The sequence below is a fragment of the Cupressus sempervirens genome, chromosome 10, assembly GCF_028749045.1.
Source record: "Cupressus sempervirens isolate cs-2001-9-10 chromosome 10, ASM2874904v1, whole genome shotgun sequence".
Taxonomy (NCBI): Eukaryota; Viridiplantae; Streptophyta; class Pinopsida; order Cupressales; family Cupressaceae; genus Cupressus; species Cupressus sempervirens.
Window position 1 is genome coordinate 8545400 of NC_143127.1, and position 288358 is coordinate 8833757.

Genomic DNA, 288358 nt, shown 5'->3' on the forward strand with positions numbered 1-288358 from the left:
GAAAACGTAATGAAAAACTTGAAAACCTATAAGTGAAAATTAAACCTTTATGTTTTCAAAACCTAATGAATTATGAAAGTAACATTGTATGACACTTTATGTGATGTGTGGTCTACTGATGTTGGGTTCGAGTTGGCTTAGTACTTTGACCAGTTAGGATGTTTTACCAAAGGCTTGGGAGTTTTGTTCTGTGAGGATGTTATGATTTATTTTGGTTACGATCTTTTATACCCGACCATGGTGATGTGTCATTTGTGTTCTATGATGAGTTTGATAAGATGTTTTGTTGTGCTCTCCAATTTCTCTTGTCTAGAACTGAAGTCAATGGTGTGACTTTTCTAGTGTAACCTTTGAGTCTTCATTCAATTATCTTTGGATTGCTTCCCAGTTCTTGTATAGGACTGAGGTGATTATGTGATTTATTTTTGGTGATGTCATGGGTTGGTATATGTGTACTTGTTTTTAGATCAGTCTTGTTAGGATGATTGTATTGGTGAAATCTGTGATTTTGATCAGTGATATTTCAGTGCTTTCCAGTTGCTTGTTTAAGAATTGATGTGTGGTTTATGGTCATATGAGACCTTCTTCTTTTGTTGAGCTTAGGGTAGGTTATTTATATGTCATGTTAGGAAGTGGCTTGAAATGGAGGTCAGAGCCCTAAGTGGTTGCCTGGGTAACCCATTTTAATTTGTTTTAATAAGTGATAAGATTTCATTAAATAGGTTTAAAATGAATTAATAAGATATGGCCACATAAAGTCACTAGGGGGCCGAAGTCTTGAGAGACTGCCAAGGTAACCTTAGAGTTGACTCATTAGTATGTCTTGTTTGTATGAAAGGATACTGATGTCACATAAAGACACTAGGGGGATGAAGTCTAATGAGGCTACCAGGGTAACCTTCAAGTTGGCTCATGCAATGAAACTTGCCCACTTACATAATAGATTTCCTATGTGTCTTTGTTGCCTCTAGGTTTAGATGATACTTGCGTCTTGGTACTCTTTGAGATAGTTTGCTTCTAGGTGTTTCCTTGACCTAGATGTTGGTTCTAACTTGTGGTATGTTATCTATATGGACTTGATTTTATCTCCTTAACGCGGTGGGAGTGGTCCATTTAGGTTTCATGAGGTTAGGTGGTAGTGCATTTTTCTTATACCATTGAGATCCGACTATTGGATGTCGTTACTGGATGTGCTTTTGAAAATGTTCCTTTCTATCTAATTTTATATTTCTGTTGGATGGTCATATCTTGTTATACTATACTTGATTTATCATAGATCTTATGAGATGATGTATTTTATTTATGTTGTGTATTCTTTGAGCTTTTCATACCCTGTCACTTGTACAGTAGATGATTATGCATTCTGGTTGTGCCAAGTGGCAGCTTATGTAATTGTGTATTCATTTAAATAGATTTGTACTTGTTATTAGTCCATTATGTGGATTTTGGTTGTGTTAGATTTAGTATTAATTAAACTTAAATTTGATTCAACGTCATGGGACCCTTAGGATATGTAATCTGTTTATGATGATTATATGTATGTGAGTTATTGCTTCCGCTAGATTATTTGTTGTTGTTTATTATCTTTAAAATTTTTTTTTGACAAACTTAGTGAAACTTTAGGTTAATTTCTTTTGGGTTCCTTGACAGGCATTATAATGTCCTTAGAGAGAGGCACCGTGAGATGTCTTGCTTTGAAAGTTTGTCATTTAGCACTTACTGCATCTAATTGATGCCCAACGGGTGAAGGATGTCAGTCAAACCAAGAATAATATAGTGGACTATTCATTCTTATCAAAGATGAGCTCATGTGGTTCATTTGAACTTCTATTTATGAAATTTGGGTCAACGAATTTGACTTATAATCTAAACAGTTGAATCCTAATAGAAAGATCTACTTATTCAAAGTGATATTCTTTAGTAGAACACTTGGCTAGATCATAATTTAATTACTCAAATATTTCACTTTATTTGATAATAGACTATCATAAACACTCATTTATGTTTACTTGTGGTCAACATTTATTAAACCCTTTTAAGAAATAGAAAATGTGGATATGCTTGTGAGTGCTCATTTTTGGTATAAGTAGAGAAGTTAAAAAGTGTTGTACTGTTCGATATTGCAATAATGTAGAGGTAATTCCTTTTGGTTCCTTTTTTAGTAGAACACTTGGCTAGATCATAATTTAATTACTCATAAATATTTCACTTTATTTGATAATAGACTATCATAAACACTCATTTATGTTTACTTGTGGTCAACCTTTGTTAAACCCTTTTAAGAAATAGAAAATGTGGATATGCTTGTAAGTGCTCATTTTTGGTATAAGTAGAGAATTTAAAAAGTGTCGTATTGTTCAATATTGCAATAATGTAGAGGTAATTCATTTTGGTTCCTCTTTTGGGCATCCCTAGAGAATTATAATTCATTCATCTAGATGTTACATTAAAATCTTGATTAAACTTATAAATGTAGCATTGTGGTAAAAAATAATTATGCATTGCTTGATGATAAAAGAATTGGATGTGAATGATGAAAGATTGCAGATCAATAAGGAGAGAGGTTGAGTCAAAAGGCTGAACAAAAGAGATCAAGTTGTGTTGAGGCCGATAGAAGAGAGATTAAACAAGATGAACACAATTGAAGGAGTGGAAATGGACTCAGAGATAGATAGAAGCCAGACCCCATGATTGAACGGTTTGTGGAGTATTAACAATGAAGCGAACAAAGGAATCAGTTAGTGATCACAATGAAACACAAAAAGGCACAATTAAGCTTCATTGTTGTAGTCTTATCTATTCATCTTCACTATTCTAGGTGAAACAAGGCACAATATACATATGTTATTTGCCTTAACCAAACAATACTATTGATGACTATGATATACCAATAACATATGTAACGGTAATATGATTGTTGACTCAATAGTAGTGATAACTTTAAGAAACCCCTCCTGAAAAAAGCCTAAAATGCTAGCGAACCCAACATTTTGTGGGCAGGAAAATTTTAATGTCGAGGGCGATTTTTTTTGTTCCATAAAGGGAAATAAAATATTATATGTTGGTGATTTTTGTCTTGCCCTAGCAAAAATCATTTTAAATGTGGAAATTTTTTATTTTTTTTGGCCGACGGATAAATAAATGATGGCTATTTTTTCCCTTGCCAAAAATGAATTAATAATGTCAGAGGTGAATTACTTGTTTTGTAGGAAAATGAATAATAATGGTCTTGGCTAATCTTCAATGGTAAATTGAAAAATTATTTAATCTGAAAGCAAAATTTGCACATGTATTGGCTAGTGACTGTATTGACTACTGAGTAGTCACTTCAAGTATCAACTTGTGTACTATCTTAGGTGTGTTATTAATAATGTTGTAACATCGTTACGTCAATGTCACTATTACCAACTCGGCTACCATCACTTTCATATTGTTAATAGTAAATACAATAGTTTTATTGACCGTTGATTAGTTGGAGATCAACAATAGAAGATGCATCTCGGGGCCACTCGCTCGAAAAGACCTGGAGTCGCACGTAATTCTTTGGAATGGAGACACGTGGAAAGGTTTGTATGCAAATCATTACTCAATGTCAAGCACTATCAACTGTCTGACATTAATGTCAGTACATTTCGATGTTTCACACACTTGAAAATTAATAGGAATACAAAAAATTAAGATATGAAAGATCGCAAATGCCAAAGAATTAAATGCAATTGCCATTAAATAGTCTTTCAATTTCTCTTTCATTATCATTTCTCATATTCTTCAATCTGAATTCAGTTTGCAGAGTTTCTTGAATCTTAGTCATGGATACGCCAATTCGCCTCAAATGCACTACAATGGCTCTACAAAATCCCTTTCTAGGCATGATTCCTGACAATGTCCTTGCCATGGTTTGCAAGGTAGATGCCCAAAGTCCTTTTATCTGCCATGCTATATTCATGGTACTTGGCCATGAATTCTTGAGAAATGATAAGAGGTACCATGTGTCTACGTATATTACCTCCCACTTCCTTGCGTCTCTTCTTGACCTTGAAGGCAGTCAAATAGACATGTTGATGCTTCTGTGTAACATTTTTAAGGAAATGTTTTTAGAAGATGATGTCAAAATTCTTGTATTGGTCGAACAGATATCGAGGCTAGGCATTGGCATCCCTTTTGCAGATGTAGCAGACAAGTGTTGGGAGGAAGGCATAGGGTTCATTATACATAAGCATCATTTCTTGCTTGGCATGTACGAACATAAATTGACTCGCCATCGGAAGTGGGTGTGGCTCAGAAGGGATTTCCTATAGAAATGGTTGTTCTTGGACGACATCAGCGAGACCAACTTCACATGGGTGGATGAGTTCAACGACATCATCTTCTCCAACAGATTCTTTGTGGACGAACTTGAAGACCTTTCTAATTAAAGGCTTCAAGCCCTCAGCCCCTCAACTCACTCATGCTTCCAACCTCCCTGGTTCCCTGGTTCCCTGGTTCCCTGTTCCCTCAGCCCTGTTTTTGAATATTGTTTCCTTACCCATTACCCTTAGGGCAAAAAAATGTTTTAAAGATATCTGTATTTTTCTTTGGATTGGGCTTTGCCCTTTTTCGTAAATTATGAAATAGTAAAACCAGGCTGATTTAATCAGCTATTTTGAAAATCTATGCTATGAATCAGTACTATATACATTGTACAGTCTAAAATATTATCAATGAAAACAATAGTTTTTGGCTTCTCAAATTGTTGTTCTTGGTAGTCTACAACTTTGTAAGTTTGTTTTTGGCATCTTGATTCTCAATACACTGTTGAAATGTTACTATTAGTCTACGACATTTAAAAAAATAGTTAACTGTTAATAATTAACTATTTTTGTTTAATCTGATTGGTTAAAAGAAATGGAGCTTCAAGAAAAACTAAAGATTAATAAATTATAACCTTAACAAAGTTAAATATAATTTGATAATTTATGTGTCAAATTTTTATTTCATACCTATCTTCTCACCTATTCTTAACTTTTTTTTCATTATGAAATCTTTTAAATGATGAAGAATAGTTTATAAACAATTATTACAATTTTCAATATATGTTAAATTTTAATAATTTATAGATATTTTAACTATATTATATTTTAATTTTGAAACTAAATAATAAATATGAATAAAAATATAGCATTTGCAATTATATTTTTAAATTGTAATTATTTTATTTACATTAAACTATTGTCATTATTATTATTTCATGATATCTTTCACCAATTTTATTTTATAAAATTTAATATATCTTCATTGATTTTTTCATATCATCTTTACAATAAAAAATTTATGATAGAAAAGAAAATCAATTGTATAATAGAAAAGAAAATCATTTATTTATATATAGTAAAATTGTTATAATAATTTTTCTTTATTTTTGATGGGTAATAGGTTTGATTTTATTAATATTATAATAATAATTACATCATGATTATAAGGTCATTAATTATTTCTAAGGGACCATCATTTACAAAAAGATATATCACCTATAAGTATACATTCTAAAAACAAAAAGCCTCTGCTGGGCTGATTTTCTTGAAAGCTATCACTCCTTTCTAAAAAAGACCTCTCCTAGCCTCCTAGGTCATTGTTTGAATAATCCTCGAAGCTCCCAAAAAATACAATCATTGATTTGTTCTGCTACGATATCCTTGCTAATCATTTTCCTTTAGGAATTTTTTTTGAAACGGTGGCCACCTTCTTCTATTCCTTGTGGGCCAAAATTGCATATTTGAGCTCATGTCATGCATGGTGATGCTCATTTGTGTGAGCTTCTTGATCTATTTGCCCACACCGCCAGTTTACAAAGGGAGAAATCCCTTTTTCAACACATTCTTCCTCATTTGCATATCCTTCACTAAAATCAAACGCCCATCCTAGATGCGCCCATTCTAGTAACGCATCCAAATTTGGAATTAGAGTTTCCTCAAAAAGCTCCCTCATTACCCATGCCACAATTTGCTCATGCTCTCCAACATGCAAACCCCAGGCCATTATCATTGCTGCTATATCCACCTGAACCTTCCAACGGTGGTCAGCTTCATGGAAAAATGGCCCTAATGTCTCTTGCATAGCTTGAATCACTGCCTCCGAAGGACATTTCACCATTTTCTTCAACTGGTGATTTGTCACACTCCCAAACAACACCTTTTGTTGCTTCAAAGTTTTAAAAGTGAATGTCGGCTCCATTAGACCTACACCAGAATTTCATCAATATGCAAACTTATGGATTGAAATAATGTTTCTTTTGAATTCTTCCTTATTTTAAAGATTCTACCTGAAATCTTGACCGTTGCATAAAAGAAGGATCAACAGCCCGAGATGAATTTCAGGCCGATTTGGAGAATGCTTTCCCATGTGCTTAGATTCATTCGAAATCGTGACATGTGTCTAATCATTGCTAATCGAAAGACTCGATTAATATTATAAATAATTATGTTTATAAACAATTATCACAATTATCAATATATGTTAATAATTTATAGATAATTAAACTATATTACATTTTTATTTTGAAACTAAATAATAAATATGAATAAAAATATAACATTTGTAATTATTTTTTAAAAATTTATTTATTTTATTTAAATTAAACTATTGCCATTATAATTTATTAATAATTATTAGTATTTGTCAGTAGCTACTAGGCTTAGGGCTAAGAGCTAAATATTTCATTTTCAATGTAATTCATTAACATATATATATATATATATATATATATATATATATATATATATATTAATGTAAGTAATTGGTTTATATTTTATATTGTAATAACGTATTTTTTTATATATTATAATATATTTTTGTCATTCAATTAAAAATAATATTACTTATATTATATAATCATTTAAGATTTATTATTATTATAAAAATATTATTATTTTTATTTATAATTATTTATTATATAATAGAACATATAATATAATTATTTATAATATAATATAATTATAACCATATGATATATATATATATATATATATATATATATATATAGATATATATATATATATATATATATATATATATATCAATGATTATATAATATATTTATGAATAAAATTTAAATTTAAATTAATATCATTACAAAAAAATATAATTATATTACATTTTTATGAATTAAAACATTTTATATATTATAATAAATTTATTAAATTTAAATTAAATTTATATAAAAATTAAAGGCAAGTACTAGTGGCACTTGTTTCATATCTTGCACCAATTTTATTTTATAAAATTTAATATATCTTCATTGAATATCAATAATTACATTAACCTTAAATCGGGACATGTGTACTACAAGATTCTACCCAAAAATTGAAATCCTGACCATTGAGTTAAAAAAAGATCAATGGCCCGAGATGAATTTCGGGTCGATTTGGGGAATGCTTTCCCAAGTGCCTGAATTCATCCAGAATTATGACACATGTCCTTGACAAGTGTCACGATTGACAGACGCGTGTCACAATTTCAGATGACTCTTGACAATAGCGATATCACTCCACAAATTCACCCGAAAATCATATCAAATCATTGATTATTAATTAATTTATTTAAAATGAACAAATTTGTTCAAATGTATATCAATGTAATAGTTTTTTTAATTTTTTTAAGTTTATTATTGTTATGTACATTACTAAATTATTGAGTCTTGACTCTTTATGTCGTTTACATGTACATTGTACATACTATTAATAAAGTACCTAAAACCATTAATTACTTAATACTTTCTTTTTAACTATTAACCCTACCCTGTATATTCATTGTTTTTAGAGTCTGATACGATAGGGTTTTCAAATTTCAAATTTCCTCAGACTAGCGGAATTCTATTTTGTGTTTTGATGACTAAAAGTGTGAAACTTGAGTATCAAACGACAACACCAATTAATAATTATCCAATCTTGATTCCGAGTATTTTTTTTTTTTTAAACTTTTTTCATTGCAATTTGTAGCAATATAAATCTTGATTTTAACTGTCATAAGTTTACACTTTACAATTATTTTAAATAGGGCCTGAAGAAGAATTTTGTGTAATAACCAGTAGTAGGCATGGGCAAAACAAAGTCAAAAACCACCCGTACGAGTGCAAGCATAAAGGAAAATAAACACATTATAGAACTCAGGCAAGTGCTACAAAGCTCAAGTTTCACCGATGAATGTCATGATATTTTTGATCTTGTTGTCCATGGAGATTTAGGAATCATGGGAATTAGACATTCATTGTTTAATAAGTGGAAAGATCCATAGAAGGGGATAATTTATTGCAAATATAACAACATTATTCGTGCAAATACAAATAAACTAGTTGCTTTGGTTATTGGATTAGCAAACCTCATTGTACCCAAAGTATTCCCTTGCTCTGAAATTGTAATGCTATGCACTCAAAATTATGATGAAAATAGAAAGGCAATTGTAAAGCAAAACACTTAGGAAGAAATTTTATCCATAACTAAGAGTGAATTTTTCACTCTGTTAGACCTAGGGCTAGGGTTTAAACCATAAAGCTCTAAAGAGCGCATTGACTTGGATAAACTAGTACAAGCTTATGACAAATTGGAAAGAGTTTTTCAAGATTCATTTATTAAGGGTTTAATAAACTCAGAGTCCTCTACTAGTGTTAGACTGGACATAGACCATAAGCCTCCTTATCAGTGTGATATTTTTGTGCCATGGGTTCAGAAAACTATTTTTTTTGTTATCATTTTGTCTGGGATTGGACAGTAACAAGGAAGTGGGGGCCAGTGTTCTTGAAATGATTTATAATATCCATTATCAAGGTCAGTTAGTTGAGAAGGTAGATGTAAGATATAATTTTGTTCAGCACATTGTTGAATCTATGCAACAACAATTACTGATGATTAAACAAAGTACAACTACAGGCAAGACGAAGACATTTAGGTTCACAAGTTACTTGTGCTACCTTCTTTTAGCAAAGCATTGCCTAATATTTGAGACAAAGAACAACAAGCTTGATATTGAGGTCTATAAGTTTGATGAGAAAACCTAGAAGAAATCAAAGACTCCAAGTCCAGTATATGAGTGGACACATAAGATGAGGATGACTGCTGCAAATAAAAACTACAACCATTTTGTAGACTTCTTTTTAACACCTATTTACCAAAAAATCATAGGCACTTCGATGCCTAGATTGCCTGTGTCTTGTAAAGATTGCATTCAACTGGGAAGTCAGATTCAATTGGCTGACTGGTTCTTCATGGAAGAGTACACTGTCTTAAGGTTTTACGGTTCAGCGGTTGAACCCTGCAAACTTCCAATGCATGTTACAGAAAGGGTTTTTGCACTCGAATATGTACGACAGATGGAGAGTGCAGATGAACTTTTCAGTGGACAACAAAAGAAAACAATATTTCCTTCCTTGCCTTTCACAATTGGAGGCCTCACATTTGAGAGAAAGGCTTTTAAAGTGGCAAATGAATTGGTAACTTTTTTTGGCTTTGATTTTGTCAGTCACTAGAATTATGATCCACTGAACATAATAAAAATGAGACTTATTGCTAATGGGAACTCTGCGAGAAAATATCAACATCAAGAGATGCCATTGATAGAAAAGTTTAAAAATAAAGATTCGTGGGATTAGGTTAAGAAAGAGATGGAGAAACATGCAACAAAGAATAATATTTCAATGCAAGAATTGTCATCCCAAATTACGACATTGCACAAATCGGAGCCTCTGACATACTTAAATTTCTACAAGAAAGCATTTGAACCTTCTAAGAGGTTTATGTCGAAAGAAATTAAAGAGGCATACGCAGCTAAAATGTGGTGTCAAACCAAGATGACTAATTTTTGGAAAATGAGGCAAAATTTGGGTGAACCAATGACATCAGCTAGTTTTGATGAAATTGAGGAGGATCAACTTTTCAGCAATTATTGGAATAAAGAGCATCCAACTGCACTATATGATTTTGGTAGTGATAGTGATAATGAAAGGTAGAAGGACCTCGAGTCTAATGCTGACATTCAAGGTATTCAAGATGCTGGGTCAACCAGGGGTAGAGATATTGTTAAACTTCAAATGAGTGATTCTATTAAACAAATGTATAGTAGAGGGGCAACTATGATACAAAAAATGGGTTATGCAGGTATAGGACCCATTGGTGCAAGTGGTGAAGGGATTTGGAATCTAGTTCTAGTACCAGACCCATCCAAAAGAGGATGTAATCCAATCATTGGACTCTCTGAGAATGAAGATGATTCATCTAGAAAGGGCAAAAAAACATTATGCCTCTACTTCTAAAGGTCATCCCAAAACATTATTTGTTAAATCTTCGAATCTAGTTGTAGTTGATCCCATTGGCATTGGCACTGGCACTAGCATGGATGAACCTTGTGCAAAAAAGCAAAAAGTTATGACAATTACACTACCAGCAATGTTAGCAGTTACTTCACCAATGTATGCACTAGTAGCTTTTGTACAAAACCCATAAAACAATCCTAAAATGCCAGGATTTGGAATGGGCCATCTTTAGTCTGTTGGCAATTCTCAAAATACAATTGTAGGTGGAGTAAGTTTAACTGGAGTTGGAGGAGCATACAACGATACAATTGATAATTCACCTTTCAAACACTCAATTGTGTCAGCAAACCCAGATTTTAGTTTGAATGAGTTTGCATCAAAGTTTGAATAGACAAGCGAAAGAAATAGGCAAATTATGAAGACTTTGAAAAGTGATGCAGTTGCTGAATGTCAGGGATCTACTAACAGAATATTTCCAACATATGATCCAAACAATGAAATGAATAACTTCACGACTGTTATGCCCTTGGGTAGAGATAATAATCCACCACAAAATGTAATAAATCTTAACAATATACAAGTTACCAGTCTTCAAATAGATTTGTCAAAAGTGAAAAATATTGACAAAATCAATATATCAAAAAAGAGCAACAAAATGGTCTACTTTACACTTTTGAAAGCAAAGAGGGAAAAAAAAAGGCTTACAAAGCAAATAGAAAAGTTATAGGCAGACCTTGATAATGTGAAGGCGAAGGAGAAAGCAACAGACAATAGGTTCAAAGAATTGCAAAACAAGATAAAGAAATCTTCTCCTACAGAGGCAATTGTCTAGCAAGAGAAGATGAATGAACAAGTGCAAAAATTGATTAAAGAATTGGATGAGTGCCAAAAAAGACTTCAGCATGAACAAGCCTCCACTACACAGTTGTTCAAGTCTGTAGACAATAGTGCATAGGTCAACAATAAATTGAAAACTAACCTAGACTATGCTATCAAGGAAAATAATATTTTGAAGATTGAATTGGATAATGAAAAGAAACATTCGCAGTCTAGGGCAAGCATGGTTTTTAATTTCCAAAAGGAATTAGGGAATGAGAAGAAAAAAGAGGAGTCTAGTGCAAATGCAATCCACAATTTGAATAAGCAATTGGAGAATATGAAACAAAAAGAGGATTCAACTGCAAAAACTATCAGTGATTTGAAGAAGGAATTGGAGAATGTGAAGAAAATAGAGTCTATTGCTACTGTAAGCACTAACAAAATCCACCACATGAGGAGGGAATTGGAGAATGCAAAGAAAAAAGAGAAGTCAGTTGCAAAGAAAATCTTCGATTTGAGAAAGGAATTGGAGAACACGAAGAAAGAGGAGTCTACTCAAAGACTCCATGATTTGAAGAAGGAATTGGACAAAAAAGGAGGAGTCCACTACAAAGACCATCCATGATTTGAAAAGGGAACTCGAGGATGAGAAGAAAAAAGAGGTAACTACTGAAAATACAATCCAAGATTTGAAGAAGAAATTGGAGGATGAGAGGAAGAGAGCAACTAATTGGCAAGGGCAACTAGAGGAAATACAAAAAAAAGAGTGAAAAAGAGATGTCTGAAATGAAGAAAAAGATGGAGAATGTAATGGCAGAAAATAGAACGACCTCTTCTGAAGACCATCATGTGAAGGATACTATAATAAACACGATTAAACTTATCAAACAAGAAAATTGGGACAAAAGAATGAAGAACAGTGATAGTTTGTTTGAATTGCTTGATTTAAATAGCAATCTCAGACTTGTTTTTGAAAATGTAAAAAGTGATATTGTGTATAAAAGACAAATATTCACCAATTCCTTAAAAAATCTTTCTAACCAAATTTTGAATAAAGTAAAGAGATCCAGTGACAGGGATTTGGCAAACCATGGAAGAAATAACTGCTTGGATGCCTCTGTAATGACCATTGAAGTCAGTCACCATTGTGAACAAGTAACGAAAATAGGTGAAGCTCTCAAATTTGCTTCCAAAGAATTGATGAAGATGAATAACATCATACTGAACTTGTTGACTGCTAGATTACCAAATCCAGCTAACTCAGACGATAGATTCATTGGAAAAGAAAATTACATGAAAAGGTTGTGGGACAGCATGGATTATGATTTAGGTAACTTGCTTAAGGAAATCGCTCCAGAAAGAATTGCAAGTTGCATCAAACCACTGTCAACAATGACTGAAGTTATAGATAAATTCCTCGATTCATGTAAAAATATCTCTCAGAAGTATTTATTGTTGACGAGGTTATAACTATTTAGCTATAACCTCAAACAAATGGAGCTTCCAAATGATGCAGAATGGAGTGCCCTAAAGAAATTCTTTGAAGTTGGGTCATCTTCTCAAACTGAAGTTGTTACTGTTGCTGTCAGTGGTAGTCATAGCTGATAGCACTAAGAAGTAATAACTTAGTAAGTGATAATACTATAATCATTTTTTTACTTGTTGCTCTTTAATTTCAAATTTTGGATTTAATTCCAACTTTGTTTAATGTTAATTGTTACAGGAATCAAGAGCCAACATCTTAGGATAGTTGGGCAGCAAGACACTGGCATACTATTACTACAGAGAGCAAATGGAAAAAATTTCCCTACTACTTGAAAAAATTGTACAATTGGCAATGTGATTGTACACACATAATGTATTATGTAGTAATAATCTGATTATATATACAATTACAAACTGACCTACAACTATTGTTGCTCCCTTGTATCTGCAAAAGGGAATTCAAGGTCATTTCAATTTGACATTGAGTCATTGCAAAGGGTTGTAATTGTTTGTAACTTACAATTGTTAAATGTATTATGTTACAGGCTGATTTATAATTATAAATTATAATACATTTTTTTTTAAAATAGAGCTTATTTTGTTAAATGCATTATGTTACTATTTCTTTAAAAAACTAGAATCAATGAAAATCTCAACATGTAAGTTTGTAACATCAACATGTTCAAAAAATAATAATTTAAGCATCTATAAAGGGACAGTGAATGAAGGCTATAAATTAACTTCTACAAACATGTTACATAATTAATTAGTAGGTAGAGTCTTAGATCAGAGCTACTAGCCTACTACTTGACTCACGTAGAACTTAGAACTTGAGGTTGAGATGCTACTATAGTTGCCATTCCGCATGGACTAGCTCAGCATCACTATCATCAAAATCCTCCTCATTTATTGCATACAACATTTCATTGTTCATTGTGTTTTCTTCAAATTCACTATCAGCGTCAAACTCACTATGCATGCCAAAGTCAACATCATCTTCATTGCTTCCAATATCAGGATATGAACCACTGCCACAGCCACAGCCACTGCCACTACTACTGCCACTGCCACTTGGGTTTGAAATGTTGGCAATCCCTCTTCTTTGACATTGGTTTCTCCAAATGCTGATAGCCCTGTCATAAGGGAAATTTTCTACCTCATACCTAGAACTATAGAGCCTTAAACAATTATCCAAATTTTTGTCTAATTTGTTTTTAACCTTTGACTTCAGGAAGCCCAAAGTACTAAAAACTCTCTCATCCTCCATTGAACCCAATATCATTGTCAAACATAAATCGACAAGCTTGAAATATTGTGGTATTGTCTCTCTCAACTGATTGCTCTCACCAAGGTTTTTCCAAAGCTTTATTACCGCTCCCTCTTCATTTGGGTTCTCCATAAGAGCATATTGTTCCCTCATTATGTTTGCAAAAGAATATGATTGATCTCTCAGTCGAGATTCATCTAAAATTCCATTTATAGTGACTCCATTGATTACTTTAGGTTTGCAAAAATGCTGAATCAAAGTTGTCATCCTTCTTCAAAAATCAGTTAAACAATTTAGAGACCAATATTGTGGAAAAATAATTGACATTGCTTTGAGCAATTCCTCTGGAGGGAATCTAAATATAATTTCTAATGAAATATTGTAGCAAACTCGCTTGACAGAGTTGAACATAGAGTCTTTGATCTTCTTGAAGTCTTCACTTGTAACACGTGAAAGTACCTTCTCTGGTACTGATTCAACTTCACTTCCTACTTCATTGGGGTTGGAGTCAGGGTTGACGCGGGCATAGAACTGCATTGGTATGTCAACTCCACATTCCCTGGCATATACCTCATCGTTTGCACCAATATGTAAAAAGTTCCCAGGATTGTTCAAATATGAGATTTCTAACCACTTTGCAAACTTTGTTTCATCTAATGGTATTAATTAGTACAGAGTATCAAGGCTACTACATGTCATTTTACGTAGCTTATTATATTCTGCAATGTACATAGCTCTTTGTTGAACCTTTTTAATAATATTTCTCATGTCCTATAGCATGGGGAGAATAACTGCTAAAGTTAAGAGTACCTTAACATTAGTTAGGCTTGAATATAACTGAGGGAATTTGTCTTACACAAACTGGATTAGTCCAAGCAATGATAGGTATTCAGACATTACTCGATGCGCTGGTCCATCCAAAGAGATCCATCTAGTATCATTGTCTTTAAGAAGCTTCCTTCCATCAGTAAGTCCTTCAACAAAGTGTTGAAATTCCCAGACTTGTTTTGAACTTCGACAGAAGTATTGGTAAATCTCTTTGATTAGAGATTCCACTTTACTTACACAACCAAAATTGCTAACAATTCCAAAAGCTAGATTCATTTGATGGGCCATGCAATGAATGAGAATAGCATAGGGTGCCAAATCATTCATGATCTTTTTGCAAAGACAACCTTTATGACCTTGCATAACCAAAGCTCATCCACTCCAACATACACCAACTTTTTGGCAATATCCATGCTATCCAAACCTCCAGATTCAATTAGATTCGTCTTTAATAATTCATATAAATTTTTAATTGTCGCATTATGATTCAATTTAGGAACAGATAGTAGAAATGGTTGACGACAAAGATTGTTTACAGTATAAACATGCATGCACACCTAGGAAGTATTATCAATTTCTGTAACTTTATCTAGAGATAATGCAATGAAATTAGAGTCTTTAATTTTTTCCTTCATATCTTCTTTTTCAACCTATGCAAGACATCTAGTACATTCCCACCCGTTGTTTACTGACCAGTGATTGTTCAGATAGTTTTGAGTTTTCAAAAAGTGCAATAAGGTAGGAATTGAAGGGTAGTCCATCATAGGACGTCCTCTACTCAATATATAAAACCCCACACTTAATTGAACTACTTTTCCCATATTTTGCACTTCCGTTGCTTTCTTAATGAAATCTTCAATGTAACCTTTTACTGCAGAGCACTTCTCTCATAATTGCTAGTGTAACTCGTATATTTCGGCATTCTTGATATGTATATAGTTGTTCTTTGTTTTCCAAGTTAGCACAGATTTTTCAACTCCATCTATAGTTTCCTTCTTGTATACTTTACCGACATGCTTTTCTATGGTATCAATTTTAAGCTACAACCTCTTCTCCTTCTTTGTTATCTCTGTGCAAATCTTACATCTGCATTCTGCAAGAGGCTCACCATCAATTGGATTGGGCACTGGTTCAGTGAACCAGTACTTTTCCACCCATTCTAATTGAAAATTCCTTTTGGACAGATTCCAGCGAGATTGATCTTTCGTCGATTCCAATTTTCTTTTCCCCTTTTGTGCATGAACATGATTTATGGAATCAGTTTTGGTTTTCTTTACTCGATTGGTCCAAGACCAACTCCAACTCTATAATCTCAGTTTGTGACTCTCTACTCAGGGGAAGTGCCTCCAAATTTTGTTCAAGTTCATCATCGACTAAGATATCAGGTTCACCAACTTGAACTTCAATACAGTTTGAGGGTCCAACTTGTGATGAATCTCCTTTTTCAATAAGCACTAGAGATCTAACTTGTGAATCTTGTAGGTTGCCAACATTTCCACCACTAAAATATGCTGCTATAGTTCTGCATTTTGGTAATGGTGGCCTCTCTTGGCTTTCAGGGATCCTACTAGAACCCCTGTTACCCCTCTTGTTTGACATGGAAAATCGATAAAGGCTGCAAAAAATATATCAACTTAGTTGTTAAACAAAAGATTCAACTACTTAGACTACATATAATAACAATAATATGATTCATTCTCAAAAAATGGGTACCACTGATACGGTACTACAGTCTACGGTACTACCCAATATAATTCGCAAACCTATAGGCTATATTAGCATGTGAGATGTCTAGTCACTAGTGGACACTGGACTTTAAAACTAAAAAAATAACCAATACCACTGTACCAGTGGTCCAGTACCACTGTTGACATAAAAAATAAAAATCACTTGTCTTTTACAAAAATCAAGGTCCACAAGTCAATGGCCAATGCATTCAACACTCTGAAAATTCAATAGCAATAAGAAATGCCAATCTCTAGACCGAAAAATAATGAATTGTGTGGAATAATAATATCTTATAATCCAATCTAGGTTGGAGAATTAGGCGGGATTAATAAGGGGGAATGTCAAATGCAGGCGAAATGCACCTTGCTATGCAAGCCCACAATAGGAAACAATTGGCTAAAAAGGGCTGGTTATCGACACACGTCGGGAAAATGGTTGGCGACACCCAACCCAAGGGAAAATTATTTGGTTGTAGTAATGGCGAAAGAACGTGGGCCAATAAGAAACATCATGCAAAGGTTGGCGATATGTTTAAAATAAATGTATCCAAAATGTATATTACATTGGCGATTGGACTGATATTTTTGACCAATCATGTGATAACTAATGGGCGACTACCCCGGGTGTTGGACCCAAATCCGATAAATATTCGGCAATGCGGTTGACCTGCACTGCATGCGCTATTTGCCAAATGCTGCTTGACCCATCAGATGGGATCGCCAAAAGCCAAAATGTGAAGATTCACCACTAAAGTAATCCCTGCTCAATAGGAACTGAGGTCGACACTCATATGACTCTTATTAGCCTGATACAATGAGCCCATTTAGTGGCCATATTATAGTCATCCATGCTCGATACAATGATAATAAATCACAACATATTTGATGAATATATAATTCAATTTGATCACAAACTATTTGATTTAAAAAAAAAAATATTATGGGTGCCGTTGAAATTTTGACACCTAATAGTCACTATTTCGACGACACTTGCCACCTATGGCATGACAAACTTGTCGATAAAAATCTCAATGTCATTGATATTTTGACACGACTTGTCATCGAGGGTATGCCATTCTTGTGAATAATAATTTCCTAAACATCAATCTTTCGACCACAATGATCATTGATAACAATTTCGTAATTGTTGAACTTTCGACGTTTCGTACTAGTGGTCTGATGCTGCCCTGTGATAGAGATTGGGATGATTTTTGATAGAGTGGTTTGTCGATATATCAATAGCCCTAGATCACATCAAAATTTTGATAGAATTATAGCGACAATATTTTTTGACCTTTGAGTGTTGAAATATCAACTAAGGCTCGTCGAAAAATAGGTCCAAATTTACTAGTGTATAAATCTATTTTTGTATTTGTTCATCTGCAATTATTATCAATAATTATACCTAATTTGTGAATACCTGTAAAAAATAATAGAGTGATATATTTAGGCTACATTTTCTTGATTGAGGTTGCACAGTATCTAAGTTTCTCTTTGCTTCTATGTTCTTCAAATAATGACAGTGAATTGGTTACAATGATGAGGTGGATTAACAACCCTATTGTGTATTGCTCAACCAAATGAATTATCAACATATTACATTCACCTTTGCCTACTTCCCTACTGCCATAAAACTAGCCAGGGAGTGATAGAGATCGATCATTATGCACGATTGATTTTCTTTATTGCACATGCACTAGTTTTCCCTACTCTTCTAATGGGCTATAATTAGGGATGAAGCTTATGGTCCTTGTCATAAAAGAAAGGGAGGTAGACACAAATCAATGAATGAAGGCTTGATTGGGCAGATGGAAAGAAAAGAAGGGCAGGCTAATAATGCAATATATGCAGAGGGATTCCATTTGTCTAGATGAAAAAACACATCTTTCTTAATAAGGATTTACAACAAAAAGATCAACTTGAAAAATTACAACTTATAGATTAAATGATCTTCTCTTGTCCGTTTGGTTGCTAGAATACACTAGAATAAGAATTGAAAATTAGAATTTGTTTGATATTCTCTGTTTGGTGTGCCAAATCAGAATTGGGAATAGGAATGTGGATTCCTATTTTGGCCCCAAAATGAGCATACGTCCATTCCAAAAAAAGCATGTTATTATAATTGGCAACTCCTATTCTCATTTTGCTTTTGACTATTTAATCAAAATTTCAAGTCCGCTTAAGACTGCCAATGCGACAGGAAGACGATTCAATTATTTGTCCTTCTCTTTTAGTTGTTTTGCTGCTTGAATCGCCCTCTCTTCACTAATATTATCATTTCTATTCGTCGCAATACAAATAACCACTAACTTCACAACTATCTTTCACATTAGAAGAAGCAAACATAGTCATAATTTTGTTCCTCAAATTTTCATTGGAAAATTAATCTCGAAGCTTGGTAAGGTCAAGGTGTTGCAAACACGCATTGACAACACAATTTCCCAAAGAATAGAAAATAAAATCATTCAATTTCTTCCATGTCAGCAAAAATTTCAACTCCAAGCTCTTAAATTCAATGAAAATGCATCGATTGTTGTAAATTTTGTAGGAGAGTGAAATATGAAGCCATCTAAACACTTGACAATCCTCTTCTATTCTAAATAATTTGGTCGAGAGAAGATTTTCATGGACATTCATAAATATTAATTAGTTTGTGCAAGTTTACTTATCTTTTTTAAAGGCTAGAATCCTTTAATTTAGTGTACTCCTTCATTAGTTAGTGAAAACCTTTGCTGCTTGAATGACCATGGCATTATCTACACTATCAATAGAGCCATCCTCTGTGGAGAAAAATGTTTGGTGACAACTATTTTGAGAAATTAGTCCGTTAAATTTGTAGCTGAGGTCAATTTTAATTTCAATTTCAATTTCAATTTGATGAACCAAACAAATAGAGAATAACAAATCACAATTTCCATTCCCAATCCCCATTCCCATTCCTATTTTCAATTCTAATTTCCAATCCCTATACAAACCAAAAGAACCTTACTCTCCTACACTAAGTCATTTATTCATTCTTTCTTTATGCCTTAGACCATCTTTATTACTACATAACTAATTAATGGCAATTATTTAAAAACAACAAAAACTACTTATTTAAATAAAAATATCGCACGCGACAATTATCCACCGACGAAAATAAAATGTCAAAACAAAGTGCGATGAAGTTGTCGTTGTTGGATTTGCACACTCTACTTATTATTTCGGGATAAACGGTAATACTTTTTGGTTATACTTGCGTCCGTCGGCATCTACAGACCACAAGAACATACCCTACACTAAATTTGTACCCACTTCCAAATGGGAAATTTCTACCCCGAATTGTCGAAGCTCTAGATATACGTATATGGGAAATCGTTTCAGAGATTTCTCACCACCTGTGAAGGTTAAATTTCTGCTTTTTCAATCTGCATTTCACCTATTTAACGAATTTGGCTCTAACATTTCATCTTTCAGGCTTTTAGTTCTCTCCTACCTTTGTTCTTTTTTCTCTGGATCCTGGAAAATGAAAAACGAGAATTATACAACGGGGAACATTTTTAAACATACCAAAAAACGAACCAATTGATCGGCGTTAAATTCCGTATTTACCGCCTATAAATCATGATCTTGTTTTCTCAGTTTTTTCATCGGTTTCTGTTTATTAACAATGCTTTTGGATATCCAAAATGACAATCTTAGGGTTTCTCAGGATTTTTTTCAGCAGATCGTACAATGTCTTTAATTAAAATTATGATTAACCTCGTTATACGATACTATGGTTAACTCGCTTTCTTTTGAAATGTACAATGAGAGTAAAATTTGGGTTTTTAATCAGCGAATTTCAGGGTAGACTACTTGTTCTAATTGATATTCTTATGTTTATGAACCTGGGTTTTGCTGATGAGGGCTTTAAACCAGGGTTATGTTCATAGGAGAGCCTCCATTGTTTTCACTCTACTTCCCCTGGACGTCAATTAGTGGTTCCTATATTATGAAGAGCATTATAATTACCAACAGCATAGATGTCCATGGATAAGTGACATCGCAAAATAATATTTTTACCAGACAAAATTGCCCTTGAAAACTACAGCGTTCCCATTAGGCAGGCTAAAGTCCAATTTTCGATCATCATCAAAATTCACAAAACCGAGAGCCCTGTATAGCTGACCTCTAGACCTCATTAGTGTATTCCAGATGACGTCTACCTACCAATCTATCGCTATATAGAGCGTGAATTTTTTGAGCTAATAATATCAAACAGAGTATGATTGAAAACGCTAAGGCATGTTTAGTTGCACTGTTTGTTCTGACAGCATAAGTAAACTTTTTTTCAGGATTATTACAAGGTGCTTGAAGTCGATTATGATGCAGGAGACGATAAAATTAGGACGAACTATCTCAGGCTTGCATTGGTTTTGCCTTCTTTCTTTCCTGTTTTCTGTCTTTTTTGATCATTCAGCTTTAGCATGGCTGCGGCAAGACAATTCAGTAATTTGTTTATTTAATCAAAGAGAGAAACATTGCAGTTATGTCTGGTTAAAGAACGTATCTCTTTTCTTCTTTCACAGAAATGGCACCCAGACAAGCATAAAGGAGATGATGATGCGACTGCAAAGTTTCAAGAAATAAATGAAGCATACACTGGTAATTTTACTTGTTATTTTTTTGGAAGATCACTGGCCTAATGAATACTGTTATGGGAACTTTTAACCTCGTGTCATTACAAATGCTAAAATTCTCTTCTCATAACATATATCATTTTATAATATCTTATCTGCTCGACATATAACAACTTACTATCTTGTGTCATTACAACCGCTAAAATTCTCTTTTCATAACAATTATCATTTTATAATATCTTATGCGATTGACATATAGCATTAGAATTGCTTTATACATTAAGCCGCTTTTGATTTCCTATTCTGAATTTCTGCGACTGCACATATTACCCATTTTATGTATTTGGATATCGTTGAATATTTCAACTTATTAATATTTCAGTAGATATCTTCTGTGCAGTTGTGTTAAACGTTTGAAAATGTTACTTCTCTTTATTTGTGAAATTGCATGTGACTCGCCCAATGGAGAGGGATAATTTCCATTGAGTGTGTTTGTTAGGATCATCAAAAAATGTGTGATTTGCATTGAAAGGGACAGCTCTCTTATGCAAAAGCAAATTAAAATATCTGCATAATTCACTCTGTTTACGGCCTTTTTTTAGGGTTTTTGATATATTACAAGTAAACAATCACACACTGTGATTTTTTTGGGGTTTTGAATGTGGCCTCAGTGAAACAATACTAAATACCTCATGCAATTGTTTTGGGTTTTTTGAAAACACAAACACACATGCACCAATATGTAGGTAAGTTGCATATAACATGAATCTATCAAATAAAAATTGATTTCTGAAATGAACACGGATGCACAAGGTTTAAAAAATTGGAAGAGAATAGCAAAGTGGAGAGCAAATTCTTTTTCATGATCAATCAACTCAATTCAAAGCTTGAATTTATCAATTAATTTTGCTACTTGCATAACTTGTTAGACCTTACACTGGGTACAACACGGTCAAATTCATCTATTTGAAAGTGTAGAAATGGTTCAAATAACGAAAATGTATCTATTATAACAAAGCAATTACCCATTCTCAAATATTGAAATGAAAAACAAAACAAAACAATCACTCATATGGGTATACATACTTTTAACAGCTTTTTATGCATGTAGCCATTAATGGGTTTACAAATCTTTCAGGGAAAATCCCTTCTGTAGTAGGATCTCCAAAATTAAATTCACTGCATGTTTTGGATGACATCCATATAGGGCTTATTAGAAGATTTGTCGTTATTGTTTTCTTTGGGACTTATTGGAAGAGGCTTAAAATAATAATAAAAAGAGAAATGGCAGGGTGAGAATAAAACTTTTAAATTAATACAACAATAGGTATCGCGGAAATTAACTTTTTAATGCACAGGATAAACCTCTTTCCACCATTAACAGCTTTGCACAGAACTGTTTGAGATGGCGCCGACAGATATAAGATTTTCCTAGGCTTTGATTTATATCTATCATTCAAGGCAACTAAACTCAAACCATGGATTATTTGCAGGAGTTAAGAAACAAACAGTAAAATTACTTTGCTCATGTTCCATTCCATAAATATATGATGCTATTTACTTGGGTTTCCCATGCATAATATTATTTCAGTTGGCCAATGAGGGGAGATTTGTGGCATTCTCCCCTCCTTATAAACCATTATTTGCTTTCAAATCACTGGTTGTAATAATTTTGATTTTTTTATAAAATTGATCTTTCCCTTTTGTGGTTGATTTCTGTGGTAAAACCATTCAATTTGATCAGATGTTCATTAATTTTTGTTGACACAATTGTTTGGTGATCCTAAATTTCTTTTGTTTTGAATTCCGTTGTTTCTTTCTCATCAAAATTGGTTAAGCTTGTTATTATACTCATAGATGCTAGATTACCTTTATAAGCACAATATGCTAGATTCTCTTTATGGGCACAATATGCTAGATTATCTTTACAATCTCTCATAACCTCTGATCCACTCAAAGATGGTAAGAAATTATACCTAGCTCAATATGCATTATGGAAGTGCTTACCATACAGGGTAAATGAATACTTATCGCATGTAGTACAATAAGATATAACACAATATAGATACTTTATTCATATACACAATATGCACTCCAATGCTTACAATTTGATTATGATGATCTCAAAGTCCCTTCCAAACGGTGTACATATACTTTCCCGAAAGGGTGACTCAACTGTCACACGCCCTTTCAGATACAATTCTAGCCGTTGGCTACAATATAGAATTTACCGACAACATCATCCCCCCCAAAAAGAAAAGTCTTCTTCGGATGACAAAATAAAGACAATAGAACTCAATATTTCACTAAGACAATTAATTACATCCATGTTTAGATACTAAGAAGAGGGATGCGTCCTTGGTGTAGTGGTCATTCGTGCTCGAAGCTCGTTCAGATCTGCTCGTAGCTTGTACACTTGCTCCTTCCATACTTTCAATTCTACTTCAGCCTCCATCTGAAGCTCCAAAGTTGACTGCATCATCCCAACAATCTCTCCCAACTCTCTGTTTCTCATCTGCAACCTGCTCCTTCTCTACTGCTAACTATTCCTTCTCGGCTGCCACCTTCTGTAGCTGACTCTTTCGGGCTAACAATGCTGCCTTCTCGGATTCCCAAGCTGCCCTCTCCGCGGCTAGCCTGGTAGCTGACTCCTCCTGAGCCCTCTCTGCTGCTACCTGGTCTGCTTGGCTCCTCCAAAGGGTGTAATATGCATCCCTGTGATCTCAACTATCTCCTGAGTCAAAGCCTCTACTCGGCTCTTCATACCTGAACCTCTCGCAGTGGCCCAATCCTGGCGCATCTTTGCAGTTTCCACACTCGGCCATCCCCGTTCCTCAAAACAAATTATAAAGGCCGCCAGGCATCCTAATTTCATGAGGGATACCACTCTCTCTAGCTCCTTTACTACTGAGTCCAAAGCCTGTATCTCTGCAGAGGCCACTACTTGGCAAGCCTGAGTCGCTAGAGCCGCTATATTAGTGAAGAATGCCTCTCTCATCACTGTTTCCGACGCTACTAGAGGCTGCTGTTGAGCACACCCATAGCCCTCTCTACGGCTTTTGCCATCTGCTCAACAGTGCTATGTGGTAGTCCATCATTCTGTGTCAATTGACGTTCCTCCACCTGTGCTTGTAAAGGGTCTTCCTCTAGAACTACTTCTCGCATAGGTGTGTGTAGGTATGTCACTCGAGGCGCTGGGGTACGGTGAAACCTCATACTTAGGTACGTGCTCAACCTCTGGGTTCTACTCTCTTTGTCCAGCTCCTCTGGTGATGCAAGCGATGCTGTATCCACTGTGACCACTGCATCTGAACCCACTACGTCCAAATGAACACCCGATGTCCTCAAGTCCTCGCCTATCGATATCTCCATTACTCCTTCCTGAGTGTCCATCTCTGCATCAGGTGCAAGTACTTCAGCCCTAGCCTCTGGCAAAACCTCGCAAGCAGGCTCCATTGTTACCTCTGGAACGATTGTCGTCGTTGGTGGTAGATGTGCCTCTACTAATGCCTTTGGAATAGCTAGTGTCTCCGTAGTAGGCTAATCGCAACTGAAGCCGGAGTCATCACTACTGGCTGTTTGAACTGACCAAACCTTGGAATGCCATGTATGCCTACAGGAACCAAGTGTGCCGTCGTTGAGAGTGCAGGCCGTGGCAATCGCAACGGTGTAGCTGTAATTACTTCTACCTCCTTGTCCTCTTCCTCCTCCCCATCGGTCCCACTCTCCTTAGAAGAAGTCTCGTGACCACTCAGTATTTTTGCCGTCCGGTCTCAATCGTTTCTGTTTGATCGTGGTCTTGGTCCCAAGTGTATCGAGATGCCTCCATTGCATGATTGGGGGTTTGCCTGGCGTGAGTAGTCTCGGTTTGGCCTCCAATGCATTGTCGGGGATCATCCGTCTTGTTGCCTCCAAGAATAGCTCGACGGCATAATGCGGCATGTAAAATGTCTTGTGTTTGTAATCTCATAAATTCAGACATCTGTTTTGCCAACAATGCAACCTAGTTGTACACTTTTCCGTGCAGAATCTCGTTCATCATTGCCACCTGTGGGAATGAAATGTTTGAGGTGCGGCTAGAGCCTTTGAGGCGACTTTTCACGACGTCCTTAAGACAACATCATTGACCTTCCTATACGTTGGATTTCTTCAATCCTCTACCCCTCGACATGTTCGTAAGAGCTTCTTGCTCCATCTGTGTTAGATTCCCATACCAATTGTATCAATTGTCTTTCCCTCCTGACTCAACTTTTTTGGTTTGTTGTCTATTTTCCTTCCCCCTTGTACAGGTATCCTGAATACTCGTGTGAAGTTCACCGGTCTGAATGATATTACCAAATTGCAACTAAGGTAGGAAAACGTATTGGTTTGTGAGAACTTATCGTACGTTTCTATCATGAGGTGCAAAAACCCTTCATGATCTCTGATACAGAATACGGGCATTTGTATTACCCACTCAACATGTGCCTTTCAAATTCTGGCCTTCACTGGATGGTTATCAAGTGTCTCCTGCCACCTTTTTCTGCATTCTACTCCATTCAATCCTTCAAATGCAACATTCTGCGTTGTGGGATCATTCGTTGTAGCTGACTATGCTGGTTGCCTCCTTTTCTTTTTGCTTGGTCCTGTACTTGTTCCTCCTGCCACACGGACTCCAGATGGAAAAGTTTTTACATTCCTGTTCATGGCTGCAATTGGTGTTGAATCTTCGTCCAATTTCTTTTTCCAGGCTCTCTTGCCAGTTGAATGCATAACTATCACCTTTTTGTTGTTTTGCTTGGAAGAGGACAAAAAAATGGTTTGGTCAGTTACCTCCGTACACACTTATTTTGAAGTTTCCTTTTACTTTTGATGGTGTCCGCACAGATCCGTACAGCCCTCAATCCAGTGCTTTGGGTAGGCTTCTTCTTTCCAATGCTTTATTTGTTGTGCGGGTGCAATATTTTCTCCTTCTGAGATTGTATGGCTCGATGGCTTCTACTCCTTTGTTTCACTTATGAAATTGAAGCATTTAGACCCAAGACAACGTCCGTACAACATGTACAATTTCCCTCTACAATCCTCTTGGCCGTACGGTGTACGATATTACTCCCTAGCATCCAGTCAATGTGTTATTTGCATGTCGTATGGTAACACCTTTGTATTTTGCTCTTCTGCCAGTTGATGGTCTTTCCCTCCAGGTTTCTGATGCCTTGCCCATACGGAATATCTCCTTGTTTTATTGCTATAACCTTCTACGGTGTATGGATATCCACAATGAAATACCTATACACTGTAATGATTGTACGGTTTGCCTCTCTTTTCTGACTCCTCGTTCACAATATTTCCTCTTGTACCTTCCGTACTTTATACTTGTTATTTCACCGTGTGGTGGTCTTCCCTTGATTTGTACGGTGTGTACATTCTCCTGTGTGCACTCTTGTTTTGTTTTAATGCTATACGATGTCCAATGTACCAGCCGTACGGTTCCCACTCCTCTACCTAGCCGTACGGTGAATCATTGGTGATCTCCTACTGGCCACGTACAAGGTCGTACGGTCCACTATATTCCATTTTGCGCTCAAGTTCGTACGTCCGTACGACACATATGGTTGTATTTTCCTTGTCCGTACGACCGTATGGTCTGCTTCTCCTATGTTTTGGTAGTATAGTGGTGAGTATTCCCGCCTGTCACGCGGGTGACCCAGGTTCGTTCCCCGCAACGGCACCAAATGTTTATTGTATAGGGTAAAGGAATACTTATTGCATGTAGTACAGTAAGATATAACATAGTACAAATACTTATTCATATACGCAATATGCACTCCAATGCTTACAATATGATTATGATGATCTCAAAGTCCCTTCCAGATGGTGTACATATGCTTTCCTGAAGGGGTGATTCAATCGTCACGCGCTCTTTCGGATACAATTCTACGCATTGGCTACAATATATAATTTACCAACAATAGGAAGCAACAGCAACTTACTTTATCTTTAATAATTTAATTTCAGATAACATTCCTCACAAGCATGTATTATAGCAACAGGAGCTTTCAATTCAACCAATCTCATGTCTCTCACTCTTACACACACAATGACAGGCTTAACATGATCCAAGAAAAACCTTACATCCTTCTCTTATATGCTTTCTATTTTTCAGTCCATTGCTAAGGAGGAAGATGTTTTTCAACCACTCTTCTTGCCATCATTTCTCATACATGTGTTTGTTTTCATATACAATTATCAGCCTAGAATGGACAGTCTAATAAGTTAATAACAGAGTTGCCTGGCATATAAAATAGCCTCCTGTACAAAGGGGTAGACATGATAAAGAAACATTGCTTGGCAAAGACTGCTATCCAACGAAGGACAATGTCTTTTGTTGGTTCTCTAACTTTTTTGTTAAAATAATTTTTATGGAGTTGTGAATCCCTGTAGTTAACATTATTTAGAGGATGGACCAAAAAATGAGAGATAGACATGTCTCTCATGTACTTCAAGCTGTACAAGACTTTGGCTCATGTGCCTCAAGGCTCAAATACTACTGGATTCCATATGAACAATGGTTTTATCATGGGTAAACAACAATTTCTTCATGGAAGTAAGGATCTGAAAATGATTTTGCAATATCAATTTTCCTATAATCCTTAATGATTGGACATAAACATAACTTCATACACAAATTCTTTATAAATATTAATCCACAAGTTCACCAAGGATTTGATAGAGTACAACAATCAATTTATGCATGATAGGGAAACATCTAAAGCATTACTATACAACACTGATGTGTGGCTTTTCAATTTTAATCATGTGAGTGGATAGGGGGCATTTGAATCATAGATTAAAAACCTGTTTGAATATGATATATCAACAACCCTTCAGTCTTTGTGGTTCACCATTCACAAACAGTAAATCACCGCCTTACTCTGATTTGAATCCTTGTATTTGACTCTCTGAGAATGCTTCTACTGACTAATCCTCTACTAACAACACACTCTAATAACTGTTGAGAAGAATTACCATCCACCTTGAAGATGAACTAATCAAGCCAACAAATCTTACAACAAAAGGTGTGAGCAGGAGGTTTATTATTTTATACTTCCCTTAAAATGTACTTCTAACAAAGAATATGTGATATTGTGTAGGAGAGAATCAATTTCAAGAGTTTGTATTCCTATCATTATTTTAGAGCAGTTCTGTTACAATAAACATAGTGAAACAATATTTCAGATCCCTGTAGTCCTTAAGAAAAAAAGGTACAAATTTTACAATGTTTCTCTTTATAACTATATTCTTTCCGAAATTGCCAAAACCTTACAAATCAAAATGCTTTTACGATATATAAGATCACTTTCAAAATTTCAAGCTAACTGTTACAAATTTTTGAAAGAAATTAAAACATTGGTGGGACTTTTCTATTTTATAAATGAACATGTATTTCTTCCAGTGAGCATGTAATCATGTAGGAGACAATTGAATTTAGAAGTTCATATTAATATGATTGTTTTAGAGAAAATTTGTTGCAATTAACATAGCAGAACAATACCTCAAATCTGTATTGTCCATAAGAAGAAGAAAAATATCTCAAGTTTTGCCCATTCTTCCCAAAATCATCAAACCCTTATAAATGAATATACCTTAAAATTAAATAGAACCCTCATTTTGAAAAATCAAGGTAACTGTCACAAAGATTTGAAAAAAAACTAAAACATAACATTGTTGGAATTTTCTATTTTCATTTAGCTTTTGGTTTTATAACTTGCTATTTTTTGCATGCTTTTATGGTCATTCAAAACTCAGAAAAACTATTTGATGTCGAACAACTTTTAGAAGCCATAACTTATGATTCAAGCATCTATTTTACCTCCAATATTTTATTTAATTGAAGAGCTTAAAGAGCATAATTGCCTATGCTACATAAATTTTAGCAATTTTTAGAGCCGAATTCTATGGTTTGTGACTTAAAATTGAAATTGACTATTCATACCAGAATTTTTGGAGTTCTGAAAGCTTAATAACTTGCTGTCTAGTTAGGTTTTTTTGGTTGAATGTCATGCACATGCCATTGAGACTTCAACAAATTAATTGCAGCAGTACTGATAATTAAACTTTAGTGATGCATATATGTCAATTTTAGCAATTTTTAGAGCCAAATTCTATGGTTTGTAACTTTAAAATTGCAATTGATTATTCATATTTCATACCAGAAATTTTGAAGCTCTGAAAGCTTAATAACTTGCTGTCTGAATTTTTTTGGTTGAATGTCATGCACATGCCATTGAGACTTAAACAAGCCAATTACAGCAGTATTGATAACTAAACTTCGGCGATGCCTTGCGTAGTAAAGGGCGGACTGAAACATGCCCTTATTCTTGGTCTTTTACATGCTATCATTTTGTCAAACAATTTACTTGCACGATGAAATGATGTTTGTAATGTTTGTTTGCAAGGTTTGGTCATTGACTCATTATTATTATAGATTTTTCAATATATTGCAGATTTAGCAGATCCCAAGCTTAAAGCTATCCAATTGCGAGATACATTCATTACCATGCATTCAATCAGTCAAAGAATTTGCAAATTGAACTTAACTAATTTTCTGAGAATAAGTCAGATTACACTGTGATTTACATTTAATTTTTGTATTTTAGAAAAATACCAAGAAATGAGTTTCTTTTCTGGTCTCAAACTGAATATAAATAAGCTGCAAACAGTGACAGTTGACCATGCTAAAGCCATGTACAAGGACCAAGGAAACCCCACGCATATAAACTAAGAGAACAGAGATAATTTTCCAGAATCACCATGCAGGACTGTGGGATACATCGTCCAGCAACCAAAATCAAGATGCAGCAGATACTGATTTATTCACACAGAAAAATAAATCTGCCTATGAAGTATGCCCATATTTCAACCTCCTTCCCTTCACATAGTACCAAGGAAGGAGTTTTAACAAAATAATGATTTCGACCATCCAAAACCAGATGCAATAGTTCATGCCAAAGACCGGCTGAAATCCTTTCTGGAAACATGCAAACTGCTGAAGTTGACAAACCCAAATCTGCACTAGGGCATGCAAAAAAGAACAGCGCAAACCCCCAAAGGTTTTTACAGTCAAAGCTTCACATGTATTTAACTTTTGCTCCAAATGGAATAAGTAACTCTTACCATTCCAAAGATGTAGCAATATATACTGAATCTTGCAAATTTGTCACAGTAAAATCCACACAAAATGATAACTAAAATGCATGTAAGATATGTAGGGTAAAACTGAGGTTCAATTTGATGGTATATTTATAGATATGGTTGAATCAAAAATACCCTAAGAATGTTAATCGAGGATTTGTAAACTCGTGAGAGATATAACAGCTGTTTGCTCAAGGGATGAAAATAATAAATCAAGAGGTTTATGAATGCAAATTACTGCTTGCTAATAAATTAAACTATCCAAATTATCACACATCTAGGATTACTACCGCAAATGAATTCTACTCTAAAGTTTAGATTCTCATTAACACACTTCTAAATAATTAAGCACAATGTTTTTATGAATGCTATTGCAAAGCTTTGTCCGATTAAGAGTTGATCTGATTAAGAGTTGAAATCTACTTTGATTGTGATAGGAGATTTAGTGGCGGTAGGAGGTTGTTTACAACAGACTGGTTCTAGGTACAGAGTTCCAAGAGAAGTATGATAAATGGCGACAGGAAGTATTATAAATGGCGACAAGAAGTTGTTCAATAAATGGATGGATGCGGTAGGAAGAATGCAGCAGAAAGTATTCTATAATAGATGAGGGTTTGGTATTTTATGCAGCAGCAGAATAATGATATATAGCAAGTTGAACAGATAAGAATGCCGCAACCAATTACTTCATTGGACAATTAAATCCTTGATTAACAACAACAAGCATTGCATAGATCTTACTTAATTAATAAACATATATGCAATAAGCTTCCTAATAGGTACAGACAATTAATCAATATATAAATGCACACATCTGATTCAATCTGGAATAAACTTCAAACACAGATAACCAATCAATATGTAAAAGCACACAACGTAACACAACTTGAAATGATCTCACCAAGCTTCCTAAGAGGGGGTCCTTCCTCTGGTCCATGTGGTGAGCAATATTCTAATGCCGGCTGCTATAGAGACTTCACTTTTGTTAATGCCAAGAATTTCAGAGATAGTTTAAACAGAGTCTTTCATATATCATATGCATATCGACTTAACATTTTTTTTTATAGATTCCCATTTGTTTAACTAACTAATAACCGAGCTTTTAATGGCCGATGGCCTCTACCCTAAATATGCATATGCAACAATTTGGTTTGGCCACTGGCCTCAAGTCTTTAACGAAATATAACCGATCATGAAGTCTCTAACCATTCTGTTCAATCATTTACAAAACGATTTACTCAAAATGAAATAACAAAACAACAGCTCCCAACTATTCATTGCTTCACATGATTGGTCCATGTTCATCCATCCATTATCTGTAGTTCTTGTAGCAGAATAAATCAAGATGTATTATTATTTCTGCATTAACCATCCACTCTTCAGCAAATATTTCATACCTTAAAACTTTATTAAATGTATTATATTCTTTAATGATTAATGGCATAATAGGGATTAGGACAGGCTTAAAGCAAGGCAAAAATGTAAAAAGAATGTACAAAAACAAAACAAATTTGCACACCCATCAAGATATCTCCAACAAACACCAGTTAGGGTAGATCTTCACCACTAAAACTGAATTCCAAAAACAGGTTTGAGGTAAACCATGTTCGATCTCTTGAACCCTAGTAGAGCTTCTTCTTCTCAATCAAAGAGAAATATAGAAAACAGTAAACATCAGCATAGTGTAAATGAGCTCCAAAATACCTTATTATAACGCCTCAAAGCCCATTTCCCTAATTAGATTTTGTGCAGTTATAAATTTAACTTTATTAACTCTTTATGTCTCCCAATATTGGTTTGCACTTCTAAAAAGCACTTTAGTAAATAATTTGAAGCCTTCTATCTCCCTAGATGCGAACAAGTCACTTCATTAGATTTAAATAATGTTAAGTCAATTATACAATTTAACTTTAATGCTTTAATTTTATGTAAATACCTCAAAACAACATAAGTTGTCAATATATCATTAAATGTAACCACCAATTGTCTCAAAATAGTAAACTCTTTCTGAATCAACTGAAGCTTTTAGAAGATAACTGATGCTGACATGAGCCCATACTATAAATGGCAGAGTTCTTTGAGGGCCATAAGTGGTCAAGATCAATAATGCAATCACAATCTATCTAATATAGTAACTTTGCTAGAACTAACTGAATCTGTAAGGTGACTACTAGTGTGCATATAAATAGCAACATTTTTTGTGAAACAAAGAGAACAAACCCGAAAAACCTATAAAGATTAGTGCCATGCAAGCACTTACTACGAATAGTAGTGTTCTTTAGGGCCCAAAGAGTAACAAACCCAGGAAAAATCATAAAGTTTAGCCCCTTGCAAGAATTTACAATAAATAGTAGTCTTCTCCATGAATCAAAGAGAACAAACCCATAAAATCTCAAAAAGATTAGTGCAGTGCAAGTACTTACTATAAATAGCAACCATTGACAAAACTCTCTGAAACTTGGAACCAAGCTCACCAAGTATATGGGAACATTTTCTATTATGGTAAAATAATGAATGTGTTATTAAATAGAGATCATAAATGCTCTATATATACAAGTATAAACAAGAATGTTTCTATAACGAACAAAGAGAGAGAAATAGAAACATCTGAAGAGAGAAAGAGAAAGTTTCCATATTGAATAGAGAGAGAATATGAAAACATAGAAGAGTGACCATTAGAAATAGAAGTAAATCTACAGAAGAGAGAGAAAAAAAAATAGAGAGATTTAACTCTAATACCCTCTCTTAATGGTTAATTTAACTTTAAAAAAAAAACAAAACAAATTGCAAGGGAATTTGCTCTGTATGTTCTGCAATATTGGCCTGTCGTGGTATTGACTGTGGTAGGATGAGTGTTAGTACCTAGAACAAGCACCTTGAGGTGATAATACTCAAAGATTGTCATCATTCTCTGCTTCTAGGTGTTGTAGTTCTTAACGTTGAATTGCTGATTGCCTTCCAAAAGAAGATTGGTGAGAGATGCCATGACATTTTTTAAATGTAGAAAAAAATATATATCTGAAATGTTAATTCTGTAACAGTGATAAATCATATTGGTCTGATTACAGATCGTACAGATTTGTTCTTGCATAAAATCCCTTAGTAAGTTAGCCCTATAAATAATTGTCTTCTCCTTAATAGGTATTAGCATCTCCTTTGGGCAACATAGTTAAAGACTAACTAATCATCTTGGTTAGTTTGTATACTAACAACGCGTCTCCTTGTAAAGTCATCGATTTTAAGAGAGCAATTAAGGCCGACTTTGGAAAGGACATGTCCCTTGGTTACTATATTTAAATAGGGTGTGAATCTGGATAAAGGACACACAAGAAATACTAAGTCTGCTCCTTTAGCATTAATTGCCTCTTACAAATTACAGCAGATATAAATATATAGTTGCAGAATTATACATTAGTCAAAGGATACTATATATACCAGTTGGTATTGATAAAGACCATTGTCAGCAAAGTACAAAGAATTCATATCAGATTTGGTTGTTTAGAATTTGTATAAACTTTACATGGTATTAGAGCTCTGGTAGTCGAACTTAGGCTTTGCAAATTGACAATCAGATTTAAAATATCTAGCAACTCCTTCTACCTTCAATGGCTAGCACAATCAGACGCGAAGATAGGTTTGATGGAAAAGAACACTTCGTTGCTTGGAAATTCAGAATTATGATGATTCTTGAAGACAATGATGTAATATAGTTTGTTGATAAAGAATCCAAGCGACTTGATGCTGATCCTCATAAAACTACATGGATTAAAGGAAATAAGAAAGCCATGCAAATCATATTAGATGGGGTTAAAAATGAAAGAGTACCTATGCTAATGAAACATCAGGCAACATTTAATATGATGAATGTATTATTAAATGCATATGAGGTTAATAATGCAACTAGAACCCTTGCACTAAAGAGACAACTAAGTCATATACAGATAAAGAAGGGAGAATCTATGAATTCATACTTCCTGAGGGTGGCTAGTCTAAGAGATGAAGTTGCAAGTATAGGGACCATAATTGAAGACAAAGAGCTAACACTTATGGCTATAGATGGGTTGCTGAACTCATGGGAAACATTCTCATAAGGAGTAAGTGCTAGAGACAATCTCCCAGATTTCAATAGACTTAAAGGAGATTGCCTTCAAGAAGAATCTAGGAAATTTAAGAAAGGAGGATTTTTGAAAATTAAAGATGAAGAACTTCATGTTCTCAACACAAATTCCTATAAAGGTAAGAAGAAACACTTCAAGAAGAAGAAGGGTAATCAAATAAATGACAAACTTACGAAAGATTTATCCAAAATAAAATGCTAAAAATGTGAAAAATTTGGGCACTATAGATCTATTTGCCTTGAGAATACAAAGCAACAAGTAAACTGTACAAACATTACTAGGAAAGAAGAAAACTATGAGCTTGAGATTCGTGTATTGTATTCTGCACTATCAAGCAAAGCATGGGTAATTGTTAGTGGATCATCTCGACACATTACATGATACAAAGAAGTACTAGACTCAATATTAGAAGAAGTTGATGGCGAAGTTACCATAGGTCATAATTCCTCCTCTCATTCAGTCAAAGGAATTGGGAACTGCACCTTGAAACTAAAGTCGGATATTTCTCTACTTCTCAAAAGAGTACTCTTTACACCAGGAATAAAGAGGAACCTAATCTCTGTTACAACACTTGAAGATGATGGACATAATGTTGCATTTATGGACGGTAAAGTAATGACCTGCTCTAAGAACTCTTCATTTAAGAAATCAAAGTTGATTGGTCAAAGAAAGGGATTCTTGTATGAATTAAATACAGAACCTAGTCAACCTATTCAAGTCTTAATTCATGAAGCTGCTGATATAAAGGGAAATATGACACAAAAGTTTAGGACATCTAAATTTCAAAGCCTTATCGACTATGGAGAAGATGGTTATTGGTTTACCTAAGTTGAATAAAGATCATTCAAAACTATGCAAAGGATGCGCTATGTGTAAGAACACCAAAAGTCCATTTCATGGTAGCACTAGAAAAACTAACAATGTTTTGGAATTAGTTTACTCAAATTTATGTGGACCTATGTTTGTTCCTTCTCTTGGAGGATTTTGGTACTATATACTTTTTATAGATGACTTCTCTAGGAAAACTTGGATTTACTTCTTAAAATGTAAAGAATCAAAAGAAATCCTTAAGAGATTTAAAGAATTCAGAACCTTAATTGAAAACTTATGAGGACACAAAATTAAAACTCTTACAATTGATAATGGAGGGGAATATACTTCAGATTTGTTTAAAGAGTTTTGTAAAGAATCGTGTATTGTATTTTGCACTATCAAGTGAAGTATCAAATAAAGCATGGGTAATTGATAGTGGATCATCTTGACACATTACATGATACAAAGAAGTACTAGACTCAATATCAGAAGAAGTTGATGGCGAAGTTACCATAGGTGATAATTTCTCTTAGTTAGTCAAAGGAATTGGGAATTGCACCTTGAAACTAAAGTCGGAGATTTCTCTACTTCTCAAAAGAGTACTCTCTGTACCAGGAATAAAGAGGAACCTAATCTCTGTTACAACACTTGAAGATGATGGACATAATGTTGCATTCATGGACAGTAAAGTAACGACCTGGTCTAAGAACTCTTCATTTAAGAAATCAAAGTTGATTGTTCAAAAAAAGGGAATCTTGTATGAATTAAATACAGGACCTAGTGAACCTATTCAAGCCTTAATTCATGAAGCTGTTGATATAAACAAAATATGACACATAAGGTTAGGACATCTAAATTTCAAAGCCTTATCGACTATGGAGAAGATGGTTACTAGTTTACCTAAGTTGAATAAAGATCATTCAAGCATATTCAAAGGATGGGCTATGGGAAAGAACACCAAAAGTCCATTTCATGATAGCACTACGAAAACTAACAATGTTTTGGAATTAGTTCACTCAGATTTATGTGGACCTATGTCTATTCCTTCTCTTGGAGGATTCTGGTACTATATTTTTTTTATAGAGGACTTCTCTAGGAAAACTTGGATTTACTTCTTAATGTAAAGAATCAAAAGAAATCCTTAAGAGATTTAAAGAATCCAAAACCTTAATTGAAAACTTATCAGGACACAAAATTAAAACTCTTAGGACTAATAATGGAGGGGAATATACTTCAAATTTGTTTAAAGAGTTTTGTAAAGAAGCAGAAATTAAGAGGGAGTATACTGTTACTTATAACCCACAACCAAATGGGGTAGCAGAAAGGAAGAATAGAACAATTATAGAAGCAATAAGAGCTATGATATTTGATCAAAATTTAGAATATTATCTTTGGGTAGAAGCCTCTTGTGCTGCTGTCTATATTCAAAATAAAAGTCCTCACTCCCACCTTAGAGATAACACTCTTGAAGAAGTCTTTACTAAGGTTAAACCAAATATAAGCCATCTTAGGATACTTGGGTGCCCAGTATACATTCATGTACCAAAAGAAAAGAGAACTAAGTTAGAACCCTCCAGGAGGAAACGTATTTTTGTTAGGTATGGTGAAACATCTAAAGCATATAGGATTTTCATACTTGGTCAGAAAAACATTGAACTTAGTACGAATTAATATTTGAAAAAGATTTAGCATTCAAAAGAGCCCTAAGTTTTAAAGATCCCTCTCATTTACCTAGTTCTAAAGAAAATCATGAATATGAGTTTTAGAGGGAGAACATTGAAGAGATTGAAGAGGAAATTCAAAATCTTAATCTTGAGGAAACTCAAAATCCAAAGAAAAGACCACTTTGGGCCATTAAGACTGTAAAGGAAGCACAAGACTTCGCTGCACCATCTGGAACCCTCAGAGAAAACAAAAGACCCAAAAGATTTTCTAGTTATGCAACAGACATGAGTGATCTATCTAAATTAGAACCAACAAATGTTTCAGATGCTATTAAACATAGAACTTGGAAAGATGCTTTGACGAAAGAATACCAATCCATTATTAAGAATGATGTTTGGGAAATTGTTCCAAGGTCCGAAGGAAAATTTGTTGTTTCTTCTAAATGGATATTTAAAATCAAGCATGTTGCTGACGGTAGCATTGAAAAATATAAAGCCAGATTCATAGCCAAGGGATTCTCTCAGAAAGAGGGAATTGATTATGAAGAAACCTTTGCTCCAATTCCCAGATATACCTCTGTAAGAGCAATCCTAGCTATTGCAGCATCGAAGGGATGGAAAGTACATCAGATGGATGTAAAAACAACATTTTTGAATGGAAAGATTACAAAACAGGTATATTTGGAACAACCTGAAGGATTTGAAACTCATAGCCCTAAAGTCTTTGTTTGCAGGCTCAAGAAAGCTCTCTATGGGCTTAAACAGGCTCCAAGGGCATCGTATGAAAGAATCAATAAGTATCTTTCCAGTTTAGGATTCTTCAAGGATGAAGTTGATCCAAATCTCTATTATAAAAAGGATAAAGATGATATGATAATTTTGATAGTATATGTTGATGATTTACTAATCACAGGTGATGATCATGTTATAGATCAATGCAAGAAAGATCTAATCAAAGAATTTGAAATGAAAGATTTAGGACTCCTTCATTACTTCCTAGGACTGGAAGTATGGCAGAATTCTGTCAGCATCATACTTAATCAAGGGAAGTATATATTAGACATCTTGAAGAGATTTGGAATGTGGAACTACAAACCTATGTCTTCTTCAATAGAGACTAATTTACACAAACTTAAGGGAGCTGCTGTAGAATCGCCCTCCATAGATTCTACTCTTTCCAGACAGATGATTGGGTCTCTTATGTACTTGGTAAATATAAGACCTGATATTTGCTATGCTGTTAATGCTTTAAGTCAGTTTATGTGTGAGCCAAAGGAGATTCACCTTGTTACAGTTAAACACTTTATGAGATACTTACAAGGCACTCTTAAACTTGGACTCAAGTATGAGAAAGTTGACTTAGACTTACATGGGTATATAGACTCAGATTGGGCTGGAAGTGTTACTGATAGGAAAAACACTTTAGGATATTGTTTCAGTTTAGGCTCAACAATGATATCTTGGATATGCAGAAAGCAAACATCAGTAGCACAGAGTTCCACAGAAGTTGAATACGTTGCTGTAGCAATGGCCTCTCAGGAGGCAGTTTGAATTAGAAAGTTACTTGTGAGATTATTTGGTCAATCCATGAATCCTACTATTATTCATTGTGATAATCAGAGTTCCATCAAGCTTTTTGTGAATCCATTTTATTATGATAGGTCCAAGCATATTGAAATTCCTTACTATTATGTAAGAGATTTGGTAGACAGGAATATTGTAAAATTAGAATACATTTGCGTTGCAAATTAGACAACAGATATTCTTACCAAACCTTCTCTCTCTCGAGTGAAGATAGATCACTTTAGGAAAAGACTTGGTATGGTTGAATTATAATACATTTGTATTCTTTAATTATTAATGAAATAATTTTGAGTTAAAATTATTATTGCCAGGTTATTGATTGTTATGGGCTCCACCATTTGTATTCATTATTTAAGAGGTGACGATTTTTGAGATAATGAACACTTGTATAAAAGACATTATGAGAGATGATGATCTCTTAGAGAATGTGTTGAACAGTAGAGAACTACTGTAAAATCTAGATGAGTTCAAGATTACATTGTGATATAGACATTTCTACACCTATAAGTTACAACTTGGATAAAGGAAGAATTTAATCATTTTTTGGGTTTTATCTTGTGAAATGGTAGATCTTAACTCAAGATCATATTGTGATATAGGCCTGCTAGTACTTATGAGTCATAACTTGGATAAAGGAAGAATTTTATCGTTCTCTGGATTTTATCCTGTATGTTGCATTCCATGCAATACTATTATCACTAGTATAAGTGATAAGTCATATCACAAGTATAGTAATATGACATTGTATCATGTGTTCAATGATACCACATGCTTAGAAGATTCAGATATATAGAGTATCAATCTATGCTTATTCATCTTAATTGATGTTGCTAGAGGTGTTATCTCTTAGTATGATTTTCAAGTTAAGAGGGAGTGTTAATTCTGTAACATGGATATATCATATTGGTCTGATTACAGATCGGACATATTTGTTCTTGCATACAATCCCTTAGTAAGTTAGTCCTATAAATAATTGTCTTCTCCATAATAGGTATCAACGTCTATAGTAATATGACATTGTATCATGTGTTTAATGATACCACATGCTTAGAAGATTTAGATATATAGAGTATCAATCTATGCTTATTCATCTTAATTGATGTTGCTAGATGTGTTATCTCTCAGAATGATTTAAGTTAAGAGGGAGTGTTAATTTTGTAACACAGATATATCATACTGGTCTGATTACAGATCGTACATATTTGTCCTTGCATAAAATCCCTCAGTAAGTTAGTTCTATAAATAATTGTCTTCTCCTTAATTGGTATCAATGTCTCCTTTGGGCAACATAGTTAAAGACTAACTAATCATCTTGGTTAGTTTGTATATTAACAATATGTCTCCTTGTAAAGTCGCCGATTTTAAGAGACCGATTAAGGCCGACTTTGGAAGGGACATGTCCTTTCTAAAGACACGCCCCTTGGTTACCATATTTAAATAGGGTGTGAATGTGGATAAAGGACACACAAGAAATACCAAGTCTGCTCCTTTAGCATTCATTGCCTCTTATGAATTATAGTAGATGTAAATATATAGTTGCAAAATTATACATTAGTCAAAGGATACTATATATACTGGTTGGTATTGATAAAGACCATCTTCAACAAAGTACAAAGGATTCATATCAGATTTAGTTGTTCAGAATTTGTAGAAACTTTAGTAAAAATGAAAGGACACCCAGAAGAGAGACATAAACCCTAGAAAGTATCTATGACAAGATTTTGAATCTGTTGGCTCGAAAATTGAGGAACAAAAAGTGATGCACCCAAAAAAAACGAAGATCGACTCGGTTGAGTTTTGGAAAAACCTAGTTAGAATTTGCAATCAAAATATTTTTTTGGCTTGATCTAAAGGGTAGAAACCGTAGTCGAAAGTGCAAGAACCAGAGGATAGCTCCTATTTTCACTAAGCTTGATTTTCAAAAATTATGGTGAAAATACTGAATTGAGGTTGTAATTGTTAGGGTTGTATATTTTGTTTTCATTTGCAGAGGAAACCCTAGCAATTTTTCCCTGATGCAATTATTTTTCATTGTTGTCCCAAGTGTAAAGTTTAGTGCCCTAGGGTTTTAATTTTAACCCACATTGCAAAAATCTTCATGAAATTTGAGCTTAGGTCCCTACCCTAGGTTTTATAATTGAGCGGGATTTCATTTTGTGTTTTACATTGTCTTCTACGATGTTACGATTAAAAGGATAGCGCAGTATTGTAAGGAGGAGTTTTCAATATCCCGATATTAAGATAAATGTTTTGTCATGGTATCGTGGATGATAAAGTTTGTCTTTTCGATCATACGATTTTCTTTGTATCATATGATTGTATCATAGTTTGAATAGTTTGCATTTTGCCTCTACGAAAATACGACAAGGGAGTCATCGTAGCATCGTGAACAATGAAAAGAGGTGTTACGATGTTATGAAGTAGCGGACATCTTGAGATCGTAAGGAAATACTTGGCTATTGTGATGTTATGGGATACTTATGATTGTAAGATCGTAAGGAGATTGAAGACAAGTAAAGGAAATGATGCGCTATCAGACAGGTGTCCATTTTCTAATTGGTTAGACTATGATATGAATACTAGATGTATGCTTCGCTAGAGCAGTGGGACTAGAAGAGATTTTATAATGAGTTCTTGATTAGCATTTGGTGATCTCTGATCTTATGACATATAGTTCATCGGGAGATCTCAAGGTGATAAATGACGTGTTTCGATGCTACGAGTAAGCCGTGATCGTAAGATCGCAAATGAAAATTGCAAAGACCGCGATGCTACGGTAGAAAGAGTTAACAGTTTATTGGAGTATCATAGAGGTTTCAAAGGTAAACAGAGATGTTATGAGATAACAAAGGTGACCGCAATCGTAAGATCGTATGGTGCAAAAGGTTATGATAAGATGCTATGAAGCTGTTTGCTGTAAGATCATATAGAAAGAAAATGTCAATGCTGATGCCACGACAACAAAGGAATCGTAAGATCGTAGAAGGGTTTTGTCATGGTTTTCGACTGGTTGACAAGGGTTTTTCAAAGGGTTTCGTAACATCAAGAGATTGTTTCTTCAGTGGTAAGATAATACGAGAAGTCTTTTCATTAGTCATGATCGTAGCATCGTAGACCCTATTTTGACATTAAAAGTGTTAAGTCACTTTTCTGAGCTAGAAGCAACAATGAACTTCTCGACCATTGAGATGTAAGCGCAGTATGAAAGGTGCATGGCTAGACAGTAATGGCGACGCTCCCCTGAGTTGACAGAATAAGTTGATATTATGTTTCAAGCATGTTAAAATCAATGCAAAGTGAACGTTGATTTGCATATATTAAGATGTAAAGATTTTCCTACTTTACAATTACAGTTCACCATTTGCAGAGAGAGAGAATTTGAATAGTTTCAGAGTTTATAGTGCAATACAAATTGTTATTTTTAGAGCTTTGAGAACAGATTCCCAGTTTTCATACCTTGTATATTAGCATAGTGTCAAGATGTTTGACAAAGAAGTGGAAAAAATTCAAGCATCAGACATGGGAGCTACAAACCCTTCAACCTTTAATGTTGGGAAAACAAGACAGAAGAAACCAGATAGGTTTGTTGAAGAATGGATGAAACTTTTCCCTAGTTCTTCTAATGGCCATGCTTCAAATGATCAAGCCTTCATTAATCCATATGCTCTCTCCAGAGATGCTGAGTGCCTTGGTGTCACTGGTTTGGAGCTTTTCAAATATTTTTATTATAACAAGGAGAAGAAAATTCTTGTGTGTAACCCATGGAAGAAGAATCTAGCCAAGTTGATATTTTTAGAAGTCTTTATAGATGTAGATTTGATGAAAGCTCTTTTTCTTTGCTACAACCCGACCACTAAATCCTTTCATAAGAAAGATGGAACCATCCTTTGCACTCTTGACTGAGAATCATTTATTTAGGCTTTTGGACTCGATGGAGCTATGGGCCAGCCTGTAGATTTAAAGGATTTGCAGAGGAAATTTGAGGCAAATACCAAGGCTTATATTGGGAAATCTATGCTACAACATATTCCCATGGATTTAAAAGAAGTGGGTGATTACCCTAAGAAGGTAGAAAAAATGATGCCATTGGGCAAGTTTAAAAATTATTTTGTGAAAACAGTTTATGTTGTCCACAAGGTGGTTGGCAAGGATGGGACTGATATGGTTTATGGATCTGAATTCATAATTGCCAGAGATGTACACGACTCCTAACATGGTGGGGAGTATGATTATGTTAATTACATTTTGGATGTGATGACAGAAAATATTGCCAGGGCTTAGAGTGGGGAGCTAAAAGATTTCACTTTCCATCATTATTCATTGCTGATGCACCTGATCCTCTACAAGAATGTAGGATATATAAGCTCTGATTTCATTGATCACACTTCTGATGCAAATGGAGTTCTACCAATTCAGCTTTGGACGTGGGTATGGGACAGTAATTATCATTTTTCTAATTCTGTCTCATTTTTCAATAATTTTAGTGCTGTAATCATGAAGATGTTAGAGCCAGGATACTTTAGGGCACCCGATATTTTAAAAAGCCTTTTGAGACCAGCCTTGCTTCCTAAAGGGAAAAGACTTGATCATAACTGGGGGGACATCTTTTTATTTCCAACCTTTTCTTTAATGAGAGTCTATGGTTGTCCTCAACCACCCCACATACTACCAAAATTTATCCCTCCTAGATTAGGTATAATTGAATTCATTTGGCTATTATTTATGGTCAATAGGGAGTATTTGGGACCCAAAGTGCATGAGGGCACTTTCTTGTGTAGATGTTTTATGTCATATCCCCATTTTAAGATAGAATTTTAATAATTATTAAATAATACAATGTTATTAAATAAATAATAAAGTTCTATTAAAATTAATACTAAAATATAAAACAAGAAAATAATATTTATTTAATCTATATTATTAATAAAATAATATTTAGTATGATATTTTAAATAATTAAAAAATAATAAAATTTTAATGAGTAAAGAAATAAATAAAATTAAATACAAGAGACAATATTGTAGAAAGTATGTTAGCTTTCTAAATACAATTTAATAATAAATAAAATAAACACAAATAAGTAAGTAAATAAATAATATAACATAGAATAATATAAATTAACTAACTCTAATAAAAAGTCAAGAGATGTTTAACAAATAGACATGACTCCTTAAAATTAAGATATAAAAGAGATGAGAGCTTATTTTAGAGAGGAAAAAAAAAAAGGTAAGAGAAGAGGAGAGGAGTTCGAAAAGGGAAAATGGAAGAGGAAAGTAATATGAAAAAAATAAGGAAGTGACTTTCTGAAAAGGTATCAATGATATTGAAAGGATGTGTACTTTTTGAAACGGTCATAATTAGCTTATATATATTATATATATATATAAAATAAGTCGAAAGATATCCTTCTAGAGGCACCTATTTTCATAATCCCATAATTTTCATCATCGCATATTTATGTGAGTCTAAGAGGCGTGAGGAAATGATTCGAGACTTTTGATTTGTTTCATTTTTACTTCCATTTTCACTCTGTAATTTTTACGATTTTAATTATATTTAGTCTATTTCTATTTTATTTTTCTGACATGTAAATGAACGTCAATTTTTTTTCAAAATGAAAAATGTTTACATTGAAGATTGTTGTCACTGTAGAAAGCCTCTCGGCTTAATTATGAACAGTTGCGACTATTCAAAAATATTGTGATTATAAAGTATTGGGATTTTTCCAAAGGATTTTAGTTGTGAAGTGTTGTGACTTTTTGAAAAGATTATAACTAGAAGTGTTGTGACTTTTCAAAAGATTTGTATTATGAAAGGTTGTGACTCTTGGAAAAGAAGAAGGTAAGAAAGGTATGTTTATGGATTATATTTGTTTCATTATATTTATGCGTTTATTTATATTAATGAATCATACTTGTGGATAATATTGTGTTATCCTATAAGGTTAATACTATGGATGCTAATGAAACTCGAAGCATGAAGCATGTGAGATATTTAAGATCTCCATTGTCCGCCATGGCCGAGAGTCGATATTGAAGCATGGAGCATGTGAGATATTTAAGATCTCCATTGTTCGTCATGGCCAATAATCGACATACTAGAATATTATGATGTTGTCAAACATATGCATATGTCGTTGGCCTTGGATAGAGGATACCCGTCCAAGAAGAATCTTAAGGGTGCGCTCCTAGGATGATGGCGAGGTAGCTATGCGCTAAGAAGCCCGATCTAGAGACATCCTTAAGATTGGGGTTAACTTAGAGGGTAGAATAATATAGCTAGTTTAATCATTATTATGATTCTAACATTTATTTTGTAGGTATTACTTGTCCCTAACTAACCCTATTAGTGGGGACATTACAGTGGTATCAAAGCATGACCCAATTTTTGGAGAGGCTAATTGTACTAATGGCTAAAAGTTAGATTTGCTTGATAAAATAATCACAGTGAAGGAAGGCGTGGAAATAGTAAAAGAATTGATTGGTTTCTTCACTGGGAAATTACAAATTATACAAGGAAAGTTAAAGGTTTTTATCTCAGGGGGTATAGCCCTGCATACCATCAATTTTGGATGTTGCTAGCACAGTAATAGACTGGCAAGAATGGTCTAATTCTTTTGATAATATTTTGATTCAGGAGGTTACAGTATTAATTTTTGAAGATACTTCTGATATTCCATATAATAAGTTAATTGATTCCCTATTTAAGGCAGAAATAGATTTGAATAAATTTATTGTTGAATCAAAAGCAGTCATGGATGTTAGGTGGACCAAAGCCACTCAGGATTTGCAAGAGATAAAAACTACAAAGTGGCCCACAAAAAGGGAAATTTATGTCTAGGAAGCGGTAGGAGATATTAAAGCTCTGCCGACAGGGAGTAGTTGAGATATTTTGCATACAGGTCAGTGAAGGACACAGAGAAGAAAAAACCAAGCTAGTGATATAAATGTTCCCTTACTATCTCAACTACTTTTCTTTTGGTGATCGATTTTTTGGAAGAATGTTCTGCATACCTTTTTGTTCCCATCTTCCAAAGTTTTTGTATCCATTCTTATTTTGACGTGTGTCCTCTTCTCATCTGTAGCTTGTTGCAATCCTATATATGGATTTCCAAGATGAAGAGTAGAGGTCGGTTGTCTATAGAATTTTCTCATGGTCATGTATTATTTTGCAGTCCGTCCATGTGTTCTGTAGTTATATGAATGATTTTAGTTGCATACTTGAATACAAAAAGAAGGTGAACATTTGGTACCTATGGTTTTGTCTCTGAGTTATACCATGAGTTTTCTGTTAGCAGTATAAAGATTTGAATAAAAAGGATTTTCCCTTAATTATCACTATCTTTGAGTTTTGTCTCCTTTCTCATATATCCATAATCTTGGAACTAAATGAACAAGTTTCATTCAGTTTAATGCAATTTACACAAGTTGTATATCTACTGTTGATTGCTGCTAATTTAAAGAATTAGGTAATTGCTTTTTGTGATGGATAAGGTTTAGGGTTTGTGAAAAGGATGAGAATCAGAATGAAACTTAGAGTTGATGTTGACAATTTTAATCACAAGTTGATTAAAAAGGTCCCAATTTGCTAATCTTTGACTCTATACATCCCATTTGATAAGACATTGGTCCATTTAAAAGTTGAAGAATACACTAATGATTCACTTAATTGCAGAACATTCACAACAACAAATCAATTTACCATTTGATGTGTCAAGAACCTAAGTGCTGGTCATCACTTATTTGCATCTACTTTTTGGTTGTAGTTAGCTACTGTGTTTAGAAAGTTTATCAACAAATTATAGAAGAATATTGATCATTTTTTCTATAGGGGATAGTCTTGCAGAAAAGAATATCAAGTTAATAAGATTACTTAGGTTTGCCCGCCTTGGCCCTGCAGAGCCTAAAGTGAAGTGTGTCTTGATGACTTTGTTAATGTTGGCCCAGAACTAAGATTTAGCCTTGTTGAATATAGTATTTAGCTCATCCTTAGGCTTGTCCCTCTCTTTGCTTCTTGGTATTAGGTTTAAATCTACTTGGTATGTTCTTTACAAGAAAGAACTCCAACACCAGAGATGGCCATGAAGCCTTAGATATTTGTAGAAAAAATAGGTCATGACCAGCATAAACCAGCCAGGTGAAAATGCAGGTAAGAATTGTGACCAAAAAAATTGGAAATTGTGTCAAATAGGGCTGAGAATTGTGTCAAAACAGGTGCAGGTTAGTGACGTAGCAAACCCTACACCAAGCGATGCAAAAAAATCGCGACCAGAGACTAAAAAACAGGAGCCGAAATGGAGGGAAATCATGCCAAGAAAGACCCTTGAAAAAAAACAGTGCTTAGAGTCTGCAAAAATTGCAATTAATACTGAAAAAATGGCCTCCGTTATAATGCTCAAAAAAATCCTAGATGGATTTAATAAAAGAACAAATTCCTACAAGTTTGAACACACCCAAGCAAAGGATATTGAAAATCTTGAGTTTGAATTTCATGAAGAAATTAAAGATTTTCATAACTATTTTGTAAAGCAACTTAGAAAATTTCAAGAATGAAATTATTATTTAAAAAAAATAGCTTTGATACCATATTATGGTAAAATAATGAATGTGTTATTAAACAAAGATTATAAATGATGTATGTATGTATGTATGTAGAAATAGGAATGTTTCTATAATGAATAGAGAGAGAAATAGAAACATTATGAAGAGAGAAAGAGGAAGTCTTCATATTGAACAGAGAGAATATGGAAAAATAGAAGAAGAGTGACCATTATAAATAAAAGTAAATCTACAAAAGAGAGAGAAACAAAAAATAGAGAGATTTAACTCTAATATTCGCTGCAAAATTAGAAATCTTTATGAAAGCCTAATATTTGACCAACACTAGTCCCAATAAAACTAAATCCTAAGGATAACTTTATTTTAATTAATTTAATTGACTTTGAGTGAAAAATAAATTAAATCTTTCTAATCACTTTTTTAATTAAAGCTTCTAGAAGATACAACCAAACCTTTTTCCTGCAGGATAAACATATTCCTTAGGATAAAAACCCTTGGGTAAGATGGCCGTGTAGACGAAAACCCATTCAGCCTATTGGGTGGATTCACTCTAGAATTCACATTTGTGCTAAAATTGCAATTAAAAATGGTGAAATTTGTGAAGATTTTTGATTAGCGTATGGGTTTTGCATGCTCTAGTAATTTAAAATCAGAAGTTTTTTTGCTCAAACTTGAAAGGTATGAGATTACCACTTCTCTTTGTGCAAAAGTTGATATATTTACCCTACTGTTTACAATAATAACATATACCTATATGAGAAGTTGATCGGGATTTCTTAGTTTGTTGCCTTATTTTTAAAAGATATGATCATGGTTTCTGTGATGTCCCCAATATTATTAAATAATAATTTTTTGTTATGTGGCCGAAAATCAATGTTTTTAATCTCTTGGGCCCACTCTTTATTTTTGTTTAGTACTTGTCGGCTTGTTGGCATTATTGTAATCCTTAGGGAAGCTTCCTCGAAGCCCTTTATAAGGCCTTCTTGTAGGTTGTTTTAGGCATGCGATTTGGATTATTTTCTTTCTATTGCGAATTCTAGATAGAGTTCTCTATTGTTCGCCTTTTTGGAAGTGAGAGATCTTCCCTACTTGGCTTTACTGGTTTCGGTGGGATTCAATCCTCACCCTATTTCGTCGCTTGTAATACTTTGCTCGGATTTGGCAAATCGGAGCACCATCTTTTGGAGAATATCGGTATTTAATATTTATTCATGTTTGGCATTGATTTGATGGATTTGTTGTTCTAATATTTGCATAAAAGTTTGTACTCTCTTTCCAAATTTCGTACAACTCCTCCATCCATCCACCATACTACCTCCTTCCATTTGTACTCCTTCCTCCATCCATTGTACTACTTCCCTCCATTCGTATTCCTCCCTTTACCCACCGTACAACCTCCCTCCATTTGTCGTTCGTACTACCTTCTTCCATCTACTGTACTACTATCCCTCTGTGCCCCTCCATCCGCCATACTACCTCCCTCAATTCGTACTTCTCCCTCCATCCATCATTCATACTACCTCCCTTCGTACCCCATACACTTCCATATTCCACATTTCATATTCCATACATTTTCATCCCCTCTGTACTTCATTTTTGATCTTCTACTACCAACCACCGTATGGGGGTCCTCTTCACTATACATACGCCACAATCCATATATCCCTCCGTACTCACAAAAAGTTTGATGTATGGTTCTGTCTCCAACGTACTCCTTGTCTGAACAAGGAACATTACAATTTCTGTCTCCTAGTCCCTTTATCTATGTCATTATTGTTGATCAATTTTGTGATGCTATGGGACAAAATGCAATTCTTAGTAAACTGCTTTACTTATTTTCTATCAATTTCTTTTCTAAATAATATCTATCCAAAAATTTCACACTTCTGTAAATTGTTTCTATGGTGGTTCTAGCTTTACTATTTCAAAATTGAATGTTACTTGTCGTTGATACCAAAACTTATATGAGGGTCGTATTGTAAACCATAATTTGGCAATTTGCCTATTATTGATAATAGGATATAATTCTACAGTTATATAAGGTAATGTAGACCCATTAGGCTAATCTCCTTCCCAATAGGAGTCAAACCCTTGCAAGCCTAGTTAAAGCCAATATTCTTCACAAGATGGGTGTAATCTCAATTACTTTTCTATCTCCTTGGTCAATGGACAAAGCTATTTAGGTTGCATGTTATGATCACATTTTTTCTTTTCAGTTGATATTTTATTATATTTAACCATGAATTGCCCATTATCACTCCCCTTTATCTATGTCATTATAGTTGATCAATTTTGTGATGCTATGGGACAAAATTCAATTTTGAGTAAACTGCTTTGCTTACATTCTATCAATTTCTTTTCTAAATAATATCTATAGAAAAATTTGACGCTTCAAATTCATTCTGTTATGGTTCTAGCTTCAGTATTTCAAGATCATGCATGTTATTTGTCATTGATACCAGAAATTATTTGAGGATAGTACTGAAATCATCTAGGCTAATCAACAAGTAAGGTTAATCATCTTCCCGATAAGATTCAAACCCTTGCAAACCTAGTAAAAGCCAATATTCTTCATGAGATGGGTGTAATCTTAATCACCTTTCTATCTCTCTTGTCAATAGACAAAACTATTTAGGTTGCATATTATGACCATGTTTTTTTTCTTTTCAGTTGATATTTCATTATATTTAACCGTGAATTTTATTTTGTTAAAAATTTCAATTATTGTCCTAATTAAAAACTGTTTTTTGCATATGATATGAATCTATTCAATTACAAGTTGTATTTGTTGATAACATGATTGCAATAATGGTTAATTAGATACATATTTGGCTGGCAGTGTTAAGTGATCGGGTCAAGCGTCTTGAATATGATATTAGGGGAAATTATGACGTGCAACAATACTCTTTAGCTGTGAGTATTTTACTTCTTCATTTAGCTGTTATTAATGATGGATAAAAAGATGTTTTAGTTTAATATTGGTACAAATGATGAGATGTTAATGATTTTTTTTTGTTTTTTTGGGTCTTAATTTATAGCCTTTAAATATTGGCTTGGCCCATTTTTAAGTTGCCATATGGTATTGCAGGAATATTTGTGCCGATTTAAAGGGATGATACTAACATGCAATGGACTAGGAATTGGAAACGTACCCTCTTGGTAAGCTGCTAACAATGCCTATGCTTTCTTCATCTCCTTTTCAAAAGCTGCTGAAAAATTGAAATAGTAAGGTTTTAGATGCTTTGAAGAAGTGTGGATGTGGACCATGATGTTAATAAGGATTGGACAGTTAAATAAAAGTGCTCCTTTTGTTATTTATTTATTTATAATGTTATCCAACTCCACAATTATATGGGACATAAATAAAAGTTTAGGGGCGCTCTCCAAAGATGTCCTAAAAAGTTAGGAGATGGAGATAGACTTCTGTAGTGTCCACTCAGCATACAAAATCCTTGTTTTGAACTTGTCATTCATCTCTGAAATGCACACTGGGGATCAAGAGATGCATCTTCTGGCCACACTGAATTTTGATATATTGTGAGGCCCTTCTATATACTCTTATTTTTGAGCACGTAGTGGTTCAAAGTTTGTGTTAACATGTTAGAGCTTCTGCCTTAAGAGGCCTGAACTTTCTTCTCGTCACATGGTGAAGGTAGTTATATGTAATCAAACTCCTTTCTACAGCTGAAAAAGATGTCATTTGGGATTAAGTTGCAAAAGAACCCATATGGCAATGAACAAGAACTTAGGAGTATTTAAAGTTTAAACTATATAAGAACCCCATCTTGTAGATTTTCTTCCTTTTATCCATTCTTTATAAAAGTACAACTGCTTTATTTTTTTTTGAAAGGTAATATTTGTATTATATTGATAAAAAGAGATACATTGTTATAGTATGGCTAAAAGCCTTTCAGCCTATACTACCCTTTCCCTACCCATTCATATAGACAACAAAATTTCAGAGTATGAACACTTTGACGAAGACAAAACCACCCAGCCCAAAACTAAACCGATCAAAACAAACAAAACAGAGCCACCACCATCTTTGCTATCTACTTCTCCTTGAACCATTGCGCTGCTTCATCACGAGTGAAAGTTGGAGTTGAGTGGTCATCCATCACCGAATTCCCCTGTCTCCCTCGGTGGCGCTTTTCACTGCCCTCCCCTTCTTCGACTAGCAACGAGGCATCAACCCAGACTCCTTGTGATGTGGACGCACCCTCCTTAAGGTGGAATTTCTTAGCAATTTGGTGGTGAATTTGTTGTCCAGGAGCGAGCATGCTCTTCTTCGGCGTGGCCTTCATAAAGCCTCGTTCATGCTCCTTCGACGCCCAAATGTGCTCAGTCAGAAACACCACTATCCTTCTACACCCTTGTTCTGCTTTGGGGATATGAACACCTTGCGGATTTGAAGATAGCCAAACCACTAGTGGTTGAATAGAAGAGTCCCCTCCACCAATTAGCCTCCAAGGCTTAGTACCCATCTTAATTCCAACACCCATAACAACTCTCTCAATTGTGTTCTCCAACCCCCAGAAGACATTGCCTTTCCACACATGCAGCCACAACCCGACGAACCTCTTCTTTCGATTCCCTCACCATCAACGCGAGCGCAACAAACAATGACACCATATCCAGATTTGATCTCCTCTTCTAGAATGCGTCTAGATATTCTGGCCCTAGCATTTGCTGTATGCCCTTCAGAAAGGCTAGGTCGTCAAAAACAAAAATATGCTTAAGATATCGTGTGGAAATTTGGCCTTTGCAGGTCTATATCTGAGAATCCGAGCCGAGAGCGAAGTTTTCCTCCATATCCGTCTTAGTGAAAACCAAATGAACTTGACCTACCTTCAACTTGAATATATTTGCCTTGGAACTCTCTGGAACGAAGTACCAAAGTAGACCAACACTCCATTTGACATGTGCGAGGGATACATTGGTAGATTGGAAATCTCTACTTACCGTGGAATGATTTAATGTCATCGGAAGTTGGACTCATGATGCCTTTCCCTTAAAACCTCCAGTTTTAATTATCATGAGTGAATTATTTTGTCTAATGGCCGAACAATAGTGCTCTCTTTATTCAAATTCAAAGTGACAAAAGTCCTCAAAGATTTCATATTGTGAACCCAATGCTGAATTGGCACCTAAATTGGCTAGCAAATCCGCTACTCTTTCGCTTCCCGAAATGAATGTGAAACCTTAAAATCGTTGAAATCCAGAAGCAATTATTTGATTTTCTATATACTTTGATCTAGGTGCCATGCCTCCATCTTTCCTCGCTTAATTCCATTTATGATGATCTTCGAGTCACCTTCCATATGTATTCATTTACAACCAATTTTTGCTCCTAAGCCTAGAACCTCCCTGGCTGCAGAACATTCTGCAGTATTATTTGTTCCATCTTGCAGGCGTTTGCAAAACGCGAGTACATTGCTCTTATGGTCTCTTGCCACGCACCCACACCCTGAAAGACCTGGGTTTCTCCTGGCCGCCCCTTCAAAGTTAATTTTAATCCAACCATCCTCTGGAGGTGTCCATAACGCCTTTGCCCTCTTCGAAGTTGGATTAACCCCAACAAGCCCATGAACAGGTCTACTATACAACTGCTTTATTATGAAAAATAAAATACATTTCATTCAGATTCAGAATATATAATGCTGTGTCTGTTTAACCCTTATTGGAGTGTATCAGATCCTGATTATACAGTAGTAATATATACCAACAATGGCCTTTACAGAAATTCAGCTTTTTCTGGAAAGTTGAAGCTAGTGGATGACCCGCATATATAAAACCTGGAGTAATAAGTGGTTTGAGTCTCTGACAATAACACCATTCTGATTTAAATTTTTTTGATATAGAGTGATTGAAGGTGGGTCAGTGATCTTAGAGAAAGGCAACTAAAGTACCAGTAAACAAAATCTATTTAATATAATAATCTCAAATATGTATTACCCTACTAGTGGGTTGTGGGACAAACCTACAATATGATGGAAGACTTCTTCAGGGCCTGTGCTTTCCAAGATTTTATAACCTCCATCTGATCCTACATTTCTTTACCTTGATAGAAAAACTTTGATGGCGTTCAGTGCAGGTTTTCTTCTTTATTTTACTGCAGTGTTTGGCTGAAGTATGAAGGTTTTTGCTTTTGGTTGGTTTTCTTTGTACCTTTGTTGGGTTGGCCTTACATTTTTGTTTTGATTGAGAGGAGCCTACAAATGATATGAATAGTACCTGGCTATGGGTTGGGGGGATGGGTTGATAAATTACCAATTTTTCCTTTCGCTGGCTAATGGTGATATCTTCAATTTGATAGATTTTCATTTACCCAAGGCTGGATAAGGTCTTTTTATTTGTTCCTGGCTGCTTTGTATATATTACATTTCATTGATCTCACTATGATGATTCCTATGAGGATTGTAAAGTGCTAATTTGTTTGGTGCGTCTAGTTGTTGGCTTGCCTTTTCTTGTGTTCCTTCTGTTCAAATTTGTCCTCTTTGAGTTTCTGTTGGAGTTGGGTGCTATACCCATGGCTACCCCACTTTACTATTGAAAGAAAACGTGGTATTCCAAAACACATCCTGAACTAATATTAGAGGCGAATCTCGTGCATGTTTTGGATCTTTACAAATACAGAAAGGAGAAACACATAAAAAAATAACCAAAAAACATACCACGCTAGAGGCATACATGGGGAAGATCCTTTGGGAAGAAGCCCAGACTCCAAAGCAGACAAATGTATTATTTAATAATCTAAACATGGCTACAAAATAGTCGTAGAGAAAGTCTCTACAAGAGATTTGGACTGATTCTGTTAGCACAATAGTACCCAGAAATACACTATCAATATCTCCATCTCAAACACCCTTAATTAGAAGTAGTACACGAACTATCAAATGATCATTACAAAACCATGAGCTAAAAGCATGCAAAAAATGACAATCAAATGCGTAGTTAGGAAACCGATGCCAAAATTTGACATAAATTCACATGCTAAAAATAGCCTATTTTTTTAACCTATACAAGAATGCTATAATCCTCTCGCGAACTTGGGTGTTCCATTTTAACTTCATTATATTTATTCAAAGATGCCTTGTTATGTTTTGTGACAAGTATCATAGGTTGGTCAAGAAAGTGTAGCTCCCTTTCTTAACTTTTTTCTACATTTGATATGTTTTTATATTTCCAGTGCAAGGGGTTCACCTTCTGAATGCCATAACTTTGACATGCGAGATTCTTGGGCCTCTTTAATTTAACTTTGGAGCTCAAGAAGTTCTATGCAATAGATGTTCTGGTAAGTGATGCCAAACAACTTGAAACTTTTTGTCGAACAACTTGAAACTTTTTGTTTTTCTAAAACAAAGTCCACAGCCCAAAAATTGAGTTTTTTTATGCTTATAATTTTATATACTCAACATTGTGAGCAAGGATGAATCTTCTTTCTTGTTGACTGCCTTTTTTAATTGTTATTTCATCCCTGCACTGCTGGTTTAGTTTGCCCTTTTCTAGTAAATTCGAAAAATGAGATAAGATAAATTATCTTCAGTGGCTTATACTCCATAAATGAGTCCACAGCCCAAAAATTGAGTTTTTTTATGCTTATAATTTTATATACTCAACATTGTGAGCAAGGATGAATCTTCTTTCTTGTTGACTGCCTTTTTTAATTGTTATTTCATCCCTGCACTGCTGGTTTAGTTTGCCCTTTTCTAGTAAATTCGAAAAATGAGATAAGATAAATTATCTTCAGTGGCTTATACTACATAAATGAAGGAGCAGTATTGTGTAAAATTAGAAATGCACAAGTGGATCTACCTTATTTAATGGTGCAACAGCAATCATAAAAGGCAATGCAACAGACTCATTAAGAGCTGCAACAGCCACAACAACTTCAACTTCAACAACAATCCTATTTTAACACCTACCCCTAACCACATTTATTACATTATTATGCTAATATGTACATGCATTAATATTCTTGATCTATGGTGGCGTCAACATGATCAAGATGCTTATGTTCATGGTAGATCCAATATAAGAAATAAATATTGTCATGGTCTTTTGGTTATTCCCCTTCTTTCCTTCTATGTTGAACAGTATTTTTTTGATAACGAGTTATAATTAATATTTGACACTGATTTTGGTGTGGTTTAGAAATCCTGGTTGTTTTGTCAAGTCAGATGTTATGATTTATTGTCCAATATTATAGTAAAATAATATGCTATCAGAGCAGGTTGATGAAATTTCATAAAATTTGGCAGATTTTTTTGGAAAATTCAAGCCTCTTTTGATCTGGAATTTTTTCTAGAAATTGGTATTTTATCAAACTTTTTTAGTTCGTCTTCGAAGATTTTTTCTGGAAATCGCAAGCCCGGTTAAGGGTTTTGATCTCATGATTTCTTGGTTGCAGCAAAAGTTTCTATTTTCTGACGGTTGCATGTACTTGCATGTGCTGGTTTACCATGCGAAGTCTAAACCGAAGTCTTGTGTTTTGCCGTGTCATGTCCCCAAAATATGACAATATAGATAAATGGATATATGAGGTAAAATACTTATAACAATCATTTTAATGAATATATAAAGCTATATCTAATAATAATTATATATAAATCATATTATAAGTTGATTGTCAATAAATATAATTATACCAATATATCATATAAAGAATAAAGAATAATATATTAGCAATATAATGATAATATCTAATAAACAATATAATAAGGTCGATAATTTATAATAATAAGTAAAGATAGAATATATAGTAAATAATAATCGAGATTACCATTACTATACATATATTAATAATATTTAAATCTTAGTAAAAGAAAAATATATAAATATAGTAAATAGACTTAATTGATAATAAGTATAGTGTCAAAGATAATAATTAAATCATGAGGAGTCATGACTCGTGTTATAAGTATCAGAAGTAGATTGCATGCCGGGGATATGGGAGGAAAATAAGAGAATATCAAAAGAATGTTGATGAACTTCATACATTTATTAAGGTGGATGAGAAAAAAACATATAAAAATAGAAAGATCTAATGAGCATAACATACATCTATTAATGATAAATCATGACAAAATACATATTCAAATGAGAAATTGAATAGAGATTGTCCAAAGACATTACATCAGAGAGTCTTCTGAGGATTTATTCGTCTCCAACATTCAGGGATTTGTGGACTTGGCCTTCATTCGATATCTTTTGGATTCCATTTGCCATACTTACCATGTATAGTAAGTCAGGAGTAATAGAGATAGACCCTTTCTATTTTTAGAAAGTGTATTTGGTCACATGAGGAATTATGAGGAGAGATTGCTATTTCAGACGGCATGGCAATCAGACAAGTATTTCAAGAGATATTAAAGTTCAAGTAACTTAAGTGATTTATTTAAATATTTTAATGTTATTATAAAGTTATAAAGTCACTTTATGACTAAATGACTTAAGTGACTAAAAGATGAAATAGTCTTTTATCCCACATTGCTAAGTTGTTCGTACCACTCCTCATTTCGAAGTTATAAAGGAAGGCATTTGCATTTGGATTGTTACCACGAATATTTGTTATTCAAATCCTAATCGGTTGCTTGAATGTGACTGGATATTTCCTAAGGATGGAACCCCTTAAGGAAAAAGGTGAGGCTGGACACAAACCTGGCACTCACATTGTACTTTCAGAACTAAGGATTGGAATGATACGTTGAGCACAGGTGATTTTAGCTCCAGGACAGAAAGGTAATTAAAGTTTGTATTGCCTAATACCACACACAGGGTATTATCTGGAAAGTTGGAGTTGGACAGCAAGGAGAGTGGCCAGTCATCCCACGGCAGAAGAGTAGTTCCCCACGTAAGTACCATTTTCAAGTCCAGTTAGATTATAACAGTGTGGTCTAACATCATACTACAGAATTGAAAGAATTGTACGACAGTCTGGTTATCTTCATAGTAGCTCCCACACATGAGCATCTCACCCAGAGGTAGCAGGTCGGGGGTGATAACAGAAATAAATTACAGAGATTGGAGGGGCTGTAGGGACGATTGTATACTTGACAGTGATTTAGAAACAGCAACTTGGCATTGAGAAACACCAACACCATTACGTCTGATCATAATCAATATACCCCAGCCACAGTGAATCTTGAAGAGAGAACGGAGGTGAATAAGTGCAGTTGGGTTTTAGTATGTTACAGACAGCAGTCGGCATTTAAGATCAGAAATAAGGATGTGGGCACTGGGAGGATATTCAGAGCACAATCGGACCTCCAGTTTGGTACTCACAGTAATGATGGGTCTGTATGATACTTATCCAATCCGCATTAAAATCACTGTATGTTCCTTTTTATATGAAGTTTGAAATCTGTCATCAGTAAAGTGTGCAACAGCTATTGGTTTGTTAGCATGATTATAATTCATTGTTGCAATATTGTGTTTTGGACCACCATCTAGGGACTTGTTGAAAGAACATGATTTAATAGTTCAATATAACTATTTCTTAGCTTTTCTGTTAGCAATCAGTACAATGGTATGTCAGCAATAATTTTGCTTAAGGACTTGTTTATATAACAATTGTTTGATGAAATACTTGTTAGTCTAAGCTCAATATTTCTGATCCAATCCAGCAGAGATTATTACAGTGGTCGCAGAGCTTAATACCAAGGTTACATTCCAACTGTTTGACAAAATATCCCAAGTCAAGATTTAATTCATTTTGATCATATTAAGACCAGATTACTACAGTGATATCAAAGCTGGTCTTCCTGCCAGCCTGTGGATTTATAACAGAGGCAAATTTTTATAAGGGTTTATCAGAAATAGTTTAAGTTGAGAGATAGTGGTATCGTGAATTTTGCTATCATCACAGAGGTAATAAAAGCCAAGAGCTACTAGTGCTATGAAATGGAGCATTGTTTAGTGGTAGGTACAGGAAAGAGGAAGTGAAACACGTACAAGACACTCAAATGGCTCGTAAGGAGAATGAACAAGGATGGGAAGTGAGGGTAACCTTGAGGGCTATTAGAGATGGGCAGAACAATATAGTCATTGCACTTCAACAGCTCACAGGTGCTATGCAGCAGTTAGCTCTGCTACATAGGGCAGCCTTGAGTCATCACAGGGGAGGTGGTAGTGTGGTAGGATCACCCCGAGCTGCTAGGGCCCCCACACAGAACATTGATAGGTCTTTGATGCCCGTTTCTAATGCAGAGGAAGAGGTAGCACCACACGCGGCACCAAACTTACTACTAGATAACGTTATGGCAATGTACAATGAATGAGAATTATTCCCTAATCCGGTTAAGCAGAATTTGTCCTTTATTCAATACTTAAATAAAAAAATGGAGAGCTTGTCAGATCCAGAGACAGTTGAGAGGACAACGAGGTATACGATTATTGCTTTTAGAAGGCCGACATTGAGATTGCAGGAAGGAAAATTGAGTTTTCCCCTACACTTGCTAGTCCTATCTACCATGTTGATGATGGACCCAATTCACAGAGATCAGTAGATGTGTCAGTACCCTTGGTGGATAGTGGCACTAAGCTTCAACACGTTGAGGCCCCTAGATTTGTTGCAGTGAGTGCTGAGACAGTTGATGCAATTGTTACTACTGATACTTCAGGCTCCTTGAGGAGGGAATTGTTATTGGACATTTGTATGGGAGTTGTCATAGTGTTGGTCCAATGCAGGAGGCAGTTGCTTCCTTAGGTGGGACCAAGGCAGGTATGGAGTCACCCAGCTGTGATGTCAATGATTTGGGTGTTACAACAGAGACTGTAGATGTGGGTTCATGCTCTAGCGTTATTGATTCAAAGCTTGGCATAGAGTCATGTGTGCAGACCTTTGGTGATTTGTTGGAGATGTTATGATTTACACCGGGTATGATACCCCTTGTCAGATATTGGGTGATGACTCTTATGAGATTTTGGATGAGTCCTGGGAGCAATGTTTACAGGATCTTACAATTGAGGTGGAAGCTGAGACATGTGGGGAGATTGAGATTGCAAGGGCTTCTACTCCTTCGGAGGAGTTGTTTGAGATACATAGTAGTTGTATCTCGGATGCAGAGTTGTGCAAGGACGATAGCACATGTATGAGTGATCTTGTGGTGGACAGTTCGGATTCAGTTTCCTATCACAATGTAGTTAGTGAGACATAGAGCTTGCATAGGAGTCAGGGATTACAAAGGCATCATGTGACTTATCAGCTGAAGGTGAGTGATAGTGACATTTATTCATCTCTTGATCATTATAATGTTATTCGGCATATGCTAGCTACATATGGTTGGGGTGCCCCAGTGTCAAATGAGCATGGTGATATTAGTTTTTCTGTAGCAGAGGTTCATTCGCTTCGAGAGGCTATTAGGATCTTGAAGCATAGCTACTCTGAGTTGGTGACAGAGATTACCTTCTGGAGTGGGGTAGCACCTGCTACGAGGCATTGTTAGGGAAAGAGTAGGAGGTGGTTGAGCTCACCCAGGAGCTTGACGTGACGATGGACTCTCTCCAGTATACTCAGTTGGCTCTTCAGGAGTCATAATCATAGTTGGGTGAGGTTATTGTGGAGTTAGAATGGGTATAGTCAACACCAGCCCCAACCCCTGTTCAGTTACATATTGTGGTTGGTGGTGAGTTTGCTTCTACGGTTGAGGATGCGGGACATGATGATGTGGCAAACACATTCATCCAAGATATGAGTGTAGTATGTACAGAGGAGGTGAGAGCATCAGTGGAGACGGGCTTTCATGGTGATTTGCTTCCTTCTCTTGGAAGTGAATCTATTTCTTTTTTTCATATAGCGGGTAGCACTGGACAATTGATATTGTCACATTTTCAGAGAGATTAGTTGTGGATTGCGGGGGAGCAAATTGATGCTTCCACATATAATTTCTATTGTACTGAGTCATTCATGGAGTATTTGCTCGAGAGCTTGGATCTGCGGGAGGTTTCATTCAGTATATCTGAGGGTGCTCTCATTCGGGGCTCTCGTGCTATTCGACGATTGGTAAGGAAGATTGTAGAGACTTTGGCTACGATGCTTCCCAATAGGGATTTTGTGGTTGGGCTTGTGAGAGGGTTGCCCAGGATCTTGCCCGATCAACAGTTCAGAGTCAGAGGTTGGAGTCATTTTCTGATTTCCAGTTTGATGACAATGAGCCCTTGACAGAGATTGAGAGTTTTTATTGGCATTACACTGTGGGGAGTGCTCATCACTTTTCTTTTGATCCACAAGTGGAGGACTTGGTTTTCAGTGTTATGGATGGTGACAAAAGGTTTGGTATTCATTACACCCGCAGAGAGCGTACTTCTCTGCTAATGGTTGGAGATTTTGAGATACAGGGTTTTGTGCAATAGTTGGATGTGCTAGTGAATGAGATGAATCAAAATCACAAATGGATGACCCAACTGATTTTGAATCCGAGGTTTGAGTAGAGCATGATACTGCTTTTTCGAAGAGCGAAATGTGATGATACAATTACGGCTTTAGATTTGCGGGACATTTCTTATGAGACACTGCATGAGTTGGGCACAATTGAGGTGGAATGTGATGAGGATTTATGTTAGGTTAAGTCAGATGATGCAGTTGTTGGCATGAGTTACCCGAATCATGTGTTTGATGGCGATGCAATGATAGTGGGAGTAAGAGCATGTGAGGATACTATCATATCAACAGCCGCTTCTGTGTCGATTGAGCCATCCAATGAGGAGTTTTGTAGTATGCAAGCGGTTGTATATGTGTGCTTTGATGGTAGCACACTTGTTATTATTGATGAGGTGAGCGATGTTGTGATAGAGTGATGTTATGCTATCGATCAACAAATTGTTGATGTTCACTTCATGAATAGTCCTCCATTTGACATGGATGCAACATTGTCTTATGAAAATCCGTTGTTTATGGTTGATGTTGATCACTCACCTGCGTGGAGTTGGGCTCAGTCTTCATCATATGTAAAGATTCAGTTTTGTGTTGCGGCAGTTAGTAACGTTCTTGTGTCCATAGATTTTGACGTGGCTACACCTATGGTTGATACAATTGGCTTGAGTACATATGGTTCTCCTGTAGCTATGTCTCTTCAAGGGATTGTTGATTTGAATTCAGTCCAATTTATATTATATGGGTGAGAAGTAGGATGAAGATATTTCTTGTGGGGTATTCTTCTGGTGATATTCTGACTCTTACATCATTAGCACAAGTTTTGAGTGCTATACTGCAGGTTATGTTGTTGGTCCTGATGATGCTAGTGGTATCCAATTGGTTCAATGTTAACAGGGGTGTCATATACTACTACATTTGGGATCTAGGTGGAGGTTGGAGTTAACTGTAATTGTTGGATTGTTCAAGGGCAAGCAATCTCGAGAAGGGAGGACTGTAATGTCCCCATTTGTTGCCAGCATTAGAATTTCAGGGATTATCCTAATATTGGATCCTTGTAGGCTAATAAGGATGGTTAGAGGGTCTTCTGAGGATTGATTCGTCTCCAACATTCAGGGGTTTATGGATTTGGCCTTCGTTCGATATCTTTTGGACTCCATTTGCCATACTTACTATGCATAGTAAGTCAGGAGTAATAGAGATGGACCCTTTCTACTTATAGAAAGTGTATTTGGTCCGTGCCCTCCAAAAGGACATGATTCAAATGATGAAAGAGTTCAAGAACATGCACAAGGAGACTAAGGGCAATGAGCTATGGTGCACGAAGTGCAAGAAAGAAGGCCATATGAAGGGATCTTGACCTAAAGATCGATTTTGTGAGATTTGCTAGATCATGGGACATTCGATAAAGGAATGCCCTTTCAACCTGAAAACAAGAGCAACGTAGCAATTGTTCCTTACGCAGGAGGCGTTTGCATAGGAGGAAGTAGAAACACCAGTACATAGGGTGCCACGTCAGGAGGATACAAAAATAATCGGCGCGGTCAAAACAACAACAACAATAATGGCGGGAGGAGTCAAATTCAGTACGATGCGAACGATCAGCCAATAGTTCAATGCCGTGCATGCAATTTGTGGGGCCACTTCGCTCGAGAGTGTACAACGGCGAACAAACCGAAATTGTTATGCAGATGGTGCGGACCTGGCGATCATGAAGATGCTAAGTGCTCGAAGTCGGGAGTAAATCTGATCACCGTCGGGATAGATGAAGAAGTGGTTCTGGCAATCACACGGAAGCAAGCGAAAGTGTACCTAGATCCGGCAGAAGAAAAGAAAAGACTGGAAGAAGCACGGGTAGAGATCCAAAAAGTAGCATAGATAGAAAAGGCACACTTGAAGGACACGACTGGTACCTCCGCATGGAACTGCGCAGAATGGAACATCGTACGACAAATATTACAAATCGAGGTACTCGTCAGGATAAATGATCTATTGCTCACTATGCCTCAACTTCGTACGACACTCACGAATATAGCTCCGATTGCTAAGCAACCGACAGAGCAAAGAAGGGAGAAAGAAAGTGGCGCAAGTGCAAAAGATCCGATGCTGTTAGCCCTCTCATCTGGATGCCATCCGATGAGTCGTCGAAATGAGAATTCTCGAGATTGTATTGATGGAAACGATTGTGGACAGAGGGTCTGGTGTCAATGTGCTACCAGAGGACACTTGGAAAAGGTTGGGGCAGGCGACATTGTGGCCACCTACATTCCAACTGCTAACGGCCGATCAACATGGAATCAAGCCATTGGGAGTCCTGACAGCACAACCAGTCACGATTGGAACACAACCGTTCCTGTTAGACTTCGTCGTGATCCCATTGAAGCGGAAAGGATATGATGCCATTTTGGGCCAGGGGTGGCTGATACAAGCCAAGGCGAAACACGATTGGAAGAAAAATACTTTATCACTTGAAAGCAAAGGGCGGAAATACGCCATTGATCTACACACTCAAATGGTCGGCGAAGAAGCCCTGTCATTAGATTCCGAAGAAGAAGAGGATGAAGCAGACAGCGTATGGAACCAGATCAGGAGGGAGTCCTGTGGTTGGAAGGAGTATTGATAGACGACGATCTGGATTCAATGAATGGTCTCTTCCACTGGCAGATGGAGGACTATGAGCTGTTCCATAGCTGCAATGTATTGACAATTGAGGAAGGGCGCAACGCAGATGAATTTCCAAAAGAATTCACCAAGATAACGGAAGGAGATGCGCCAATGGATGTGACACCCGCCCATACATTCAGTAAAGAGGAATCCATCAAATATAATGAAGCCAAACCACGAAACATATTGGTGGGAGATAACTAGGACCCAGTATTGAAGGGAGCGACATTCAAGATTTTTTTGGAAAATAAGGATGTGTTTGCATGGACATACAAGGACCTAAAAGGAGCACCCCCGAAGTTGTGTGTGCACCGCATTCCGTTGATCGAAGGAGCAGTACATGTACTAAAGTGGCCCTATAGGATGAACAAGAACTACGCGGCACGGGTTACAGAGGAAATCAATCGGATGTTAGAGGCCGACATTATTTTCAAGCTGTAGACCAATGAATGGGTGTCGCCGATAGTAATCTCACTAAAGGAGGACTCCTCCAAGATCTGGATATGCATCAATTTTAGATGCTTGAATGTAGTCACCATCAAGGATCCGTTTCCGATTCCATTCACGAACAACATCCTGGAGGGGGTAGCGGGACACAAGATCTGCTCGTTCATGGATGGATTTTTCGGATACAATTAGATTTCAATCGCAGAGGACAAACTGAAGACGACATTTGTCGTAGGAGTATACGCATATAATTGAATGCTGTTCGGCCTATGCAATGCGCCTGCAACATTCCAACAGATCATACTGCACATCTTTGACAAGATGTTCGTCGGAAACTTCAAGGCATTTTTGGATGATTGGTTGGTATTCAGTGCCGAGGACAAACATCTGGCAGCACTGGGCGAATGTATGGAGAGATGCAGAGGCGCACGCCTAGCCTTGAACCCGAAGAAGTGCAGGTTTATGGTTCCGTAGGGAAGGTTGCTCGGACACATAGTCTGTAAGGAGGGATTGAAGATAGATCGAGATAAGGTGAGAGTCATACTGGAGATGCAGTCGTCCACCAATGTAACGGAGGTAAAATCTTTTCTCGGACATATAGGCTATTACAGAAAGTTCATCAAAATTTTTGCTAAGGTAGCATACCCGTTGGACAGGTTAACGTGCAAAGGAGAATCGTTCAGATGGGAAAGGGAATAGGATGAAGCATTTGAAGGACTCAAGTACGACTGGCTATGGCACCCATTTTGGCGTATCCGGATTGGAGCAAAGAGTTTCATGTACATGTCAATGCATCCAACTATGCAATTGGAGCAACCCTGGCGCACATAGGTAGCCATGGGTTGGATCACCCAATCTACTTTGCCAGCCGACTGTTATCAAAAGCAGAGCAAAACTACAGTACGACAGAACGGGAAGCATTGGGAATGGTTTACGTTGTATATAAATTCCGTCATTACTTGTTTGCCACTCCGTTCGTGTTCTATGTGGACCATCAGGCTTTGCTATATATGATCAATAAACCTATCATTCAGGGAAGAATCAGTCGATGGTTACTTCTGTTGTAGGAGTTTACCTTCAAGATCATTGTACGACTGGGGAAGAAACATGTCAGTGCATATCATCTGTCGAGAATTAAAACAAGGGAACCGGCGAATGGAGTGAATGACGACTTTCCTGATGTGCAGTTGTTTCAGATCGCAGTACTATCGGAATGGTTAAAAAGCATTGGAGAGTACCTTTCGACAGGCCAGTTCCCAAGTGAAATGCCACCAAATGAAAGGCGTAAGTTGATAATCAGGAGCCGTACCTTTCAGTTGATCAACGGATTACTCTACAAAATGGGGCCGGATCACATTCTACGACGGTGTGTGTTAGAAGAAGAAATACCACGGGTGTTAAAAGAAGCACATGAGGGCCCAGCAGGAGGACACATGGGACCTGATACCACGGCTTGGAAGGTATTGCTGGTAGGACTGTGGTGGCCAACAATGTACAATGACGCACAGGAATGGGTCGTCGGGTGTGACGCCAACGGGCCGGGAAGCCGCTCAAGAGCGACTTCATGCCACTGTACTCGTCCCACGCCCAAGAACTTTTTGAAAGATGGGGGCTGGATTTCATCGGACCTCTGAAGGTGAGCAGAATTAGGAGGTGCCGATATATCGTCGTAGTGACAGAGTACCTGACCAAATGGGTGGAGGCATGCGCACTATTAGATAACTCGGCGGTAAGCACAACAAAATTTATTTATGAGCAAATTATTACCAGGTACGGTATTCCGTTGCAGTTAACAAGTGATAGAGGTGGACATTTTGTAAACCATGTTATTCGATTGCTCACCATGGAGTTCAAGATTTATCATTCATTATCGAGCCCATACTACCCAAGAGTAAATGGACAGGCCGAGGCTATCAACAAAATCCTGGTGTCCATTATATACAAATCTTGTGCTGTCGAAGGTGAGGATTGGGAAGAAAAATTACCCTCTGCTCTTTCGGCTTGCACACACCATTTCAGTTGATGTTCGGATAGGAGGCAGTGGTACCCACGGAATTCATGATACCAAGCTTCAGGATAGCACTGGAAAACAAGGTAGGCGACATGGAAAGCCTAAGGGAGCGGTTATATAAATTGAACAAGTTCGAGGAGAAGCGATTGTTAGCGCAGTGGGCAACAGAGGTAACACAGAACAGGCGTAAGGCGTGGCACGATAAACACCTAAAACTGAATAGGTTCCAACCAGGTTAGTGGGTGTTGAAGTATGACGAAAGGAATGAAGTTAAACCAGGAAAATTCAAAGTCAGATGGGTCAGGCCATACCAGATTCGGGAGGTAGGGGACAATGGAGCAATAAAATTGTGGACTTTGGATGGACAAGAAATGCCTCAGGCAGTGAACGGCTCGAAGTTGAAGATATACCATGGTCGGAAGACGCCCTCGTCGCAGAATGAAGTTCGAACGACTCCTTTGTCATTGCAAGATGGTGAAGTTCGGGTGGAAAATTAAGTCTATAGTATATCTTTAAAAAAAGAAGAAAAAAGTCACAAAGTCACCGTACGACTTTTTAAGGCGGACATCGTACGACTTTTAAAGGATGTCACCGTACGGTTTTTAAAGGCTGTCACTGTATGGCTTTGAAGGTCATTAGCCGTATGGGCTTCTAAGTTCATTTGTAGAGTACTATACGAAAATCCGAAATAGTTATATAGCGTACGGATTCCAATCATATATGCAGTGTGCGGATCGAAGGTCAACGTATGGATTTTTCAAGGCATTAATTTTGGAGATTACCATATGGAATTCCCTTATACATTTGGTGTACAGATTTTGAAGTCTTCAGATTGTGATGTACGGATTCATAAGTGTATGAATGGTCTAGTTCACCATACCAATTTTCACAGAGTTGATATACAGATATCTCAGTCTTTGCTGTACGGATATTTTTTAAGCGAATTGGAAGATGCATCTTCGGCAACTTGTGGTCTCCTGAAGAACATTGTACGGATTTCCAGTCTAGCAGATTCCATCAATAAAAGTTGTTGTGCGGAGGTTGTAAGGTTTTGTGGAACAACTTCAAAGATTGACAAGCATTTGATGGCAAAGGCCCGTCCGGATTTGCTCTCTCCTAGCATATGGGTTTGATAATTGCTTTGGGGCGTACGGCTTTTGACAACACCTTGGTGTACGGATTTTAACATTGGCATATGGATTAGGAAGACTGTCTGTAATTTGCGAATTACCGTACGACCTTTCCAAACAATGCATGGTGTACGAATTTTAAGGTCTTCATTATATGCATTAAGGGGATATTGATGCTGTACGGTTTCCATTGGTTATCAGGTTGCCGAGAGTGTCTTGAACAGTGAATCACTATCCATTGCCGTACGGATTCCAAGCTACATTTGAAGGTTTCATCGTATGGAATCTGGAAGGTCATGATAGCCGTACAGATTTTTTAATTGAAGGTCAATCTGTTGATTGAAGGTTAAGTTTGATTATTTGTGTACGGATTCAACTGCTGATCTCAGGAAGAGCACCACTGTATGCAAGAGAATATTTTTGTTGGACGTTGCCGTACGGATCCGTACATTTGTAGGAAGGAAAGAATAACTGACTTAATAATATATATGGAGTCTGTAGGCAAAAGGAAGTGGAAAAAGCAACTGGAAGAATCTGAAGCTCAGAAGGGCATGAACATGTCGAGTGCAGGGAATCAGAATGAGGGGACCAACAGCAACAAGCAAAAGCGTAAGCCTTTGACACCTGCAACATCTGAAATCACACCACAAACTATACAATTCGAGGGGTTGAGTGGAATGGACTGCAGAAAGTGGTGGCAAGAAAACCCTGATACGCATCTAGTAAAAGCAAGCATCAGAAGAGCATAGGTGGAATGGGCAATTCGGATGCCTGTGTTTTGCATTTGAGATTACGAAGGGTTCCTGCGCGCTATGATCGAGACCTATGGTAGAGCTTCTCAAAGGAGCACATTTGAGTACTTGGACAGAGACTTGGTGGTTTCATTCAAGGCAGCTGATTTTACACGAGTCTTTGGCATACCAGGGCCGTAGGGAAAAAAGGTTCAACCGAAGAAAATTTCTAAGGAGGTAAAGCTATTTTTGATTAGACTGGTATGTGGAGATATGATTGAAGTAAAGCAACAGGCATTGGTTGAGACATTGAAGGGAAGGGGTTTAAAGAAAATCGACATTCAGGAGGGACCATGGCGATGCCTGATGGACTTGGTCAAGAGCAGGCTTACGGGATCATATAGGGCATCCGATATCTCATTTCCATAGGTGTCTATGATGAATGGTATAATGAACGGAAAGGTGTACGATTGGGCATCTATGTTGGTTGAGCATATGCATGAGTTTATGACTATCCAGCATAAGACATTCTATATGCCACACTACGCCATTGGTCTTTTCCTCGATGCAACAACACGAATGATTCTAGAAGACGAGTTGGAGGCAAAACCTGGACCACTTGCTCTTGGGGAACCTCCCATCATGCGGTGGAAGCACTTGGATACGACCACTGGGTAGAAGAGACCTCAGATGGACACGAGAGGTGATACGGACAGCGGCCGTCACGAGACATCTTCTGAGGAGAACAGTGAGGGGGACGAAGAAGGGGAAGAAGATGATGAAGAAGTTCAGATTGTCACAGCTACCTCTTTGTTGTTTCCGTGCACTTCACTACCTGGTACTCACTGTTTGGTGCCAACAAATTTGCGTTTGGACAGACAAGGCGGCCGGTACTGATGATTGCTGCACCCGACAGGCAGTTACAGTAGTAGCACAATGGCAGCATGGGGTAAGGCCTTCTCCTGTTCGGCCGGGAGTTGGGTTTGCCGTAGGATTTGCACGGGTGACAGCACCTGTCAGCCGAGAGACTTTGCCAGCTCCTGTTGAAGCACTTCCGGTAGCAGCAACCGTAGCACCTGTCGTGCCAGCAGCAGGTGTTGCCGTAGCACAACCAACAGTAGAAGTTGCCGTGGCTTAGCCAGTAGGAGTTGAGGCACCTACAGTTGAGAGTGTGCCAGACAGAGGAGTGGAGACGGCCATGGAGGTACTCGACCTCCCAGTACCGGAGATAGCAGAGAGACATAGTACGTTGGGTGTACACTTGGATGTCATAGGATCTAATGCAGTGGTGACGGTGGATGCAGTACTGTTGGCATCACCTGAGCGGGATAAGGAGAGTCGAGTTCGGGAGGTCAATACTTTTTTGAGCACGTGGTTCCATCGTGCTTCGGCTCCTCGGATGGCTTATTTGCAGACTCTTACGTGAGATGATATTCCTGAGGTGGACACTCAGCCTCAGGTAGCAGAGGTAGTTCCGGACGTTGGACTGTCACACAGTACTATTGAGCGTATGGCAGACGCCGTGGAGATGACTATGGGTATGCAAGACCATTCATTTGCATGGGGATCAGGAATGAAGGAGGCATTTCTTGCCGACTTCGTAGCTCTAGCATCTCGGGCTTGTCAGGTGTTGGATTCCATGGAGACTTGGGCATTGGATTCGGTGGTGAAGGAGCTAGGAGTCATCTCGTTTATGCGACTCGACTGCCCAACTGCTTTCATAGTTTGTTTTGAGGAGCAGGGATGGTCGGATGTAGAGACCGATGAGATGCGTCAGGATTGGGCCACCACGACAGATTTTGGTATGGATAGTCGGGTTGAGGTTTTGCTCCAGGAGATAGTGAAGTTGCACAGGGAAGCGTACTATACTCTTCAAAGGGGTCAGGAGAATTAGGTAACAGTTGAGAGAGCTCAGGAGGAGTTAGCTACTAGGCTGGCTTCAGAGAGGGCAGCTTGGGAATTTGAGAAGGCGGCCTGGCAATCCGAAAAGGAAGCCCTGTTAGTGAGGCAAAGTCAATTGGCAGCAGAGAAGGAGCAGTTGGCAGTAAAGGAGCAGTTGACAGCAGAAAAGGAGAAAGAAATGGGAGAAGTTGGAGCGATGATGCAGTCCGTACTGTAGCTTCAGATGGAAGCGGAGACTGAGTTGAAGGTTCGGAAGGAGCAGGTCTACAAGCTTCGGGTTGAGCTGAGCGATTGGAGAGCACGGACCTATCCCCCTGCCTAGTATCTTGATTTTGGTTTGAGGTCAAATTTTGTTGTATTGTCGTCCAGAGACGACTATTCTTTTTGGGGGGGATGATGTAGTCGGTAAATAATTGTAAATGAGCCGATCGGTAGGTTAGTATGCATTATTTGTTATGTAGCTGACTTGTGCCCGACGGGTTCCTTCAGGAACCTTCGTTAAGGCCCTTCGTTGAGTATATATACCCCCTTCGGGAAGCATTGTATTCATCTTATGAAGCATGATGTAATGTTTTGGCATATGCGAATAAAGGAAGTTCTACTGTTCTCATCTATTGTCTATACGCATTAATTTCTTTACCCCAGTATGGTAAACACTTTTCTGTTCGCAATCAGTACAATGTTATGTGAGTAATAATTTTGCTTAAGGACTTGTTTATATAGCAATTGTTTGATGAAATACTCGTTAATCCAAGCTCAATATTTCTGATCCAATCCAATAGAGATTATTACAGTGATCTCAGAGCTTAATACCAAGGTTACATTCCAACTGTTTGACAAAATATCTCAAGTCAAGATTTAATTCATTTTGATCATATTAAGACCAAATTAGTATAGGTTTTACTGTTTTTCCTAAAAAATGAAGCTTTGTATTGTTTGGTTTTGACGTATGATTTTTTACCTCAAAAATCATATCGGGTTTTGATCGATTTTTCACCTCAATAATTGTGTTGGGTTTTTGTCAAATCTTCTCCTAAAAATGTATGGCTTCGTTCACCGTATAGGGTAAGAAGTTTAACACATGTATAACACGACTCAATGCAGAACAGGTACTTTATTCATGTATGCACTTGCTGATTACAATCCGATTACAATGACTATAATGATCCATGATGATTCCAAAGTCCATCTCGGATGTGTACATATACCTTTCCGAAGGGAGTCATCTCCGGACGACAATACAACAAAATCCATTAACAAAATTTCACTAACAAAATACACCAATGCATAAGTACTAGACAGAGGGATGCGTCCCTGGCGTAGTGGCTGTTCGCGTCCGCAACTCGTTCACCTCTACCCTTAGCTTGTAGACCTATTCTTTTCTGATCTTCAGCTCTGCTTCTGCTTCCAACTGGAGCTCTAGGGTTGATTGCATCATCTCTTCGACCTCTCCCAATTCCTTCTTCTCTGCTGCCATCTTTTCTTTTTCTGTTAACAGGGCTGTCCTCTTGGATTGCCAGGCCGCCCTCTCAGATTCCCAGGGTGCTCGATCTGAGGCTAACCTGACAGCTGACTCCTCCTGAGCTCTCTCAACTGCTACTTGATCCGCCTAACTCCTCCAAAGAGTGTAGTACGTCTCCCTGTGTAACTTCGCTATCTCCTGAATCAGTATCTCAATCCGACTCTCCATCTCAGGTTCCTTTGTCATGGACCAGTCCTGTTGCATCTCCGTGGTCTCCACATCAGGCCATCTCCTCTCCTCAAAACAAACTGTAAAGGCAGCTGGACATCCCGTCCGCATGAAGGATATGACTCCCTCCAGCTCCTTCCCCATTGACTCCAACGCCTGCGTCTTTGCCGAATCTAAAACCTGGCGAGCCCGAGATGCTAGAGCTGCGACATCATCAAGAAAAACTTCCTCTGTCATCGCTACCTCCTGCGCTAGTGGGTGTTCTTGCTGTGTACCCATAGCCTCCTCCACTGCAACTACCATACGCTCAACAATGCTATGCGGTACTCCCTCACTCTGTGCTTGCACAACCTTTTGTAATGGGTTCTCCGAAACTGCTTCCCGCGTGGGTGTCGGCAAGGGTGTCGACAAGTATGTCACTCGAGGTGCCGAAGTTCGGTGGAACTTTGTACTCCGAACAGCACTCACCCTCTGGGTTTGGTCCTCTCTCTCGCTGTCCTGCTCAGGTGATGCCAACAGTGCCATGTCTACTGTGACCACCTCATCAGATCCTACTACATCCAGTCGGATACCTGATGCCCCCAACTCCTCGCCTGCGGGTGCCTCCAACACCCTTGTCTCTGTGTCTGTCTCCATCTCCATGTTAGGTACCACAGTCTCTCCTGTATCTGGTAGAGTCTCACGAGTTGGCTCCATCGGTGCCTCCAGAGCTACTATCTCCGTCGGTGCTAGATGTGACTCCGCTATAGCTCGTGTCTCTACGGTGGGCTGCGTTGTAGCTGAAACTAGCATCATCACCACCGACTGTCTGAATTGTCCAAATCTTATGATACCATGTATACCTACAGGAACCAAGTGTGTCGTAGTCAAAAGCACAAGCCGTGGAAATCTCAAGGGCGTAGCCGGGATCACTTCTACCTCTTCGTCATCCTCCTCTTCCTCCTCAGACCCATTCTCCTCTGAAAATGTCTCCTCTCTGCCGCTATCTATGTCACCACCATTCGGCCTTGGTCGCTTCTGTCCTACGGTTTTGGTGCCGAGAGTATCCAAGTGCTTACACTGCATTAGAGGTGGTTCGTCAGCCGTGAGTGGTCTCGGTTTTGCCTCCAGTGCATCATTCGGGAACATCTGCGTCGTCGCATCCAAAAACAGACCAATAGCATAATGTGGCATATAGAATGTTTTGTGTTGTAATGTCATAAATTTTGACATCCGCTCGGCCAATAATGCTGCCCAATCATAAATTCTGTCGTGTAAGATTTCGTTCATCATGGCTACGTGGGGAAAAGAGATATCTAAAGCGCGGCTTGAACTTGTGAGATGGCTTTTAACTATGTCCATAAAATAACGCCAATGCCCCTCCTGGATATTAGATTTCTTTAGCCCTTTGCCTTTGGACGTGTCTGAAAGAGCCTCCTGTTCTACCTGTGGCAGGTCTCCGCACACAAGCTGTATCAACTTCAGCTTCACTTCACGGCTCAACTTTTTCGGCTTGCTTTCTATTTTTCTCCCACCCTGAGCATGACCAAGTATGCCAAATACCCTTGTAAAATCAGCCAGTCTGAATGATATTGTTAATTTGCAACCAAGATATTCGAATGTATTGCTTCTGGAGAACCTGTCATATGTTTCAATCATAATGCGCAAAAACCCTTCGTAGTCTGATGCAAAATACTGGCATTTGCACTACCCATTCAACCTGTGCTCTTCGGATACTAACCTTCACCTAGTGGTTGTCCAAAGTCTCCTGCCACCATTTTCGGCACTCTGCACCATTTAACCCTTCGAATGTGATACTTTGTACTGTAGGAAGTTCTCCCAACCGCTTCGTTTGCTTTGCTTTCTTCTTACTTGCACCTGCGCTACTAGACCCTACATAAGTCCCTCCTACTGCACAAATTCCAGATGGTAGTGTCTTCGCGTTCTTGTTCATGGCAATGTCTTTGTCTAATTTTCTCTTCCAAGCCCTCTTTCCTGCTAACTGCATAACTATCACTCTTTTTTCGTTTTGTGAATAAGTCACAATCGTTATGGCAGTTACCTCTTGTACAATTTTTCACAATTTCCTTTCTTGTCTTGGTTTCCATACTGTATAGCTTTCTTGATTTGAAAAGCACGGCTTACTCCTTTTAATGGTACGACTTCTATAAAGTTCTACAGTACGACACTTAAGAATTTCTTTTTACCTCTCTTGATAATGCTTCAATGCTTCCCAGCCCTTATGCTGTTCGCCCTTTCGCATTTTCATCTACTTCAATCCTTTCCTATGTATGGTTTTTACTTGCAGTATTTATTTTAATTTTCTCCAGCCGTTCGTATGGTCTGAGATGGTTCATAGCCGTACGGGCTTGAGCGTTTCTCTATCATGCGGCCTCAATAACTTGTGACTATCAATATGTCTTCCTTATCACTTTGTCCAACTCCTGATGCGTTTGATTATTAACTCCACTCTGTATAAGTATAAGGGTTAGTGCAATTACTTCCGTTCTTAATAAGTATGAAGGTTTTGTGCTTGGTGATTGTTCACCCCCATACTGGCTCAGACAATTGGTGTTTGATGTCTCAACGTTGATGAATGAACCCTGTAGAATCTCTCCTTTAATTGCTTTATCATGGTATGGTATTCCTTTCTTATGTCCGTATGTTTCTTTTTATCGTCATTATGCCCAAAGGTTGTACGATCATCAATGATTCACCTGTGTTTCGACTTGCCTTGGGGCCGTACGGTCTTCCTTTGTAATTTTTCTCCTTCGCTATTCCACCGTACAGACGTCTATTTGCCATACGACATGGTCTTGTATCTATCTGTTGTACGGAACACCAAGCCTCGAGGTCGTACGGTCATCTAGGGGCCGTACGGTCATGTAAAACTTTTACGCTTTTCTTCATATTTAATATTTTATTACTTTTCAACACAAGTCTTTTTTTGAGGCCTTACGGCTATCTAGGCGAGCCGTACGATCATCTAACTGCTTCCACTTTTCTTTTCAAGGCCGTACGACCTTTTTGTCCAGGCTTTTTCTTATTGTTTAACTTACTTTATTAATTTTGCTTCTCTTCTATATAGTCTTTGTTAAGGTTGTACGACAGACTTCTGCTCCCGATTACTTTAATATTTAAAATTCGCCTCTTAATACATTTACTTTATGCTTCATTTTATCACTTCATACTTTTACAACTACATTTTATCACTTGACATTTTAAAACTATATTCGACTTTAATATTATACATATGTACATTATTTACAGACATCTTTTCTTCGTTCAATTATTTGCCTGCGAAGGATCCTTCCTTTCCTTGTATATTTTCATCTTTGATCCATTTACAGCCTCTGGTATTTCTTTTTCGTTTAGTGTCCACAATTTAATTGCTCCGTTATATCCAACTTCCCGTATCTTGTATGGTCCAACCCATTTAACTTTAAATTTTTCAGGCCTTATTTCATTTCGTCCATTATACTTCAGTACCAATTGATCGGTTTGAAAGTTGTTCAATTTTAGGTGCTTGTCGTGCCACGCCTTCCTCCTTGCTTGTGTAACTTCGATGGCCCATTGCGCTTGCAATTGCCGCTCATCGAGTTTGTTCAAATTGTACAGTCTCTCCCGTAAGCTCTCCATGTTGCCTAGTTTATTCTCGATTGCTATCCTTAAACTTGTTACCATGAACTCTGTCGGCACCACTGCCTCTTGTCCGTACATTAGTTGGAACGGGGTGTGTCCTGTAGTTACTTTATATGAGGTATGGTACGCCCATAGAGTAGATGGTAACTTCTCTTCCTAGTCTTCTCCCTCAACTGCACAGGATTTATAAATCACTACCACTAGAATTTTGTTCGTTGCTTCTGCCTGTCCATTAGCCCTTGGGTAGTACGGGCTTGACAATGAATGGTAAATTTTGAAATCAGTAGTGAGCACTCTGATGATGTGGTTAACAAAATGCCCTCCGTAGTCACTTGTCAACTAGAGTGGGATCCCATACCTTGTAATAATTTGTTCATATAAAATTTTTGCTGTGCTGACTACAGAATTGTCTGGTAACGCACGTGCCTCCACCCATTTAGTTAAGTACTCCGTCGCTACCACGATGTATTGGCACCTTGTTTAACTCACCTTTAGCGGTCCAATAAAATCCAGTCCCCACCTCTCAAAAAGTTCTTGTGTGTGCGAGGGATTTAGAGGCATAAAATCTCTCTTCAATGGTTTCTCGGCCCGTTGGCATGTATCACACCCAACAACCCACTCCCTGGCCTCGTTGTATACAGTCGGCCACCATAGCCCTGCCAAAAGTATTTTCCGCACAGTAGTATCCGGCCCCATGTGTCCTCTCGCCAGGCCTTCGTGTGCTTCCTTCAGTACTTTTGGAATTTCCCCCTCGAGGACACATCGCCTTAGAATCTGATCCGATCCCATATTATACAGTAGTCCATTACTTAACTAAAATGTTAGGCTCCTTAGCACCAATTTTCGTCTTTCGTTCGGTGGCATGTCGCTTGGAAACTGCCCCGTCGATAGATATTCTCCAATGCGTGTGTACCAGGCTAGTAGTACTGTAACATGAAAAAGTTGCGCATCTAGAAAATCATCATTAACTCCTTCAGGTGGCTCCCCTGATTTTATTCTCAATAGGTGATCTGCACTCACATGACTCTTCCTTGGTCGTACCATGATCTTAAATGTGAACTCTTGTAATAATAACAACCATCGACTTATTCTTCCTTGAATAATTGGCTTATTGACCAAGTATAGTAACACTTGATGATCTACATAGAACACAAATGGAATAGCCAACAAGTAGTGTCTAAACTTCTGTATTGCATATACCATTCCCAACGCCTCTCGCTCTGTGGTGCTGTAATTTCTCTCCGCCTTCGACAACAATCTACTTGCAAGGTACACTGGATGGTCCAACTCGTGGTCACCAGTTTGCGCCAGTGTTGCTCCGATGGCATAATTTGAGGCATCTACATGAACATGAAATTCTTTATCCCAATTTGGATAAGCCAAAATCGGGGCCGTAGCCAACCTTGTCTTCAATTCCTCAGAGGCTTCATTTTGCTCAGTCTGCTATCTGTAAGGTTCACCCTTGCAGGTGAGTTTGTCCAACGGATAAGCGAATTTTGCATAGTTTTTAATAAACCTTCGGTAATACCCGATGTGCCCTAAAAATGACTTCACTTTCGACACATCCATCGAGGGTGGCATCTCTAAGATTACGCGGACCTTGTTTGGATTCATCTTTAATCCCTCTTTACAAACTATATGCCCGAGCAGCTTCCCCTGTGGCACCATGAACCTGCACTTTTTCGGGTTCAATGCTAATCTTGCTCGCCTGCACCTCTCCATACACTCTCCTAACGCCGTTATGTGTTTGTCTTCTGTGCTAAAAATTGACCAATCATCTAAAAATGCCTTAAAATTTCCAACAGACATCTTATCAAATATATACAGGACAATCATTTGGAAGGTCGCCGGAGCATTACATAATCCGAACGGCATCCTGTTGTATGCATATACTCCATCCTCGACAATGAATGTCGTTTTTAATTTATCCTCCTCAGCGATGGATATCTGATTATACCCCGAGAATTCGTCCATGAATGAGTAAATTTCATGCCCCGCCACTTCCTCCAAAATGCTATCTATAAATGGTATTGGGAACGGGTCTTTAATTGTTACGGCATTTAGGCATCGAAAATCCACACATTCTTATCTGTGTTGTATCCTTTTTCAAGGATATCACGATCGGTGATACCCATTCACTTGTCTGCACTTTAAAGATGATACCAGCCTCCAGCATCTTGTCAATCTCTTCCGTGACCCGCGCTGCATAGTTTTTGTTCATTCAATACGGTCGCTTCCGTACTGGTACCGCACCTTCGATTAATGGTATCCGATGGACACATAGTTTTGGTGGTACTCCTTTTAAGTCCTTATACGTCCAAGCAAAAATATCTTTGTGCTCCATGAATATTCTGAATGCTGTCGCCTTCCATACTGGGTTCCAATCGTCTCCTACCAGAATGTTCTTCGGATTTCCCTCATCACCCAAGTTCATTGTTTTCACTATTGGCTCTTCATACTTTATTGGCTTATCTTTACTGAACGTATGTGCAGGTGTTTCATCCACCTGCGCTTCTCCCTCCTTCAGTTCACTGTACTCCCTCGGGAATTCATGGCCTTCTTTTCCTTCCTCGACACTCAAAATATGGCAGCTCGGAAAGACCTCATAGTCTTCCATTTGCCAGTGTAGCAATCCGTTTACTGAATCTAGGTCATCATCAGTTGACCCTCCTAATCTCAGCACCCCTTCATCATCTAGTTCCATCCTTTTTTTCCATTCGTCGTCATTCTCGCCTTTGCCTTCTAAGTCCGACGATGCTGCTTCTCCTACCATTGTGTATGCAAATCGATTATAAATCTCCTACCTCCTTTCTCCATGGATAGGGTGTTTCTTTTCCAATCATGCTTTACCTTAGCTTGCGCCAACCACCCCCGTCCCAGGATGGCGTCGTACCCTCTTCTCTTTAGTGGAATGACTACGAAATCCAGCAAAAATGGTTATGTCCCAATTGTTACTTACTGTGCCATCAGAGTGCCCCAGGGTTTTCTCCCATGTTGATTTGCTGTAAGTAACTGAAAGGTGGGTGGCCATAGTGTTGGTTGTCCAATTTTTTCCAAATATCTTCCGGCAGCACATTCACTCCTGATCCTCCATCTACTATTGTATTTGTTAGCACCGTACCAAGAATGCCCATCTCCACCACTGCTGGGTGTCTACCTGTCGTAAGTGCTAGTAACCTTGGGTCTGTTGCTGCTGCCGGGGTTGTTTCCTTACTATCCTTTGCTTCCTCCGTCACTCTCGGGGACGGTGTCATATTTATAATAGTCGTACGCAACTGTGGCATGGTGAGAAGAAGATCATTTAATTTAATTGGTACTTCCATTTGCATTATCTGTTTCACCATGTTTTGTTCCGCCAAGTTTCTTTTCGGAGTTTCAGTAGTGTCTTTTACTTGTGACCTCCGCTTTCATCTGCTTCTCTATCTCTGTTCGGGCTTTTTGTAACCTCTCCTCTTCTTTCGCATTCAAATATTTTGCTTTCCTTGCCTGCTCCCGTGTGATCGCCAACACGTTCTCATCACATATTTCAATACTTAATAAATTTACGCCTTGCTTTGGACATTTTGAATCTTCATGGTCCCTTGGACCACACCATCTGCACAGTAGTTGTAGCGTCTCCTTTGTAGTACAGTCCCTCGCGAAGTGACCCCAAAGATTACATGCCCGACACTGTATCATCGGCCGTCCACGCGCATCATATTGTATTCTACTCCGGCCTCCATTGTTATTGTTATTGTTTCCACCCCTTCCGCGTCTATTATTATTTCGATATCCACCTGAAGTTGCATCATTGCCTGTGTTATTGCTATTGTTCGATGCTTCTTGCGTAACACCTGCTGGTGTCCCTTTTCTTTCAAGTTAAACGGGCACTCTTTCAGGGAATGCCCTGCCACCTGGCAGATGTCACAAAACTGCTTCTTTGGGCATGAACCTTTCGTATGGCCGTCCTCCTTGCAATCTATGCACCACAATTCTCCTTTTACTGTATCTGGATTTTTTTTCAAATTTTTGAATTCTTTCATCATCCGAAGCATGTCTTTTTGTAGTGCCTTCACCTTCTTGTTCAATTCCTCATCGCTATTGCTACTTTTCAAGGATGAATCATCTGAATAAGAGGATTTATGCTTTTTCTTCTTACTCATCTTCTGTTTGCTTTCCAAATCCATGGCACGAGTATATGCATTGGTGTACGATGTCGGTGGTACAATCTTCATTTTCTTTTTAAGAGCCGGTCGTAGCCCCTCCACGAACCACCCTTTTTTCAATCCATCCATTGGTTGACTCTCCATCTTTTCGATCAATTCTTTTAGTCACCTGGCATAGGTTTAGACTTTCTCATTCTTTCCTTGTTTGGTGCTGTATATTTCTACCACCATTTCATTATCATCTCGGAGCAATCTGAATTCTGCTATAAATTCTTTTTTAACATTCTCCCATGTATTAAGTTTCTGTGGACTAGTGTCAGAAAACCAATCTATCGCCACATCCCGTAGGGTCGCTGGAAATTGTCTTACCCAATCATCCTCATCCGTCACACCATTTGCCGTCTATATGGTTTCACACGTTTTACAATGTCTGATGGGATTTGCTGAACTATCACCGTAAAACTTGGGTAACTTTTCTTTAGGGCCTGCCATCGGTACTTTCCTTTGATTCTAAGGTACTTGTGTACTCGCGCTGTTCTGAGCTCCTGCACTGTTTTGGATTCCCGCGCTGTTTTGGACTTCCATGCTGTTCTGTGCTCTTGCGCTGTTCTGGACTTCCGTGCTGTTCTATATAACAATCTTGTTTCCAACAACCGCGTTGTCTGGTGAGAAGTCTTTAAGTGACGTTTTATTCTCTGCCTATATCCATTCGTCCAGTGTATCAGGAACGAAGAGATCACTCCACGCTTGTGCTCCCTCGGCACTCTGAGCCGTACGAGTTGCTTCCCTTCCGTTTGGACACTCTCCCCTTGGCGTATACAGGTTAAAGAACTCTTGCCTTGTTTCCTCCACCAAATTCAAGCGTTGTTGGGTTTCTTCCAGCAATTCCTCGACACTCCTTAGCCTACTAGGTGAGTGCACTCCCTCTGTCTGTGCCTCTTCACCCCTTTGGTGCCCCTCGACAATCTGCTGTAGTCTCTGTCTGCGCTCTGCTTGCTGTGTTAAAATTAAAATTTCTTTTGTTGTACTTAGTTCATTCTTAACTTTCACCTTATTTTGATCGTTGTTTGGCAAATTCAACATTAATCTTATATCATTCTTCCATTCCAAGTACGTCTGGCAACGAAGCCAAATGTTTACCGTACAGGGTAAGAAATTTAACACATGTATAACACGACTCAATGCAGAATAGGTACTTTATTCATGTATGCACTTGCTGATTACAATCCGATTACAATGACTATAATGATCCATGATGATTCCAAAGTCCATCTCGGACGTGTACATATACCTTTCTGAAGGGGTGACTAAAGCGTCACGCGCCCGTTCGGATACTACTCTACCCGTCGGCTACATTATACATTTACCGACAACAGGCTTTTCCTAAAAAGGTTTTAAAATGACACGGAAAAAGAGAGTTTTGAAAGAAACTGTAGCCATTTTTGAAAAACCAAACAAATGGCAGATTTGACCGTAAAAATGGTGGAAAATGAAACTGTTCTGGCTGGAGATCAATGACAGAGGGTTGTGAAAACCCTAGACACCGCCCTTTGTAGAAGATGTGCAAAAAAAAACAGGTCGAAAATGTCCAAAAAATAGGACATGATTTTGCAGTAAAGAAGGCTCACAAAAGAAAAGCATCAAACGCAGGCCAGAAATGCCAAACAGCCAGTCATTTTCTTGAGGAAGCTAGTCTCGTAGGTAGGGGAAAGGCAAATGACACACAAGCTGTAGAAGAAAATCCACCTAGAGAAAAAAAATACAAAAACCCTAGACGAATTTTAGAAAATATCCATTCAAACAAAATTTTTGAACACACCTCGGCAAAGGATGTTGAAAATCTTACTAGTCTAAAAATTTCATGAAGAAATTAAAGATTTTAAACAGACATCTTCGGAAAAATAACTTTGATACCATATTATGGTGAAATAATGAATGTGTTATTAAATAGACATCATAAATGATCTATATATACAAGTATACACAAGAATGTTTCTGTAACAAACAAAGAGAGGTAGAAACATTCTGAAGAGAAAAAGAGAAAGTTTCCATAATGAACAGAGAGAGAATATGGAAACATAGAAGAAGAGCGACCATTAGAAATAGAAGTAAATCTTATGGAAGAGAGAGAAACAAAACTAGAGGGATTTAACTCTGATATCCAATAGCATTATCAATTTTTCTGAGAAGAGTACTTTTTCTGTTATTCAATTGGGCAAAGGGTCTTATCCAAGCTGGAACTCTACTTGGGAGATTTTGAGTTGGTTTAATTCAGTGAGCCATGGCTTTATAAAGAAGTCTGAATTTTTCCCGAATCATAGTTCACCTAGGCAGGTCTACTCTCTCTCTCTCTCTGTCTTTGTCACTCTCAGGAGGAGGAGATGGCCATGAAATAGCCTTTGAGCACTATGTGGATGTCCACAAAGCCAGGAGGTTTCCAATTCTTTTTACTCATATCCTAAGATTTTTGAAAACTCCCATGACTCTGTATATCAATGCTCTTTACCTCAGCTGCCAAACCTATTTTAATTTTTAATCTATGACAACACAGGGAAGGTTTTTATTCTTAAGTAGTTACTGCGTTCATTTTTGCTAGGAAAAGTTGAAAAGGTTATGGTTCCATGAACATGGTGGCAGATGTTCTTTTCAAATAGGGTTTTCCTCCTTAGAAACTCCATATCTGAAATTAATGCATGGCTGGGGAGGGGACTGTTGCGTGAGCAAGGTATGACCTTTCCTTATGGATGTGATTTTTAATCCTGTTAGGAATGATCTTGCTAGTTATGGTGGGAAGTGAGGCCTTATGTGAGGCTAGAGAGGGCAAAGAGAGTGAAATGAAATTGGGTAGTTTCTTTCTTCTGTGTATAGGAATCATTATTAAATTCTCCATTTTCTCAACTTGTTACAGGAAATTGTTCTCAGAGATGTACGCCCACAGTATGATCTAAAGGAAGGTTGGAATAATATGATATATATTTTCCTTTATTTGGAGCTTTACTTTTGCTTTCAAATTCATTTCTGAATTCAACCAAGTAGTTTTTGGTTACCATATATTGTAGTTTGGAAGTTCTTAAATTTATTCCTCTGACATTGGTTTTCAGTGAATGAATTTTGTTATTGATATTGATCATTTTCTAGAGTCTTTTCCTGCAATCGATGTCCTTACAAACATCTTACAAAGAATGGACATGATTAAGTATTTGGTTAAAGCTGTGTAGTGCTTTTGAACATCAGTGTTTTAGATCACACTCTGTGATCCATTATCAATGAAGAAGGCAAATCCTGAGAATGGATCAGAGTGTGTTCTGAATTTCAATGTTCAAAATAGCTACTCAGTACTATCCAAAAGATTTAAGCACAATTGTACTAAATAATGGAAGCCTAATGTTATAGAGGGGTACTTCTTCACACAATCCAATCACATCTACAATCTGATCACAAATGCTAATAAATGACTAGAGCTTTTCCCCTCCAAAAGTCATCAAGGACACTGGTACTAATACTGGCTTATTTTGTTGAGTTTTGCTGTTTTGAAAGTGGCTACATGACACTAGAGACCATGGCGCATAACATCCTTTCACATTATGTAGCAGTTTAATATATAACATCATATGTTGAATCTTGTTTTCCTAATTGTCAAAATTTGCATTTCTGACAACTAACAAAGATAGCTTTTTCTTTGTGGATATACGCTTCAGTATATTTAACTTTGTTGTCCATGCTTCATAATTCTTTTAATCCACACTATCTTTGTACATTCACTTGAAATTAAGTTTTAGACAGTATACAAAAATAGATGATTGCAACTTCATAATCAGACTGAAAGCTTATCAAGAATTGCATTGTTGATGATTGATGATGCATGTCAATTTGCACCATATTGGAAGTTCCAAGTTTCAATTTTCTTACTTAATTTTCTATAATCACGTTTTTAATAAATTGAATGTCCTTCTGATGTCCAATACAGTCTAGGGCTTTGAAAAATTATTATTGACCACCTCAAGAAACATTAGAATTAAATTTAATGGTCTATAAATCAAGATTGACAAATTGAGTAAACAGGTTCTCTTCAAGTTCTTATTCTTGTTTTCATACAAATTGAATGAAAATGATTTCTTACAGGAAAGCTTCCGTTGTTCTGTGTTTCTCCACAGTTCACCAAGACCACATGTTGAGAATTGGGGGAGCACATCAAATTGTTTAGCACATGCATAATGACACCTAGCAAACCTTTGATTTTCCTCTCATTATGCTCTTAGATTATGATTCATCCCTTCAGGATGTTGAAATACATATAAAGATAATACTTTCCTTGGATTGATAGAAATCAGCCATCCTGTTATCAGCAAGTGTTACTGAAGAGAACAAAACGCACAATTAGTGGAGAGGCAACCATTAACTTTTAAAGTTATTATTTCAACTATCTATCACATCATTTTATGCTTTCTAAGTAGAGATATTTTGAATAGTCTGTGTTGGTGTTTTGAAACAACATGGTTTCAAATTACCCCGATGAGAACAAGATACATCTAGGGGTAGTTACTTCCCATCTTTAACATACCCTTTCAGACACCGGGCCAACTATAAGGCTAGACCCTTCTTCTACTTCAGACTTTGCAAAATCTAGGCGGGTGGACCTCAGATTCACTTATATGGTACTAGTGCTAAAACATACATCTGAGTCTAACAAAGCAGATAAAAACCCTTAATCTTCTAACACTTATGCAAAGATGTCAGACATGGAATAGCTAATAACATGACCAAAGAAATTGCTAAGCTAAGTGAGGGCATCCTTTTCAGTTCTTCAACATTAAAGGGAAAAATATTTGATTAATGGTGTTGATTTCAGCAAAATATGACATGAACCACATAACACTCTAATCCTGTAGCTGATCAGTGCCTTATCTATTGGGCAATCCTACAAACCCTTAACACACATCCCTGGAAGTCATTGACATATCCCATACATCAGGACTTCTTGATCTATCTATTCACCACGTGTATCAGACATCTACATCTTTCTGAATCTCATACTCGACCTATCCCTTCATGAGATCTGCAATCCTATGATGATAAATCAAGCATTTAGTTAACTCCTTGAGTCACAAGAAAAATAAATCAACATATACAACCAATAGATTGAAACTGAGGTTCATACCCTTGTTTACAAAACACAAAAGATCACAAACAACATGAATGGGGGATAAGATATCAGAATGAATATTAACTTGCTACTGCATTTTCATTCATTTCTTTGAAACAAATACGATAAGATGCATGAAATTGAAATGTAAAATTGCCTAACAGATTAGAACTATCTGTATTCTTATTTCTTGCTGTTCATTACAAAGGAAATTGCTGAAGAATATGGTATCACAGAAATGAGAAGTTCTCTCCAGAAATTGGAACCAACTGGTTTCACAGTGAAAACTGCCAACCCTTTCAATGGATGAGAAAAAGAGAGATATAGAAGAAGAATGAAATCCCAGATCTGATCTGGAAGTGACATGTATCCACTTGAATCTTCATTCTTTGCAGTTGTAAAACCTCTTTCATCTTTCTACCCATGAAATTTGATTTAACAAACTTGAAATATCTCTTCCTCAATGATGAAAACCCTTGTGTTGCCAAAATATCTGAAATGCATCATGAAATGCTGATAAAACCTCCATTTGATTGACTTGGATGTGACAAAACTCGCCCATAACTGCATTCATGCTGCCTTTTATGTTCATTCAGTTCATCATTTCACCAGAAATCAGATATGAACTGCCCCAACTGAATGAAATTGAAAATTGGGCACTTGAGACAAATCCTCGCATAACTCGAACCAATGGCCTCCTGTACGAAAACAAACTCCAGAAACAAAAAGTTCGTTTTCTCCCGATTCCGGCTATATATAATAGTGCCATACTTGCTAGAAATTCCCAAAATCTTAATTTGAAAATTCAGCTCCTGCTATGGCTTCAGACTGCACTTCATATTTCAAAAATTTAAAATATTCCAAAGTTTGAACTATAGAATAAATCAAATTTTATTTAAAACTGACCTTGCACGCATTTTTGAGGGAAAATAATAAAAAAATATTATTTTATGCAGTTTGAATTTTCCTCCAATTTTCCATCCGGGTCAAATTGGTATGACCGGCCGTGACACTTGTCATGCTCTAATTGGCTTTCTCGCTTAGTCGCTTGACACCCACCACTGGGCGCCACGTGTCATTGCTTCATTGGTTCTCTGTTCTGCCATGTGGCCACTACATAAGCCTGCCATGTCATCAGTCGCTATGTCGCATGATGAGTCAGCATTTTGCCACATCATCGTGACATAGCGATGTCAGGACGTGGCACCTCCGAACACGTAAGCACCCTGTTGGCATCGCCATGCCACCGTCTTGTCATTGCGACACTTCAGCCTGCCACGTCATCGGTCGCTATGTTGCATGACGAGTTAGCATTTTGCCATGTCATTGCGACATAGTGATGTCGCAATACGTGGGGTTGTCTACCACATCAGCACCTCGAGAAGTGTGCCATGTATGAGGTCCTCTGCCACTTGTTGATTTCTGATTCATTGTTCAGGCTGCCACATGCTGATTTTCGATTGGTCAGAATTCCACGTCGTCGCTGACATCAGCATGTTCAAAATTTTGGCGTGGTCGCCTCCAGCTCACCATGGGCCCACACGATCGTTCCTCATGTCTCAAAAGGCATTGTCTTTTGAGACAACTACTAAGTGAGTATTGGAGTATTTAAAGGACAAAAATTACTCTCACCGCTTGCATGTGGGATAAAATCCTTAAGTAGAATCTTCGATTTGTTGGTCAAGACCAGCCCAGCTCTCTGCGTTTTTTTTACTAATCGTCCATACTGCCTCCAAAGGAACTCCCAACTTGACTTATTCTGCTCTAGGAAAATGGCGGTGCTACTACTTGATCAAATGTGAGGGAGAGTGTTTTACTTGTGAGCTGCTGCCTCCTTTCACCTTTCAAATCCTCTTCCCACTTCTCTAATGGTAATCACTATTCTTATGGGATGTTCATACATAGTATGAAATGCATGTTTTAGCAACCAATCCTGAAACATCGGTTACAAATGCCATGAAGTGCCATCACAAGAAGATTTTAAGACAAACATATTATATTGAAAAGCCTTCATATGGGTCGGCGGCAAGTCCCAACAGTCATAGTGGAAGAGTTTGGACATGAGCACAGTATTGACAACTGTCCAAACTTAGCTAGTAATAGGAATCAGCTACTTCCTTCTTTCAACGCCATCCTCACTCCTCTCACATTTTTGAGCAGCGGGCTTCCTGGCAAAATGGGCGTCTCCCTTTATATACTTGGCCCCAACATTTCCATTGCGGCTTGCTTAAGATATGGTGCTCAATGTATCACATGGAACAAAGGGTGAGTAGACTTGGGGGGCAGCTGAGCAGCTGAGAGGCTCTCTTATTCCTTGCATTTCTTCCTCCCATGGCTTCAAGAGGCTAACATGTGACTTCCTCTGTCTTTGCTGCTCCCTGCTGTTATAAACTTTTCTTTGTTTTAGCGCATGGTTTCTCCTGCTATGATTGTCTACTGTCTTCAAATACAGTCATACAATTGGTGTCAATCTTCGCAAACAGCTGGTGAAGGGATATGGATGCTTTCTGCTGCATAAGAAAGCCCAACAAATACTCCAATAACTAGAATCTAATATGCAATGTTGCGGCTGGGGATACAAGACACAAAATCTTTCTTGCATTTGATACGTCTGTCATTGCTTCAAGCAAGAGTAAAGGATATGCTTCAAGCAGAGTAAAGGATATGCTTAATGTGTATAATAAGGAAGTTGCCCAGTCAAGAATCACCTCAGTTGGTGAACACCTCATATCATGCACCAAGTGATACATCCTTTGGTATAATTCGGATGTAAATATCAATTGACTTTCGTATAAAATTATCAATTTCTCTGCTACCCTATGGATAAAAGGGGGGTGTCTTCCCTTTTTTAATGATTTTGAAGTCACTCAGCATGATGTAATTTTAGTGGTTTTTCAATTAATCTAGACCAGTAGTTTTAACAATGATATTCTGCTACTTACATATGGATGGCTCCTTTTTACTCCTTGCTTTCCATTAGACGCCCCTACCATGAGATGATTGCCACGCCATGGAGCTTAGTCCTTCCCTTTGCCACCCTTTTATGAGAGAAATATTCTACATTATATCCGTCCATCACAGCATGGGTGCAACTCTTAGAAGTGCCATTAACGCGCTGGTGCCATAGCAAACAGGACAAGGGTTTTCTACACACTTTTAAATCACAGTCATATCAACACTTCTTGATAGCTTTTTCAATTTACCAACGCAATTCCAAAGTGAAAACTTTTGGTAATGCACACACATTGTGATCTTGGTGATTTAAAAGTTATAGAAGCATCTTTAGAGGCTTCATTAAGAAGACAATATATAAATCACAAACTGATTGATAACTTTAATTGTAACCTCAAATGCTGGTACTACTACCTTTGTAACTTTTATTTTCAGATTGCACTCTCACTTTGTTAATCAGCAACCTCAAAAGGTTTACAAGGCCTCTCTTTCCAATCAGTCTTCATTAATATCATTTCAAAATGATCCTTAAATCTCCATTTTAGGGGTGTCTTTTCATGCCCATAGTTTCCTTCCATACTTCATACTTGCCGATCAATACCATTTCATTCATTACATGCATAGCCTTATATATACCCTATTTATCTCATATGAAAGTATGCAAATTAAGAAATTACAATGATTAAAATCATTATAATCATCGCTTTTAAAACCAATTCTTCATCAACTTATTGAGACTGGTCAGGCCTCAAAGTGGGTCCGGCTAAAAGAATTTTCGTTTTGAAACAACTGAACTGTCAAATTAATCCATTAGTCACATGACACCAACTGAAATCAATTTGCATCATTGTTTCAACTTTTAAAACTCAATTCACCTCTCCGCAACTTGTCAACTTTGTGCCAGGAGGTCATTTGACTGGCTTTAAAAATTGGCAAAAACACCTAGCCGGACTCTGAAATGAAACATATTGATTTTCTGTTTTGCATCCTTGCATCATGTTGAATCTCGTCTCATGACGAATTCTCAGTCAAAAGATATTGACTGTCAAAGTTGCCTTCTCAGAACTGCCTGCAAGAAAACTTGTCAGGAAACCATAAAATGCATTCAGATCCGGCTTTGAAAACAGGGCAAATAGATACTTGGGAGCACGAAAATTGGGGCGTTAGTTCACTGTCACGAGGAGAATATAAATCTAAGATTTGGGCTCATGATGAATAATTGGGCGAATTTGGGGAGCGGTCAAAATGGGCTACTCAGATTTGCAGAACTGGAAATACTGGCAGATTAGTGGTTTTCGCAAATGGAGTGGACCTGGGAAAGTGTGTAGACAGATTCATCAAGACTTGAAAACTGACACACTTAAAAAATTTTCAGAGTAGAAAGCAACGGTACAATCCATTTGATTTCACGTATCACAGATTCATAGTTATAACATCCCAAATAGAGGTACCAACCAATCTGCGCCCTCTAACACAAGTAAAATTTTACAAATTGCATTTGGAATCGCGTTTGAAAACTGAGCAAATGGATTCATCATAATCTCAAAATTGAAACATAACAAATTTCTAACCTCTAAAATGCAATGCAAAAGGAACTTTCTCATTTCGGTCAACTGGGTCAAAGTTATAACAAGTCAAATAGGGCCTCTTAGAATTTTGAACAATTTGCCTCAACACGACAACAATAAACAACCAACTTTGAGGTATTCAAAACCTAGTCAAAACATATCAAAATAACTCGAATCTGAAACATAGGTTCTTTGGTAGGGATACTAAACACTCCCAAAGTGGTGAGGCATGAAACATAACTGGGTGTAAGATATTCAATTGCAAACAAGGCCTCTTGTTGGTGTTTGACACTTAACGCAAAAATGCAGATTTGGACATTGCTCAAAACAAAACCTCACAGAATGACTTGGAATGGCAATTTATCTTCATGGGACGAGTGGATATACTGAATGCAAGGTGTTAGAAACATTAAACACTCTTAGGCCTCAAATAGATAGCCGGATACACATGCATCAAAAAGCGCTCATAAGGCTTGATTTTTTGAATGGTACTCAAAATCAAGGCTTCAATTTTGAGTCCCAACAGTCTGCTAAGAGAAACCATGTTGTACTGTCTACTTTTAAAAGCTGATGGAACTTAGCATCAGCAACAAAAATCAAAACATGACTTAAATGGCTCTTTTTTGATTCTCTCAAGCACTTTTTGTATACCATTGACCCAGAGAATATGGGAACAGACCATGATGCCTAAAGGTCATTTTACATAACTATGGATGTAAAGTAGTGTGGTCCTCAAGTATTAAGGCTTAAATAAAGAACCTGCGACTAGGGCATATGTTATTTTAGAAAAGTATTTATATGGTTAATACTATAATTTTTTTTAATGTATAGCCTAATAAGTAATTTCTTAATGCATTGCAAATCTTGAGCATAATTTAGGCATATAGTCTTAAGTAATACAAAATAGATTATCAGGAAATGGTGTTTAGTAAAAAAGTGAAAGCTGTGTTTAGGAAGCTACAATGTTTTGCAAGGGGATTCTCAAATGATGGGAAGAAACGTTTTCTTTTTGTATTTTATGTTTTAGGTTATCTGCAAAGAAACTAGAATTCTAGATTGACTAGATCTGTAGGGTTTTATTCCTATGGCTGTGAGCAAGAAGTTTTTACATCTGTTGATCTTAGAATTCTTGCGACCAATCACTAATCCTGTAATGGTCCATTTCAGATTTGGCACTTCACAAGCAATGCTTCTATTGTATGACACCTTAACCCCATGACACTTTCACCATACAACCCTTCACTTCCACCACGGATACTCTGCTTGTACAAAACTACCACCACACGGTCAACTTCTACCTATACGGCTCCACTCCACACACGCGACCCACAACATACGTCACTTGGTACTCAATGCTTAGCGCTTGACCCTTTGCAATTGGTACTTTGCACCCAACATCTTTTGGTATGCTTGGATGTGACAAACTTTGCAATGTGACGATTTGGTCTCCGTCATAGTAGTAGCTCAAAATAATATAGCCAATAATAATATGTTGAGCAATGGATTAACACGAGTAAATGCATCGTTGGTACTAGGGTAATTGTATTCAAATACTATCTTTGATTTCATCAATCTGACAACGAGTACAAAGTGAAATATAAAAAATGAAATCTCCAACGATAGACTAGGGTGGCTACTAACCACCAAAGCTTTGATTATAGAATAGGGAGGATCTTGTATCTTCAAAACTGCAACACTACAAAGCTCACCAGTACAAAGAAAATATCAAATTCATCCTGATCTCCTACAATGCCAAACATGGCCTTATAAAGGGCTCCAAGAAGTTTCCAAAAGAGTTACAAATAGGCTGACATACTTAATTTATTATTTTGTATTATTTTATTATTTTGGCCCCTTTTAATTTTATAACTAAATTAATTAATTAAAGAAGTCCTTTATAATATTATTTAAATTTTGGGACCACTTAATTAAGATCAAGGACATTAAAAAAACAATCTGTTCAGTTGTTTGATCATTTGCCATGTCCGTAGAATGTGAGATTGATTGTTCCTGGAGGTTCCTTTTGCAGGATATGGTTCAATTACTTAACACCTACCTACAAAACAATGGAAGCAGGAGCTTTTCCACTTTATGAATCTCATAAAAATGTGTATATTTTTTGGAGTGTAATGTCTGAAGGCAGGAAGCACGTTGTGTAACATACGAATTTTCATATCAAATTTTAATCTACTATTAATCTAATTTTATAAGGTAACTGATTCCATTTCACATGACAATGATTTTTACCAACTAATTATAACTGAAAGAAACTCTTTTTCCAATTTGACTGACTTCCATGTTCAGCTGATTTCACTAGAAACAAAGGAATATTTATGTATTGCTAACAATTTAACTATTTCTAACTTACATCATATTCAATTGAAAGTAAAGTAACGATTAATTATATCAACTGAAATGCTTATTCAATCATAAAAGTAAATGTTTTCTCCATTTTGAAATTATATATCTATCTATTCTTCTAAGGGTTAAAAGTTAAAGAAACATACAGTAATAATGTAAGAATCAATTTATCTCGTTGTCCAAGCCTCGACATTGGTGAAAGGAGAAGCATTGACATAGGCTTAACCTCCCAACCGTGGACCATTACTTATCCCCCTTCATCCTAAATTAATAGAACGACCCTCCCTACCTCGGGATCGGGCTTGGGATGTTCATAAGCCCAGCCATCTGAGTAATCAGGTGGGTTGAGTGTTCCAACAGTTATTCTCCAAAATAATTGAAGCGTTTGGATAAGCAACAAAGATCACATGTTCGACACATCTGCCTAATTTCTACCCTGGCCAAGGATTTCAAGTTGGGTCTACAAACCCGATCTCCACCACTCGACTTGACAACATATTTCATAACTGGAACATGCATGGGCTATTATAGTTTTTGCTTATTATTAATTTATTTTGATTCCATTCTTGTTTGTTTAGACTCTCAACAACTCCTCACCTTCTCAAGCTGCCATCTCGGTGATTCCTAGGTGCTCACGAGTCATATCCACTATATTTGCTTTACACCTCTTCACCTATAATGGCATTATCGCCTGTGAATTCCTCGGAGTTGGATATAATTTCCAGCTCAGTATGGTATAAATGAATGTAGTAAATTCTGATCAGAATTAGTTATTCATGGTTATCATTGCATATCGATCCCTTATGCACATGGTTGATACTCTATAATGAATAAAGAACATCAATGAAATAATAGATTAGATTAAATGGACTAGAAATCTATTCATATCCATCTCGATTTCAGTCTGTAAATAAGTGGCATCAGTATTTTGAATAATATACAAAACCAGATACACGACTGGTATGGAAATATGAAAGGAATACAATCATGGTTCGCTGGTTTTTGCACTTGATTCTTATGATAAACAAGACTCACAGCAGGCATAGCAATAAGAAAGGAATTAAAACATGGTTTGATGGTTTCAGTACTTGGTTCTTATGGTAATCAAGACTTGTTTACCGCATAGGTCAATTAAGTAATGCACATAGAGAATGAACACGAACAACAGAACTCCTTAGATTATTCGCATATGCTAGAACATTACATTATGCTTCATAAGATGATCCCAAAGGGGATATAAATACTATTCGAGGAACCTTCTCGATGGTATCCGTCGGCCATATACAACATGCCAACTACAATAATAGAACCTTCCGGATACATCCCGATACATGTCGGCCTGACGGCATACCTCCCGATACCCCGATGGGTACATCTCGTTACCTCGACGAGTACATCTCGTTACCTTGACGCATACATCCCGTTACCTTGACGGGTACATCTCGTTACCCCGACAGATACATCCTATTACCTTGACGGGTACATCCTGTTACCCTGACGCATACATCCCGTTGCCCCGACGGGTACATCTTGTTACCCTGACGCATACATCCCGTTACCCCGACAGGTACATCTCGTTACCTTGACGGGTGCATCCTGTTACCTTGACGCATACATCCCATTACATTATTTCCTGACGACATCATTCCCTCCAAAAGAAAAAGTCGTCTTCGGACAACAATTACAAAATATCTGAGACAAAATATATTAATAGACTGATTACAACAAGATAAATCTGCTTCTGACACATCACTTTCACCTTCGTCCCGTACCTGTAGCCTCTGCTAACACAATGAAGCTGACCTTGATAGCCACCTGTGCTGCTTTTTTTGTTTTCAACTCCTCGGTACCCTGAGCCAAGTGTCGCTGCACTGCCTCCAACTGGATGATCAGCTCCTCCCGAGCTCTCTACGCATCCACCAAGACAGCCTCTTGGCCAACACCTACTCCCAGTGCCTCTGGTACACAGACACTCCATGCCTGCAGCAACTTCAAGTCTTCTCAACTGGTCGCACTTCACGACTGATATCCGCAACGACTAGGGGTCCAGGGGGCAACGCCTCCGGCGAGGTCGAGGGGCAACACCCACACAAAACTGCATGGAACACACTATTGCTGCCATTTTCTTCTGATCTGATACTCTTTCTGGCAACCACTAATGCTTCCCCTTCCCTTTGACATCATCTGCTACTCTTTCGTTTTTTTATTTTTTTATTTTTTAAAATTTAAAATTAATTTTTAAAAATTTTTTAATTTAATTTAATTTAATTTTGACAATTAAAAAATTGCAGCACCTTAATTTTGCCTCAAGGCGTTGCCATTCTGCAACAACAATGATGAGAGAATCATCTGATCATTCTGCGACGGTGACGGTGACAGCATCTTCTTGGCACGGTAGGATCTGTTGACTGTGTGAGGTACCAACGTTACCAACTTTATCACTCGATTGTCGCCGACCTCCCGGATTTGATATGGTCCAACTCATCTTGCCTTGAACTTTTCTTGTTTGATTTCATTCCGTCCGTCGTACTTGAGTACCAACTGCCTCGGTTGAAACCTGTTGAATTTGTCATGCCACACCTTATGTCTCTTCTATGTCACCTCCATCGCCCATTGTGCCTGTGGTCGTTGCGCATCTAGCTTATTTCCTTGCGGTCGGCATCTTTCAAGTAATTTTATGGTGCGATGCATTCTTTTCTTCCTGTGCGGTCCGTTCACCGTGTGCCAGACGGTGGAATTTTTCTTTTTTTTGGGTTTGTATTGTATATCCTTCCCTTCTTTAGCCGTAACCTCTTTTGCGTCATCTGCTTCTCTATATTCCTTCGGACACTCATTTTCTTCTTTTTTCTCACTTTCGTCGACCCTTAGCATATTACAACCGGAAAGAGTTCGTAGTCTTCTATTTGCTAGTGGTAAAGGCCATTCACCGAGTCTAGATTGTTGTCATTCGACGCTCTTTCTAGTGTCAATACTCGTTCATCCGGTTCCATTCTCCTCTTTCCCTCGTCGTTACTTTAGCTTTCACCTTCAGAATCTGACGATGCTACCTCCTCACCTACCATTTGTGTTTGCAGGTCAATTATGAATCTTTTGCCTCTGCGCTCCATTGATAGGGTATTTTGTTTCCAATCATGTTTTACTTTTGCTTGCACCAACCAAGTCCATCCCAGTATAGCATCATATCCTTTTCTTTTCAATGGAATGACCATGAAGTCCAATAAAAATGGCTGTGTTCTGATAGTTACCGGTTGCGCCCTTAAGGTTCCCAACGGTTTGATCCCGTGTTGGTCTGCCGTGAGCAACTGGAAAGTAGGTGGCCACAATGTCGGCTTTCCCAATTTCTTCCAATTATCTTCTGGTAACACATTCACGCCGGACCCTCCGTCGACAATTGTGTCTGTCAAAACATGTCCCAAAATCCCCATCTCGACAACCGTCGGATGCCTTCCAGTTGTGAGTGCCAGCAGCATTGTGTCTGTTGTTGTTACTTCCCTACTATCCCTTCTTGTGTCCTCCGTTGCTTCGAAAACAGTGTATGATTCAGAATGGCCGTCTGTAATTAGGGCATTGTGAGAAGGTCACTTATCTTGACCAGTACCTCCATTTGTAAGATTTTCCATACGATGTTTTGTTCCGCAAAGTTTCTTGCCAAGGTGCCGGTGATGTCTTTCAACTGAGATGTCTCTGCGGACAATGCCTTTTCAATTTTCGCTTGCGCTTCCCCCAATTTTCTCTTTTCTTCTGCCGGGTCCGGGTACACCTTCACTTGCCTCCGTGTAATTGTCAGAACCTCCTCTTCATTCGTGCCAACAATGATCAAATTTACTCCAAACTTTGGGCATTTAGCATCCTCATGATTGCCAGGTCCACACCATCGGCATAGCAACTTCGGTGTGTTTGCCGTTGTGCACTCTCGGACGAAGTGACCCCACAGATTACATGCGTGGCATTGGACTATCGGTCGACCATTCGCATCATACTAGATTCGACTCCTCCCGCCATTATTGTTGTTGCCGCTATTGTTGTTTTGCCCTCTGCTATTATACCTGTACCCACTCGAAGTGGCACCATCAATGTTTGCATTTTCGTTCCCTCCTAACGTGGAAGTTGCCTGTGTAAGAAGTACCTGTGAAGATCCTCTGGTTTTCATGTTAAAGGGGCATTCTTTTGTCGAATGGCCCATGATTTGACAAATGTCGTAGAATTGGTTCTTTGGACAGGATCCTTTAGTATGACCGTCGGTTTTACACTCTGTGCACCACAACTCACTACTCTTTGTCTCCTGCATATTTTTAAACTCCTTCATCATGCGGATCATGTCCTTTTGTAGGGTGCGAACCTTCTTATTACTACCTTCATTGTCGCTGCTATCTTCTCCGGAAAGCTCATCATCATCTGAATCAGATGAGCTAGTCTTTTTCTTCTTCTTTGTCTTCTGTTCACTTTCGAGGTTCAATGCTTTGTTATAAGCTTCTGTGTATGATGATGGCAGCACAATTTTCATTTTCTTCCACAAGTTTAGGCGTAGACCTTCCACGAACCACCTTTTTTGAAGTCCATCCGCTCGCTTATTTTCCATTTTGTTTATCAAATCTTTTAATTTCCTGGCGTAGAAGCGGACAATTTCGTTCTTCCCTTGCTTAGTATTGAAGATCTCTGCTACAATTTCATTATCGTCACGCAACAGTTGAAATTCGGCTAGAAACTCCCTTTTAATGTTATTCCAACTGTCCAGCTTCTGCGGATCTGTACTAGTAAATCAGTCAATTGCCACGCCCCGTAGGGTGGCCGGAAATTGCCTCATCCAATCGTCTTCATCAGTTATCCCATTTGCCCTCCAAATTGTTTCACATGTATTGCAATGACGAATGGGATCGGCCGTACCATCGCCATTGAACTTTGGCAGTTTTACTTTTGGTCCCGTCATCAAAATTGATTTTTGTAAATAGGCGTTGCTCGGTCCTACAACATTGGTGCTGTTCACTCCCACACCGGCGATTTGCAATCCCACACCGGCAGTTTGCAATTCCACACCGGCGGTCTGCACTCCCACACCAGCGGTCTCAACAGCTGCGAACTTTGGTGAAGGAGGGTCTTCTGAAGTTGTCCCTTGTGGAAGTATATCTCGGACGAAGAGTTCACTCCACACTCTTGCTCCGTTGGCACTCCGAGCCGTGCAAGTCGATGCTCTTCCATCTGGATTCTCTTCCCTCGGTGAACACAAATTCAAAAACTCCTCCCGTGCTTCTTCCACCAATTCCACCCGCTGCCGAGTTTCCTCCGACAATTCTTCTATGCTCTGGTTTTCATCGGCAATCTTCTGGAATCTCCTTCGGCGTTTGGCTTGCTGTGCCAGAATTAAATTTTCTTGCGTAGTATGGATTCCATCTTTTCCCTTGATCTTATTTCGATCCTTGTTAAGCTGATTTGGCATTAATCTTCATTTCCTCCCACCTTCCAGGTTCATAGGGCAATGGCGCCAAATGTTTACCACATAGGTTAATTAAGTAATGCACATAGATAATGAACACGAACAATAGAACTCCTTAGATTATTCGCATATGCTAGAACATTACATTATGCTTCATAAGATGATCCATTACAATGATCTCGAAGGGGATATAAATACTATCCAAGGAAGCTTCTCGAAGGTATCCGTCGGCCATATACAACATGTCAACTACAATAATAGAACCTTCCAGATACATCCTGATGGATGTTGGCTTGACGGCATACCTCCTGATACCTCGACAGTTACATACTGTTACCCCGATGGGTACATCTCGATACCCTGACGAGTACATCTTGTTACCCGGACGGGTACACGGGTACATCTCGTTACCCTGACGAGTACATCCCGTTACCCTGACGCGTACATCCCGTTACTCCGATAGGTACATTTCGTTACCTCGATGGGTACATCTTGTTACCTCGACGCATACATCTCGTTACATTATTTCCTGACGACAAGACTCACATAGGCATAGTAATGTGGAAGGAATTAAAACAAAGTTCACTAGTATCTTACATGACACTCTATCTGCTCTTGAATCCTTGCGGCAGGAAGAATGACTCTGGTTTTTGCTTAAAGCCCGCGGATATGGAGACGTAGAGGCAATATGGAATAGCAGAAGAGTAGAGAATGAAGTCGGAAATTATACTCAGTTTCTCCTAAAACGTAGAGGGCCGAGAGCCACCGATAGCAAAGAAGGAAAAGGTAGATGTCAGATACGATCATGAGACTCTAATATAAAAAGAATAACTTGGCTCTTCAGCTACCAACAGTTACAAGAAGACTTTTCGAATGCAAAACAAATCGAATTTTTAAAAGAAGGAAAAATAGAGGGAAAGAATAAGAAGTTGAAAAGTTTGATTTTATTATTTTATTATTATTGTTCATTCTTATATACGTTCATGTGTATGTATTGATAAAGTGGCATCATTAGATTATAGCTTATAATTTATTGGTGTCACCTTATTTTTATATACATATGTTCGTATTTGAGTGTGAATAATAATGATTAAATAATGAATTCATTAATAATTCTTCAAAGGTATGAATTATAGTTTTAATTTATATTAATTAGCTTATTGTTCCTTTAATAGCTCATGCGGTTCCATAATGCAACATGTTGTCAAATCGTAGTATCCTTGCCAGGGTAGTCTTAGGTCAAACCTGTCGATTCAGATGACTGGACTATTCGATCGTCCCCTTCCGATGAACCCGTTTAGCAATGCTTCCCCTCTCTCCAGTCTTCTTCTTGCAATCATTCAAACATTCTCGCCAAGACATTAATTCAAGATATATTAATTGTTAATTCAAAACCATTGTCGATCATCTAGTGACTGTTAGAGATTTCATCAACATCTAAACAACTAACTCATTTCCCATGATCATGAAAATATCTCATTAGCAGTTGATACATCATATATAATTCAACTAACTCATTTCACATGATTAGGAAGAAATAAATTGATACAACGGCTATAATTAACTAACTCACTTCACATGATCAGGAAGAAATAAATTGATGCAATGTCTATAATTAAGTAACTCACTTCACACGATCAGGAAGAAATAAATTGATGCAATGTCTATAATTAACTCACTTCACACGATCAGGAAAAAATAAATTGATGCAACGTCTATAATTAACTAACTCACTTCACATGATAATAATTCGTTAAACCAACGGCTATGATCAATTTAAAATTTAGGGCAAAAATTTGGGATGTAACATACCCACCCCTTTATCATCAGACTCGATGAAAATAATAACAAATTTAGGTAGTACTCAGTTAGTTATATGGAAAGAAAAGAAATATTCAGTTTTCAATCTCAGTGAAAAGATAGGGATATCTTTGAAAAATATCATGATAATCCTCCTAGGTGGCATTATCTTCAGCATACTAGTCCCATTGGACCTTGCACTGCGTTACTTCTCGATTTCGTAAGCGTAGCTCACGTACCTCGAGTATTTTGAGCGGTCTTACCTCTACCACTCCTGGTTCTCGCACTTGTAGTAATTTCCAATCAATCATATGTTCATGATAGGTAATATAATTTTTAAGATATGACACATGGAAGACGTCATGCATCCTGGCAAGTGCTGGTGGTAAAGCAATCCTGTAAGCCACTGGGTTTACAACTTCTAGAACTTCAAAGGGTCCTACATATCTCGGGGCTAACTTAGCATTCTTGCCAAACTTGATAGTACTTTTTTGAGGTTTAACCCTTAGTAACACCTTGTCCCCTACTGAGAATTCTCTGGGTGTTCTTTTGGCATTAGCATAACTCTTTTGTTTGTCGTTTGCTTCCTTTAACCTCTAAGTAATCTGGAGTATCTGTTCCTCCATTTCCTGAAGCATTTCAGGCCCGACAATGATTCTATCTTCCAATCGATTCCAACTCACTGGAATTCTGCACTTACGACCATACAAAGCCTCAAAGGGAGCCATTCTAATGGTGGACTGATAAGAGTTATTATATGCAAATTCTATCAGGGTTAAGTATGTTTCCTATTGGTACTGTCGGTCCATACAGTATACTCTTAGGAGATCTTCTAATACTTGATTTACTCGTTCTGTCTGACCATCTGTCTTAGGATGATAGGCTGAACTAATATTCAATTTGGTGCCCAAAGTTGTAAATAATGTTTGCTAGAATCTAGAAGTTATCCTAGCATTCCTATCTGAAATAATTTTCTTCGGAATTTCGTGCAACCTGAAAATCTCTTTTATGAACTTATGGGCAATTTCGGGTGCTACATCAGATAAATTCCCTGGTATGAAATGAGCAACCTTAGTCAATCTATCAACCACAACCAAAATAGTGTTGTGTCGATTTCGAGTCATAGGTAACCCTTTTATAAAATCCATGGATATTACCTGCCACTTCCACTCGGGCACTTCATTTGGGTGTAACAGGCCTGCTGGGTATCGATGTTCTGCCTTTACTCTCTGGCATTCTAAGCACCCTGCTACAAACTCAATTATTTCCCTTTTCATCCCCTTCTAGAAATATAAAGGTTTTATATCAGATAACATTTTTGTTACTCCCGGATGTCTTGAATATGGGGCTGAGTGAAATTCACCTAAAATCTGTCTTCGAAGTTCAGGGTCGTTGGGCACATAGATTCTGTGGTGGTATCTTAATAATCCATCTTCTTCCAAGCTAAACTCTGAATACTTAGGATCTTGCGGGTCTCTAATAAGAACCAAGCTGATTTTTGTATAAAATTCATCATGCTCCAGATGTCGTAAAATTTGGTCCCTCAACCTGAAGTTTACAGTAGTCATCGTTGAGATGTGTCTTCTCTGGCATAGGGCATTTGCCACCTTGTTTTCCTTACCTTTAATGTAACTTATGTTGAACTCATAATCTGCTAAGAATTCCAACCATCTCCTTTGTCTAGTATTAAGATTTTGTTGGGTGAAAATATACTTTAAACTGTGATGATCAGATCTAAGTTCAAAAGGTTTTCCGATTAAGTAATGTCTCCACATTTGCAAGACATGCACTATTGTTGCTAATTCAAGGTCATGGGGTGCGTAATTCTGTTCTTAATTTTTCAGTTTCCTAGATTCATAAGCAATGACTTGTTCGTCTTGCATTAATACCCCTCCTAATCCTTCTCCGGATGCATCTGTTATAACTACGAACTGTTTTTGTGGATTAGGTACCCTTAGAATAGGTGCAGTAGTCAATTTTTCTTGTAGAAATTGGAAAGCTGATTGACATTTCTCTGTCCAAATAAACTTCTTTCCCTTTCTTTGAAGTGAAGTGATCGGGTAGGCTATCCTTGAAATTTTTTTGACAAATTTTCTGTAGAACCCAGCTAACCCCATAAAGCTCCTTACTTCGGATACATTTCTAGGTATGGGCCATTCCTTAATCGCTTTAATCTTAGATGGATCCACTGCTATAGTTTGAGCAGATATAATGTGCCCTAGATACTGAATTTCCTTTTGGTAAAAAGCACACTTAGATAGTTTCCCATATAGCTTGTGTTCTCTTAGTCTTTGCAGAACCATTTCTAAGTGCCTCTGATGTTCTTCTTTGTTCTTAGAGTATATTAAAATGTCATCTATAAAAACCAATACAAACTTGTTCAGACAATCCTGAAATATATTGTTCATTAAATTCATGAAAGTTGTTGGGGCATTGGTTAACCAGAAAGACAATACTGTGAACTCATAATGTCCATACCTGGTTCTGAATGTGGTTTTATGTATATCCTCATCTTTGATTCGCAGCTGGTGATATCCTGACCTTAAATCAAATTTTGAAAATACTGTTGCACCTTTCATTTGGTCAGAAAGATCATCTATCCTTGGCAATGGGTACCGATTTTTGATGGTGACTTCATTAAGCATCCTATAATATATACATAGTCTCATTGTTCCATCCTTCTTCCTTACAAACAATACTGGGGCTCCCCATGGTGAGACACTAGGTCGGATCATCTTCTTATCTAGCATATCCTGTAGTTGGATCTGTAACTCCATTAACTTTGTAGTTGTCATTCTATATGGAGCTCGGGATATGGGTTCTGCTCCTAGTATCAAGTCTATGGTAAAATCAAATGCTGAGGAAGGGGGTAGTCCAAGAAGTTTTTCAGGGAACACATCTTGATAATTCTTTAAATAGGGGTATTTTTCTTCGAAGGATTCTTTTAACTTTTGCCTGATTTCTCCATCTTCATAAATGTAATCATCCCCATATGTGGTTGTTTTAGATTCCCTTGTACCTCAATCCTAACTACGAAAATCTCATAGGCTTTCCTCCCATATCTCTTAAGTTGCATCATAGAAATCTGTTTCGATCTAATTTCGTGTTTAATCCCTGAAATGCTTGTTGGTCTGCCTTGATCATCCACACAATTTACAGTTTTGGCAAGACAATCTACTTTAGCCTTATGTTCACTGAGCCAATTAATTCCTATGATAATGTTGTATGACCCCAGTGGTGCTATATATAAGTTCAATTCCGTTGGGAAATTCAGAAAGTTAACCTGAGCTTCAAATAGGCATTGCTCCACTTTAGCCCTTGACTGGTTTGCATACTTGACTGTCCATGGTTTTGCCTTAAAACTAGATCTTTTCGGGAACCTACCTAATAGTCTAGGTGATATAAAACATTTAGATGCTCTAGTATCAATTAATATGGACACAAGGTTCCCGTAAATCTTACCCAGAGTTTCAATGGGGCCTATCTGCTGCTCTGCTTGTCTATTATCCAGGGCTGCATGAATCCTTTGCTGAAAGACTTGTTGCTCCTGCGGCAAAGGTAGTCGCTATGGCTGGCTGATGTTGGGTTTAATGGGGCATTATTTTATGAAATTATCCCCTCCACAGTTAAAACATCCTCCTGGTGGTCCCTTATTCTCATTATTCTGATTGTTCTTATTCGTATAGTAATTGCTTTTGACATCCCTTGCCCCATTGCCTTTTAATTCAGGTTTGTTATTCTTATAGTCCTTAAATTGCTTTTTTTGAGGTCTGAAATCAGCACCATCTGAATTCCAAGTAGTTTTTCTCATGTTGTCTCAGATGGAGTCATCCTTTCTGATCTTGTGTTCTTACCGGACAACCTTCTCTAGGGCCTCTTCCATGGTTTGAGGAGCGAGAACATCAATAGCTCCTATCCTATTGTTTAACCCTATGATGAATTTTCTCACCTTCAGATTAGTGTCTTGTTGATAAGGTGGCATGTATTTAAGCAATTGTGTGAATCTCTCTCAGTACTTATGTATCGACATGTCTCCTTGTTTTAAGTTTTGGAAATCTAAAAGCTTCTGATCATAAAAGGTTTGAGGTAGCCAACGTTTCCGAAATATGTTCACAAATTTCTCCCAGGTGATTTCAGTGGTTCTAATGTTATGCTCGACCTTGATATTTCCTCACCAAGTTGCAGCTTCTCCGGTGAAATGATATATTCCCCAAATTGTCTTTGAGGTCTCAAAGAAATTCCTAATCTCAAAATATTGTTCCATCTCGGTTAACCATGCTTCTGCTTCCTCCCTGGACTCAGAACTTGAAAACTTAGGTGGTTTAATTTTCTTTATGTCTGCTGATAAATCAGCTACTATTTCTTTCTTCTTTTGATTTTCTGATCGCTTGGGAGAGGGAGTTTTGCCACGTTCAGAGACTTCTGTCTCTGCTCTAAAAGTGGGTGTGGTTTACACTTCCTCACGGTTCTGCCCTATCTGGGCTGCCATTTCACTTATCCTTTTTTCCATGGTTTCCAACTTTAATTGTGTTTCTTGCAAGATCTGGAGTAGCAGTTCATTAGAAGATTGAGGGTTCTCGTGTATTATATCTTGATTTACAATATTCTCATTGCTATTCATTTTTTTATGTTTAGGATTCCCACCTGTTAATTTGCAATTGTGTTAATTATGCGGAAAGAAGAAATCTAATAGAGAAAAAGTCTTACAACACATGTTTTCAAATAACTTAACTTTATTGCTTCACGAAGCAATTTTATTTACAAAATTTTCCTCTATTGAGGAGGTTTACATTCACATAATAATTATCTTGCTTTACAACACTACATTTTGGTTCAGACTGGTACATATTTTGCACCATCCATGATCTATGAAACTGTAAAAGAGGGTTGCTCTACTGAGCATTCTAGCTTTGTATCAGCTTGTTTCTATATGCTGCTTTGTTAGCAGGAGTCCACTTGACTCTTTTTTTCTTCATCCGCTGAGTTGCCCAATTCAGGGTTTCATTATCTCGGGGTACAGAACAATAGGTGTAATCATATTTAGTCATGTTTCTAATGAGATAGGGAAAGATGGGATGTCGAGTTTTTTTGTGGGGTGGTTTACGTACTAACATCCTGTAGTCAATTCAGATTTCTATCAGGTTTCAAGAAGGTAGGGTGCCTTAGGTTCAGTGTCAAACCCAACGCTCTGATACAATATGTAACATACAAATTTTCATATCAAATTTTAATCTACTATTAATATAATTTTATAAGTAACTGATTCCATTTCACATGACAATGATTTCTACCAACTAATTATAATTGAAAGAGACTCTTTTTCCAATTTGACTGACTTTCATGTTCAGCTGATTTCACTAGAAACAAAATAATATTTATGTATTGCTAACAATTTAACTATTTCTCATTGATATCATATTCAACTAAAAGTAAAGTAACGATTAATTATATCAACTGAAATGCTTATTCAATTATAAAAGTAAATGTTTTCTCCATCTTGAAATTATATATCTATCTATTCTTCTAAGGGTTAAAAGTTAAAGAAACATACAGTAATAATGTAAGAATCCATTTATCTCGTTGTCCAAGCCTCGACATTGGTGAGAGGAGAAGCATTGACATAGACTTAACCTCCCAACTGCGGATCATTACTTATCCCCACTCATCATAAATTAATAGAATGACCCTCCCTACTTTAGGATCGAGCTTGGGATGTTCATAAGCCCAACCATCTAAGTGATCAGGTGGGTTGAGTGTCCCAACAGTTATTCTCCAAAATAATTGAAGTGTCTGGACAAGCAACAAAGATCACATGTTTTGCACATCTCCCTAATTTCTACCTTGGCCAAGGATTTCAAGTTGGGTCTACAACCTTGATCTCCACCACTCGACTTGACAACATATTTCGTAACTAGAACATGCATGGGCTATTATAGTTTTTGCTTATTATTAATTTATTTTGATTCCATTCTTGTTTGTTTAGACTCTCAACAACTCCTCACCTTCTCAAGCTGCCATCTCGGTGATTCCTAGGTGCTCACGAGTCATATCCACTATATTTGCTTTACACCTCTTCACCTATAATGGCATTATCGCCTGTGAATTCCTCGGAGTTGGATATAATTTCCAGCTCAGTATGGTATAAATGAATGTAGTAAATTCTGATCAGAATTAGTTATTCATGGTTATCATTGCATATCGATCCCTTATGCACATGGTTGATACTCTATAATGAATAAAGAACATCAATGAAATAATAGATTAGATTAAATGGACTAGAAATCTATTCATATCCATCTCAATTTCAGTCTGTAAATAAGTGGCATCAGTATTTTGAATAATATACAAAACCAGATACATGACTGGTATGGAAATATGAAAGGAATACAATCATGGTTCGATGGTTTCTGCACTTGATTCTTATGATAAACAAGACTCATAGCAGGTATAGCAATAAGAAAGGAATTAAAACATGGTTCGATGGTTTCAGTACTCGGTTCTTATGGTAATCAAGACTCACATAGGCATAGTAATGTGGAAGGAATTAAAACAAAGTTTAGTAGTATCTTACGTGACACTCTGTCTGCTCTTGAATCCTTGTGGTAGGAAGAATGTCCCTGCTCCTTGTTTAAAGCCCGCAGATATGGAGATGTGGAGGCAATATGGAATAGCGGAAGAGTAGAGAATGAAGTCGGAAATTATACTCAGTTTCTCCTAAAACGTAGAGGGCTGAGAGCCACCGATAGCAGAGAAGGAAAAGATAGATGTCCGATACGATCATGAGACTCTAATATAAAAAGAATAACTTGGCTCTTCGGCTACCAACAGTTACAAGAAGACATTTCGAATGCAAAACAAATCGAATTTTTAAAAGAAGGAAAAATATAGGGAAAGAATAAGAAGTTGAAAAGTTTGATTTTATTATTTTATTATTATTGTTCATTCTTGTATACGTTCATGTGTATGTATTGATAAAGTGGCACCATTAGGTTATAGCTTATAATTTATTGGTGTCACCTTATTTTTATATACATATGTTCGTATTTGAGTGTGAATAATAATGATTAAATAATGAATTCGTTAATGATTCTTCAAAGGTATGAATTATAGTTTTAATTTATATTAATTATTATATTGTTCCTTTAATAGCTCATGCAGTTCCATAATGCAACATGTTGTCAAATCCTAGTATCCTTGCTAGGGTAGTCTTAGGTCAAACCTATCGATTCAGATGACTGGACTATTCGACCATCCCTTTCTGATGTTCCCATTTAGTAATGCTTCCCCTCTCTTCAGTTTCTTTGTGCAATCATTCAAACATTCTCACCAAGACATGAATTCAAGATATATTAATTGTTAATTCAAAACCATTGTCGATCATCTAGTGACCTTTAGAGATTTCATCAACGTCTAAATAACTAACTCATTTCCCATGATCATAAAAATATCTCATTATCAATTGATACAACATATATAATTCAACTAACTCATTTCACATGATTAGGAAGAAATAAATTGATACAACGGCTATAATTAACTAACTCACTTCACATGATCAAGAAGAAATAAATTGATACAACGGCTATAATTAACTAACTCACTTCACATGATCAGGAAGAAATAAATTGATGCAACGTCTATAATCAACTAACTCACTTCACATGATAATAATTTGTTAAACCAATGGATATGATCAATTTAAAATTTAGGGCAAAAATTTGGGATGTAACACGTTCTTTTTCCTCATTTGTGATCATTACAATAGGAGGCAAAACTAAAATGGCAAAAGAGGGTCTAGTGTAATGGTGTTAGTGTGCTAACCAGAACTTTCAAAGAGCCCAACATACAAAAATATATGTAATTGGTTCAGCCCTGCAGCCCTGCTGATTTGGTTTTGACATGTTTTGGAGTGTGGGTGGGGTGGATGGTGTCACCTGTGGGTTCATCTTGATATTACACTGTAGACCATCCTCTTTGAAGGATGCTATAAATAGTGTGATTGCTGGTAGGCCGTACCATAGTAGATTAAGAGGCATGACATTTTGTTGGGTGAAATGCTTGGGGTTGGGCTCATTCAAATACTTTTCTGTCTCTGGGTAGTGAATTTTTGCAATTTTTGAGGTGATATGATGGATTTGAGGTGCTATACTTTTCTTTACCAATGTTTTTATAGATTTGTACATGTTTGATATCAGTTTCTAGACTGACATTCTTCTTCCAGTGTGTTTTGGTTAAGTTTGGGTGTGGTTTGATTATTTTTTCCTAACGTATGATCAATTTGTGGTTGTTGTCGGTAAAATGTATAGTGTAGCCGACGGGTAGAGTAGTATCCGAACGGGCGCGTGACGCTTGAGTCACCCCTTCGGAAAGGTATATGTACACGTCCGAGATGGACTTTGAAATCATCAGTTATAATTGATTGATCATTGTAGTCATTGTAATCGGATTGTAATCTGCAAGTGCATACATGAATAAAGTACTTGTTTTGAATTGAATCGTGTTATACATGTGTTAAACTTCTTACTCTATGCGGTAAACAGTGGTGTGAGGGCACAAGTTGGTGATTTTCTTGTGATGTCCTTGTTCATATCTGTTGCAATGTGTTACAGTTAATATTATCAACGATCTAATATATTGTACTTATTATTTTTTTTTTCTTGGTAATAATTTTTAGTTTTATTAATATAATAAAGAGCTTTTACAGTAATAGTTCCATTACTGAACACAAACCAAAAAATCTCAAAGCCATCACCCACCCTTTACAACTTAAGATTCTATGGACATAATTATCAAAGAAACCTTAACCCTAAACCCACAATTATAAAAAATTGCAAGATTGCAATTTGTTATTCACAACAAGATTACAAGGTGTTTGCCCCAACCCCACACACCAGAGACATAAGCATTTTCATTACATCGTAGTAGTCATAAGTAACGCAATTATAACAACACAAAAATTGGATATCTGGCTCCAAATCTGCAACGTCTTCCAGCTGCAACCTAACAATGCTGACCCTCCAGTCATGCAATCCCTAGAATAATTGCTTAACCACAACAAAATGCAGGTCAGTGGCTACCCACCATTGATACAAACCAAAACAATCATCTTTCGAGTGCCAAACTCGGTCCAATGGACCAGTGATAACCAAAGTACAGAATCACAACTTACAACACAAATGTTCTGCATTCTCAATGCCCAAGCAAAAAAATGCACAGTGATCATGCCCATTCTAGTCTAAAGAGCCCAAAAAGAAAGATGCACACAGAAACTTAAAACCGAAAATGTGAAAAAACCCTGGATAAGAAGAAGGAAGAAAGGCAAGGTACCATAGGAGATTGTCAACATCCATTAGTGTCGACGCTGCGCCAGAACACCACTTCGTTCCTGCAACTGAGCATTTATTTTAGCCTCTAGGAAGTCAGTGTTATCAATTTTCCAAAATCCATTAGAGTTTTTGGAAACAGCTTCTGGTTTAGATTGTGTATGATTTTTTTATCATCAACATTTTGGATCACATTTTGTGATCCATCATCAGGATGCCAAAAAGAGATGCATGACAGAAGTCCTCTTGACTATTGCCAGCCTCCTTCCATTGTTTTAGTTTCTCCTATAGTTGGGCTTAATCCTCTTCCGTCCACCCAACATTACGTTTCATTCTTTCAATGTCTTCATTAAGGAAATGGATGATCACTACGAATTTCACTGAAAAACAGCTCTTCTTGGCCTCTCTAAACCTTTTGTTTTTGAGCCTTTCATTAAAATGCCACATAAAAGGTGTGAACTTCGTGCCCTCAATTTTTGCGAGGCCACTCTGTTCATCTCCCAGATTAATTCTTATTGCAGGAATAGATTTTGCCAAAATCTTCTCAAGACCTCCTAATGCCTCTCGGGGAACAATTGTTTCCATAACCAACTTGGTAATGGCTTTGTCTTTGCCAAGCTGCAATGCCCAGGCCATTATCATGGAGTAGATGTCTGTGTTGGTCTTATGGCGGTTTTCCACTCAGTTCGACATTCCCCCCAGTAGAATTGAAATGCTCTCCATGAGCCTGTTATCCACAAAATCGAGCATTTTGTCCACCCTTGATTTCCTGCTATGCCTGTAGAATTGTTCTGCTGTTTGGTGCAAGTAAGAGTGAATGAGGTTTACATCTCTTACACTTGCAGAGCTCTTCAACGATGAAAATGAAATGCACACAAAAGAATTCTCACCAATTTTGTTCTTGCTGGCACCCAAAACAAACAATTTACATCATAATTAGTTTGATCATCATTGATTATGTGCAATCACAAGAACCATCGCATTGTACTCCAATGACATCTCTGCTGTCACGTACATTTCACATTAATTGGTTGCAGTTGTTTATGGCAAACATAGAATTTTAGTCATTACGAGGGATTTCCCACAGGCCACCTAACGTCTTGGAAATCCTCAAGTAGGATTTCATGCATGTTGAGAGGTAAAACTCAATTTGACAATGTGTCGGCTTCTTTATTGCCCTGCCCTTTTACATGTGTTAATTTGAAGTCCTCCATCGAGGTTAATTCTGCATTGATTTGGTTAATGTGGTTCCGTAGGTGACATGCATCCATGTCACCTTTAATGATTGCGTGAACAATGGTTTTGAGTCACCTTCGACATGTTTCCTGACGTCTAGTTTTTTTGCTGCTCATACTACTAGTATAGCCACTTTTGTTTCAACAACATTGTTAGTTCCATCCAAAAAACGTTTCCCACCACAAGCAACAAGATCATTATTTGAATCTCAAATGATAAATCTAATTCATGAAGGTCTAGGGTAACCTTTCAAAGCACCATCAAAATTACATTTTCACTACCCTTCAATAGGTTTTCCTAAACAACAACAATGTGCACACCACTAGAATAATTAACCTAACCCTACCCATTCACTGGCAAAAGGGTTTTTGGGGACCAGGTGAGAATCATGCCGATGTTGATGCTTAGCACTAGGATCATTACCCTAACAGTTGGCCTCACGACTTGCCTTCACACCAACAAGGCTACTCACGTACCCTTAAAAGGGTTTATGGTGACCAGGTGAGAATCGAACTCAAGTTGATGCATAGCATGAGATCGTTAGCCTAACACTATGCCTCATGACTTACCTTCACACCAACTCGGCTATTCACACACTCTTGTACTTATTAGTTTTTTGTTTACATTGATTATCCATGTTTACTCCACTCATTATGAAGTTTTGCAATAGTTTTGTGAATTGTATTGCATTTGATATATGATTGTAATACACTGGATGGGAGTATCTCTAGTAGGCTTGGTCATTGCTCTTTAATGTATGTACTCACCTCATTGAATAAGTGGAAATAGTTTATCTAGCATCTTCTTATCTCACTGAATTGGTGGAGAGTGCTAAATTTGTTACCCATTGAATTAAGTGGAAGCGTTGTAATTGTGCTTCACTACATAAGTGGAAGTGCTTGTGCTTATTATGGTAAAATAAGGAATGTGTTAACAATGAGCAAAGATGCTTAGTAAATAAGTTTACAGTATTTACAAAATAAGCATATAAAAAGAAACTGCAGATAAGATTAGAGACAATCATATCACCTATAATTACAATAAAGTGCATTATTGAGCATTAAATAAATAAGAAAACATTATTTTAATACCCTCCCTTAATGCTCAATCTATCAATAACACCAATAGAGTCCCTGAATTTTACAAACTTATCTGGACTGAGGGACTTGGTGAGGATATCTGTTGTTTGATCCACTGCTGGAACATACAACAATTGAATGGATCCGTCTTCAACAAGTTGCCAAATGAAGTGGCAACAAGTTTCCACATGCTTGGTTCTTTCATGTAAGACTGGATTCTTGGCAAGTTTGAGAACTCCCTGATTATCACAAAACAAAGGAGTTGGACCTGTTTGAGATAAATGGATATCCGCAAGCATCCGTCGAAGCCAAACTGCCTCGCAAGCTGTTTTCACAGCTCCATGGTACCCTGCTTCTATTGAGGAGAGAGCCACAACCATGCTGCTTCTTACTAGTCCATGTTATGATAAATCGTGTTGTTGTAGTTGTATTAAACAGAGGCGATGAAAACTCCTAATATAGATTTACAAAGACGATGTTTCTAAAAGAAACAGTCGTGAACTAAAGGCAGAAATAGAAACTCCCTAATAAGCTAAGAACTAAGATGACCATTAAAGAAACAGTATAATATTTTAATACCCTCCCTTAATGGTCATTGTCTAATTGATTCCTTTTGGTACAAATTCTACAAAACATTTTGCTGCTGCTGAAACCCTCCCTGGATCTGCAAAATGTAAATGTCTAAGAAGTTAAAATTCATCCAAAAATGTATAGAGAAGGGTGCCCCCTATAAGAATTTGCCTTAGGGCAAAATTCACCCAAGAACTAAAAACTCAAACACAAGCACAATTGTAGACTAGAAAGAGTATGATCAGAATATCGATATGTATTCGATTCAATATGCATAGAAGTACACTAGGAGTGCCTGTATATAAAGGGCTCTAAGATGCATCTAGAATGCCTAAGAATCAACATTATGATAAGTCATACAACCAGGCACATGTCCACTAGATATGGGTTATCCTCCATTAAGCATGGAAGTAAGTGTGATGATGAGAGGATAAGCCTACAAAGGTGCAACACGCAAATTTATGTTGTAGAGAACATGTGCTAAAAAGGGAGTGCGAATAATTGTGTTGTCTTCATGACAACTCAGTGAATGATGCAAACTCCAGTGTTTTAGATCATGTGCTGAATTAGAGTTGCGTACTTCTGTATTGTCAACATGACAACTCATAAAGGTGTGCAAACTCCTAAGTGTGTCACAAAATAAATAATAAAATAATGAAATATAATAAAATAATGCATTAACCTAAGTAAACTTAAGTAAGTGTATAGAGTAAATACGTATTTACACCAACACCCCCTTCTTTAGAATGCTATGCCCTTCTTCAGAATGCTCTGTAAAACAAGGCAAGAGCCTACCACCGACTCTGCCACTGACTCTACCACCAACCCTCCCTAAATCAGCAAAACATTTGACTAGAAATAATCACAAAAACATCCAACTTGATGTTGGATAATGAAGATGCTCTTCCCTGGAGACAGAGACAAACACTAAGAACAACTAGCATGCTTTTGTGGAAAAATTGTTAAACCCCACAAACTTTGTGGGTCAGCATGATGCTCTAAAATAGACTACAAAAGCCATGATTTTTTCAAGAAAAAAATTGATGAAAACCCAACACAATTTTTGAGGTGGAAAATTGATCAAAACCCATGAGGCTAAAAGTCAATCAACACCAAACACAAAATCTGAGACATGGGTGAGAAAATACAAAGCTTTTTTTTTTAGGGAAAATAGTAAAACTAAACCACTAGGTAATTTTTGGAGGAAAAATTATAAGCCCACAAAGTAAACCGACATAACTCTGTACGAATTATAGAACCAGAAATTTTTAGAGGGAAAAAATTATGGAAACCCATCTATAAAATCTTCATGCAGTTAAACATGAGCTTTTGCATGGTAAAACAGCACATGCAAGTAACATGCAAGTGCATGCAAGCCTCGAAAATCAGAGACTTTTACAACAACTAAGAAATCATTGGATGAAAACCCTCAACTAGGCTTGTGATTTCCATAAAACACCTCTAACAATTTTTATTTCAAATAATCGAATTCTGGAAAAATTTCCAGATCAAAAGAGGTTTGAATTTTTCTAAAAAAACTCCCAAAATTTTATCTAATCCAATTGACGTACTCTGATACCATATTATGGTAAAATAATTAATGTATTAACAATGAGCAAAGATGCTCAATAAATAAGGTTATAGTATTTACAAAATAAGCAAGTTACAAAAAAGAAACTGCAGATAAGATCAAAGATGATTTTATCACCTATAATAAAAATAAAGTACATCATTGAGCATTAATTTAATTAAATAAATAATAAAACATTAATTTAATAGTGCTCTGTAATCACACTTCTCTTAATAAGGGAGAAGTGCTTGTGCTTTTTAATCATACTCTGCTGAATAAGCACGAAGCACTTTTGCTCAATATTCTGGAATCTTTACATTCTGCTGAATTAGTGTTGACGTGTTATTTATTTATAGTTATTGCAGAGCACTCTACCAAAGAAGTATGATTAGTCAGTTTGCAGCCTTGTACATTTATTTTCAGGTTGCTACATCTTGATTAGTCTTATAGTCACGAAGATTGTATTCTCTCACCTCGTCCAACTCAGGAACTGGTTGATCAGAAAGTGGAAAAGCATTGCATTGCATCTCATTTTTAGTTGGAAAAGATAAAATTTTTGGAGAGGTGAGGTGCTCGTGTTAGGAATATTCATCATCAGGAGTCTTGGTATGATTTGTTTGTTTGTTTAAAGTTTGTCTAAATTTTGTTTATCCCTTTGAATTGTTATAGTTTGGCTATACCCATAATTACTTGTTTTTCTAATAGATGCATGTTAGGAAGTAAATTCAATGAATCTAGAAGTGTAGAACACAGGTTCACTACAAAGAGGGAGGGGGAGGGGGGTGGTGAATTAGTATTGAATGTACTTTAGAATGAAATTCAAGCTTAATTTGGACTCCTTTGCTTAAATCAATTTTGTACTTTAGAGCATTAAACCATATCAATAGAAAACATCGTGAAATCAAGAAGCACAAGACACAGTGCACAAGTATGTGACGCAGAAACTCAATGCGGGAGAACACCACAGTGATAATAGCTGTTAGGATCTACTATCCTAATCCAACTTCACAAATCTGCACTTCAATTACAACTTTAAGGGCTTCAACCCTAAGGAGCAACAACCCCTCTCTTTGAGAACTCCAACTCTCTCATTCAGTGAGCACCTGCCTGAACAACCGAAACTTAAACCCAAGGTCTCTTAGAGCATCAACTCTTGTACTTGGATCAACAACTCTTTCAACAAATTGAGCATCTATTCAACCAAAATGAGCATCAACTTAGGTACAACAAGATACATTACAATCTCATTCTCAAAGAACTCAAATGTCATTTACAACTCTGTGGTTTACTTCTAAGTTACCAATTCGGGTTTGGTTCCAAGTTCAAAGTTCAAGAACCGGTTCGCAAGTTCATCAAAATTTGGGAATGGGGTTTGGGTTCGTTAGTACAAAAATATGAAATTTTTTAAATTAAAAAAAAAAAAAAAAAAAATTATATATATATATATATATAGACACACACACACACACACACACACACACACACACACACACACACACACACACACACACATATTTATGAAGCACGAGTTGAAGTTAGAATGTAGCATAGTAGCATAAACACATTTAAACAACAAAAACACCATAAAGTTGTAATTATAGCGATCATACCATCATATAGTTCAATCAACTTCAACATCAAAGATTCAAAACAAAAAAAAATCAAGTTCAAGTATCATTGTTTCACGTTCATTGTTTAATTAATGGAATAAAAATTTATTAATATTCTAAGTTCTTCAATCTTCATCTTCTTCTTCATATTCATTTTCTTCTTCTTTGGTATTAGTTGAGCTAAGGCCAATGGGACCAACAGTAGAAACAACAATGGTATTGGCATCAAAGTCATCAAAATCATCCTCTGTAAGTCGAGCAGTGGAAGCATCCAAGTCTGCAATCTATGCACCTATATCCCACTTCTTTGTATTCTTTACTCTAGTGCGAGAGAAGGCACACAAGTTGTAATGCACAAATACTAGGTTCTATGCTTTTTTTGATTGCAACCTATTGTGCTTCATTGAGTGGATGAAAGAATAGGTGCTCCGATTTCTTTATGATGCAGAAGAACTAGCAACCTATGAAGACAACACATGGTAAGCAATTAAAATAGAATTAAATCAATCTTATAAAAAAATTAAAATCACTTTCTAGTCATGATTCTTTTGAAGATAAAGCGAGCAAATTTTAAAAAAATAAAACTTACTTGTGATATAACTTTGATTGCAAGGGGCTGCAATGTTTGGAATCTTTGGCCATGGAGGTACCACCAACTATGAGCACCCTTCTTGAAGTGATAGCGAAGAGCATCGTTACTTAGACCTCTAGCATTCACAACTTCATGAACTCATCCGTGATTACATCTCTCATATCATCGTCAAGAAATAGTCTTTTAAATGCTGCTTGGTACCCGTCAGATGCTTCCATATCTCCATATGGCGGTGACCTTCCTGGTAGACTACAATTTTGAGAGCTATAGTATTTGGGCATCAAGGCATAGGCAAGAAAATGTAGCGGAGTGGTCATTTTGTTCCATCTTTCAACATTAATTGCTTGCATTTGTTTGAAAAAGGTCTCTTGTGGATCTTACTCCTCATTTATAATTTGCTTGATCTTCTCAAGCATTGAGTCTATGCGATCATAGATCTCTCCAAGACAAGGCCTATCCATGTCAGTGTACCTAAGCATGCTCATAATGGGCTTGGTGATCTTAAGGAGATATTCCACACGTTCCCACCATGAGTCAACCAATACTCTATCTTTTATTTTGTTTGTCCTATCAATGTTCTTTTGCTTCCATACACCCCAATTGTGGCTGATTACCATACCTTGAAGTGCATCTTTGACTGGCACAAGTCATCTCAAAATGATTATATGTGATGCAAAACAGGTGTTAGCAACCCGTGGCATAAATTAGAGCAAAAAACAACTATTAGATACATATTTTAGAAAAGCATATACATTGCACAAAGCAAAATATGAAAAATCAGAAATTGTCAAATATTATAAGTTAAATTACTAACTTGAGTTCAAGTTCATTTACCTTTAGTAGCTCCAATTTTGAGTGGTTTCCGAAAAGAGATTGAGTCATGTGGTGGTTTGTGAAAAACATTTGGATGTCCTCAACCTCTTCATACATTGTTTTGATCCACTCGATTTGGTTCCCAATATTCTGGAGCATAAGATTGAGTGAATGGACTCTACAAGGTGTCATAAAGATATGCTGATATTGCACTTCAACAAACGAGCTGCTCTACATTTCTTGTACCCACTTGTTCAATGGTCTCAATTAGGATATTAACAATAAATGGTCCATCTTTTACTTGGCCCTCATAATCCACTACTTCAAAAAATATTGCCCTTTTAGGGGACACCGCAAGGACATTGATCAAGGGATGGTTCCTGGAATCCTTCCACCCATCTGAAACAATTCTTATTGTAGTCGGAATAAAGTAACTATTGTACTTAGTACTTGTTAAAGCTTAATCGAGCTGGGTAGTTAGAAGGTGAGGGAATGCGTCGGTTGGTGTTCCCAATCAACCAACCCTTCTATAAGTACTTGGAATATTGTCAATGTACTCATGATGTTTCGGTATGAATAAAGTAAATCATTTCCTCGCCAATTGGTATTGTGTTATTAAGGTACATTCTATGTTTTGCTTTGTATGCATATTATCTCTAATATTCTGTGAACTTGAGTAGTATTTCCATTATACATTTTTTTTTTCAAAGATGTGTGTAGGTGTCTTGTTGAGGGTTGCCATACCTTCCTTATACTTTGTGTACCCATCTGGTTATCTTTCTTCCAACTCGGAATCTTGTATTTGCAGGATATTACATTCTGTGTAGAAAACTTCATAGTCTCCCATTTGCCAGTGGAATAATCTATTAAGAGAATTTGTTTGGTCATCTGGGCATTCCCCTAATCTGAGCACTCCTTCCTCGTTTGGTTCCATCCCTTCATAGTCTTCCCCCTCCGAGTCTGATGCCATATCCTGACTTACTAATTGGTTTTTGAGATCTATGATGTACTTTCTTCCTTTGGACTCAATAGATAGAGTGTTTCGTTTCCAATTATAGATGGCTTTTGATGTAACCAACCATCATCTTCCTAATAAAGCATTGTAGCCTTTCTTCTCTAAGGTGATAACCACAAAATCAAGGAAAAATTGTTGAGTACTGACTATGACTTTTTGTCCCATCAAGGTTCCTATACTCTTGATTCCGTGTTGGTCCGCTCCCACTAGTTGAAATGTAGGTGGCCAGAGTGTGGGTTTTCTTATTGCCTTCCACATTTCTTCAAATAAAACATTTACGTTGGAACCTCCATCAACAATAGTGTTTGAAAGTTTGCACCCTAATAGCTCCATTTCTACTACAGCTGGTGTTCTCCCCATTCCTATAGTGAATAGGGTATTGTTTTCTGTCCATGCTTCTCCTTCTCTTTTTTAGAAGTTGCCCCTCTTAGGCTTGTCCCCTGTGTTAATGCTACCTACAATTGGGGTAATGTTTCCAATAAATAAGCAATTTTCATAAGTACTTGGAATATTGTCAATGTACTCATGATGTTTTGGTATGAATAAAGTAAATCATTTCCTCGCCAATTGGTATTGTTGTATTAAGGTACATTCTATGTTTTGCTTTGTTTGCATATTATCTCTATTATTTTGTGAACTTGAGTAGTATTTCCATTCTACACTTACCCCTGTCTCAACTCATGAGTCCTTTATGGGCTTCAATTGATCTTCAATCCACTGGACCTCTTGATCCAACAAGGTGGTGCGCACTTACTCAAACTCGGGGTCACAATACCCTCTTGGAGCTTCATTGGCACCCCTCAACATGTCCTTCCAAAATGGAGAGCGGACAACATTAAAGGACAGCCCGTTTGCATACAAGCATCTTCCCATCTTAATGTCAACAATGTCCCTACTCTTATTTTGAAAAGCCTTTTCTAGTGGTCCCTTTCTTTTGTGTGTAAGGGGTACAGATTCAGTCTCAGTGTCCACTGCGGTACTAAAAATAGGGTCGTTTTGTACTATAACATTTAAGTGGTGTGGTTGCATTCCCTTTGCTCTTTTACTTTATTGCTATTGAATTTTGTTGCTCCACGTCCTTCTCTCTCTTTTGCTGGCTCATGCTCTTCAATATATTTTAACACGGTTTCATTTAGTAGAGGGGCACCTTTTTTGCCGGGGTATTTCTTGACTCCTCTTCCAATGTATCCACACAAATGACCTACCACACGATAATAAGAACTATTTCTTTCTACACCACAACCTTGACATCGCCAACGGAATGCACCACCTCGTAGAAGGGGTTTTAGAATGTCTACATACTTCCATAGAGGAAAATCAGAGTTGGGTTCTATTCTTTGTTCAGTATTGCCTACTGATGAAGAGTAGATGCCATTCCTTTTCCTATGGCAAGAAATTAGATACATGTTCATAATTTATATACAAGAAAATGAAAAATTCTGAAAAAATGGAAAAATTCATATGCAAATTGGAAGAGAAATGGAAAAATAAAAAACTAGAACAAAAACAATAGCAAATGGGATAAGATCTTACCTTTTCCAGCCATTGCAAGCTTGCAAATGTGTATGAATGATGCACAAACATTTGAAGAACACCCACAAATTAATCTTTTAACTCCTTGCACAACCGGATTCTTGCTCAACCACTTATGTGCTCTTCCTTAAGATTTGAAAACATAAAATGACAATGGGCTACCAAAAGCAATTCTTAACAATCTTTTAGGGTTGTGGATGCCAAAAAACAATTAAATTTTGCCCAAAAAACAAGTTTCCGGTGGGGCCCAGTTTGCTGTGGGTTCGAACTTTTTGGGTTGGTCCGCCCAGGTTTGAATTGGTTTCACACCTGATCAAACCCGCAGGGTGAAAATGAAACCCTGCCTGAACCAGAGTTCGAACTGGACAAGAACTGCAGACCAGTTTGAAGTTTTGAACTTCTTCTGGTCCGGGCGGTACCACAGTAACTTAGGTTTTCTTTATGCAAAAAGAATCAAATTGAGATTCTGAATTAATCAAGATGTCTTTCCTTATACTGTGTTTGAATTTCATTTGTCTTAAGAATTTTACAGTCAAACACTTTTCAAATTTTATCATTTTTTACATTGATTATGATTAGCGAGATTATTTATCAGTGGCAGAATGTACTTCTCAATATGTTTCAGAGAAACAGTAAAACAATTGCCTAATTAACTTTACTGAACGCTGCTGTAATATCAAAATAAGAACATAGACAAATACTGGGATCAAATCAATTACTAAATTTCTGACAGCATCTCAGCTCAGACTTCAGGTAATATAAACAACTGCATGTACTTGAATAAAAAGTTACCAAATTTTGTTATCAGATATAAACTGCTGGTGTTTATGGAAAACAAAATACTGTTACCTCCATATGCTTCTCAGCTGTTCACAACTACTATTCACCGAATGATTCTTAATACTTCATTCTTCTGCAACTCTCTTCACATATGATATAATTTGTCAGTACTGTCCTCCCTCTTAATCATTTTCGTATACTTCACAGGATGCTATCTTTTCATTTTACAAAATATAGTTGTCATCCATCACACATAATTCTGATTACTTTGCACGCATATGTAGAAGATCAGTTCTTGCATAAGTTAGAATCAGTTTCAACTAATATTCAGGTATTGGTTGCCAGGTAAATAGCTCCTCTTAACAGATTGAACCATCTTCTAATTAATACAAACAAACATCGTGTAAACAATCACAACTTCCTTAAACTATATTGATGTGGATTGCCAATACATATTATTATTGGGACCTGTTTGCTAGACATTCTTCTCAATGCACAGGTGCTAATCTGGAACAGCACCAAATCTGCCAGATTCTCCAATATTGATAGTTTCCTAATACAGAGTTCAAATCGGATATATGTGGTGTTTGTTGTCACCTCTACAATTAGCGTCTTCAGATTGAACCATATGCACCATACACACCAACATCAAAATCCTCCATCTGACATCTTTTATTTTGTTCTAAGTTATAAATATCCCCCACTGCGGAAATCGTTTGTCATATTTAAGTTGAGATTGCCGCTTTAATCTGTGTCATAATTTAAAATCTTGTTGTGTGAGAAACACAAGCACCGACAACCTTGACGGCACCACAATCAATTAATAAAATTTCCTTCCTAATTCCACTTATCGGCTCTTATCCAAGCAGCCTCCTCAAACAGGTGAATAACTATAATAAAAATTGTTTTTATTATTGACCTGTATGCTTGCTCTGTTGCCCGATAGTTTTGTATATACTTGTTTAATAAAGTAGTGACCTTGCTTGCTTACATGTGCGATGGTTCCTCTCTTTTGATAACTGCTGAAGATAGCTATGTTTGCTATCAGGCTGTTGGGAATGTCTTCATTTCGATATAGGTGAGAACCCAATAACAATGAAGAACAAATAAATCCGCCTGTAATAATCTTCAAAAAAGTTATTAATCCTGTCTATATTTCTTGTATTCTCAGTATTTTGACATCAATGACATATTCCAACAAGGAGGATATAGAATATCATTTTTGTAAAATTTCTCTAATTGGTACAGTGCCATCAAAACTTCATCCGTTGTCATTATTGAAGAGCACACAATTATACCTTGAAATGGGGTATTTCAAGATATAATACTATTTTCTGCTTTTTAAAACTTGATGCCATAAGCATACCAATTGCACAATATCATTCACATAAGATGCAACATTTATGCAACATAGGAGAACATGAGATTTATGTGGAAATTCTTACGGGAGAAAACCAGGATAAAATATTGCTTATATAAATTCCACTTTACAAACTCCATAGGCACCAACACACAAGAGACACTAATCCCTCAATTTGTAGGCACCAACCAATTGGAGGCATCATCACCACAACTAGTAAGAACTTAGTGAGAGACACCAATCTCTCCTTTAGGAAGAAACCAACTTCCAAAACTTCAATGATATTGTTTCTCACAAAAATATGAAAGTAGATATACTTTCCTTCTTGAAATGCCTTCTTTAAAGAATACTCTTCATATGACTTTCTTCCCAATCTATATGCTTTATAAATCTGTTCATGTCTTCTTATAAACTCACTCATAGAGTTTTCCTGACATCTTCCTTACATGAACTTCTTTTGTATTCTTCATTCTTCCACACTTGAATCTCTCTGAGTGTTGTCATATAGGTTATATTCACTTCATTTTTCTACATAAGTCATGCATACACTTCTCTTTCAAAGCTGCGTTTTGAATGATATCTTTTTCATGCATAAATCTGGAGATTCATTGTCCTCTTGAAAATAGTGACATCATAGAATATTATATATTCTGTGTCCCCTTTAAGTTGTAGTTTTAGTTTGAGTTCTTTTCTTAGGGTTCTTTGTCTCTCGATAGGCATGGTGTAGTGTTTTCTTTCAAACATAGAGTTGTCTTCTCTTCTGATAATATTGAGCATTAATGAATAAGTGAACATTGTTGGAATTATGCGAAACTCAACTACAACAGTTGCTGATGTTGGTCAGTTCTCTGTCCTCACTGGCATCATCCTTCACCATCGGCATCCACATAAACCAGATATAGGAGCTAGCACCATTAGAGGGAATGTGAGGAACTCAAGTGTATGCCAAGTTTGTATATTACACATCATCTGATAGGAAACATGCCTAAAAGTTATGGTGCATTGCACATATGCATTAGGTGTGTCATGGTGTCATCAGATGGATGCATGTTTGAGAGTGGTTTTTTCTGCTATCACATACATTGGATGTACTAATTATGTAATTAATGTTATACTTAATATTAATGGTCATTCAGGAATATTTAGTCTTTTAGGTAGTTTCTAATTTTTCAGTTAGTTGTTTTAGCATGTTTCTATTTCTTTTTTAGAAAATTTCTTCCATATTTCTCTATATAAGGAGACCACGTCTCCATTTGTAATTACGTTCAATCATTGAATAATGAAATATCATTACATGGTATCAGAAAAAAGTAAGTAAGTGGGTTTTATAGTCCACGACACTATGCCATAGTTTTTGGGTTTACATATGGTGACAGTGATATGGGACTACCTCGTACTCTTTTTCGAGAGGCGCTTGGCGCTACAAATGAGGCGTACATACCCTACCCCCCAGTGGGATTTGAACTTGTGACCTCTCTTTCAAGAGTACAAGTTCTCCACCACTAGGCCAACTTGGGTTGTACTCAGAGCGAACTGATTGGGTTTTAAATTTTTTTTATGAACTTTTAATTAAAAATCATGGCTCTTTTTAAATTTTTTGTTTAAATTTTTTTTTAATCAATATTTCTATGAAACAAACGTGGATGCTATTTGTGGGTTTGTGTTTGCTTTTTTGCAAAAGGTATCTTGTTGAGGAATTTTAGGGCTTCTTCTTTCTGGAAATTGTGGTTTTTTTCCTGGAAAAGCATAGATGTGTTGCAACAAGATGTCTATTCAAAGAATTGTGCAACCTTCTCTGGTTGTTTCTCTTCGTGGCGGAGGATTTATTTTGGAGCTTATTGCTGAAGATTGCAATTGTTCTTGGTGGGAGCTCATGACTGCAAATTGTAGAAAAATCCTGGCTGTGTTTGTTCTTTTTCCGTGCATGCTCTCTGGTTTTTTTTTGCAAGATCTGGTGTTCTGCTTGTTTTTTGTTTGCTTGTGACTTGAGGTTTCAAACATTTTTCGTTATGTTTTTCTCTGCAGACTGGACTAATCTTATTGAGTTCACAATTTATTGTTTCTGTACATGCCTCTTTCAGCCCACAACAACTCTATATTTCTACATTTCCTCTAGACGATCATGTGACAAGTGTTATTTTCCATGATGGATGAAGGAACATGGGTGTCAGGTTGCACAAGTTCAGATTCTGATTTTTGAGTGTTTCTGTTTGCATGTGAGTGTCCTCTGCTATGGGGTTTTGCAGACAAACAAGCTTCTCAGAATTTTTTTCAAACCCTTAGGGCTTTACCCTTCTTGCAAATGTGGCATGACAGTTTGTTTTCTAGAGACGGATCTGGTGAATCTTTGCTAAGAGTTGCAAACCTGGCCTTTGCATGCCTGGAGAAAAGTTCTATACTTATATCTATTCAGACCTAGGAATTTGTGTAGAATTTTTGTCAATTTTTTTGACAATTTTGTGTGTTTTAACTTTAAGAGTGGTGTGCTCTGTAGGGTTTCTGAGCAAGGATTTGACTGATTTTTACCTGGAAATAAGATTTTTCAGCATTTGTACTGGCTGTTTGTTGAAAGTTTTTACTGTTTTTTGACATGAAAATCAGTATATGTCAAAATCAGTATCTTTTGAAAATCATGTTGGAGGGCAATCAATGCTAAAACAGCAAGAACTACAATACTTGGAAACATGCTATTTTTGAGTGCTGGTACCTAGATCAACTTGTTTTGGGTACATATAACCATCCCACAATGGCGTGCAAAGAGAAGGACACATTGAAACATCTCCATGAGATGTCAAACAAGAGCCAAGATTTCTTCCTAATGGACCTGTTTTCTGTAATGTTGGATGAGAATGTCTCTGCAGGAGCATTTTATGAAAGATCAAGGACATATGTGATCAACTGGAGGCCATTGGTCGCATAATGGAAGAGGACATTGTAGTGATTACACTGAAGAATCTACCATAATTCTGCAAAAACTTTGTTGAGGAGCTCAAAACTACCTGCCACAGTGACATGGCCAGCATGGAATAGGCATTTACTACCAAGGACAAAGGAAAAAGTAAGTCCTCTTAGCAGAAAGAAGACCACACATTTGAGGAGGGCTCCACATCTGTCACTATTGTGGAGAGCTTGGTCACATCCAAAGGTTTTGCAAAAAGTGGTTGGCTGATTAGAAGTCCAACTAGGGAGTCTCAACAACAGGCTCATGTAGTAGAGCATTTTGAAAAGTCAACCTTCTATCAGTTTATTGTCAAATGACTTAAAATATTTGTTTGTAAAGGGAGTTAGTAACATGATCATTAAGGGCCTATCAATAACTGATTCCTCATTTCCGCTCCTGTTGTGTCCACTGCTTCTGCTAAGGTTTTATCCACCTCTGGTGTGCTTGATGGTGGATCTAATGGGCGCGATTTTATTGCTTCTTTGCACATTGGTTTGGTGGTATGCCTTTGCTTTGTCTGTGGAGCATGAGAATTCGGAAGGTGTCAAGGAGCCTGTTGGTGTGCATTTAGTTGACCATCAATCGACTGGGAATGACCATGTCCTGTACTTACGGGCTCCAAGGCCCCTACTCCTGTTTTGACCCTTGTGCCTGTTGATTCCGCTAGGACTCCTGTGCTTGGGTGTCGTCAAGAAATAATGTAACGGGATGTACCTGTCGAGGTAACGGGATGTATGCGTCAGTGTATTGGGATGTTCCCGACGGGGTATTAGGAGCTTCCTGACGAGGTATCGGGAGGTTCCCGACGGTGTATCAGGATGTTCCCGACGGTGTATCAAGAGGTTCCCGACGGTGTATCAAGAGGTTCTCGACGGTGTATCAGGAGGTTCCCGATGGGGTATCGGGAGGTTTCTGTCAGTGTATCGGGATGTGTGCCGTCAGGCCGACATGTATCGAGATGTATCCAGAAGGTTCTATTATTGTAGTTGACATGTATGTGGCCGACAGATACCTTCAAGAAGGTTCCTCAGACAGTATTTATATCTCCCTTTGGGATCATTGTGATCATCATATGAGAACCGAATGTAATATCTTGGCATATGCGAATAATAAGAAGAGTTCTGCTGTTCGAGTTCGTGTTTATTATCTGTGTGCAATTCTTAATTAACCTATGCGGTAAACATTTGGCGCCGTTGCCCAATGGACCTGGAAAGGCAGGAGAATGAAGAGTAATGCCGAATCAGTTGAACAAGAATAAGAACAAACTAAAGGACAAGGACGAAATACGCACAGCACACGACAATCTGATTTTGGTGTAGCAAGCCGAACGCAGAAAGAGATTCCAAAAGATTGTTGCCGACGGACGCAGAAGCGCGGAAGCATTGTTGGAGGAGACGCGACAGCGGGTGGAGTTGGTGGAAGAAGCACGTGAGGAGTTTTTGAATTGGTGTTCGCCGAGGGAAGACAATCTAGACGGAAGAGAATCGACTTGCATGGCTCTGAGTGCCGAAGGAGCAAGAGCGTGGAGTGAACTCTTCGTCCAGGATCCACTTACAGAAGGAATAGATTCACTTAACGGAGACCCTTCTTCACCAAACACAGCTGTCAGGATACCAAGTGTGAGCATCGGAATACCAAGCGTGAGTGTTGGGATGGCGGGACCAAAGGAGAAGTTACCTAAATTTGATGGTGATGGAGCAACTGATCCCATCCGACATTGTAAAACCTGTGAAACGATTTGGAGAGCTAATGGCATAACAGATACAAATGAATGGATGAGGCAATTTTTGGCAACCCTACGGGGTGTTGCAATTGATTGGTTTACTGATACCGATCCACAAAAGTTAAATAGTTGGGATAACATTAAAAAGGAGTTCATCGCCGAATTTCAACTCCTGCGTGATGATAATGAAATTGTAGCGGAGATATTCAATACTAAGCAGGGCAAGAATGAAACAGTCTGAGTCTTCGCAAGGAAATTGAAGGACTTGATCAATAAGATGGAGAATGAGCCAGCTGACAGGTTACAGAAGAGATGGTTCATTGAAGGCCTTCACCCAAAGCTACGAAAGAAGATGAAGATTGTGCCACCATCGACATACATTGAAGCATATAACCGGGCAATGAACCTGGAAAGTGAGCAGAAGACCAAGAAGAAGAAGAAGAATACTTCATCTGATTTAGACAATGACGCCTCTTCAGGAGAAGATAGCAGTGATGATGAGGGTAGTAGCAAGAAGGTTCGTGCCCTTCAGAAAGACATGATTCAGATGATGAAGGAATTCAAGAACATGAACAAAGAGACTAAAGGCAATGAACTATGGTGCACGGAGTGCAAGAAGGAAGGCCATACGAAGGGATCCTGCCCGAAAGAGCAATTTTGCGAGATTTGCCAGATTATGGGACACTCGGTAAAAGAATGTCCTTTCAATCTGAAAACAAGAACACCGCAGCAAGTGTTCCTGACACAGGAAGCGTCTGCAGGAAGCGAGAACAACAGTACAGAGGGTGCCACATCAGGCAGATATAGATACAACCGGCATGGTCAAAACACCAACAATAGCAGCAACAACAATAATGGCGGAAGGAGTTGAATTCACTATGATGCGAATGGTCGGCTGATAGTTCAATGCTGCGCATGCAATCTGTGGGGTCACTTCGCCCGAGAGTGTACAATGGCGAACACACCGAAATTGTTATGCAGATGGTGTGGACCTGATGATCATGAAGATGCTAGGTGTTCGAAGTCGGGAGTAAACTTGATCACCGTCGGGACTGACGAAGAAGAGGTTCTGACCATCACGCGGCAGCAAGTGAAAGTATACCCCAACCCGGCGGAAGAAAAGAAGAGACTGGAGGAAGCACGGGTAGAGATCCAGAGAGCAACGCAGGTAGGAACGACACACCTGAAGGACACATCGAGTACTTCCGTACGGAACTGCACAGAACAGAACATTGTACGGCAAATATTGCAAGCCAAGATACCCATCAGGATAAATGATCTGTTGCTCACTATGCCTCAGCTCCGATCGGCACTCGCAAACATCGTTCTCGCTACTAAACAGGAAAGTGGAGCAAGTACAATAGACAAAAAGGAGAAGGAAAGTGGCGCAAGTGCGGAAGATCCGATGCTGTTAGCCCTCTCATTCGAACGCCATCCGACAGTCGTCGAAATGGGAATTCTCGGGACTGTATTGACAGAAACGATTGTGGACGGAGGGTCCAGTGTCAATGTGTTGCCTGAAGACACCTGGAAAAGGTTGGGACAACCGACATTATGGCCGCCTACATTCCAACTGTTAACAACCGATCAACATGGAATCAAGCCATTGGGAGTCCTGACAGCACAACCAGTGACGATTGGAACAAAGCCATTCTTGTTGGATTTCTTCGTGATCCCATTGAAGCGGAGAGGATATGATGCCATTTTGGGCCGGGGGTGGCTGATACAAGCCAAGGCAAAGCACGATTGGAAGAAAAATACTTTATCACTTGAAAGCAAAGGCCAGAAGTATGTCATTGATCTGCACACTCAAATGGTCGGGGAAGAAGCTCTATTGTCTGATTCCGGAGGAGAAGAGGATGAGAAGAGGCAGAGTATGGAACCCGATCAAGAGGGAGTCCTACGATTGGAAGGAGATGACGATTTGGATTCAGTAAATGGTCTTTACCACCGACAGATGGAGGATTACGAGCTCTTTCCGAGTTGTAATCTACTAAGGATCGATGAAGGTAGGAAAGAAGGAAATGAATGTCCGAAGGAACACAGAGAAGTCGACGGAGGAAATGAATGTCCGAAGGAACACAGAGAAGTTGAAGGAGGAAATGAATGTTCGAAACAACATAGAGAAGTCGAAGAAGGAAACGCGGGTATGACTGAAGCTAAAGGAAAGAACATACAGTGCGAACCCGAAGGGAGGAAAGATTCCACTGTACGACCGCGCAAGAAGAAAGTATTACGTTGAACCACAGATATAGTAGAAAGGTGCCAGCAGCAAGGAAGACACATCATACGGTCCACACAAGAAATTAAGCGGAAGGGTTCAATAAAAGTTGTAGCAGTACAGAGTGAATGTGTTATTGATGAACAGAAGGGGCAGTTGACGGAGTCCATGGTAGCGAGCTTTGGGAACAAATTGGGCGATATAGAGATGACAGAGAACAGGTGTAGCAGGTTTCAACTCGGACAATGGGTGTTGAAGTACGACAACCGGAATGAGATCAAACCAGGCAAGTTCAAAATTAAATGGGTCGGGCCGTATCAAATTCGGGAAGTGGATGCTAACGGAGCAGTAAAACAATGGATGCTAGACGGAAAGGAAGTTGCCAACACAGTGAATAGGTGGAAGTTGAATGTCTACCATGAAAGAAGTAATGCACCTCCGTGCATGAACAACTAAGACAAGAACGACTGTAAGTACTGTATATATGTAAATATTGTACAGAGTTATCTGCTTAAAAATAAATAATAATTTAAAAAAAAGAAAAAAAAAAAGAGAGAGGAGCACCGTACGGTCAAGTGACCGTACGACATTGTGAAGAACAGTAGACACCGTACGGTGGAAAGGTTGCATCACCGTACAGTATCATCTTATATCACCATTCGGCTTGGGATTAGAACATAAAGGCAAGTTGGAAGCATTCATCACCGTACGGACTGAGTAAGAGTCCAAATGGCCATCATATGGTGTTCCTAGTCACTCACCGTATGATTTCTAAATTCATATCATCGTACGACTTGGAATTGAAAAATGAATCCCGTACGGTTTCCAGTCTGTCAAACAAGTCATTTCTTCCTGAAGCACTGAAGGCATTCGTCACCGTACGGACACAGCTAGAGAACAAGTTGAACACCGTACGGCTTTGAGAGGTGTCCACATTGAGCCATACAGCTTCTTTCTGGACAACAGCATTCAAGGTTGAAAGTGGTAATCCCATACGGCATATTCAAGTTGTTGGAAAATTGAAGAAAGAATCGAGGCACATCAGCCATACGGTGATGCAAAAGGACTGAAGCACAGTAGTTGTATATTGGTAGTGCAGAAGAATGATGATAGGAGGTTTTCAAGAAAAAAAAAAAAAAAAAAACGACAGATTCAAGTTGTTCGGAATGAGTAGCAGATGATGCCAAAGGGAAGGGGAAGCATCAGTGGTTGCCAGGAGTGTAGAATCGGCAGAAAATGACAGAAATGGTGTGTTTCGTGCAGTTTTGTGTGGGTTTCAGAGTGCTAATTTGGTCTTGGTGGCGAGGGGCGCTGCCCCTTGCCCCCTGGACCCCCAATCATTGCGGATATCAGTCGTGAAGTGTGACTAGTTGAGAAGACTTGAAGTTGTTGCAGACATGGATTGTCTGTGTACCAGAGGCACTAGGAGTAGGTGTTGGCCGAAAGGCTGTCTTGGTGGATGCGTAGAGATCATCTAGTTGAAGGCACTTCAGCGACACTTGGCTCAGTGGACCTAGAGTTGAAAGCAGACTAAGTAGCACGGGTGGCTATCAAGGTCAGCTAAGGAGACAGTTTTTGTTGTCTAGTCGTCGGGAGACGACTTTTCTTTTTGGGGGGGATGATGTCAAGAAATAATGTAACGGGATGTACCTGTTGGGGTAACGGTATGTATGTGTTAGTGTATTAGGAGGTTCCCGACAGGGTATCAGGAGGTTCCGGACGGTGTATTAGGAGGTTCTCAACGGGGTATGGGGAGGTTCTCGACGGTGTATCGGGAGGTTTTTGTCAGTGTATCGGGATGTGTGCCGTTAGGCCGACATGTATCGAGATGTATCCAAAAGGTTCTATTAATGTAGTTGACATGTTGTATGTGGCCGACGGATACCTTCGAGAAGGTTCCTCGGACAGTATTTATATCTCCCTTCGGGATCATTGTGATCATCATATGAGAACCGAATGTAATATCTTGGCATATGCGAATAATAAGAAGAGTTCTGCTGTTCAAGTTCGTGTTCATTATCTGTGTGCAATTCTTAATTAACCTATGCGGTAGACATTGGGGTCTTGGCTAGGGTCTCCCCTACCAGTGCGCCGACCTCTGAGATGCTTGTTTCTAAATCATCACAAACTTTGGTGGTGAGAGGAAATTCTAATGGCCAGGCTGATTGTTGTTTGCCTTCTTTCACGGCGCTTTCTTTCGTGTCTGTTGGCTCTTTTGTGAAACAATTGGTTTTTGGTAGGAGTAAGGGTTCTGAGCTCATTGATTCTAAGCCTTTCCTTGTTTGTTGAGATCTATTGCTATTAAGTTGGAAACGGTTGCTAGTTGGGTTGCCCCCGTTTCTCTGTTTTGCCCTGTATTGCTTTGTCCTGTTTTATCTAGTGTGTAATCTTGATTATCTTTAGTTATGGAGTTACAGGTCCCCCTAAAACCCTGTTTTGTACAGGGTTTTAGGGCCCCTTCAAAAACTGTTTTCACCTAATAAAAAACACAACCAGTAGGGGAGGGTAATAAAGTAATTAATGCTATATTGATGGTTATGTAGGATTATTTAGTCTATTAGGTAGTTTCTGATTTTTGATTTAGTTGTTTTAGTATGTTTCTATTTTTGCTTTAGAAACTTTCTTCAGTATTTGTCTATATAAGAAGACTGTGTCTCCGTTTATAATTAGACTGATGCATGAGCATCTTGTGTCATTAGAAAAAAGGGAGTGCGATAAAAAAAATGTTTCGTTTATCAAGGTGCATAGTTGACATTTTAGAAGTTTGTGGAAAGTTCCTTAAAATAGTCTAGGCATTTATTAAATTGCATCATACATTTAACATTTGTAGCTAGGTAGTTACACCTTATCTAGTGGTTAAGCCTAATCTATTTTCTTATTGGTCCATGTAGGCAATGCAATTTTTTAATTGACCCACATGGTGGTGCTTAATTGTAATTGGGTGGGCATTTAATAATTGTAGCAAGGTAGTTCCATCTACCTTTTATCCCACATTAGTTGTGTTTGTAATATCTTGGGCGGTAAGTGCGTATATAAGCAAGGTAACTCTTAGTTTGTAAGTAAGCTCTTTCATATTGTAAGAAGTTGAAGTTCTCTCATCTTGATGAATTTGCAAGCTCTCTTCTTGACAAAGTTATAGCAATGATATCATCTTGTTGATGTTGTAAGGATTTTCAAGTATTACAAATGTATGCTTTGTGAAGCATTTTGTCCTCTCTTTATCTCCATGTTGTTATGTCTTTGGTTATGTGTTAATAATGGTGGTGTGGCCCTTAGTCATAAATTCAACCATTGAAGTATGAAATATCATTACTTATACTAGGTAGTAACATAATGCAGAATGGGAGAAACACAAGTGTTTTAACTTTTATGAAGTTTACTCATTATGCATAATTTGCACAGGAATAGTGCCCTAAAATTGTGATGCATTGCTCATATTCACTATATGTATCAGGTGTGTCAGCGACTCAGCAGATAAAGGATACATATTTAACATTATTTTTTTCTGCTATCATGTTGGAGTGAAACTTGTATCGTAGTTGTGTGCTATACAGGCTAAATTGCAGCTACCCTAGGCATTTTGGACGTGTCAAAAAAGTGACATTATCTGTTATAACTCTAAATTTAAATTTTGGAGTTGTTTCAAATTGTAATTTAGCAGTCACTTAAAAAGCTGACAAAACCAAAAAACATCTGTTCAAAAGTTGTGAGTATTTGTTTAAATTTCGACCAGACTTAAAACAAAACATAAGAATACAATATTACTCAATCACCCATGCTTGGTTGATTTAAAAAGGTGAATTAGAAGTAATTTCAGAAGCTGCAGAAACTAGAAAGTGAATATATATTGAAAATTTGTAGTTTTCGTTTAAATTTCCAGCACATATGCTAAAACCTAAGAAAAAAAGAGAACTCGATATCCATACTTCATAATTTCCAACTGTTTTGGGCAATTCGTGGGAGAAAATTGAGAAGATAATAATCAAAGGGTGAGAAATTGGGCAACAAAGTAATCAGAGATTTGGTTTCCCTTTTTTTCTCACTCACTCTCTAGTGACTGCATGAACTGCACAAAAGTTCATTTCACTAAGGTATTTGTAGAGTGATACTTCTTTCCCTTATTAGCCATGCTTATCAAAGGAAAGGAAGAGAAACGATGAGATATTTCTCTTGTCACATGTAGCAATTCCGTTGTGTGTAATGTTTCCATTATAAAATAAATAATAAATTAAACTTTGTAACGGGCTGATTGATTTAATTTATCTTGGACCCATTTTTATTTTTGTTTTTGTAGTTTGTGTCGCCGTTGGCTATCTTTGTACACCCTCGGAAAGGATTTCCTGACGGGTATTTAAGCACGGCTTGTAGGTAGTCTGTAGGTATGCTTGGGATTATATTTCTCTATACTGCGGATTCCTATTGGAGTTCGGATTGTTCATCATTTCGGAAGTGAAAGATCTTTCCTACTTGGCTCGTGCAGTTTTGGTGGGATTCAACCCTCACCCTATTCCGTCTATGTACTTGGCTCGGATTTGGAAAAATCAGAACATCTTTGTATGTGGAATATTATTTGGCACAAGTGTGTATCTGGTTACTTGCAAGTTACGTGTGTTAAACAAATTGCAACTGCATTACATATTGCGTCATCAAACTACTCTGCATTTTCCCTTGCTGTACTATATCACCTTGCACCACATCGACCATCTCATAGTATCCCGTACGGCCTTCAATAAATGTATGGCCATCTGCCTAACACTCCGTACGGCGGCCTTCTTACTCCCGTACACCATTCCCAATCTCACCTCCGTACGGCCATTCTGCCCACCGTACGAACCCTCCTAACACCGTACGGCTATCATATTCTTCTGTACAGCCATTGAGAAGATAAATGTACAGACTTCCCCTATTGTCCGTACGGCCACTTTTACAGCCCGTACGGCCTCTTGTGGCTTCTCGCAGGGATCTGTATATGTTCTTCTACAGGTCACATGCCATCATTTTAACATTGATTGATTTCCAGGAGGACGGGAACATTACATTGTGAGAACTGGACCAAGAATATAGAAAAGTAGAGGTTTTAGATTAAAGTGTTGATTTGCAAAGAATGTGAAATAGTAGACGTAAGATGTGATCTTCTGTTCTCTTAGTATCTGCCTTTTTCTTAAATATGCATTTTACACTTACACTTTTGGTGCCAGGTTCAATTTTATAGGCGGTGAACCTTAATGAGAATGTTCCACCATTACATGGTCGTCTCAGAACTTCGTGATTTACTACTCAATAATATGATTTGGAAAGTTTTAATTAACAGGTTACTCCTTGAAACTATTACCTTTTCCTACCTATGCGAGGTGTGATCCTTTTAAGAATTCAGTTTGCAAGTTTAACCTGGTATTTATTTAATGTGGTGTTTACTATGTTTGTTATGAAGGTTCACATCTTTGTTTTACTGTACATGCAGATCGACTGTGGATTGGAAAACTGTAAATACTGTTGGCAAAAATCAATTGATCAAGTTGATGCCAGTTTATATCTTTTTAATATTTTCAGTTAGCATTGACAGAAAATTATCAACTTGTTCCTGTAAATAATCTCTCAAGTTCTAAGTTTATATGTGATTTTTCATCAAAATCGTCTTTTTTCGAGAAGAATGCAGGATAATGGCATGACAGGCCATAAAGGTATGTTTAATGTTGATGCACTTGCTAAGTTGCCCTTGCTAGCAAGTGATTGTTTGGTTGACAACACTACAGCACCTGCTGACTATGATCACATATAATTCCTGATCTGCTTGTCATTTTGTCACTCACTCAAAAACTTTTGTAAAACTGCCATTTTTGCTGCTCACCAATCTTTTATCTCACGCTTGAAAATTCTCAATTCACTGTAATGACCTCAGGGATCTGTTGGCTCAATAATACTTTGTATCATGTAATTATTGCATAACTTTTGTTCACCATTCCATGACTGTTGCGCAGTTCAATCATGTTCAAGTATCTATTGCTGTATATGTCGCTGCATCTATGAATGAATTGGATAAGCATTCACCACTGTTGTATTAGGATTGATGAATCAGAAGACACTTTTATTTTCATCGTGAGGTTTTAATTGCAAGAATACATCCTCTTTGTAAGCATTATTTAACATACATCAAATAAAGCATAGCAATAAATAATAGATAAAAAAAGTGTCAAGACTTCCAAGTATCAGCAAAGATATTTGCAATCAGCAATGGTCCATATTCTCTGCAAGGATTGAAGGATCTACAAGTCATATGGTAACCAAGGGTGTAAATGAATAAGAAATATCTAAAGGTCAAAGAAAGCACACCCCTATGTGACAAAGAACATTGGTAGGAATATCAATGGAGAAACTTCAAGCCATGATTTAAATGGGGCTATGCTAGTTTTTATTGGTAAAAGTCCATATCAACTGCAAAGCTTGAATGATCTACAAATCAAATAGTATCCAAGAGTCTAAATGAATAATAAAAATCTAAAGGTTCGAAGAAAGCACATTGTCGGAATTGTGAAATGTAGATGTGTTTTAAAATGGCTTATACCTTTTGTCTAAGCAGGTTTTAGTAGGGTTTTAAAAATGGTCTAAGATGTGTTCTAAAATGATTTATAACTTTTCCAGCCGATCATTTGTTTCTAAGTCGCTGTTGTATGCCCCCTCTGAATGTTCAATTACCGACCAACATGTCAAGATCTTTCTTCGTTCATTACTATGCATATTTCTTTGGTCATGGTTAATTTGTCCAACCTTAAGTGCCCATTAATTGTTTTATGGTCCTAATATTGTTATTATGTTACTTTCTAGCAATGACCATTTTTAAAGTCGAAACATAATCTCTTTGATTGCCATTGGCTCCTGCGTGTATTGCCTCCACTAGGGTTTCCCCGATGGCACTACGACTGCAACGTCCTTTGCTGAATACCCTTTGGTTGCTAAGTGTACCTTGTCTGCTAGTCTTGCATGTGTGGCCACTTGCGTCGTTAATTCTGTGTAGCTTGTTTTTTATTCTGTGGGTCTTGATGAGTTTGCCTTGAACCACATGGTCTTGGCTCTTCGATAGTCATTTCAAAATCCCCTCTTTTGTAGCTTGGTCTTGGCCCTTTGTCCGACGATTGTTTGGCTAAAAGCTCCTCTTCAGCGATGAAGGTTTCGGTTGGAGTGGCTATACGGATGTTGATTGTGCACGCCTTGTGTCTCCTGCGATGCTTAGGATAGAACAAGGGTCTTGTAAGATCACTTCTTTAGCTAGGATGATAAATATATGTTGATAATTATAGCATGACATCTTGATTTTAATCTCTCTTATTGAATTATTTAGCAAGATTCCTATATGTGTTAGACTCCCCAACCTCCTCCTTCATCCATGGAGTAATTCCCTCTTAGAGGAAGGAGGCTTCGAGGGAATGTCGGGTGATGAATCTTTTGATACTTTTTGTACTCTACTTATGCCTATATTTTGGTTGACTTTTCTTGGATTCAAGTGTTGGACTATGGGGATATCGCCCTTAGATGTTGAAGATGCTTCAAGACTGGTCATATCTCTGCTCATTGTGGACTAGAGTAAAAATAATCTGCTTGGTGGAAGGGGGTCTCTTTTGAGCATTATATTATTAGGATTTTTTTCCTAGGTAGTTGCACAAGGTTCTTCGTGTGTTGATGTTGATGCTTTTATCTTTGTTGAGGTTATAATTGGTGGTAGTTTTGTTGGTGTTCCTACTACTGATTCTACTGAGGTGATTGTTGAGGGATGTCCCCTTACGTCTGTCTCTGCTTCCGTAGCTCCTGGTGGTTCTATCTCGTTTTTGTCCCGTTTCATGTAGTGAGTAGTCTTGAATATCTTTAGCTTTGAGGTAATAGGTCCCTCTAAAACTTGCATTATATAGGGTTTCAGATCTCTTTAAAACCTATTTTTCACATAATAATAAACAAGTATTTTTTAAGTCAAAAAGTAGATTCACATGCAAATTAGATGCCTTTTAGGTTGTTTGATTACATCATCTTAGGTGTAGTTCATGACCATCTTAATAGGTCCAAAGAGGTGATTAGCTCTGTAAAACCACAATTACCTATTTGATGCAAAGAGAAACAACAATTTGTATCATCACAACCATAAGAGATAACCATCCATGAAGCTTTTGATCTTGGGATAGATTGCCAATGGTTACAAGAATTGCTAATCACATTATCACATGTAAAAGGTAATATTTTGCTGATAGCTTGCCGTGGTATGTGATGTGGTTGGCAAGGTGTTAAAGAAAGGTAGCTTGCACCATTGTAGGAAGAGATGAAGTTAGTAGATGACAAGGTGTGATTTGAAAATTTACCATGTGTTCATTTGAGTCCTGATGTTTGAAGAGAAGAGCGCAAATCACACCATCACAAGGGATGGTGATGTATGCGATTGTTTGACTATGATGTTGTGATTGAATGCCATGTGCACAAGGTGGACCAATGGACTAAAATAGACTTACATGATCATAAGGAGTAATAATATGTATGGCTGTTAGGTTGCGAGACAACATCACATGTATGTGGGCGTAGGGAAGCATAAAGGAAAGATTGTCACACCATTGGAAGGGTTTATGATGTGTGCTATTGGCAATATGCAATGATGCGAGAGATTGACATGTGTCCAACTAATGTTAGTTTCTCAAGGACAGGTGGAATGAGCTCACACCTTTATATGTTTAAAGCATGAGCGTGAAGAAAAAGTATAATGCTACAATATGGTGACGCGTGTCCATGATGAGATCTCACACCTCCATTGGATGAAGTAGCCAGTTGATAAAGGATGTGCAATGATGTGATTGGGCAATACGTATTAAGTGGGACACATGGAAAAGAGGACTTTTAGGCTTAAGGTATTTTGAATTGTCATACAACTAGGAGTTGGAAAAATGAATTGGCACTATGTTAAAGCCATGCTAGACAAAATTACATGTTGAAGAATCATTAGAGATTTTGACTTTATGCAACTGCATAGTAGATAGATCAATGGTATAAGTTGAAATTCCCATTTTAAAGGAAAACTTGAAAGTAAAAGAAGGAAGCCAAGTGAAAATTGTCTATTTGAGTATTTTGTGCCAGACAAGCAATTGCAAAACCTTTGTCATACCCCAATACATAAAATGGAACTATGTTAAAGGTGAAAATACAAGTTCAAGGCAATGGAAGGGGCATATTTCAAAGCAACTATAAGATCCAAACAATCAAATAGGAACTTCCACTTTGTTACATCCCAATTTTTTGCCTAATTTAAAATAATCTTCTAGTTGTTGGGAATTCATGTGAAGTTGGTTGATTGGTAAAAAATGTTGAGATATTTGATTAACGTGAAATGGAATTTTGGTAATTAGTTATTATTTCATGTCATGTTAGTCATTAAGACGGAAATTGAAAATGATAATGTGATATTTTATTTATATTTCAAATTGTGGAAACATGTTATTACTTTGAAACTTTTCTTTTGCAGGAGCACGTTGAAGGGGAAAAGTGTAGCCACAATGGGAGTTAGGAATGGGGCAACTAAATCCACTATCAAACCATCAGGTATGAAATCTAAGCACTTGGATCACAGATGAAACAATTAGACAAGTGAAAATGTACAAAGGATGATCATGAGCCAACCAATTGAAAATATAACATTATAAAACTCTAATAAGAAAGATTACCCTCATAATGTGGATGATCTCAGTATATCTTGTAAATTCCATAATGTCTTAGTATTATAATGATATAATGTCTATATTCATAATTGTGTGGGTATGATACACACACACACACACACACACACACACACACACATACATACATATATACATACATCTATATATACATATATATACATATATATACATACATATACATACATATATATATATATATATATATATATATATATATATATATGTATGTATATATATGTATACATATATATACATATATATACATATATACATACGTATACGTATACGTATACGTATACGTATATGTATACATATATATCTATATATATATATATATGTATACATATATATCTATATATATATATATATGTATACATATATATCTATATATATATATATATATATATATATGTATACATATATATCTATATATATATATATGTATACATATATATCTATATATATATATATGTATACATATATATCTATATATATATGTATACATATATATATATATATATATAGACACACACACACACACACACACAAAGGCGTGGATCAAAACATTTCGTTGATATCCTTATTGTTTTCAGACCTTGGCAATCCTTTACTTTGCCTCGAGCGACCACCTTTTAATTTTTATATTTCCTTTTATGTCATCGGTCTATATGTTTTGTCCCAATTAAATCATTAAATTATTTAGAAGGTCTTTTTCGAACGCATTGTCAACTCAATAAATCTTGCGTAACTGAGCATGCATGTGGATGTCTCTCTGCATATCATTGTTCGCCTCAACGAAGGATATATTGCCTCTTACCTTCTTGGGCGGTTCTTCCAAGGATCTTTGGCTTTACTGTAGTTCATTTTTACTTGTCATGTTTTCTGCTCTTTCAAGCGAAAGTGTGATCATGTACAACGTCTGTCTCTGAATCAGCCAAGCTTGTTTAAGATTGCCCAATGCGCTTCATATTGGACAAGATTGTAAGATTTACTAGCACAAGAGGGCGAGATACTTGATGCCATTACATTTACATTTTCCAAATCATTAAGCCGATCGTAGGTCATGCATTACATTCTGTTTACTATTTTATCGTGCTTAAGTCATGCATTTGATTTTGTCAACTTGCCTCATAAGGAAGGCTTTAGTATTTCCTTTTCTTGAAACCCAGAATCAGAATGATTTCAGCCTGCATATTCTTCTTTCTATTGAAATTGTTATAAGAAAAGAGCCATCTTGTTATAGAAAGATCTTGCCTATGATAACATTTTGAATGTGAATGCTCTTATGGTTTCTGTCAAAGAGTGCTAACTCATATAGAGACATGGTCAATAAATATCTGAGATGGGTGCTGCAACATATGATAAATAATTAACCAGAATGAAAGCATAACATATTTATGATGCCATAGCCAAGATTGGGCATTATAGATGTGTTGGAAGTAACTATTGTTCTGAGAGGGGAGGGGTGAATTAGAACAATGTGATTTTAAACTTAAAAACTTTTAACCAAAATTGAATACCATATATAACATTCATTCATAGTTAATTAAGCAATACAAGGAATGCAAAGATATTAGAGTGGATGAAACATAACTCACAAAAAAGAGACATGAGATTTTGTGCCGAGTGGAAAAGCCTAAAAAATCCTTACGGTATTGTCATAGGGAGAAAAAACACTCCATGTAAACCTATAACTTCTATTGAGCAACAACTCACTTTTACAACAACTTCAACTACCCGGGCTTCAACCCTTCTTCCTTTGCAAAGTATTTGCATTCAAACTACTTACATACATAACTGTATGTAGCATATACATACACCTATGCATATAAACAACTTAAGATCTTGCTTTCAAAGTCTAGTCAAATATTCCATATATAAAGAAATATGCCTATGTCTCATTTTCTTTGACACATTCACATTCCCTTATATAGGGAAATATGTTAAAAAAATGTAAATTTGTTACAATAACTATAATTTTTTGCACTTTGAACAGTTCTGAGAACATCTCTCAAGAATACATCATGATTGAAACATCTATGTTAGAGTACTGAAACTCATAATGATCACTGCTCTCTTTTAACAAATTTGAAACTGAAAGTGAAACTACCTTCAAATATTTTGATTAAGTAAAAACATGTTTTGAAAGGACCCGAAACCCTGTACAAAGGGACAAGAAGATATAACAATGAAAATCTTAAAACAATTGTGGAGAACCACCCAACAAACCAGAGGGACACACTAATGTTCCCAACATGAGGGCAAACAACCCAAGTCAAACATAGACCATCAAGATTTACATTTTGGTCCCTTTTTTGAGACCGTAAAGCCATATCAAATGAAGGTTTGGAGGACTTTCCTTTTTTCCCTTTAACTGAAGTCCAACCATCCTCCACCTTCCCCGTAACTTTTTGCCAATCCCCACTAACCCCCAAAACCCCCCAGCCGAAGAGCCAACAACATTGTTATGGAAAGAGTCAGCAACAGAAGGGACAACAACAAAATTTTGACTCAAAGCAGGCAAAGGGTCTGGAACCTCACAGTCAGCAGGAGACGAAACATCAACTTCCGAGATTTAATTCCTTCTTGATTACTTTGAATATAATAAAATAAATTTTATTTCACCCAAAGTCTTGAACCGAAAGAAAACTACTTAAATAATTGTCATAACCAGTAAGAAGATTGACAAATAATATATGTTCTAGAAACACATAGCAATAGTGTTAAAAGTTTTAAAGTAAATATTTTTTTATTTTTATTTTATCTCATGCAATGAAAGGAGAACAATATAGAATCTTTATTTTTAAACTCAAGAACCCAACTTAACATTCTTCCTTTCAAAATTAGCACAAACGACCCACAAATTTAAGAGAAAATGGGCTTATGTACCTTCCTTTCAATAACAACATATTCGACCCACAAATTCAAGAGAGGATAAGTATTCATACCTTAAATAAAACATTTTCCTACCTACTTTGATTCAAATTTAGGCGCTGTAAATAACTCTTATTACCTTACGTCTTCTCGTTTTTGTTTCCTCATGCAAGAAGACATACAGAGGATAGCATTACTATTCCATTTGCATTATAAACAACCTCATGGTTGTCGTGAAAGAGAAACAATAATAGAAAGACATCAACGTCTTTACCAATGACAAAAAAAATCTCCATCTTAATGGCATGTATTGACAACAACAATAAACTAATGAATCCCTAAAATAAAAACTTCCAAGCACTAAGAAGAATAACTCCATAGCTATATGAGGGTTTTACAGACGATAACTGAAACCATCGTTTGCAAGTGTAAACACAAAAAAGACCTTTGTTCAAACTCTCTTTCCTTTTCTTTTAGATTCCTCAATCATAATCTAAAAATCTCGAAGTCCATCCATACAAAATGGCTATGTGGTCTGTTGATGACCAAGAAAAAGAAACCACTATACACATTAGGTTACGCTTTTAATGCACTAGTCATCCTAAACATGCTTGGTGTTAAGTCATTTAAAACAAACAACTAACAAACCATTACGGTAGCCTTTATAATTGCCATATATAATTGCGGTGAAGGTTAAATTTTCCACGTAAACCATTTATGGACTAGTCAACGAAAAAAATAGAAACATGCCACCTTTAAAAAGTTTTGCATCAAGCATGTAGCTTCGGTTTGACATTAACTATGATATATATATATATATATATATATATATATATATATATATATATATATATATATATATATATATATATATATATATATATATATATATATATATAATGGCAGTATATGTCATCCTGCATATGATCTATACAGTTGAAACCGATGAAACACATATTTTCTGAGATCACATCTCAGACATGATCAAAACTTATTATGATTCCTTTTATTTAAGATCATCATTGATCTATATATCAAGGTGCACATGAATTGAGTTTATTATGATTAGTTATACATGTTTAAGATTTGTGTTAAGTCTAATTAAAATTGCGTATGACAAACAAACATTGAATTGGTTTAATGGTGAATGGTCATGTCTCCATTTAGAGACATGCCCATTCACCCTTACACCTCCGTGTTATTTGTAAATTTGATCTGCTTGACATAACAAGACATCGAAATCAATTAATGCAAGTATGTCAAAGGATCGATGACATCTCAAGGTTAAGAACATCTTTGTTATCTTTGCTATTTTTGCACTAACATATATAGATTCTGGAACAAATCAAACTCGACAATATCAATGTTCAAACTTGCAATCAAAGTTGTGCATTAGTCAGCCTCATATTGAAATCTGGTAAGAAACTTCACATGGTATCAGAGCCTTGTTAAAGAGAGATCTCATTAAGTTTAATAGATCAAATTTCACATTAAATTGCAGTTTCTCATTACTCTTCAAGATGACAATCATGTTAAGATTTGAACACCACCTTACAAGTGTTGATAACTTTGAATCTTGGAAACTTCATATAATGGTGCTATTAAAAGAAAACAAATTAGAATCCTTTGTAAGAGAAGAAAAGGAAGAACCTAAAGATGATCTAAAGATAACTCTATAGATCGAAAATAATGAGAAGGCCATGAAGATAATTGGGGATGTCGTTCGAGATCACATAGTGCCTATTGTGGCAAAACATGCAACATCATATTGCATGTTTAAAGCTCTTGAAAATGCATTCATAGTAAATAAATCTGGTAGAAAACTTGCTCTTAAAAGACAAATGAATAATATCAACATGAATAAAGGAGAAACAACGAACGCCTTCTTCATGAGAATCACAGAATTGAGAGATCAATTAGCTTCAGTCAGTTATGAGATTGACAACCAAGAGTTATCCCTAATAGTGTTAGGAGGACTACCAAATTCTCGAGAGTCCTTTGTACAAGGTATAAGTGCAAGATCTAAAATCCCAAAACTAGATCGATTGAGATTTGATTGTCTTCAAGAAGAATCAAGATTAATGATTAAAGGAAAACATAAAACATTAGATGAAGACATTCATGTTCTTAACACCAATTGTCATAAGAAGGGTAAGAAGAAGAACACCAAAAGGAAAAGAAACTTTCATGGAAAAGGGCAGTCAAAACAGAAGAAAGACTTGTCCAAATTTCAATGTTTCAGATGTGATCAATATGGACATTATGCACTAAATTGTCTTGATTGATCAAAACTTCAAGCATCATTTGCGAAAACTGATAAATCAATTAAAGGTCAAGATTATGAGAAATATGACTTCTACATAACATTGTCTAGTCAAATATCAACCAAGTCCAACACTTGGATAATTGATAGTGGATCTTCAAGATACATCACTGGATATTAAGATAACCTAGAAAACATGCAAATAGAAACATACAAAATTACAATTGGGGATGATTCTGCACATTCCATAAAAAGAATTGGGACTTGCACCATCAAATTGAAATCTAGAAACTCTTTTCATCTTTTCAGAGTTCTATATGTACTAGGTATTAATAGGAATTTAATATCTATATCAGCACTTGAAGATGATGGTTATATAATTACATTTATGGAAGGTAAAGTACTAGCATGGGCTAAGCATTCAACTATAAAGAAGGCTCTAATTGTTGGAAGCATGAATGCTGATGATATTCCTATGAGGGAGTATTTTAGAAACATGATTAGATCATTATCATGATGATGTTTTACATTCGTGACTATATTTGTCATTGATGTCAACATAGCAGTTTTCTGTGGTATTTGATAGAAGAACAACAATAAAGATCAAGTTGGTACAGATAGAGCGTTGAGTACTTTCAGTAGCGAGGTTAAAGGGAGATTATACTATGTGTTTAGTATACGTAGCTAACCTCGGAAGCGTAATATATTAAGTCTGGAAGAAGTTATGCAAGTTTTGGTGAAGACTGTTCTGAGATAGAGTTTACAAAGGCATGTTCTAGTAAACTTGTAATATCTCTTAGTAGAGTTATTATTTTGAGAAGCTGAAGTTAAAGATGTGAAGAAGACATTTTGGTGATGACGTGGATAAGATCGCTCGTCATAATGTTCTGTGTATGAAAAGTTAATTAAGTTGCAAGGTGAAAGATTAATGTTATCACCAAGTGTAATGTGCTCTTAATGTTGTCCTATAATAATTAATTGAGAAGGTGTAAAAATTGACTCAGGGAATTGTTTTATGGATTCAGTATAAAGGAAGATTTTTTTTCTTTATGATAATGATGGATGTATGTAGGAATGCGAATAATTGTAAGCAACACAAAGAGCGAAATGCGAAGATAAGCAGAGTAGAGTGAAGGTGAAGGAAACTTCATTGTCGAGGTTTTATTATGTCATCCAAAGTTGGATACTTGGATTCGAGGTTCGTGACTTGATCTACAAGGTTTGATAGTGATTGGTCCGGTTGATAGGACAAAGAAAAGAAATTAAAGTACAATACATACAATTATTTTGCAAGGAATAGTTGAGAGATCAGTTGGACAGTGAGTTCAATGGTCTTTCCCTAGAAGCTATTTGGATAGTGGGTCCTTTTGTCTTCCACAATTCCTAATAGGGTTGGAATCTTCTAACAAGGATTCAAAACCTCATAACAGAGACTCACATGTACTAAATGTTGTAATAGACTCCTAACAAGGTCCATCCTCTAACAAGGAATATTTATATTAGTGCATCATCTTGAGAGCATCTTTCCCACCAGGGTTTTCCCTCTAATCAAAGGTTTCCCTAGTTAACATGTCTGGTGTAATTGTCTATGTGCATCTTGTAATGGTTGTTGTTTACTTTGGTTGAATAGATAAGATTGTTTAAGGTTGATAAATGTTTTAATTATTGGATAACTGATTCATCCCCCCCTAAGTTATCTTGGTGGACTATTGTTTCTAACAATTGGTATTAGAGTAGTAGGTCCTTGAAAATAAAGTTTAATTACTTTGGGAGATCATGGTGAGAGAAGATAGTCTTAAGCCAGATGGAGGAAATTTTTACACATAAGTCAACAGATTTGTGCAGAAATCAGAGCATTGAATTTTTGGATAGAAGCACAAGTAAAGATAGATCTAGATCTAAAGAAGACATGAAGATCAAGGAAGGAATTGATATACTTATGAAAAGAGAACAAGAAGGTATGCAAATTTTTGCTTGCTGGACATGTAATAAGTTTGGTCATTTTTCATCTACATGCCCTAAGATATTAAGATAAACTAGAAAGAGTTCACTTTCTAATGACGATGAAGAATTTAAAGCAAGTATGGAAAGATTCTTGAATGATTGTGATAATGAGCTTGAATTGGTTAAGGAAAGGGAAGTAGTTGAAGAGATAGCTTTGGTAACTATTGTTGATCCAAAGGCTAACCATGAAAATGTGAAAGTTATCATTAACAATGATTTGTAGGATGGAAATCAAATTGAAGAGAAAAGATTCAATCCTAGAGTATAAGAAAGAGTTGAGTTGAAGACTCTTGAACAAAATGGCATTGGAAAGAGAAGAAATAGGTCAGTAACAAAAGCAACAAGAGCTATGTTAGTTGAGAATGATGTATCCAAGATATTTTGGAGAGAAGCTATGAATACAATAGTCTATACTATGAATAGAGTGCAAGTTAGGAAAGACACAAATAAGACCCCTTATGAACTGTGGTTTGGCCACTCATCTACAGTTAAATATTTCAGAATTTTTGGCAGTAAGTGTTATATCAAAAGAGATGCTGATATTTGTAAGTTTGATGCTAGAAGTGATGAAGGTATGTTTCTTGGTTATTCACTGAAAAACAAAGCTTATAGATGTTAGAATCTAAGAACTATGACTATTATGGAAAGTGCAAATGTAAGAGTTGATGAGAAATTCAGGATACAAGAAAGAGTAGTTGATTACAATTTAGATGATGATGTTGTTACTAAACCAAGGAATGATGAAGTATTCTTTGAGACTAACAATGATTCATAGAATGAAGGAGAGCTAAGATAGGAACAAACCTTGGAACCTTCAACAGAGCCAAGAGTTGAGATAACAACTCTCACTTCGGGTAAGAGTACGATAAAGAATCATCCACTTGAGAAGATCATCGGAAGTAGAGATAAAGGTGTGATGACAAGAAGCATAATCAATGAAGAACTATGTTTGATATATCAATTTGAACCTAAGAATGCATATGAAGCATGTAAAGATGATTATTGGAAACAAGCTATGAAAGAGGAATTGGATCATATAATAAAGAATGAGACATGGGAATTGGTTCCCAGACCAGTAAAATAGAATGTGATAGGAACTAAATGGGTAGTCAAAAAAAAGATGAATAAACAAGGTGCAGTAGTAAGGAACAAGACAATATTAGTATATAAAAGTTACAGCAAGAAGGAATAGACTATGATGAAACCTATGCTTCCGTGGGAAGAATAGAAGTAGTAAGGTTATTCTTAGCATATGCAACATATAAGAAATTCAAAGTATATTAGATGGATGTCAAGTCAACATTTTTGAATGAAGAATTTGAAGAAGAGGTATACATAGAATAACTTGAAGGTTGTCCTTTGATAGATGACAAGGAAATAGTATGCAGATTGAAGAAAGCATTGTATGGATGAAGCTGTTAGATTGTGGTGATTGATCACGAAAGTACTGTACATAGTCCATAATTCTTTGGTGGGGTTCGGGGTTGGGCCAGGCCTCGAGTAAGGGTTTGGGGGAGGAGCCCTTGAGAAATTTTTTTGGGGCTATTCTATCGGCATTTTATGGCCGACATGTTGTAACTAATTTTAAATCCTAAAGTGAAACAAATACTTGTATAAAAGGGCTTAGGGTTAGAGATTGTTTCATTGTGGTGATGCAAAAATTGCTTTTTGTAGCAATATTGAGCTGCAAGGGATTACAGATTGTAATTAGGTTGTAATCATTGGATTGTAATAATATTGGACTTGCTATTTGATGGATGTAGCCCAAGGATTGGGTGAACCATGTTAAATCTTCTTGTCTTGTGTTCTCTTCTATGCGATCTATTATTTTCTGTTATTGCTTATATTTGCATGTAATTGTTATTTCTGTCCATGGTTTTAGCTTAACAAGTGGTATCAGAGCGAGGTTACTTTTTTAGTTATCCTCTGTAAGAAAGTTTCACGGTTGAGTGGGAGTCTCATGGTTTAGTGGGAGCGATGGCCGATGAGAGTAAGCTGAGAGTTGACGAGTTTAATGGGAATAACTTTCAGTTATGGAAGATGCAAATGGAAGACTATTTTTATCAGAAGGATTTATGGAAGCCGTTGGAAGGAAAAACCAAGAATTAGGGATCTATGACAAATGATGACTGGGATCTTTTAGATAGAAAGATATTAGGAAGCATTCAATTGTGCCTGGCACCATCGGTGACATTTAATATTACAAAAGCAAAGATGATAGAAGAGTTGATGGAAACCCTATCAAAATTGTATGAAAAGCCCTCCACTTCAAATAAGGTATTTCTCATGAAGCATTTATTTAATATGAAAATGGTAGAAGGTGGATCTGTTGTAGATCATTTAAATGAGTTAAATACTATTACTAGTTAGTCATCTTTTGTGGGTATTAATTTTGATGAAGAAATTAGGGCTCTCTTGATTTTGTGTTCTTTGCTTGAAAGTTGGAATGACTTGGTGAGTTGCGAGTAATTCCATTTTTGGATCTAATTCTCTAAAATATGATGATGCGATCGGTGTTATTTTGAGTGAGAAAATTCGTAGGAAACCTTAGGCGGATCTACATCTGGAAGTGCTTTAAACACACAAAGTCGAGGCATAACGACTAAGAGAGGAAGTAATTCCAAAAATCATGGGAGATCAAGAGGAAAGTCAAAAGGGAAGAGGTCTCAATGAGAGGACCACATGACTACTAGTATTATGGGAAACAAGGGCATAAGAAGAAATATTGTTGGACTCGAAAGAAAAATGAAGGAGAAAAGCAAGATGGAGACAAGGAGGCAAATGTAGTAAGTAAAAAATCTAAAGAGGATGATTTTCTTCAGTCTTTAGAAAGTCTTGATGATTCATGGGTTTTAGATTCTGGTGCTTCATTTCATGCTACACCTCATAGAGGTTATTTCATCGATTATGTCCAAGGGGATTTTGAGCTTGTTTATTTGGGGGATAATGAACCTTGCCAGATTGTTGGAAAGGGAAAAGTTAAGATTAAGTTGTAGAATGGGAATCATTGGCTACTACATGAGGTAAGACATATTCCAAGGCTAAGTAGGAATTTAATTTCAGTAAGGCAACTCAGTGATGAGGGTTGTGTAGTTACTTTTACTGACAAAAATTGGAAGGTTTCAAAAGGTTCCCTTATAGTAGCAAAAGGTGTGAAAGTAGGCACCTTATATCTTTGTACAGGTCATATTATTCCTTCTACTTTGATTGTTTTAGAGAAAAATGAATGTTCAGAAACAATTGTTGCAGTTGAGAAGGGAGAACAAATAGCTGCTATAGTTTCTAATAAAGTGCTATGGCATGACAGACTTGGGCATGAGTGAGAAAGGTATGAAAGCGCTTCATTCAAAAAAAGTTTTATCAGGTCTGAAATGCGTTAATATGGATTTATGTGAAAGTTGTGTGTATCGAAAACAAAAGAGAGTGAATTTTGTGAAGACAGGGAAGGAAAATAAAAGTGAGACATTAGAGCTTGTGCATACAGATATATGGGGATTGTCTCAGGTATCTTCTCTTGGTGGCTCTCATTATTATGCTGCATTTATTGATGATGCAACTAGAAAAGTAAGTTTATTTCGTTAGACATAAATTTGATGTATTTCAAACTTTTAAGAAATGGAAATGCTTGGTTGAAAATAAGATTGGTAAGAAATTAAAATGTCTCATATTTGATAATGGTGGTGAGTATTATAGTTACGAATTTGAAGATTATTGCTCCACTAGTGGTATTCGTAGACAAAAAGTTGTTCCAAGGACTCCACAAAAAAATGGAGTGTCTGAACACATGAACATGACTATAATGGAACATGCAAGGAGCATGAGGTTGCATGCTGAGTTGCCCTTAAACATGTGGGAAGAGGCTATTAATACTGTTGTATATTTGATTAATAGAGGCCCCTCTACTCCTTTGGATTGTGGTATTCCAAAGAAAACATGAACTGGTAAGAAGGTGAGTTATTCTTTTCTCAAAACTTTCAGTTGTGGAGCATTTGCTCATATAGATTCTGAAAATAGAACCAAGCTGGAAGCTAAGTCAAAGAAATATGTATTTGTTGGATATGACATTGATGAATTTGGTTATAGGATTTGAGATTTTGAAAATCATAAAATTGTAAGAAGCAGGGATATCATATTCAATGAGAAAGTGTTGTACAAAGATCTGTTGCAACAACATAAGAAGAAAGAAGATGATTATGTAGTGCTAGATGATACTCTAAAAGTTGATGTTCCAACAATTCCTCATGCTCTGCAACAACCACAACAACAAATACCACACATTAGTGAATGTTAGACAGTCAACAAGGCTAAGTAGACCTCTAGAAAGATTTTATCCCTCTTTGTATTCTATTTTACTAATCGATGCTGGTGAACCTGAATGTTATGATGAAGTTGTGTAGGTGGATACTAAGATTCAGTGGCAGTCTACAATGAAAGACGAAATGGACTCTTTGCTAAAAAATAAGACACAAGATTTATGCAAGTTGCTTGTAGGTAAAAGGGCTTTATAGAATAAGCGGGTTTATAGGTTAAAAGAAGAGGATGGAGGTAAAAAATATATTTAAAACTAGGTTAGTTGTAAAAGGATTTGCACAAAAAAGGCACTGATTTTGATAAGCTATTGTTTCCTATTGTTAAAATGACTTCTATTCGTATTGTGGCTATTGAAGATTTGTATTTGGAGCAGTTTGATGTTAAAAAAACCTTCTTTCATGATGATTTGGATGAAGAGATATATATGACACAACCACAGGGATTTGAGGTCAAAGGTAAGGAGAACATAGTGTGTAGATTGAAGAAAAGTTTATATGGCTTGAAGCAAACATCTCGGTAATGGTATCTGAAATTTGACTATGCATGGGCATGGATATAGTAGGTGTCATTTAGATCACTGTGTTTAATTTAAGAGGTTGGATGATGACAACTACATTATTTTATGTTTATATGTTGATGATATGCTTGTAGCAGGGTCTATTATGGATCACATTAAGGGGCTGAAATGCTAGTTAGCACATGCATTTGCTATGAAGGATTTGGGGGCAGCAAAACAAATCCTTGATATGAAGATTTGCAGAGATGGGAAGAACATGAAATTGACTTCATCTCGGGTTGATTATATTACAAAGGTGTTGCAACATTTCTCTGTAAAGAATTTTAAAGTTGTCAGCACACTTTTGCCTAGTCATTTGAAGTTGACTAAAGAGATGTGTCCAAAGACACAAGAAGAGGAGGACGAGATGTCCAAGGTACCTTATGTTTCAGATGTAGGAAGCTTGATGTATGCTATGGTATGTACAAGGCTAGATATTACACATCCAGTGGAAGTTGTTAGTAGGTATATGAGTCATCAAGGAATTGAGCATTCGAATGTAGTCAAATGGATTCTCAAATATTTGAGAGGAACATCTAGTAAGTATTTACACTTTGGGGGCTCTACTATTGATTTATAGGGATATGTTGACTCAGTTTTGACAGGGGATATTGATACTAGGCAAAGTACTACAGGTTATGTATTTACTATTGGTGGGGCAACCGTGAGTTGGGTTTCTCAATTGCAAAAGGTTAATGCTTTATCCACTATAGAGGTAAAGTATGTTGCTGCTACAGAGGCAACCAAGGAGATGATATGGCTTCATTTCTTCATGGAAGAATTGGGATACCCTTAGAGGGATAATTATTTGTTTACTGATAGCTAGAGTGCCATTCATCTTGCGAAGTATTCTGCTCTGCATTCAAAGACAAAACACATTCAGTTGCAGTACCATTGTATTTGGCCAGTTTTGGATGATGGATAGTTAAAACTGGACAAGATACATACAAATGATAATCCAACATATACGTTTACACAGGCAGTAATAAAGGAGAAGCTGAACTCCTCTTCCACTTCGGTTGGTTTTCTAGACTGAACAGGAATAAATGAACAACAAAGTCTAGAGTGGTTTGATCTAATGAGAGCCTCATGGAGTAGCAACATAGCTACATGATCAATCTCCAAGGGGGAGATTGTTGTTTAATGTGGAGCTTGATCAGTCCCCAAGTGGGAGATTTTTAATTTGTGGTGACTGATCAGGGAAGTACTATACAATACTACATAAATTTTTTGGGGCTATTTTATCGCCATTTTATGGCCGACATGTTGTAACTAATTTTAACCCTAAAGCGACAAAAATACTTGTATAAAAGGGCTTAGGGTTAGGGATTGTTTCATTGTGGTGATGCAAAAATTTCTTTTTGTGGTGGTATTGAACTATAAGGGATTACAAATTGTAGTTAGGTTGTAATCATTGGATTGTAATAATAATGGATTTGTTGTTTGGTGGATGTAGCCTAGGGATTGGGTGGACCACGTTAAATCTTGGTGTCTTGTGTTCTCTTCTACGCAATCTATCATTTTATGTTATTGTTTATATTTGTATGTAATTGTTATTTTTGTTTGTGGTTTTATCCTAACAGAAGCAAGCACCTTGAACTTGGCATGCAAGGTTGGACAAACATTTGACAAAACTTGGATATAGCAATGGTATGGCAAATAGTAATCTTTATTGAAAAGAAATTGATGATGGATTAATGATTTTGGTAATATTTGTTGATGATATCATATTTGGAGGAAATGATGATGAAAGTGACAAGTTTGCAGAAGAAACGAAGAAGGAATTTGAAATGAGCATGATAGGAGAAATGAAATATTTTTTGGGATTACAGATCATACATGACAAAGAAGGAATCTTTATTTCTCAGACTAAGTATTTGAAAGATCTACTAAAAATGTTTGGTTTTGAAAGAAATAAACCCATTGGAACACCTATGGTAAATGGACACAAGTTATCTACAAAGGATGAGACACCTACTGTTTAGCAGAAGAAGTACAAGTCTATGATCAGAGGATTGCAATATTTGACTCACACAAGACTTAATATAAAAAATGCAATTGGAATTATCGCAAGGTTCCAAGCTAATCCCAGAGAAGCACATTATGCAATAATCAAAAAGATATTTAGATACCTGAAAGGAACACCAGCGTTCAGATTGTGGTATGATAGATCTAATAATTTCACTCTATATGCTTATACTAATGCTGATTGAGTAGGTAGTATGGATGACATAAAGAGCACCAGTGGTGGAGCCTTCTTTCTTGGAGGAAGATTAGTTTTTTGGCTAAGCAAAAAGAAGGATTATACCTCACAAAGTATAGTGGAAGCAGAATATGTTGCAGCAACAAACAATTGTAATCAAGTTGTTTGGATGAAGCAGATGCTGAAGGATATAAGGATAGAATTCAGTGAACCTATTGTGATACATTGTGACAACACAATCACAATAAATATGTCTAAGAATTTAGTGTTGCATTCTAAGACCAAACACTTTTTTATCAAGTATCACATGTTGAGAGAGAAAGTTGCATAAAAGAAAATTACATTGGAGTATGTAAACACCAAAGAGAAGATTGCATATATTTTCACTAAGCCTCTTCCCAAAAAGACTTTTGAGTATATGTGAAGTATGCTAGGGGTTATGCCTCTTCCTACATAAGAGTAGATGACATAAGAGTGTATCAATCTAGTGTAATAGAGCACTATTGTTTGTCTGTACTTAATGCTAATGCTTCCTGTATGGGGGAGTATATGTGATAGATAGAGTCATCTAAGACTCTTGTTCGATGTTGTTTTTCAACAGTGTCTTAGGACACTTAAGCTAGTCATAAACAATTGTTGTAGAGTTTGATGGTTGTTGAAACCTTTGATATTGATGTCAATGGGGGAGAAGTACAACATGAAAAACAAGTACAACATGGAAAAATAGTTTGGAAAACATGGAAAACAAGTACAACATGATTGAAAAATCAGTTGGAAAAGTATAGCAGGAAAAGTACAGAATGGAAAAATAGTTTGATGTAAAGCACATTGAGGTATATTAATGGGGAGAATGATTGATGAAGAGGATTTGAAAATGATTGACGAAGAGGATTTGAATAGAAAGGTTAACATTCTTTTGTAGTTGGTATTCTTGGAACTAGATGTTTTTCATCTATGTTGCCATCAATGCCAAAGGGGGAGATTGTTGGAAACATGAATGCCGATGATATTCCTATGGGGGAGTATTGTAGAAACATGATTTGACCATTATCATGACGATATGTTACATTCATGATTGCGTTTTTCATTGATGTCAACATAACAGTTTTCTATGGTATTTGACAAAAGAACAACAGTAAAGATTAAGTTGGTACAGACAGATCGTTGAGTACTTTCAGTATCAAGGTTAAAGGGAGATTATACTATGTGTCTAGTATACGTAGCTAACATCAAATGTATAAGATATTAAGTCTAGAAGAAGTTATGCAAGTTTTAGTGAAGACTGTTTTGAGATAGAGTTTATAGAGGCATGTTTTGGTAAACTTGTTATATCTCTTAGCAAAGTTGTTATTCTAAGAAGCTGAAGTTAAAGATGTGAAGAAGACATGTTGGTGATGATGTGGCTAAGTTTGGTCATCATAATGTTGTGTAAGGAAAGTTATTTAAGTTGCAAGGTTAAAGAGTAATGTTATCGCTAAGTGTAATGTGTTCTTAATGTGGCTCTATAATAATTAACTGAGAAGGTGTAATATCTAACTCAGGAAATTGTTCCATTGATTCAATATAACTTTATCATAATGATGGATGTATGAAGGAATGCAAATGATTGTAAGCAACACAAAGATAAGCAACACAGAATGTGAAGATAAGCAGAGCATAGCGAAGGTGAAGGAAACTTCATTGCCAAGATTTTATTGTGTGATCCGAAGTTGGATACTTGGATCTGAGGTTCGTGACCTAGTCTACAAGGTCTGACAGTGATTTGTCTAGTTGAAAAGAAATTAAAGTACAATACATACAATTATTTTGCAAGGAATAGTTGAGAGATTAGTTGGATAGTGAGTTCAGTGGGCTTGTCCCATCAGCTATTTGGACAGTGGGTCCTTCTGTCTTCCACAACTCCTAATAGGGTTGGAATCTTCTAACAAGGATTCGAATTCTCCTAACAGGGACTAATATGTACTAAATATTGTAATATAATCCTAACAGGGTCCATCCTTTAACAAAGAATATTTATATTAGTACCTCATCTTGTGGGCATCATTCGCACCGGTGTTTTCCCTCTGATCAAGGGTTTCCCTAGTTAACATATATGGTGTAATTGTCTATGTGCATCTTGTTATGGTTACTGTTTATTTTGGTTGAATGGATAAGATTGTTTAAGGTTGATAAATATTTTAATTATGAGATAACTGATTCACCTCCCCTCTCACTTATCTTGATGGACTATAGTTTCTAACACTAACAATAGGAGTATGACAAGGACTATTATATGAGCTTTGCACTAAGACAAATCTTGCACTTGTTCATGGGACTTTAGATTCAAATGAAATATGACATAGAAGATTAGGTCATATAAACTTTCATGCTCTAGAATATATGGAGAAGTTAGTAACTGGAATGGCAAAATTAAGTCATATTCACAATGAATCCCACAAAGGTTGTGCATTGGGGAAGAACACTAAAAAGTCTTTTTTTCATAGTTTGAGAAAAACTAAAGATGTGTTAGAACTAGTGCACTCTGACCAATGTGGACCCATGTCTACACCATCCATGGGAGGGTTCTTGTACTATGTGATATTTGTTGATGATTTTTCAAGGAAGACATGGATATAATTCTTTAAGTCTTTCTAAATTTAAAGAATTCAAAACTATCATTGAAAACTCAAGAAAGAAAATTAAAATTCTTCAAATAGATAATGGGAAAGAATACACTTCTAAAATATTTAAAGAATTCTACAACTTGTTGGGATTAAGAGGGAGTTTAAAATTCCCTACAATGCTCAAAAAAATGGAGTTGCTAAAAGAAAAAATAGAACCATTGTAGAAGCTGCTAGGGCTATGATAAATGATCAAAACTTGAGCATGTCATTTTGGGCTAAAGCATCTAATACAACAGTCTATATTCAGAATAGATGTCCTCACTCACATTTGAACAAAGACACTCTTGAAGAACCATTTTCAGGAATGAAACCTAACATTAGCCATTTAAAGGATATTTGGATGTCCTGTGTATATTCATGTACCTAAGGAGAAAAGGACACAAGTTTTGATTAAGGAAAATAGGTTTTGAAGGGTGCTTGAAACCATTTACAAATCAAAATATTTTCAAAGTAGCCCAAACTAAAGATACAACAGATCAAAGGTGAAACCGGTCACCTACCAGAACAAGGTGACCAGGGTGGCCTCATAGATATCACAACACTCTTCTGCCACCAAAACCAAGTTTTGAAACGGGTGCCTAAAAACCCCATGGCTACAAAAGAAATAGACATTAAGTCCTGAACCATGTCAAATTGCAAAGAAATAATAGGCCAAAAAGGCCAAGAGAGCCAAACAAAAATGGATAGCCTCAAAAGAATAGGCTAGCATCAAGTTTTGAAAGGACACAACCAAATACAAAAACTAGGCCTCATGATTTACCTTTTAGTCCCGTCTTTTGACAACTCAAAGACATATCAAACAAAGGATTGGAGGGCTTGACTTTTTTCCTTTTACTGTTGTCGATCCATCCTCCACCTTCCCAACAACCTTCTACCACACAAGGACATCAGCTCTAGAACTAACCCCCAATACCCTTGCGATAGGAGAAGAAACATCTACACCACATGATTTCTAGACCATAGCATAAAAAGGGACAACAACACTGTCCTGAAACAAAGCCGTAAGAGGAGAAGGACACAAATCAACAGTTACAACAGCTGAAGAAGGGACTGCTGCAATATTCTTGGTCATCGCCATAGGGACATCATTTGAAACATCAGAGATAGTAACAAAATCCTTCACCACAGAAATAACTTCCTAAGAAGAAGCATCCAAACCATCCCCTACAATGGAAACTTTCTAGACCGTGTAGTGATCACTTGAAGCGCCCAACCACTAAGAAGGTGATTTCCTCAATCTAACATTTTCAAAGGAGCATTTCGAAGTGAAATAGCCAGTCTTATGGAATTTCTTGCATCTAAAGGGAATACCCTCATAATCAAGAAGCTGACTCCATGAGCCATTTGGAGAGGCCAACTTAATCATTTCAGGGAGTCCTTTGGAGATGTCAATCTCCACAAGAATGCAAGCATACATCATCCGATACACATTGGAAGATGTGACATTAACCATCAAGAAGTCACCAAGGGCCTCCCCTACAACCTCCAGGACTGAATCCAACCATAAGTGAAGGGGAAGATTCAACAACCTAACCCAATGATGAATCTTGTTAAAGGATTTAGTCGACTGGTCAAAATTTGTATGCCAAGGTTCAACAATCAAGGGGGAACCTCTCCTCCCAGGAGAAACCCTGACACAAGATGGTATTTTTATCTTCAATAGTAGCAAATGTCATAATAAAAAACCCCCTTGCCATAGGGTATTTATGAACTAAATCTGAAATGATAGGCTCCTAATTTTTGGATATCCAAGCATGCAAATCCGACAAAGAGGGCCAAAATCCCCTAAAACAAAAAATAGTAGTTGTAGAAGGGAAGTCCTCCACATATGTGGAAATTTCATCAACTATTTCAGACTCTAGATGAATTAGAATTGGGTTACTTACAACAACATGCATAGCATCTCGGAGCCCCAACTTCACAGCTTGACCCCCAATACTTGCCTCATAGGCAACCACATCAGTATACAAGATAGATGATATTCCCACATCCCCCTAAGGTAGAGCATCACAAGCCTCCCCAGTAGGAGCCACATGAAGCCACACCCTGATCTATTGTAGAGGGACCGACCACCCCCTTGGTACGAACAATCCCATTGTGTTACAGAGAATGGGTGGGAGAAGCCACAGGTTCAAACCTTGCAAGAACACAGGTAGAGATGAGATGGGAATGGGAGGAGTGGGAGAAAAGGAAAAAATTAGAACCTACTGGAAGAAAAGGAATTCTTATTGGTTTTAGTAAAATTGTAAAAGGTTACAAAATCTACATACCTGGATAGAAACAAATAGAACTTAGCAGGGATGTTATCTTTGAAGAAGATATTGCCTTTAAAAGAGCCAAAGTATTAGATGAACTAGATAAAAATGGCTTATCCTATTCTCTAGAAGAGGCTTCTGCTCCTGAGATTCAGAGGGAGTACTATTGGGACTCAAAATTGAAGCCCTGATTTTGAGTGCCATTCTAAAAATCAAGCCCTATAAGCACTTTTTAATGCATGTGTACCTGGTTATCTGTTTGAGGCCTAAGAGGAGTTTAATGTTTCTAATACCTTGCATTCAGTACATCTATGTGTCCCATGAAGATAAATTTCCATTCTGAGCCATTTTGTGAAGTTTCGTTTTGAGCAATGTCCAAATCTGCACTTTTGTCTGTGTCAAACAATGACAAAAAACCATGTTTGCAATTGAATATCTTGCACCCAGTAATGTTTTATGACTCATTTCTTTGGGAGTGTTTAGTATCCATACGAGAGAACCTATTTTTTAGATTTCAAGTTGTTTTGATATGTTTTGACTAGGTTTTGAATCCCTCAAAGTTGGTTGTTTATTGTTGTCATGCTGATGCAAATTGTTTAAAAATCTAGGAGGCCCTGTTTGACTTGTTATAACTTTGACACATTTGACTAAAATGAGAAAATTTCTTTTGCATTGCATTTTAGAGGTCAGTGACTTGTTATGTTTCAATTTCGAGCTTATGACGAATTTGTTTGATCAATTTTCGAACATGATTCCAAATGCAATTTATGTTTTACTGGTGTCATACAATGCAAATAAGTTGGTACCCTTGTTCGAGATGTTATAACTATGAATCTATGAAAGGTGAGATTGAATGAATTATACCATTGTGTTCTCCTATGCAAATTCTTTAAGTGTGCCAATTCTCAAATCTTGACAAATTCATCTGCACACTTTCGTAAGTCCATTCGATTTGCAAAAGCCACTTTTCTGCCATTATTCCCAGCTCTGAAAATCAGAGTATCCCACTTTGACTGCTCACAAAATTTGCCCCGTTATTTTTCATGAGCCCTAATTGCAGATTTATACTCTCCTCGTGACAGTGAACCAATTCCCCAGTTTTCATTTCCCTAAGTGTCAATTTGCCCAGTTTTCGAAGCCAAAATAGAACACAATTTATTATTTTCTAACATGTTTTCTTGCAAGCAGTTCTGAGAGGGAAACTTTGACACTCAATATCTTTTGACTGAGAATTCATCATGAGACAGGATTCGACTTGATGAATATCTTTTGACAACAAATATGACATGGGATGCATCATGAATTTTTTTAAAAGTTAGACCCACCTTAGGGATCAATTAATTCCATCGAGCAAACAAAGTTTGGAAGGTAGAAATGAAAGATGGTATTGAACGGGTAAATCAATGTGCTAGCCACTAGGGAAAAAAAGAAGATAAATATATGTGAGGCAGGAATCAATAGTGACATTGAGAGAAATAATGGGGTTGTAAATGATAGTGCAAATGCTAAATTGACAAGGGTGGAGGATATAATTATCATGAAGCCTTCATTGAAATTAGTGAGCTAAAACATTTAAAATCACTAGAAAAAAATGTATAATCATTGTACCCACTCATGTCTATATAATTTCAACTTTTTAGCTGGCCAAACTTTTGAGATATATGCACATAAAAGGCCATCCATGATTGGGAGCCACCATGGAGGAGCCCTCCCCAATTCGCTTGCAAGTCCATGTCAGGAGCTTATGGAAGAGAATTCATCGACCATTTGGCATTTTTGAAAGAAATCTCGTGTAGCGGAGCTCACAAATGTGGTGAATAAGATATGTTCAGATGACTTAAGGAGTCGTATGTGTTAAAGCTAAGAGAACATCAAAGTCAGCGGCAGGGGGAAGGTGGTGTCATAGAGGAAAGCTCCATGGCAAGGAAGTAGGAGAAGGGAGGCTCCTATGTTGAAGTTCAGAGTGAAGGTGTGAGGGAGCTCACAGGCCAACAAGGAATAGAGCCGACTGTAGAAGGAAAAAGTAAAGTAGCGACAGGGGAGGCTTTTTTTAGACAAGGTTGAATTACAACAACCTCCTGATCACAAAGAAATCGACCAAGCATGGAAAGAGGAAAAAATAGATTCCCGAAGTCAGGTAGAAATCAAACTAGAAAAGAAGAAAGCCAATGAAGGATGGATTACAGTCAAGAGAAAAAAGGAACAAAGAATGCATAGACAAAGTAAACCCAATTCCAATCTGGTAAGGCGCCAGAGCCTTCAATAATTTTTTACGAAACCAATATAAACCAAGCCGCTTCAGAGTATGGGTTGAAGATGCTCATACACCATAGAAGGATCATCTATGTGTTGCATATTAGTGAATGTCTATGCTAGAGTAGGGAATACGTTTCCATCTGTGAGCCATGTTTTGAACACGAGAATCTCTCCTTTTTCTTTTGTCCCACATTTAGGCATTGATGGTTTGTTTTAATGTTTAAATATGCAATCATGCAAGTCATGTAATGGCTTTGAGAGATGGTGCTTTTGGAAGCTGCAAGTTCATGTGGGCCTTTGACTTGGCCAACCGGTTGGAGGGAAGGTAATTTTGAATGAATATGCAAACCAAAGATGCTGATGTGGAACTAAAAAATGAACCAAATAATGACAAGTGGCGGTGACATGGAGCCAACTGGATCAAGATAGACCAAATGCATAGGATGGCAACACATGGCAGATCAGACAGTTGTCGCCATGTCGCCAAAGTAAAGATGCTCAAATGATAACTATGTGACATGGCAACCATCTGATGTGGAGGTGATGTGGTGATGACATGGATTGATGACATGGCAAGCTAAGGTGGTGTGGTAATTGGATGCTAAGGTGGAGGAAGATGACACATGTCATGTGGTTGCTATATCATGATGACATGGGACGATGCTAACTCATCATGTGACATGGTGACCAGTGACGTGGTGTGATTATGTGGCTGCCACATGGAAGAATAGAGGACAAATCAAATTGTGACACATGGCACCCATGTGGTGAGTGTCAAGTGACTATGTGAAAATCCAACCAATCAGGGCATGACATGTGGCAGGCTCGATCAAACATGTTTGACTCAGAATGAAAAATAGAGGGAACAAATCAACAGGTTTAAAAATAATATTTTATTGTTCCCTATTTCTGAATGTGTGTGGAGTAGTTTTAAATAAGGTTTGATTTATTATATAGTTCAGACTTTAGAGAATAGTCAAAAATTTTCCAAATGTAGTTTTGAAGCCATAAAAGGAGCTTGATTTTCAAAGCAAGATTTTGGGAGTTTCTAATATGATCATATAGGAGTATTATATATTGCTTGAATCAGGAGAAAATGAACTTTCTATTTCTGGAGTTTGTTTTTGCATAGGAGGTCACTAGTTCGAGTTATACAATGATTTGTCTCTAGTACCCACTTTTTAGTTTAAATCAATTGAGGTAGTTTAGATTTGATTTCCAGTGAAATGGTGAACTGAGTGAATGTAAAAGACAGTAAAATGTAGTTATGGGTGAGTTTTGTCACCTTCAAATTAGTTGAATTAAGGTATCATCATCATTTTATGATGCATTTTATATATTTTAGTAGCAAAAGGGTTTTCATCATTGAGGAAGAGATATTTCGGTTACAAAACAATGATGAAAACCAAATCAGATCTCATGAGTAGAAAGATGAGAGGCTTTTACAAGAGAAAAGAATGAAGATTCAAGTGGACACATGTCATTTCCAGATTAGATCCAGGATTCCATTCTTCTTCTATATCTTTCTCTTTCTCATCCATTGTAAGGGTTGGTGGTTTTCAGTGTGAGACCACATTGTTGGTTCTAGTTTGTCTGTGAGACCACATTGTTGGATCCAGAACTGTGATTCCACCAAATTCTTCAACATATTTCTCTTGTATGAACAATAGTGGTGAGGATAATATAGATAGTTTTGATCTATTAGGCATTTCTATGTTTTAATTTCATGCATCTTAATGTATAGTTTCAAGGAAATTAATACACATGAGCAAGAATCTCTTTAGTTTCATTTTGATTCTCGTCTCCTATCTCTGTAATCTGCAATCTTATATGGTTTAAGGACAAAGAACTAAGACCCATTTGCATCCCCTTAAGGTTGTATGTCTGATATATTTTGTTGCTAGAACAAAGGGCCAAGTAAATTCTTGATGTGTTTGAGAAGGTTGTTGGTTATTTGAGAAGGATACTTCATAAGAATGAGGTCTTTATGAACACTGATGTCTGATTCACAAGGTAATAGGAAAAATTTGATATCTTGATGTATGGAATATGTTATTGGTATCATAGATGTATGTGTTTGATTCGTAGAATTGCCCAATAGATAAGGCACTGATCAACTATATGATCAATTTATTCTTATTGTTGCATATCTGGAGTTTTTCTAAAATCAACATTATTAATCAATTTTTTTTCCCTTTAATGTTGAAGAACTAAAATGAGATACCCTCACTTAGCTTAGCAATTTCTTTGGCCATGTTATTAGCTATTCTGAGATCTTTGCATAAGTTTTAGAAGATTGAGGGTTTTGATCTATTTTATTTAGATTTAGTGTATGCTTTTGAAAATTGGTACCATATAAAGAATCTATAGGTCCACCCGCCTAGGTTTTGTAGAGCTTGAAGTAGAAGAAGGGTCAAGCCTTATAGTTGGCCCGGTGTCTGAAATGGTATGTTCAAGATGGGAAGTAGCTTCCCCTAGATGTATCTTGTTCTCATCGAGGTAATTTTAAATTGTGAAGTTTCAAAACACCAACAAGTACCATAAAGAGACTTCAAATGAAAATGAGATCCTTCCCAAGACTTAAGAAGAGAGTCTTGATAATAATTCTAAAAGGTCACTTTGGGAAAGGAAAATTATAGAGGAAGGAGATGAATTTGTAGCACCTTCAAGGACATTCAGAGAAAGAAAAAGACCTCAAAAATTAACATACAATGCATTTATTTGTAAGATTCCAAACTTTGAACCTTCTAATGCTTCAGAAGAACTTAAACATCAAGTTTGGAAATATGCAATAGTGGAAGAGTATCAATCTATACTACAAAATGATTTTTTGGATATAGTTCCTAGACCTAAAGGAAAATCAGTTGTTTCATCCAAATGGCTCTTCAAAGTTAAGTATGTTGCAGATGGTCGCATTGAAAAACATAAAGCTCATTTTTTGGCTAGAGGATTCTCTCAAAAGGAAGGAATCAACTTTGAAGAAATGTTTGCACCAGTTGTTAGGCATACCTCAGTTAGAACTGTAATAGCCATTGCAACAGCTGAAGGTTGGAAAAATCACCAAATGGATTTAAAAACTACTTTTCTAAATGGAACAATTAAGGAAGAAGTGTACTTGGAACAACTAGAAGGATTTATGACTCATGATGCTGCCTCCTATGTATGTAAATTGAAAAGGGCTCTATATGGATTCAAATAGGGTCCCTGAACTTAGTATGAAAGGATTGATAAATATCTTCAAAGTCTTAGATTTACCAAGAATGATGTTGATCTAAATCTTTACTTTAAAGTAATTAAAGGTGATATGTTGATTCTAATTCTTTATGTTGATGACCTTCTGATTATAGGAGAAGATCATCTCATTAATTAGTGTGAGAAAGATTTGACTTCTGAATTTGACATGAAGGACTTAGGAATTTTTCATTACTTCCTTGGATTGGAAGTTCATCAGAAGTCTAGGAATATCTTCTTACATCAAAAGAAGTATACTATTGATATTCTGAAAAGATTTGGAATGTGGAACTGTTGACCTATGTCAACACCTATGGAAACCAACATACACAAGCTAAAGGAAGCAAGTGCTGAATTCAGACTAGTTGATCCCACTTTACATAGATGACAAATAATTGAGCCTCTAATGTATTTTGTGAATACTCGACCTGATATCCACTATGTTGTGAATGCATTAAATTAGTTCATGTGTGAACCTTGTGAAATAAATCTTGTTTCCTTGAAGCATATATTAAGGTACCTTCAAGGCACTATTGGGTATGAAATTAAATATGAGGATACTAGCTAGGAGTTACATGGATATATTGATTCTAATTCGGCCAGAAGTGTGAAAGACCAGAAGAGCACATCAAGATGTTGTTTCAGCATAGGATCAACTACGATCTCATGGATCTATAGGAAGGAAGCTTCAGTTGCTTAGAGTTCTACTGAGGTAGAGTATATTGCAACAACAATGGGAGCTAGAGAAGCAATGTGGCTTCAAAAATTACTTTCTATCTTATTTTGTGGGCCTATGAAACCTACCACTATTCACTATAATAACCAAAGTTGTATCAAGTTATCCGTGAACTTGATATTTCATGATAGATCCAAGCATATAGAAATTCCTTACCACTACATAAGAGACATGGTGGAGAGAAGAGCTATTTAGTTGGAATATATTAATACAGGTGATCAAATAGCTAACGTTCTCACCAAGGCTCTTCCTAAAGTTATTTTAGAAAGAAACTTGGTACGGTTGAAATGTAAATTTATGAGATTGAGTCTCAACTTTGTAAATTTGTATAATTTTTAATAAAGATGTTTAAAGTGTAAACTCTTTTGTCATATGTGTGACTCTATGACTTATGGGCCTATCCTATGTACATTATCAAAAGGTGACAATATTTTATAATGAAATGTTGACTCTAATATTATAAGGTGATGACTTTGTAATTATTAGATTACTATCATGATGGATATCATGTGACTTGATATTCATGGACAAGTCATGATAGTTAAAAGAATATGTTGATAGATATCATGTCACATGATATCTATAGAAGATCAATATATTAAATTTTAACATGGTGGATATTATGTGACATAATATCTATGGATATACCATGATCTCTTATGGTAGTGTTGGTAAATAGATTTGTTCTTTTTGATTTGACTCTTGAATACCCGAAGTTCTGAACAATATCTGGTTACAACAGTTGAAAAGCCATCTGTAGATGAATGGACTTTTCTCTGAATTAATAGGTACAACTCTCTATGATAGACTTTCAGTGAATTATGTTTATTCTTATCATCTAATTGGGGGTATGTTCTTAACTTGAGAACGGTAGAGGTATAACCAAGCTAGACTTAGACAAGATCTAACTCAAGAGAACAAAAGTTTTTAATAATCTATTTGGTTTTATGCATCCACACATCTTATGAATTCACAAAACTTTCCCACAAGCTAAACTACAAGAACTTAAATCTATACTTTAACAGCTAAATTGATAACACTTAAAATTCCTCTCAGAACAAACAATAACAATACTTATCACGTTCATTCATTGTATTAAAAATAGGGGAAGTAAAACTCTATTTCTTCCTCGTTCCAATCCAAACCATAAGAGAAAGATACAAACTTAAACTAAGACCAATTGGAACAGAAAATAATCAATATAAAATACTCTTGATTGTCTTTGCAACAAGAAGTATTTCACACCAAAAATTTTGCCGATTCTCTATTCATCATTCAACTTCGTACATATAGTATTTAAGAGATGACTGCTACAATAGAAACTTAATCGGTTCATCTTTTAAGAAGGAAAAATGGAAAGATGCCAATTTGTCACATTAAAATTTTTACAAAATTGACAGAAATTGCAAAAGAAAGTGAAATGAGGCATCATTTGAATCACTTGGACTTCTTCCTCTTTTTAGCTTTCGCCCTATATGCCTTGGCAACAACTATAACTAGAACTAGTTCCTCATGACTAGGCACATGTACATTAGTGAATCTCAAGAGCCACTTTGAATGCTCTCGAGCTAGTTCCTTCACAACATTTAACTAATTTGGCAATTCTTCCATAGCCACGTGTACACATCCACCAAGTGTTTGCAAATCTACCACTCTATTTTGACTGTTTGAAGTCATTCCAGACAGATTACTCAAGTGTGTTGTTCTTCATTACTTCTACTCCAATAAGAGCTTTCCCTTGCCCACTGGTTTGTGAATCAGTGTGTAATCCTTGCATGAGTTCGAATTCTCTATCTTGGGTCTTCTTCACTTTTTCCTCTATTTCTTTGAGTCCTTCTTTAGCTTCTTGAATCATCTCCAACTTAAATTGCATACTTTGAAGCCATTCGAATAGAGGTTCAGTCCCTTTCTTCAAAATCTTTGCTTCAATCGCCTCTTTTGCCTTCATTTGGATGATCATTTTCATGAGGGAAATGCATTCATCACATCTTGCCTTCTCTGTGGCCAAAGTGTTGCAATTAGATATGATATTATCTTTCTCAGTTTCCAATTGAAGGATAACATTTCCAATTTGATCAATCAGAGCAATTCCATGTGAATTGAGTTTCTCAATCCATTCTTTTCCAATCTGGCCAAAATGCCTATCTTTCTAGAGTTGTGAGATAAAATTTTGCACTTCTGCTGCAGTAGGATTTTGAGTAGCAGGTACACCAGTGATGGTTGCTAATGGAACAACCAGTTGCTTGATAAACCTATTCAATTCTTCTATCTCAGCCTTCATCTTATTTTTTGACAATATTAGGCTTTCCAATTGTTCTTCTATCACCTCATGACTTGATCTCCACAAGCCCACTTTTCTATTGTGTCTAGCTTCTCCAAGATCAATTGAGTGTAGAGTGAAGTCATCAGGTGACATATATTCAATTCTTCTTGCTTTATTCGGCTTCGCTATCTCTATGGTCAAGTGCCCTGTTTCTGGATCTTGTCCAAGTATCGATAGGGCCTTTTGCTTTTTAGCTTTCACCATTACAATCCTGGAGCGAACTGCTTGAGACATAATGTCCTTTGCAGGTACACTCTCACCTTTTCTTTTCTTCTTCCTTTCTAAGGTGTCTTCTAACCAAGACTCTGTACCAGTCACCTTAGAAGCTGTCCCAAGTGACTCTATGCTAAACATCTTCTTCTTTACTGGATTCATTGCTACTGTAGTTGTAGAGAAAGGATTCTTTGGATCTTGAAAAAGAAGCCTAGATGAACTCGAGGCTTTCTCTTCCTCTTGAGTTTTCTTCGTAGCTTCATCAGATTCAGTGGACTTGTTGCTACTACTCTTTTCATCCCCAATATCTACTATCTAAATGGGAGAACTAATTGACTTCAAAAGAGGAGCACTTGCAGATGGAATAGGGCTATGATGAGGAGATGGAATTAGAGTAACGTGAGGAGATGGAGTTGGAGTAACGTGAGGAGATGGAGTTGGAGTAATGTGAGGAGATGGAGTTGGAGTAACATAAGGAGATGAGACTGGAGTAGTAACACCATCCTTCGACTCTTCTGTCTTCTTTTCTTTGGTACTAGCTTGGGCTCCAATAACTGGTAGAGGATTGCCTTGGCAAGTTGGATTTATTGAAATTTTCTTCTCCGGGGGTTGATCACCTCCTCCTGCAGATTGAGTAAGTCCTTGAGCAGTTGTAGTTGTAACACTAGGAGTGGCACTCTAAGAAGAAGTAGGAGTAGCAGCGGCTGGAGAAGCTTGAGTAGTCTTACTCTTACTCCAACCATTTTTTTCTCTCCACTCAACCTATTTCCCAATCCTCTTAATGATTTGAGCCATCATAACATCAAAATCTTCCTCTATATCCACATAAGGTTCAGAACTGATAGGAGTATTCCTTAGTTTAGTCGAATATGTATTACTATACATATTTTTCCCATCATCTTCTAGCCCTTCCACGTCCAAGTCAATGCCATATGTCTTTAGTTGATCCACTGTAAATCTGGCAAAAGCTCGATCTTGGCTCTCCAACTCATCTTTATAATCTGCCCAATAATCCTCCATAGTAGTAACATGCTTGATTACGCTTCCAATTTGAAGCACATCTTTGGCATACCCATTTGGGTCAAACATAGGCCTCACCACTTCATACTCCTCTAACTTATACTTGTTCTCGAATGCCTTAAGCATGTTTTTAGCATCTGATCGAGACTCACAACTATAGGCTCCAACTTTCATGGGGAATTCATATCCTTCCTCAAACTGGCACTTAGCATGTTCACTTGAATTGCTTGTCTCATGATCTCAATGAGCACGATCATGTCATTCGGGTATCTGGGCAGCTTTAGGGGAAATTCATCAAAAGTTGCAAGATGTAAATACGAAAAGGATGAGAATTGAATGAAATAGCTACCAAACTGACTAATGGTGGCCATCGCTTCTGGGCTGAATCTCCTCCCTGGGCATCCTTGGAGTTCCCTGCAAATCCTCATTGTAAATGCATCATTAACTCTGATATACTCTGCATAACTATTCTGTAATTGCAAGCATGGGTAAAACTCATAACTCTTTACATCATCCAAAAAGTTCTCTATTCGCTCGGCCATAATTGTTGGGAAGCTAACATATATATTAAGAAGGAAGACATGTAAAATGAATTGTAGAATTTTGCTATGCTAAGGGCTCTGGATAGATGATCACTTACCTCATACGCCCAGTCAATATACTGTGTATTTGAGCAAATTATTTGCACCAAAAAGAAATAATGTTTTGCAAAATTAAGTGCTTCTACCTCACCTTTCAATCGATGCAAAATGACCAGAATGTCCATGATCTCGGGCTTGAGATCAGTGCCGAAAAGGGTTTTAGGAACCTTACTCTTAGCTCCCCTTGGTTTCTGAAACCAAGATCTCATAATCTCTTTCCGCCATACCATTTTCTTCAGAGAGAATTCTGATATAGCTCCTCCTATTGTCAATTCAGAGAATTCTTCTTCCTCTGGAATCTGGAGACAATGGACTACTGCTTGTCTATCAATTGAGATTAACACCGTTTGATTAGGCAATAATATTTTCTCAGTATCTGGGTTGCAGTGATTGATACATTCAACGATTAGCTCTGGGGCTTGTACTACTACTAGAAATCTGATTGCTTCTACCAGTCCACTTCCTTAGAGTTTCTCTGTTATGGGATGGATTGGTTTTGTCCTCAACCTTCTTTGGAAATCTTGCATGTCGAAGAAACAAAGTGAAGTGTCTGTGATATTCTGCCATATAGACTTGATTCCACCCAGTCCATCAAAATCGGTGAATCTTGTTGCCATTTTGTTTGATATAGAGGTAAACTAAAATTCAACAATTGCAAATATTGCAAGGAGTGAACCTTGTAACTTTGAATTTTTTTGAGAGAACTATTCAATACAACAGCGTAATAGTTCAAAAGAGAAAGCAGTAATTTGAAAATATGTTATGTTCATCTTTATGTAAGAACCCTTAATCTGTCCATTGATTTTCATGGTCCGTGCCACACGAGCGAATTTAAGAATAAATCCATTGAATTAGTAAATGTGAGGGTTCTAACGGATTTTTCCCTGTCTTTTCACTATTTATGTTGGCCCAATAGTAACTTTCTTTAATTACACACTTACTTTCCCATTTTTACCCAGTTTGGAAAAAATAGAAACAGAGTACTCCTTGGAAGAAAACCCGCTTGGCTGAATTCTATTTAAAATACTTTCACATATGCAAAAAATTTGCTTCCATTACTTTCCCAAAACACCTCGTGATCGATTTTCCAAATAACCATGCTTGCAAGAGTAATTTTCTATTAGATGTAGAAAATTGCTTTCGAGGGTAGAAACCCCGCAGAGGAGAAGGCAATCTCTGCTTTTCTGCATTTGTCTTTGTTTTGCCTCCTATGCCCAAATCACTTGACTTTAAGCGTTTGGAAAATATGAAAGAGACTTCGAAAGTGATAAATGGGACCCACTGACTTACTTTACCTTTCCACAAATGCCTTTTCGAAAAACTAACTTCTTGGTTCGAAGTTCACCGAGGAGAAGTTGTTTCAGAGTTTTCTGCTGGATCTTATTCTAATCATCGTAGTGAATTTTGAATGATTCCCATAGTAAAAATATGGCAATACTTGAATTATCAATCCATAATATAATCCTACTCTCCTTCTTCAAGCTCACAAACTGTACTCATAAATCTCTGCGGAGTTTCACCTTCAGGGTGCGAAAACCTGCCAAGGAAAAGAAGAAACTAGATATTCCGCAAGTTCAATTTTCTTTATGCTTGGATCAAAATGAGTTGCGAGTAAGTTCATCTAAGATAACATAATGCAAGAATCTCCATCGAGCAAGGTTCTAAGCTACCCACAAGACTCATGATGATAAGGAAACCCACCCGGTTATGTAATGCAGGATAAGGGAGAAGATGGAAACTTGATGGAGATACTTATCACTTAAGGAGTAAAGGACCAACTGACTTAACCAGACTAAACATGATACACGTTAAATTTCCACTTTTGCAAAATAGGTACAGGATGAAAAGTGGGGCAACAGGTAGATATCACAAGACTTGATATTTGTGTATACACCATAATTGGAAAGAATATCACGAGACTTGATTTTCTTAAGTATATCACTATCTAGATGATATTACTTTTCAAATAAGGAGAATTTATATATATATGCACTTTGTCTTCCCTAGCTAAGAGGGACTGTTAAAGCATCTAGCTTTGGTTTGACTTTAACTGTGATCTAGATCTAAATATACATATGTATATATGTATACTAGTATGATACACACACACACACACACACACACACACACACACACACACACACACACACACACACACACACACACACACATATACATAGAAATATATATATATATATATATATATACACACACACACACATATATAATGGTAGTATATGTAATTCTGCATATGATCTATACAATTGAAATTGATGAACATATATATATTTTCTGAGATCACATCTCAACCTATACCTATTCTCAAGAGGATATACACCTATACACGTGCCTATGAAAGAAATAATATCAACCTATATCTATGCCTGACACTGTCAAAAACCTTCAAACACCTACCTGCCTAAGAACCAACCACCTGCCAATTGTCAACTAATAGTTGAACCTTGTTATAAAAAACTACCAACCAAAAATTTATCAAAACTGAAAACATAATGTTGTCAGGATAGAAGTCATGTACAACCTATTAGATAAGTTTTCAATCTGTACTTAATGCATTAGAGAATCTAAGATGAAGGGAAGGTGTTCTCCCCCAATTTTGTATCAAAGACACTAGATCTGTTGTAGAAAAATATTTGGAAGTAGTAGCAGTAACCTACACTAGACTCCCCCATGGGAAAAGAATTATTGCAATAAGGAATGAGAGACAACCCCCAATCGTGCTCAAAATTGCTCAACACTATCTCGAGACAAAGGTTTGGTAAAAATATCTGCAACTTGCCATTGAGTAGGAACATATACCAATTGAAACTCATTATCAATGACCTTAATACAAAGAAAGTGAAGTTTCATAGCATCATGTTTAGTTTGAGAGTGTAAAACAAGATTTTTACTTAACTGAATGACACTCATATTATCACACAAAATGGTGATAGTTTTTGAAACTTGAATGCCTAAATCAGATAATTGATAATCCATCCAAATTAATTGAGTACAACATGTCATCGCGACAACACATTCAGATTCACAAGTAGATAATGTGGCACAATCGTATTTCTTGCTATGCTAGACAATCAACTGATCATCGAGAAAGAATGCAACACCATGAGTGCTTTTTAATCTCTAGAACCACCCCAATCTGCATTTGTATAACCAAGCAAATTTGTGGATACCATAAACCAAAATCAAGAGTACCTTGGATATACTTAAATATTTGATTAACAACATTAAGATGAGATTATTTTGGAGTAGATTGAAACTGAGAAACCATACAAACTGCTTGCATCATGTTAGGTCTGGAGCCTATAAGATACAAAAGACTGCCAATCATTGATATGTATGAAGTTTGATCAACCGAAGGTGAATCATCATCTTTAACCAATTTGCAACCCATTTCCATAGGTGTGCTAACAGGTTTATATTCAGTCATGTTAAATTTCTTCAACCACTAGTAAATTTGAACCTATTTTTTGATGAAGGTTGGTCAAAATTTTGATTGCCAATGGTCAAAAAGTTCCATCAATACAATTTTGTCAAAATTTTGACAAAATCCAGGGTTGTCTATATATCAATGGACAACCCTGTCAAAAATGATCCCAATCTCTGCCATGAGGCAACGTCAGACCATTACTAGAAAACATCAAAACTTTGATGATTAGGAGATTGTTATTGACAAACTTGCCATGCCATCGACGCCATGCCTCGTTGAAACATCAACTAAACATCATCAAAATCCTATGAGATTCTAACAACGTTTCCATGTCATCGACGACAATGACCATTGATAGATCGACTAATGATTGTCAAAACTTCAATGATAGCCCTAGTTTTTAAAATTCTTTTTCATAAGAATCCTATTTGTTTGGTGATCCAAGGTAAGGAAATTGTCAGTCTATGGGAAGTAAGTGTCCCTATTGATTTAAGAGTGGGGGAATACATTTTCTAGTTTGATAGGAAAGTGACATTCCACATATTTAGTTGTTTGTCATAAGTTTGAAAAAATTAAGGATGTCATTGGGGGTTTAGTATCAAATATTAGTTCAAGGGTATGTCACTAGTAACATCCTTAGGCATAAAGAGAGTCAAGGACTGAAGGGTCAAGGGTTGATCCAAGGACTTGATAAATGAAAAGATGTAATATGGGTTGGTTGGGAGAGAGGGAAAGTTACATTTTATTGTATTTGTCAATGGGCATTAAGGATGGAAAATACTGTGTTTGGACAGCCCAAGGGTGTGGACATAGGGAAGGAAAAGATGTTTCATGATGAGAGTGTGATAAAAAATTGTGATCAAGATCAAAAGTTGGACCTTGCAATATGATCAATAGTTGATGAACTAATCAAAGTTTGAGTGCTTGATGTTTAAGGAGTTAAGTTTTGAATAGTAACATTGGTAACGATAGATGATGTGAGAAGTTGTATCTTACAAATAGTTGAGAAGTTATCATATTTAAACATTGTGTGTAACACCCACTTATAACCAACCAATCTATGCTTGGAGGGGTTCGTCTCTTCACATCCTTGCAAGATATAAGATAAGATTCAAACTCTTTTCAAGGGGGGATCAACTAGATATTTTTATATTACAATATTACCCTTTACAAATTACTACAATTAGAGCATCCTTAATAACATTCTATCTAATTGGAATACGAAGGAGAAGATCATCGATCGATGTCCCTCATTCAACACCAAACATGTAACAAAACAAAATTATGTAGGAATCTTAAAAAAATATTGTCATTGATACTTTCCTTCTAGATTCAAACCATAAATAGATCCAGTCTTTACCTAGAATTACCCTCAAATGATGGAGAGATGTTTTCTTTATCCTACAACCTCAATTTCTCATTCAGTTTTGCTGCTTGGTAATCTGCAACCAAATACAACAAAATCATGATCAATTAGCATTACAAAATATGTTGAAAAGTTTCAAGATATGTTCCAATTTTGTTGCATTGGTGAGTGTGCTATATGTATATTAGGATCTATAGTGTTATAACAATAACTTTAAGAATACTAATATCAACATATTACCAATATAGTTGCAATTAGCAAAGATCAATTTTAGTGAATGAATACATGACACATTTCAACAAAGGAAACAAGACATTTCTTTTAATAATATCAAAATGTAGAATGTAGCAATAGTCAAAATAAGGAACTCAACGATAGAACTACAGTGTAAATAGTGAAGAATCATTATCTATAGCCACTAAAGCATCCATATGTCTTTCGCTTCTCTCCCTCCCATCCAAAATAAGATTCAACCACTCTGAATTGAGAATGCATGGACAATAGGTGGAGCTGAAAACGTGCACCACATCTATATTAATGACCTGTATAAAAAATGCAAACATGTTGCACTTTTCAGCTCCACCTGATGTCCTATGCATATCAATTGAGATTGTATATTGAACTAGGGCCTCCTTCTACATTGCCTAAAACCAAGAGATTGACACAGTTAACATCTAATACTATCTCCATTAATTTGGTCCACTCAAGCATAATATTTTAATTTTCTTTGAAACATAAATAGTAAAGGATATCCAACATATTAATTGCCAGTTTCTCTCAAATATGTTCACTAATAGGATCAACTCGCAGATAGAAAAAAAGTGTCTAATGCAAATGAAATGAAGAGTTTAAGTTTTGCTTCAAAACTTTAGATAGCTACAAAATATAAATAGAAAAAAAAAATTATCAGTATTAATTGCAAGATTCTCAACAAGGTATGTAAATTCATCATAGATTCTGGTTATGTATTCAATGTGGTAGATTTGACAATGTGTAAAGGTCCCATTCCATCCATCTCATAGGTAGATTCAAACCTCTCTCAAATCACTGCCAAGTTGTCAAAGCAAAAGGATAAACCCCTTGAAGATGAAAATATTCTTAGTTAAAGGATCGGGAAAAAAACAAGATACAAGACATACATGGATTACCTTATCAAGTGGAAGGAAAAAATTGATAATGAGGCTACTTGGATCCTTGAAACTGACTTCAAGAAGAGAGGATTCAATCCTCAACTACTTACCCCTGTTGTCCCATGACAATTACATTCTTTGTCAGGGAGAATGGTGCATAGCACCCCATTTTTGACTTGCAAGACTCAATCTTGGGTCATAGATATGGAATAAGGGTTTCTCAACAACCCAAGTGTATGTTTTTACCTAAATGTTTGGTTTATATTACATAATGCATTCATTACATTTATTTTCTTTGTCAAACTCTCAAAGAGATTCCTAAGCGATCAAAGGTGGTTAAACAACCACAATATGGTCATAAGCATGAAGAAAAGTGGAGTGAGGTGTAATAAGTTTTGAAACACCATAAGACATGCATTTTTTCTCCATTGGTGGCAAGGAAGCAAAAACTTGTCATGCAATTGCCAACTTTGGAAAAATTGCAAAAATTGAAAAGTTGCAATGTTGCAACTTTGGAAAATAGGTAGCATGTTTGAAATAATAGTTAGTTTTCACCATCCTTAAGTTGGTAATCATTTTGAAATCACATATAATCCTTTCAAAGGTAGTTGTTGGTGCAAAGCACTTGATCAAATGTTTGTTTTTATTTGATGTAATAAGGTCTAGGGATTGATCTATGTAATGGATACAAGACCCCATGGTGTAATTATAAGCTTGGGTATCATTTGGTCCAAATAAGGTGGAATTTGATTTGTTTCATGTTTTCTAGGGTAGTTTGAGTGTTTAGAGCATTAGAAGAACCTATAGGGGTGGTTGGAATCCAATTTATTAGAAAATATCGTCACAAAGCAAAAATTGCAAAAATTGCAAAAAGTTGCTTAGCAACTTTTTGCAATTTGCTAACAAGTTTTTGAAATAACCTCTTCCAATGGCTACAACTTCCATAGGGTGGTTCTACCCATTTAAAATGGCCTATAAAGGCTCTAGACACCTGAAGGAAGGTAATGTATTGAGAAAACAATTGTACTTTCTCTTTTGATGAATAAAATCGGCTGTTCTAGTATAGTTTTGACTAATTTTTCCGTACAGTACGACATTGGATGATTGGAGGGTGAGAAAATTGCACTGATCTGATAGCCCTATTTAATTTTAAGGTTTTGGATTTGATTTCAAGTTTTTATCAATCCTTATACTCAAGTTATCAAATTTCTTTGCTCACTGCCCTGTGAAACCCTCAAAATCAGGGTTTGGCCAAAGAAATGGCCCTAACTTGAATCTCCACCGTTGGAATTTGTTCCAAATTGGCATGGAGCAAGTTAGGGTAATGTATTTTCATATTTTTCAAGTCTTGGAATAGGAGGTTGTAGTAGTGAATTATGGGAGCAAGCCCTAGGTCAAATATCCTTATGTATTTGACCTTGGTTTTATGCAAATTGGTTGAATAGTGAGAAGGAAGGAAGTTGGGGACTTGGTGTAAGAACAAAATATCCTTGTTTGGTTTAGGAGAACATTCTAAAGATGAAGGTTTGATTTCACGAACCCATCCTTTGTCATTTACCTTGTAGATCACACCTAAAGTAGTTAATTAAGCCTGAGTGCATGGTTTTGGTTGAGACATGTTGGAGTGGAGTGAAACCTTGAAACTTTGGAGTTTGTTAGAACTTGGAAAAGGGTATTCAAAACTACATCTTGTTTTCCAGGTCCTTTGGAAGAATTCAGAGTTATTGGTGGAAAATTGAATTAGGAGGCTTAACGGGCTACTAGGTCAAATGCAACATCTTGCATTGTGTGTTGTTGGGAGTGCATCTAACAGTTGATTTGCCTTGTTTTGGTCAAGTATAAGTTGTTTCAAGCCTTGGTTGGTGATAGGAAAGCCACTAAAGCCTTGGTTGATGATAGGCTTGAGGGCATGGTTTTGGTTGAGGCATGCTGAAGTGGAGTGAAACCTTGAAACTTTGGAGTTTTTCAAAACTTGGAAAAGGGTATTCAAAATTGTATCTTGTTTGCCAGGTTCTTTGGAAGAATTCAGAGTTATTGGTGGAAAACTGAATTAGGAGGCCTAATGGGCTACTAGGTCAAATGCAACATCTTGCATTGTGGGTTGTTGGGAGTGGATCCAACAGTTGATTTGCCTTGTTTTGGTCAAGTATAAGTTGCTTCAAGCCTTGGTTGGTGATAGGAAAGCCAAGAGCATCAAATTCCACTTTTTTTCATTTTGGGGTAATAAGCCTTGTTTGCTCCAAGTAGGAAGTAGTTTGTTTTATGTCTTGCTTGAAGAGTTGGGAATAGTAACCTATTGAAGAGTTTGTGAAATTAGAGTATTCTCTATTGGGAAGTGAGCCAAGCCATTGAATAACCTTTGTGAAGTGTGGAAGTTTGGGAAGAGGGTTTAAAGTAACTTTTGCTTCCTTTGTGCTTACTGTGCAACAGTTGTACGGGCTGGAGATAAGAATTTTCTCAAACCGAATACTACATCAAATTTTTGACAGTAAAAATGTTGTATTCACTTGATGTTCACGTGTTTTTGTGATTGAATGGGAAATTTTATTTTAAATAGGAGTTTGATATTATTTTTAGCATTGTTCTTCTACATGTCTTTTTTTCCCTCCATTGAATTTTGTATATATTCCATTCAATTTGCTAAGTGCTGCCAATTGTTCTTTGTATCTGGACAATTTTTACAAAATATAGTCTAACTCTTATCACCATGGTCGAAAACTTATGAAACCTTGGAGAAAGAAGGTAGGCTTAGTTTAATTTAAGATGCAAAAGGTTGGAGTTAGTTTCAGTCAGTTTGTGAATTTTACTAGCAAGCCCTAGGCGGGTTGATGGTCAATCTGTTTAGAGATGAATGAAGAAATGTTACTGCCAAATGTATAGGAAGCAAGATAATTGCATGGTTTATTTTTCAAATGAAAGACTAGTGAAAGGAGGTCCTTACATAGCAAGGGGAAGGTTCCACCAATCCATTGAAGAGTGTTACAAATTCATTTAAGGAATACAACCAAGAAAGACTTCAAAACCCTTAAAAGCCTCCATTTTGGGATTTGTGCTATAAAGATAGAGTTTGGAAGTCAAACCTCTAAAATACCATGAAATGTCAAAATAGGTGTCCTAAATTGTGAAAAGGTTGGTAAGTTGTTAAGAAAGATTGCAAATTATAGCAAAAAAACCTTGCTTGGAGGGCTAATTGCAAAGGGTTACTAGGAAGTAAGCAACCAGTTTAGAAATCAGTAGAGAAAGGGAGTTTGGGGTCATTTTGATTGTTAATTCTAGGTCAAAAAAAAGTTTTTTAGACCTTATTGAACTTCCTCTAAGACCTTGAAAAGAAAGGAGCAAGTTCAAACAATTTAGGATAGAGAAACCATGTTGGGAAAATAAGGCAATTTTTGGGTGTTATAAAGGGCCTCATTATAAAGTTGTGAAAAGTGTGTTAGGTGGAGTTTGGTGATGACCAAAGGAGTCAATTATACACATCTACATTAGTATGGAAGAAATGATAGTCGTTAGCGACTATGGTGAAGTTCTCCAGCCACTCGATGATGAGACCATATATTGGTGTTTAGTTTTGATAGGTTTAGTTTGAGCTTCACTTGGTTTCGAGAATCCTTTCAAGCCCTCTACTTAGCAAGGCCAACCACATGAAGGTGGAAGCTCATCTTTCCTCTGCCCACCTATAATCACTCTAAATTTAACAAGTAAATATTCCATTCATTCATTTAAGAACTATATCATTGAATCATTATAATCACATAACATTCATTAACATGACATACAATTAATTAATACGAATAAACATTCATCAATAATTCGTGAACACATCAATCATTATATTCACATAGCATTCATTAACATGGAATATAATTCATTAATATGTATAAACATTCATCAATAATTCATGAACACATCAATAATTAGAATCACATAACAATATTCAATAACATGACATAAAATTCATTAATAAGAAATATTCACAAAAAATTCATCAACACATTCATCATCAAACAAGATTTTTAACATTCATTTCTTCTTCTTTTTTTTTTTTTGTTGAAGATAAAGGCTAATAAGAACATCATGACTATCTTCAACATTCTTCTGTGGCTCTCATGGTTCTGATCTTATGACACGAGGCTTCCTCTTCTTTTTTTGAAGAGAAGGCTGATGCATCCCTACAATAAGAAATAAATGGGTTTAATTCTAAACATTTTAAAAATGTTATAAGTATTTCATTAATCTAAAGAACATAACACGGATTTTTCTTTACTTGATAGTGCCACATCATCTACTATCACATTTTGTTTAGCCCTAACCTCAACATGCTCAACACTAACATCACACTTGACTCTGCCACCATAACGTTGTGCATACTAAAAAATTATCACATAAAGGTTACACCAATTACAATTTAAGACATTAAAGTTTATTAATAATTACATAATTAATTTTCAATAGAAATCGAATATGTACCTCTATCATTGTGATGCACATCAAGGCCTTTGTCATGTGTAGGATCTATGCCGGGAGTAGAAGGCTACAATGAAATATCATGCGCATTGTTATCATTGTTTGAAATTAACATCAAATAGTTTATTTCTCATGAAGTTCTCAATTTATATTATTCATTAGGCCTATTTACCTGTGTGTTAATCAATGCACCAAAATCTTCTACATCTCTTTGGCCACTGGAATTTGTGTGGTGGTAGGCAACCATTATTTTATAGCCTTGCTTGAAGCCAATTTATTTGTCCTCTGCTGTGGGTGCTATATTAAATTCAATGGCCTACATTTTTTTGCATAATATTATCAATATTGAATATATTGCTTATTTTTAATTATATATAAAAAAATTGATATGGAATTTCATTTACTGTTACTTACAAGTCGTGAGTGAATTTTCATATATCCACCAGAGCCAAGATGGTCTTGACCAACCTTATCTTTCCTAACTTGTGTAACCTTTGATGTGTCCTATAGGCTATATATGTAAACTTTGAAATATGTTAGAAATATGTTAGATTATATAAATATAAAGATCACTAATTTGTGTATAATTACATTAATACTACCGCATACCTATTTTTGTTGGGTGTTGGGTTAATTCCTTTATCTCTTTTGCATCTTCAATGAGTTCATTTTACTCTAGCTTTGGAACCATATGAGGACGCTTGTACTTTGGGTTGAGCTTTAGAGCCCTTCTATATTGGTCGCTCATAGTATTTAGATGCTTGGAAGCTTTTTTAAAGAATTTGGGCTCTGTTCAAAATATTTTGACCAAAGAGATCCTCTAGAGATTTTATGAGTTGATCTGTTAATTCAGGGCCTTGCTCATTCCACCTTTTAACAAAAAATAAAATTGTTCGATAAAAAGTTAGTTCAAGTGATGTAATTTGAATATATTACAACAAATGGATGAATGGAAAATGTAGCAACCAATTATATGAAGCTATATACCTTTATGTAATGTGGGATGAAATATCTTCAATGTTAAATCATAAAAAGTTTCATAAAAAAGATCATTTCCTACAAAATCATCATGTGATCATTAGTTGAAAATGAGTTATGAATAAGTAAACTACAATTACACTGCAAATAATTATATTTTTAAAGTACTCAACAACTTAGAAAATTTAAAGGGAATCATATCTTTCTCGACCATCAACACTGATACCTCCAACGATCTAGTAGAAGAAACAAGGGCTGCTCCAGGAAAGGTTGGTAAATTATCACCAATACTGGCATCTATTCTATCATCATGACAAGGTGTACCTATTAGTGCACAAAGTTAATCAATACCATACTATGATCAAATGAATAGGAAGGTACAAATCGAATCATATTTAACACATAACAAAATATAGCAAAACAAGGACTTACCAACTCTAGTTGTAGCAGGTGTGGATGTTTGCATGCTCTTTGTTGCTGATCCTATAGTTAGGGATCTTGGAGTGCTAGCCAGCCTCATGGAAGGAGGCATATGTATGTCATTGGGACTTGAAAAATAATCATACACACACACACACACACACACACACACACACACACACACACACACACACATACATTGTATTGCCTTTTTAAAATATAAATTGCAAAAAAATGGCAATAGTAATATAAAACTATCAATAATAATCATGAAGAAAATAATGTCCCTTCTGATGATTGAAAATTGAAATCACATACCTGTAGGAGCTACATTGGTACCCTCATCAAGTGAAAGAACTCGATAAGTGTTGGAAATACAATAGTGAAAGTCAACTTTGAGAGGGCGGTGCATTATTCCTTCAAAACTTTAACCACAAATTCATTCACCACACATCCATCTCACAATTTGCTTGTAAATTGAAATAACTAGCTAAACATGTTCATCCATAACGTGAAAGCAAATAACATTCAACACATAAATGACACAAGATATTTGGTTACCTAGAAACCCTCCAATGAGAAGGTAAAATTTGGGTGGGGATGACACCCATAAACCTCCACTACTACAGTAATAAAGTGTATCCAATGAAGGCTACAACGTTTGATCATAAACTATGATCTACCCTATGAAAGGTTTTCCCTGTTAAAGGTTTACAAGATTGTTAGATCTTACCCTGTTAAAGGATTTCAACACCCCATTATAAGTGTGCCTAATTAAAGGACTTTAACTTACAATGAAGTAAGCACCCTATTAAAGGATTTACAACAACATGTTAAGACTACTTTGTTAAGAGATTTAATTGATTCACCTGCTAGAATGTATCAACAATGATCCTATGGTTAGCACCTTGCTACTAGATAACATATCACCTCTTTCCTGATGTGTACTTGATCCTCACTGATCAGATGCATCACTTTTGTCCTCTAATTCATTTCCTCTGTTCTCCTCTAACTGATTCTGCAATGTATCTTAATTTACAACTCCTTAGCCACCATGAATTCTCTATTTACGCATGCAAACTTCTTTCTTCTTGCATTCCACTCTTGCATCTTTTAGGGTTTGTCCTCCTTAAGAAGACCTAGGTGACTTAGGGTTAGGTATGAATCAACAATTGTGATTCACCCATTTTTTTGCTTAAAGCATCCCTTCAATCAATTGGTTGCATTAATTGCATAGGGATCTACAATATAGATTTGTCCTTACCATCTTAGAATAGTAGAACAATGCTCAAGTCAGCTAAAAAATAGTTTACATAGAAGTTTGTGCCATTACAAACAACTATGTCCAAAACTGTTTACTTGGTAGTTGAAGTATCTAATGATCATCATCCACTGTATCTTCAATGCTGTAACTCGACCTCTGAATGACTCGACATCCACTAATCACTTGACATTTGAATGACTCAACACTTACTAGTTACTCAACATATACTGTATATTTGACAATGTATGCTCGACATACACTACTTGTTCATTATGAATTAAGAAAATGACTTAAGTGTGTTGTCACTCATATGCCAAAACCAATCTAAGATTAACAATCTCCCCCTCTGACATGAGTGGAAAAAACACTTGGTCATGCATGAATAACCTTAGCCTTTGAGCATAACTTAGATAATCTCCATTTTAGTTCTTGACTTACATAGAAAATTTCAAAATTTTGTATAACACTTATGACTCATTTGTCATACCTCAAAAATTTTGTAACTCCCCTTGAGCTAATTATTTTGATCTAATTTTGAATACTCCTACTGAGTAGATTTGATGTGCTGACTCTATCTTTGTAGTCTCTATTTGGTATCTCCCAAAATTTACTCTCTCCTTTTATGCATTCTCTCTCCCTTTCTTCATTCTCCCCCTTTTGAAACTTATGTCATGGGTTGTACATGAATTGTGTATTTTTTCAAGAAATATTTATGGACCTCCATCATTATCTTCAATGAAGCATCCTAGTTGTCACATGCTACCTCTAGAGATTTTATCTGTATGTCTAACTTGATAGCGAGGGTGACTAAGACTTCATGTGTAGAAAGATGGGGATCTTTCTTCAACAATGTCTCTGCATAGGGTAGTTCCTTGTCTAACACCTCCATGTGAGGGGTAAACATGGATTGGATGATAATTAGTGTAGCCCTAACATTTGTCTCTTGAGCATGTAAAGCTGCTAACTGACCTTGTGTTGATAATAAATTTCTGAAGTGAGACTGACTTTGACTAGGAGATTGTTGGAGAATGTTACTTGTTTTCTTCAAATCTCCCTCCAAATGTCAATATGTCTCTGTACTTCTTGTGTGAATAGGGGAACATCACACAACTTGGTGTAAAGAGAGAAAATGTGTTCCAACATCTTCTTTGTACCCTCAATCTTGGTTGCTAACTCAACCTGGTGTAGTGCAATGACACTAGATATTTGTTCATCCACCTTTGTTTGAAATTTCTTCTCAGACCATTCCAATAATTTGACATTGGTATCTAGGTCTTCATCATTGATCTTTTCTACAATATTTTCTAATTGCTCAATGATTGGCTTGGCTTCATCAGGTGTAGGAAGGCTGAATGCATCAAGAAATATGTCATGAAGTGTTTGTTTCTACCTATGCTCCCTTCTGAGTAGTTCTTGGTGTTTCTTCCTTGCCAAAGCATCCTGCAATATGCTCATTTTCTCTATTGTGATTGTTATAAGATCATACTTCAGTAACTCAATCACCTCATCTAAGTTGATGTCACCATAAGATGTCACCTCATCAACCTTAGAGTGCTAGGACTTGGCCTTGATGCTTGCAATGGTGTAGCTTCAGTACTCAACCTATGAAGTGCTTGACTAGGAGCAGGAGTAGCAATGTCTGTATTGCTACTACTTCCTCTAGCTTCATAGTCAAGAATGAATCTTTAGTCCTATATTTTTCCTTTTCTTTGATTGTTGCTTCACCTTGTATTCATGGTGTAGGTGTAGGACTGGCTTCCTGACCTGTGTGTATTGGTGTCCTTTATTTTTCAATTATTGTAATTTTTGGTATTGAGACATTCTGTATCTTGGTGCTGACATGTGAGGAAAATGTGTCATTCCTTTGATATACTACAATAGACATTGTAGGTGGCACCTCTGTAGATTGAGGGGTGGTGATGGATAATGCTTGTGTTTTCTCCCTTGCAGATGCCAATTCTGCCTTCTCAATCTCATCTACACTCACCAACACAGGATGACTGCATAATTTTCCTTGGTGGTGGAATCAATCAATATTTTCTACATATTCTCCTCTATTAGGGGATTGATGTTCTGAACATTGCTATTAGAGACATCCTTAATCTTTACTACATCTGCTTGTGGACTGATACTCGACATGTTTACTTCTGGTACACTCTGGTCTTGCTGATTCTCTTCCTTAGTTGTTGCCTTTGTAGTGCCTTCTCCATGTGATTTGTCTTCACCTACTTCCCTAGGTGCCTGCTCAATAGCCTTTTGTGTTGTCAACACATTGATTACCTTCCATATTTGTGTACTTTACTAAACAATAGCTTCAATCTTGTTCTGTAAAATGTTAAAAGCTCGATATATTGGAGAAAATCTTCCCTTATACTAGTTAATAGCTTTTGTCATCTTAGATTTGTCCAAATCTAGCATCACTCTTGTAACTGTAGTCTCTCTAATATTTCTCTCTATTGTGAGACTATATTTGTTGGAAATACAATAGGAAAGGTAAACTTCTGAGGGGGGGAGGGGGAGGGGAATTAGTAGTTTAAACTTGGACCCATAAAAATTTCACCACATATCTATCTCATGCATTCAATGAGGAAGCTAAAATATCATGTAGAGAATATACATCTAAATCATGTAAGCATTTAAGCATTCACACACATAACACCAGATATGATTACACAGAAACCTTCCAAGTGAGAAGGTAAAACTGGGGTGGGGATGACACCCACAAATCTTCACTACTGCAGCAATAAAGTGTATCCAATGAAGGTTACAATGTTTTGACCATGAAATATGATCTACCTTGTGAGAGGTCTACCTTGTTAAAGGCTTACAAAGACTGTTAGGTCTCACCTTGTTAGAGGATTTCAAGACCTTGTTAGAATTGTGCCTGGTTAAAGGAATTTACTTACAACTAAGTAAGAACCCTGTTAAAGGATTTCATACAACCTCTTAGGATTACTTTGTTAAGAGATTTGATTGAAATCACCTGTTAAAATGTCTCAACATAGATCCTATGATAGGAACTTGCTTGCTTGATAACATATCACCTCTAAATAATTTTTTCTTGATCCTTCTTGATCAAATGTCTCTTTGTTGTATCCTTTTCTCTATCTTCTATTCTGCTCTAACTAATTCTACAATGTGGTTTCACTTCATAACTTCTAAGTCACCATGAATGCTCTATTTTTGCATGCAAACTATCCTCTTCACTCCTTCAACAACCTTCTTAGAAAGTTTAGGGTTTCATCCTCCTTAAGAATACTTTGGTGGCTTAGGGTTAGGTATGAATCTACGACTTAGATTCATCCATTTTACTGCTTAACCCTTTCCATTTTTTGATTGGTTGCATGTAATTGCATAGGGAATCTAACCAGAGATTCGTTATTATCTCCAAAATATTGTAATTCATCCTTAAGTTAGCTCAAGAATAGTTTACATAACTGTTTGTGCCATTACAAAAAAAATGTCAAAATTGTCTTACTCGACATCTGAAGTCTTTGATGCTTGACATGCACTAATCTTTATACTATGACTCAACACCTGTATTACTCGACATCCACTATTTACTCAGCTCCTAAATCACTTGGCATGGTCTATTTGCTTGGAACTTGAGTGACTTGGCACATGAGTGGCTTGACACTCACTATGACTCAACTTGGTCTATGATTTTCAGGTTGTGCTCGACATGCATTACTAGTTCGGCATGAACTAAGTAAATAACTTAAGTGTGTTGACACTCACATTTCAAAACCAATTTGAGATCAACAATATTTCCACCTTTGCTCAACTCTATCATATAGGCTCTTGGGTAGAGAGTTGGAAATCTCAATTGGAGTCTTCTTAAAAGTTTCCATCATCACATATATAAAGTCTTCTACTTTATCCATATCTAACTTCCCAAGTTTATCAAACTAAAAATGTGTAAATCCACTTAAATCAACATTATTCTTAATATTTTCACAAAAGTTATCCAAATTAGAAGAAGAACTATGACTCACCACTTTAAATTGGCTATTATCATATGATTCGGTCCTCTCCTCATCTGATTTAGCTAGGGAAATATACTTCTTTTCTTTTGCTTAGGTTCATCTTCTTTTGTAGTTGTGCTTTCTCTTTTTCCTTTAGGCTTCTAAACTTCCTGAGTCTTTTTGGTAGTAGCTCATGCGCTAGTCCTGGTAATAGGAATTGTAGGCTTTGGTTGTGAAGGTTTCACAACCTTTTTAGGTTTTCTTGGTACTGGCTTCTTTTCTTTCCTCTTCTTCTTTTTTGTGACAACAGGTGCTTCATTGGCTTCTTCTCCCTCAACACTTTCATCAATTTGTGCTTCTTCTCCTTGGTCCTCACCTTGACCTTGTGTAAGAGCAAGTGGTGCTTGGGCAGGTGCATGTTCATCATCTTCATTATATTCTTCCTCTTCATCTCCTTCTACCCCTTCACCAAATTTTTCCTTGAGTTTGTTCACAAGCTTATTCTTTTTTCCCATCACATAAGTTGTCTTCAAATCCATTGTGATCTTAGACTTTTCTACATCATAGTTTCCAAAATTAGTAGCCTCCTTATCTACTTCCTCTAGAAGTAAAGCATTGATGGCTATAGATGCCTCATCAACATTGATCTCATAAGGCAATGGTCTGAGCCATCTCACCCTTGGAACAACAACTTGTACATATGTGAAATCAACATCAACTAGAAAAAAAACATCATTAAAATGCTTCTCTACTAGTGATACCAGAATCCTCTATCTTTGTTTCATTGACTTCTTAAAGTCTTCAAAGTAGCTAGTCATCATAGAGTCAAAATTATCTCCTAGTTGCTCTATAAATTCACCAATTTGCACTACAACTGACTAGTTGGTCTTCCAAGCTATTTTTCCAAAAGTGGGAAAAGTGTTCTACACATAGAAAACTATGCAAACAAGTATTGAACCAAATTTTCATTGTGCACTTTTTGTTTTCCTTATGGCTCCCAAGTTTTCAGGTAACTTCTAGAGTTGTAACTTTGTAAGGTCATAAGAATGGTCTTTCTTCACTATCCTGTAACCCAAATCCACAACCATGCATGGTACACTATTTAACCTATTGGATTGAAAGAACTTATGTGTAATAATTCTCATTGCAAATGTAATTAGGGGATCATAAATTGTATCTATGGTCATCCCTCTCTTGTTCCATACTACCCCCGTTTTCTTCTCAATTGCCTCTTTTGCATCACTCATTGTCTTAGGTCTATCTAGGGTTGGATACCCTGTCACTTTGTGAATAATCCTCTTTGTGATTTTGATAGGGCCATCCTCCAACCATATAGAATTGTCATGAATTCTACTAAGAACAATCTTAATCCATTCTGCCTTGAACAATTTGGAAAATCTAGGGCATGAGTTAAACCTTTCCTCTCTACAACCTTGAATTCTTCTTTCAATACTCTGTTCTCACACAATTTTCCATACAACTCTCTTATTTCCATGTCTCCAATGCTTCCAACTTTACAAGTGTAGCAACAACTTACATCTTGTATCATCAAAACTTGTGGTGGTATCATAGATAACGCACCAAACGAGTCTCCCTTATATGCAATGTCAAGAATTTCCTAGAAATGTGGTTATTTGATTTCATTACTTATCAATTAAACACTCAAAATTTCCTTTCCTTCCTTAACCACACCAACAGAAGAACTAGACGACATAATGAATAACTAGGGTTTGCAAAAATTCAAACAATGTAGCTTGGTACACGATAAATACCTTAAAAAATCTGATGACTGGTGTCAAGTAGAAGTTGAATTCAGTTTGCAAACACTTGAATCCTTTTATCTAATTCTCCTTTAGCTCTTCGTGCTTTGTTCAATCTTGAATAATAGAAAATGAGTCAAAAATCGACCATATAACCCTTAAAAATTTGTAGCTAATGCTCAGTGCTTACGCAATTGTGTTGTGGTTTCACAACGCACACTCCATTTTGTTAGAAAATGGGGACACCTGACTTTTATTTTTGAATTTTTGAATCCCTAGTTTGGGGTCCTAGTCCTTTTGAGGTTTTATCTAGTGTCATAGTTCATGTTCGGGTCCCGACTGAGAAACCCAATTGACAAAAATCAGAGTTTTTAGGACGGAGTGTCTCTTTTGCAGAACAAAAGGCACACTAGTGCACTTAAATAGGTGCACTAGTGTGCCAAACTAATAAAAAAGAGACACATTTTTGTGATGTGTAGTTGTGTAGTTGCACACCTGCGCAACACAAAAATGTGTGGGGTCCCCCCAACTATATAACCTGGAGGGTCCCCCCCTCCCTCCTTACTTTGTTTCATTATTCTCCTCCAAGCTCTGTTAAACCCACAGTTCCACACCAAGTTGAGGTGCACCTTCCGCACACCTGCCATCTGCAAAACACTAAAAACAAACATTAATAACACCAAAAAGAGGTGCGCATTAGCGCACCTAGCCAGGTGCACTAATGCACACCTCCTTTTGCAAAACACAAAAAACCCTCAAAACAACACTTAAAACTTTAAAAAGAAAAAAATACCAAATTAAGGCATGTAGTAGAGAACCTAATTAGGTGCGCTACTGTGCACCCTCAAACATAAAGACAAGTGCTTAAGTCAAAATGAGGTGCGCACCAGCACACCTCATGAGGTGCGCTTATGCACACCCCATAATTTGACATTTTCTTTGAAAATGGGCACACTAGGTGTACATATCAAGCGTGCCGAGTGTGCCAATTTTTGCATTTCAAGGCTTTTGATCAAGTTTTTTGTGTTTTCAGAGCAACTAGGGTTTTGGGTTTTTCTTGTATCAGTACTAAGATGTGATTGATCATTTTTCCTTCAACTTTAGACTAATGAACATCTTTTTGTGTAGAATCAATGGCATCTTCATCATCCTCCCTTGTTGAGAAAATAACACCAAAACTAGTAGTATTCAAGTTTCAAGATGTTCCTACAAAATCATGGTTTCAAGATGAATATTCAGAGATTTGAGACATAGATTTGGGTCACACAGATTTGGGCGAGTTCTTAAAACTGTGCAACAAACAATAGAGTGATCACCAATGGTTTTTGCATTGATCCAATCAGGATTGGTTAGCGCAACATCACATCCAGTTTCAATACAGTCTTTAGAGTTAATTATGACACTCATAGAGCATTATGTTCCTAAAGAAAGGGTCATCAAAAGCATAACTAGAGAGATTGTCTTGGATCTCCGACCCAACAATATTGAAAAGGTGTTCCACCTTCCAAGGGTGGATCAATTCTTCAGATTAACATATCACCAAGCCGAGAGATGGTATAGGGAACATGTGAAGGAAGCTTTTGAGACCATCCAATCATCATACCTTATTGAAAAGACTCCTCTAGGGCACAAGGAGGGAAAGGTGGATATGACAATTGGGTACATGAGGGAAGGCATTGGATATTTAGTCATTCTTTTGAGCAAAGTCATGGGTTTTCTTGCATTAGAACATTTGAACATTTCGATGGTGCATTTTATCGAGACCATCAAGATGACAAAGATGCCACTTGATTGGGCTTCCATTCTTAGTGAGAACTTGGGAGAACAACTAGTGGCAGTAAAGAATAATCAGAGATTTTATATGACTTCATATTTGGTATACTTGCTGGCTACTAGAGCAACAAATTATCCAGGGCTTTATAAAAGGGGCAGTATGCAAGATGCCAATGCATGGCCATACATAGTATATCCTCAGCTAGTGAAGAAGAGGCTTTCAAAGCAAAGAAAAGAATATATAATTGTAAATGATGCTTTCATATTCACAATAATTTGGTTAATAGAAGGGGATTATGCATAGAGAATATTAGAGGAGGCAACAACACAGATATCACTAGTTGGAGCTTCTTATATCCAGTTTTGAACATTTACATATTTGAGCGTAGCGGGTACAACTATTAACCCTAAGAAGCTCCCTAGGTATCCCAGTGATAGACTTACTCTCCTGGAGATCTCCTGCCAACTCTTGTCTACATATGACAAAGTTATAAAGCAACACAAAATATGTTGGATGTGGCCTATGACTATAGGACCTTTTTAGGTGGATCAAAGGCAAGATATTACTTCTTTTGAATGTGAATATGATCAATATCCCTTGGAAGAGTACAATTCTCCATGGCCTTATTTTGATAATATTGGGAGAGTGCAATACTTAGAGGGTAAAACATTCTAGCATGAGGATGCAGTTGAAGATCACTAGATGAATGCAATAGATGACTACAATGTCCGCATAAGGGATTATTGTAGGATGACTTTCTATTTAGAAAAGAGGGCTTTAGAGATAAAGATCTCATTAAAGATTGTGCAACAAGACTTAGAGGAGTTGCTTGATCCATTGTTCAATGAGGATAGGATTGGTGACAGGCCTATCATGAATGCCAAGATAGATAGAGAAGAAAACTCAGACATCAACCGTAGGGTGAGGCACATCATTAAATTGATGCAAGATTGGATCAAGAAACCATTCAAACTTGATCCAATTCCTCTAATAGTAGTCTTTCATGCTCAAGACCGCCCGACTAAAGGTCGAGGAGAAAAGGTCATGATGCCTAAATTTACAACCCAGTCACCAGTAAGACCAGAAATGATGCACCAACTTGATAGATCAATTGGGTATTATCAGGCTCAGAAAGGTAGAGGTAAAGGCAAAAAGAAGAGGAATTCTCCTCAACAAGCCAAGCTAGAAGAGGGAGAAATTTAGGCACCTCCATAGCAAGGAGATGAGAATATACAAGGGCCCAAAAATGTAGAAGTTGAACAAGCCTCAGAGGATCCCCAAGTGCCGCAACCTGCACAAAGCTAGGAAGAAGAAGAAACTAAGGTACAAGAGGTTTCTCTGCCTTGACAAGTAGAGCAAGCCTCCTCCTCCATGCTTAAAAGAAGAAATCTCAAGACCCCGATAAAGAGAAGGAAAAAGGTGATCAAGAAAGTGATTCCTTTCCCATCAGTTGCCAAACCAATCCCTAAAGAAGTGGAAGAAAGGGATGATGAGGATGAAGAAGATAACTTACCTTTGAACTGGAGGACTCATCTAACAGGACCTACAAAGTTGGAAAGGAGGAGAAACTCTACCATCACACCTCCATCTATTCTTGAGCAACCCATTCAAACTACCACATCAAAAGATGACATGCAACAATGGATAGATGAGTAGGATGTGGAAGGCACTGATGTCTTCAAGATATCAGATTTTGATTTCATGCCAGTGGGTACCGAGTTGGTGGGAGATAAGATTTTGGATACTCTAGCCAATCAACCTCAATAGGAGGAGTGGAGTTAGATGCCACCAAGATCACAAGGGCTCAAGGTCGCTCCATCATCCTAGTTGCAAGTTACATTTTGTATTGATAAGGGATCGACTACTCCCCTTCCTCCAAAAAATGAAGAAGAGAAAGTCAAAATGGGACAGGAGGGAGAGCCGAAACAAGTATCCATCGAGGAAGTGTTGGAAGGAGGACAGGTAAGTGAACAACCACAACAAACTTCCCAATACACTGAGGTGAGAAATATTGGCTCCATAAATATAGAGATTCCTAGTGTCGATATCTCACAGAAGGAAAAGACTCTAGAAAGGGGAGATAAGGGAAAGGGCATTGCAAAATAGATTGCTTCATCGTCCAAAAGCAAATCTCCATTAGAATGTATCCCAAGGTGGCTGAGAAAAGAGGTAATAAGAAATAAAAAGCATAAATTCACCACAGAGGAGGAAGATAGGATGGAATTTATTGAAGTCCTAAGGAAGCTTGATTCACCTCCAAAAGATGCACAGGCATTAGCCTTTATTATGAGTGATTAGAACCAGGATTTGTTTGTCATGTGGCTATCCCTCCTCTACATTCAAATGTTGAAGAATTGACTTTGCGAGATTATCAGATCAGGGAGGTCATGTTTGGAAAGCCTAACTTGGATACTACAAAACTAATGGCTACAATAGGAATGAAGGAGGTGTTTAGGAACCTAGAATAGGATGGGGCGGAACTAATAAAACTTCAGCATCAAAAAATAATCCTAAAAAGATATTTAAGCAAAGTTGTTGGTCCCTTGGATCCCAAAAACCCCAAGGAAACCTTAAATGCAGTAATTGAGAGAAGAGACAGGGGTACAACCCAATTGGATCCATTTTTGAGAGCTTGTCAACAGTGGAGGGAAAGTTTTGAGGAAAAGGGTGTATAGATTATTCAGGGAAATATGAAGTTGTTACACATTATGTAGGAGAATGTGGATAGGCTAGTAGCCATTTTGAATCAGGTTTTTGGTCTAATGCATGAAGTGCATACCTAGGGAAAAGACTTGCAAGCATTGCAGTCTATTAAAGGACACATGAATTAGATGTTGATCAATGTATATACAACTAAAAAATTAGATAAAATAGATGATTGGATAGAGAAGATTGTAGATGGCAATAAATTAATGGAGACATTACATGCTGAGATTCATAGGCTCAAGGACCAAGCCCAAGATCAAATTTTGGAAGCTGAGAAACATTATAGTGATGTATGTTTGGACATTTTTGAGGATGATACATGAGAGAAGCTAGTACCAGTAGAGGTAGTAGTTGAGAAATTTTGAAAGAATTTTGAAGAAGCTTCTAATGATGAAGATATTAGGCAGGAATTCAGAATAGAAGAAGCTTTATTAGAGCTTGATGTAAAACTTAGAGATTTTGTAGAAACTCATATAGAAGTGGGAAACTACAGGCAGAAAGTGAAAGATAAATATAATGCCTTAGATTTTCCAGATGCAGCTCAAGTCACTGAGATAATCAAGAAATTCAAGGGAAAATATCCAGACATAGCTCTGATATAAAGGGGAACAAAACCCAGATGCTAGAATTTCAATTTTGACACTTGGTGAAATTTTGCATTTTTTGGAGCCTACTTCTGAGGTGCATTGCTTCGCCAGGTGCACTTTTTCAGTAGTGTTCTGGAACATTTTGAGGAACTCAGAGGTGCACCAATAGTTAACTATCAATTCTAAAATTAGAGCTTTCAATACATCGAAAAAGCATTCTGATGATAGTTTAACTCTTGTAGACACCTAGTGAAGATGGAGCTTCTATTTTTTCCACTTCTGGTCACTCCTAAATCAACTGAAGGCTTTCTCTTTCTTATTCTTTCATGCTTTTTTTTTATGACATGTAGAGGCTCATGCATCCAATTAATGATATAAAATGGATAAGTCCTACTTAGCACCAGTTAGATAGATAGTTTGTGCATAAATAGATTTGTTTTATTAGTTTAAAAGCATATGATTTCATAAAGATATCTCTGACTCTCAGCACAAATTGAGAAGAAGATTTCGTATAAATTCAGGATGTAATATGTAATATGCATAAGTGTGTTATATTTTGTGGATGTATGTTCATGAAATGTATTTGAGCCAAAATTTTATTGTGTTATTTCTGGTTGAGCGATCTTTTAATTTTGGTGTTTGCTACGATTTTATGAATTCCACTGACGTACTTAGTTTAAGAAGAGATCATCATCTTGTACTTGCATAGCTTTTTGTCTCATACGAGTGCACTTTCTGTGGCCTTGCGATTTGATGAAAAGTGAAACATCTTACAATTACTAAATTCCCCATTGACAATTGCATCAGTAGAATTAAAGAAGCGCTACTCCTACTTTTATTGGTTACCTACCGATCTTTTTGAAAGCTTAACTTGCAGATGTGTTGTTTCCATAGTTTATGTCCAATAGGATTTACTTTTCATGTTATTTTCTTAAACTTCTTGTTACCCTACTTTCATTATTTGCTTTACTAACCGCTTGGTTAAATTAGGAATTCATATAGTTGCATTGTTAGATTGCATTCATTAAGAAAACATAAAAATACAAAAAATAGTTCTTTTGTGTGTGTTTTATTCTTTTTTGATAGTAAGTAGATTCTACATCTTATTTGAAGTTTTCGAACTAGAAAAGGCCTCCTTGTGAACATTCACATTTATCTTTAACGGAGCAGATTCTAGTAGGTTGCAAGATCACCTAGAACCTTGGAGTTGATCCTCAGATTAACTTTTCAAGAGAGGAGTTCAAAAGGATTCTTGTCATTAAGCATCATGCAAAATGATAGCTCAACAAATTGTAAGCTCGGCTCCAATAGCAATTTTGACTCACTCAGCTTCCATATAATTCCTACTATACCACAACAAGCTTAGCCAACACTATCACCTTTGATAGCTCAGAAATAACTAACTTTCACTTGGCAACCACAATGAAACTTTTCATGTTTGACAACATGGAAAATTATATATTTGTTCTAAGTTCCAACCAATACTTTGTTTCTTACTTCATGTACATTTGATCTTTTTAGAACTCAATCCTTGGAACTAATTTATAATTGAACTTTGAAATATTAGTCCGACACATACCTCTTAATTGCCTAGTTGGGGATGGTGTGATCACTTGATCCATTGGATGAAGTGATCTCATCTAAACTTGATGTGTTGCAATCTTCCTTCTTCTTCCATGTCTTGTTCATCTACACTCTGATTTCTTGAATATCAATCTTTCCTTTTCCTTTATTGAATTCACTGCTAGGTGCTCTTGATCTTGTTGGACAATTTTTGCTTATGTGACCAATCTTCAAACAACTAAAACATGTGGTTTCACTCAACCATCTTTTGTAGTCACTTCTGAAATGTGTTCTAATGCAATTTTCATCATGTCCTTACTTTTGAAAATAGTGAAAAGTATACCTTGTATTGTAATCCCAATTGTAGGATATGCCAGTATGGTTTACCTTGACTTGCTTGTTTGATGACCACTTAGGCTTTTATTTGCACTCATATGCTCTATTTTCATACTTCTTACAGTTGTAGTAGTAACCTTCAAATATTTTTATACTTGATGTCTTTCTCTTACATTCATGTGCCTGATGTCCTTGATTGTTGCACTTGTGATAGTTACCCATGAATTTATTCTTGGGTTTTGATTTGCATTGTTGCTCCTACAAATATTTTCTGTATGACCTATCTTACCACAACTATGACAAGTAGGTTTGTAGTCATTACCATTGTTGCTCTTTTGTTCACCACTTTTAGATGATTCTCCTTCTTCACTACAGGTGTAACCTAATCCAATAGTATCACTATTATATCTAGGAGATCTCATCAATTGTTCAAAGTACTTGATGGCTTCACAAGGTCTGTTGAAACTTTTAGCAAATTCTTTTTCTCTTTCTAGATCATTTCTCAATTGTTGATTCTGCAACTTCAATGTTGTGATTTCAATATCTTTTCTATTCAATTCATGATTGGAAATCATCATTTGATTCAATGTTTCCAGTTGCATGCGAGCAATCCTATTAACCTCTAATGTCTTTTCTTCCAGTCTGTTGGTTAGTATCCTTTTGTCAAATTCAATCATGACTTTGTCTTCTTCAACTTTCTTTTTTTGCTCGGTCACTTCACATATCAATATTGATTGGACTTCTTGTTCTATCTTAATATTTATGACCTCTTTAGTTAGGGATCCATTCTTTTCCATTAGATCTGCAACTCCTGCATCAAATTCACTTGAGTTTCCATCTGCAAACAATTTAGTAGTGTCAATCTCTTGGTATTGTGTGTTATTTTCTTCAGTAGATATCTCTTTCCTTCTCTTCAATGATCACTTTAACTGATCTCTTGCATCATTCAACTAATTTAGGGCAAGCTAGATTTCAATCTTTTGATTATCAATTATCTTTCTCAACTTTTAGACTTCCATCTTCAAGATCTTTCCTCAAAGCTGCAAAGATTTCCTTTCCAGAGAACCAATGCTCTAATACCAATTGTTGGAAATACAATAGGGAAAGTGTGCTTAGAGGGGGTGTGTGAATCAATCCTTTAAACATTAACCAAAAAATTCATTCACCAAATATCCATCTCATAATTTGCATGTAAACTAAAAGAACTAGCTAAACATATTCATCCATAGCATGAAAGAAAATAACATTCAACACATATATGAAACAAGATATTTGGTTACTCAAAAATCCTCCAATGAGAAGTTAAAACTGGGGTGGGGATGACACCTACAAACCTCCACTCTTGTAGTAATAAAGTGTATCCAATGGAGGCTACAATGTTTGATCATAAACTATGATCTACCTTGTTGTAAGGAAACTCAGGGGCAAAAACAACTTCCTACACTAATCCTTTAAGGAAAGTATTGTGCAAATTCCTATTAAATCCTTACAATTTCAAATTCGATATTATGTAAACAATAATATTGTAGTCAACCATGAATATAGAAAACAGATAGAGAAAGAGAACACATAAACACAAAGATATGCCGGTGGGGAAAAACCTTTTGGTAAAACAACCCCACCCCTCCAAAAACTACACAATGTATTATCTTCAAAACAAAGGTTACAAAACACTTGCAATGCAAGTTCTTTCAGGACATGGAAGACAAATCTAGTAGCAACTAACAATACACTTTTCACTCTCTCCTATTTACAACCCTAAAAATGCTTATATAATGCACTTTCCATTTTTAGGGAAACTTCCAAAGAACAACTTGAGTGTACAGTACTCAATGATCAATTGGCACATGTCTTCACATCTTCACCCATCATCGAATCTTCTAGAGATAGCTCTTATGCATCACAAGAATATGTCATAACCGTTTTAGCCCTGATCTCCTTACACACAATTCAAGATGCTGATACATACAAGTGGAGTGACACATCAACATGCCAACTACACATGTACACTCACACTTAATTACATTATTTGCAAAAAAAATACATTTACAAAACAATTAATAAGAATAGGAATTGTTCAAGGTTGAGACACCTTATTCCTAACACCTACGAAAGGTTTGCCTTATTAAAGGCTTACAGAGTTGTTAGATCTTACCTTTTTAAAAGATTTCAACACCTTGCTAGAAGTGTGCCTGATTAAAGGAATTTAATTTACATTGAAGTAAGCACCATGTTAAAGGATTTTCAACACTCTATTAAGACTACTCTGTAAGAGATTTAACCGATTCACCTGCTAGAATGTATCAGCAATGATCCTGCGGTTAGCACTCTACTGCTAGATAACATATCACCTCTTTCCTGATGTGTACTTGATCCTTATTGATTAGATGTATCACTTCTATCCTCTATTCTCCTCTAACTGATTTTGCAATGTATCTCAATTCACAACTCCTTAGCCACCATGAATGCTTTGCTTGTGGATGAAAACTTCTCTCTTGTCACATTCCACTCTTGCATCTTTTAGGGTTTGTCCTCCTTAAGAAAACCTAGGTTTCTTAGGGTTAGGTATGAATCAAAAATTGTGATTCATCCATTTTGCCACTTAAAACATCCCTTCAATTGATTCGTTGCATGTACTACATAGGGATCTGCAATATAGATTCATCCTTACCATCTTAGAATTGTAAAATAATCCTTAAGTTAGATAAAAATGGTTTACATAAAAGTTTGTGCCATTACAGAAAACTATGTCCAAAACATTTTACTCGACACTTGAAGTGTCTGGTGCTCAACATCCACTATATCTTCAATGCTATAACTAGGCCTCTGAGTGACTCAACATCCACTGATCACTTGACATCTGAATGACTCGACACTTACTAGTTACTCGACATATACTGTATATCTAACAACTTACACTTAGCATAAACTACTTGTTTAACATGAACTAAGAAAATGACTGTTGTCACTCATATGTCAAAACCAATATGTGATTAATAGTAAGGTCTCAAATATTTCTGTAACAACACATACATATTTTGGTTCATGTTCCATAAATTAGTATAAAACATAAAGCTTTATTGAACTATTGTCCTATTTAAAGATTCATTGTTTCTTACTTCCAGACAACATGCTCTCCAATACAATTCATTTCTTGTTGCCTCTTGCTCTTCGGTTGAATTTGGATCCATCAAAAGTGCAAGAATTTGTAGATTGATGCTTTTGAAGCTCTTTTTACACATGCTTGTAGGGTCATTGGTAGGTGCAATATAATCATCGCATAATTTTGTGGCTACCATATTAGCAACTAATTGCTTTGGTGTAATATGTTCTTTTCCCTTTCCTTGAGCATCAAATTGTGACAAAAACATTAGTGAAACAATCAAAACAAGTCCAAAACCTTAATGAAAATAACTTAATAATATGATATTTTGTAAAATTGTAATTACACAAATTGTTATACAAAAGGTTTACCTACACCAAAGAAGGGGTGGGAGCAACATCCTTGCCTCTATCATCTGATGGATTGGCCATGTCACCCTGTGACAAAAAAATAAATTAAAAAAATGAACATAATGAAAGGAATAGTTGAATTAGAAAAAAAATAAAATTAATAAAATGGTATATTATATATTGGAGTTATAATCGAAAGTAATTAGTTTAAATATTACATATATAGTACTTATAAGTCTCATGATAGTAACTTTCTTTGTATCTATGCGATTCAAATTATAATATATTAGTAGCTCTTCCCTTGAACTTATTAATTTTATTGCACATAAAAAAACATGATTTCCCTCACACGTCTAAAAAATGCAATTAGGTTGCTTATTAGTTGACCCAGGACACGTATAAAACTTGCAATGTTCCCTATTACTTTTGGCCTTCCAGCAATGTACACAATAAGTCTTTTACTTTCATCATTTTCTTTCCATTGTAAATAATTTGCTGACAGTGCATACCTACACATACTTTTTTTTATATTGAACTATCCACATCTAATTATTGTAATTGTAACAAGGTCCTATATACTCCATCAATTTAATAACTTTATTATAATTGACCTTATGCCATCCATGGAAAAAAAGCCCAAACCATGTAATGATGATGGAGTTATGTGATATGTTCTCTCATTAACACAAAAATTAGTGTTAATTGGAGACAATTCCTTGGGTACCCATTCTTTTTGAAGATGCATTTACCTCAAGGGAACCTTGATGTCATCCTTTTTCTCATCATCATAAGAACATGACCCGCCTTGGGCAAGGAAAAATTGTGTGTTTATTGATTTTTCTTCTAATCTTTTGACCTCTAGTTTGCAATTCTAGATGAGTATTAGTGAAGTTAGTACAACAATGCACTACACTTATCATTTCAAAGAATGTGTTATATCTTATCTCAAATAAGAAATGTTTAGTCTACAAATCTATTGCATCTTTCCCTAAGGTTGCACACATTAGCATAAAAGTCAAGTTAGGATAAATGAGATTCCTTGGTCTAGAGCCTGAAATTGTATAGCCACTGTTAATATAGTGAGAGTTGTGGTTTTTCCCACATTGAATATTTTTCATTTAAAAGTCTTATTATTCTTGTGTAGAATGCTATATTTCTATTATTTACTTATGTACATATAATGAATGGTTAATAAATTTATAGGGTTCAATATATGTTGATTTATTTCCCTAAAGCATCTATAGTTGTTCAAATATTGTGGTGCAGGGGCACCCCTCAAAGCTCTTAAAGCCAAGGACCTCTTGAAGGCTCCCAACATGGAAGAATGCATGAAGAAACCAATGAAAGTTAATTGACATATTTTCAAGCCAATAATGGCATATTGTATGGTTAATAATGCAAGAATGATAAAAATTTCCTAAGGGACCCACTAGCACCACTTCATCTTTACATTCCTTCTTGCATCTCTACCAAAAATCTTGGAGGATTTTAAATTAAAATAAAATGATCACATGATTTGTGTAAAAAAAACTTACTAAGAAAGAAATGAAGAAATAATTGCAATGTTGGAGAGGAAGAAAGGAACTATGTCTTCTCTCTATGTTAGCATAAAGACATCTTAATGGTGAATGATTCATTTTGGCTTCTAGAAATACAATCTGTACATGAATATGTAGAAGGTTAAAGCATAGTGAGCTATGAAGTTCACCTTTCTTCCATGTAGAAGGGTGCATGAAGGTAAGTCATAAAATTACAATGTTGGAGAGGAAGAAAGGAACAAAGAGTATATGGAAATCCATCACATAAGGAAGGCTTAGTGTAGATTAGCAAAGGTATTCTCAAAGTCATGGTGTATATCCTATAAAGGAGATCATTAAGCTTTCTTACTTCCTAGGCTTTTGAGACATCTTAATACACCAATCATGATTTTCCTATTTCGGTGAATGTAAAAAATGATCATAAAAATAATGTGAATTGAGGGAAATAAAAATACTATTCTTGACTAATGTAAGAAGGTGTATAAATTAAGTATTTGTGTTCTATATATTTGCGCATCCATTACATAGTGACTCTAATAAAACCAATTTCCACTATTTATTGATTAGAGTGCATAGCTACATATATAGTAAGCAAGGCTTGAATATATGAGTCTAATATTGTTTTCTTCAATGCATCAATTTTTTTTTTGAAACATTGGGTTAAATAAATATTAGTTCGCAAAACATGTGCTAGTGTTAATTGCATCATAATTAGCAAAATAATATTGCACAATTAGAAGTAGGGATTTAGATTTGTCCCTTGAATCTCAACAACAATGTCATGTTTGGTGATAGGAGCAAAACTTGTTTTAATTCTACTTAGCAACAACTATTGTTTGTGGATATTGAATTATCAACAATTAAAAAACTATCTCAGTATAGGTGTGCATGGCTATTTGGAAGCATCATTTAGGGATATAACACACTAAATCATAAATGTAGGGTATTTTAATCGAAGGATGTCACAAGAGGATAGGTGTACAACACCACCTAGGATCTTTACCATGATGAAGAGAGGTATAAGTGAAGAAAAATAGGGGATAGGTAATCAACATAGATCTTGAACTCATTCCATTAAATATTGGATCAACATAAAATTAATATCGTTGGATACATCAAAGCATATCATAAACCTCTTCAAAAAAGGTAAAACAATAAAGTGATTAAATGATAAATTTTTATTGGAGACTTATGAGAATCAACATGATGTTAATGCTCTACATGGTAAGAAAAGAAAGTTTAGTCCAAATTGGCTTTTATCCTACATTATCATGGAATCCTATGGAATTGATGCATACACAAGAGCTAAAATGGATGGTGTACTACTTAAAGACCCTATATATGCATTGCACTTGTGTCAATACTATGTTTAACCTTATCTTTTGATTTGTTTTCTTCTCTCCTTATCCACATACTTTTGTGTGCTTTTATTTTCGTTACATTTAAAGCATTATGTGTTCTTTCATATCTTGCTTCATTCCTGACAAAAACATTTCACATTTGGGGCTTTAATATTATGTGTAATATATTACTTATTTATGATTAAGATATTACTTAGAGGATACTAACATGTCTTCTTTTAATTTAATCATATACTATAGTAGATTCAAATTTAAGGACATCAAAATATATTCTATATAAGTATTCATTTCTTTCATCAAATATTTTGCAATTTAATTATTATGTTATTTCTCACATGAAAATCAATTAAAGAGACATTATAAGAAGAAATAAAGATGAAATATCACACACACACACACACACACACACACACACACACACACACACACACACACACACACACACACAAACAAATGCACATGCACACACACGCGCGCACACAAAAAAAAAAAAAAAAAAAAAAATTGGGTCATAGTTGATGCTAGACAAAATATGCCCTATATATTGAAACATGAATTATCTATACATATACCATGTGCTCCTTCATTGGGTGTGACTCCTTGATCTCTGAGATCCTTGATGATAAGAAGATGCTTGATATCTGTTGGATGACCTATAGGATGTCATGGACTATTAATGTCCCCTTAATGAGATTCTTTCTCATTGACCTTGTATCTTAGCTATAGCTCTTTTATCTAATGATGAACATCTTCCAATCATCTCTCAAGTCACGCCTTATTATCTCTCCTCAACTATAACTCTAATGAAATTGATGAGAAAATATTCCTATATTTGTTGAGATCCAATGTCTTGTATTTGAACTGTGAGGTGGATTGTACCCTCAATGTTATATTTATGTCCCGTAATATGTCAATGAAAAAGAATATCCATCCCTTAACATCGACTATAACATGTATATTCTTAATATATACCACAAATATATATTCATAAATTCATACTTATTTATCTTGCCGTGCCCTTGTGATCTATGTCTCTATTGTGCACTAGTTGTGATCCATGTCTTTGATGTGCCCTAGTTGTGATCCATTTCTCTATTGTGCCCTTTTGATCTATGTCTTTGTTGTTCACTAGTTGTGATCTATGTCTCTGTTGTGCCTTAGTTTTTCTTTATGTCTCTACTATTCCCTTGTGATCTATGGCTATGTTGTGCCCTAGTTGTGATTTATGTCTCTACTATGCCCTAGTTGTGATCTATGTCTCTACTGTACCTTGTGATCTATGTCTCTGTTGTGCCCTTGTTGTGATCTATGTCTCTGTTGTGCCCTTGTGATCTATATCTCTATCTTTCTTGCATTTTTCCTATTGTGCTCAACTTCAAAAGCTCTTTCATTCATGACCTCCAATCACACTTGTATCTCCAGTGGTTGAGGAGATGGATTTATTTTCAAGCATCCATATAATTTGAGATTGGCATTAATAGACCAGTCGATTGAGTTCTGGCCTTAAGGAACTCCATTAATAGGAGAAACAATGATCATTCAACATGTATATAAGATGGAATGAATACTAAAAACTACTACTTTTTCTTAATCCTAAATGAATTAATGGATGGAAAATTTTGGTGGGGGAAGAAGTTAAAACACAATAAATCAAAATTTAATGAATTTTAGTTTCCCTTCCATTCTCCAAAAACTACCATAAGAGTGAGTGTTGAAACTCTTACCCGAGTACCTGAGTCAAGCATCGCCGGTCAATGTTTTCCCTTGCCTGAGAACTACACGCAAAAACCCTCCCACGTACTTGCAATTTGCCACATACAAAATGAAATGTTTACTCTTAGTTTTTTGTTTATATTTTGATAATGTTGAAATTTTGACAATAAAATTATATCTTGACAACATCAAAATTTTGATAGAAAACTTAAGTGTCATCAAATTTTTGACAAAAAAACTTAAGTTTGTTCTAAATTTTGACCTTATTGGGATCATATTAAAAAAAAAGTGAAATTGAAAAGACAAATTAACCCGTTGTCAAAAATTTTGGTAAAAAATGGAGGCCTAATGTACTAGTAAAAATTTCTTTAGCATATTTTGTTTGAGACAAGAATAGACCATGTTCAAGATGTGATACTTTCAAACCAAGGAAGAATATAAGTTCACCCAAAAGTGACATTTCAAATTCAAATTCCATGATGTTAAAAAAATGTTTTGACAATTCATCATTAGTGGATCCAAAAATAACATTGTCCACATAGGTTTCCATTGCTAAAATATCATCTTTAATATATAAAGTGTTTTCAACACTATCACAAGAGAAACCATTTACAGTTGGATGTTTATCTAGTCTAGAATACCAAGCTCTAGGATCTAGTTTTAGACAATATAGTGTCTTTTTAAGATGATATACAAAATCTGGTTTATCAGAGGATTCAAAACCTTTTGAGTGTTCCATATAGACTTCCTCTTCAAGGTAGCCATTTAAGAATGTTGTTTTAACATCAATTTGATAAACAATGAAATTTTTATAACTACCATATGCAAGAAAGATTCTAATAGATTCCGTTCTTGCAACTAGTGTAAAATTTTTACCAAAATCAATACCTTCCTGTTGAGTGTTGGTAAATAGATTGTTCTTCTATCTTACTCTTTTAATGCCCAATATACTTGAACAATATTTGATTACAATAGTCAGGAAATCATAGCTAAGTGATTGACTTCCCTTTGAATTCTTAGGTATAGCTCCCTCGAATTTTGTGATTTGTAATGAATCTTATTTATTCCTAAATATAAATGGGGTTTGTTCTTGACTAGAGAATAGGAGAGGTAAATCAAGTTAGGCCTAGATAGGAACTAACTTAGGTGAGGATTTGGGTCTTAATACTAATCAAGTCTGTGAACTCACACATCTTATGAACTTGTAGAAATTGATGAAATGCTAATGGATTCTATTAATGAATTGATGGCTTAAATAAAAGCTTCTTACTCTAATAAGGAAGATACTAACTTGAAGAAAAACACAAAACAAAATCTCTTTAAACTTTCAATAATACCATTATTATCTATAATTTGTCGCATTGAATAGGGGAACAAAGCTCTGTTTATTCCTTAAGTCAATTCAACAGAAAAAGATATCCTAAGATATCACAAAACAATGGAACAATAAATAATCAACATCAAAATACATTCAACTTGTCTCTGCAACATAAAGTATTTTTTATGCCAAAAATTCACCGACCTTTTATTAGTCTTTCAATTAGATACATATAGGATTCCAAGATTGAACATTGCAAAATGAGATTCAAATTGGTTCATCTCCTCGTAATTGACAAATGGCAAGGAGCCAATTGTCAGTTACAATCATTACATCAAAATATGAAATGGCAGGATAAGAATCACTTTGTCTTCTTTCCCTTTTCTGACTTCACCCTATAGGCTTTGGCAGCAACAATGATTGGGATCAACTCCTCATGTCAATGGACATGAACATTAGTGTATCTTAGGAGCCACTTGGAATGCTCTCTGGATAGATCTTTGATGGCATTCAACCACTCCTTTATTTCCTCGATAGCCACGTGTATACACCCGCTAAGCTTTTGGAGCTCTGACACTTTGTTCTGGTGATTAGAAGACTTCTCTATTAGACTATCCAAATAATTAGAGAAAGTCTTTTGTACGATGACAAATCTAAATATCCCTTTCCATTGTCCACTAGATTGGGAATCTATATGTAGGCCTCTTAGTAATTCATAGTCTCTATCCTGGTCCTTCTTAACTTTGGCCTTTGTTTCCTTTAATCCTTCTTCTACTAATAGGATCATTTTTGATTTGAATTGCATGCTCTGTAGCCATTCAAATAAGGGCTCATCTCCCTCAAGCAGAATCTTTACCTATATAGCTTCCTTGGCCTTCATGTGAATGATCATTTTCAATAAGGAAATTCAATCCTCACTCTTGGCTTTCTCTGCTGCCAAGATAGCTTGGTTTGCTAAGATATTATCTTTCTCTATTTCAAGTCTTAGTACTACATTAACGAGTTTCTCTATCATTGCAAGACCTTAAAACTTTAGTTATCTGCTCCAGTCCACCAATCTTCCTGAAGCTCTTGTCTTCTTGTAGCTGGGAAATTATAGCTCGAATGTCTGTGGTCGTAGGGTTGCTGGTGGTTGACATTGATGAGATGCTTTCTAGTAGTGTGACTAGCTACCTGATGAAGCAATTAAGATCATGAATTTCTACCTTCATTCTAACTTTGGCCAGCTTAAGGATTTCAAGTTGTCCTTAGTGTCATGTCTAACTTCTCTGAGGTCTATAGAATGCAATGTGAAGTCCTCTACAGACATATCTTTAATTCTTCCTTCCTCAGTGGGTTTAGCAATCTCCATAGTCAAATGCCCTATATTAGGATCTTGGCCAAGGATTGACATGGTCTTCTACTTCTTAACTTTACTCAAAGCTGATCTAGAACGGATAGCTAGAGGTAAAGTTTCTTTATTCTGAGCTCCTACTTCTTTCCTTTTCCTCTTTCTATCCAAGGTGTCTTCTAGCCATGATTCTATGCCAACCACTTTAGATTTAGTCTCGAGCATGTCTACACTAAACATTTTCCTTTTAACTAGAGTCAATGTCTTTGCAGTTAAAGAGAAAGGGTTCTTTGGGACCTAAGAACTAAGTTTTTAAGCTTTAGGACCTTTCTCTATTTCTATATTCTTGCTTGTAGCTTCGATGGATTTGGAAGACTCACTTTCCCTACTTCCACCATCTCCAAGGTCCACCACTTGTACTTGGGGACTACTTGATAGGAGTAGTGCGACATTCATAGATGGGATCAAATTTCTATTGGGTGAGAGGGCCACCATAACTATGTTGTCCTTCAATTCCTCTTCCCTCTTCTTGTTAGCCTCCAATTTAGTTCCAATCACTATTACTTAACCATCCTAACAATTTTTATCAAGGGGGATATTCTTGACAGGAGGTTGGTCACCTCCATTGGTCAGTTGAGCAGGCCCTTGAGTGATAGGTGTTGACAATTGGCTAATAAGGAGATATAATTGTTGTTATTTATGGAAAAACATGATGTACATTGTCATGCCCAAAACCTGAAGGCATAAACACACACACACAAATTTTTTTGATAACAAACTAATAATTAAACATGCTCTAAGTTTGATATGATTGAGGTAGAAGTTTTAGTACAGGTTCTCTACATTACGTCTGAAGATTATAAACAAAGGGATGGTTATTAAAATTTAAGATTTGAAACTTTAGTTATCAGATTTATATCAATAAACTTATGTTATTACATTAACTTTTAATAATAAGAAACAATTATTTAAAATGACACTATCTTCCACTATTTAAAACTTTCTAACCGAAAATTAAGTTTACTAATTACATTACGAAATTGGAAACTTTCCAAAATAAATATCCATTTTACTTAATTAAAAATTTTTTAAATAAAAAAAAAAACAAATTTTAACAATTGCTAACCAAGTCTCGATTAAACTAACATGATTACTTATAATTAGGTAGTGAAACCTTACTCATCGGAAATAACTGCTTACTGACTAGAACTACTAGATAATATTAACTAAATCCAATTTAATCTATATTTAATTATATAACAACTGACTAAACTAAATTAAAAGCTAAACTGAAATATATACATCTAAAAATTACAACTTTAAGCAAATTAGATTAACATCTCATAAACTAACACAAACCTAACCTAATCTAATTAGGACTATCCTAACCCCTTACATTCTAACAAAAGTTTACAATATTGAATAAAACTCAAACTAAAATAAATAAATAAATAAAAACCTACTAACCTACACCTAACAAGCTAACCCTAACCTACTAACCCCTAACACTTATTGCTAACTTTCTATACTACCCCTTTTTTTTTCCTTAAACCCTACTCTCCACCCTACACACTCCTCACCCAAGAAGGGCTTGGGCGAATCCCAAGCATACCCACGCAACCCGAGGGTCTGCAACACGCAGACCCAAGTGGACCTGACCCAAGTACATGGGACAGCAAGTCCACCAACCAAAAGCTCCCTAAGAAAGTGATTGGTGAGGAAGGTGGATGAAACACATAGTCCAATCTTTAACACACCTTCATGCAACCCAAAACTGGCGCCCAAAAAAGGGAAGCATGGCAGGTGACGTCATTACATAGGATGACACTACTCCAACAACGCCTAGAACATAGGTACTCCCACCAATCGACCCTAAGGATATCTTCAGCATAAATACTATGGTTGTTTTAAAATCTCTGCGCTTTCCAAGAAGGAAGTCGACCCCTGCACAAGTACAAGGTGACGTCACCTGAGATTGACGTCCTCACCAATACAAAAGGGTCATCATGACCCTCCTACGAGCTGGCTTCAAGCGGGTGGAGGACTTAATGCATAAAGATTATATGGTGAGAAAAGACTTTAGTAGCTTAGATATAAATAAATAAATAAATAAATAAATATATATATTTATAAGCATTGTTATTATTATATTTTTTTAAAATTATTATTTCATTGAGGAATCTATTATTTTATTAGCCTGTAATAGAATCAACTAAATATGTGTTTGCCATACAAATTCTAGAATCCTGTAGGTGGGTTATTTGATAATTTCTCTACTCTCTCTTGGAACTCAATGTATATTTTAATTTTGCAATTATATTACCACAATAGGTGTATGCATTCTCCTATGAATTTCTAATTCGTTATTTCCATGAACCTCAAATGGCCAAGCATTTCAATAATACCATATTACATGAAATAACCATCTACGTATTCATTTAACTATCTAATAAGCTGATGGATCAACATAATGACTAAACTAGTCTTAAGGCATTTGAGACAATAAGAGAGGTCAAAATGATAATGCTCCATTCCTTTTGAAAGGAGTATCCAAATACACAAAGTTATTTCTCTATCATGTTTTCAGATTTAAGTTGGATATCTTGACATAATTCCTTCCTTCATGTTCTTGCAAATTCACTTTCAACACAACCTTACATAAACTAAATCATACCAAACTCAAGGAAATACCATACATTTACAATTTGAATCTTGCATAATTTGATATCATTGTTTCATCTTATCTTTGATACACATTCATATGACAACATAGGATACAAAAATTTTAAGAGAAGAAAAATTTTCTCAATCACTTATTTATTATCAACCTGATTCAAGGCTCAGCCGGGAAAGAATCAAGAAGAAAACCCGGCTTTGTTGCCATATATAACAAGGTAAAAAAAAAACAAATACAATTTACAATAGGATCTCAATCCCAATTTTCAATAATTTCATCAAATTTTCTTCATGATCCAAATCAAGGAGTTTGTAATGTCTTCTAAATCTCATATCAAGAACCATGGAAGAAACCAATAACTGATCGGGTGACAACCAAGCAGAACCCAAAATAACATCAAGCATGCATAATCATACATGGTTTACACAATAAGATTCACAGTGAATCAAGACTAGGGAGAGGTGGATTCTTCCAACTGGAGAAGTCAAGCACAACACCAATTCAGATGCCCAATCGGGGCCAATAACCAAGAACTTCCATTCTTCCATTTAAACTTGCCATACTCATACCAGGCTTGTGCTGACAGGTAGGGGCAGATAACACCCTACCTTTTATCCCTCTTCTCATCTTGAGAAGAGACTCTACATAGGTTGGAGTCCAACTAAATAGACCTCTCCCAAAATCGGTCACTTCTGCCCTCTCTTAGGGTGAGTAATACCAAGACACCCATGCAAGGAAACTCAAAATTTCAAACATAAACAAGAAAGGAAAACAACCAAAATAACAAGGTTTACAAAACTTCCCAACATACCCACAACCATACAACAGTAAAACAATAACAAGGTAACAAGAACATGAAACCAATCATAAACACTGAATAAGGGAAAATGGGAGTTTCCTACCTTCGCAAAGAGGTAATGGCAATGAACCAATTTGAGTAGAGTATCCCTCCTTCCTTCAAGCTTCAAGAAATCCTCTCTAAAAGTAGAGATTGGGTAACCCAACCACTAAACAAAGGAAGGCCTCTAATAAGCCTCCAACTCAACCACCCAAAAAGAGCAATAACTATCTCCACCCACTTAGCCACTCTAGAAACTCCTAACACAACTTACATCATGGTTAAACCCTAAAAAGGAGGTGGGGTAAGACAACTCATGACAACCACTTGCAATTTTCGCACAAAGGTAAAAAGGGACTTTTTGAGTGCCCTCAAAAGTCAAAGCTAGGGGCTTAGGGGTTGGAAAAGACCCCTAACCCATACCCATACCCTTAGGTTAGAAAAAAAACATGTTTTAAAGCCTTAGGGAAGAGGTTAGAGTCAAAATAAAAAAATCTAGAAATAAAATAGGTCCATCTAACAACTCTAACTAACAAATTAAGTACATAAACATTTTACGAGTGTCAAGTGACACTGAAAGAACACAATTACGAACAATAGGGTTTCCAAATTTTAGCACATGGAGATCAGTTTTTGTTCCTCCGTAGGGTTCTTCGGCTAAATATCTACACACTCATTGCACACATCAGTAGTCCTGAAAGTCACATGTATATAAACATATATGTATCAAAATTTTCATAAATTAAAACATGCATCAAATAAGAGTTTCTTCATCCTACATAATTCTTAACCATTGAAATATCTTGAATCAAATCTCAATTTTACTGATTTCGTCAACATACATATACAAGATCATTAAATGACAATCATCAAATATATCTGGAAATAACATCACACAACATGAAAAAAATAAAATATGTTCTAATCATCAGATAATGTCCCGACATCTCGAGTCACAGATAAAAAAAATAGTAGTAATGTATCACTATGCTACGATGGGTCAGGGCGAGGCCTCACATCCTCCCCCACTAGGTATGAACTTCCTCCTGGAGTTCATAAAAAAGGTACGGGTACTGAGATTTCATCTGCACTGCATCCTCCCATGAAGCTGTGACCTCATCGTAACAATCCCATTGGACCCTAACCTGGTCCAACTCTCGGCCTCGAAGTGCTAGGGTCCGTCGGGCAATAATGCAGATAGGCTCCAGTGCTAGCTGCCCGTCTGACTCCACCTGTAAAGCATCCCAATCAATAATATGAGACTCGTCATAAATGTATCCTCTAAGTACTAAAATATGAAACACATCGTGGATGCGTGACAGGCTAGGTGGTAAAGCTAAACGGTATGCAATAGGTCCTATCCTCTTAAGGATCTCGAATGGCCCAACAAATCGGGGTGCCAACTTAGAGCCCTTTCCGAAATGAATCGGACTCTTGTGTGGTCGAACCCTCAGGAACACTCTATCACCAACCTGATACTCTTGATCTGTCCTCTTCGCATCTGCATACTTCTTCTGCCTATCCTGTGCCTCTTTCAGGCGCTGTCTAATCAGGGTCACCTGCTGCTCCATCTCCTTTACTAACTGGGGACCAATGGATACTCGATCCTTGATCCTATCCCAACTCAAGGGTGTCCTGCACGGTCTCTCATACAAAGCCTCATACGGTGGCATACCTATGGAAGAATGATGCCCATTGTTATAGGCAAACTCGACAAGATGAAGGTATTCCTCCCATTTGACCTGATGGTCCATCACATACATACGTAGCATGTCCTCCAAAACTTGATTCACTCGCTCGGTCTGGCCATCGGTCTGAGGATGGTACGCTGTACTAAAATTGAGCCTGGTGCCCAAAGCCGACTGCAACTCTCTCCAAAATGAAGACGTGAACAAAGAGTCTCTGTCAGATATGATCTTACGGGGAACACCATGAAGTCTAACAATGTCCCGCAAGAACACCTGAGCTATGTCTCGTGTTGTAAATGTAGTACACACGGGTGAGAAATGGGCAACCTTGGTCAATGTGTCAACTATCACCAAAATGGCATCATGGCGACAAGATGACATAGGAAGACCAACAATAAAATCCATAGATATAGTGTCCCATTTCCACACTGGAATCTCATGCGGCTGGAGAAGCTCGCCAGGATGACGGTGCTCCGCCTTCACCCTCTGGCACTCAAGGCATCTTGCAATTATGCTAGCAATATGCACTCTCATGCCTGGCCAATGATACAACTGCCTCAAATCTGCATGTAACTTCTTAACACCGGGGTGTGCTGCATAAGGTGCTCTGTGAGCCTCAAGTACAATGAGCTTGCGCAAACCCCCAATGGAAGGTACATACATACGTTCCCTATGCCACAAAAGTCCATCGAAATCCAAGGAAAACTCTGCAAACTTCCCTTCCAAGGGTCTCTGAGAATGTACTAACTGACTTACTTCTGCATAAAGCTCATCAGCTGATAAGTGTTGCAAAATCCGCTCTCTCAAGTCAGTGCAAGTAGTCACAGATGAAAATTCATGGCGCCTTTTGCTTAGGGCATCTGCAACCACATTCTCCTTTCCCTTGATGTAATGAACATCAAAATCATACTCACAGAGGAACTCCATCCACCTTCTTTGCCTAGCATTAAGGTTCGGCTGAGAAAATATGTACTGCAAGCTCTGGTGATCGGAATGAAGCTCGAACCTATGACCTAGAAGGAAATGTCGCCATCTCACCAAGGCATGAACCACTGCTGCTAGTTCTAGGTCATGAGTAGGATAATTGAGTTCATGAGTCTTCAACTTCCTAGACTCAAAGGAAATAGGCCGTCCTTCCTGCATAAGGACTGCTCCTAAACCATCTAAAGATGCATCGGTGCACACCACAAAATCTGCAACAGGATCTGGTACGGCAAGAATCGGTGCACTCGTGAGGGCTCTCTTGAGCTCTTCAAAAGCTCTACCACACTTCTCCGTCCACTCGTACTTCTTCCCCTTCCTCTGAAGAGAAGTGATGGGGTGTGCCAACTTAGAGAATCCTGAAATGAAGCGTCGGTAGTAACCTGCTAGCCCCATAAAGCTCCTCACTTCAGTAACACTGGTGGGTGCTGGCCAATCCATGATAGCCCTGATCTTTGATGGGTCTACTGAGACACCATCACCTGATATAACATGACCCAAATAATGTATCTTGGGTCTGAAGAATGCACACTTCGACAAGCTACCAAACAACTGATTCTCTCTCAGCCTTTGCAATACCTGTCTCAAGTGCCCTTCATGATCTCTCTCATCATGAGAATAAATCAGAATGTCATCGAGAAACACAACCACAAACTTATCCAAAAAGGTACGAAATACTCCATTCATGAGGCTCATGAATACAGCTGGAGCATTCGTAAGGCCGAAAGGTACCACGGTGAACTCGTAGTGGCCATATCTAGTACGAAAATCTATTTTGGGGATATCACTATCCACAATCCTCAACTGATGGTAACCCAACTTTAGGTCAATCTTTGAAAATACTCGGGCACCCTACAATTGGTCAAAGAGATCATCGATTCTGGGAAGAGGATATCGGTTCTTGATGGTCACCTTGTTCAATTGCCGATAATCAATACACAACCTTAGTGATCCATCTTTCTTCTTGACGAAAATCATCGGTGCACCCCAAGGTGACACACTAGGTCGTATATGCCCCTTCTCCAAGATTTCCTCCAACTGAGCCTTTAGCTCACTAAGCTCATGAGTAGTCATCCTATAAGGTGCTCTCGAAATTGGTTCAGCTCCTGGTACTAGGTCTATGTGGAAATCTAGTGCCCGCAGTGGAGGCATACTAGGAAGCTCTGAGGGAAACACATCTGCAAACTCCTGAAGGATTGGAAAATCATCAAGGGATGGCTCCCTTCCTGATTCTTCCTCTCGGTCACTGATAGTGATAGCAAATAACTGACAACCCCTTCGCATGCATCATCTAAGCTGCATAGCAGAAATCATATGAAGGGATACTGGCCTCTTCACTCCGAAGATCTCCCTAGAGATACCATCATCATCCACACATTCCACCCTCTTCTGTCGACAATCCACCTTGGCGTTGTGGGCACAAAGCCAATCCATGCCAAGGACAACATCATAAGAACCTAGAGGGGTAATGCGTAGGTCAGTCCTAGTGGACATGTCTCCAATCTGCATCTGACAACTCCGCACCATGGAACTAACTGACACTCTAGCTCCTGAGGCTAACTCTACCTCCCAACTAACATCCTGTCTAACTGCCACTAGCCTGCAATGCTCCACCACAAATGGAGATATAAAAGAGTTAGTAGCTCCGGAATCAAATAAAACTGCAACCATATGGCCCTGTATAATACCTGTAGCCTCGATAACTGTGGCCTGATGCTCAGCCTGGCGGTTGTCAACCGCTGCAAAAACTCTATGGGATCTACCCATGTCACCAACTGTCAGCTCTGAAAAAGCCCTGCTCTGACCACTAGATGTCTGTCCCTGCGGACACTCCCTAGCCATATGACCCATGCCACCACAAGTGTAGCATGGTCCGCGAGTATAAGATCGTGCACCCTGTGACCCAGACTGCTGTGGGCCTCCTGATCTGCTAGAGCCACTGAACCCTCCCCTAGAAGACTGCTGAGTCTTCACTGACTGAGACTGTGGAACCTGTACTTTCTGCTCCTACCTAGGACCCTGTGACTGCCACTGCTTGGGCTTAGAGCCCTGATAACCATGAGAAGGTTTCTGCTGTTGCTGCTGGGGTTTTGGCTGCTGAGACTGTTGGCCCCTAGAGGACCCTGCTATATAGTTCTGATTCCCTTTCCAAGGAGGTTTCTGCTGGAAGGAGTTTCGATTCTGAGGCCGATCCCGTGACTCCTGCCTCCCTCGAGTATCCTCAGCAACTAGTGCTATCTCCACTGCCTGTCTGAAAGTGGTAGGGAAGGCCATCCTAACTGGGCCCTAAAGAGAGAAATTCAGACCCATGACAAAGCGATGCACCCGTAGTTTCTCATCCTTTATGTATTCCACATAGGGAAGGAGCTCAAGAAACCTACTCTCGTACTGAGCCACTGTAAGGCCTCTCTGATAAAGAGAATGGAACTCCTCTATCTGCTTCTGCCAGAAATTCTCTGACAAGTATCTCTCTCGAAATCTTTCTAGGAAAGATTCCCATGTGAGGGTGTCCATCCTCACTCCACCTATGATCTCCTCCTGGTGCCACCAGTTGGAGGCATCCCCTCTCAACTGATGAACTGCAAGTTGTGCTTTTAGATTACTCCCATAAGGGCGTAACCCAAAGCACCGCTGTAAGCTCTGCAACCATGCCTCTGCTACTGAACCCTCAGTGGTACTGGTAAACAATGGTGGTCCAAGTCGAATCAATTCCCTGATGTCATCCCCTACATGCCTAGGAGGTCTGTCAAAAGGGGGTTCTCTCTGGTGTATGGACTCTTCCTCATGATCACCCTGACCCTCTATCTGTCTCGGTGGGGGACTCCTAGTCCTCTCTCGGACTCTGGGCCCGCCTCCTCCGAGTCCTTCTGCTTCCACTACTGGAATCTGCTGGACTGGTTGAACTATTGGTACCACTCTCTGCTGAACTACACCGATCAAAGTCTGGAGTGCATCAATTATGTCCTGATTTGGGTTTGGTGGTGGTGGCGGCGGTGGTGGAGGTGGTGGTGGAGGTGGTGGTGGTCCACCCTCCTGTCCCGCTCTACCACCCCCAGTCTTATGACCTCTGCCTCGCCGGTTGTGAGTAACAGGCGGCATCTACACAATTAAAAGTTGAGTTAAGTTTAGGAAGCAAAATGGTTTAAGGTGCCTAGTGTTGAAACTAGGCTCTGATACCAAAATGTCATGCCCAAAACCTGAAGGCATAAACATACACACACAAATTTTTTTGATAACAAACTAATAATTAAACATGCTCTAAGTTTGATATGATTGAGGTAGAAGTTTTAGTACAGGTTCTCTACATTACGTCTGAAGATTATAAACAAAGGGATGGTTATTAAAATTTAAGATTTGAAACTTTAGTTATCAGATTTATATCAATAAACTTATGTTATTACATTAACTTTTAATAATAAGAAACAATTATTTAAAATGACACTATCTTCCACTATTTAAAACTTTCTAACCGAAAATTAAGTTTACTAATTACATTACGAAATTGGAAACTTTCCAAAATAAATATCCATTTTACTTAATTTAAAACGTTTTAAATAAAAAAAAAACAAATTTTAACAATTGCTAACCAAGTCTCGATTAAACTAACATGATTACTTATAATTAGGTAGTGAAACCTTACTCATCGGAAATAACTGCTTACTGACTAGAACTACTAGATAATATTAACTAAATCCAATTTAATCTATATTTAATTATATAACAACTGACTAAACTAAATTAAAAGCTAAACTGAAATATATACATCTAAAAATTACAACTTTAAGCAAATTAGATTAACATCTCATAAACTAACACAAACCTAACCTAATCTAATTAGGACTATCCTAACCCCTTACATTCTAACAAAAGTTTACAATATTGAATAAAACTCAAACTAAAATAAATAAATAAATAAAAACCTACTAACCTACACCTAACAAGCTAACCCTAACCTACTAACCCCTAACACTTATTGCTAACTTTCTATACTACCCCTTTTTTTTTTTCCTTAAACCCTACTCTCCACCCTACACACTCCTCACCCAAGAAGGGCTTGGGCGAATCCCAAGCATACCCACGCAACCCGAGGGTCTGCAACACGTAGACCCAAGTGGACCTGACCCAAGTACATGGGACAACAAGTCCACCAACCAAAAGCTCCCTAAGAAAGTGATTGGTGAGGAAGGTGGATGAAACACATAGTCCAATCTTTAACACACCTTCACGCAACCCAAAACTGGCGCCCAAAAAAGGGAAGCATGGTAGGTGACGTCATTACATAGGATGACACTACTCCAACAACGCCTAGAACATAGGTACTCCCACCAATCGACCCTAAGGATATCTTCAACATAAATACTATGGTTGTTTTAAAATCTTTGCGCTTTCCAAGAAGGAAGTCGACCCCTGCACAAGTACAGGGTGACGTCACCTGAGATTGACATCCTCACCAATACAAAAGGGTCATCATGACCCTCCTACGAGCTGGCTTCAAGCGGGTGGAGGACTTAATGCATAAAGATTATATGGTGAGAAAAGACTTTAGTAGCTTAGATATATATATATATATATATTTATAAGCATTGTTATTATTATATTTTTTTAAAATTATTATTTCATTGAGGAATCTATTATTTTATTAGCCTGTAATAGAATCAACTAAATATGTGTTTGCCATACAAGTTCTAGAATCCTGTAGGTGGGTTATTTGATAATTTCTCTACTCTCTCTTGGAACTCAATGTATATTTTTCTTTTGCAATTATATTACCACAATAGGTGTATGCATTCTCCTATGAATTTCTAATTCGTTATTTCCATGAACCTCAAATGGCCAAGCATTTCAATAATACCATATTACATGAAATAACCATCTACGTATTCATTTAACTATCTAATAAGCTGATGGATCAACATAATGACTAAACTAGTCTTAAGGCATTTGAGACAATAAGAGAGGTCAAAATGATAATGCTCCATTCCTTTTGAAAGGAGTATCCAAATACAAAAAGTTATTTCTCTATCATGTTTTCAGATTTAAGTTGGATATCTTGACATAATTCCTTCCTTCATGTTCTTGCAAATTCACTTTCAACACAACCTTACATAAACTAAATCATACCAAACTCAAGGAAATACCATACATTTACAATTTGAATCTTGCATAATTTGATATCATTGTTTCATCTTATCTTTGATACACATTCATATGACAACATAGGATACAAAAATTTTAAGAGAAGAAAAATTTTCTCAATCACTTATTTATTATCAACCTGATTCAAGGCTCAGCCGGGAAAGAATCAGGAAGAAAACCCGGCTTCGTTGCCATATATAACAAGGTAAAAAAAAAACAAATACAATTTACAATAGGATCTCAATCCCAATTTTTTATAATTTCATCAAATTTTCTTCATGATCCAAATCAAGGAGTTTGTAATGTCTTCTAAATCTCATATCAAGAACCATGGAAGAAACCAATAACTGATCGGGTGACAACCAAGCAGAACCCAAAAGAACATCAAGCATGCATAATCATATATGGTTTACACAATAAGATTCATAGTGAATCAAGACTAGGGAGAGGTGGATTCTTCCAACTGAAGAAGTCAAGCACAACACCAATTCAGATGCCCAATCGGGGCCAATAACCAAGAACTTCCGTTCTTCCATTTAAACTTTCCATACTCATACCAGGCTTGTGCTGATGGGTAGGGGCCCATAACACCCTACCTTTTATCCCTCTTCTCATCTTGAGAAGAGACTCTACATAGGTTGGAGTCCAACTAAACAGACCTCTCCCAAAATCGGTCACTTCTGCCCTCTCTTAGGGTGAGTAATACCAAGACACCCATGCAAGGAAACTCAAAATTTCAAACATAAACAAGAAAGGAAAACAACCAAAATAACAAGGTTTACAAAACTTCCCAACATACCCACAACCATACAACAGTAAAACAATAACAAGGTAACAAGAACATGAAACCAATCATAAACACTGAATAAGGGAAAATGGGAGTTTCCTACCTTCACAAAGAGGTAATGGCAATGAACCAATTTGAGTAGAGTATCCCTCCTTCCTTCAAGCTTCAAGAAATCCTCTCTAAAAGTAGAGATTGGGTAACCCAACCACTAAACAAAGGAAGGCCTCTAATAAGCCTCCAACTCAACCACCCAAAAAGAGCAATAACTATCTCCACCCACTTAGCCACTCTAGAAACTCCTAACACAACTTACATCATGGTTAAACCCTAAAAAGGAGGTGGGGTAAGACAACTCATGACAACCACTTGCAATTTTCGCACAAAGGAAAAAAGGGACTTTTTGAGTGCCCTCAAAAGTCAAAGCTAGGGGCTTAGGGGTTGGAAAAGACCCCTAACCCATACCCATACCCTTAGGTTAGAAAAAAAACATGTTTTAAAGCCTTAGGGAAGAGGTTAGAGTCAAAATAAAAAAATCTAGAAATAAAATAGGTCCATCTAACAACTCTAACTAACAAATTAAGTACATAAACATTTTACGAGTGTCAAGCGACACTGAAAGAACACAATTACGAACAATAGGGTTTCCAAATTTTAGCACATGGAGATCAGTTTTTGTTCCTCCGTAGGGTTCCTCGGCTAAATATCTGCACACTCATTGCACACATCAATAGTCCTGAAAGTCACATGTATATAAATGTATATGTATCAAAATTTTCATAAATTAAAACATGCATCAAATAAGAGTTTCTTCATCCTACATAATTCTTAACCATTGAAATATCTTGAATCAAATCTCAATTTTACTGATTTCGTCAACATACATATACAAGATCATTAAATGACAATCATCAAATATATCTGGAAATAACATCACACAACATGAAAAAAATAAAATATGTTCTAATCATCAGATAATGTCCCGACATCTCGAGTCGCGGATAACAAAAATAGTAGTAATGGATCACTATGCTACAATGGGTCGGGGCGAGGCCTCACATACATAAAACCTCACAAATAAAGATGCTTTTGGCATTAGAAAATTGTCTAAGTATGAATTTGGTATACAACAATGTATTGTTTTGTTTGTAACTTGTTGCTGATGTCATATTATGACTAGCGAAGTTAGATGGAGATAGTATACATGTTAGTGATGACATGTATAACCTCGAAAGTCAATATAGATTGTACAAAAAGGAGATATTCGTGTTTTAGTGAAACATGAAAATGAAATTAAAGGAAAGGAATTATTTTGTTTACAAAATAATTACTTGTCCAATTAGGGCCGACATCCTATATGTTTACTCTAGGTTGGAAAAATTTATTATGATCTTAGTTGACCTAGTAGCAATTTTTGTAAAGGGATAGTATTTATGCAAAGGACATCTTGCAAATTCAAGTGTGCTATCTTGGAGAAATTGTATACGAACTTTTGTGAAAGTAATATATGCAAAGTTTGTGAAGCTATTTTGAGATCTGAGATCAAACTAAAAAAAGATCTATATTCTAGAAGCCTAATTACTTGTTTGGGTAGTGAGCTCTTCTTATAATTGGAATTGCATGTTCGGATAGTGGGATCATCTTGCATCTATTGTACTATAATTTCTCATATTATCTAGTGGGTATCATCCCCACCGGGGTTTTCCCTTGGCCAAGGTTTCCCAAGTTAACAAAATATGTTGTTATGAGTTATCTTTGTGCATGGTTATTACTGTTGTTCAACATTACTTTATTACTTTTTTATGTATGGTTTAAAGTAACAAATAATATTCAGTTGGAAACTAAAGTTTGTAGATTACTGATTCACCCCCCCTCTCAGTAATCCCTATTTCTAACAATTACTATAAGAGCACAGTTACTCAAAAGAGGCTTAACAACTTGAGTAAGATCCCTATGGATATATAATAGTTGATGAATTAATTTGAAGAGGAACTTGAGAAAATTGATCTCCTTACTAAAGAAAGAGATGAGCTAAAGGACATATATGAAGACTCCAAATTATACATTAGACAGTTCAAGCAAAAGATCAAACATCTCAAATCTAAGCCTAAATCTATTGAATCTAAAACTAGTGATGATGATTATTCAAAGCTAAAGAAAGAGTACAAGATCTTGAAGCATTAATTAAATATTACCAATCTAAAGTTGACTTTGAGGAGTGATCCTAGAAAAGTTGAAACTGATTTGAAGACCGAGAATGCAAATCTTAGAGCAAGTCTGGCAAAGAAGACATTTGAGTTTGAAACATTGAAAGAAGATCATGAAGAACTTCTCAAGTACAATACTATTGTGAAAGCTAAATTAACTCAGTGCAAGCAACAACTTGAGAAGCTTTATTCCAGCAGAGAAAAGCTTGATGATTCTATATAGAGACCTACTAATGATAAGATTGGTCTTGGTTATCTATTTAACATGTCTACAAAGAAACTTGAGATTAGATTAGATATGAAAGAAAAAGATAAATTTGATGATAAGATTGAATCTAGTCAATCTTCTGATAAGCCTAAAGAAGTTGGTCAAGACAAGGAAGTTGAAATTTTGGATGAACCAAAGAAAGTGGAATCTCCTAAGGAAACTAGATGTGAATTTAGAGGTAAGTATTTTTCATGTAATGAAATAGGTCATATGAAAAGAGATTGCACAGATAAGTCATTTAATCATGTTAAGGCCTTTTATTGTCATAATTGTCATGGTATGGGTCATAAAGCAATTATTTGTAAAAAACCTAAGTATGATAATGATAGAAGGAATAACAGAATGTTTAGGAATACTAATCTTGTAGATAGAAAAAGATCTAATGAAAGGACATTACGAGAACGAAGACCTTATGAGGAAAAAAGATAGATTGTGTGTTATAAGTGTAACAATTTTGGACACATAGCTCATAATTGTCATGCACTTGATGATCAAAAGAATCCTAGAAGTAGAACTCCAATATGTCAGTTGTGCAATAACTTTGGACATACAAAAAAGTATTGCAAAATGGATAGAAACTTCAAAGATAGAAAGAACAATGGAAGAAACTTCAAAAACAAAAGGAATGATGGAAGACACGTTGGAAATGATAGAAGGAACCATGAGGGGAACTCCAGAACTAACAAAGACCAAACATATCTATAAAAAAAAAACCAAAAGAAGATGATGAGACATGAAGAATGAAGTTAGATATCAAGTTTGATTCAACTAAGTTGAATTAATCTTATTCACAACACCAAAATTTGTAACTTCATCTAGATATTGAACTAAAGGAAGTGAAGTTGGGAAAAGGTGTATCTAGTTAAGTTTAGACTACATCTAAGCTCACTTGTAGTTTGGAGCTTATTTGAACAAGTTGTGAAGGAATTAAGAGTTACTATTATTATAGAGAAAGTCAATTCTATAGCAGAAGATGAAAACTATGGTTTTGCTAAGAATTTCATGAAGCAAAGTTTTGTGGAGCTTTCTCATAATGAAAAGAAGCTATGGAAAACCTCAGGTAGCATCTGAAGATTAGATAGAAGATCTTGAGCAATTATTTGATTACAAAATGTAATTAACAAATTTTTTGTGTTTGCAAAGTACGTAATTAATGTAAGTTGAAGTTGATGGAATAAATGGAGTACAGACTTGATTTTTACTTCATTGCAAATACATCTAAAGTAGAAAGCACTCAAAAGCAACTTGTTAAGGTGATTTTGAAGCAAACTCTATTTTTGAAAGGAGGTAATCTTATCATTCATCCATAGAATTTATTTGATAAAAGTTCATATTTGTTAGAAGCATGGATATGTCTATAGTTCATAATGCTGAGAATGAGGGAAAACCTAAGTTGAAGATTGTTTCTATGAAACCTATAGAAGGAAACCCTAATTCAACATTATCTATTACACTAAACAATGTAGTTTATTTTGAAGATATAGGAAGTTATCTTAATAGTAAGTTTGAATCTATTGGGAGTGAATATATGAACAAGGATAAGGAATTAGTCTTTAACCACGATATGATTATGAAGCCCAAATTTGAACATTTGAAGGAGCTAGACCTATTTAAATATCATTTCTACCGTGAATTGGACATAGATGCGTGGATACAAATTATATTAAGCATAATACATGATGGAAAACTATGAATGGAAGATAGTGTAGTTGATTTATCAGCCAACCTTACTCATGAGGTAACTAGTCTTAGTAAACAAGGAAGTGTACCTATAGGCGAGAAATTGGTTAAGAAGAAAGTTGAGAGTTATACCAAGGTAGTGTATAATGGAAAGGTTATGGTGATCAACACCATTAAGCAAGATGATGTGAGATTCTTGAGTAGAATTATTTCCTACTCTATATGTGCAAGCTCAAAGATTGATGAATTATCAGCCAGATTCATCTATGTAGCCTACAAGATATGTGTAGAGAAGGAACACGTTAACCTCAGTGAAATTTTGAGAATGCAATTAGTTGAGAACCTAGAAAAGATTAAGAGGACTAAGAATGGTGTGTTTAGATTCCAGTCAATGATCAATCACATATTCTTTCATGTACTTAAAAGATTTCCATTTTTGTCAGTCACAAAAATTATGAGTAGTGATAGATGTACAATGGAGAAGATTACTGATGTATGTAGAAGACATCCAACAGATAAGATATTGGATAGTGGAAACTTGATAATGAAGGCATTTCAAAATGAAATGAGACATAGATTCAGAATTACACCTACAGTTGTAGATAATTTTAAATATGATATTTGTATTATGGTTGATATAGATTTTACTTATATTCAAGAAGTAGAACCTCAGGAAACATTTATTGATCCCTTAGGTTATGAAATGAATGATGAAACAACAATTGGATAAATTGATTTATTATTGAAATTTGAGAAGGACCAAGCTAAAGACAGATTTGGAACCTATGATGAGATCACCCAGTCAACTCATTAGGCATCCTTGGAGAAGGCTTCTCACAAGAAGATAGATTCAATAATGAAGAAAGCTTTATCAGAGGCCGGTGTGACTAAGAGTGAATCATAGGTAGTTAGAAAAACCATGAAGTAAGGTATACTAAATGTGCAACCTTTGTCAATATCTATTACAAAGACATCTTCATAATAGAGCATTGCATATGTAGCAGTTTCCAATGTTCAACCAAGTGAACCAAAGAGAAAATATGAGAGATTAGTGGAAGTTGTGACCACAAAGACTAAAAGGGTCAAGCAATAAGCCACTAGACCAGGCAAGAGACAAAAGACATTGTTGACAATTGTTAAGTCTAGAGAAGAAGAAGAAGAAGAAGAAGAAGAAGAAGTTAAACAAGCAGAGAAGGTAATCCCTTCTAAACAATTAGCAGGAAAAGCTCAATAACCCTGGAAGCCGAAGATAGAAAAGATAAACTTAGCTATTGTTATTGAGGGCAACTTTGTGCAGATGAAAAAAATTCTATGATTTATATAATAACTTTGAGAAAGATCAAATTGATATCTCTACTGTGAGATACATTATAGCCAACAATCTAAAACTGAAGGATATTGAAGGCATGGTGAACCAAAAGGTCTATGAGAGACTTCTTAAGAAGAAGCCCCAACTAGAGAAGAAGATTTAGAACTTCAGAAGTTTATGTTAAGGACTATTTGCAAGATTGATGATGAAGAGGAAATCAAGAGATTGTTAAGCAATATACCACCATGCTTGAGGAAAAAGGTAAGACCATTTTTGTTTATGGTGGGTGAGAAAGAAAAGTTAAGACGTGAAACTATGGCAGCTATAAATCAGATGATGGTAGAGTCCAAGGCAACATCTTCACCTACATCCAGAACCTCAGAAGTGTCAGTGAGCGGTGACACTATGTAGATAGATCAAACCAATGTTACCATTAACATTGAGGATACTAACCCATTTGAGAGTTTAGAACCACTTGAATCTCATTTTGAAGATATTAAAGATAAACTGAGACAAATTGAAGAAGAAAAGAGGTTATTAGAAGAAGAGAAAAGGAAAGTAGAAGAGGCCAAGAAGAAATTGCTTGAAGGTGAGAAGAAAAGGAAAATAGAGGAAGAAAAGAAAAGATTAATTGAAGAAAAAAAGAAAAGGAAAATAGAGGAAGACAAGAGGAAGATATTAGAAGAAGAAGAAAAGAAAGAACATGAAAGGAAGGAAAGATAAGAAAGAGAGGAAGAAGAGAGAAGAGTCAAAGAGGCAGCTAAGAAGCAAAGGGAAGATTACACTAAACCTTCTAGTTCATCTACTCCACTTTTTCTTTTTAGCCTGGCAACTAATGATGATGATCAAACTGATTTGATCTCATCCTTATCAAAAATCATTTAGAAGAATAGAACAATAAAGAGCCTGCATAAAACCTTAATGGAGGTTACTAACAAACTACATAGTACTCTAACAATACAACACATAGAAGCAGATCCAAAATAGAGGCCACATGTAGTGCTAAAGTCATTTGATGAGGAATTCACTAATTTGTTGAGTATTGCAGAAACAAATGCACAAATCTCACATGATGCTAACTTGTTTAGCACTGTTTGTTAGAATATTAAGAACCATTTGATAAGTCTTGATACTTGTATCAAGGAACTTTGGAAGTGTCAACATGATGGTAAGATATTCTACATTAAGTGTACCCTATCTTATAAACTGACTAAGGGTATTGATAGTTAGATTGGAGGAAAGATGACTAAGCTAGAAGCTCTATCTAGCTAGCTACAACATCTAGGTAGTAAGATTGATGATTTTGAAGGACAAGTGGCCAGTATTCACAATGATATTAGGAAACTGAAACTTTGGAAGGAACAAATTTTGAAGAGAGTATCAAATTTTAGAGAGTCTATTGTGTTAGAGTAAATAATTAATTTACTAATTATTTATTCTATTTACTTAAGCTTACTTAGATAAATGCATTTCATTTATTAGTTGTAGTCTAGGAGTTTGTTATAAGTTGTTGACAATATGGGAGTTTGTTCTCTCCTAAGTCATACTTATTCTCTCATGTTGTTTGAGGACTTTCCACCTCATGTGGATGTATGCTTAGTTGTCACACTTATCTCATATTGTCTTCTAGCTTCTTTTAGAAGATTCCTTGAGCTCTTTATATTCGAGCTCCCTCATTGTATTTCAGAACATCTTGCATATTGCAAATACATATTTTCTTGTGTTTGCATATCTTGTTGTCTATCATGTCCGTTTAAGGTTTTTCCCTAGCTCCACGCTCTTCCTTCCTTGGCTTCCCTTTGACAGGTTATTTGCATGCATGTGATCTTAGGTGACTGCAGAGTTGGATTTCATCAACTCCTACATGGTATCAGAGCCTTCCTGCTACTGCTTCGTTGAAGGATTTTTGAAGCCACGATTCAGAGACACAAACCCTAGTTTGTTTGTGCATTTTTCTTCAATCTAGGGGAAGAGCATTTTTTCGGAGCACTTTGAACCCAAATGGACGCTGCCATTGGATCTGGAAGGCCATTTATAGTTAGGATTCATATAAAACTTTTCGATTTTGGAGACAGAGCTCCAGGAGGCAAAATTTTTTTGCTTGCAGGCCCCTATCGTACAGTCATATGGACGATTTCATCAATTTTTTTGTTGTTTTTGGGCCATGCCACCACGACACCACCTAGCGGCCATCGTGGGGTCGCCCGCGCTCAGCCAGGGTCTAGCCTCGTTGCCTGTTTCAGCCACTCCTTATTTTAGCCGCCACTCATTTGCAGCTCTCCGTCAACGGCTCCTCCTATTTCCTATGCCTCCACCAGTGTCTACTCCACTTCGCCTGAGCACCTCTCCAATCGGTAGTGCCCCTAGCAGTGCTCTGCTCATGCATAGTCACTGCAGACTCAATCACTCGTGGACACATCAGAACCTATTTAACGCTTGATTAGTAGCCAGATCAATGGATTTCAGCCCAATCAGTGCATGTTTAACGCTTGTTTCAGTACGTGACATGTGGTAGGGCTGCCAAGTGGCACTTCGCTATGTGACCCCTGCCATGTCATCCACCTGCCACATGGAATCCATGTGGCACTGCCATGTGGTAGCCACATGGCCTCTTTTTTGCTATGACGTGTCGTAGGCCATCAAATTTAAGATAGCCTTTTTATGATGTTAGCATGGTGTCATGCTACATCATCCACCTCTTGCACATCTCCAGGGTCATTTTTGAACCTACTTGCAATTTTTTGGCCATAACTTGAGCATATAGAGGTATTTTTCTGATCCAAAAGAAGCACCAAAAAGCTGCTTCCGAGACAAAGACATTGGTGCACGAATTTTTAGATTTTGATGCATTTTTTTTTCTTGTTTATTTAGTTAAAGTTAGAAGTTCTATTTTTGACTCTGGCATGCATATCTTTTGCGTCCCATGTCAATTTTTTGAAAACGTTATATTTTTGGAAAGTTGGTTTTGTCATCTTTTTAGAAATGTAGTCTTCTTCCTTAGAGTTTGGCCCATACTCTTTCTATCATGTTTTTGGTATTTTTTCTCTATGGTGGATATTTTGGGTGTTTTAGGTCCAAGGATCATTTTTCTGCAATGGTTTCTTTTGTTTTGGGCTATCCTATCTTTTGTGTCAGCTTTTTCCTTGTTTTGATCATTGTAGACATCATTTTTAAGCTCTTTTGTATATGCCCTAAGATAAAGTGTCACTTTTACATTTCGGGTTCATGAACGTTATTTTTGAGTTAGTTGTACTTGCAATATTTTTATAAAGCACCATGGGGGGGATAGTTGTTTTCTATTTTAGGCCTTCTCCCTTTGTCAAGTGAGTGTCCCTTCCACGACATTAGCCCCATGCAGTGTCGTTGTGACCGTGTCTTTATAGGTGTTTCTACCTCTTCCTCTCTCGTCGCTCTTGGTCCTGTCTGCAAAAGATTTTGGCTCACCTTCTCAGTTGCCTATCATCTCTCCCCGTCTGCATTAACAAGGGGTTATTCTATTGTTCTAATGCTTTCGTGGTTCAATGGTTCGTTAGTGCAAGCTATGTATTTAGTGGTTGATTCTATATATGAAGTGATTGTAGTGGTTGGCTACCTATGCATTTCAGTGAGATGGATCATCTACCATATAGATATGCTCGGTTCATGCCTTCTTCTTCTATGAAGGTTCTTTGGATTAGTAGTTTCTTTTTTATGGTAGATTTTGTGACTTCTTCATGCTTCGGTGATGCTCTTCATGATCACTCCTTGTTTCTATTTTAGGGGACATTCCCCTAATTGGAAGCTTCTTTAGTTCTTCACTAGGTTCTTACCTCTTTTTGGGGGAGGGTTTTTCCCACGTGGCTTTCTTTCTTTCGCCATTTACAAAGGTTGCATTTTGTTGCATTGTTCATGGGTACCTAACATGGCCTCGTTGCTGGGACCCATTCTGCATTTCTTAGTTTTGTGAGCTTAAGGCATTCCCCTAAGTTGCACTTAAGCGGGGTGTTAGAGTAAATAATTAATTTACTAATTATTTATTCTATTTACTTAAGCTTACTTAGGTAAATGCATTTCATTTATTAGTTGTAGTCTAGGAGTTTGTTATAAGTTGTTGACAATATGAGAATTTGTTCTCTCCTAAGTCATACTTATCCTCTCATGTTGTTCAAGGACTTTTCACCTCATGTGGATATATGCTTAGTTGTCGCACTTATCTCCTAGCGTCTTCTAGCTTCTTCTAGAAGATTTTTTGAGCCCTTTATATTCGAGCTCCCTCATTGTATTTTAGAACATTTTGCATATTGTAAATACACATTTTCTTGTGTTTGCATATCTTGTTGTCTGTCATGTCCATTTAGGGTTTTTCCCTAGCTCCATGCTCTTCCTTCCTTGGCTTCCCTTTGACAGGTTATTTGCATGTAGGTGATCTTGGGCAATTGTGGAGTTAGATCTCATCAACTCCTACATATTGCTTTGAAAATATCTTTTGTTGAGAAATAGTTGGAGGAATGTGTCAAGGCCAAGGACACTTATTCTAACTTTTTGTACTCCGACCTTAATGCAGTTGAAATTGCATCATATTCCTTATGTACAATTATCACCTCTACTAAAGTAGCCAAGGATACATGGGCTAAAGGTATGAATAGTCTTAAGAAAGATTTTGATGATTGCATGAAGATTCTATCAGCCTAAAGCAAAAGGACAACATTTTTGACAATAATTTTTGACATTCTAACCTTTGTCATTGATGTCAAAGGGGGATAAGTACATTGAGAAAATTGTATAGGGGAGAAAATGCATAAGAAATTGTAAAGAGTAGAGTATGAAATCATATTGTAAGGTGGATCATATGTAAAATGAACAAGTTGTAATAGATGTAATGTTACTCTATTATTTTTGTTAAGTTTTTGTCTCTTAGCCAATTTTTCCTATTTTGTTTCCATCAATGCCAAAGGGGGAGATTGTTGAAAATTGGCTAATAAGGATATGTAATTGTTGTCATTTATTGAAATACATGATATACATGCTTACAAGAAACCTTGAAAAATAAAGATACTTAGCTTTTGGCATCAAAAATTGTTTAAGTATGAATCTGGTATATAATATTGTATTTTTTTGTTTGTAACTTGTTGCTAATGTCATATTATGAGTAAAAAAGTTAGATGAAGATAGTATACATGTTAGTGATGATGTGTATAATTTTAGAAGTTAGTATGGATTGTATGGAAAATAGATATTTGTGTTTTAGTGAAACAAGACAAAAAAATTAAAAGAAAAGAATTATTTTGTTTACAAAATAATTACTTGTCCAATTAGGGCCAATATCCTAGATGTTTACTCTAAGTTTGAAAAGTGTATTATGGTCTTAGCCAACCTAGTAGCAATTTTTGTAAAGGCATGGTATTTATGCAAAGGACATCTTACAAATTCAAGTGTGCTATCTTGGAGAAATTGTGTTCAACAATTATATACAAACTTTTGTGAAAGCAATATATGCAAAGTTTGGGAAGCTCTTTTGAGATCCAAGATCAAACTAAGAAAGAATATATATTTTAGAAGTCAAATTACTTATTTGGGCAGTGAGATCTTCTTGTAATTGGAAGTGCATGTTTGGGTAGTGGGCTCATCTTGCATCTACTGTACTACAATTTCTAATAGGGTTAGAATATCCTAACAAGGATTCAAAGTCTTCTAACAAGGACTCCTTATATTGAATTTTATCATTGACTCTTAACAGGGTCCATCCTCTAACAAGAAACTTATATATCAATATATTATCTAGTGGGTATCATCCCCACCAGGGGTCTCCCTTGGCCAGGGTTTCCTTAGTTAACAAAATATGGTATTATGAGTTATCTTTGTGCATGGTTCCTACTACTATTCAACATTACTTTATTACTTTGTTATGTATGGCTTAAAGTGAGAAATAATATCCAGTTGGTAACTAAATTTTGTAGATTGCCGATTCAACCCCACTCTCAATAATCCCTATTTCTAAAAATAGTAAAGATTGTGCCCGAGGCACCAATTTGGGAAGAGGAGGCTGCAACTACATTCAAACATGCTTGGGCAGTTGCACCTTTGTTCCTGCTTCATTGTGTTGTGGTCCACTTAACCCATTTTCCAGTTCTCTTATAGATTCTGTCCATCATCATATCTAGGTCTTCCACAACTTCTTCATAAGGTTTTGAATTTATTGGAGTACTCCTTAGCTTAGTCAAGTAAGTGTTTCTATACATGTTTTTACTATCGTCTTCAACTCCTTCTACATCGATGTTAATCTTATACATTTTCACTTGATTTACTGCCAGTCTGGCAAAGGCTCAGTCATGGCTCTCAAACTTGTCTTTGCAGTCAGCCCAATAAACTTAAATGGTAGTGATTTGATTTATCATGATCCCAATTTGCAAGACATCTTTGACATACCCATTCAAGTCAAACATGGGCCTTAGGACTTCATACATGTCCAGCTTGTATTTCTTCTCAAACACTTTCATCATGTTTTTGGCGTTAGACTAGGTGTCACAGTTGAAGACTCCAACTTTCATGCGAAATTCATATCCTTTCTTCTTCAGGGTCTCGCTCAGTATATTCACCTGCAAGGCTTGCCTTATGATCTCAATCAACACAATCATGTCACTTGGATACCTTGGTAGCTTTAAGGGGAATCCATTGAATGCTGCAAGACACAAATACAAAAATGATGAGAATTGAATGAAGAAACATCCAAATTGACTAATGGTGGCCATAGCTTCTGAGCCGAATCTCCTTTCTATGCATCTTTTTAGCTCCCTATAAATCCTCATAGTAAATGCATCATTCACCTTAACATAATCTTAATGACTATTTTGTAACTGTAGACATGGATAGAATTTATAAGATTTAACGTTAGCAATGAAAGTTTGTAATCTTGGGAGGCCAGACCATAATTACAATGAGGACAACATGTAAATTAAGAAGGAAGACATGTAGAATGTATTATAAAACTTGCCTTCCTGGAGCGCATTGGATAGAATTTCGCTTACCTCTTGAGCCCAGTCAATGTATTGGGTATTTGAGAAAATTACTTGAACTAAAAAGAAATACTGTTCAACGAAATTCAAATCCTCTACCTCACCTTTCAACCTATGCAAGAGGAGCAAAATATCAATAATTTTTGGTTTTGAGGTTTGTCCCGAACAAGGTTTTGGGAACTTTACTCTTATTACTCTGCAATTTCTGGAACCATGTCTTCATGATTTCTTTCCTCCAAATCATCTTTTTAGTTGAGAATTTTGAGGTTTGAGGTTTGTCTAGAACAAGGTTTTGGGAACTTTACTCTTATTACTCTGCCATTTTTGGAACCATGTCTTCACGATTTCTTTCCTCCAGATCATCTTTTTAGCTGAGACGGCTCCCTTGAAGCCTAAATTGGAGAACTCCTCCTGCTCTAGCACCTAAAGACATTTCACCACTATTTGCTTATCTATTGAGATTAGTACTATATCATCAGGTATCATGATTTGTCTAGTTTCTGGGTTGTAGTGATGAATGCATTCATAAATTAACTTAGGGGCTTGGACCACGATTGAGAAACTGACTGCTTCAACTAAACCACATCCTTAGAGCTTCTCAGTGATGAGATGAATTCATTTACCTCTCAATCTTTTTTGGAATTCTGCCATGTCAAAGAAGCAAAGAGAAGTATTTATGAAGTTTAGCAATGTGGACTTGATCCCAGTTAACCCATCAAAACCTATGAACTTGGTTGCCATGAGTTTGTGAATGAGATTTTGAATTGAGAAAGTGAATGAGACAAAGAATGCAACAGTCATAGGTTTTTCAAAAGTTATATATATGGATAGAAAGAAACATCAAAGAACAATGGTAATTTATTCAACTACTTATCTATCTATATATGAGAGCCTCAATTCATCTGTTGATCTTCAGAATTCACACCCTACGAATGAATTTAAGGAAATACCCATTAGATGGTAAATGCGAGAGTTCAATAGACAACTAGAGGTCTTTTCATTATTTCATTGAACTCAATGGTAACTTTGATGAAGGGTGCTCCCCTTAATAACATAAATACATAACAGAAACCAAGAAACAACAACAAATGCAAGAACAAATATGGGCTTCTTATATGTGCTGCAAATGTGGAATTATAGAATTCACAAGTAAAATATGCTAACCCACATGGCCACCTTTATTACAATAATCTGCAAGATTATGTTGCGAACTACCACCTAGAGCTGTCCTAGACAATGTTTGGGTCTTTTTTAAATAGGCAATTTTATGCCGCTCGAGAAGGTTCTAGATACTCAAAGGTAATAAATAGGGCTGACAGACCCTAAAAATACATATAGAGTCAGCTAAATACATATTTGACAAATTATTTTAGAAATTTTGGTAGCCCAACTTCGAAAGGCCATAACTCTTGACCCATTGCTTTGATTGGCTATTATAACCACCTTTTGAAAATGTCAGTTCCTGATCTTTAGGCTTGGAATTGCGCAAGCGCCCTTCCATCAAATTTTTGGACCTCATCTAGACACTCTAAGGCCTCCAACTATGAGCCTAAAGATTTTTCTTCAAATGTTTCTACTGAAAATCTACAATAACTTCTCTGATACTTAAGCTGGAGCAATGCGATTTTCATGGTAGGCTTATAATTCTAAAATAAATGTTCATGTAGAAAAAGAGAACATTTTAAGCTCGTATCAAAAAATTACTAAAAAAAGAAAGTTTCCAAAAATAGTAACCACCCTATCTACCAGTCCTTATTAAAATAGAAAAGGCTAAAAAAAATATATTTTTGGGTGATGCAAGATTGCTCTTACACCAAAGATGATCCTGCATCAGGCACCCGAGATAATTTGAGAAGTGACTCTATCACATCTCAAGTGTTTAGAAGAAAACCAAGACGGTTAACCTCCTCCTTTGCTAGCCATAATGAATCCTCTACTGGCCTCCCTTTTCATTTGACCAGGTATTCCTCATTATTTCTATTCCTAGTACTTTTACCAACATGTCTGTCTAGTATCTCTTCAATCTCCTTTGTAGCTGAACTAGCAGTTGGAATACTACACTATGCTTCTACAACTTCATCTCCATCACCTCCTTCGTAATACTCTATCAAATTTGCAATATTAAATACGAGTGAAATATTCAATTCAGTAGGCAACTCCACTTCATAAGCATTTCCAGAATCATGCCTTTTCACTATCTTGCATGGTCTAAACTTCTTCATCTTCAACTTATTATATGTACCCACTGGAAAATGCTCCTTTCTCAAATGAACCATGACTTCATCTCCAATATAAAATTCTTAATACCTCCTTTTCACATCTACCTTAGCCTTATGCTATGTATTCATCTTTATGATGTGCTTCCTCACCTCCTCATGGATGTTCTTCAAATGTCTAGCAAAATCTTCTACCTCAGCATTAGTTATCTCTCCTTTATCCAACTACCTCAATTTAGAAGTATTTCTAGGACTACTCCCATATACAATCTGGAATGGTGATTTACCAGTACTCTTGTTGAAAAAATTATTATATGAAAATTCTACTTGTGGTAAAATCATATCCCATCCTTTTGGCTTGTCTCCAACCAAACATCTCAGCAAGTTTCACAAACTGTGATTCACAACTTCTATTTATCCATCAGTTTGTGGATGATGCGATGACTTGAACTTTAAATCCATCTTTAATTTCTTCCACAATGTATGCCAGAAATACCCAAAAAATTTGGTATTTCAATATGAAACTATACTCTTTGGCAGACCATGTAGTCTCACCACTTCTCTGAAAAATAACTCTGCTACATGAACAACATCACTAGTCTTCTTGCAAGGAATAAAATGTGTCATCTTTGAAAACCTGTCAACCACCAGAAAAATAGAATCATGCCCATGCTATGTCCTCGGTAGTCCAAGAGCAAAATCCATGATGACATCCTCCCATGACTTCTCTGGTACAAGTAATGGCTGATACAACCTTGTATTTTACTTCACTCCTTTCACCATCTGACATACTCTACAAGTTTATAAAAAACTTCTTCACAAATTGCTACAATTGTGGCTAGTAATAATTCTTAACAACCAAAGCAATAGTTTTATCTCTACCAAAATGTCTAACCAATCCTCCACTGTGCTTCTCCGTGATGAGATTCTCTCTCATTGAACTTCTAAGAATGCACAACTGGCTTCCTTTGAACAACATACTATCCTCAATCATGAAATCCAACCACTAATAGGTTATGTAGAAGCCTTCCATGCTTCACCAAAATCAAGATCATCTGGATACAAAGTACTGAGTTCCTTGAACCCAACCACCTCTATTTGCATCTCTGTCAGTAAAAGTTGTCTTCCACTAAGAGCATTTGCAACTTTGTTGGACTTCTCACCTATGTTTCTAAACAAATGTATAACTTTGCAAAAAATCAACCCACTTCAAATGCCTTTGGTTCAATTTTCCTTGACTATTCAAATATTGCAAAGTTTGATAATCAGTATACAAAACAAACTCCTTAGGAAGAAGATAATGTCTCCACTTCTTCAATGATTAAACTATAACATAAAATTCCTAATCATAAACATAATATTTTCTTTTTGCATCATTTAACTTCTCACTAAAATAAGCAACAGGTCTACCTTCTTGGCTCATAACAGCTCCTATTGTAGTACCACTAGCATCATAGTCTACCTGAAACACCCTATTAAAATTAGGAAGTGCTAAAACAAGCTGCTCAGTAACTTTCTATTTCAATAGATTAAACTCTTATTTGCTTCTACAGTCCACTTATCCCTCTCATTGTTTTAGTCAAGGGTCCATAAATATTGCTAAAACCTCTTATGAACTTTCTATAAAAACTAGCCAATCCATGAAAAGTTATTACCTTTTTCACACTCCTTTGAGTAGGCCATTCAAGAATAGCCTTCACTTTCTCTGGGTCCATTTTCAAACCTTTTGCTAAAACTACAAATCCCAGGTACACCAACTCCTTTTTTACAAAACTGCACTTCTTTAGGTTTATCAACAAATTTTCTTTTCTCAACTTATCAAACACCTTGTGAATATGAATCAAATGCTCCTCCAATGTCTTACTAAAGATCAAAATATCATCTAGGTAAACAATAGCAAACTTACCCAGAAACTCCTTCAGTACCTCATTCATGAGCCTCATGAAAGTGCTCAGAGTATTGGTTAGCCCAAAAGGCATGACTAACCACTTGTACAATCCTTCTTTGATCTTGAAAGCAGTCTTCCATTCCTCACCTTCTCTAATACGAACATGATGATACCCACTCTTCAGATCTATCTTTGTGAAATATTTAGCCGCACTCAAATAGTCCATAATATCATCCATCCTTGCAAATGAAAATCTTTACTTGATTGTGATCTTGTTGATATTAGAATAATTTGTGCACATCCTCCATTATCCATTCTTCTTTGGTGCTAATACGGCTAGTACAACACATGGACTCAAACTCTCTCAAATCAACCCCTTCTGCAACAACTCATGAACTTGCCTCTTCAAATTTTCACTTTTTGTTGGTGTCGTTCTGTGTGTTGTCTTGTTTGGAAAATTGGCTCCTAGAACCAAATCCATCTGGTGACTGATCTTCCTCATTGGGGAAAATCCATTAGGTACATTATCTGATACAATATTAGAAAATTCTCCCAACACATCTGCAACTTCTGTAGGTACATCCACTACTTCTTTTTTACTACCTTTTGAAATTATAGCAAAATACATATGCTCACACTTCATACCTTTAAGAAACTCTTTTCCATCAACAAAATATATTCTGACAGCACTACATACCTTTTCTTCTTTCTCCATCAATGGCTTCAACTTATGTTTCACTCCATCTTTGGTCAGAGTGTAGGTATTTTCTTGCCCATCGTGTACAACATGCCTATCAAACTACCATAGCCTACCCATCAACATATGACATATGTCCATAGGTATGATATCACATAGTACATCATCCTAGTAGCTTCCAATATTGAACTTCACTGAGCACTGCTCATTGACCATGACCTTGTGGTCATCTTGCACCCAAGCAATATAACATGGACACAAGTGTTTCTGTTTCTTTAGCTTCAACTTGGTTGTTAGTACTTCTGCCATCAATGATCACATCACAACACTTATCTTCACATTTGCACCTTGTGCGAAACAAGCTCCTTCTTTGATCAAGTTCATTGTCACCACTCAATAGGAATCTTATGTTAACTAGGAATTCTCCTTTTTTAGCATCTTCAGAATGTGATGATCTGGTATCTTCATCAACATGTGCAACTCTGGCTTGGCCTTCTATTCTTTGAACTATCCTTCCTTGGCACTGAGTACATTCAAATGCTCTATGCACTTCTTCTCCACAGTGAAATTTTTTTCCACAGAAGCCTCCTCTTCCAAATCCTTGTCCTTTGCCTCTTCCTCTCTGATCTCTATTTTTTTGATAATGAAAATGATTGGAATTATTTCCCCTTTGGTTCTGACTACTACTTCCAACCTCATCCTTGTTCTTTTGATTGTCATTATGACCACCATAAGATTGTTTGCCAGATCTTCTGCCATGACCTCTTCTAGTATTCTTGTTCTCAAACTTCTTGTTCAGTTTCTCCTCAACTCTTAGGGTAAATTGGTATGCCTCCTTAATACTGTTTATTCGAACTAGACTCAACTCATCCTGAATACTTGGCCTTAACCCATTAAGATAATGGGCCACTTTCTCCTTATCAACTTTTGCATGGCCGGTTCTAATGAGAACTTAGTAGAATTCTTCGGTATACTCTTGAATAAATTTTTTTGCTTGCTTCAAGCCTTGCATTTTCTTCAATAGATCAAGCTCATATCCATGGCAATGAATTGTCTCTTTAGTTTAGCTATCATTTGATCCCATCTGGTGATTTTGTCCTTTTCCTTTTTCTTTCACTCTAATTGAACCTCTTGCCACCAGATCTTTGCATGTCGCTTCAATTTTGCCTTCTCAAACTCGACCCTATCAGGATCATAAATATCTTCATACTCAAAGTAATCCTCTAGTTCATTGATCCAATTGATCAACTCCTCTAGGTTAAGATTTTCCAAAAATGTGGGAACCTCAAACTTAGGTCTATTTTCAATCTTAGAGATGGCCCTAAAAAGCCTCTCTTCCTTTGGGTTTAGAATTGTCTTTGCTTTGACATTTTCTTCTACTTCATCCTCATCCTTGCTTTCATCTCTAATGGAAAGATTTATTTCTCTACACAATTGTTCTTTCAATTCTTGCATTTGTCTTCAGAGGGCTCAGAAACCCTTAGTTGTAAAACCTACAACTCTCCCACCATACTCTATTTATGGAGGCATTTTTTGCACTTCTGCTGAAACCCTCGTGCAAAATGCCTCACAATTAGTGATCTGTCTACATGCTCAACCCAAACCATGGTCCTAGTGCAAATTGCCCCATAGTCCATGATCTATCCACACACTCAATAACTCTAGCTCTGATACCACTTGATGAAGGGTGCTCCCCTTAATACCATAAACACATAATAAAAACAAAGAAACAACAACAAATGTGAGAACAAATATGGACTTCTTATTTGTGCCGCAAATGCAAAATTATAGAATTCACAAGTACAATATGCTAACCCACATGGGAACCTTCATTACAATAATCTGCATGAATATGTTGTGAACTACCACCCATAGCTGTCCTAGACAATGTTCAAGCATTTCTTAAATAGGCAATTTTATGCCACTTAGGAAGGTTCTAGATGCTCAAACGTGATACCTAGGGTCGACAGACCTTAACAATACATATAGAGTCAGCTAAATATATATTTGACAAATTATTGTAGAAATTTTGGTAGCCCATCTTTCGAAGGCCATAACTCTCAAACCATTGCTTCGATTGGCTATTATAACCACTTTTTAGAAGCACCAACTCCTGATCTATGGGCTTAAAACCACACAAGCACCCTTGAGTTGAGTATTTTGACTTCATTTGGGCACTCTAAGGCCTCCAATGGTGAGCCTATAGATTTTTCTGCAAATTTTTTCACCAAAAATTCAAAATAACTTCTTTGATACTTAAGCTAGAGCAATGATGATTTTATGTTAGGCTTATAATTCCAAAATGAACCTTCTTATAGAAAATGAGAACATTCTGAGCGCGTATGAGAAACTTACTAAAAATAGCAACTTCCCATAAATAGTAACCACCCTATCTACTAGTCCTTATTCAAATAGAAAAGATTGAAAATAAATATTTTTGGGTGGGGCAAGATTGCTCTTATAGTCAAGATACTCCTGCATCAAACTTTCTATATTTCCACTACTTTTTTCATTTTCCTTTAAGTTTCAAAAAGTTACCATCAGGGTACCCTATTGAGGAAAATCCACCAAATGTGATCCTTGCTATGTTTCTTTATCTTTAACAATTTGATCCATTCCAATATCATCCTAACATGCTTCACATCCAATAAGGGGTTGGATTTAATCATTAACTTGATTTCCTTTAAAAATTAGAAAATTGTCTTCATGGGTTGAAAACCCACCGATGAGAAGACATTTTTCATTTTTCTGCCGTTGCTTTGTTCTAAATCAAATCTTCAACAACAACATTTTTGGAAGTTGCGAATACTTGGCTGAGGTGTGAGGACTTGTTTAAAATTCATAAAACATTTTTCTTTTCACTTCAAGCCATCTTGTAGAAATTTGTCTTCACGAGTTGAAAATCTGCCAAGGAGAAGACAACTTTAGATTTCTGCCAAGGCTTAAATATTTGAGTATTAGTGAATTTGAACAATGTTTGGAGGCCTTAACTTAGAGTCAAATGTTTATTTGGCTCAGAAGCCTTTTCCTTCGCTTGTTTCTAATTGATACATGTCTTTAAGTGGTTATTACGGGAAATAACCTTTATGGGTATGAAACCTGCTGAGAAGAAGATGTTTTCCAAAATTCTACCAATGCCTATTTATCAAAGAGTGGTACACCGTGAGTGAATACGAGATATGATTGATCATCAAATGAGAAAATTTGATCTCTATTGGACTAGGTGCTAACTTACTTGATTAGTACATGGTAAAATAAACACCCACCCAACAAGAGGATAAGAGAAGGTAAAAAGGGAAAATCTGATAGAGATCACCTAACCTTAGGGACTTAGAGCTAGAATCAAATACAACTGAGGAATGCAATCACTTTTCCTACTAAACAGTACTCACTTTTGCCAATTGGTTAGAAAATAAAAAGTGGGGCAACATTGAGCATAACCCTTACATACAGATCTGGCTTTATTTCTTGCTACTTTACCATCTTCATGTAATTTATCTCAAAATACCCATTTTCCATCTATGACATTCTTGTCATCAGGTCTAGGAACAAGTTCCCACATTTTATTTTTCTCAATCTAATTTTTTTCATCTTGCATAGCATTCAACTAACAAGGATCTATTAAAGCTTTAGTAACATTTTTTGGTTCAAAGTCTGATATCAAGGATAAATGTTCAACAACATGAACATGTTCATCTATTTTTGATTTTCTTCTAGTTAAGATTCCTTCTCCTATGTCTCCAATGGCTTGAGACTCAAGATTTCTTTTAGCAATAATTCTAGATGGAGTTTTAGTCATTTTTAGACTTGTATTTGTTATTTTAGGAGTTGGAAAACTTTCACGTTCATTTGCATTAGGTATTTTTGAACTAGTATCATCTAATTTTTGATCATCAGATATGGTTTCTATTCTTTGAAAGGAAACATCTTCAAGCTCCTTTTTGTTATTGTTGTGTAACAAAGAATTTTCATCAAACACCACATTTATTGCTTCTACTATCTTGTTCAACCTTTTATTGTAGCATTTGAAAGCTTTACTATGTGTAGAATACCCAAGGAATATTCCTTCATCAGACCTTGTGTTAAAGCTTTCTAAAGAATCATTTTCCTTTTTAATAAAATATTTACAACCAATTTTTTTAAAGTTCTTTGCTTTTTTTGTTTTACCATTCCACAATTCATAAAGAGTATGAGTATTCCTTACTCTTATTTGAGCTCTATTTAGAATATATATGGCTACGTGAATAACTTATTTCCAATATTTGTCAGGTAATTTGGCTTTATTTAACATTGTTCTAGTGGCTTATTTAACTATTCTATTTGTCCTTTCCACAACACCATTTTGTTGTGGTGTATGAGCAGTTGAACACTGCCTTTTAATGCCATTTTTTTCACAATACTCAATAAATTCTTGAGAGGTGAATTCCCCACCTCTATCCGACCTTAAACATTTCAACTTTAGATCAGTTTCCCTTTCCACCATTTTTCTAAATTTTTTTAAGTGTTCAAAAGCTTCAAACTTATTTTTCAAGAAGGCTGCCCAAATCATTCTTGAATAATCATTTACAAATAACATGAAGTAATTTTTACCATTCAAGGATGTAGTTTTACTTGGACCACATAGATCGGTATGCACAATTTCTAGTGGTTTACTGGATAAGTATTCTTTAGTTTTGAAATATGCCCTTGTTTTCTTTCCTTTTACACTCTCTTCACAATTATTCATTGGTTTTTTGAGTAGAGGTAAACCTCTAACCTTTTTTTTCTTACTGATTCTAGTAAGATTGTCAAAATTCAGATGTCCTAATCTTTTATGCCATAGCTAGTTGTCTTCAACTTGACTTACAAGACAAGTATTGATTAGTGACAATTCTTGAACTGTAGATTTAATCAGATTATCAAGGTTTCTAGTTGTCCTTGAACCACTAGCAATGACTTTATTCTTTTCATTTTTGATTGAACAACCTTTAGCATTGAAGGAAATTGAATATTCACTATCATAAATTTGACTAACACTTAGAAGATTATCTTTCAAATCCCCTACAAAATACACATCATGAATAGGTGTATCTTTGTTTAAAATTATTGAGCCATGACCTGTGATATATGTACTTGAATTATCATTGAAATGAACAAACCCTCCATCAAAATCTTCTAGAATTTTGAACTAGCTTTTACATTCAGTCATATGGTTGAACAAGCACTGTCCAAAACCCAAGTTACAGGTTTGTGGGAAAATAAGGTTGTTTCAACAATTAGAGCTTTTTCATTAATTGGTTTCCATATTACTTTGGGCTTCACATTGAATTTACATTGATTTTCATAGTGCCCATAATGAAAACACTTGAAGCATCTAATTATTTTCTTAGTACCAAAACCATTTCTGCTTAGATTACATTGACATGCCTTATGACTAAAAACATTACAGTTGAAACAATATCCTTTAAAATAATATTTTGAATACTTTTTTGAAAACTTGTCTTCTTTAAATGTTTTGGTATTTGAATCAGTTAGATCAACCAATTTTTGTAATGAAGTTAGTTTCTTACCCATTTCATCAAGCAAATAGTTTATGATCTTCGATAACTGATTAGCTTCTTCTAATTTTTTTAGAAGTTTTTTGTTTACTATTTCATGGTTTGAGATTAATTTATTTAGTCTCTTCAATTCTTGCAAGGATCAAAGAAGTTCTTCCTCAAGATCAACTTCTTCATCTGAATCAGATGAATATTCTGATTGACTAGAATCTAATTTGGGAACATTAATTATTTCAGCCATAAACAATCTTTGTTCTTTCTCATATGGATCACTTGATTCTTCATTTGAGTCTTCTTTTGACAAGAGACTCTTCTTTTAAATTTTTTGAACCTTTTATTTTGATTCTACAGTTTCTTTGTGGAAAAGTTTTCAGTTTTCTCATCATTATCTATTAGTCTCAAATTGGTTTTGACATTTGAGTGTCAACACACTTAACCAAATTTTCAAAATGATGCCAAGTATAATACAGAAGCCAAGCTATAGTGTATGCCAAGCCAGAGAATTCAATAGGTGCCGAGTGAACTTCAGTTGCTGAGCGAAGTTCAAGTGCCGAGAAAAGTATAGATGCTGATCACTAGAGATGCCGAGTGAAACAAAACTACTGTAGGAGTCGAGTGAACCAGTTTTCCTATATGTGTTGAGCATCAACAAATAGTAAGTGCTGAGTAACACAAAATCAACATATGAGTTTGTATCTTCACAAACTTAGATGCAAACCATTTTTGGAGCTGACATAGGATGAATCTCGAAGGATCTTGAAGATAAGATCGAATCTTTTGTATTTCCTATGTAATCAACATGTAGCCAATAAGAAAAATAGAGAAGGCATGCAACCAATAGGAAAAGTGCATGAATTGAGTGGGAAATAAAGATTTAATATTGATCGTAGATTCACACCTAACCCTAAATCTTCAAAATCTTTAAAAGAAGGACAAAGTCCCATTATGCAAGAGAGATGATATGTGAGAAAGAAGTGTATGGATGAATTATAAGGAAGTGTAGAAGGGTGAAAAGACTTAGTGAAGAACATAGTACCATTGCAAACTCTAGTTGATTAAGAATAGAGTATCAAAACCACAAAGAGTGACATATTAGCTCAAGCAAGGGTCAGATCAGTCAGAGTAGAACATGGATTTATAATCAGCAATTGAGGATTGCAAGTTATCAGGTCAAAATCTTCGAATACTTTCTAGCAATTGTATTAGGTATGGAAATCCTATGGACTTACGTTGGCTTAGCAACCATTTGTAAATCCTTTAACAGGGTGCCATTCGAAGTGAATGTACTAAAGTCCTTTAATCAGGCCTACTTTTAGTAGGGCAGTTAAATCCTTTAACAAGGTCACTTTTAACAGGGTGTAAAGTCTTTAATAGGACAAGCCTTTCACAAGGCAAATCATTGGAAGTGGTCAAACATTGTAACTTTGAACAAGTTAAATATTGCTACAATGATACTTTGTGGGTGTCATCCCCACCCCAATTTTACCTTCTCATTTTGGAGGGTTTCTAGGTTACCAAATTTGTGTGTTATCTATTTTCATGGATGTCTTTACTTTCATGTTTATTAGAGGGATTAGATGCATGTGAATGATTTCAGTTTAAATATTTTAAAGAAGGTACAATTAGTTACTTCTGATTCACCCCCCCACCTCATTAGAAGTAAATCTTCCCACTTGTAAATTCCAAAAATTGATATCTAAGCCAAGTTCTCTCAAGAAGGAGCCTTACAGCTTGGAGAAAATATATGGAATTGAAAGTCTACAAGCTTGGGAAGATCATAGAGAATCTGGCAATTGATATACAACTTTCTTTACACACTTTGGAAGAAGCTAGAGAAGAATTGAGAAAATCCTTAAATAGAAGAAGAGACATTGCCATAGCTACGAATGATACACAATACAAGGAGATTGACACCACAAAACTATTTTCAAATGGAGATTCCAAAGAGTTTGATGCAACAATAGTAGACCTAATGGAGAAGAATAAAGCTCAAGCAGAAGAAATCAGAACACTCAAGCTTGAACAAGAGTCACAAGCCATGATGCTTTGTAAGGTGACTGAACAGAAGAAAAGAGCCATTGAAGATAAGGCTATGATAGAAGAAGACAAGAGAAACCTAGCCAAAAAACTGGAAGAAAAGTTAATTGAACTTGCAAGAATAGCAAACATGCAGCTAGACACCCTAAGCCAGATGATGAATGCACATCATGAACTGAATGTCAAGGATATTTAGATCTCTACACTGAAGATGCAAAATGAACAACTAAAAAATGACCTGAAAAGAGAGAAGGAAATTGTAGAGAGCTTCAACAAACCCAATGAAGCCATCAAGTACTTTGAGCAGCTACTAAAATCACCAAGGGCCAACAATGATACTTTAGGACTAGGATTCACCAGCACTGAGCAAGGAGAGTCATCCAAACCTGTAGAAGAAAGGAGTAACAAAGGTAAGAACACTAAACCAACTTGTCATTTCTATGGTAAAAAAGGACGTACTTCTAATGTATGTAGGAGCAAGAATGCCCATCAGCATAACAAACTTAAGAATGTGGGTTATTTTTATAAGTGCAAAAAGCAAGGACATCAAGCACATGAATGCAGGACTGGGACTATCAGAACACCATGATTTGAAGTGTTGGAAATGATTGAAAAGATCATGAGAAAAATTGTTGGAATGATCATATGGAACTGGTAAAGAATGTTCTCAATCATTGTTTTGTCATTGATGTCAAACTTGTTACTTGTAGGAATGACAATTGCTTTAGTGATCCAAATACTATCAAGTGGTTGATTGACATTGAGGAGGCAATCAATAAGATGTAACTAGAACACCTAGAGAAAGGTTGAAGTTATGATGTTGGAATGAAGTAGAAGGATCAGCTAAGCCATTGATGAAAAAGTGTATTGATGACATACTCTAAGACATAGAGAATGGGCACACTGAAACATATCAAAGATGTAAGGTTTTAGCTAAAACATCTGTAAAGCCTAACTAAAATTCATTAGAGAGAGGGAGCCGAGTAAGCTAGTAGGTTCCGAATAGATTCCTAGTTGAAGCCGAGCAAGTTCAACTTCAGATGCCAAGTAAAATCAAGTGCCGAGCAGAAACAGATGCCGAGCATTAGAAAACCAATAGTGTCGAGTAACACAGAGATGCCAAGCATCAGTAAACCAATAATGCTAAGTTGTTGCATTATTTTGAAAATTGAAGATTCACCAGATCTAAACCGACAAGGTTGTTATCTAGAAGTCTGTGAATTAAATAGAAGATAATAATGATGAGCTGGTGGCACAGAACACCATGTAGAACGTTTTTGAAGATTACAACTGGAGTCTAGATGAAGTTTTTAGATAAGAGCAAGATATAGGGTAGATACATTGTATCCTACCTAATCCATTTGAAATGCTAAAGTTATAAAGGGAGAATCGAGCGGCAAAGGAAAATCAGATTTCTATTTAAGGAATCATAAGGTCACGAAGCAAAGAGAGAGAGGAGGTCAAGCATGAAAGCATAATTGCTGAAGGAGGTGCTAAAGAGAAAGAAAGCACATTTACTCTGCTTCAACAGATGACCACAGATATGGATGCATTGGTATGATGAGTAAGAAGACTCAAGGAGACAAAGCTTGAGATGACAAGCTATAAGAACTGAAGTGATTAAAAGCCAAGCAAAAGGACTGAACTGAAGAGTGATTTGAAATCTGCAAAGTATGTTGTAAGTTGTATCAGATCAACAATCCATTATTATTACTCTCTAGCAATTGTAACAGATAGTTTAATTCCTATGGACTTAGGTTGGTTTAATAGCCATGAGGTAAATCCTTTAACAGGGTGACATTCCAAGTGAATGTTCTAAAGTCCTTTGATCAGGCCCATTCCTAACAGTTTGGTGAAATCCTCTAACAAGGTCACATTTAACAGTGTGTTGTAAGCCTTTAATAAGGCAAGCTTTTAACAGGGCATCACTTTAGAAGAGTGAGAATCAAGTAGCATGTTACTGGTGATTTTTTCTAAATTGGGTTTCCATGTAAATCATTGTGTCATGTGTTGATCTTGCATGTTTTATTCCTGCATGTTGATTTACTATAACTTGCTAATATGGTTGATCTAAGTTTGGATGGATGAAAAGTGTATGGATTCATTAAAAGTAGTGAAAAAGTATTATTAGGGCATTTGGACCTTGGATAACTGATTCACCCCCCCCAGTTATTCTAAAGAATTCTAACATGAAGGTCACTGCTACAATTGCAAGAAGTATGGACATAGAGCTTTTGAGTGCAGATAAAAGCCTATGTGGACACCAAATCAACCAGCAAGAACAAATAATGGACATCACTACAATTGGGACTACAACACTAGGTATAGTTGTCATTACTGTTAAGAATATATACACATTTCTAAAAATTGCATAAGGACACATTTCAAAGGAAACTATAGCAGATGGTTGAGTCAAACCACATGTTTCAGTTGCTTGAAGATTGGTCATATCAGCAAGAATTTCCCTACAAGGTCAAAGGCACCAAAAAACAACAAAGGTAAAGAGAAGGTAGATGTTGAACACATCAAAGGAGAGATGAATAAGACATGGAAGAAGAAAGATGGGTGTAGCACATCAAATGAAGGGATCACTTCACCTAATAGGTCAAGTGATCACACTTCACCTAATAGGTCAAGTGATCACACTTCATCAAACTAAGCAAAGAAAAAGGCACAAGGGACTGATTTACAAGGTTTTATCATACATCAGTTCCTAAATAAGTAAGTACTGAAAGGAAGAAATCAACATGAACAAAGATGCAAAGTTAAAATTTCAAGATTTTGCAATGTTGCCCTCAGATGCTGAGTAAAATTCTAGTATATGCTGAGTTGACTGTCAAAATAGTAGGAGCCGAATGATTGGTTGGAGCCAAGTTGGTAGTGGAAGCTGAGCAATGTAGAATCCTTTAGAAGCTGAGTGGATAGCTATAATCACACTAAGCATTAAATGTAGTGAAAATAGGGTATATTATCGTATTTTCAATCTATTTTTCCTCATCACAAATGAAGAGAAAATAAAAGAAAGAGCACTGAGTGAGTTTAAAGCAGAGATTCCAGTGATTAAGTAGATTTCAACAACATTTGAGCATGATTTCATCAAATTCGAGGTATTTACGTTTGTGCTGACCTATGCAATTTTGTGTTTTCTTTGTGTACAAACCCTAGAATTGTGAAAATGGCTTCTAGCTCTAGGAAAACTCAGGAGAAGGAACCTTTTGAAGTCCAACTAGTGTCCAATGAGGTCAAACAACCTGATTTCTACCCAATACCAGAAGTAGTGTATAAAAATGACCCAGTTGGAGCCCTATCTGTCATACCCCCCAAAGTTGACATGGTTCAAGATGTTAGGAAATGCTATAATTGCAAGATTGGAGCCATAGGTGACATGGAGATGAGGGAGGCATATGAAAAATTGTGTGAAAATAGAGTGTTGAAGGATGAGTACAAAATTGTTGAAAACAAAGGTTTAATGCATGCCCTAGAATTACCTACAGTATTCAAGACTAAATGGATCAGACTAGTGCTAAGCTAAATACAGGATGGAAGCTTATGGTTGGAGGATGGCCCAATAAAAATCACAAAGAGAATTTTTCATAGAGTGATAGGGTGCCCAGCCCTAGATCGACTGAAAACACTTAGAAGTGATGCAAAGGAAGCAATTGAGAAAAATACTGGTGCCAAGTGGAATAAGAGAGGGATGACAATTGATACCATTCAAGACCCTCTAGTTGATTTTGCTGTTAGGGTGATTGCACATAAATTCTACCAATCTAGCAGACTCGATAGTGTGACCTACATTGTAGTGGATGTAGGATATAAATTGGTGAAGAAGGATCATACCTATGATCTTGCAAAACTACAACTGTAATAGATAAATGAGAATCTAGCAGCTATCAGGAGAACCAAGGGAGCCCAATGTAAATTTAGTGCCATTTTGATTTGTATATTCTTCTATGTGTAGAATGAGTTTCCTTCTTTTGGTAAAGTAGCCTAGAAAACTAATAGGTCTATTATAGCTCAAGTTAATGAATATATTGAGTAGATGGGAGCTAATTTTGAGACCCTAATGACTAGCTATTTTGAGGATTTTAAGAAGACAATGAAGTAAAGGCTAAGAATTCTAGTGTCATTAGTAGAGAAACATGTAAATGATGTATGTTTTCTTGTAGATATTGACTATACATACATTCAAGCTGCCATACCAAGAGTGAGATGGTTAAGACCTCTTGGGTATGAAATTAACATAGATGAAGCATCAATAGCAATAACTGCCCTACTTGCAGAGGAAATAGACAAAGATGAACCACATTTTGGAACCTATGAATTGGTGAGATAAAAAGTGGATATGGAGATGAAGACTGCCTCCACACTGAAAAGGAAAGATAAACTTGTCAAGAAGTTAAAAGCCAAATTTGGTGAAGGCACTGCAGCAATAGAGGAAGAAGTTGAAGAAGTTGAGGATGATGAAGAGGAGCAAGGTCAAGGACCACTTGCTTTAACCCAAGGTATTGGGGAGGATGCTGAAGAGGAGGAAGGTGCCGAGTAGGAAGCACCCAAGGCTCAGCCAAAGAAGAGAAAGGCAAAGAAACAACCAGTTTCATAGCCGAAAAGAAGAAGGCTACAAAGCCAAGCCCAGCTAAGCCAACTACAAGGGAATATACCAGGGCTGCAACTCAGGTAGAAAAAGAATAGGAGAAACAAAAGGCAATAGAGCAAGGAGGGACTGCAGAACCAAAGAAGAGAAGAAAGTATGTTGCACCTCCTGAATCAAACAAAGAAAGGACAAAGTCTGATGAAGATCAATTCAGATTGGTAAGCCGTTCTACCACATTTAAATTGGAAAATGTTTGCAATATTATTAGAGACAATGAAGATTTAACTGGTCTAAAAAAAAATTGATTTCAACAAGTTGTCAAGGGAACAACAAAACATAGTTGAAGAGTCCATCTATACTATGATGGCTAAGTTCAAGAACACCCCACTTGAACTAGACAACTCAATACCTAAGGAGTTGAGCTCACTAGTTGAAAACAAATGAAATTACTATCTTAAGATGGAGAAAGAAATAAGGGAGTCTACATCAGCTCATATGATGCTAGACCTAACAAAAGGTCAAATACAAAAGGCTAGCAAGAAGCATGGGAGAAAATTTGCACCCAAATACAGAACTTTTAAAATTTTGCAAAACCAAATTGAAGATGTTGTGCAGAAGTCCACATAGATGTGGAAATTAATCTATGGATTGACAACAGTCAAAGAAGGGTAGGGAGACCCATTTGAAGGTAGAAAGATGAGGAAGGAGAGAAAGAAAAAGATGAGGAAGAGGAAACAGAGACAGAAAAGGAACTAGTGGAGAAGACAAGGGGTGAAGAAGCAACAACTAAAGAGCAGTAGACTGAACAAAGTGTCCAAGACACCCAACTACCACCACCAAGTCCTCCACATATAACACCTATAGAAATAGTAATTTTATAGGATTTTCCTGACACCTCAAGTTAGAACATCAATCCACTCATTGCAGAGGATCTCAAGAAGATTGTTCACCAAACTACACTGCAATCACAACTATGTACTAATCTAGTTTTGGTGAGTGTGGATAAGTTGTAGAAGGTTGTAGTAGAAATAAAAAGGGAGAAGGAAAACATGCAAGAGCCACCTTCACAACCTCCTACAACTACAATAGATCAACCTAAAGAGCAGGAAGCACAAGATACAATTGCTAAGGTTGATCATATAGTCATAGCAACAACAACTACCGAGGAGCCAGCCAAGGAACAAACATGATAGGATGTTCCTACTACACAAAGCCAAGGTGTACCTCCTCAAATAATCATTATTGATCAAGGCAGTAGAGAATAGGAGAAGGAAGAGGAGAAAACCCCTAAGGAGCAGGAGGTAATACAAACATTGGTGAACTTGCCTACCTCAAGGACTCCTACTAAGAAGTTGAGCACTGATGTAGTACCATTGTAGATTTCAACACCAGGCTCAAGCTCCACCAAGGTTGCAAGGGTACTTCACTATGGAGACCTTGAACTTGATGAAGAAATAGTCATACCCAGTTATGACTCAAGAACTATGAACCTACAATAGATAAATGAAGTGCAAGAGGCACTGGAGAGAAGGAAGAAACAAGAGATACTCAGAAATGAGTATAGGCAGAAGCAAGCACTTGTGCAAATCAAAGACATATTCCTTGACGCATTTAGCCTGCAAGTACCTAATGAAACCCAGCCCATCATGGATCAATTGTCTAACATAGTGGACCAGGTACAGAATGAAGACTTTGACACTAATGTTAAATTATTAGAATGGCCAGAAAAGAAGTTTAAGATGAAAGTGAATGAGAAAATATCAAGTGAAATAGTACTTTCTCAAGTAGAATTGGCTAAGAAGATTGAAAAAGTGAAGAAAGTACTTGAGAATGTATTCTCATTGTACACCAAGTTGTGTGATTCATCTTACTTCACATAAGAAACTAGAAAAATGATAATGAGCTTGGAATGAAATCTCAAGATTTCTAGCACTCAGCTACCCAAAGATCCAGCTTAGAGTGAAGCATTTTGCAGCTATGCTTCACACACATAAAGAGTTAGTTGTATTGAAAGTAGAAGAGGCCAATATTAAGGCCAAATTGATTCAAATTCAATCTTCCATTACCCCACATATGGAAGTACTCCATAAGGAACAAGCCTATGCAGATAATGTTCTAAAAAAAGACCCTAATCTTTCTACACTAGAAGGCCTTGTTCATCTTGTAGTAGAGACAACCATCCAAACACAAGTCATTGGAAATTTCTTTACATAATTGGGATGCTTCTCTCAAGATGATTATGGACGTAAATAAAACATTTTTGGCTAAGTACTCTATTCACCCTTAGAACCCTTTGACATAAGTGTCAAAAAGGGGGAGATATAGTGTGTAAATAGAAAGGGGGGGTTATTCCAATTCACATTTTGAGGAAGTAATAAGGGAATGAAAACCAAAAAGGATGCAAAACTGCAAGAAGATGTGAAAGGGAAACAAATACAGAGCACAAGAAGTAGAAACAAGGTTTAGATACAGAAAAAAAGGTAGACAAGGCAAAGAGTATCAGATACATCACCATGAGACACATTTAGCACAAGAATTTTGGTTACAGGAATAGAAATGGCATATCAGTTCAGAGAGAGTTACAAGATTTTGAGGTATACAAAATTTTGAATAAGTTTTTTAGAGTTTTTTATATATGCTGAACAAAATATCTAGTATACTCATAGTGATCAGATTCACAATGTTTAGTTAAGTGTTTTTTCCACTCATGTCAAAGGGGGAGGTTGTTAGTTTTAGATTGGTTTTGACATTTGAGTGTCAACACACTTAACTAAATTCTCAAGATGATGCCAAGTATAATACAGAAGCTGAGCTACAGTATATGTCGAGCCAGAGAATTCAATAGGTGCTGAGAAATCTTTAGGTTTCGAGCGAAGTTCAAGTGCTGAGCAAAGTATAGATGCCGAGTGAAACAAAACTGCTATAGGAGCTGAGTGAGCCAGTTTTCCTATATGTGTTGAGCATCAGCAAATACTAAGTGCTAAGTAACAGAGAATCAACATATGAGTTTGTATCTTCACAAACTTAGATGTAAACCCTTTTTGGAGTTGACATAGGATGAATCCAGATCAGTCAGAGCAAAAAAAGGATCTATAATCAGCAATTGAGGATTACAAATTATCAGTTCAAAATCTTCTAATACTTTCTAGCAATTGTATTAGTTATGGAAATCCTATGGACTTAGGTTGGCTTAGCAGCCATTTGTAAATCCTTTAACAGTGTAGCATTCCAAGTGAATGTACTAAAGTCCTTTAATTAGGCCTACTTTTAGTAGGGTAGTTAAATGCTTTAACAAGGTCACTTTTAATAGGGTGTACAATCTTTAACAACATAGGCCTTTCACAGGTTAGATCATTGGAAGTGGTCAAACATTGTAACCTTGAACAAGTTACATATTGCTGCAGTGATACTTTGTGGGTGTCATCCCCACCCCAGTTTTACCTTCTCATTTTGGAGGGTTTCTAGGTTACCAAATTTGCGTGTTATTTGTTTTCATGCATGTCTTTACTTTCATGTTTATTAGATGGATTAGATGAAGGTGAATGATTCCAGTTTAAAGATTTAAAGAAGGTAAAATTAGTTAATTCTGATTCACACCCCCCGCTCCCGGTCTCAGAAGTAAATCTTCCCACTTGTAAATTCCAACATTATCATCTTGATTAGTATGGGGACATTTTGTAGCAAAGTGTCCTAGTATTGAAACATCTATGTTAGAGTATTAAATATCATAATGATCATTGTTCACTTTTAACAAATGTGAAACTGAAAGTGAAACCATCTTCAACTATTAAAGAAAAATTTGAGATTTAATTCTTGAATGTAATAGAATAAATTTCATTTCACCCTAAGTCTTGAACTGAAAGAAAATTGCTTGAATAATTGTCATAATCATAACAAGATTGACACATAATATATGTTCCTAGAACACATAGTAGTAGTGTTAAAGTTTTAAAGTAAAGCTTATTATTATTATTATTTAATATCATGCAATGATAGGAGAACCATACAAAATATTTCTTTTTAAACTCAAGAACCCAACTTAATATTCTTCCTTTCAAAATAATCATAGACGACCCACAAATTTAAGAGAAAATGGGCTTATGTTCCTTCCTTTAAATATCAGCATAGTCGACCCACAAATTCAAGAGAGGATGAGTATTCATACATGAAATAAAATATTTCCATACCTTCTCTGATTCAAATTCAGGCATTATAAATAACCCTTATTACCTTAATACCTTGTGCCTTATTGTTTTTGTTTCCTCATAAAAGAAGACACACACACGACACCATTAATATTCCATTTTTATTATAAACAACCTCATGGCTGTCATGAAAGAGAAACAAAAATAGAAAGACATCAACAACTTTACCAGTGACAAAAAAACTCTGCATCTTAATGACATGTATTGAAAACAACAATAAACCAATGAATCTCTAAAATAGAAACTTCCAAGCACTGAGAAGAATAACTCCATAGCTGCATGAGGGTTTTGTAGATGATAATTGAAACCATTGTTTTGCAAGTGTAAACACAAAAAAGACCTTTGTTCAAACTCTCTTTCCTTTCTTTTTATATTCCTCAATCATAATCTAAAAATATTGAAGTCCATCCATACAAAATGGCCATGTGGTCTACGGATGACCAAGAAAGATAAAAAATTGTACACATTAGGTTATGCTTTTAATTCACTATTCATCCAAAACGTGCTTGGTGTTAATTCATTTAAAACAAACAACCAAAAAACCATTACAATAGCCTTTATAATTGCCATAGATAATTGCAGTGAAGGTTAAATTTGCCACATAAACCATTTGTGGACTAGTCAACAAAAAAAATAGAAACATGTGACCTTTAAAAAATTTTGCATCAAGGACAAGATAGTGTCAAAAAGATGACAATGTTTATACTCTATAAATCAGATATCATTTAAGTAACCTCCTCAAAATTCATCCATGAGGGCCGATATGGTCAAGATGAAGGGAGTGAATGGGAATATCCTTGTAATGAAAAGAGAACATAATCAATAACAACACTCAAATCTCAATAAATAAGTTAGCTCATCGAAATCCTTTATATAATTTCTTGTTGTCAAGTCAAGTAGTGGGTGGTCATTCATCTCTATCACCCATTTGAAATCCTTGGCCAAAGTAGGTTAATGACATGATTGCCACTGTGATCACTAAAGGTTAGAGTGCTAGCTCAGTAGAAGATAGGTTGATTGGAAAGTGTCCACAACCTTGTCAGCTAAGTAGCTGACACTCTAACACCAGGATAGTTAGTGATAGGACAATGGTGTCTCAAGCGTACTCCCAGGGTAGGGAGGGCCTTTCTCATTAGATTACTGCATTTCATGGTCATGCCCTTGTGATCTTTGTATATGTATGTATTTATGTATGTATGTATATATACATATGTATATATATATATATGTATATATATATATGTATATATATGTGTATATATGTATATATATATGTGTATATATGTATATATATGTGTATATATATATATGTATATATATACATATATATATGTGTATATATGTATATATATGTGTGTATATATATATGTATATATATACATATATATATGTGTATATATATATATATGTGTGTGTGTGTGTGTGTGTGTGTGTATATATATATATATATATATATATATATATAGACACACACACACATATGTGTGTCTCTATGTATGTATAAATGTATGTATGTATATAAACAAAGAGATCTTGGCACAACAAAAAATAATAAAACTCACTCAACACGTAGCATGGCCATAGATGCGATGGCCACGCCTATTGGTAAGTATATTCCTCTTTTTCTCTCTCATTTTTATGTTTTTATTTCACTTGAAGTATTATTTCTTAAGGGGCATTTTGTAATATTGGATCCATTTTATGCAATAGGTGATGAGGACATTCTTGGATGTACCTATGTTAGATGTACATGAATCAGTAAAAAATTGTGATGAATTGCTTGTGAGCAATGAAGATGGACTTCCCTTGAGAGTGGCAAGAGGCGATGAGGAAATTCCATGTACTTTAATGATTGATCCTTTCTTAAATATTTTAAATGTTAATGGGGAATTTAGATGTTCGGGGGAGGGGGGGGTGGGGCCAAATGAGCTTCCACCTTCACGTGGTTGGCCCTGCTTAGTAGAGAATATTTAACTATTCCCAAAGCCAAGTGAAGCTCAACATTAACCTTATATGATTGCATGACAACTAACTGTGTGAATCTCTTGGTTTTAGGAAATATAGAAGGAGGTCATAGTTCAATATGCAATCTCAATTCATATGCATACACCATCAGGTGTAGCTGAAAAATGCAACACGTTTGTATTTTTTTCTTAGAGGTCTTTAATTAGGGATTTTAAGTTATAGACTATCACAACAATTATCTTGGCCATAGAAACTAGAGTTCTAATGTTCATGATGGTCTATAATTTAAAAAAATTAATAGACCTATTAAATAAATGTAACCATGCTACATTTTTTTAGCTACACCTATTGTCCATGCATATACAACACAAATACATGTGCATTCTCAATTCAGAGTGGAAGATTCTTATTTTGGATGCGATGGAAAAATGACATGCACTAGAAGATGGGAAAATGATGTCACTTTTGCAGTCTGGAACCTTTTTTTGTACTTTAAAGATCAATCATTTCTTAAAGATTTTAGATGTTAATGGGGAATTTAAACGTTTCTGTAGGGCGGGGGGTGGGGTTGGGCCAAATGAGCTTCCATCTTCACGTGGTTGGCCCTTCTTAGTAGAGAATATTAAACTATTCTCAAAACTAAGTGAAGCTCAACATTAACCTATGATTGTATGATAACTAATTGTGTGAATTTATTGGTTTCAGACAATGTAGAGGGATGCCATAGTTCGATATGCAATCTCAAGTCATATGCATACGACAACAGGTGGAGCTGAAAAAACCCAACAAGTTTTCATTTTTGTTAGAGGTTTGCATAAACCTATTAAATAAATGTAAACGTTATGGGTTTTTTTAGCTCCTATTGTCCATGCATAGAGAACACAACTACGCGTGCATTCTCGATTTAGAGTGGTAGAATCTTATTTTGGATGTGATGAAAAAATGACATGCACCAAAAGATAGGAAAATATGTCACTTGTGCAGGTCTGGAACCATTTTTTGTACTTTAAAGATTGATCCTTTTTTAAAGATTTTAGATGTTAATGGAGAATTTAGATGTTGGGGGTTGGGGCCAAATGAGCTTCCACCTTCACATGGTTGGCCTTGATTAGTAGAGAATATTAAACTATTCTTGAAAGTAAGTGAAGCTCAATATTAACCTATGATTGCATAACAACTAACTGTGTCAATCTATGAGTGCATTACAACTAACTGTGTGAATGTATTGCGAGATATGAGAGCATCATAGTTTTGCAAAAAGAGGGGTAAAAATTTATTAAGACAGAAAGGAATACAATAAGGAGAGCTCAACAAGGAGCTCGATCCTGAGCAACAAGATCCTCAAATTCTTGCACCATCTCAAAGGACAGTTGCAAAACACCAAGCCGAACATCTTGGAATATGCAACGATTCCTCTCCAACCAAATATGCCAAAGCATGAAAGATGGGCCAGCAATCCAAGCAACATGGAGAAAAGAAGACTTGGAGTTGATGTTGTCTAGAGCACCCAAAGTTTAGTAGCCAAAGCTTGACTACTCAATAGAGCAGATCAAAGACCAAGACCAGCCTCCTTTTTAGGCCTACAAATAGTTGCCCAATTAACCAAGCTCCATTTAGTAATACGCAAATTACCACTCCAAAGGAATTGTCGAGAAAGAGCATCAAACTCCTTGAGAAAGTAAATACGTGCAGCGTGAACCATGCTTCGATAAGTAGGAAGAGCTTGGATAACAGCTTGAAGAAGAGTAACCTGGGCAGCAGTAGAAAGCCATCTATGAGTCCAATGATTTACCTTATCCTGAAGCTTGGTAATCAAATTTTGCCAGAAGAGACGTGGCTGCTTGGAAACAGCAATAGGGATGCCAAGATAAGTCAAAGGAAGTGATCCTATCTAAAACTGTAGGATACCAACAGTCCTGTGTTGAATAGAATCAAGAGTGTTAAAAAAGTAAATGGAAGATTTGTGCTTATAGTTGACTTTGAGCCAATTTTTTAATTTATTAATATAGCAAGTCGCTACAGTTGCAATGACTTCTTTAGACTGCTAGCCCTCGCTCCCACTGAATTGTTGTCACATCCCCGTCGCTCCCACCAAATTGTTGTCACATACCCGTCACTGTTGTCACAACATGTACCGACAACTAGCTGTCACTCCCACAACATTTTCTATTTCTTTTTGTCACAATTGTGATAGTGTACATATGAACTCTTGTTGTGGTCTTGTTCCATAGCACGACAAATTTATCCGTTGTAATTGTGATAGGTTCCCTTGCCATCACAATTTGTGACAACAAAATTTTGACGCCCATCTGATGGGAGCCAAATCATGCTAGTGTCACTTGGGCAATGGGTGGCTATCATTATTGCGACAGCTTGTCATCATAATTTAGGCCCAAACATACTAGTGAGCCTCACCTAATATATGGTGCACAATTCTATTACAAATCTAATGAAAATAATTTTTTTCATATATGACATAATCAACATTTCCTCCCACAATAATTTATGGATTTCATTTTTCCTACAAAAGTGACATTATAGCAAGGATTAGATGGAATTGCAAAGGAATCTGGCATATATGATGATAATTTTTGGAGGAGAATGACACATGATTGTTTGTAACAATTCTAACATTTTTCTTGAGAACCCCCAACATTTGAATCATCTCACTCCCCATTTTATCACCAACATTGATGCTAATTTTATTTTAAACTTAAAGAATGTGGAAATTGAAAATTTGAAACTTATGACATGCTATTGTAAGCCACATGCAACAAACCCTCAAATGTTTAGAAAAAACAAAAATATATACAAAGTAAATAAGTGTGGCAAGTTAGGAATACAAGTTTAGTTGGCACTTGGATATGATAGATGTGTTGTATTCATGACATATATTTTTCATTGATCATAACATATATGTTTGAGTTTATGACAGACAAAGATTCTATACATCACATATGATTATTTGGTCAACGAAGTTGGTATCGAAAAGGTTAAGCTATGTGAGCTTAGGATTGTGTTCACATATGAGTGTAGAATATATGTTCTCTTATATTTCTATTGAGTAATGGATGAGTTAGAGTTTGTGATGCTTTGTTCATGATATCACATCTTAGAGATAATTTTGGAGACGTCATAGAAGTAAAATGTGCGGTATGTTTTACTGACAGTTTATGAATGCATAAATCTATGTCACCTTTTAGGATACCAAAACCTATTTTGGTCAAATCTAATTTTTCTATCAAAACACATTTTTTTCAAAGACTAAAAATACCCTTTTATAGATCTCAGACTAAATATCATCATTATATAAATTTTAGAGTGTTTTGATTAGTTATAATATGTTATAATTTCAAAATATTATAAGTTGATATTTTAACATTTCAGAAGATGCTCACTCAAAAAAGGAAAAAAAAAAAAGTATATTATATCAATAAATAAATAAAAAATATTGATCTCTAAAGGAGAGAGTCATCTTCACGAATATGTAATTTTTTTTCAAAAAGGTGTAGATTTGATAGGGAAGTTTTGACAAAAGAAAAAAAATGTTGGATTTTGATAAGGTTGACCTTGAGTACTTATAAAAAAGAAAATAGTAATTTCTTTTTTTGATCCCTAGCTATACATGACATATATTTTTCTTTATAAAAGGTGACACAGGTTTGTTCTTTTACCTTGAAACATGTTGATCTTTACTGGATAAAGTGTTAATTGTAATAAATGTGTGGGAATATTATTTTAATGTTTGTAATGGTGATTTAGAAGGCATGTATGCCTTAGTAAAGTCCTATGTAATCAATTGCATATTGGAAAACTATAACATGTCGACCTAATTAGCTATTTGGATAGGATATAAAGGAAATATGTTTTCTTTGGATGTATGATGAAGGGATGCTCTGATACCACTTGATGAAGGTACACTCTGATACCACTTGATGGAGGTACGCTCTAATACCACTTGATGAAGAGCCACACCACCCTTACCAACTCATAACCAAAAATGCCACAATATGAAGACAGGAGATGACTAAATGCTTCAAACAATTTTATTATACTTGAAAATCCAATATTAATTACAATAACATTTCTACAAGATCCCTTAAGATCCAATCCAAGCCCAAGCTAGTCCAGATCCACACTCTAGTAGAAACCTTTGAGATCTCAACTTGTTCTCGCAAGCGACCAAGCAACCTCCTTGTTTCTAAACCACTGTCACTAGCTCTTCTCCAACTTTATCCAAGATCCAAGTGTAAATTGCCTCACATTCGGCGCTCTATCCACACTCTCACAACTCTACCACAATCTTGCTGCAAACTGCCTCACATTCGGCGCTCTGTCTACAGACTCAGGAAAACTCACTCCTTGCTTCCTCCTCTTTCACACCTTGAAGCCTTCACACCTTCCAACTTTGACTCCTTGAAGCTTTTTCTTCCAAAGCTTTCACCTTCCCAAGCTTCACCTTCCACATCATCTACTTCTCGAGCTTCATTAGAAATGCTCATATGCCTTGCTTAAATAGGAACTTACCATCCAATGCATGACTTATCCACAACCTTCTAGAATTCCTCCTACACAATATCCACAACCTTCTACAACTTCCATAACCTTCTACAATATCCACAACTTTCTACAATATCCATAACTTTCTAGAATTCCACCAACACACCTCGATAAATGGAATGACAACCTTTTTTTTTAATTACTTTTCTAATTTATACCACCTATGCACCTCGAAAATAGAAATTCCTCTTTTTTTCCTTTTTCCCTTTTTATTTATTTATTTTTTTCCTCTAATTTTTGTCACTTTCTCTCTCCTCCAATTTTTTTTTTTAACATTTAAAAAATAAAAATAAAAATAATTTTCCCATGCAAGATGCTCCTCCATCAATGTAATATCATATCACATGTAATTCTGTGGATGTGATTGGTGGATCCGAGTTTGATAAGAGAAGAGAAGAGATAGAGTTGGTTGATGATGTTGAGCTTCAAAGGAGGTGTACTAGCAATTGAGTTACAATATTGACCAGTTCAATATATTAGATTTTTTATCTTGAAGATCTACCCTTCATTGTTGACTAAATTTTTTTTGATAATGAGTTCAATTGCCTTCCTATCAAATCTAACAAGATTTGAAACTTCTAACAAGGGTTCAAGGTCTCCTAATAGGGATTTGTCCTTTAACTAGGACTATTGTACTTATTTCATTATATTTGGCTCGTAACAGAGTCACATCCTTTCAAAAGGAACATTTATATTAGTACACCATCTTGTGGGTATCATTCCCACTAGGTCTATCCCTTTGATCAAGGTTTTCCCTACTTAACAAATCATTGTGTCACTGTGCATAATTTATGTCTTGTTGCGCTTCATTATTTTGGTTAGTGAATTTGGATATAAGTTCAAGTTGGACATTGGTTATTGAAGATGAGATAGGTTTTGTTTCTATTAAGGAAGAGAGTCTCGCTAGAGAAGAAAAACACCCGTGTCACAGATTGAGAAAAATAAATCTGATTGGATAATAGCTAGAGGATGCTCACATCAAATGACAGTTGAAACAAATAAATTTATTGAACTTAATAGTAATGATGGTGGTGTAGTTAGAGTTGGATATAATGCTCTATGTCCTATTAAGGGAAAGATATCTATTACACTTAATGGTAAAAATAACTCTAAGGATATATATTTTGTTGATGGATCAAAAAATAAATTACTGAGCATTGGGCATCTTATTGATAATGGAACCATCCAACGGTGGTATAAGATAAGAAAAATGAATTTTTTTTTGCTCACTTTCTTACATTTCTTTCCTTGTATCTTTTTCTTTTTAGTTGCTAAACAAAAACATAGTATGATATTATGGGGTAGTGGGTCTAGTGTTCAATGGTATTAGGGTTGAAAAGGGGAGTTGCTAGAGGGATTGTGAGCCCCATGCGCCTTTAAAAAAAAATCATGAGTTGCACGAGTGTTTTTTTTTATTCATAGTGATGTTCACAAAAGAAAGTCATGATAATGGAACGACTTCCTACAATGATCTTGGGAGGAGATTTATGTACAACAAAATATTATATCTTTACAGGGGTTATCATATCCACATGTTCACATATCCATATACATTCAACCCATTCATATACATTTATTACACCTATATATTCACATACTTTTATGTATTAGTTTTTGATTAAGTGAAAACAAGTTTTGAAAGGGCCCTAAAACCCTTTACAAAGTAGATTTTTAAGGGACCTTTAACCCAACTTACAAGATAATCAAGCCTCACACATAACCTAAACAAAAAATAGAAAAAATAAGGTAAACCCACCAAAACACTCCCTACCAAATATAAGGCTTGCAAAAGAATAGAGCATTAACTCATGAAAGACCAACTTAAAATGTAAACAAACCGATAAAACTTACTTTTAGATGCAAATTTACACTTTTGAGAATGAAGGTTCATATCAAACGTGGCCTACGAGGACTTAGATTTTTTTCTTTTAACCATGATCCACCCCCTCTTCCACCTTAGCCACTGTATTGTGCCAAGAAAAAAAATCTAGCATTGAAGAACACTCTCCCTAGGATGAAGGAACAATTGAGGGACCCCACGCAGGGCCAACTTGCACCCGAGGAATACACACAATAATAGGCTGACATAAAAACATTAATAGATCGAGTGACAACAATATTTTTATGTATTAGTTTACACACTAATGTTTCATTCATTTTGTCTAGGGGTATTTCATAGTCGTGGCTTTGAACACAAGGTTGTAAATTTAACCTTTCAAATTTATATTTCCAAGTTAAAATTTGTCTAGCTCTTGCTTATAACTTTCCTACCAAGAGTTGATTAAATATGAATTCAAACGATAAGTTGTTGTGGCATGGCATTTAAAAACATTTAATTCAATCATTTTAAGCATTGATTATTTTATCATCCTTTCTCATGTTAATGAATTGAATATTTGATTAGGCTCCCTAAAAGGAATCTACATTTGCATGACCAAGCTAGGAATTTATGCATGTCTAAAAATGGTCGTTCAATAGTATAATCATATTTTTAAATTGACTTAAGAGATGTGTTCCCAACAAAACAATGTCATCTTATAAAAAAAGTTCTAAATACTACACACTCAAAAAATAAAAGAATGGAAGATAGATCAAATAGAAAAGGAAAATATAATTGTACAAAAAGTCTTATCAACTCTATAGATACAAGATGTAAAACAAAAAGAATATTTTGATCCTATTAGAAACTATCATATTTTTTTTCTATATTAAAATAGAGACACATCCCAAAATATTCCTTCAACCTTTCATTCTTAAATCACAAAAATATATTATTATTCATTTCATTTACTTTCCTTAAATAATTATTATGAACTCATCATGATTTGTTATCATAAATTAAAATCTATAAATTACATATAAAAAATATTATTAAATTAACCTAAACTCTTCACCCAAAATAATTATTCTCCATTACTCTCCTTTACCACATTATAATAGGCATTTTTCTGAGAGGACCATCTTTATCATGATTACTTTGATGCAATCCTCCATTCTTCTGTTCATACTTTTCTCTTACTCAAGATAAGCAAATATGAGTGCGATAGTCATTCACAATATTTGTCTCAGTCTACAAAGCTTGTCAAATAAAATATGAAACTTTTTGCATTATCTTAAGGATTGAATTCTTCACAACCAACCAATCTGCGGATACTCGGGAAAAAGAAGATTCTTTAATTTGACCAAAAACAAAACAAATTCAAAAGATCGCTTTTGTATGTCTCGAGCCCCAATTCCATTTCCTTTATTAAAAGACTAAATATTATACAACAGAAAAAGTCCCAACTCAGCCCCCACTGTGCTTTTCTTCTTTAATATTCTCCTTACTTTTCCTTTACTTCAAACTATACTTTTTAAATGTCTGTATATGATTTCCACAATCTAAATCTATAATATTATTGTGTGTAGCTTTTGGTAATTACTGTATGAGTTTATTTTTGAGAATTCTTTTGGGCCTAATCTTTTTTTTGTAGATTCTATAAGTTTAATGGTTGTATCAGGTATTGGTAAGTTGATCTTTTGACACAACGAACAACCTTGATAACATTGAGGGATTCGTGACAAGTGACTAACGGCCGCCTGTGAAATTTATACGTCAAGTGGTTGTATCGGACATTGATAGGTCCATCAAAATACATATTGATTCATTATTGAAAAGAGGAAAGTAAGGCGAGAAGAAAGAATGTTCCTGTTGTCTTGCTTTATACTACTTAATGATGAATTATGTAGTTTAATCTAAAATTAGACGGTGTTCTCTTGTCTTGCTCTTTGCTTCTTGATAATAGATCGTATAGGTTGATGGGAAATATATAAACTATTCTCTTATCTTCATTTCTTCTTTCTAATGATGGATTGTATCATTTGATCTGAAATATAAAGACCGTCATCTTATCTTGCTCTCTTCTTCTTAATAATAAATCAGAAAAACTATATATAAATTAACTTTATTTATTCTAGACTTAAAATATCTAATATAAATATAACGATGATAGTGATGTTGGTGCTGGTGCACTTCAATTTTTTATAAGCATATTCAAACTGCCACATACTTGTATTGAAAGGATATCTAATTTGTGATGATTGCATGCACTATCGTCAAAGGAAATGCAAATGATGAGCTTGGCGAGGGAGAGCAGTGATCACTCACTCGCCAAAAAGAAAAGGAAGGCAATCATCATTTGTCTCTGCTTTAAAAACATAGTCCAGACATTTTTTAGATTTGTATTATCGTTTTGCTTTATAACAAGTGCTTGTATCTTTCTTAAATACATGGTTGAATTGTCATTGATACAATAGATTTTTCTACATCATACAAACCAAAGAAAATATTTTTTTTAAAATTTAATTTGAGATCACTTTTCTCCTTGCAAATATCTTTACTGAAATTTTGGAGAACGAATGGTTGAGTAAAAGTGTTGGTGAAATAGGTCTCTCTTTCTCATTGATGTATGAAAACTAATAATCATCTACATGTCCAAATTTCTCCTCAATAACATCTGCAATAATAGCCAAAAACTTTAGTGCCTATCAGCCAGTGGCGGTTTCCTATTATTTTGAAAAGAATAAATGGCATTTCTTCTGATATCGTCTTATCTAGATCTCATTATCACTAATAAAATATAAATTGTTTTCTATTCTCAGGTATTCTATTTATTGTCTTGTATTAAATTACTGTAAATTTAGTCTAAATTAATTTTATGGTCATAAATCTAAACGATGAACTTTTAAAATTCAATTCCAAATTATGTTCAACTTCTTTGTTGGAAATAAGCTATTTTTTAAGTCAATGATCATGGACTAGTCACAAAGAGGATAGTGACTAGTGGAGCAATCTTGTGGCAAGTATAAGGCCCTAGGCTTGAGTCTTAGCTAGTCTATATGAGTTGTAGCTCAATACATGTTATTGAAACTAGGTAAATATTCTCAAACACTTGTAGTGCGACTTAAGGTAAATCACATCCTAACCAATGATAAACTAGACAGAGAGTAGCTAATAACTTAGTAAGTAGAGCACTACAATAATAAATGGAATGTTCTTGGTACACATCCTAGCTAGTCCACACGAGTTGCAAGTCAAATTTCTCCTTGCTAGTTACTGGGAGCAAACCTAGTGCATGTTTGTGTTGATTTTTGTGCTATATTTTTACATTTAAAGACATGCAATGTTCATTTGAAAATACCTAAGAACCATTATAGAGTATTTCCAAAAGTGTTTAAAAAAATATTGTTAAAGCACCACATTAACACCCACCATTTGAAATTCATTGAACTAGAACTTATCCTATGATATTAACTCAAAAGAGAAAGGCTCCCAAATTAGTAGATTACAATGTTGTTCTAAAAATTGTTTGTTATTTATCAAATTACTACATCAAAGTATCAAGGGAAACAAGTTACAATTATAATATTTTTCCAATGCATTCTTGTGGAAGAGGTTCAAGTTCTTCCATAAATGTGGATTTAAATTAGAGTAAATTCAATTTATTGGTAGATTCTAGGACATTCCTCTAAGCAAGCCTTGAAGTTGTAGTGTTGTGGGAAATTGATTTTTGATATGTTTAGCATCTCTTTTTTTGTCTCTAGAATCCAAATAAAATTTATATTTCAATTTATTTAAATTTTACAATTAACTTTTAATAATTTTTTAAAATCGAATCTCATTTCTCTAGATCTATTAATTTCATATTCTTATATCTATGATGTGGTGATTTTACTCTTCATGTTTGATGAGCTTAACATTCCTACATGATTTTACTTTTCAAGATCTTTAGGGATGACCCTCCTTTCTTAATATTTTTAGATTTAATTTTAAATTGTGTGTGTGTGTGTGTGTGTGTGTGTGTGTGTGTGTGTGTGTGTGTATCTTGAATATTATTATAAGAGTAGCATCTATTTGTGTATCTTTGATTATTTATACTACAAGCTATTTATATTTTTTTATCCTCCTTTGATTCCTCCTACTCGCCTTTGGGTCAAGTATGTGTGTGTGTGTGTGTGTATAATTTCATGGATTCTCATTTTCACATATTTTTGTCTTATATTCACATTCCCATCACATATTTTGATATGTTTATTTGGCTTGTGAAATTTAATTTCTCTTTTTTATGATTCTTTCATGGCTTTTATCACAAAGATGGGGTTTTATTGTCTACGGAGGTGTTATTCTGCCATGCATGCATTTTTTTCCTCCATGTGAACTAGTTATTAATTTTTCCTCTTTCTTAGATAATCTCTCAGTTAATTTAATCATGGGATTTGTGTAGTTTCTATTTATATTATAAATAGTGCTAACAATGTGCTTGAGCGTGCATATCGATATTGTTGAAGTGAAGAAGATTGATAAAATCTATCATGGAACAATCATGATTTTGTCACTGATGTCAAACCTACTACTTGTTGGTAAAACAATTGCTTACTTTGGTCTGAGTGGTATCATTTTCTTGATTGATGAAGAGGATTTGAAAAGAAAGGATAACAAGAGAACTTAGAGAAACGTTGAGTTATATGGTGTATAAAATGAGCACTAAGACCAAGCAACACATTGATGATATAGTGTATTGTTTATCTACTTTAGGCTATAATGAAAGGATACTTGAGCAAAGACTAGGAGAAGGACAAGTAAAGAAATGTGTCTACCAAGCTTGATTGAGCAAACAGTGCAAGCCAAAAAAAGTTAGTACAGGTCAAATAGAAAATTAGTTGAAGTCGAGCAGTAAGTTCAGTATGTGTTGAGCAAGAAAAATCTAGTTGGTGCCAAGTGAAGAAAGTTTAGTATGAGCCAAGCAAGAGAAATATAGTTGGTGCTGAGAGAAGAAATTTAGTATGCGTCAAGCACCAAGGTATGTGCAGGATGATGGTCAACCAAAATATGGCCTTAAGTGGTAGTGAGAAACCAACAAATCAAGATAATGTTAACTTGACACATAATTTTAAAGTAGTTATGGACTTTATATCAAAAAGTTGTAAGAAAAGAATCTGTAGGAAATTTAATGTAGTTTCTAAACTACTAGGCCTTATTTGGAGAAAGAAATATTTGATTTGTCAAGATTTTGTATTTTAATGCATTACTACAAAAAATTTAGGGCAAAAATTAAAAAGTAGGTATATGTATGACCACCTTAATCAAAATCAAATGATATTATCTTTTAATATAATTATAGATATAAAAAGTAGACTCACATGGCCTAGATGTGATGCATATTTTTGGGTATTTTTATTCCAAATAAATAATTAAATATATGAATTTTCTACTATAACTTTTTTAGAATAAAAAATCTCCCTTGTTTGACCACCTTAAATAATTGAAAACTTTACAAAATTCCTTTTTTTTCTTATACTAGGTGAAGCATAGAATGTGATGCAACTTTTGGATTTCAAAAATGTTATTCCATTTGAAAGTTATAGCTATTTTTCAATCAATATGTCAATCAACAATTTACATAAATCTTCATTAAAAATTAACTAATAAATACTTATCAAACTCATAATTTGACAACAATTATATCGATGGAATCTTGAGAGTGCTATAAAAAAACCCTTTACGTTTCATTGAATTTCGATGAAAAAAATTGTTAGATGACTACTCGAAGTCTAAATGTTAGTGAAACATGTCTCAACCATGTTTTTTGAGTTGACCAAAGAGGTTTGGTAAATACCAAGCCTAATTGGGTACCCGACCCAAAATCGGGTATACGATAATAGATCGGGTACCTGATTTCAAATCAAGTGCCAAAAATTTGACGGCAAAAAATAAATTTCAAAAACTGATTGCCCAAATTTTGAAGGGAAATCAATTTGGCAAGTGTTCAATAATATTGTATATTATTATATATTAGTATATTATAAGATACTATAAGAAGAAATTATCACATTGAACCTTATGAAATTCCTAACCCTTAGCCATTTTATACAAGTATTTTTGCTACTTTAGGGTTAAAATTAGTTACAACATGTCAGCCCAAAAATGTCGATAAATAGCCCCAAAATTTTTTTTTCTAGGGCTGCCTCCCCCAAATCCCTACTCAGGGCTCGACCTGGCCCTAAAACCTGTCAAGAAATTATGGAGTATGTATAGTACTTCCATGATCAATTACCACAAACTAACACCAACCTCCATCTCCACCTCTATAGAAGACAAAGTCACTTGAATAGGAGAAGTTAGCCAAGGCCCATAAAACACTCTCCCATATAAAATTATGGATGAGAGGCCATTAGATGAAACAAACCATATATCTAATGCTCACTAACCCAATCTCCACCTCAAAAGGAGACTGGACCAACTTAAGGAGAGTGGTGAGAACAATCAAATGAGTAGTCTCAATCAATGGAGAAAAGATCACATGGATAAAAGACAAGAAAGAGGTGTTGAGATCATTAAAGTACCTTGGCATAAAAAAAAAATCCACAACTAGTCATCCAAACTCTGCAAGGATGAGCCTAAAGAATGCCCACAAAGAGACACTTCCAATCCTCACAAAAAGAAACCTTAGGGGAGCGAGGAACAACAAAGGGATGCAAAAGAAAAGAGGAAGAATATCTTCAAAGTCCCCTATTCAAAATAGTCTCAAAGCCTACCCACTTCCACACACCCACCAATAACGCTCCAAAATCTCTCCAAGAGGTAACACAATGAGAATCATGATCACATCAAGAAGGTCTCCCCATCAAAAATAGAAGAGAGGCAAGAACAATTCTTAGAAGATAATCTCAAAAATGAGCTAGAGAAATGAAAGGACTAGAATGAGAGAGATGGAAGGAGATAGCCTAATCCCCCAAACCAAAGAATCTCCAGGCCAACTAAAACCTTCAAATCTCTAGCCATCTACCATAAGATAACTGAAAAACAAGAAATAGAAAAGAATAAATCATCAATAACCAAACAAGGATTCTAAAATCTCAAAAAGAGAGGAAAAGGAAAGGAAGAGAATAATTGAAGAAAAACCAGCCTACCAAAGAGATACATGTCCAATGGGACAACATTATCTCGCCTTATGCCACCAAACTAAAACCCATCAAAGTGTTGAAACTCAATATCCTAGACAACCAAGAAAAGAGAATGAGAACATGGATTAGAGAAACAAGGGAGGAAAAAGAGGCTAAAGGTGTCAAGGTCCCCAGACAGATGATAATTATAACTCTCCTTTTTCCACTCCCAAACTTCCATAAACCCTTCACTCTCAATGGAAGAGTTACCAAACATGTAGCCACAAGGAATACCATAAAAACTAGGCATCAATATTACCTGATAGTTATACTGATAAATTTTTTGTAGTTTACTAAGGAGCAATTATTTGGCACATTGATAACATTCAAGATGAGAAAGCTCAGGAATGACAAGAGAAGATTTGAAATAAATTTAAAAGAAACCAAAGCTACAAAAGAACCTAATGGCGACATGATGAACAATAAATGGAAGTTAAATTTTCTAGAAGATTGAAGAAGGGAACCAACAAGTATAAATGTATGTTACCTTTGAAATGTTTTAAGATGTGGTAAAGTGGTCATTTAGCTAATTGATGTTCGGGGTGAGGTCTTAGACAAAAGTTTAAAAGAATCAATAAAAATATTTTTTTTATGTGAATGAAGATGATACCATTTTTTATGATGAGTCAGATCATAAAGATTATTTTTGTTTATTTTGGAGAAGATGAGGAAGAGGTCAAGATATCTAAAATTGGTATATTTGACATTTGTGCTAATATTGAAGATATTAAAATTATTTTATATGTTAGAAAGAAAAATAATAAATAGCTGATTGATAGTGATTGTTCTCATCATATGATTGGAAATAATATTATTTTTTCTTCACTTGATAGGTATAATGGTAGTCCTGTTATATTTGGTAATAGAAAAGTACCATATATTTTTGGGAAGTGATTAATTACTTATGATAGAAATAATTACACTAACATAATTTATGATGTGAATGGTTTATATCATAATCTATCGAATGTTGGGTAGATGTGTGAGAATAAATATGATTTTATTTCCAAGAATGAAAGTTGTGAAATTATAAAGTGATCAAGAGTGTTAATTATGATTAGCAAAAGAACTGATATAAATATGTATCAGTTTGAAGGAGCTACATAAGGATACTTTATATCCCAAGTTGATGGTCCCGTTTTCTCTAGCACTTGAGAATGTGTCATATAAACATTGATATTGGTAACAATAGGGATGACTAAAGATATTATAGACTTACCAAAGCTAAGAAAGCTAGATAGTGCGATATGCACAGGATGACAAGAAGGAAAGAAGAGAAGCTCTAGATCCTCAAAGCTAAAGATCACTTGTCTACCACTGTAACATAGCTTGTGCAAACCAATACTTATGGTCCTACAAGAAAAACATGTCTACTAGGTGAAAGGTATTTTTATATATTCATTGACAATCATTATAGATATACATGGGTTGGACTTCTCAAAGAAAAGTTTTGAAGAATCTAAGAAGTTTTAAGATATTAAAGACTAGAGATGTGAATAAATGTGGAACAAAAATCAAATGTGTAAGATTTGATAGAGCCAACTAATCTACTTATGATGAATTTGAAAGTTATAGTGAGAAATATGGAATAATGTATTAATACAACTAATATTGATACCCAAAGTGATGTTGATGATGAATAAGGTCAATTAATCAAGCACTAAAAGGAATGTAGGAGAATTGGATCAATTGTTATTTTATCATTGATGTCAAGCCTATTGACAGTATGCTTTATGTAAGTTTCCAAATCATGTAAAGGACATGTGGTGTTGAGAAAAGAAATGGATGGTAAAGATAGAAGATAAAATTAATAAGTAATGTTAAGTGTATGACAAGGTAATATTGTTTTGATTATTTTACATGATTTGATGAAGTGTTAGAACGATCTACAAGTTAGTTATATTGTCTGGTAAGAAATGATTGAAGTTGTGAAGTGAAAAGATAAGGAATAAAAGTGTGCTAGTGAGATGGAAATGGTGGTTAGTAAGCAAAGATAATTTTTGATGAAAGTGTCGAGCATGTGTTAAGGAATAAGTTTATGATAGTGTTATCAAGAAAAGAAAGTTTTATTGAATGAATAGTGTTAACCGAGTAAATGATGATGTTTGAAGAAGGAAGAACACAAATCGGTAAAGATAAACAATTTTGATAACATCAATTATGGGATAACATTGAGTGAGAACCTATATTGTTGGAAATTTATTCAACGCTCCCACTCGAGATTCATGAAAAGGGCTTAACCGCCTCCTGTGTACTATAAGTTGAGTGGTTGTATCAAGCATTGATAGATCTGTCTTTTGGTGCAACGAAAACCCTACTCTAACAAGTGGTATCAAAGCTTGGTCACAAGTTTGAATCCTTACACCCTCGACTAACACTGTGGGGGCAATTGTTGGAAATTTATTCAACTCTCCCCTCATGATTCATGACAAGGGCTTAACCACCTCCTATGTACTATAAGTTGAGTGGTTTTATTGGGCATTGATAGATTGATCTTTTGGTGCAACCACAACCCCACTCTAACGTATATTGATCTAGAAGATTCTAAGGCAGGAAATAAGTTTTTTAGTGAAATCTATGGATGAAATTGGTTAGGCAATACCGAATGGAGAAGATTCAATGAAAGGTTTGTGATCTAAAAAAAGGTCAAGTTCTATGGTGAATTATAGTTGGCATGACACATAAAACATTTTTATGAGTACAAGATACATTGAATGTAAGTTGAGATGTGATAAAAATGATGAGAGGAATTTAGGGAAACCCTAATGAATATGATTAAGAGTCAAAATGATGCCTATATAAAGGATGAGTAAGAATGTTTTTGTTGCTAATAGTCAAACAAGTATAGAAGGGCACACCAAGCATAATAGCATTGAATTCAAATGAAAATAAAGTGAAGGAAAGTGAATTGAATGAAGTGTGTGTTGATCAACCAAACAAGGAAGAGTATGAAGAAGAGTAAAGAGAAGAAAGAATATCTGAACAAGCAAAGGTAGTTTCTATTTCTACAAATCATTTCACTCTTACTTTCTAACTATTGTAGCAGAAAATCTCTTAACCGAGTAGATTTAATAGTCCTATTTCTAAATCCTTTGTAAGCTATCATTCTAAAAACTGTACTAAGTCCTTTAATAAGGTCATCCATTGAGGCATGACATATCTAATTGATCTTTGGTGAAAATCCTCTATTAGGGCCACATTTATCAAATGTCTTTGTAACCTTTAGCATATTTTCTCTTAATTGGTCTCACTTCAGAAGAGTGAATTTATTTGTGGGTAAAAATTCTCCTGGTGGTTTTTACCTGAATTGGGTTTCCACGTTAAATAATAGTGTTAATGTGTGATTGAATATGTTGCATGTTATTTCATGTTTTCATATGCATAAAGTTTGAAATTATTGTTGGTCAGTTGCATATTGAATCTAATTAAAGGAAGGATTACTTGCCGATAAATTTAAAATACAAAAATATGTAAAATGGACCAGAGATAACTGATTCACCCCCCATTCATCCAACATAAGGAGATAAATTTCCATAGGAAGAACCCCACAACAAAATGGTGTAGTGGAAAGAATGGACAAAACAATTCAGGATGTAGTAAGTGCTAGAAATACAATAGGGAAAGTAAAATCTTGGGGGGGGGGGGGGGGTGGGTGAATTAGTACTTAAAACCTCAACCTTAAAATTATTCACCACACATCCATCTCACAATCTATATATGTAAACTAAAATACCAAGTTAAGCATATACTTAGCATGAAATTAAATAAAAATTGAGCACATGTATGATACGAGATATTTGGTTACCTAGAAAGCCTCCAAGGAGAAGGTAAAACTAGGATGGGGATGACACCCACAAATCTCCACTATTGCAATAATAAAGTGTATCTAATGAAGGTTACAATTTTTGATCATGAAACATGATCTACCTTGTGAAATTTCTGCCCTAATAAAGACTTTACAAGATTGTTAGATCTTACCTTGTTAAACGATTTCAACACCCTATTAGAAGTGTGCCTGGTAAAAAGACTTTGACCTACATGAAGTAAGCACCCTGTTAAAGGATTTACAATAGCTTGTTAAGACTACCTTGTTAAGAGATTTAACTAATTCAATTGTTAGAATGTCTCAGCAATGATCCTTTGGTTAGCACTCTATTGCTTTATGACAAATTACCTCTTTCCTGATGTGTACTTGATCCTTCCTGATCAGATGTATAATTGTTGTCTTTTAATTCCTTTCCTTTGTTCTCCTCTAGCGGATTCTACAATGTATCTCAATTCACAATTCCTTAACCACCATGAATGCTCTATTTGTGCATTCAAACTTCACCTTTTCTCTTTCCACATACACACATAAAGTTTAGGGTTTGTCCTCCTTAAGAAGACCTAGGTGACTTAGGTTTAGGTATGAATCAACGATTGTGATTCACCCATATTGTTGCTTAATCCTTCCATTTTTCTGATTGGCTACATGTGCTACATAGGGATTCTCAATAAAGATTTGTCCTTATAATCTAGGATCACAAAACAACCCTCAAGTTAACTTTAAAATGGTTTACATAGTAGTTTGTGGCATTACAAACAACTATGTCAAAAGTTTATTACTCAACACTTGAAGTCCCTAATGCTTGGCATCAACTACAACGAACAATGCTATAACTTTGCCTCTGAATGACTTGGCATCCATTTATCACTTGACATCTAAATAACTCGACACTTACTATCTGGTCGACAAACTCAATACTTACTAGTTACTCGAACTTACCAAATATCTCTCACTCAGCATATACTATCTAATAACTTATGCTCGACATGTATTACTTGTTTGGCATGAACTAATTAAATAACTTAAGTATATTGTCACTCATATGTCAAAACCAATCTAAGATTAAAAATCTCCCGCTTTGACATGAGTGGAAAAATACTTGGTCATGCATGAATAACCTTAGCCTTTCAAGCATAACTTAGATAATATCCACTTACATACAAAATTTTAAAACTTCAAAATTTTTACAAAACTTATGACTCATTAGTAATACCTCAAAATTCAATAACTCCCCTTGAGTTGGTTCTACCATTCTAAACTAAAAAATTGAATACTCCTTTTGAGTAGTTTTTTCATATGCTAACTTGTGGACTTGATTTTTTCTTGATCTTCAAAACTTATCTCTCCTTATAATGCATTCTCTCCTTTTATATATACTCCCTTTTTGAAACTTATGTCATGGGATGTACACTTATAGTGTGTTTTTCCAAGAAAGTTTTGGGGACCTCAAGTATTATCACTAGAGATGAATACCAGTTATCACGAACTACCTCCAGTGATTTGATTTGGATGGCTAACTTAGTGGCAAGATGAACTAAGCCTTCATGTGTTGAAAGATGGAGATCTTTCTGCATTAATTTCTTTGTAAAGGCTAGCTCCTTGTGAAGTATTTTCATGTGTGGGGTCAACATGGATGGGATGTTGATCAGTATAGCTTGAATATTTGCATCTTGAGCATGCAGAGCTACCAACTGACCTTGGGAATTCATCAAATTTATGAAGTGCCTCTGACTCTAAGCTGGAGAATGAAGTAGAGTTGTACCTATTTTCTTCATATCTCCCTCCAAATTGTCAATATGGCACCACACTTCTTGTGTGAACAGAGTTGTATCACACAACTTAGTATAAAGTGAGAAAATAACCTTTAAGACCTTCTTTACACTATCAATCCTAATGTCTAACTCAACCTGACTAAGTGCAATAACACTTGATATGTTTTCATGTACCTTTCCTTGAAATTTTCTCTTAGATCGTTCAAGTAATTTTACATTAGAATCTAGGTCTGCATCACTGATCTATTCTACAATGTTTACCAACTACTCCATGATCAACTTGTCTTCTACATGTGTTGTTAGGTTGAATGCATCAAGAAATATGTCCTTAATGTCTTGCAATGTTTTCTTCTGCCTAACCTCCCTTCTAAGAAATTCGTGTTCCTTTTTCCTTGCAAGTGCATCCTCTAGTATGCGCATTTTCTCAATAGTGATAGTTGCAAGGTCAAACTTTGGTAGAACAATCACTTCATCCAAGTTTACATCATCAAATGATGTCACTTCATCTATCTTGGATGTACTAGGACTAGGCCTTGATGACTCCAATGGTGAAGCTTCTACACTCAGCCTATGAAGTGCTTGAATTGGAGGTGTAGTGGTTGCTGGCAAAGCAACCAAGGTTTGTATTGCTAATTTCTCCCTAGGCTATGTAGTCAAGTCTGACTCTTCAATCCTCTTCTCTTCTTTCCTTTTAATTGTAATTGCACCATGAACTTGTGTTGTAGGTGCAAGAGTATCTACTTGACCTGTTGGAACTTGTGTTGTATCCTGTGCTTCTATAGGAACTTCTAGTATTGACACAATGTGTACCAATTTGCTAATGTTGGTCATGGATGGCTCTTTTCTTTGATACACTACAAGGGGTAATGTAGGTTGTATTGTTAGAGCAATAAGATATTGCCTTATTAATTAAATCGGTTTGATTTAATTATTAAGTCACTTATTATCTCTAGTTTACTTAAGCTAAACTTTAGGCATATAATAATTAATTCTTTTATTAATTATTATCATGCAACCCATGTTTTACCTTGTTAGGGTTTTTATATTCTTTTATAAGGATTGATCTTTTTGTGATTTATTCATTCAGTTTTGATAATAGCAATCTCTTTTTTGCTCATCAAGAATGTCTCATCTATGGATCTGGCAATTTCAGCCTCTATAGCTTTTGTTTCTCTCTTTTTGTGATAGGTGTTTGCATGTAGGTGATTCTTGGGAGCTGTGGGGTTGATCTTTCATCAACTTCAACATGGTATCAGAGCTAGATCTATTGTAGCTTGTTCAATATTTGGAAAAAAAGGGAGAATGAGGGTTTGATAGATCAGATTTGGAGTTTTTCAAGTATTTCTTGAGAAAATAGGGGGGTCATTGATTTTTAGAGTAGCTTGAGGCCAAACAGACCTCATAGGCATCAAAATACTTGTTTCCATATAAAGTTTGCCCATTTTGGATAGCGTTGATCCAAGAGGCAATTTTTTTTTGCCCAGAAGGCCATACGACCTCTACACACACTCCAAGGCATGTTTTTCATTGAAAATTGTAATTTTTAAAATATTTTTTTTTTGGTTTTTTCATCTACTGTAGTTTAAAAAACTGCCAACAGTCATCGAGACCACTAGTGGTTAGCGATAACCACTGATGGTCCCACTGACCATAATAGCTCCCAGTGACCACCACCACTCAGTAGGCCACTATTGCTAGGGGCACCTCCCTCCCACCACCACCATCATGGCTTTGCTACCTAGGCCACTGATCTACCTCTACTCCTCTAGTGGCACGATTTAAAAAAAAAAAAAAAAAAAAAACTTATTATTATTATTATTATTTAAATATTTTTTTTAATGCATTTCCAAGGGCCCTATTAGGTTTTTTGCAATATGTTGAGCATATAGACATCTTTTTTTGATCTAAAAGAAGTGCCAGAAATCTAGTTCTGAGATGGAGACAATAGTATAGGAGTTTTCTAGTTTTTATGTAGTTTGGTTGCTTGTTTGGGTAGTCAAAGTTGGATGTTCTATTGTTATATTTTTGGAAAGTTGGTTTAGTTCTCTTTCTAGAAATGCTAATTTTTCTTCCAAATTTTGATCCAAGCTCTTTCTATTATGGTTTTTGTGTTATTGCACTATGGTGGATATCTTGGGTGTTTTAGGTTCGGGGATCATTTTTGCGGCATGGGATTTCTTATTTTGGCTATACTATCTATTGTAACAACTCTTTGCCCTTTTTGATTGTGGTTGATATCATTTGTAAGCATGTTTATGCAAACACACTAACATAAAGTGTCGCTCCTTGCATTTTCAAGATCTTTTTCATCATTGTGACTTATTGTACTCGCACTACATTATAAAGTGCCATGGGGGGATAGTTGTTTGCCTTTTAGTACCATCTTCCTTTGTAAAGTGAGTTTCCCTTCCATGATACTATCTCCATGATGTGTTGATGACACATGCCTTTATAGGTGTCTGTACCTCTTCCTCAATCTCGATGTTCTTGGTTCCTTCTATTTTGCAGGAGCTTTGGCCCACTTTCTTAGTTGCCTATCACCTCATCCTTGTCTACATTAGGGAGGGTTCTTCTTTTGTTTTTATCATGCTTTCTTGGTTTGATTGATCAACTCTTCAAGCTTTGGTATTTATTTCCATATGTATTCTTCGAGTTCAGTTGTTTGCCTTTGTTTGCCTCCTGATTCGTTGCAGATTATATTCTTCTCTATCTGGTTAGGTTCTATTTCAAAAAAATTTCTACAGATTAGTAGTTACTTTTGATAGAGTTTGCGAATTCTTCCTACTTCACTGATGTTTCTTCATGGTCGCTCTTTGTTCCTATTTTTTGGAACATTCCTCTAGTTGGAGGCTTTTGCAATCCTTCGCTAGGTTTTTAGCTATCTCTTTTTGAAGTAGAGTTTTTCCCATTGGATTTTCTTTGTTTCTCCATTTCATAGAGATTTGGTTGTGATTGGGTACCTCATCAGGCCTTGTTGTTGGGACCCAAGTTTGCTTTCAACATTGCATTGTAGTTTCCTTGCTCTTTCTACATTGTTTGTAACTGCATTGTTGCTCATCTTAAGGGGGGTGTTAGAGAAAAAGATTAATTTAATTAGATTAATTAAATTAGCTTTTCTCCCTTCTTAAGATTTTTCTTTATGTGTTTTTTACATTCTCTATTTAATAATTAATTAGTTTTAATCTTTTAGGTTACCCTTTGTAACTTTTTACGTTACTCTTTCAGGTTTCGATCTCCCTATAAGGATAGATCATTTGTAAGAATCTTACATCTTTTCTTTATCTAAGAATACAATTTGCATGTTTTCAAAGAAACCCTTGCCTTCTATTATCTTTTTTTTCTCTGTGACAGGTTTTCTACATGTAGGTATTCGAGGGCTTCATGGATTTGATTTGCATATTTTCTCAAATCCTTTATGGTATTAGAGCTCCATATCTTCATGCCCCTATTTTATTTATGAGAGATTTATCTTGGCTTTTAGATCTATGCTTTTTGTTTAAAGGGTTTCATTTTTTAGAGGTTTTTTTTTTTGTATTGAATCTGGGGGGTCACCATTTTTTGGTGCACTTTGAGCCCAAACAGACATCACCATTAAGCTTAGAGTATGCAAAAACCTTTATTTTCATATAAAATTTGTCCAATTTGGACACAGTTGGAATTTGAAGCTAAAACTTTTCCTCCTAAATTGGACACATTTCCTGAGGCAACAATTTTCTAATTTTTTGCACATATCTTGAGATAGTGATTTTCAAATTTTATGGCATGCAAATTGAGATTTTTCAAAAATTAAGATTTTTGACACGTTTCCTGAGGTGACAATTTGTGATTTTAGGTACAAAAATTGAGAATTTTTGCATGAAAATTGAGATTTATGGGCATGCAAATTGAGATTTTTTTGAAAATCGAGATTGTTCACATATTTCTTGAGGCGACAATTTTGTGATTTTGACACAAAAATAATATTTTTTTGCATGAAAATTGAGATTTAGGGCATGCAAATTGAGACAACTTTGGTATGGAATTGACACATTTCTCGGAGCAATTTTGGTACTATTTGGACACACTTTTTGAGATATTTTGGCATGGATCCCAAGGTGGGAACTTTTTTCTTTTCCAATGCTTTTTTGACTTGCATGTAGTTTTTTGGCCATAACTTGCTCATCTGAACTCTATTTTTTGATTTGAAAGAAGTATCAGAAAGCTGATTCCGAGCCCATCATGATGGTGCAATTTATTTAAATTTTTTATGTTGGATGGTAGCCTATTTTTGGCTATCAATTTTAGAAATTCTATTTTGCACTCTCAAAGACATCTTGAGACATTCTATTTTCCAGATTCTACTCTAGGCACATCCCATTCAGCTTTTTTGTTTTTTTTGCATTCTGATGGATATCTTGGTTGTTTCAGGTCTGAGGATTGATTATGGTTTTTGAGATAATTTTTCATGGGTTGTACTATCTATTGTATCAGTCTTATGTCTGCTTCTAATCTTTGTTGACATCCTTTTGTAGTATTTTTACAAAGGCATTGAGATAAGGTGCCACTCTATTGCATTTTGGGATCTTGCACATCTTTTTGTTTTGTTGTAGTCATGCTACATTATAAAGTGCCTTAGGGTGTTTTATGTTGGCCATATTCACCTTCTTGGTTTTATGGAGTGAGCTATGTATTTAGTATTTGATCCTATGTACTAGGCAATTGTAGTGGCTAGATACCTATGCATTTTGGTAAGATGGATCATTTACCATATAGACATTCTTTTATTCCTATTTTTAGAGGCCATGAAGATACCTTCCATCTTCATGATCATCTTTTGTTCCTATCTTTTAGAACATTCTTTCCATCTCTTTTTCGAGTAGGATTTTTCCCATGTGGTTTTCTCTATTTCTCCTCTTTACAAAGATTTTCTTGTTCTTGGGTACCTCATCAGGCCTTGTTGCCAAGACCCAAATCTTCTTTCAGCAGTAATTTTTAGATTTTTAGTTACTCCCTAAATTTATCTTAAGGGGGGGTGTTAGAGTAATAAGATATTACCTTATTAATTAAATCATTTTGATTTAATGATTAAGTCACTTATTATCTCTAGTTTACTTAAGCTAAACTTTAGGCATATAATACTTAATTCTTTTATTAATTATTATCATGCAACCTAGGTTTTACTTAAGGATTGACCTCTTTGTAATTTATTCATTCAGTTTTGATTATAGAAATCTCTTTTTTTCTCATCAAGAATGTCTCATCTATGGATCTGACAATTTTAGCCTCCATAGCTTTTGCTTCTCTCTTTCTGTGATAGGTGTTTGCATGCAAGTGATTCTTAGGAGCTGTGGGGTTGATCTTTCATCAACTTCAACATGTATCACAAAAAATTGAGGGGTTTTTAATATGTCTTGAGTTTTCACCTTTGTAGATGTCTTCTCTGCTTTGTCAAGTTCATCTACATTCACCAAGATTGGATCACTACATAATTGTACTTTGGTGGTGGTGTCTAGAAATATTTTCTACATGCCCTCCTCTATCAGGGGATTGATGTTCTAAGTCACATTGTTAAAAAAATACTCGATCTTTATAGTTTTAGTGTATACTTTTGTCACATGTTGTGGACTAGGACTCAACATAGATATATCTAGTATACTATGTTCTTGTTGCTACTCATCTTTAGCTGTAACCTATGCATCTACATTTTTCTTAGTGACTTCCACATGTGCATCTTTCTCAGTGTCAACTGTAGTAACCTCAGTTATTTCTTGTTCCTCTTTTTCATCACCTACCTCAACAGGTGTCTACTCAATTGCCTTAGGTGTTGTCAGCCCATAAATTACCTTCCATATTTGGATACTCTACTGAACAACATCTTTAGTTTTATTCTGCAAGATATGAAATGCTCAGTTTTTTAAAGAAAATTCTACATGTTTTTTGATGACCTTAGTCATCTTAGATTTATATAAATCTAGCATCACTCTTGCAATTGTATTCTCTCTTATATTTCTTTTTGTTCTGAGACTATATTTCCATCTTTGCTCAACTCTATCATATAAATTCTTTGGGAGAGAGTTGGCAATCTCAATTGGAGTCATCTTGAATGTTTCCATCATGACATATACTGAATCTTCTACCTTATCCATATCTAACTCTCCAAGCTTATCAAATTCAATATGTGAAAATCCACTCAAATTTGCATTATTCTTTATATTTTCACATATATTATCCAAATCAAAAGAAGAACTCTGACTTACCACTTTGAATTGGCTATTATTATTAAATTTTTTCCTCTCCTTAATTTATTTGGCTAGAGCAACATACTTTATCCTTGGTCTCTTCTCAAACTCATCAACTTGTGTAGCTTTTCTGGCCTTCATTTCTTTTGGCTTTGCCACTTCTTGAGCTTTCTTAGCAGTAGCTCTTGTGCTGGTTTGAGTAGCTAGAACTACAAGCTTAAGTTTTACAACCTTCTTTAGTTTGCTGACTATTGGAGCTTTCACTTTCCTCTTCTTCTTCTCTGTGGCTATAGTTGCTTTAATGGCTTCTTCTCCCTTGACACCTTCTTTAGGCTTGACTCCATATTCATCTTCATCTTCTCCTTGACCTTGTGTTAGGACCAGTGGTGCTTGAGTAGGAACATCTTCTTCTTCATCATCTTCATTGTCTTCCTCTTCTTCATCTTGCTCTGCTCCTTCGCCAAATTTTTCTTTAAGCTTCTTAACAATTATTTTCTTCTTTATTATTACTAATGTTTTCTTCAAGTCCATAGTTATCTTTGATTTAGAAACACCATAGTTTCCAAAGTCAGTAGCCTTAGTATCTACTTCTTCTGCAAGCAAAGCTATAATTGCTACAAATGCCTCATCCACATTGATTTCATATCCTAGAGGTCTTAACCATCTTACCCTTGGAACTGTAGCTTGTACATATGTAAAGTTAGTATGAACTAGAAAGAAAACACCATTAAAATGTTTCTCAAATAGTGACATTGGAGTTTTTTGTTTTTGTTTCATAGACTTCGTAAAGTCCTCAAAATAACTAGTCATAATAGACTCAAATTTTGTCCCATCTACTCAATGAATTCACCTATTTGTACTACAATAGACCTATTTTTCTTCCATAAAATTTTTCCAAAAGAAAGAAACATGTTTTTCACATAGAAAAATATACATACAAGTATTGATCCAAACTTGCATTGTGCACTCTTGGTTTTCCTTATGGATCCCAAGTTTTCTGATAATTGTTGCAACTGTAGCTTGGCAAGGTCATAAGTATGATCCTTCTTTACTATCTTGTATCCCATGTCAACAATAATACAAGGTACATTGTTCAACCTACTTGATTGAAAGAATTTGTGTAAAATAATCCTTACTGCAAAAGAAATTAGGGGATCTATGATGATATCAATTGTCATTCCTCTTTTGTTCCACACGACCCTTGTGTTTTTCTTAGTCACCTCTTTTGCATCACTTCTCATGGTTTTGGGCTTGTCTAGGCTTGGATACCTAGTTACCCTTTGCATAATCTTCTTAGTGATCTTGATAGATCCATTCTCTAACCATACAAAATTACCATGGATTCTACTCAAGATAATCTTAATCCATTCTATCTTAAAGATGTTTGGAAATTCTAGGGCATAGGTTAAACCTTTTCTCTCTACAATCTTTTATTCCTCCTTCAGTACTCCATTTTCACATAATTTTCCATATAGCTCTTTGATTTCCATATCTCCTAGACTACCCACCTTTCATGTGTAACAACATCTCATATCTTGAATCATTAAAACTTGTGGTGGTATCATGGATAACGCACCAAATGGGTCTTGTTTATAAGCAATGTGAGGAATTGGCTTGAAATTTGGTTGTCCAATCTCATTACTGATAAGTTGAACATTTAAATTTTCTTTTCCCTCATTGACCTTAGTAGCAAAAGAACTAGACACCATATTTAATACCTAGGGTTTGCACAAATTCAAACAATGTAGCTCAACACATGATAAATACCTTCACAAATCTGATGAATGATGTTGAACGGTGGTTGAATTCACTTTGCAAATGCTTGGAATGATCTCTTCAATTTACCTTTATCTCTTTGTGCTCTCTCTAGTTTCAAATGATGTCAAATCAGTCAAAAATTGATCATATAGACCTTAAAATTTTGCAATTAATGCTTAATGCTTACATAACTATAAGCTCGGCTTGAATAGAAATTTCAACTCACTTGGCTTCCATGTAGTTTCCTTTACACTTAGAAACCATTACAAGCTTATTCAACACTAGCACTTGTGATAGATCAGCACTAACTATATTTCACTTGGAAAACATAGTGAAACTTTTCATGCTCAGTAGTATCATGAAAACTAACAAAACTTAAAGATTTCTTCCAGATTCTAAACAACACTTTGCATATTTCCTCATGCAAATATAATATTTTTAGAACTAAAACATTGAAAATTATGTATAATATGTCTTTAAAATATCAATCCCACACATACCTCTTGATTTCTTAATTGGAGGTGGTGTGATCATCAGACCAATTGGGTGAAGTCATCCCATCTGGACTCAATGTGTTGCAATCTTCCTTTCTCTTCCATGTCTTGTTCATCTCATCTCTAACATTTTCAACAGTTGCCTTTCCTTTACCTTTGTTGAACTCACTACTAGGTGCCTTTGACCTTGTTGGATAATTCTTGCTTATGTGACTAGTCTTTAAATAGCTAAAGCATGTAGTTTGTCTCAACCATATTTTGTAGTCACTTCTAAAATGTGTTCCTATGCAATTTTCAGCAACATGTCCATTCTCTTGACAATAGTGACAACTATACCTAGTATTATAATCTCAATTATAAGAGTTTCCATTATGCTTTACCTTTGTCTACTTGTTTGATGATCATTTAGGCTTCGACCTGTACTCATATGCTCCATGTCCATACTTCTAACAGTTAAAGAAGTGACCTTCAAATCTTTGTGTGCTTATGGTCTTGGTTCTACATTTATGTGCCTGATGTCCTTGTTTGTTGCATTTGTGGCATTGACCCATGAACTTCTACTTATGATTCTAATTTTTAGTCTTTCTTCTACAAAAATTGGCAGTATGACCTATCTTACCACAATTATGACAAGTAGGTTTGGAATTCTTACCTTTATTACTTATTTCTTCACCACTTTTGGTTGATTCTCCTTCTTCAGTACTAGTGTAACCTAATCTAATAGTATCATCATTGTATCTAGGAGACCTCATTAGTTGCTCAAAATACTTGATAGCTTCACTAGGTATATTGAATCTTTCATCAAACTCTTTTTCTCTTTTCAGATCATTTCTCAGTTGTTCATTCTACAACTTTAGTGTTATCATCTCAATATATTTTCTATTCAATTCATGATTTGCAATCATCATTTGATTCAATATTTACAATTACATTTGAGCAATCCAATTCACCTATGATGTTTTCTCTTCCATCCTATTGGTCAATATCCTTTTGTCATCTTCAATCGTGACCTTGTCCTCTTTGGCTTTATTTTTTTGCTTAGTTAACTTACATAGCAATACTAATTGGACTTCTTGTTCTTGTTGGAAATATAAGAGGAGTAACTAAGAGGGGAGGGGTGAATCAATTACCACTAAAATAAATCCCAAATCCCTTATATGTCAGTACAAAACAACTCTGTGAAAATTTAACTCTACTGATGCTCGACAAACACACAGAAAAATTTTGTAACTTGGTAAACACTAAAATAGCTCGGTAAATACTTAACATGAAAATCTAAAGATGTTAACTATGATTAATATAAATTTAACTTAGTTTCAAAAACATAAGAGAAATGAACACATTTGACATCGAGATTTAACATGGAAAGCCAATTTGAGAAAAACTACGAATTGCAACTAGTTATTGATTTTCACTCTTTTGAAGTGAGCCCCACTAGGAGCCAACCCTATTAAAGGTTACAAAACACACTTTTAGGTGTGACCCTATTAGAAGATTTAATCACCCTATTAAGAGTCGCCTTATTAGAGGTCTTTTGATAATTAAATAGAAATGCCACCTTGTTAGAGGATTTACAAATAGTTGTTAAGCCAACCCTATTAAGAGATTTAGATAATTGCTACAATGGTTAGAAAGTAACAATGAGATGACCTGATTTTTGATGCAACTGAATTGCTGATCATAGATCTCAATTTTGGCTTGTAAACTTGATCCTTCTTGATTGAATGTATCTTTTTAGATCCTCAAGGATATTATGCTTATCCTTCAAATTCACTTCCTCTTAGCATTATTAAATCTTCAATTAGGTTCCACTATTTCTCTCTTCTAATTCTCATCTTGACCTTATATTTATATCTTTTACATTGTCAAGTCAGCTAGAATATAATTTAGAATAATTAATTTTCATCTACTTAGTCGGCTATAACCAACAAACAATTCAATTGAACTCAATATGCCAAAACAAAAAAATCCTTTGTTAGCCGACACTGCTTGGTAGACACTAACTCAAAGAGATTTTTCTATGTTAACCAAGTGAACTCAGTTAACACTGCATATTCACAAATTTCCTTTGGTAACTGAGTGAGCTCGGTTAACACTAGTTCCATCCAACATTTTCTTCATTAACTAAGCGAGCTTGGTTGACACTCATCTTCCACAAACTTTCCTTTGTCTCCTGAGTGAACTTGATAGACACTATCTTTTGAACTAGGAAAACTTTGGAATGCTCTGTAGACACAGAAAACTATCTTCGATGCCCAAGTGAGCTTGACATACGCTGACTGGCAATGATATGACATTTTGTGTAACATCAAATACAATACACAATCAATTAATTATTATCAACAATCTCCCTCTTTGACATTGATGGAAATAAAACATGTCATAATGCAATGAAATTTTAGAGCAAGAATAAAGTAAGGAACATATCCTTAGTTTCATTCTGATTCTTATCCATGAGAACTCCCTCTATCAATGTAAACTCTTTCTACCTGCAATTTTTTCCTTTGTCATAAAATTTCTATCTGCAACAACTTCTTTTGATAGCAAACTCTATCTTTGATATCAGACCAAGTTCATTCTCCGTTTTGACATCTCTTTCTCTTTTTCTTTACAAAATTTCTATGAGATATGACACCAAACTTCTCCCTCTTTGACATCTCATGCCAAAGAAAATATTCAGTAAATATCCATGTACCTCAAGTACTAATTCATTTTCAATATGCTCTTGTTAATATTGCACCAACGGATTGATCTTCAAAATGCTCTGGTTGATACATCATTAAACTTCATTTAGTGAGCTTCAGATAGGGGAATGACCCCCAGCTTATCTCTTAGATATAGAAATGCATCCTTAGGTAATGGCTTGGTGAATATGTTTGCAATTTATGCTTTTGTATTCACCTATTCCAATCTTACTTCTTCATCTTATACCAATTTTCTCAAAAAATGGTATTTTATAGCAATGTCTTTTGTTTTGGTATGCATCACTAAATTCTTTGATATATTTATTGCACTAATGTTATCATTATATAACCAATGGATCCTTGATCTCTATCTTCATATAATTTTCCAACAATTGTTTGAACCAAACAATATTATAATAATTAACTATTGATGCCACATATTCTGCCTTTGTTGTGGAATGAGAAATAAAATTATCTTTCTTGCTTGTCTAAGACACTAGTCTTTTATCAAAAAAGAATTCTCCACCATTGGTGTTCTTTCTTTCATCAATACTTCCTGCCCAATCAACATTTGTGAATACTTTTAAATTCAAATTGCCTCCTTTTTGTACCATAAACCATATTCTTTAGTACCTTTCAGATATCTCATGATTCGTTTGATTGCCATCATTTGATTTTCTTTGGGATTTGCTAAGAATCTTGCCACCATATCGACTGCTAATGCAATATCAGGCCTTGTATGCACTACATGTACTACAATTTTCCAATCATTGATCTACATGTGATTTGATCTACCTCTTTGAAATCATCATCTTTGGAAAGCTTATGTCTAGTAGACATAGGGGTTCCAATTGGTCTTGAGTCTTCCATTCCAAATTTCTTTAGTATCTCCTTGATATATTTAGATTGAGTAATATAGATACCATCTTTCTTCTACTGGATCTGTAATCCAAAAAATAATTTTCTCTTCAAACATAGACATCTCAAATTCATTTCCTATGAATAAAGTTTCATCCATAAATATTTCTACCAACACAATCTTCTTGTCTGGTATACAAACTACCAATATACAAACTACTGTTATTATTTGTTCTTTGAAAACTAATCTGTATCAAGTAGTTATGAAGTCTTTCTTACCAAGCTCTGGGAGCTTGCTTGAGACCATATAATGTTTTGTGTAATTTGCAGACCATATCTCTTTTGCTAGGATCTACAAAACCTTTAGGTTGTTCTATGTAGAGTTCCTCATCAAGAATTCTATTCAAGAATGCAGATTTTACATCCATTTGATAAACTTTAAATCCTCTATGAGCTACGTATGCTAGTAAAGTTCTAACACCTTCTAATCTTGCATTAGGAGAACAAGTTTCACCATAATCAATACCTTCTTCTTGGGAGTAACCTTTACATAGTAACCTTGCTTTATTTCTAGAAACTTCTCCATCTTCATTTAGCTTATTTCTAAATACCTAGTTTGTGCTAGTTACATTTTTGTCCTTGGGTCTAGGAACAAGAGTCCAAGTTTTGTTCTTCTTTATCTATTCTATTTCTTCATTCATTGCTTCAATCCAACTTTCATTATCCAAAGCATCTTTAACATTTCTAGATTCAAATTTAGTAAGTAAACATGTACCTTTAAAAAAAAAAAATTTCATTGTTCCATCTGACTTGTCTCCAATGATATTTTTAGGTGCATGATGTCTTTTGACATACCTTGCTAGCACAAGTACTTTGGATTTGGAGTTTGTTTCACTAATTTCTTCATGAACTTTAGTATTAAGCTCGAGACCCACTATCAATGACACAGGTCCATTAGACTCAGCTTCCTCTAGTAGCAGCTTGGTAGCTTTTGACTACAACTTGGGTCCTTCAGACTGTGACTTAGGCTACATTGATTACAACTCGGTAGCTTTTGGAGATTTTGGGGACTTGAGAGGTGAAGCCTCCTGTCTTCTAGATAGATTTGGTAGGGTATTATGTTCATTATAAAAAAAATTTTTGTAATCCTTAGGATCATTGTTTCTTTCTTCTTCACTCTTTTTTGCAAATTCATCAATTCTCACATGTGCACTTTCTATGATTTTATGAGTATAAAAATTCAAACATTTGTATGCTTTACTTCTACAGGAGTATTCTAGGAATATGCCTTCATCACCTTTGACATCAAGTTTACCTTTCCTAGATTCTTTCAAGATATAACATTTGTTGCCAAATAATTTCTAGTAACTTACATTAGGTTTGTAGCCATACCATAGTTCATAAGGAGTTTGATTTGAGTATTTCTTTAGCTGTACTTCATTCAAGGTATTAACTACAATACTGATTACTTCCAGTATTTGATTGCAACATTCTTTTCTATCATTAATGTTCTTGTATAATCCATGATGGATCTGTTCCTTCTCTCAGCTATACCATTTTGCTGAGGTGTACTAGGGGTTGATACCTGCCTCTTAATTCTTTTTTCAATGCAGAATTCATTGAATTCATTAGATATGAATTCACCAACTCTGTCTGATCTCAAACATTTTAGCTTCTTTCTAGTTTCTTTTTCTACTCTTGTTAGATGCCACTTGAATTTTTGAAAAGCTTAAGATTTTACTTTTAGATACATTACAATCATCATTCTAGAATAGTCACACAATTTAGTGTACAGTGAGAATATATTCTCAAGTACCTTCTTCACTTTTTCTATCTTTGTGGGCAATTCCACTTGTGATAGTGCTATTCCACTAGATATTTTCTCATTTACCTTTCGTTGAAATTTTTTTTTAGACCATTCCATGAGTTTTGTATTGGTTTCCTAGTCTTCATTTATCACTTGTTCAACAATTTATGACAATTGTTCCAATATTGGCTTGGTTTCATTAGATGTTTTCAAGTTGAATGCATCTAGAAAGATGTCTTTGATTTCATGTAGTGCTTGCCTTTGCTTATACTCTTTCTTGAGTATTTCCTAGTTCTTCTTCCTTTCCAATGGCTCCTACATCTCATTGATTTGTTCAATGTTCATGGTTGCATAGTCATATTTTGGTATGACAATTTTTTCATCTAATTTTGGGTCTCCATAGTGAAGTACCCTTGCAATCTTTGTGGATCTCAAGCCTGGTGTATAAATTTGAAGTGGCATTGCTTCAGTGCTAAGCTTCTAAAGGAATTTGGTAGGAGTGCCAATAGTTGGTAAATTAACCAATGTTTCAATTGCTTCTTGCTCCTTTTCCTTGGGTATGTCCTTGTCTTCTTTTGATCCTCCTTGATCAATCACTATTATCTATGGTGCACCTTGTGTTTGTGCAGTAGGCATATATACCTCTATCTGTCTTGGTTGCTCCTTTGTGGGCTCCTCAACAGTTTGAGTTTATTGTTCAGTCATGACAAATTTCACTATGGTATCAACCTTAGCTAATGTATCTTTTGATGCAACTCATCCACACTGACCATCACTGGATTGTCACACAAGTTTGCCTGTACTGTAGATTGGTCAAGGATCTTTTTTAGATCCTTTGCAATTAGTGGATTGATGTTCTGACCTGAGTTGTCAAGAACATCTTTTACTTTGATTGTCTCTGCAATTGTGTTGGTGTCATGTGGAGGGCTTAATGGTGGCAATTGTGTGTCTTGCACACTTTGATCAATTTGCTACTCCTCAATAGTTTCCATTTCATCTTCTTTTTGTGGTGCCTCCTCCACTGCGTTGTCTTCCTTTTCTTTCTCAACTTCTCCTTCTTTGTTATTCTCTTCCTCTTCTCCATTGTTCCTTCCCTCAAAGGGATCTTCTTCTCCTTCCTTAATAGTAGTTAGCCCATCTATCAGCTTCCACATTTGAGTGGACTTCTTGACAACATCTTCAATCTTGTTTTGAATAATGTTGAATGCCACGGTACTTAGGTGCAAACTTGCTACCATGCTTTTTATTTGCCTTTGATTTTCCCCTTTGATAATTTTGACATTACTTGTTCCAATGTGGACTCTCTTATTTCCTTCTCCAAGTTTAGGAAATAATGCCATTTATTCTCAACAATTGAATATAAATCCTTAGGCATGGTAGTGTCAAATTCAAGTGGAGTATTCTTGAATTTTTCCATCATGACATACATTGATTCCTCCACCTTATTCTGATCTTCTCTATTTAATTTATTAAATTCAATAGTTTTCAAACCAGTTAAGTCTACATTATCCCTAATATTATCACAAATGTTATCAATATTGGACTTGGGTGCATGACTTACCACTCTAAACTAGCTTGTGTCCTCTGACTTGGTCCTTTCTTCATCAAATTCTGGTTGTCAACATATTTCCTCATTTTCTTCTACATTGGACATGGTTTCTCAGTAGCCTTCTTCTTTTCTTTTCTTTTCTCCTTAACCTTTTGAGTGGTGGCCCATGTGGTTGCTCTAGTGGCTAGAGTAGTAGGCTTTGCAAGGCTTGGTTTTGCAATCTTCTTACCCTTTGGTTGAGTTGCAGGTTGTGCCTTAGCCTTTCTCTTCTTTGGCTCTTGTACTGCTAGTGCTTTCTTGACTTGTTCCTCCTCTGCACCTTCTTCTTCATCTTCACCCATTCCTTGTGTTAGGGCAAGAGGTTCTTGTCCCTATTCTTGTTCCTCCTCTTCATCATCATCATCATCATCATCATCACCTTCAACTCCCTCACCAAATTTAGCTTTAAGCTTCTTCACCAATTTATCCTTCTTCTTTAGATTTGAGGCTATTTTCAACTCCATTTCAATCTTAGACTTGACAACATCATAATTACCAAAGTGTTTTGTTGTCTTGTCAATTTCCTCTGCAAGTGATGGTAGTTGAAGCCTCATCTATGTTAATCTCATACCCCAAAGGCCTTAGCCATCTCACTTTGGGTACTGTACCCTGGATAAAAGTGTAGTCAATGTCTACTAAGAAGCATATGTCATTGTAGTACTTTTGCACCAGGGAAACTAGGATTATTAGTCTCTATTTCATGGATTGCTTGAAATCCTCAAAGTAACTAGTCATCACAGACTCAAAATTGTCTCCCATTTGTTCTATGTACTCATTAATTTGTACAGCTACATACCTATTGGTCTTCCATCCTACCTTACCAAAAGAGGGAAACTCATTTTGAACATAGAAAAATGTACATATCAAAATTGAACCAAATTTGCATTGTGCACTTTTGGATCTCCTTATTACTCCTAGGTTTTCATTGATTTGTTGTAACTATAGCTCTACCGGATCATAAATGTCATCTTTCTTCACAATTTTGTACCCTACATCAACTGCAATACATGGCACACTATTTAGTTGGCTTGACTGACAGAATTTGTGAGATATGACCCTCACTACAAATTCAAGAATTGGATCCTTGATGGTATCAATGGTCATTCCTCTCTTATTCCACTTTGCCCCTGTATTTTTCTCAATTGCTTCTTTAGAATCACTCCTTAGGGTTTTGGGCCATTCTAGGGTTGGATATCCTATAACCCTATGCACAATCTTTTTGACAATTTGATAGGTCCTCCTTCTAGCCATATACATCTATCATAGATTTTGCTCAAAAAAAAATTTATCCATTCAATCTTGAGGATAGTGGGGAAATCTAGGGCATGGGTTAAGCCCTTCCTTTTAGCGATTTGAAATTCTTCTTTCAACACTCCATTCTCACATAGTTTGTCATATGCTTGTCAAATTTCCATATCTCCTATCCCTCCAACCTTGTAGTTATAACATTTCCTTACATCTTGAACCATTATGACCTTGGGTGGAATGATTGACAATGCCCTTGTCGGGTCGTTCTTATATGCAACTTCAGGAATAGGCCTAAAATTTGGTTTCTTAACCTCATTACTGACCAATTGAACTTCAAAAGGTTCCTTATCCTTGGTATTTCTAGAGCTAGATGCCATTTTGCAAGCTAGAGTTTCAAAAAATATGAAACTGCATAACTGCATAACTCGGCACATGAGGAATACCTTTAAATCAACGGAATGATGCTTGATTTTTACTGGAATCCATGCAAAAGCTTCAATTTTTTCTCGTCAATTTCTTCTTTTCTCTACTTTCTCTTGCTCTATGTTCATAACGACAAAAAATGAGCAAAAATTTAGCCTTATACCCTTTCAAAATATAGCATTTAATGCATGCTGCATGTACAGCTATAAACTCGGCTTCTATGCATTTTCTGTTTCACTTGGCATCCATTGGTTTTCCATCACTCGACAACTATTAGAATTACCCTTACCCAACTTCAATAGGAATTTCCTTCACTCAGTAGATACCACTGACTCAGCTTCAACTGACTTTGGCTAACAACTCGGCATGCACTAAAATTTACTTGGAAATTGAAGAGAAGTTTTCACATTCGGCAGTAAGATGAAAACTTAAATATTTAACCTTGGTTTTTCCTTATTGACTTGCATCTTTATTCATGCTAATTTATCCTTTTTAACACTAACTTATCTTGGAATTGATGTATGATAAAGCATTTAAATATCAGTCCCACATACCTCTTTTTGCTTAGTTTGATGAGATGTGATCACTTGACCTTTCAGGTGAAGTGATCCCTTCATTTGATGTGTTGCATCCATCTTTATTCTTCCATGTTTTGTTCATCTCTCTTCTAATGTGTTCAACATCAACCTTGCCTTTTCCCTTATTGAACTTTGAGTTAGGTTCCTTTGTCCTTGTTGGGCAATGCTTGCTGATATGACCAATCTTCAAAAAACTAAAGCATGTAGTTTGACTCAACCATCTATTGTAACTACCACTAAAATGTGTTCTTGTGCAATTCTTAGGGATGTGTCCATACTCTTGACAATAATGGCAGTTATATCTTGTATTTTAATCCCAATTATAGGAGTTTTCATGGCTTCTTCCCTTGTTTAATGACCATGTGGACTTGGATCTACATTCAAAAGCTTTGTATCCAAACTTCTAACAGTTATAAAAGTGTCCTTCAAATCTTGGTGCATGCATGGTTCTGGTTCTACATTCATGTGCCTAATGTCCTTTTTTGTTGAACTTGTGACAATGTGTCATGTTCTTTGGATTGGTATTCTAATTAGTATTCTTGCTTTTGTAAACATTAGCTATGTGTCCTTTCTTTCCACAATAATGGCAAGTAGGCTTAGAGTTCTTACCTTTATTGTTTCTTTCCTCAATAGCTTTGGATGATTCTCCTTCTTCAGTGCTTGTGTAGCCCAATCCTTATGTATCTTTACTAGATCTAGGGGATCTCAATAGTTGCTCAAAGTACTTGATTGCTTCATTTGGCTTGTTGAAACTTTTAGCAAACACCTTTTCTCTTTTCAAATCATTCTACAGTTGTTTATTCTGAAACTTCAATGTAGTTATCTCAATGTCCTTAACATTCAACTCATGATGGGCATTCATCATTTGACTTAGGGTGTCCAATTGCATGTTTGAGATCCTAGACAGCACTGTTGATTTTTCTTCCAATTTGTTTGACAAAACTGTCTTGTCCTCTTCAATCATGGCCTTGTCTTCTATAGATTTCTTCTTTAGTTCAGTCACCTCACATAGCAATATAGCTTGTGATACTTGCTCCAACTTGAGATTTTTGATCTCCTCGGCTTGTGCTCTATTCTTGTCTATGAGATCTACAATTGTTGCATCAAATTCAAAGGAATTACCATCTGCAAATAACTTTTTGGTGTCAATCTCTTTGTATTGAGTGTCATTCTTAGCTATAGAAATCTCTTTCCTTCTCTTTAGCAAACTTCTAAAGGAATATTTGGCTTCATCTAGTTGTTGTAGTAAGAGATGTATCTCAATCTCCTGATTCTCAGTGGTCTTTCTCAACTTGTAAACCTCCATCTCAAGATCTTTTCTCCAAGTTGTAAGGCTTCTCCTGATGAGAACTAGGCTCTAATACAAATTGTTGTAAATACAAATGGGAAATGTATACTTTTGAGAGGGGGGAGGTTTTGAGAGGGGGCAAGGCGGGGGGGGTGTGAATTAGAAGTACTAAACTCTAACCAATAAAACTTTTAATCTTTAAAAGCAATGCATGCATAAACATATTGAAACAACATGTGAAGTAAATGCATCCACACAAACACTTGACACTAGATATGATTACCCAAAAACCATCCAATGAGAAGGTAAAACTGGGGTGAGGATGACACCCACAATTCTTCACTATTGTAGCAATAAAGTTCACCTGTTAAGGTTATGAGATTTGACCATTCTCATGATCTACCCAGTGAAAGGCCTGCCCTATTAAAGGCTTACAAAGGATTGTTAGATCCTACCCTGTTAAAGGATTTTAACACCCTGTTAGAAGTGTGCCTAGCTAAAGGGCTTTAGAACACTCACTTGGAATGACACCCTGTTAAAGGATTTCACAATAACTATTAAATCAACCTTAATAGAAAGGATTTCATCCTATTGGTATAATTG

General features: G+C 36.1%; 1 protein-coding gene across 2 annotated transcripts; it reads left to right on the forward strand.

Moving 5' to 3' along the window:
* The first annotated feature begins 19580 nt into the window (after positions 1–19580).
* Positions 19581–196258, forward strand: LOC149532296 (uncharacterized). Of its 2 annotated transcripts, none has more exons than XR_016356975.1 (7): positions 19581–19790; positions 20722–20799; positions 20956–21031; positions 49754–49827; positions 50003–50073; positions 131447–131559; positions 131710–132212. XR_016356975.1 is itself a non-coding variant. In XM_089804452.1 (7 exons), the coding sequence occupies exons 1-7, from the start codon at positions 19752–19754 to the stop codon at positions 196065–196067; spliced, it is 504 nt and encodes a 167-aa protein (XP_089660578.1). In that variant the 5' UTR covers positions 19581–19751; the 3' UTR covers positions 196068–196258. The 2 variants fall into 2 exon arrangements, 1 of the variants encoding a protein (XP_089660578.1); XM_089804452.1 differs by lacking the exons at positions 131447–131559; positions 131710–132212 and adding exons at positions 135739–135815; positions 195979–196258.
* Positions 196259–288358: the final 92100 nt, after the last annotated feature.

Excerpts from the sequence above, each read along its gene's own strand:
- LOC149532296 (XM_089804452.1), top strand. The coding sequence starts at position 19,752 with ATGGGAAATCGTTTCAGAGATTTCTCACCACCTGTGAAG. Across the intron at positions 21,032-49,753 it reads AATAAATGAAGCATACACTG|TGTTAAGTGATCGGGTCAAG; the intron begins GTAATTTTACTT and ends TTTGGCTGGCAG. Across the intron at positions 135,816-195,978 it reads ATCCACTATCAAACCATCAG|GGGCACCCCTCAAAGCTCTT; the intron begins GTATGAAATCTA and ends ATTGTGGTGCAG.